The following is a 288,358-nucleotide window of genomic DNA, read 5'->3' as shown; positions in this document are numbered from 1 at the left end:
CAGCTGACAGCAAGGGAGAGACAAAAGGAGCTGTGACAAAAGTGGAACAGGAACCCAGTGAGATAGATTTGTACAGGTGAAGTATCTCAGTTATCTGTCATGAGAGATTTGTATAGGTATCTTGGTTATCTATCACGAGATGTACAGGCAAGGTTTCTCAGTTGTCTATCATGAGATAGATTTGTACAGGTGAGGTATCTCAGTTATCTGTCATGAGAGATTTGTATGAGGTATCTCAGTTATCTGTCATGAGATAGATTTGTACATTGAGCATCAGGTATTGATTTTGTTGTTGTATAAAACAAAAAAAAGCATTAATAGGGATATAATGATTTTAAAAAGGTAATGAGTTAGCAAGAGTATAACCATATTATACTCATTTCACCTTTTCTTATTTCAACTTGAATTTGAAGAATGAGAATCAATATCAAGATATATATTAACCTTTTTACAAGTGAAAGAAGGAAAGTATTGAAAAAGAGTTGCACTTGTAAAATATTACAATGATTATTATAAAATGGCATATTAAAGAACAATTTTCAATAATTTTCTTCCAAGCATGAAATAAAGTGAATGTAGTTGTCACTTATGTCAGTGAATTATGGATTTTATATACTGTATCAAACAGTCTGGTATTACTGGTATGTCTTTGTTAAATGTTATGTTCTCTGTGATCAGATAACAGTATGATTCATCTGTTATGCGCTTTTGACAGGGAGAAGTACATTCCTATCACCAGACGGACCCTGATCCGGAGGATCATTGAGGAGAGGGACCTCCTGACCCCTCTTGAGCAGCGCAAGTTTGACGAGTTTGCTGTGGCCCTGGACTCGGCCATCGTTCAGGAATACCATGGTGTCCTCAATGATCTCAAGGTAGGAGAGTCAGTCAGGGACATAAAGAGGACAAATCTGGATAGAATCCCTGATGTATCCTAGCTATCCTAGCTCTTATACATGGTGAAGGGGCAAAGATCATTGAATGTAGTTGATCAGCAGCTGAATGTTTAGTTTTCAAATTTTCAAAGTCTGTCAGATAAATCAAAACTTCAAATACTTAAAGGCAATTATTCTACCTCACATGTGTGCAAAATCCCATTACTCAGCTTTTAATTTTAGCAGTTAAAGGAATGATGTAATAATACTTCTTTCCAGACCCTATTTGACCCAGTTAATCCAGATAAAGACACCTTGCCATCTCAAAGGTTTTCCAGAACTGAAAGGCTGGACAATGAATTTTGGCTCCTACAGAAGCTTGAAGATGTTATGGAGAAGGCCAATTTTTACAAGCTCTCAGATGACACAGTGCATAAAGCTCTACGAGAGCACACAACTCAAGGCATCAGGGTAAAAAAAAATTCAAGTTTTGTAAAACATTAATTGAATGATTTCTTTTACAGTTAAGTTGCTTTAACCAAGATTAGCAATGACTTTTAAAAACAAATATCAATCATGTATTTTTTGTTCACAAATACCGGTAATGAACTGTATAGAAAAATCAAATATACATGTACCAGTATATGCAATGTGTATAAATAAATGGAAATACATATAATTTAAGTATACGCCGAGATAACGATAAGTTCTGTTGAATAATATACATCTGTTTGCTTAGAAACAATTTTAGGTTTACAATTAAGACAACTGATACTAGATCATGTATTGCTGTTACAGGTGAAAGTAGACAAAAACGACTACAATATCTTAAGCATGTGGATCCTGGGGAAGGAAGAAGTAGATGTTAGTCTGCCCTGGTACCAAACTTTGTTCTCCAAGAAAAAAAGTCAACCAAAGTCAGTACCCAAACCAGACTACCTCAAAAGAGTGGTGGTCATCTGTCGACTCAAGGGGGACCCCAAAATCATGCTCAAGTGTTTCAAGGAGATCCCTGCCAAGTCTCTAGAGATGCTCCTCCCTTCAGGGCGGACAGGCATGACTGTGAGGAACAAACTTTTATTGGCCGGGTCCACTGCTGCTGGGGTCTTCACCATTGTGGGAGAGGTCACGTTATTCCTAGCCTATAGTAAATTATATTTCATGAATCTTGTGCTCCCGACTGTGTTAACTTCACTACTCACAGGAACTGCAGTGCTATTTAACTACACCAGCAAAAGCAAGAAGTACTTAGAGGACCTGCATAGGATTTCGTATTTTAAGACTGTCGCTAACAATCGTGGCTTTTTGGCTCTGATGGTGGACAGAGCGCAGGATGAAACATTCAAGGAGGCCCTGATAGTGTACATGTGTATTCTGTCCCACAGACCCCCTGGGGCCAGACAGGAGGACACGGGCTACTACCAGATGGTCATCGCTGAACTAGGTAAGCAAGAGTTGTACTTCTTACCATATAACCATGCATGTACCCCAACTGTAAATGTTAACTACCACATGTAAATGAAATGCTGTCAATAACTATCAACAGCCAATTAATCTTAAAAAAGTTTATCAAAACACTTCCTGTCTTTCAAGAGTGACTCAAAGACTTTATAACGTATCAGATTATTTACCGACATTGTAGTAACATGTTCATGCCTGTATTTTCCAGGTGGAGCAACTGAAGATGTGATAAACAAATGGGCAGAAGACTGGGTTTCCAAGGTTACAGGGGTTCGAGTAGAGTTTGATTCATCTGAAGCTGTGCAGCTCCTGAGAAATCTGGGAATTCTTAGAGAACACAAAGATAAACTCTCTGTTTTACCACTAGATGCAGCCATTAAAAATCTTCCACGGCAGCCATTTTCTGTCATTGTACGAGCCAATGAGGTGGCTCTAAATGAAGGATTGGACAGGGATGAATTTTTGGAATCACAAAAACAGTACAAACAAGAGGATTTAAGGTCCAAAAAGTATGGCTGGTTTTCTCGTTTCTTATAATGCCCTTACTCAGTGGAAGAAATAACTACACTGCGTCTGTATGATACAGTGTACCTTAAATTCCCAATTAATCTTAGTCAAGTATGTGTAAAAAAACAAGGTTATTACTAAATATTTAAGAGATATGTATTGTTTTACATAAGAAAACTTAAATTATTGATGCAATTAAAAAGCAAAAAACAAAGACATAATAATGATCCTTTTTGTATGTGCTGACTTGTGAAACATTTGACTAGGGTGATAAAATCAGACATTTAAGTTGACATATCAGTACCAACCATGAGAGAATGAAAGGGGTTGATAAGAAATACAGTATTATTACATCTACCTGCATTGTGACATTGGCAGATATACCTGAATGATGCTGAATATTATAAACTGGTGATGCAGAAAATATGGTAGATTGAAGCATTCATTTTCGAACAAATTTTCATGCAGATCTAAGTCCTAACCATTACAACTGTGATAAAAAAAACTTTTACAATGGAATTAGTGTATCTGTAGATACAAGTAATAATTTCTTTAATCCAATTATTGGATGAAGTGATATGCATGCATGTAAGTGTAAATACAAAAGATTCTTATAAATTTCATTATCCTGGTATACAACTCCGCTATCATATGAATATTTTCTGTAATTCCTGGTGTGTAAAGGCATGTACATTCAAGATTCAATAACAACTGTTATCAGATTTTTCACTCTGAAAACAGATCATATCTCATTATGTGTAATAAAAGCAGTACTTTACATTGTCTTGGCTATCCTCAGCTGAAATATGAGATCACTAGACCAAGTCTACATCTAAACACAACTCTTCATTTATGAGACCTTCTTAAGATTGTGATAATTATCACAACATATCCTCAAACTGCTTAACCATTATAAACTGACAAGGGCATGTAGGATTCATGTATTTACAAAGTGTAAAACTGATGAAAAAACTTGAAGTTGGAATTCTACTCCAACCTACCAATACGTTGTACATGTGTACCACAAATGCATGTTAGTGTGTGATTATGATAAGAAATAAAGTGGCTGTAGAAGTTTACATGTGCTGAATTTTATGATTGGTGCATTTTGTTATGATTTAATTATTATAAATAAAAGCTTGTTGGGATCTGCTATTGATTGTAATGAATTGTAATATTTGCCATTTTGTTTATCTTTATAATGTTATACTGTGATTAAATGAAGTACTTTCAAAGTTTTGTATATTTATTTTAATGATAATTAAATTTGGGACAGTTTGCGCTTTATAAACAACAAATTTAATTTTATTTTTCGTAAATTGTTGTAGATAAAAACAGTCATTTGACCTTTTAATTGACATCAAATTGTACAAAACTCAAAACTTAACATCAGATGGATTGATACGTTTTTGACGTTATTTTAACTGCCACATATGCAACATTCTTTATATGATACAAAATTTTTTTTTAAGCCAATCAGAAATCATGTTAGAACCAGAATTAAATTATTTAATCTTGTTTTTGAGCATATTATCCTCTTTCAGTTTAATTCACACATCATATCATGTAATTATTAAACTGCCATTATGTTAACCATTAACAGAGTAAATTTTTTATCATACTCAGGTGACTGTTTATGCCCTTAGGCCTCTTGTGTTATGAGATACACGTTTTTGTCCAAATATTAATAACTTGTGTGACACATGCAAGCTGACTGAACAAGATATCTGTGAGCCAATGCTCACTAGTGATACCCCCTCTCTGATGTGAATATGCAAAATAAGCAAAGTTGACATTTAACAGAAAGCTGGCATCCGATTGGTACAGAAATATATCCAACAATATGGCATATTGCCTATACAAATACTGTGTAAAAATTTCAAGCATCTGAAATAAATAGCTGCTGAGAAATCTTTGATGAAAATTTGTTTGAAAATTTTGGCTAAAATAAACAAAGTACTCATTTAACAGGAAGTTGACGTCCGATTGGTACAAAAATATATCCTCGGTATGGCATCCCTTAACAAACACTGTGTAAAAATTTCAAGCATCTGCGATAAATAGCTGCTGAGAAATCTTTGACGAAAATTTGTTTGAAAATTTTGGCTAAAAATAAACAAAGTCATTATTTAACAGAAAGTTGACATCCGATTGATACAAATATATATTCCACAATATGGCATGCTAAAACAAATAGTGTGTTAAAATTTCAAACATCTGCGATAAACAGTTGCTGAGAATTCTTTGACTAAAATTTGTTTGAAAATTTTTGCTAAAAATAAACAAAGTCGTCATTTAACAGGAAGTTGACGTCTGATTGATACAAAAATATATCCCACGATATGGCATGCCTATACAAATACTGTGTAAAAATTTCAAGCATCTGCAATAAACAGTTGCTGAGAATTCTTTGACAAAAATTTGTTTGAAAATTTTTGCTAAAAATAAACAAAGTCGTCATTTAACAGGAAGTTGACGTCTGATTGGTACAGAAATATATCCTACGAATGGTATGCCTATACAAATATTGTGTAAAAATTTCAAGCATCTGCGATAAATAGTTGCTGAGAAATCTTTGACGAAAATTTGTTTGAAAATTTTGGTTAAAAAATAAGCAAAGTTGTCATTAAACAGGAAGTTGATGTCCGATTGGTACAAAAATATATCCCACGATATGGCATGCCTTAACAAACACTGTGTAAAAATTTCAAGCATCTGCGATAAATAGTTGCTGAGATAAATGCGACAGAAATTTTTGTTACGGACGGACAGACGGACAGACAGACACACAAGGGTAAAACAGTATACCCCCTCTCCTTCGGAGCGGGGGTATAATTAAGGCAAAACATATTGTGGACACAACTGTATTACACGTATAACAATAAAAGTATTTTAAGAAGTGCTGAAGATTCAAAAGTACTTGATAAATGTACCGGTATATGTATACTCTGAATTAAAATAACAAACTAGAGCAAAGCTCGTTGCAAAGCAACGAGTGGGTCTTCCGTTAATGTCAGAAGTAAAGCTGGAAGTTCCTGTCAGAAGCAGAGCTCTTAAACCAACAACAAGAGTAACGAAAATAAAAAGATGAAAAAATCGAATAATTCCTGGTACGACTTAACAAAATACGAATGATTTTAAGTACGACTTAACAAAAACATTTCCGATTTCAAGAACGACTTAACAAAAAAATCCGAATGTGTTTAAGTACGACTTAACAATTATTTTTGGTACGAGTTAATTTTACTTTGAACATTACGCTATTTTTTAAACCAAGGAAGCGGAATCAAAATTTCCGGAAAAATCAATTTTTAAACCCCGATATCTCTATTATGCATCGTCCAATTTTGAAACGGCTTTCGGTGTTAGATTCAGCTAAATAAGCTCTATAAAACACATATTTGTTTTTGATTTGATTAGAAAATTCATTTTTTCGAAAAATTTGTTTCACTTCCGGTTTCGACCGGAAGTGACAAAATAATTTTTTCTGTACATTTGCCATAAGTCAATTCGCAGATTTACAACCACAGAAAATTTCAAGTCTTTATAAACAACCGTTTACGAGAAAAGTGCTGGACAAAATCACTTTTTGAAAATTTTAAAATGACGTAACTAGAAACCGGAAGTGACTTAATGACTAAAAGTTTGAAGGTTTTAAGGGACAAGAAATTAAAATAATCCCTGAAAATTTCTTGCAAATTGGTTGAATAGTTTTTGAGATATAAAGCAAAAAAGAAGTCAGAAGGAAAAACAAGAAGAATAATAATAATAAACTAGAGCAAAGCTCGTTGCAAAGCAACGAGTGGGTTTTCCGCTAATGTCGAAAGCAACCCTAGAAGTTCGTCTAAGAAGCAGAGTTCTTAATCTAGTAACAAAGAAACCTAAGTACAAAAAGATAAAAAAAACTAGAGCAAAGCTCGTTGCAAAGCAACGAGTGGGTCTTCCGTTAATGTCAGAAGTAAAGCTGGAAGTTCCTGTCAGAAGCAGAGCTCTTAAACCAACAACAAGAGTAACGAAAATAAAGATGAAAAAATCGAATTATTCCTGGTACGACTTAACAAAATACGAATGATTTTAAGTACGACTTAACAAAAACATTTCCGATTTCAAGAACGACTTAACAAAAAAATCCGAATGTGTTTAAGTACGACTTAACAATTATTTTTGGTACGAGTTAATTTTACTTTGAACATTACGCTATTCTTTAAACCAAGGAAGCGGAATCAAAATTTCCGGAAAAATCAATTTTTAAACCCCGATATCTCTGTTATGCATCGTCCAATTTTGAAACGGCTCTCAGTGTTAGATTCAGCTAAATAAGCTCTATAAAACACATATTTGTTTTTGATTTGATTAGAAAATTCATTTTTTCGAAAAATTTGTTTCACTTCCGGTTTCGACCGGAAGTGACAAAATAATTTTTTCTGTACATTTGCCATAAGTCAATTCGCAGATTTACAACCACAGAAAATTTCAAGTCTTTATAAACAACCGTTTACGAGAAAAGTGCTGGACAAAATCACTTTTTGAAAATTTTAAAAATGACGTAACTAGAAACCGGAAGTGACTTAATGACTAAAAGTTTAAAGGTTTCAAGGGACAAGAAATTAAAATAATCCCTGAAAATTTCTTGCAAATTGGTTGAATAGTTTTTGAGATATAAAGCAAAAAAGAAGTCAGAAGGAAAAACAAGAATAATAACTAGAGCAAAGCTCGTTGCAAAGCAACGACTGGGTCTTCCGTTAATATCGGAAGTAAAGCTAGAAGTTCCTGTAAGAAGCAGAGCTCCTAAACCAATAACAAAAGTAACTAAAATAAAAAGATGAAAAAAATCGAATTATTTCTGGTACGACTTAACAAAATCCGAATAATTTAGGTACGACTTAACAAAAACCTTTCCGATTTCAAGAACGACTTTACCAAAAAAAATCCAAATGTGATCAAGTACGACTTAACAATTATTTTTGGTACGAGTTAATTTCACTTTGAATATAACGCTATTTTTTAAACCAAGGACGTGGAATCAAAATTTCCGGAAAAATCAATTTTTAAACCCCTATATCTCTGTAATGCATCGTCCGATTCAAAAAAGGATTTCAGTTTTGAACTCAGCATGAAAAATACTGTAAGATACATACGTAAAAGTTTTAAAATTGAAAAACATGAAAATTTAAAAAAAATGGTTTTGCTTCCGGTTTCGACCGGAAGTGTCCGAATTGAGTTTCCAGCCTTATGTCATAAGTAAAACGATAGTTCTACCTTTTCTGTAAATCTCATAGCTTTACCTTAAATCAAAAATGAGAAAAGCTCCGGACAAAATCACTTTTTAAAACGTGAAAAACGTCAATATCTGACGAAATTGATGACGTCATCAAACAATTTTTTTATATTATAGAGATCTTTCAGATACACATTAAACCTGCAAATTTCAAAACAATCGATGGAAGCGTTTTTGAAATATTTGAGTTGGAAAAAAAATAAAAAGAATAATAATAATAAGAATAAGAAAACTAGAGCAAAGCTCGTTGCAAAGCAACGAGTGGGTCTTCCGTTAATATCGGAAGTAAAGCTGGAAGTTCCTGTATGAAGCAGAGCCCTTAAACCAATAACAAGAGTAACTAAAATAAAAAGATGAAAAAAAATCGATTTATTCCTTGTACGACTTAACAAAATACGAATGATTTTAAGTACGACTTAACAAAAACCTTTCTGATTTCAAGAACGACTTAACAAAAAAATCCGAATGTGTTCAAGTACGACTTAGCGATTATTTTTGGTACGAGTTAATCTTACTTTGAACATTACGCTATTTTTTAAACCAAGGACGCGGAATCAAAATTTCCGGAAAAATCAATTTTTAACCCCCGATATCTCTGTAATGCATCGTCCGATTTTCAAACGGATTTCAGATTCGTGTTCAGCATAACAAACTCTACAAACCTCGTAAACATTTTAAATTGAAACGAAAAATTCGAAAATTCGAAAATTTTAAAACACTTCCGGTTTGGACCGGAAGTGACGGAAACTAATTTCCAGTCTTATGTCCAAATAAAAACGATCATTGCTTCAACACAGAAAATTCCAAGTCTTTATCTTGAACCGTTTTTGAAAAACGCCCTGGACAAAATCACTTTTTTAAAATTTAAAAATTGACGTAACGTAAAAACGGAAGTAACGTTGTAGTTGAAAATTTAAGATCTTTGAGGCACAATAATGTTACATAATCCCTGAAAGTTTCATGTAAATCTGTTGAAAACTTTTTGAGATATTAAGCTTTGAAAAAGTCAGAAAAATAAAGAAAAAGAAAAATAATAATAATGAAAAAGAAACAATAGAATAACAAGAGGGTCTTCCGTTGAAAACGGAAGACCCTAAAAAAGAAACCGTAGAAAAACAAAAGGGTCTTCCGTTGGAAACGGAAGACCCTAATAAGTGTTTCTAGTACAGGTAATTCTAGACTCACATCAGTATTGCGTCCTTATGCTAATGAGCATCTGTTCTGCTCAGTTATTAAATCAGTTAATAAACAATGAATATAAATGACCATGCTGAATATTTTTAAAGAAAAATTCGCACAGATGAATTCTCAATATAATTTATTGTCATTAAAATCATGGACAATAAATATGTTTTGATAATTTACAGAAAGAATGACACGTTTCACCCAGTCTTTCTGGGATGTCAAACAAATACACAACTTCTGGAGACGACAATTTACAATCCGAATCAGTAGTTTTTGCATTTGTTGCAGTGGATGCCAGTTGAACTCTTATTTTTGTAATGGTATAAACAATTAGCTAAAATAACTCCAGACATAATCATAAAGCAGTTATATATGCACTTTATATACAAATCATACACAAAGTTCAGTTCACATGAACTTATTTACTTGTTCTTGATGTACCCTTCATGTTTGCTTTCAAACAAACAACAAACACGGCATTAACCACTGGTAAAATGAAAGACCTGAAAGTTCTGTCTGACAGATGGTGATTACAATCATGCCGTCTTTGCTCGTATGGCCGCTCTCTTTCCTGTGACGGCCTGGAATCCGGATTTAATGCTAGTGACGGAACATCTTGATCCACACGACTCACACTGGAGGAAGAAAATTCTTGTGTCTTTCTGTAGGAGAGTGTCGGGTGATCTACAGGTGTGACAAGTCACGTATTCCTCTGTAAAACAAATCAGTGGACTGTAAAGTACATGTACTGTGAACCAATCATAATATGTGTGCAATAAAAAGTCAATAATTATGTGAGCAACCCCTGCATTTTCTTTGCACTAGAATACTAAATACCTAGCTTATACTTCTAGAAATAGATATGCATGTAACAACTTCTATCTTTGCAAGTATTTGTCCTAAACTGGCCATTTGCAAATAAAAACGATGCATATCATGCTTCATTTGCATTATCTATACATGTACCTTGTAACTGTAAACATGTACATATATTTACATTTTTCAGTGTCATTGTCTGTGATAACACTACAAATGTATATCAATTTCATAATATATAGTCCAATACATTTTATCAGTGTCTATTTTGATATTTAATCATCCCCCCCAAACCGTATTTGATCACATCATAATACAGTGTACTCAAATAATGATTCTGTTTTCCTTCAATACATAATTTTGTCTCTTAGGTTTTGCCCCTCTTCTATCTTTTGAATGCACATTAAGTGCATATTTAAAGGTTTACAAAAGTTTGTTTTAATCTGACAACAATTGATATGTCAAACTTTTAAATGATGACTATTGACAATGGTTAGTGAGATGTACAGGTCAAATACAAAGTCTAAGTAATCTTACAAGAGTTAAGCTTAGATTGTTATTGAGGAGTGGTCACGGAATAAACAAGGGAATGCAACTGCTGACTCGACATAATATATGACAAAGCAATCTGTTTTATAAAAAAAAAAAATCTACTCCATAAGTTTACCTCTACATATGAATTAAGTCAATACTTACTGATATATCGCCTAAGGACATTTTCAATCTGTTTCTGGTTGTATTTTCCTTTGATAATGAGCTGGTTATTACCGTCCACAGACCCGCTATAAAGAAGAATATAAAATTGAAGTCAAAAGAACTCTTTTATACATGTACAAAATGAGGAACCACCATATATCCATCTTTTTCACACGTCACAAAACTTGCAAAAAGGGGAAATGTGTAATATTTTTTATTTGCAGCAGTAATTTGTTCAATGTGAAAAAAATTCTTATACAATGTACCAAACAATACTGCATATAATTTCTGTCTAATGAACATTTTGCAATGTAAACGTGATCACGAAAAAAGGGAAAAATTAGATCATCACAAAAATTTACAGATTTATGTTAAGTTTACCTAATAAAAAGGACAACACTAACTAAGAAAAATAGTTGCCGATGCTTACCTAGTTCCCAATTCGGCTAATAAAAATGCCAATACATGTTTGGGTTGTCGATGTAATCTGAAATTAAGTAAATTCATTAATAGAGAGAAAAAAAAGCATACCTGTACATGAACTTGTATCTGATTACTAGTATCTTTTATATGAAATGAATTGCAACTCTGGAACAAAGTGACTCTTTGCACTTTAATTACATGTACTAGCTATCATAATGATTGCCATACATTTTCAATAAAGAAAGACTTCTTATGTTTAATAAGGCTATAGGTTATCAATGTATTAAGGCTATAGACTATCAATGCACACATACCGTAAACAAACTTTTATTAATGATGACCATATCAAGAGATTTACCATTGAATAAAATATTCAAAGCCATGATTTTTTTCAATGATGCTTCTTGCAGATAATCTTTAGAAAAGACATTAAAGGACTGATTTGAGGTTAGAAAACTTACATTGAGGTGCTAATTAAATTTTCTTGCAAGCAAATTGGGTATCTTTTACAGATATATGTAGTACGGTGTATGTATAAATATATATATGTAGTGCATTATTTTAAAAGTGTACACTGTAAAATAACTTTCAATTAAATTTTTTCCATTAAATGAATTCAAATACTTACAATCTACATATGTCTGAGAAGTTTGCAAATGATGACTTTCTAGTTCCAACTTTCAGCACCTGTGGAGGTCTCATGACAAATTTCTTCTTTTCTCCAGCAACCATGTCAGGATTTTTCTCTCGTATGATATCAAATACTCGTGTCAGTAACTAAGACAGAAATAAAGATTCAAGATAAATATCAATTAGAAATCTAAATTTTGGGATTACAGGTAAAGTGAAACATCAAGGATAAGCAATTTTAATTTGTTTTAACCATATTTCATTTTTTACCCTAAAAATTATAACACAACAATAGGATTAGGGGGAATGAAACTGGTTTGATGTTAGCAAAAATTCATTTTAAGAGTGATCTCTGTGTCATACGGTCTACTTCTCATTCCTAGTCCAACCTCACCTCATCGTATGTGTAGTCCCTGTCAGAGGCAAGCCACGCCTTCCCCTCGGGCACGGGCCGAGCATCATCCAGGTCCAGGTCTAGAAAAATAGAAAGAGCATGAAACTCAAACCAAGCCTTACTTTGCCAAAAAATTATTATCATACATGTATCTGAAAATCATTTCATATCTTGGTTGTGATTTAGAAACAAGTACCAGTAATTTGCAATTTTTTTGTAATTACAAGAATTTTTCTAAACAAGCAAGGTCCTTGTTAATTATTCATGTGCATATGTCAAAAATGTAAATGTTTGGAATGTCACTAAGATATGAGGAAGAAATCTTCAGGGCTAATTATATTCAACTGATTATATCATAATAACTAATATTTTGTAATATCTTTTCATTTCCCAAATCTTGGCAAGGACATCAGTACTGTACATATACACGAGCATTTTAACAGAGACTGGCAATGCATCCTGTGAAATAGGATTTGACAAACTTTCTGTCTTCAACTCTTTCTTTGATTTAATCAATGCGTTTAAATAGCAGTACCATCACTTGGCTTTTCAGAATCTTCATTTTCAATCATTGTGAAGTCCACCTTCTTTTTCTTTTTCTTCTTTAAGGGTAAAGCAAAATTCATGTCTTCCTCTACCCCTTCTGGTGCCTCTTGTTCCTCTGTTTCTGCTTTAGATTCCTGTCAATTTCACAGATTGTTTTGCATTAATATCCTGGTTTCGCATACATTTATAAATTACTACTGAAAGTTATCAACAAGTTTATATGTATGAGACAAAACTAAAATCAAATATACAATCATGTACCAGGTACATGTAGTATCATCTAAATCAGTATTCATTAGTGAGAAATAATAACAAGCATTAGAATTAATACTAGATTTTTACACATACTGGTTCTGGTAAGTTGTCTTCCAATTCATTCATATCAAATGCTTTCTTTTTCTTCTTTTTCTTTTTGATACCAAAGTCCAGTGAAAAATCTGTAAAAGGAATGCAAGGATAAAATAGTAAAAATTAACTCCAGATCAGGCTTTTTTGCATTATAAACAATAAATAAAAAAATACTGACCAAACTTGTCATATCATCCACTTAGTTTGCTAATAATCAGATGAATGGTAATGTTTGTATTACATCATTCAGATAGTACAATATGACATTAGTACAATCAAGAGGGATTTATCAATCCATAGATTATTGAAATTATCTTTATTTCACTTTTGAATGGTAACCTGATAAGTCCCTCTTGCTAGAATATCATTTAACATGAATAATCTGAAAAGCAATCATAATTTCACAGGGTGAGACAAAATTTTTTTTTTTTTAATTGGTGACCTAATGACAAAAAAATAATAATGTGGTACAAACTCTGTGGAATCATTTTTATTCATGGTAGTCAATGTTCGTGGATAGCCAACATTTTCCTGGTTGGTGGGGACGTAATTTCGTTGGTACATGTAGCAAGTAAGGAAACCCACAAACATGGATTAAAAAAACCCTATTTTTCAAAAATAATTTAAAAATGGTTCAAATCAAATTTGGAAAAAAGAAACAAATCTATTTCAAGTGAAATTTATATTTCTTTACATATTATAAATGAAATACTTGCATTATCTTATTAACAAAATTCTGTTTTAAATTAATATATTATTGATGTAACGCAGATGTCCAACGTTAAATGATTTTATAATAATCTGAGCATTTATTTGGGAGGCTTATTATTTCTAAACAAGATACCAACCAATTCTATTGTCAGAACAATAATTTAAACATTGATTGTAATTTTCTGAGGACTCTATTAAATTTGCATCACTCATTATGCCAATTTTAAACCAGGCTATTATTTACCACGGGTGTTAAGTCAAGTTGTGAAAACCTTTTAATTGAGATGATAATCAGTTTCCCCCCTTGATCATTTGTTGAGAATACTGGCCAGCTTCAACCAAATAGGGCATATTTACCAACCAAAAAACTAACATTTCCCACAAGTTGTAATTTATAACTCTAATGCATTTAGGAATTTTAATCATGAAACTTGGAAAATCTGTTGCTTTTTGCCATGAGGAATGGGTTTGATATTTGGTTCAAATTTGAGGGGAGTGATGGCTCTGCAGACAAAAAAAACCCAAAAAACAATTGGTGACCTAATGAAAAAAAAAAGGTACTGGCGTGCGACCAGTTCTCGCCGAGTACCATTTCTCGCCAGTACATTGTGACGTCATTTTTCGTATATAATTTTATGTTTTAATAAAATGACGTCACAATGTACTGGCGAGAAATGGTACTCGGCGAGAACTGGTCGCACGCCAGTACAGTTATAATATTTACCATCATCTGCTTTTTCAGAGGTTTCTGGCTCTGCTGCAGGTGCCTCCTCCTCTGGGGCTGGGGTGGGGGTCTCTGCCTCCTCTGTTCCTCCATCCAATTCAAATGGCATCTTCTTTTTCTTCTTCTTCTTTTTCATATTTGAGGGATCAAACGGTAACTGAAATTATCATAGGAATTGGTAGCTTAAATATTTGAGTAAGTATACACTGGGTTACCGTTAGGGTGGTTCACAATTTCTATCGAATAAGGAAAAGAAATTAAGACAAACTGTCCCCGTATAAAATACCAACTAATGTTGCACCATGCAGATTTTTATAAATTTAGGTACAAGCCATGGTAACTTCAGCAAGAAGGACTATACAAGTGTTTAACTATTTTGTTTAGCCCATCAAACAGAAAGTTACAACACAAAATGAATTATCATGAAAATAAAATGTGTTCACATAAATGGGCATGTAAAGGTTAAATAAATTTCATTTTCTGTAATATATTTTTTATGGAAAAAACAAGTTATCATGCAATCTTTGAATAAAATTGGTGTAAATTTTTAACTTCAAGGAACGTCGTTTAGTGATTGATATATTTACAATGCCAATGGTAAATTGAGTAAACGGCGCGGTGTGTTTGGCGTGGGAATAAACACACTTTTTTTTCTTCCTTCACGATTTTAGGTTAGTTGTTATAAGTTATAAAGGAGTGTTTTAGTTCTTAAACAAATATATTTGTTAACTGACGAAGTTTTAACTACGTTGTAGAAATAATGGAGGAGACCATCTGGTAATTTCTCAAATCTGAATTTACGTTGAACAATTATAATACATCGTCTTATATTAGGGAAATCTGCATCGTAAGACTCGATAAACCCGCCATTTTCAGCATGTGCTACTTTGATAGACATCGCCATATTGATTTCTGTTCTTACCAGCTCGTCTTCAGCCATGTTGCTTCCACAATGCCGGGTTGCATCAGATTTAAAGTATGGAGGCCTGGTCGGGACTGTAAACATTATAAAACGCAGGTACACACTTGTTGTTACTTAAATTATAGAATCAAAAGCACAACTGAAAACAGAACGTCATGTAAATAGAGACACAATTTTTAATTAACACAACAATAAATTGTTTCATCATTTTTAAATGAAACAGTTTACTATATATAGAGAGTGTCGTCAGTGTTTCCGGTATCGTCAATCTATTTTGGACGCGCAAGTTTTCTCTAAAATTACATCATTGTCCAAATTACTTGGGAAATCGGACTACAAAATCTCTTTTCGGTTTTATACATAAGTACCGTCTAAGTTATGCAGCGTTAAATGGTTAAAATTATTTAATTAAGTGACTAATAAAATTTATTTTAGGCTAAGTTAGTGCTTCAAGTAAAGTCACTAAAATTTCCAATTATGATACCACAGTATCTAAAATACTCATCGTCCGGTCTTTGATGACGTATTCATATGCTAAAATTATCTCATGACTTTGTAAAGCTTTTCTTAGCTTGGAATCCTATTGAAGGGTAATAAATAAACTTATTTGGAATCCTATTGAAGGGTAATAAATAAACGGTACGTATATTGTAATGATTATATGTGATACATTGAATTCATGGAGAAAACTATAAATAATACATATATGACGATTTAAGTGAAAATAAAGGCTTGGAAAACTTTTGAAAATATAAAAGAGACGTCGCGCACGGTGTTGGTGTTAAAATGTCCTTTCAAGGTGCGTGCACAGTACTAGTATTTGACTATTATTAAAAAAAATTGGACATATGTAATTTTATATACTGATCTGTTCGCGAATGTATTCGGACTTCAACAAAACATGTAATAAAATGTAGGATTTTTTTTTTTTATATTTTATAAATCGGTGTTAAAAACTGAAAATTTCACTAGAAATGGCATGTAGATAGGTAACACTTTTTAGGTACATATCTCAAATAAACTACATTATCTCGGTGAACTTTAATGAAATGTATCATTACGTTATGAGTGAAAATGACGTTTTTTTACATTACCGAAATTAACTCCAACACCGTGCGCAACATCAAGAATATATTCAAAAGGTCAGGTCCTATAGTATGTCACATTTGTGTGTAACTAAAAAAATGTTAATGAATCCTACTATCGAAAACATATGTCGCCAATTTTCATTGATCAACTGCGGCACTATAGCTAGAAACTGCATGTGACGAAGACTAACTTTGATTTTATATCGGCCTTTTCCGATGCTAGCTATGGCCAGTTCTAGGCAACCTCGATCCGTTTTTGAGGATAGCTCATTTTCAAGATGGCTGCCAATTTTTACCATATATGGAAGGTCGCTTTGCATTGATAGTGAAATTATCCTCCATTTTTGGAGGATAGTATCGGTATATTTCAAAGGCTTCGTGAATATCTTTTTAATGAAAAAATGCAAGCACCAGACCATGGAAACTGAAGTTAAGGAAATAAACTAATGATTGTATGCGGCGATTTGAAATTCTATGTATAAGTATTTTCACAATATGCTTTGAAAGTGTGTACTTCCTGTGTTCAGTTTTACAAATAACAGAGACTGTATACAACTGTTTTATTTAATAAAAATCACAAAATGGTGATGTTTATTCCTCATTCAGACATAACTGAATGTATCCACGTTTAGAGACAATAATGGATATCTTATGGTCAGCTGTATTGTATATGTATAATTTAAGTAAATGTTTTGCACACCCTATAAGGACTTTGTAACTCTTATTCTTATTAATACACAGGTTATTTAGTATCATGCAAAATTAATTCCTTCACACAAAAAGACATTGTCAACTTATATTAATTAACATGAATTAAATGACACCATTTATAAATATCGATTATACTGATCGAGTATTAAAAAAATGTGAGAGTCTCCACTGAAAATATTTTTCTTTAAAATCAGCCCTGCAATTATTTTAACTTTAATATTTATTAAATATTATCAATAAATATAATTATTGACAGCTAAATAACGTGGTTTTTTCGTTGTCTTATGATTATATTTACGTCATAGTTAACTCCCTCTGTAAATACAGAGTTAATTGCCCTTCATCTGAAAAGATCCACCAGGGGGGTGCAAGCATCTATCCTCCAAAACCGTAGGTTGCCTAGACCTGTACCTGATGGCTGAAGTTAAAAATGGCAAAGTTTCAAAATTGTTAACCAAAGAGACAATTAGCCGTGTTTAGTGTAAGACTATCGGAAACCAATGGATATTATATTTTTACACATTTTGGCCGCCATACTTCGTGTAAGAAGGTCATTAAAGAGCTCCAACAAGAGGAACAACTCTGCATTAAAAACTAAATTGAATTTAAAAATTTTAAATTTAAAAATCAATATTTTAATCTAATAAAATTTAAATTAAAAAAATGGAAGAAAATATACGATATATATTTAGCATTATACATGTTTTCAATTTTAATAAAATGAGAAAGTTCAAGATAATATCATACATTTTTTGGAAACATCAAGTAATTCCATTAATGGATTCATTCGATATCTAACACCCCTTTAATCATCACCGTGTTGCCCTAATGAACTGAATTTAGACACTGTAAAAAAAATCAAAATAAAAATTTTGCACAATTTTATGACCCTTTTGCATATGCTTGATAAATAAATGCCTTATTAAAAGTAAAACCTTTATATAAATATAAAAATAACAGAATTAAACCTTGTTCATTTTATGCACACATAATTGTGTGAAATCAGCTAAAACTTTTTCACGGATGCACTAAAATATCGATATTTCTGACATGCGGGCCCATTCGACCATTTACGGTGGTCAGCCATTTTTAGAGAGGTCAAGATGAAACATTTCACATGTAATACATTTTTGATTAAGGTAATTAATACATTTTTTTCAGTCCGCAATAGCCTTTATGCACTACTCTTGATGATAACGTCAAATCGCTCATGACGATACTTTTGCCTTATACAGGGCATAGATATATATCTCCAATATATCGCTATTTAGAATATGCTACATTTCTAAAAATGTAATAAATAAATAATATAATAAGTAATATATTAATTAATGATATAAAATATTTGAAATATGTAAGGACATAAATCAAACGGCATCCTTACATTCTGAAAAGGCCATTGTGATTGTTGTTACATGGACCCATTTTTTATTCTGGCGATCATTTCATTTCGATGAAATTAAATATAATTTAAATTGTATGCACCATTTTTACTTATTATAACTTGGCCTAGATACAAATGGTGTTTTAACTAAATTGTTAATGTGTCTTAATTCCCTGCCATATCATAGAGCATGTGGGTGACGGAGTTAGGTTCATAAGATATAAGCACGCGTGATAAATGTCGTATTCAGAGAGATTATTTGAATAAAAATAAAAATATTTTTGTTAATGATTTTATAAATTATATTGTTTCAGATTATATATATATATATATATATATATATATATATATATATATATATATATATATATATATATATATATATATATATATATATCAGGCTTGGGGTAATGCTAAATGTAATGGTAATGCATTGCAATGCATTACATGTTTTCAAAGTAATGCTAGTAATGTGTAATGCCACAAAATTAGCATTACAAGTAATGGTAATGTAATTCATTACTTTCCAAAATCTAGTGTAATGCTGGCATTACATGGCATTACTTTGCATTACTATGCATGCCTATTTATGCATGTTCACTTTAAAAAATGTGATAAATAAATGAATAGCTGAAGTTGTATTTGATTAAAATTAATTTAAAGGAGAAAGCAATAATTCTTGAGATAAAAATGTTCTTCAGATAAAAATGTTTTAGTTGTATTATAAGAAAAGATTTTTAAAAAGTTCATTTTATTACTTGATATAATGACACAACTCCATAACATTTTTAAGAGTGTTGTTATTAAGAGTTTGAAATCATTTAAACAATTTACTCCAATTAGTTTCACTTCAATTAAGAAGGTGTCAACAACACACAATGCCCCCAGGATAATCTAAGTATCAAAATAATTAATCTATTGTTATAAGAAGCACTGAACACCCAAATCCCCTCCCCTTGGCTATGTTCCAATAGAAAAAAGGACATGCACCTTTAAAAACAAAATGAATGCACTGTCCATCCATGATGAAAATCAAAATCACTTTCAATATTATAACCCATTTGAAAATTCTCTCTCTCTCTCTCTCTCTCTCTCTCTCTCTCTCTCTCTCTCTTATATTAAGTACATTAGTTTACACTGATAGAAAATACAAGATTTATGTAATTTTTCTATCATTGCTCTTAATACATATCCTAATATAAAGATTGCAAATAAGACATTCAGTCCCAGCTTCCACTGCTCCTGTAGAATGTTTATTTAGTATACATGTAGCTGGGAAGATTTTCAAACCTAACAGGATGCAGTTAAGAGATGAACCCTTTGAAACTTTGGTGATCATAAAGTGCAACAGGCTAACAGCAATCTTTTGTCTTAAAGTGTCCTCAGTATAAAGAAATCCGAGTAAAATATATTAAGAATTACTGGGAAAACCCTCTGTTTATAAATTAATAAAGTAAGTTTCCAAAATTATAAAGATTTGTTTAATCTGGGGAAATACCCCAATTTAGCTTAAATAACAGCAACGTTATACCATAATTTGTTTTCTGTTATGCATGTACTTCTGTGTCTCTATTTCATACCTGACATTGAACCATGTCAAATGTCTATAATACATATCAATTTACTTTTATGTTATATGTTATTCATAATGCCATAAGATATGATTATATATTGAGCAAATACATAATGAATCTTGTATAATTATGTCATTGAATTTGAACCTGATATGAAAATGAACCTGTAAATATGTTAAAGAGTGTTTTTTATTTGCAACATTTGCAAAAACTATTTAGCTTTAATTTTTTAAAACAAAGTAATGGTAATGGTAATGCATTACTTTACTTTAGTAATGGTAATGGTAATGCATTACTTCAAGAAAATCAAGTAATGGTAATGGTAATTTAATGCCCAAATTCATGAAGTAATGGTAATGTAATGCATTACTTTACAATGTAATTCGCCCAAAGCCTGATATATATATATATATATATATATATATATATATATATATATATATATATATATATATATATATATATATCATCCGATACATTTTATTCAGATTTGACAACATAATTCGATTATGATAAATGATAGATGTAAGTGATGTAGATTTTTATGAAAAGGGGGTTCAAAGACAACTTTTTTGCAAAAATTAACTATACATAAAATTCAGTCTCTTTAAAATATACATGTACATGCTATCGCATATAGCCCCCTAACTTCGCCACTACCCTAACTCCGTCACCTTCGGGAAACTCCTCGCCGTTTGAAATCAAGTATGACCCGCGTTAATGGGTTATGTAATTTTTTTCTGCAATGATCGCAAAACCTTCATAACCCGCATGAATCATCAAGGAAAGCATTTTATTGTTTATATTTACATCTTTCTTTTAGCAAATTGTTCGTTAAACAATAAGTAAAATTCATTTAATTACTGTTATACATCTGTACGTTCCAAATCGTCTCCTACGGGGATTTGAGTCTGACAACATCGATATCATGATTATTCCGTGCAGTCGGTAGTTTTTCTTAGGTCGCTGTAGGTTTCAACCAACCGATACACGGGGCGTGTAGACTTCAGCACGGCCGTGTCTACAGAGCAACCATTTGACTATAAGTTTCCGCAAGAAATAGAAGGAATCATACTCGGTAGATGTAAATATTGTCCTATACATAAGGGTGGAACTTACTGTGCATGCCATTGGGGTAGAGATGCGAGAAGACCTTTACCAGAGAAAGAAGACAAAGAGCCAAGATCAGGACGACACACGTTGAAAAAGATCTTTTTCTTTTTTTTTTCTTTTTTTTTTTTTTTTTGCTTGTCAAGATTTTTTGGATGAGTTTGCCCCCCCCCCCCCCCCACTTTCAAAAACGATGCTACGTGCCTGCAGTAAGTTCCACCCTTATGTACATGTATAGGACAATATTTACAGACTATTATCACCAATATCTGAGAAATCTTCTATCTGACTATGGTGGAGAGGAGCAATACAGAGCTGGAAGCCATGTACAGACGGGTAACGATTTGGCCAATCATTGCTGACTCACCATGCATCTTGAGGACGTTCAAGGATACGAGTTGAAACGACCGACGACGGGTGGACCTGGATGATGACGTATATGGATTCAGCAAACTGTTACTTCACTTTTGTGCGATTATTCAACTCTAGAAAACCAGTGATAGCCAGGGAAGGCTGGGAGACAACCAGAAGAGACTGGTTACTTTTCAAAGACAGGTGACACTAGAATAGAATAGAATCGGGGTGATGAGGGACAGCAACCAGAGTCACAGTTGCCACTAGAACGCATCCAAAAGACAATCAACGAGTTACTCAGAAGGTCAATACTCTCAGAGCTCAACACGAAAGTCACACTAGAAACGACCAGCAGGTTTGTACAAACGACATTGACTGGAATCAAAATTTGGAAAAGGGTTGCGAGTTCACCAAGTTAAAGCTAGATGTCAACCAGCGCAGCAGCTATACCAACTGGTGAAATGCAAGAGGTTCAAAGTCAGGAAATACACCGCAGCAATGATGGCCTCCACACAGCTGTACAGTCACAGGCAGGATATACACCTTTAATAAGGGGATGAGAAGTTTGCAAAAGACCCAGAAGGAAGTGGAAAGGAAAAAGACCAGACCGCCAGCCATGAACGACAATGGTAAGTGGAACCAGCTTAATGGCGATGTAAATATTAACAATTATCATGAATTCGGCTCTTCAAAGAAGCGTAAAAAGAAAGGTCAGAACAAACTCAGAAATCGTATATGCATAAAAAGCAAAAGTCGTTTAGGAAAATATACAGGAGGGCTACAACAACTCAGGAACACCGTAAGATCTCGCTTGAAGTAAAAATAGAATACAGACATATCAAGGAAAATGGCAAAGAAAATCATCCAGAAGAAGAGCAGTTTTTGTCCAAGACCCTTCTAGGTTCACACAATCAGCTTTAGATGACGAAAATTCAGGAGCGTTGAGGACTAAAAACTAAAAAGAAAATATAGAGGAACACTTAATGTCAAGCCATTCAGACCCAATGACGAGCGACCCAATTGAAAAGTGCTCAAATGATTACAAGTAGAACAACCAGTATCACCTCAAGAAAACCAAGAACCAACATGGAAAGAAGTTATGGAAGTCGTAAATAGAGCAAGATCCCGATCAGCTATTGGGCTAATGGGCCTATAAAGTATAAGATGCCCACAGCTATTGCGTCGACTTTGGAGGCTTCTTAAAGGTATTTGTAGGAAAAGAATCGTCCCAGGTATTTTGAAAAATACTAGTATTTGGAAAAATAACAGCAAGAGTTATGATATCATAAGAGGAATACACCACCAAGGTAAGCCACTGTCAAGAACAATGACACTCCTAATATTGACAGCGTACATAATCAACTGCTACACTGATATTGCCGTGAAGAAAGGGGAATTATCTCTGGATTTCCAGGATGTCTAGAACATACCAGTTTAATAACACAGCTAACCAGAGAGGCTAGTATATCAAATTAAAGTACTGAAGAACTGATGGGAGTTGATTTTATCGATTATTGTTTATTTTAAAATCAATGATATGTTATTTTGCATGGCAAGTACTTTCCTATATGTATTTGAATTACGCACATTTTTTATAATATGAATTCTCCCATGCACAGGAATTTCGTGAAAACCCAATATGAATCATGTTGTAAATAATTATATTCAAAGATCTATTCCATCAAACTACGTATCAGTAATCGGAATAGTTATGAGAAATTGTAAGGATCCAAGCAATATTGAACTCTAGTCTCGTTCAACCAGACTCTTAGCTGTATCCGTTAATCACCGTCAAGCAAGAGAGAGAGAATCGCTGCTCGTCGGAGATTTACGAAGACAGCAGAGCGTCTGGTTGAACGAGCTCTGGCGTAGGAATATATAATATGTACAACTTCAAAAAGTATCTAAATTGTTCGTATCATTTAAAATCTGACTATTTACAAGGTATCAATAAATACTTTCCTTGAAAAACAATGCCTAAGAACTCATTACATCGAGTTTATCGATTAGAACTAAATGATGTCAGCGGTGTTGATTTGTGCTTAGGTCCAAACACTGTTTCACTTTCGGTTTGCCTGAGTAACTGCATAGGAGAGTTGATTAAAATCAACTTAAAAAAACCATGGATACCTAAAACAACATTTTGGCTAGACCTAACAAATGCTTATAGATCCATCCCGCTCTTACTCATCATAATCATCATGGAAGAACTGCAACATGGCCATGTACCAGACTCATCCAAAAAATCACTAAAAGCTACTTTGACAACATATTCTTCAGGTTCAATATCGATCAGTTTACAACAGAATAGCAGAGGCTAAAAAGAGGTTGCATCATTTCGGTAATCTTATATGTAGTGGTCCGATCATCATCGCAGCAAAGCGAGGAACAAAAGACCTCAAGATAGCAGCAGGGGCTTTGTGGTGGGTGCGTTTAATCACAACCTTTGTTTAAAGAAGATGCTTGGAAATTTCTAATGTAGCTCTGCAGAAAATATCTAAACACTAAAGGGCTACCGAATTGATACAACTGGGTTGGGACAGTGAACTCTTTAATAAACCGCCCAGCGAATTTCGTTCAATCCTGACATCTCCGAATATAGATTAAAAAGGAAATAGTTAAACTTAAGAAGCATTTATTTTGTACAATTTTACAGATAACAATATAAGTTTAAAACATAAAATAACTTGAAATATATTTTATCACATGCAGTGTAAGTAACAGTGCATTTTTCAAATAATATCAGTATTGATTGAAAGTTCAAGCAAATAAAAAAAAACTACAATATGACAGTTTTGAACAATACAATAGTAATGGAATCTGGTATATGACTATCAAATTTGGAATGAAATTACCCTAGTTATAAGGATGCAGATATGATCTAAATGATTTAATATTAACTGCAATTTCATTTTGACTGAGAACGCCTTTGCTGTGTTATTCACAATATGTTTGACATTGCAATGATCAAATGTACATAACAAACCGAAGGTTTTGAAAGATGAAACCCACAAAAATAACAGATACAGCAGCAGTCTTCAAGATGATATTCAAAATAGCAACACAATTAATACTGATTATATGAAAATAAGTAAGCATTGTTGCATCATGAAAGTATATGTACAACGTTTTGATTCTTATGATTACAAATTTAAATTACGACTTTAAAATCTATAAACATTTGATCATTTATAGAATACCGGTATTTACAAAACTGCCAATGACATTACAATGACTTGAATTATAAAACTCGCCCAAAATATCATTAAGTTTCATTTGCGACAAACACAATGGCAATATTTAGAGTTCAGTACAAATTGAAGTTTTCTGGCGGGTGTAAGAAATTCGGGAACCTCGAGTCCGAGCAATAGTCATCTGGACAACGTCGTCTTCATATCGATTCTTCATTTCGTGGATTATTTCAGTTGTCTGCAATTAAAAATTTAAAATATATTAACTTGGCCCACTAAGTTTAGAATGTCATGGATGCATAGTCATGCAATACATGCATGGCACTTTTCACTCTGGAATTTGATATACTATATACTCTGTCCCAAGTTTTTGCTTCCACCACTTTTTGCTTGATATTTCGATAATCATACATACCTTTGTGCTCAAACTAAGTCCATCCACTAATATGAAAAATGTCCAGATTATCTGTTTTGAAACGCCCCCTCTACCGATTCAGATTTCAATACACATCCAAAAATAGAAAGTCTACGGGGATATTGCATTGAATCAGCCCTTAAAAAGCCAGGATAATAACGAGGCATCCCGAGTACTTCCGAATGGAGAAAAAATGTAAACATTTCCCATTATAAATCTTCGCAAGAAACTTGTTTTCGTTCCTGTGAACTTTTAAGAGTGAACAATGATTATTGTTCAATGAAGATATCTTGGATATATTCCCTTAAATCGATTTCAACTGTATTTCTTTCAAAAGTGCTGGAAGCAATAACTTGTGACAGACTATAGTTTTATACACGCAGCTAGATCTTGTGTGAGAAAGCAATTTTTATTACATATATTGCATACAAATTAAGACGAATTTTGTAAAAGTCAAATTAGTACCATTGAGATCAAAAAGTTAATCAACTTCAAGCTGAAATATAATAAGATTATTTTAGAGTATCAGCATGTTACAACTATACAAAACCAAGCATTAGAAAAAAGTCGAATGTTTAGAGCGAGAACTTAATGCAGCATTTCAAACGTCAATGCCTCCGTCACAGTTAGAAAAGCTCCAATCTCAAACCACGTCAGTTACCAGATTCTTTAAAGACGTTCAGCATATGGAGGTCGTCAGCTCTACTTGTTTAACCAAATCTTAACGTATGAGTCATCTCCTCCCGGAAGTTGTAGACCTCCTTCATCGTCAGCGTTCGGTGGACTCTGGGGCGCAGTTGGACTTGTCTCGTCTTTGGTATATTGAGGCGTTGGACGGTCAACTTCTAAATTTTTTTCTATAGCTTTTTCGAATGAGGGTGAAAACGGTATATTTTTTGATGCAGATGCTGGGTTGGATTTTTCTTGCTCAATTTTAGCTTTAACAGTTGGTTTTTGGGTTTTTGGACCTGTTACCACCGGCTTACTTGCTACTCTTCCTTTTCCTCTATTTCCGCCTCGTTGCGGGTTAGAATTTTCGACTACAGCCTCAACTGTTTGGGAACCGCTAGCAAGATCGCCATCATTTATAGTAACATAGTCCTCGCCACCAACAGCTCCAAACCTTTCTAAATCCTCCTTTGGTCCCCCCTTTTTGGGACCCTTCAGCGATTTGGCAAACGGACTCGGTAAATCAGGTTCCTCGTCTACTTCATTGATTTCTTTGAAGTAGGGCTTGTTGGTGGGTAAGCTATTCTGATAAGTAGGTGGTGGTGCTAGGGCCGCATTTTGTTTAGAATAAATTGCATTGTCAATGTCGGCTTGGGCCATCTGTCTAACTTTGTCAAGGTCCTTATTGTTTGCTTTGAAACGTACTGCCGCTAATGAAATCAACGGAACAGCGCGGAGTTTCTCGTCAGGTCTTCTAAGGGATACTTCGTTTGCAGTAAAGTGAACCTTTGAAACACATTATGCAAGATAGATAAAATATTACGATAGAGCATAGTTTGCTGAAATAGTTTAATTGATAAATAACATACCCATTCAAAGAATGTGGCTGCTCCACAGCTTTGGTTTACGATGTCCTGTAATTTCATATCGCCAAGTAGTTTTTGGGCACCCAGTGCAATATCTAGTTTACAGTGGTTTATATCGAACATGTTGATTTTCCGTTTTAATGAGTTACGACCTGTTTTACCCAGGATTGCTTGAACGCTTCTCCATTCCTGAAATTTGAAGAATTAGTTGAAAATATACCTTATACACTATGATAACAAATAACGAGCATTTGTTCATATTCAGTTTTTACCCTAGTTTCCTCCTCATAATGACCCAGTAACAGCAAGGTTGCCTTCATCACGGCATGAATCTCCGGTGAGGGGTTCGAATAGCCTCTGATTTCAGCAATGGTTCTTTGATCAAGGGACAGAACTTTGTGCATCATCTTGGATATACTTTTCAACCGTTCTATGGTGTCTTTCGCTTCCATCACTTTGGCATACATATGTCGGGTTGCTCTTTTTGTTTCTACTAGATCAACCGCTCGTTCAAGCATCTCCAGTTGTTTGAAGTGAATTGCATCATCAAGCACTGTGAAAGAAGAATTTGCCGCAAAAATGAACTCATGATATTTCAACAATTTAGACTATTCTTAATAAAAAATAGCTTTACCTGACTTATCTAGTCCTACTTTAAAATGTAAACCAGAATTTTATGTACAAACAATAAAACTGCTGCTGAATGGGAGAGGTGTACAAAACTTATCAAGATTTTTGTTTGTATGACATTGCAAATAAGTGCAAATCTCAAAGCAAATGGTCCAAACTAACTACATGTATTTCCTCTTGGTTGCTTTGGAAAACGTGGACCACCTGCGTTGCCTTACTAGACTTATTGATATACATTGTACCTATATGCATCAAAGAATATGTTGGGGCTGCAAATACTTGACAATTGTTGAGGTCGACGCACGTGGACATTATCCTTCTCATCAAATATAGTTATTTCTTATAATCTAATTCTCTGATAATTATCAAGCAAAGTGACTTACTTGTTTCAAAGTTAATGCTAGTATATTGTATTAGAGAAACATTCACCTTTATTCTTTTGTATTCATAAACAAAAGGCCTATCTTATGTTCAAAGTTTCAAACTCACCCTCCTCCACACTTTTCACTGCTTGCTTCTCCTGTTTATCCAGTTCCTTCAGAGGGGTGGATATGATGAGATAGTTACACAGATTCTTCTCAATAGACCCGTATTCTGGGTCGTCAATTTGCGCGAACAAGCAGAACGCACTTTCGTCACCGGGGGGTAAATTAATGTGAACTTGAAACTTGCCATCCTCCATCGTGAAATCGTCCGATTCCATAGTGACGTCATCAAGTCCAGAATTGACGTTGATCATTTTATACGACAGCATGAGATCTCTGGCCTCTGGTGTTTTGATCTCGTAACCAATCGTGCACATTCCCTCTTCCGCAGTAAGTATGGCCCTTCTCTGCTCATAATTAGCGGATTCGAGGCCGATTTGTTCCAAAATTGGACTGTTCCCCCAACCGGCGTCTGCTGCTTTAGGGAACGCTACATACTTTTTGCAACCATTTACTACTGTTGCTTTGTAGACTGCTATCCAGTCGTAATCATAGCCTTCGTCCATTATAGAGTTGTCTTTACCAACGATTTCAACACGATAGGTGCCTTTCTTGGGAAATCTGATTTTGATGGAGAGAGAATCGTCGTTTGGTCTGTATAGAAAGTCGTGCTGATACCTATTCTCGTCGTCGTATAGAATTCTATAATCTTTCTCTTCTTTCAGAAAAATAAAACACATGAAATCTAAATTCGGGGCTCTAGCAGGATTCATCCCAAACAGAATTTCCTCTTCTCCATTTTGTACCTTTATTTCACAGTCTGGATGGGATAGAACTCTCATGTCAAGTTCGAAGAATCTCTCTTTTAGGAATGCACGTTTTTCGAAAATAAACATTGACATCGAAGGTTCCAAAAGCTGCCACTTCTGTTCTTCTGGAAAATGGGTGTATGCTAATTGATCGGGATCAGGCATGAAGAAATTTTCGTCCAGTCGGTACATGGCGATATCACTGTCTGTCTCAGTCCCTACGGCACATGAACCCCAGTAGGCGTTGATGAAACGCCAGTTGTTGTTTATAAGAACGGCGTTCCATTCTCCGTAATGTGTGTCTTTGGAAAGGGTTTGTCCAATCTCATATGTGCTTCCCTTCAAGTATCCATGAATGACAACACAAGGGAGGCCTGCCAAACTTAAATAAAGATATTTGTTATTTCGTTTGCCACTGTATTATGTCAAAGAATTCCACAAAAGCATGGTTAACATGCTTGCAAAAATGTAGCTTACTTGCAAAGATGACTAAAGAGCTGTGCGTAGTTTCCTCTCTTCTTTTTCAACTTTTCTAGGTAATGTAGAACATGTCCCTCTCTTGCTGGTTTAAGTGGAAGCTTAAGTTTGCGCAGGTTTTGTGACGTCAGCCACACGTACAGGGCGCGAAGCTTTGAAATATCGTCTCTGTAGCGCTCTGTGAGGTAAGTGACTAATTCGCTTAACATTCCATTTATAATTGCTTTACGAACCTAAAAAAGATTTAATCAGTATGTCAAATTAAAATATTGGAATATATTTTCTATCTCAAAAAAAGTTTAATTTTTAACAATTTTTAACAATCTTTAACGGCTAATATTTAACAAATCTCGCTTGAGAGTATACACTTCGGTTGATAAAGCGATGCGTTGAGTGAAGACACTATTTGTTGTAACAGTTAAACAGTTTGAATCAGGGGTTGTAGTTTATAAAAGAAGCGTGTTAATTTGCCGATTTGGTGCCCGCCAACTCTTGCGCGTTATTGCTAATTTATTCCCCAACTGATTAACCTTATTTTGTAACTCACTCAGTCTTTAGGAACATTAATTTACCTAAAAATTCATCATAAAATATTCACTATTGATGTTGACCCTTTCTCTCAAAATGCAAACCGACTTCGTAGTGTCCTTGACAGAAATTTAGCTTATTGGGAATCAAAACTTGTACATAGTCATGTTGTATATTATATTCGATAAAATGCAATATATCGGAAAAGACAGTAGTTTGTTTCCACGCGTTATGCATCAAGCATTTGATAAATGACGGGTCTATAAAATGCGCAAATCAGAAGTGTTGTCACTAAACGCAGTGCTGTATCGGTTGTATAGTGTATAATTTCGATCAAGATTGGCGATATGTATGCGATATTTATATTTATTCATAATACGTGTACCTTCAGTGCTTTTTTGTCCACTCTTCTGTACTGTCTGGCATCAAAGATCTCGGACTTCCGGGTGTAGGGTGGGTGTGGCGGCGGCATGTCCGGAAGGAGAGATTCGTCACGTGTGTACAAAAAGTGAGTCTGGGAATACACGCACTTCTTGTGAAACTTCATGGTAGCAAACTGTACGGTAGGTTTTTCCCTATTCTGTGCAACAGAAAGATAGTGACAAAAAAAAATTAAAAATGTAAAATCATAAAAGTTGCAACATATGATAGGCAGTAAAATATTGGGGTTTTTATATATATATATTTACAACTTACGTGCCAGTTCAAGGTACATAAAATTACATAAAGAAAAGATTAAAAAAACTGACGAAGAAGAGACATTTGTTAAAATTCCGTCTGTATCATTTAGGATTGTTATACTTTCATGTTAAATACTGAAATCTGATTGGTTAAGACGCAGTTAATAATATTTACTATTACCCTCAGCGTTAGCAACGCACTTGGCAACGGGTAACATTATATAAATAGTGCCTGTTTGGGAGGGTAACAGTTGAAATTGACACCCCGAGAAAACCATTGTCAACCGACGCGAAGCGGAGGTTGACAATGGTTTTCGAGGGGTGTCAATTTCAACTGTTATCCTCCCAAACAGGCACTATTTATTTTGTTATACTGAATGTCTTTTTTAAAATTTTTAAGAAAATTTTACTGCTTTTATATAGGAATAACGTGAATTCTACAGCGAACCGTACGCGGATAATTTTCGCGCATGTAACATTTTTTAATGTTACCCGTTGCCAAGTGCGTTGCTAACGCTGAGGGTAATAGTAAATATTATTAACTGCGTCTTAACCAATCAGATTTCAGTATTTAACATGAAAGTATAACAATAAAAAATGTTACATGCGCGAAAATTATGCGCGTACGGTTCGCCGTAGAATTCACATTATTCCTATAGTAAAATTTTCTTAAAAATTTTAAAAAAGACATTCAGTATAACAAAATAAATAGTGCCTGTTTGGGAGGATAACAGTTGAAATTGACACCCCGAGAAAACCATTGTCAACCGACGCTTCGCGTCGGTTGACAATGGTTTTCGAGGGGTGTCAATTTCAACTGTTACCCTCCCAAACAGGCACTATTTATATACTGTATCGTTTCGTGATTATCATTTGTTTGAAAATACTGAATTTTATTGAAAAAATATAATAATTGTTATTCTAATTTTTAGTGGAATTGCACTTTACTGGTCAGGTCAATTGTTAGGTTACTTTGTATGTTGATATTAAAATTGACTATTGACTATTATTTTAAATATCGTTCTTAGTATAAAGCACATGCTAAAATATTTGTGCAATACACATCTTAATATGATACAAAAAAATAATGAGATAGCTGATTTGTTTAATTTAAGTTTTAGGTTTGACAGTCTCTATTAAAAGGAATCATTGTGTGAGATCTAGAGCCCGGTGTAATTTAAATGTTCTTTATTCTCCGTGATGTAAGCTCTTACGAGAAACAAAGCCCCCTTAATGTAAGAGCAATATACCTCACGAGGTTCCTCGCTTTGAGTAATGACCCAGTCCCATAGCCCAGAGTACCGTACAAAGAATGTCGTGTTACCCTGCCGATCATATCGCACCTTGCATTATGTGTTATTTTGGAAACGAGGCTAACTGATGGGTTGTGTCAAAAAGTACGTTTTATGAACATCATTTGAGTTGTGTATACTGATATATTAAAACACAATTTATTAATAGAAATAGTCTATTTTATTCCTTTGTTGTTAGGTACTGTGATATATTGTGTGAAATAGATAGTAATGTAAGCAAAATATAAATGGGATAGATATACATTTTACCTTCATTTCAAAGGAATGGGTACCGTAAAACACGGGCTTGATGAAAAAACAAAACCATATGTGACACGTTGAAGATTCGAGTAGGGGGTCAGGATTTGAAATACAATGATATAATATACCCGAAATGGTTTATACCATTGCGTCTATATACAAATGAATTCAAATACCCTAACTCAAGTTAGAATGGTTTAAGCTTAATCAAAATATGATAATGAAAATTACTCTATAAATTCGCTTTTAGATACCTTTTTTTCGTTTTTCAATTTGATAGATTGCAGGCAGTTAAAATGAGAACAGTCAACAGTTTTGCTGTTTTCTATACTAGATACTTTAAAATGTAACTCCATTTGAAGGGGAATGACAAATACTATATTGTTTCTTTGAATCCTTCATCTATCAGAACTTTATTGTTATTATAAACTTAATAAGTCCGATTCATGAGTGTTAAATTCTAAAGTCTAGCATATTTGTAGTCTACAACTTTAACTGATCATAATGTATAGCTCCTTTTATTGAAACCTTGTTAAAAAATTCAAATATTACATTCATTTCAAAAACTCCTTTCAATCGTATATGATGTTCATCTGAATGATTTAAAACTTCTGTAGCTAACTTTAAAAACATAATCAAAGTATACGCTTCATTGCTAGTTTTCATAAAACACTTTTCAGAGCACATATCCCCCTACACTCGAGAGCCGGGTATTAACTTTAAAAAAATACGATTTCATAATTTATGAAATTTATGTTTCCCTAGTAACCGACTTACCAGTTGTGACGTCGCTAGCCTGTTCTTTTTCTCGTCCACGGGATCATCAGGAAAACCATTTTTCTTTTCACCTATAGAAACTGGGTGTGGGTCGTCGCCCAGGGGTCTCTTTTTGGAGCCCCCATAATAATCGGGAGACGGGTCCCGTTCTGAGCTCTCTTCTCCCGCGCTCACTGTCGACCCCATCCTCTCGAAGAAGTTTTCGATTACCTGAAACAGAGCACCCACATCATCAGCAGACGACACGTGTCGTCATAATCCCCGCGTAAAGCATCCATCCAAGCAGTGGCATGCTACATTGTACAAAGGAGAACAGTGTCGCAAAGAATCAACTCTTTGTTATAATCGGATTAATCGAGATATTAAACTTTCTAAATAATGTTCAGTCTACACTTGGTTAACCTTTCAATGACTTAATTGTGGAGAGGGGATTATAATTTAGTGAACCAGGTACAGTCCGAGTTACATCGTTCTCTTTGGGGCATGTTACACTATTAATTGAATTTGCCAATAAACTGGTAAAATAAGTTAAATAACAAACACTGTTTATTTCGTTCACTTGATCAAAATCGTAGTCTGCATCATATGCCTAATCTCTCTCTCTCTCTCGCTCTCTCTCTCTCTCTTACATTATATTTTTCCTCTTGATTTTTCCCCAGTTTCTTATTTATATCATCCGAGAATTCCTCTTCAAGTTCGTACACGATGTCTTTCGTTGACCTGGTTGACGCTGGGTTAGAGAGAACGGTGTTAGAACGCTTGGCGCTCATCTGAAACAGAAAAGATCTCACTTCAAGGTGTGGCAAACCCAACGGAGAATATGATACTATTAAAATATGCCAATATACATGTATTTGTAACATAACTGCCCCGCTACAGATTATCCTTATTCTGTTTATTGTAAATTATTTGTGATAAAATAATATCAATTTCTATTCTTTTACAGTACTTTACCAGCATTTCACGAGAAATGTTGGTGGGGTCATCGCATTAAAGTCACGGTTGTAATGCAATACGATTTTGGAATCTGATTTGAACATATTTGATTGATTTCTCAAAAGGATAAGAGAAAAGTTCTTACAACTTACGAGTTCTTTTTGAAATTTTTTTTCTTTTGAAATATGTTACTGACAACGAAAAACAAGGCGTATAACAGTTTTCTATTGTAACTTGAATCAAACCAATTAATCTGAGATGAACGTCAAATATTAAATCATTATTTGAATCTATGAATTTATTTAGTACATATCTGAGAAAGTTTATTACGGTGCGATTTTTTTAACATACAAATTATTTTTAATCATGGAATATATGGCTAGGAAAGATAAATTGACTTCCAAAATTGATATTAAAAACAAATTTTGATAATTTCAGATGTGGCATTCTCCAATCAGAATTAAAACTTGAGATACAATGCAAGGAAGAACCGTCAAAGGAAAAATATGTAAAAAAAAAAAAAAAAAAAAAAAACCAAACTACTAGATAAAGTAGAAGACGAGTGTTTAGTGTTACATTTTGTTAGTTTTTACCAAATACATGTATCAGTGGTGGATTAAAGGGGTTGGGGCGGCAAACCCGTCGCACCCCCCCCCCCCTTAAAAATACTCCTTTCTGGAAAGAATATGAATAACTTGTAAGTTTTAATTGACTTTATCGAAATTCATGGGATTTTTCTACAGACGATTTTAAAGGTAAAGTATGACCAGGGACGTATCCCTGGTATGACGAAAACCCGTGGGTTCAGTGGTGTTACGTATAGAAAACATATTTTAGTCATGCTCACTGTAGGTTCAAATGTGACCTATCAACCACCTTGGAGTAAATATGGTATACTAGCTGACCTTCGTAGTGTATTATAATACAGCTCGCTGGAATGTTTATTTGTTTTAAAACTTCATTTACATCATCCAATTGAACTCTTTAAAACTGATTATTTTAGTCATTCGTCAAAGGTAAAAGGATCTCTGCAAGGCAGAAGCTTTTGATATGATTTACTGTAGGTCTTAAATCTACAAAAATTGTAATTTTATTATTTTTAATTATGATCACGAGAAGAATCTTAAACATCATAAAAGTCTGACTTTAAAGACTTCATCATACAAAATCTCTAGAATCCAGGAGTTTCCAGGGGATTACAAGGGCTTTGCTTTGGACCTGCTGGGGGCCTCAAGGCGGCTTGCAGAAATTTCCCTACAATTGGCACCCCCCTCTAACTTCAAATTCTTGATCCGCCCCTGATATATTCAAATTTTAAAATTTATTTATTAGTATTGGATATTACCCAACTTTATTTATGCCAAATTAAGATCATTATTTATGCACTCCAAAAAGATTTTTTAGGGGGGGGGGGCTGGAAAATACAAGAAATTCCCGCAGGGTGGTGATACCATGCATGTAGTGATAGAGATACCACTAGGGAGGTTTAATTAATTAATCGATGATTAATTGTCCGTGGCGCAATCATTGTTCAGTATGAGCTGACACTTTAAATGTCAGACCAACCTACCAGTTAAATCTCAAAATAAATCAACCATGCATTCGTCGGTTTATTTGGAACTTTGCGTGTCACAAATATCAAAGGGAAAAAATTACTGGCACTGAAATTTTTTGCTTTTAAAAATATACACGAGAAGAATTTGCATTATCTCGCAAATGGTTAATATTACGTAAACCTTAGGATTCACGTTTTTAAATACCATGTCGTTAAAACAAACTAAATCAAAATTGACGGCAGATTTTATTTTTTTGAAAATGTTTTTGAGGTATATACAATGTAGTTCCTGTATATTTGATATATCTTTTAAGATTTTGATTTTGTGGGTTAATATATGGTAAATTTTGATACAAAGGATGATGATACTCACGTAGTCCATGACCTGGTTGAGCCTGTCTATGGTCTTCTTCTTTTTGTAGTTCACTCCATTAGACATCGGGTTAGGAGACGGGGTCCGACCGTCGGGGGTATCCCTCCAAGCTCTCTCCGCGAACACCTGACTGGGGGACCGAGACATGGAGCGCTCGTCCACAAAGTCCATCTCCATCCCTTCATCCACCGGCCTGACCGTGATCTGGGTGTTCTGTCGGCTCATGTTGGGGGTGATCCGATTCCTCTTCCCCCCGTCATCGATCTCACTGGGTGCGTTTCCCATCCTATATCACAGGTTAATTATCCTCTCTCATTAAAGAAATACATCTTGATCGTTTGGCGTCTGTTCTGAAATGGTCTTGTTCCTCGAAGAAGTGCTAACCAAAGTTGAATGCAACGATTAGTTTTTTGGCAAAAAAAAGAAGACGTCAGATTGTGAAGCTTTATTTGACCTTTTTCTTTGATAAGCGTTAAGCTAACATTAATTGTGGCATTGTGTCTGTTATCTGATATGGCTACCCATGTTATGATTTTAAGATGACAATGTCTGATTCCATTGTTTCTGGCTTTTAATAATGTAGTGATGGTCTTCACACAAAACCATGCCTGGGTCAATCCGTGTAGAATTCTTATGTTTTTGCTCTCATTGTTCTAATATTGTTGTTACATATTGGGAATATTTAGACATCTTCCGACATCTTCTGTTTAAATAAAAGTTCCTTAGACTAAGTAACAATTGTTTCAATATGCGTTTGTCATATCAGCAATCGCTCAACTGCATGACAGGCAAGTTGGAATGGTGTATTAAGGAAATTTATATAGAATATTTAGACATCTTCAGACATTTTCTGTTTGAATAAAAGTTCCTTATACTTTGTAACAATTGTCACCAACAGTAGCTACTTACAGCAACCAATATCAGTAGCCCTTACCAGCAATCACCAACAGTTGCCACTAACAACAATTAATATCAGTAGCACTTACAACATCCATTTACAGTATCCAATAACATCACCCACTAATATATGTCACCATCAGAAACCACCTAAGGTAACTACTAACAGTGACCACTTACAGAAATTACTAACAGTGATCACCAATAGTAGCCACTAACAGTAACCACAAACAGGAGCCGCTAACAGTAACCACAAACAGTAACCACCAACAGCAACCAATAATCCTAGCAGCAGCCAGTAACAGCAACCACTAATATATTAGCCACTAACAGTCCACAAACAGGAGCCACTAACAGTAACCGTTAACAGTAACCACCAACAGCAACCAATAGTCCTAGCAGCAGCCAGTAACAGCAACCAATAATATATTAGCCACTACCAATTACCACAAACAGGGGCCACTTACTGTAGCCACTAACAGCGATTAGTAGTGCTAGCCGCAGCCAGTCACAGCAACAACTACATGTAATTAACGACATCAATGACTAGTCAGAAACAGCAGTTACTATCAGTTACTCACAGTTCTACAGTATACATTTTTTGACTGAGGTCGAGGGCAACAGTTGATCTGTCGGACCGGCTCGCAAACTGTTGCCCAAGGCCGAAGGCCGCGGGCAACAGTTTGCGAGCCGGTCCGACAGATTAACTGTTGACCGAGACACAGTCAACAACAGTTTTGTTATACCCCTTCTAATCAATAACACGTTTTCGCGAAATGTGACGTCACCGGTCAACAGTCTTTTTTACAGTCGATTTTAACAGTTCCAATCTAACAGTTCCAGTCCATCAGTCAAAATGCTGGACTTATTTTTCGTATAGAGTTATATAGTATCTGCTTTACAGGGGTATAACAATAGTCATTAATCCCTATCATCTTAACATTTTAACCAAAAGCATTAAAACTTAGAAGCAAGAAATGCCTTTATAAATGTTTTGAACAATTTCTAATTTCTTCATTTCACCTATCCATTTACAATCTTTTGGTGGAGAAAAGCCACCAGTTGTCTTTGCAAATAGAAAAATTACATAGACAAAGAAGCAGTAAATGTCCTAAATGTGACTTATGGTAGCAAGGGACAGTTTCGAATAAAGTACCCTCAATATTTTTGTAAAATTGAGAGTTGAGGTACTTGAAGGCTTATGAGTGTTGCTAAAATTCATGAAATGATTTTTAATGATTATCATTAGTTAGAGGGGTGTCTGTTGTTGAAATTGATATGCAATATGTAGGCCCCTTATGTTAGGTACATGAGAATCAGAAGTAAAATGCGAAACCTGCGGCTATGACTATGTAAAATTGAGAGTTGCGGTACTTGAAGGCTTATGAGTGTTGCTAAAATTCATGAAATGATTTTTAATGATTATCATTAGTTAGAGGGGTGTCTGTTGTTGAAATTGATATGCAATATGTAGGCCCCTTATGTTAGGTACATGAGAATCAGAAGTAAAATGCGAAACCTGCGGCTATGACTGTTGTGCTGACTTTACACAGTGAAATTGCAAGTTACAGACGGAACAGGAAAAGTAGGTGGATGGGACATTATATAAATAGTGCTTGTTTGGGAGGGTAACAGTTGAAATTGACACCCGAGAAAAACCATTGTCAACCGACGCGAAGCGGAGGTTGACAATGGTTTTCGAGGGATGTCAATTTCAACTGTTATCCTCCCAAACAGGCACTATTTATTTTGTTATACTGAATGTCTTTTTTTAAATTTTTAAGAAAATTTTACTGCTTTTATATAGGAATAACGTGAATTCTACAGCGAACCGTACGCGCATAATTTTCGCGCATGTAACATTTTTTAATGTTACCCGTTGCCAAGTGCGTTGCTAACGCTGAGGGTAATAGTAAATATTATTAACTGCGCCTTAACCAATCAGATTTCAGTATTTAACATGAAAGTATAACAATGTAAACTATACACCGGTAAGTTTCTGACATGTGATAGTGCAACATGCACGCGGTACGGAAGGTCAACCCTCTGCAGGGAATTAGCTGGGGGAGGTCTAAAAAGCTGAAAAATCATGAAAAATTAGCAAAGTATGAAAGGGTCAAAATCTCATAAAAACCAGTTTGTAGAGAATTTTACAGGTTTTGACTAATAGCGAGCGCAGCTCGCCGGTGCGCAGCGCCGGCGAGCGAAGCGAGCTCTAAGAACCAGTGTGCGCGGGAAAAAGAACGAGCTAAACCTACAGTTCATCAAACAAAATTTTTTGTCTACGTCCCATAATGCTCTCTAATGTTTTCACCCGTGGTGCTATGCCAAAAATGGCCGACTTTTAACTCGTAATTTACAGTGACTCAAAGTTTATAGACACGTTTTGAGTACCGCATATGCTATGGCGAGACTCAAAAGAGTTGTTACATGCTTCCATACCTCCGTATTGAGTCGAGAAACGTAAACAAAGACGAACAAAGTCATGGATGACGTCACAGTGCACTCGCGCTATATTTCCCGCGATAAATTTAGAGATGGATCAAACACCTGTAATGCGTGTACTAGCTATTCCAGAATAGACTGCGATACCTGCCTCATTGACGGATGATTTGTTTTTAAATTTTTTTAATATAGAGATTTTATGTATATATATATTAGCAATTGCCATACTTTACTGTCATAACGATCCATTTTTAAGCTAATTGTGCATGCATGAGTAGGGAGGAAATAAACAATAGGACATTTTGAAATAAATAAAAAGGAATAAAATGAAAAAATAAACAGTTAAAAAATTATGTAGATATTGCATATAGTCAGACCATTAAATTTAAAAGTGGGAAATTACACACCTACAAACAGGTACCGGGCGCTCTCTCTCTCTCTCTCTCTCTCTGGCTCTCGCTCTCTCTCTCTCTGTCTGTCTCTCTCTCTCCTCTCTCTCTCTCTGGGAAGGGGGTTGCGCTGTATGTATCATAACCATTAAAATTAGTACATTTGGCATACTTATTGTAGAGCAATACCCTCAAAAATTATTTGACGTTCGTTGATACCTAAATAAAACTATAAGTTGACAATGATGCAAGGTATGTGTAATTCTTGCTGCATTCGCCATAACGTTAGCACCGTGTTCAGCTACTAAGTATTAAGCTATAAAAGCTACTATAGGTGGCAGGGGACAGGTTTTTTTTTTATAAGCAGGTGATCTGTAGGAAAAAATAAGCTACATGTATGTAAATTTTAACCATGTTTAAATATTTCATGGCGATTTCTGAAAAAAAGAAATTTCTGTATTTATTGCAAAAGTACATATACATTTGTACATGTATTAATTTTTAGCAGGACCTATCCCATGCTGATCTTTACACTGATTTTGACTTTTGATTGCAGGTCTGTTTGATGGGATGCTCTTTGGTATAGTTGCACAAAATGATCATATAAAATAATACCAAATGATTCATAGATTACATAAATTCCTGGTAATGTAGGTTTTAATCTCATTAGTTCAAGTTTGTTCAACCCAGGTGTCAAAATATAAATCTTTTATCTGAGCTGAGCCATCATCTGAACAAGATGAACAGATGTTAAACAGATGTGAACAATTTTTTCATAATGCACAATTTTACATCCTCAAATCACAAGCACTTATGGACAATTGATATCTTTAAACATAAGATTTAACAAATTTTACATCTATACTACATTCAGGTATAAAAATTTCTCCTATTAAAATATCAATGAGACAAGCAGGATATGTATTAAATTTCATAAAATGCCAGTCTGAGATCAGTAAGCAAGATAAGCTGAATTTGTGGTGGCTCAATTTTCTTGGAATTCCATTGGTATTTACATTCTCAACAGATTATTAAACAAAGTCTTATTTGTTACATGCCACTCCACAAAATTCACAATCTGTGAAATTTGGCCACCATGAATTTGTGTAAAAATATACATCTATACTCCGAAGCTTTGGTATACAATACTGTAGATCAACTTCCATTAGCAACTACTTATTTTCAAATCAACCATCATGGGCAGCGAAAAGGGTTTACTTTGAAATAAAATTTCATAATTGAAAGCTTCAGTCATTTTTAATAAATGCACAATGAATTTACAGTATGTTTACACAGATTGACAAATATTCATGAGTCATGGCTAATAAATATACATTGTGAACATTGCATGCAAATTAATATAATGCTGGTATACTGTAAATCACAAGCAATTTTTACGATCCATAAAATATCTACCCGGTACTGATTGTAATGTCTCAATTGAAGTTAAATTATGCAATATAACTTGCATGTCAAATTAGAAAAGTATATTTTTTTAAAAAGTAAAACAAAACCAAAATCACAAAATGAACAACATCTAGATACTATTTATAGAACAAAAGCAGTTTTGGTAGATAAGATGCAACCTACAGTATATAAAATTCCTAATAGTAAATTCAATTTAGCTACTTTCTGTGGAAGTTTTTGCAAATTGTCATCTCGAAAAACACGCTCTAAATTGAAGGCCTCTGGAACACATATCAAAGGTATAAACATCCAAAATGAGAAATGGAGTCCCATCAACACAAACATAATGAATGGCACAAATAATAGAAATGCAAAGAAGAAATATGATCCAGTTTTCCCAAGAAGTATGGCCATGGTGACGATGCCAGCTTTTCGATCTGATTCCATGTCTCTAGTATTGTTGGCATGCAGAATCGATTCAGTGTTCAGAGCCAGTGGCAGTGCATACAGAATTGGCATCATAGATAACTGACCTGATTGACTAAGATATGAAAACATGACGGTCAGTGGTCCAAACGTGAGAAATATCAGCAAGTCTCCTAGGGCGATATACTTCAGTCCAAGACCACCTGTGTACAGAAAACTCGAAGACAGTCCTCCAAAATACATGAGAGCAAGATGTTCCATCTTTGCTGGAGAGATGATTGTCAATACGAAACATCCAAGACATCCTACTATGTAAAATAATGCTCCTAGATTTGAAACAACAGCTGGGGGTAGAACATTATCCACCAATGTTCTGTCATCACTGGTCTTTTTGCTGTCTATGCCTTTCAGATAATCAAAATAAGTGTTCACTAAGTTCCCAGCTGCATGAACTGACAATGCTGACAGACAAGTCACCAAAAAGACACTGATACTGAAGTCCCCTGTACTTTTATAGGCAAGGGTGCTTCCCAAGGCCACTGGCGTCAATGATGCAGTAAAAGACCACGGACGGAGGGCCACAAAATACTTTCTGAGATTCAAGGAAAATGAAGACATTTTAGTCCGATCTGTCCTTGTAGAATGGCTCGTGTAATTCTCGGTGCCGTTAACGTCATGCTTGCCAAGCTTGGTACTCATGGTCAAAACAGAAAACGGAAATGATACAATGTCGTAAAATTTTCCGAAAATGAATGAAATAAATCTGTACTCTTTAGGATTAGACTTGAAATTTTGTATCTTTTATACTTTAGAAATAAATGCATTTGGCCATTTGGATCTTCCTAAAAACAAAACTTGTCCTGCTAATTGTCGTAAAACTTTTTATATCCGGTTGAACTTATCAAGGAAAGCATGATTGTTATTCTATGAGATGATGATGTCTTTAACTGCGTTGTTTTTATTATCGTAAAGCTTCCATGGAAACTTGTAGGTTTTATATTACAAGCTAAATATATGCATGTTTGTTTAATCGAGTGTCATAAGTAGATGCGGAGTTTATGATGAAGTATTTGTGGGCGTAGGCGATTTGTCAAAGCTTTAGCCTATAGTATTTATCATAATGCACGGTAATGCACATAACCACATTACCATAACCCCATTAACTGATGTTCAGTAGTAGTTAACAGACATGTTAAAATTTCTGCAAGTGGTGTAAGATGAAATAAAATCTTTTATTTTAGATGCTCATCTCGAAGAATATAGGCCAGTGTAAAGGTTAAATTATAAATATGACACAACATCTGCAAGAAATTATAACCCAGTTTGTGACAGGGTTAAAAAATAAAAATGAAGATGTTAGAAATAAGTCTGCCATGGATTTATACCGCTTTGTGGTCACTGAGTTACGGGAAATGCCCTCCGAGTACCACACAACCTTCATGGATAAATTCAACCATTTCATTTTTGAAATGGTATCCAGTTCAGATATGAATGAGCGCAAAGGCGGAATATTGGCCATAGGTATGTAACGTTGTATGACATAATGATATGCACTATAATAGAAAATTATTTTGATTTTTGAAATATGACTTACTAGTCTTTTTATTCTTTAGAAAAAAATAACTTTTTCCCTTTTATAGTTAGTCTTACTGGAGTTGATGTAGGGAACACCTCCACCAGAATAAGTAGGTTCTCTAATTACCTTCGGAATCTTCTGCCGTCCAATGATGTATCAGTCATGGAGATGGCTGCTCGGGCAGTGGGCTGGCTGGCCTACTCCTCAGGCTCCTATGCTGCAGAGTATGTGGAGCATGAAGTGAAGCGTGCCTTAGAGTGGTTAACTAGTGATCGACAGGAGAGCAAGCGACTAGCTGCTGTGAGTCAATCATCTCTTTTATTTTTATATTGGAAGTTAAAAAACTCAACTGATTTTGTCAAAGATAAACAAAAGTTGAATGACAATTTTTCTTGTATGTACGTCACATAATTTTTTTCTATATTTCATAGGTTTTGGTGCTGAAAGAACTTGCTGTAAATACCCCAACATTCTTCTTTCAACAAGTACAGCAGTTTTTTGATTGTATTTTCAATGCTGTTAGAGATCCGAAGGTAAGACTTAATTTAATAGAAGTTACATTTGTATTTTAACTTTGTGGAAAACTAAAATACAAATATGGGTAGGTAGGAGTAGAAATTAAGATTTTCTACATATGTCCAAGAATTTTGTAATAACGTACATGAAATCAGTTATGATTTTGACTTTGTAAATTTTAGCCCAACATCAGAGAAGGAGCTGTTGCAGCCCTGAGGGCCGCTCTGGCGGTAACCTCACAGCGAGAGAGCAAGGCCACTCAGAAGGCTCAGTGGTACAGGGTATGTAGTGATTGCATTATTATTACTACAAAACCTTAAGATTTGATACCAAATGTACATGATTATCATTGATTTACACAAAACAAATCTCTTCTTTTATTAGCAATGTTATGATGAGGCTGTGAAACTGTATGATGAGTTGCAGGGAAGAGAGAAGAAACTATCTCGAGATGACTGGGCTCATGGATCCCTTCTCATAATGAATGAACTGTTGAGATGTAGTAATATTGAGGGAGAGGTAATAGGAAAAGGGTTTAAATCATTGCACAGAAGCGCTTGTCAGTTAGATCTGATGAAGGTGTTTTTATTAAATTTACATGGAGATTTTTAAGATTTGGTTTTATGTTATACATTTGTACTACATTAATGTTTAATACTCAATTTTCATCAACAGAGGCTAAGAATGGAAATGGAAGATATAACTAACCAGCAGTATCAACATGAAAGGACTCTTAAGGTCTGTCAGGACATTTAGATGTTTATGTTATATAATGATGACTCAGCTGTTTGTTCTTAATCTTATGCAAAATACATGTATATCACAATAGAATATACTTTTTACTTTTAAGGAGATGTCAAAGACCCACAAATCACCCTCCAGTTCTCTAGCCCTGCAGCAGTTCCAACACAAAGCATTCCCCATCAACAACTTTATGTCTGGCAATCGGCATAACATGCAGAAAATCAGTTTTGAAAGCCGAACTTGTAAACAGCTTGTCGAAAGTCATTTTGATAAGGTACATTTAAAGAAAGAAAAATACCAGTGATACTTGACCAATATTGTACAGTATATGTTGATGAGGTTATTTGTCTTGAAGGTGTGTGCCCTACTTTTGAGACACAAGAACAGCAAGAGTGTTCACATCCAGCTGATTCTACAAGTTATCTTTCCACGTCTTGCCGCCTTTAAACCACATGAATTCTCCCGACTGTAAGTGATGAATTTGGTCTTGAATGTCCAATGGCCCAGAATTTATATACAATGTTATGTACTATAAGTACTTTTTTATGACTTTTCAAGAAATCTTTTAACAAATAAAATGTATTTTAACTTAATTTGATATTGTTTGCATTTTGTCTATATTTGGATCAAGGTACCTGGATGATACAATCAACTTCCTGTTGGGGTCACTGAAAACAACACGAGACAAGACCTCCACATTCCAGGCCATTGGACTACTGGCCATTTCTGTCCAGGACAACATTGTCCGATACCTTCCCGGGATCCTGGAGGTCATCAGGGCTTCCCTCCCTCCCAAAGACCTACCAGCCAAGTATGTCTAGTGAAGTATTCACTGCTTGAACCATCTCTTATGATGCTTATGAATTTACTTTAAATTTACAGCTTTCTTGACTAGTTTAGCATAAATGAAGTGAGATTTGAAAAAAATATGTATTCATTAATAAATCACAGGAAACAGAAGAATATGGTTGTGGATCCATCAGTTTTTACCTGTATCAGCATGCTGGCCAGAGCTGTAGGCCCAGCCATGATTAAGGATGTCAGAGATCTGTTAGACTCCATGTTTGCAACTGGTCTGAGGTAAGAAAAAACTTAAAAAGAATTATTGTTTTTTTATCACTATTTCACTTCTCTAAGTTTATTCACTGCTATGTGATGTTGATTGTTTTTCTTCAGTCCTGCTTTGACTGCAGCCCTTCGTGATCTGGCCATACAGATCCCACAACTAAAGAAAGAGATTCAGGAAGGGCTGTTGAAGAACCTCTCACTCATCTTAATGGGGAGACAACTCCGCCACCCTGGGGCCCCCAAAAGTCCCCTACAGCCTTTCCCTATGTCAGGTAAAGTCTTTTTACTTTTGTTTTATTGTCATGATTATGCAATATTTATTATTTATTGATCTAAAGGTTTGGTCATTTGATTGTCTTGTGATTCCAAAGAAAGCTTATTTTCATTTCGTTCTATTTTAGCCTCTTTAACAAATTTGGCAGACATCCAAGATGCCACAAGCATAACACTGGCATTAAAAACTCTGGGAAGCTTTGATTTTGAAGGTGAGCAATTTTTTTGTGATTTTACATTACACATGAAGATTTTGGAGCCTTATTTAGTGTTTTAAATTAGCTTGAATTTTAGAGTTCTTAATCTTTTCATATTATAATGCATTCTTATTTGTTTTGGTATTTTAGGCCACTCTTTGACCCAGTTTGTCCAGCATTGTGCTGAGCAGTACCTGTCCAGTGACCACAAGGAGATACGCATGGAAGCCGTCCGTACCTGTGCTAGGCTGCTGACTCCTCTTCTACAGGTATGACACACTGTAGTCATTCTTGTGAGAGAGTCATTATACATTGTATATTAAATACAGAAAAAAATGCATTTTGATTGTTTGTTTCAGTTGCTTGCCAATAGTCAAGGACAGATCAGCATAGCGGCCATGAATACAGTGGCTGAGGTGTTACATAAGCTGCTGGTAGTGGGCATCACAGACACAGGTGAGTTGGAGGAGGGGGTCATTATAAATGTAGGTCATTGAAACTGGGAGAAAGGTTAACACCTCAAAATGTACATGCAAGTCCCAAATTCAATGCATATATTGGGGCACCATAAATGTCCTCACATGGAAGCCATTTCAAACGATACTCTTACATGTACATTCATGCTGATCCATCTGGTGATAAACATTTTGATGTTTCAGATTCTGACATCAGATACTGTGTTCTGGTCTCTATGGATGACCGGTTTGATCCTCATCTAGCCCAAGCAGAGAATCTGTCCGCTTTGTTTGTGGCCCTGAATGATGAGGTGTTCGAGATTCGTGAGCTGGCAATTTGTATCATTGGTCGACTTAGCAGTAAAAACCCAGCATATGTCATGCCTTCTTTGAGGAAAACACTTATTCAGGTATTCACAGATTTAGTTGGTTTTTTTTTTTTACATTATCTGACATTGAGAAAAAATATTTCATACCAATTGAATTGAATACTTTTATGTTATGCACAGATCAGAACAGAGTTGGAATACAGTGGGGTGGGAAGAAACAAAGAACAAGCCGCTAAAATGCTTGGCCACCTGGTGGCTAATGCTGCCCGCCTGGTGCGCCCGTACATGGAACCCATATTGAACGCCCTGATCCCCAAACTGAAGGAGCCCGACCCTAACCCCAACGTCACCATCAGTGTACTGGTCGCCATAGGAGAACAGGCACAGGTAGAGAGGCAACAAGAGTAAAGAAACCGCTACACAAAATCATCTGTTCCTTTTTTTTCTTTACATATTGTAGTTCTGTTATTTGACTCAATACAGTTGCCTTGGTTGTAAATGTAGGTCAGTGGTACAGAGATGAGGAAGTGGATGGATGAGTTACTTCCCTTGATCTTGGAAATGTTACAAGACTCGTCGTCTCTACAGAAAAGAGAGGTAAATTAAGTTTCATAAAAAATCTGATACCTCTACTGTGCAAGTTTGAATTTTCTGCTGCTTTTGAAACACTAATACATGTACCTCTTTATTGCAGAAATTGTACCATACAAACTGCATTTCTTTTATCAGTGAAATGTAAAATGCAATGATACTCATGTACTTGTACATCTAATTTAATGCGTTCCTATAGGTTGCACTGTGGACCCTGGGACAGCTGGTTGAGAGTACAGGATACGTGATCGAGCCCTACAAACGCTACCCCTCATTGCTGGAAGTACTCCTTAACTTCTTGAAAACAGAGCAAGCTACAGGAATTAGAAGAGAGGTGAGTTTATAACATTATCCCAATTGTTTGATAAATAAATGATTCATTTGTAATGATTTTAAATATCTATCTGTTTTTTCATGTTTTATCAACAATATCTATTACTGAGTATTGGCTTTATAGGTGATCCGTGTGCTTGGTTTGCTTGGAGCTCTTGATCCACACAAACATAAGATGAACCAGGGAATGATTCAGAGGAATGAATCCAACTCTGTCAGTGCATCGGACACAAAGCTATCCTCTGACAGCACCCAGCCTGGTGAGACCTTTATAGTCTCTGTAAACTTTTTTCGTGCTTGACTCATATCTTATTGCCTGACAAAGAAAACTGTTCTAAATTAATTGAAAAGTTTTTATTATGTTTATACAATGTAGAGGTAAAGTAATATTGATACCAAAAAGTATAATACATTCAATACATGTGTATGTTTCTATCCAGAGAACACAAGTGAAATGTTAGCCAACATGACCGCTTCTACCACTCTGGAGGAAATCTATCCAGCCATTGCCATAGCAACACTGATGCGGATAATCCGTGATCCATCTCTCTCACAGCACCACACAATGGTGGTCCAGGCGATCACCTTCATCTTCAAGAGTCTGGGAATTAAGTGTGTCCCGTACATCCAGCAGGTGATCCCAGCTTACCTGGCGGTCATCCGGTCCGCAGATCAGACGTTTAGAGAGGTCAGTAGTTATGCTATGTCAAGTTTACTCTAATGAAGATCTATGTTATGAAGTGGGTGTGGTCATAACGGGTGCTTGATAAATTATTTGAAGTTGTTTCTCATTTGTCACAGTACTTTTATTATGTACACCATGCCAATTGTTTGATTGTTATTTACCAAATATTGACAAAATATGTTAATGTTATTTCTAAACAGTTCTTGTTCCAACAACTGGGAGTCATCATTGCGATCGTGAAACAACATATCAGGAACTACCTCAATGATATTTTCACCATTATAAAGGTACAGTCCTTACAATATTTTAAGCTGATTGATTTCAAGTTATCATACATACAATGTACATGGATAATTTCATAAACAACAAGATGTATTATGGAAATATTTTCATGTTGTTGTATTACAACTAGACCAAGCAAGGATCTTCAAATATGATATTACTGTAGTATTGAGACAATTTCTAAAAACATTAAGAAATTAACTTTGGTTGACCAATGTAGGAGTACTGGAGTCCCAACAGCACCATGCAGAACACAATCATTAACCTGGTGGAGCAGATTGTGACGGCCCTGGGGACAGAGTTCAAGATCTACCTCCCCCAGATCATTCCCCAGATCCTCAAAGTCTTCATGCAGGACTCCAGCGACAACCGGGCAGTCACCGGCAAGGTCTGTACATGGTCAATGTCTTGTATTGTAAGATTTACCTGTGATACAAACACAGGTCATTTTCAATTACCTGAAGTAATACTTTGTGTGGGTTACCTGTGTGATTTACTTGTGGTAATACTTTGTATGGGTTACCTGTGGTAATACTTAGTGTGATTAACCTGTGGTAATACATTATATGAATTACCTGTGTTTATATATAGTAGGAATTACCTATGGTAATACATTGTGAAATTACGTTTGGTAATACATTTTAGGAATTACCAGTGTTACAGCACTTTATCAATGAAATAAAACAATATTTTACCTTCGATGATATTTTGTCCTTATATTTAATGTATATGTTGCTATACTTAATGTAGACTCTGTTCCTTACAGTTACTGAATGCCCTACAGTTGTTTGGGGCTAACCTTGATGACTACCTCCATCTACTCCTCCCTCCTGTGGTGAAGCTGTTTGACAGCCCAGATGTCCCTCTCTCAGTCAAAAGGTCAGTGCATAAATAAACAGAAAAAAGAATCTGATATTTATAATTTCCTTAAAAGCACATCATATGTTCTGAATCAATTGTATATTTTTTTTTAACACTCACAAAGTACATTATAGTCTCTTGTTTCTATTTTTAGGATTGCCTTGGAAACGGTAGATAAATTGACCTTGACCCTTGACCTGACAGAGTTTGCTTCCCGGATCATTCATCCCCTTGTGAGAACCTTGGACTCTGTGCCTGAGTTACAGACAGCTGCCATGGATACACTGTGTGCCATGGTGATGCAGATGGGTCCAAAGTTCACTATCTTCATTCCGATGGTCCAACGTGTGATACAGAAACACAAGATAGCTCACCAGCGATACTTCATTCTTATGGCAAGGATTCTCAAGGTCAGTCAAAATGTTATTATAATTATAGTATGTTAACAGCTTAAATATAAAATATCATCTTATGGACTCTGGAATTTTCACTCTTTTGTGTCTTTACCTTTAGGCATCAACCATTGCTGAGGAAGAAGATGATCCTATTTTATTAAAGCACAGAAAGAATCGTGGGAAGGCAACAGAATCTAGTGAATCGATGGCAGACACAGCTGTGATTAAGAAGCTTCATGTCAGCTTTATAAATCTCCAAAAGGTAAGGTGGTCTGAGATATTGTTGTTTATTGGTTAGACATTCCGTTGTAATAGAATATTCAGTCAAGTATAGAAATACATTTAACTGTAGACCAGAATTAATCTGATCAATTTACATTTGAAGGACCTGTTAGAAACATTCAAACAATTTACATGTACATGTTCAATTATATACATATATATATTATGTACAATGTACATACAAATTTTCTGTGATGATTCTTTTTAAATACTGTAATAATAGAAATTTTGGATATCTGTTTACAGAAATTCTTTGTAGACCTACATGTATAAGAAATAATCATTTGGTTAAGGGGAGGATGGTTAAAGAAACTTTGTATTGTTAAAATAACCACTGTTCTATAATTTTTTCATTTTGTTTCAGGCTTTGGAAGCTGGGAGAAAGGAATCCAAGGAAGACTGGATGGAGTGGCTGAGGAGACTGAGTATAGAGCTCCTGAAAGAGTCCCCATCCCCTGCCCTCAGGTCCTGCTGGGCCCTGGCCCAGACCTACAACTCGCTGGCCAAGTAAGTCCCCATCCCCCGCCCTCAGGTCCTGCTGGGCTCTGGCCCAGACCTTCCACTGACTGGCCAAGTAAGCCCCTATCTCATTACAACTCGCTGGCCAAGTAAGTCCCCATCCCCCGCCCTCAGGTCCTGCTGGGCTCTGGCCCAGACCTACCACTGACTGGCCAAGTAAGCCCCTATCTCATTACAACTCACTGGCTAAGTAAGTCTGTATCTCATCATCTCATAACAACTCACTGGCCAAGTAAGTCCTTATCTTATCATCTCATTACAACTCACTGGCCAAGTAAGTCTCTATCTTATCTCATTACAACTCACTGGCAAAGTATGTCCTAATCTCACCATCTCATACAACTCACTGACCAAGTATGTCAATATTTCAATACAACTCACTGACCAAGTAAGCCCCTATCTTACAATCTCATTACAACTCACTGGCAAGTATGGCCAAGTAAGTTCTCATCCCATTACAACTTACTAGCCAAGTTGGTCCCCATCTCATTATAAGTCTCTTGCCAAGTAAGCCCCATCTGCTCTCCAGAGGAGCTTACTAAATATGATGATCATTGCTTGAAACTCATAACCAAAGCTTTGCTTTCTCAATTTAAAGTTATACCTGTTCTATCCCTGTAGTCAAAGATAACAAAGTGAGTTTTGGTTTTCAGAGATCTGTTCAATGCTGCCTTTGTGTCCTGCTGGACTGAACTTACAGAAGCACAGCAAGATGAACTCATTCTTAGTCTCGAACAAGCCCTCACATCTCAGGAAATACCCGAGATCACTCAGACTCTTCTTAATCTGGCAGAATTCATGGAACACTGTGATAAAGTGAGTGACAAAGAAGAAATGAGGTCACAGCTGTCATAAATCTTAATAACTTATCAATCACATTATGAATTGAGACTATTGTAAGATATAATTGAATCTTTCAGGGGCCCCTACCATTAGATACCTCACTATTGGGATCTCGGGCGATGAGGTGCCGAGCGTATGCCAAGGCTCTACACTACAAGGAAGAGGAGTTCCACCGGGGACCCACCACAGCCACTCTCGAATCTCTGATCAGGTGACTGTCATGTGACTTCTGAATGATTTAAAGGCCACTTTGTCTAAATACAACATGTTGTTTCTTATGTGTATACTTTTATGTACCTTTTGTTTACTTCTAGTATTAACAACAAGCTTCAGCAGCCCGAGTCTGCCTCTGGTGTGCTACAGTACGCACAGAACCACAGGACTGATGTGGTATGACTTAATAACATCAAAATATTTAGAGATTTTCATGATATACATGTAATAGACAATTGTTTGGAGCTCCCAATTATTTTTATTTTTTCTAGTAGGCTAACTTAAGGCTATTATGGAAACGGTACCAGTATTTGTTATTCATTGATAAAAAATAGCATAAAGCAACAAACAAGACTATAATATTTGTCTTCATCCAGAATTATATTGTGCCTTTATCTTAAATAAACGATAAATTTGTAAATGATAACAAAAGATGCTGGAAAATTAATATACGTGTAAATTGATGAATGCTTGCCATTGGTAGAAAGTACAAGAAAGCTGGTATGAGAAGCTTCACGAGTGGAATAAAGCTCTAGAGGCCTACGAGAAAAAACAGGAGGAGAAACCTGAGGATTTCAACCTGACTCTGGGCAGAATGAGATGTCTAGAGGCATTAGCAGAGTGGTAGGTTTATAACAGAGAGTGCTTATTCAGTTTGATGTGTGTGTAATAAAAGGATACTCTTGACATAATGGACATGTACTTACAGAAGCTCAAGTACAGTTCATAGTGTTGGTGTAATTGTATACAGTCAAAACTGCCATAGCGGTCACCCCTATTAAGCAATCACCTTTCGTATGCGGCCATTTTATTTCCTCCCGATGAAAAATCCTATATAATTGCCTTCTAAAGAGCGGCCACCTGTCTAACGCGGTCAGCGGTCATCGTATTTTGATCCGAAACTGTACAGTCGACATGCATTAGGCGGCCATCTTGGCTGGTCACATGATTTACACCCGGGGATTTTTAAACATGGCTTCCGAATGTCGGGTATAAATGTAAACAATAATTATACACTTGAGGCGAGAGAAACCAAATTAATCGATGTATTTATAATACATAATTGGCAGATCAGATACGAATGGGAATCAAGTGAATCGTTTAAACAAGTATTAACAAAATGTTTGTTTTATAAACATGAATGATATACAGGTGTCAAAAATATCCGCGGCGAGGCAAGAGAAAATTGCTTGATTTAATAATATGATTTTGAGTTCAGATACGGTTGGTTAAAACGTTTTTGTTGATTTGTATTAAAAGTGTTTGTTTTCTATATATACGGTACTCATAAAAATAGTGTTAGTGTTATAATTGTGAAAATGTCGGCGACAAGGTTTTACCACGTAATGACTTTTTTGAATATTTTAAAGACTGAAATATAAAAATTGCATGCACAATGCATTGTAATGTATTTCTACTTATTTGTAAATATAAAAGATACTATAAAAACATCAAATCAATTACTTTATCTATCATTTTGATACATTATGCTAAATATCAAGCAATAATTGAAATAAAATTGAATAATTGTTCTAAAAATGGAAATTCACAAGTCTCCATTCAAAGGTCACCTCTGTTAAGAGGTCACTTTGGGTGCCTCCCGCAGGTGACTGCTTAATACAAGTTTGATTGTATTCTGAGACTTGGTTCCATGATTTATTCTCTTTTTTCTATTTCTCTATCCTGAAGTTAAGATACAAAGATCATTTCACATCTTGTACCTTTTTATCCAGGGGTCACCTTCATCAGATTGCCTGTGAGAAGTGGGGGACCAGTAGTGATGAGAATCGCACTGACATGGCGAGAATGGCTGCTTCAGCTGCCTGGGGACTGGGTAAGTAAGGAGTCCTTGGAACAGGCAAAGAGGTTGAGTTGTACCTCTTTGTGTATTACATGAGTCAGTGGGGCACTATGGCCAAGAGATTGATTTGTAACTGTTTTGCGTTATGTAGGTCAGTGGGACAGTATGGAGGAGTACATGTGTCTGATCCCCAGGAACAGTTACAATGGGGCATTTTACCGTGCTGTGTTTGCTCTCCATACAGAGAACTACCAGTTAGCACAACAGGTATGCATTCTGTCAGTACTGAACATTTTTTTAAAAATTTATAAAATCAAATGTGATCCTATATTATTGTTATGGCTAAGGGAATTAAGAATACCAATGCATCTTATTTCAGTGCATTGACAAAGCCAGAGATATTCTGGACACAGAGCTGACAGCTATGGCAGGGGAGAGCTACAACAGAGCCTATGGGGTAAACACTCTTTTTACATCTCTAAATTCAAATCTCAAATTCCCAACTCATTTCACTGGTTTTGTAGGACATTATTTATATTATGGAGTTAATTCTGTTATCCAGGCCATGGTCAATGTCCAGATGTTGTCGGAGCTTGAGGAGGTCATGCAGTTTAAACTGGTCCCCGAACGACAGGAGGCCATCAAGCACATGTGGTGGGACCGCCTCCAAGGCTGTCAGCGCGTGGTGGAAGACTGGCAGAAGATCATCCAGGTCCGCTCCCTGGTTGTGTCGCCCCTGGAAGACATGAAAACATGGCTGAAGTACGCCAGCCTGTGCAGGAAGAGTGGAAGACTGGTCAGTGGTAGACTACATGTAAATTCTCTCTACGTCAGAAGGCACAGTAGGCCATAATACTTCCTTTATATTTCTTTCTGTCCTTAGATGCTGAATTTGCAGCATTCTGAATTTGTAGCATTCAAGCTAGACTATCTAGCTACATTTCTCTCTTGTTTCAACAGTTCTCCTCCATTGTTGGACTAAAGCAGCTCTTTGTATTTGTTTGCAGGAAATTTCTGCATGTACATCTACATTATTATTAATTAGAAATTGATGTCTCTTTTTATCAAAGAATTTATGAAATTGTAGGCCCTTTCCCAGAAGACTCTGGTGATGCTGTTGGGGATGGACCCTGCTAAGAACTGTGATAAGCCTATTCCTACCACCAACCCTCAGGTCACCTTTGCTTACCTCAAACACATGTGGAAGAGTAGTCAGAAGGTAAAAGACTATTAAATCTACAGTCATATGTAAGGGTATTACATTTAACAGATTTAATTGAAATGTAGCCACATTCTCATAAAAAAATCAAAATTTGCAGAAAGAAGCTTATGGTAAATTGCAACATTTTGTCCAACATTCACTTCAAACTCGGGCTCTCCAACTGATAACGCCTGAGGATACTCAACAAAGAACTCAACTGAACAAGTTGCTGGCTAGGTAAAGTTATTCAAATTTTTAAATCATAGTTATAATCTTCAGTGATATACATGTAACATGTTATGATGAAATCACTTGAATTGTCGAATTTTTTGATTTTGTAAATGAGAACTTGGGTTCACACTACTTTAAGACTTTCCAGACCTACTTACGGTACATGTAAATATCTTTTATCTTATGTAATGATGTGGAGGACTCTGTTTGACATTTTTTGTACAATTTTTCCTTATTTTGTTATAATGAAGGTGTTACCTGAAGCTTGGAGACTGGGCGGACATGTTGTATGGAGTGAACGAAGAATCGGTGACCCAGATTCTAGAGTACTACAGCCTGGCCACAGAGTACGACAAATACTGGTACAAGGTAGGCAGGAAGTTCCTCAAACAGACATTGCCATGTCACCAAGTACATGTTAACTTTATAAACAAAATTTTGATTGATTTTTGTATTGTGTTTACTGTAGGCGTGGCATGGATGGGCTCTAATCAACTATGAAGCGGTCTTATTTTACAAACAATCAGAGAAGTCGGGCAATCAGCCCCAGTCCCCTGGAGATATTGGCCCTCCGGGGAGAGGAGACGCGCCCCTCTCACCAAAGACGGACACCAGTGTCTCCGTAATATGTTTTAAACAATATTTAAAAGATTAGATTTTCATCTGAATAAGATACATGTGTGGGATAGCAGGTTTTATTCAAATAACCATTGTCTATGAATTTAAGTGTACATATCCTCAAAACTGAATTTTACAACATGTATATCCAATAAATTTGATACCACTGAATATTAAAGAAACCACAATATGTAGACTCCCTTTACCCTTATCTCTCTCATAGTTTTAACTAAAGTTGATCTTTTGTTTGGTAGAGTTGCATTTTTACCATTCTTGTTTCTTTGCTTACAGACTGCCTCCAAGATGCATAAATACTGTGTCCTAGCTGTACAGGGATTCTTTAGGTCCATCTCTTTGTCCCAGAATAAAAGTTTACAGGACACACTCAGGTAAATTTTGTAGATTCCAGCAACTCATTGCTGTAGGCATCATGACTCTATACATGTATTAATTACCTCTTTATGCTGTTGGAAAAGATTCAGGAAGTAGGAATTTATATGCTTCATTTTGTTTTATATTTACATGTAGGTTGTTGACGCTGATGTTTGACTATGGTCAGTGGTTAGAGGTATACGAGGCATTGAATGATGGACTGAAAACCATACAGGTGGAGAACTGGCTGCAGGTAAGTTGTGGGATTCTTACAACCCAGGGATTTTAAAAAGCTGAGGAAACTATTCCTTTTACTAGTACATACATGTACATGTGAGTGTATTTTTTAGGGTTGCATTGAGAAAGATGACTTATTTCCTTTTATTTGTAGGTGATTCCTCAACTGATTGCCAGGATTGACATTCCACGCCCCTTGGTCAGTCGTCTCATCAGTCAGCTCTTGATCGACATCGGCAAGGCTCACCCTCAGGTAATTTGTCTGAAGTAATAATTAAAGTTAAAGTATGAGAATTAAATTATTCTTATAAAGTACCTGCCTTCCACTTTATGCATTTTCTACAACATTCTTGGCTTTATTTGAATGTACAATGAAGTTGATGATTGAATTGGCTGATTCAAGATGTTTAGATTGTTACATGTATTTTAGGCCTTGATTTACCCCCTTACTGTGGCCTCCAAGTCTAACGTTCCTGCCCGCCAAACAGCAGCCAACAAAATCCTGAAGAACATGTGTGAACACAGCAACACTTTGGTACAACAGGCCATGCTGGTAATTAAGATCCAAATGTCTTATACACATATAACATTATGCTTGTTACTAAAACAATATTGTAAGTTTCTATTCAGAAATTGAGTCACAAAAGATACTTTTTATGCTCTACGACAATTTCATATTTTATTTGCAATTATTACATTTATTGTACATCATTTTCAAGTAGCACCTGCTTAGTCATGTCACATACCAATTTCAAATATGGTAGTCATTTCCTTGAAACTGTGTTAAAATAATAAGCAGAATTTGAAATTGATTTAGTTTTTTTGGTACAGCAGGCCATGCTGGTAAGATCCTAATGTCTTATACATATATAACATTATGTTTGTTAAGTTGTTATTAAAACAATATTGTAAGTTCTTTCTATTCAGAAATTGAGCCACAAAAGATACCTTCTTATGCTCCACGACAATTTCATATTTTATTTGCATTTATTACATTTATTGAACATCATTTTCAAGTAGCACCTGCTTAGTCATGTCACATACCAATTTCAAAAATGGTAGTCATTTCCTTGAAACTGTGTTAAAATAATAAGCAGAATTTGTAATTGATTTTGATGTTTAGGTGAGTGAGGAGCTGATCCGAGTGGCCATTCTCTGGCATGAGTTGTGGCATGAGGGACTAGAGGAGGCCTCCAGGCTATACTTTGGGGAAAGGGACATCAAGGGCATGTTCTCTACCCTGGAGCCGCTACATAACATGGTGGAGCGCGGCCCCCAGACCCTCAAGGAAACTTCATTTAATCAGGTAATTAGTGACATCATTTTGAATCTCCACAGTAGTGTACTGTATATATGTTGGTAATTATGATAACTAGGTACAGTACTGATTATGAAGTTACTGACTACCTGGTCATCACTAATATTTCAAATCATGAACTAATCTTTGAATGTTTTATGTACCGGTACATGTATATATTATGTATAAAATTAAAGCTTGCTCATGAATGGCAGTGATCCAATTTATCACTGATAAATTTCAAAATAAAGTCTTCAGAATTAATAAAAGTTGGTGTACAGTAATTTGTAATGCAGGATTAGGGTTACTGAGTACTGGTCTAGTTGAATTGATCGTATCAGTGGTACATCTGTGTGTTTATATGGAGTGTGTTACTCTATCAGTGGTTCATCTGTGTGTATACATTGAGTGTGTTACTCTATCAGTGGTACATTAGTGTGTCTATATGGTGTGTGTTACTCTATCAGTGGTACATTAGTGTGTTTATATGGAGTGTGTTACTCTATCAGTGGTACATTAGTGTGTCTATATGGTGTGTGTTACTCTATCAGTGGTACATTAGTGTGTTTATATGGTGTATGTTACTCTATCAGTGGTACATTAGTGTGTCTATATGGTGTGTGTTACTCTATCAGTGGTACATTAGTGTGTCTATATGGTGTGTGTTACTCTATCAGTGGTACATTAGTACTCTATCAGTGGTACATTAGTGTGTCTATATGGAGTGTATTACTCTATCAGTGGTACATTAGTGTGTTTATATGGAGTGTGTTACTCTATCAGTGGTACATTAGTGTGTCTATATGGTGTGTGTTACTCTATCAGTGGTACATTAGTGTGTTTATATGGTGTATGTTACTCTATCAGTGGTACATTTGTGTGTCTATATGGAGTGTGTTACTCTATCAGTGGTACATTAGTGTGTCTATATGGAGTGTGTTACTCTATCAGTGGTACATTAGTGTGTCTATATGGAGTGTGTTACTCTATCAGTGGTACATTTGTGTTTACATGGTGTGTGTTACTCTATCAGTGGTACATTAGTGTGTTTATATGGAGTGTGTTACTCTATCAGTGATACATTAGTGTGTTTATATGGAGTGTGTTACTCTATCAGTGGTACATTAGTGTGTCTATATGGTGTGTGTTACTCTATCAGTGGTACATTAGTGTGTCTATATGGTGTGTGTTACTTTATCAGTGGTACATTAGTACTCTATCAGTGGTACATTAGTGTGTCTATATGGAGTGTGTTACTCTATCAGTGGTAGATCTGTGTGTTTATATGGAGTGTGTTACTCTATCAGTGGTACATTTGTGTGTTTATATGGTGTGTGTTACTCTATCAGTGGTACATTAGTACTCTATCAGTGGTACATTAGTGTGTCTATATGGTGTGTGTTACTCTATCAGTGGTACATTAGTACTCTATCAGTGGTACATCTGTGTGTCTATATGGAGTGTGTTACTCTATCAGTGGTACATTAGTGTGTCTATATGGTGTATGTTACTCTATCAGTGGTACATTAGTGTGTCTATGTGGTGTGTGTTACTCTATCAGTGGTACATTAGTGTGTCTATGTGGTGTGTGTTACTCTATCAGTGGTACATTAGTGTGTTTATGTGGTGTGTGTTACTCTATCAGTGGTACATTAGTGTGTCTATATGGAGTGTGTTACTGTATCAGTGGTACATTAGTGTGTCTATATGGAGTGTGTTACTCTATCAGTGGTACATTTGTGTGTTTATATGGTGTGTGTTACTCTATCAGTGGTACATTAGTGTGTCTATATGGTGTGTGTTACTCTATCAGTGGTACATTAGTGTGTCTATATGGAGTGTGTTACTCTATCAGTGGTACATTAGTGTGTCTATATGGTGTGTGTTACTCTATCAGTGGTACATTAGTACTCTATCAGTGGTACATTAGTGTGTCTATATGGAGTGTGTTACTCTATCAGTGGTACATCTGTGTGTTTATATGGAGTGTGTTACTCTATCAGTGGTACATTAGTGTGTCTATATGGTGTGTGTTACTCTATCAGTGGTACATTAGTGTGTCTATATGGTGTGTGTTACTCTATCAGTGGTACATTAGTGTGTCTATATGGTGTGAGTTACTCTATCAGTGGTACATCTGTGTGTCTATATGGAGTGTGTTACTCTATCAGTGGTACATTTGTGTGTTTATATGGAGTGTGTTACTCTAACAGTGGTACATTTGACTCTATCAGTGGTACATTAGTGTGTCTATATGGAGTGTGTTACTCTATCAGTGGTACATTAGTGTGTCTATATGGAGTGTGTTACTCTATCAGTGATACATGTGTGTATGTATACATTGAGTGTGTTACTCTGTAGGCGTATGGCCGTGACCTGATGGAGGCCCAGGAGTGGTGTAGGAAGTACCAGAGGTCAGAGAACGTCAAGGACCTGACCCAGGCCTGGGATCTATACTACCATGTGTTCAGGAGGATCTCTAAACAGCTACCTCAGGTAACCATCACCTATACTGGTAACAATTCAGGTCAAAACCTTTGAGTGTAAGTCTATGTACATTTAGAAAAAGAAAATTGATTTGATAGCATTCAACCAAATGCAGAATTTCTCAGACTTGCTGTCCTACCAAAATTAAAAGTAGATGGATGCATATTGGAAAATTTACACAAAATTATTACCTGGTTCTAGCATCTAGGTAGTCTTGTATGTATGCATGTATTTACTGGTAATTGTATTGTTTACCTTTAACAGCTGACATCCCTGGAGCTTCAGTATGTTTCTCCTAAACTTCTCCGCTGTCAAGATCTGGAGTTAGCTGTGCCTGGGAAGTATGAACCAAACCAACCGATCGTCAAAATCAAACGCTGCCAGAGCTCACTGCAAGTCATTACCTCAAAGCAGAGGCCCAGAAAACTCAGCATATTTGGTAAGTGGCTTGCCTTTATGTCACCATACTGATTCCTTATGCATGACTTTTGTTTAAGTAGATTGGTAAATTCAATCAAAATAATGAACATTGTATTTTAGTTGTGCATTATTGCAGTTACAAGCTGATAATACAATAAGGAATCAAACAAAACAACTCATCAGTTTTATTTAAAAACATTAGTACATGTACTAATTTGTTAATGTTTGCAGAATAACATATGCCTGTTTTGTATTTAAATCAAGTAGAAAAAATGGAATATGTACTTTAAGTTGTTTCACTTTGATCCCTCATTAACAGGCTCCAATGGGAAGGAGTTCCAATAGAAATGGAATATGTGCATTTAGTTTTTTCACTTTGATCCCTCATTAACAGGCTCCAATGGGAAGGAGTTCCAATAGATATGGAATATGTGCTTTTAGTTGTTTCACTTTGATCCCTCATTAACAGGTTGCAATGGAACGGAGTTCCAGTAGAAATGGAATATGTACTTTTCGTTGTTTCACTTTGATCCCTCATTAACAGGTTCCAATGGGAAAGAGTTCCAGTTCCTGCTGAAGGGACACGAGGACCTGCGACAAGACGAGCGAGTCATGCAGCTCTTTGGACTAGTCAACTCTCTCCTGGTGGAAAATCCAGAGACCTTCCGAAGGAACCTTACGTAAGACACTATTTTCTATAAAATATAGATTGGAACTTTGTTACTTGATTTGAAAGTTGTTAATGTTTTTTGTAAATTTTACTAAATTATCTTTTCCTCCACATAGTTTGTGATGTGTAGGAGTAATAGTAAATTTAGTTTACGGTATTTAACTTATTACCGGTACATTTTACATGTATTTGCTTTGCAAGCATGTACTTGTACATGCACAAGTCGACATTCTTCACTATTGCTCTGACATATTGACAGGATTCAGCGGTTCTCCGTTATCCCCCTGTCAACAAACTCCGGCCTGATTGGCTGGGTCCCCCACACCGACACCCTACACTCCCTCATCCGTGACTACCGAGAGAAAAAGAAAATTCTGCTCAACATAGAGCACAGGCTAATGCTCAGAGTAAGTACATTTCTGAAATACTGTGAACCAACCTTATTTCCTAATTTACCAGTGCTAAACTTGTTCATGGGGACCAATTTGATTTGAACATATTTTATTATGCAAATATACATTTACATAAATGGATTAGGCAGCAGGCAATGCCTTCTCCATCCTCTTCATGGGGACCAATGATAGCGATTGAGTAAAAAAGACTGGTTTGCAGTGAAAAATATTTGTGACAATGATATTGCTTTGAATCTTGCAAAAAATTTTCTTATACAAACAAAAGTTAATTTTCAGTATCCAAGATCAAAATTTTGGTTACTACATGCATATACAAGTATACATTGATGTTTTACAGATGGCACCGGACTATGACCATTTGACCCTGATGCAGAAGGTGGAGGTATTTGAGCATGCTCTGGAGCACACCCAGGGAGATGACCTGGCCAAGATCTTGTGGTACAAGAGTCCCAGCTCAGAGGTAAAGCACACAGTGTCATGCTTTGTGGTGGTGAATAAAACTCTGATGGTGAACAATTTTAAACTCAATTTAATAAATGCTAGAGAAATGTTAGGGTGTGTGCTTCATAATTTGACAGGTGTGGTTCGATAGACGTACAAACTACACTCGCTCCCTGGCTGTTATGTCTATGGTGGGCTATGTGTTGGGTCTTGGAGACAGGTATGATTAAAAGATTTCAAGAATTGTGTCCCATGCCTTAGTTATCATGTATTTGTTATAATAAGGGTTGTTTTGTAAAAAATTTCAACTTAAATTCAGACATCCTTCCAATCTGATGTTGGACCGTACTAGCGGCAAGGTCATTCATATTGACTTTGGTGACTGCTTTGAGGTTGCCATGGTGAGAGAAAAGTTTCCGGAAAAGATTCCATTCCGCTTGACTCGCATGTTAATCAATGCTATGGAGGTACGACTTACGCAACCTTATGACCATTATGAATTATGCTTACCAATATTATCTGCATATTGTATTTAAATGACTTAAAAGTAAAATATTTGTGATAAGATCATCAGATAAAAAATATTTTACTTTGTTTCCACTTATATTCATGTGTCCTTTCCCATTTACTCTTTGAAATTGTTGTGTCATTATTAAAACAAAATTAGTATGATTTAACGGTATCTTAATATGTCATAACATGGAATTCTGACGTTAAGTGTGTGTTGCTAGGTGACAGGTATCGACGGTAACTATAAGATGACCTGTGAGAGTGTGATGGAGGTACTAAGGGAACACAAGGACAGTCTGATGGCCGTGCTGGAGGCCTTCGTGTACGACCCTCTCCTCAACTGGAGGCTCATGGACAGTATGTAGCCCACTCCCTTTAACCGTCAATATTCTGTTGGTTTCTTTTGTAAATTGTAAATTCAAAAGCACATCAAATGGGTCACTAATTTAAATCATGTACCAGGAACATTTATATTTCTAATAAAGAGGGATTCAACTTCATTTGCCATTTAAAAAAAATTTCAGTTTAATTGCTTTAAATACCTGTAATTGTTTTTGAATTGGTTGTTGGCAATTTTCTAAGCATTTCAGACATTATTGTGAACTTATAAATTTCATTTATAGCAACAGCCAAAGGGAAAACAAAGACCAAAGATTCATACTCTGGTGGAAGTCAAGAACAGGCAGACATGTTGGAGAACGTCGATATCAATCAGACCGCACACAAACGCTCCGCCCCTGAGGCCGCAAGTTCAGTCAGCGGGGACAATTTCCAGGCAGAGGTCATCAACAAGAAGGCACTGTCCATCATTAATCGGGTTAGGGACAAACTAACTGGTCGTGACTTCTCTCAGGGGGATCCAATTGATGTCCCCACCCAGGTGGACCTCCTGATAAAACAGGCCACCTCCCACGAGAATCTTTGTCAGTGTTACATTGGGTGGTGTCCATTCTGGTGAAAGGTTCTCGGCTCTGATGTGTGTGCTGTGGTGATTCCACCTTTAAACACTGTGTTATGCATGTCACCTGTGATTTATTAAGTTGGTTTGTCTTACATACATAATTATGTACATTAACATGCTGTTTTTTTATTGCAAATTATGTATAGATTAATTTGGCAGTTAAATGTGCCTGTGTACAGAAGATAGTTTGCAAATGCCATTTTGAATCTTATTTACTGATTGTATATTTGTTTATGGATTATTTATGTAGTAGTGACATGTTTTAGCAATTTGCTAAACAAATGAACAAGTACTGAAAATGACAGAGAATTATGATACATGTACATGTATCCTGTGAATCGTTTTATTGTAAATTAGAGACGTGAAAGTATCATAAAATTTAGGATCTTAAAGTTTGCTTCAAAACAAGTTATAAGCTCCACTTTACTTAATGATTACTGGTAATTATTGACAATGTTACTGCAATTCAGGTTTATTTTTTACAATCAAACATTGCTAGTAGCTTTACATTTGCAACCACATGCTTCACAACATTTATATATGAACATTCATGCTATGAATGTGTCGAGGTTCCATATTTTTATGTGTACAGTATGCTTCTATGAATGTACTTACTTGTACATGCAGTCATTAAGTCCTGTTTTGTATTGTCTGATGTACATACTAGTGCTGGCTCTGTTATTTTGTGCTGACAACAGTTTTTATAAGTGCTATGCGGATAAATTCTAAATGTCTTTTTGTACATGTTAATACACATGTAGTTATTACACATGTACATGTTATTAAGGTATCCGATCCATAATAGGACCTAATTTTTCCAACCTTGAATATCCATCATGTATTTAATACTTTGATACCTAAAGCATTTTAAACAAGAAAAAGATTTACTGAGAGAAATTTTCAAAAATATTATTAACTAAGCAGTGATTAATTGATCATAAAGATTGCATTATGGTCTATGGGGACAAGCACATTTTTTAAAATAAAAAAGTAAATTCTAAGAATATCAATAAATGCTTTGGTGGAAAGATGTATTTTATCATTAGGAATACAAAAACTATTGAAAATCAATTTTACACTATATAGATTTTTTAAAATGAATTTTATAGAATAAAAGCAAAGGGGCGCAACTCTTCAAAAAAAGGAAAAGGTCATTAATTAGGACATTCCACTCTTACATATTGATACTTAAACATGAAATTATGTCCAAGTATACTGAGTATTAAGCCCATACATATCTGTTATGCACCAAATTCATTGAACCTGGGGCTATTATAGATCGGATACCTTAACGAACATTCATGTTGATGTATTTACTCTTTAAACCATGCTTATTAGATTTGACAAAAATATTCTTGTGATATTCGCTGTGTTATGGAAATGGAGCTATATGTACAATTGTCATGAAAACTTTACATCTACAAATATGCATATTGAGTATGTTAATTATGAGGCAGAAATCTTTTTTTTTTTTATTTGACTCGCAAATTGCAGAGAAAAAAATCGCAAAATATGAATACTTGAAATAAAAACACAAAATTTGTAGATTTTTTAAGTTATCAACCCTATTTTTTTATGAGGGAAGTATTGGGGTAATTCAAAGAGTTTTTGTAAATACACAGTGCCAACATTGTACCATACATGTATGAAGCATTTATAATTGTGTCATAAATGAATACTGTTATGTATTACAAATATACTGTTAAAAATGTCCTTTAAAGTAATATTGTTTGTGACAATAAATTAAAGATAAAATGTTAATTCACACCTTATTGTTCATTATATTTCCTGCTAACGAATGCCATATCTTTTGTAATAATGAGCAATAACATGCTCATGGGATATGAAATCTAAATGAATGCTCATTTGTTAACATCACAGCAATTGCTATTGTTTGTGAATATACAATGTACAGTCTGAAGCACCAATACATTTTTCAGTGCTTGTTTAACAAACAAAGAGTATTACCAAATCTTTGAGGAAAAGAACTTGTTATATTAAACAGATTTATTTAAAAACCACTGAAATATAGAGAAAATGATCATGAAATTTAAAATATTGATAAATAAAACAACATTTGTACATGAAAAACACATGCACTCACCGTTTATGACTTTTTAGCAACCATTCAAGTGCTTCTATGTTTCTTTTATTTTAAATTGACATTATCAAATTGTTTTTGGAATGTTTTTCCAACAATGAAAAACATTAATATTTGTTTCAATACATTTTGGAGGGGGGCTTCTCCTCTGGTTTTTTTTTCTTGAATATATCTTACACTACATACGTAATTTAATTCCAATGTCTAAGTACAATACTTACAGCTGTAGGTCCTAAATGTATTGGTGTAAAATTTTCTCCTATCAACTGATCAGCATTTTCATATTGATGCTATTCGTCCCTGGTCACAGTGACATATGCATAATTAGCTATACTAAACTGCTAAATATACAAGTGCTTGTCCGTTATTAATTACCCGTGATTTTTTATTAACACAGCTTCAGATGTGACATTCCGCTAATTGAGTTTACAGCTCTCTGATGATCGATTTGAACCAATCATAACTGTGACACGAAGTTCGAGTCCTCAATGATTATCATCGACAGTGTGATAATTATCTCCAGGTAATCGTCCTGTGGTGGTCCAATGGAATGCTTCATTCTCCGATTTTTATGGCATTTTTTCTGCAAACTTGAATGGCAAGTATTCATACACAGGTTTATAATATTGTATTTTCCAAATGAAAATGTGCAAATGATGCAAAATATTAAAAAATATTTAATATAAAATAAATCGCCATGCAATTTAAGTTTTTACGCCTCCGTTATTTACGTCTGCGAAATTGACTTATTACAAATAGTTCTTACATCTATTAAATACTATTTCAAAGTTATATAGTTTGGTTAGATGTACTGCTAAAAAAAACCTAAAATCTTCGATAATTAATTGCATTCCCGTTAATAAATACTCTTCACTTATAATTAACACAAATTCCGATATGACATTCCGCTAATTGAGTTTACGGCTTTCTGATGATCGATTTGAACCAATCATAACCGTGACACAAAGTTCGAGTCTTCAGATGCATGATTATCAACGGCAGCGTGATAATTATCGCACTCCGATTATCTTCAGATAATCGTCGTGTGGCGGACCAATCAGAATGCTCCAGTCTCTGTGTGACATTTTGAGAGCGCTGTTTTCTCCTCCCTATATAATGCTCTTTATTGCAATCAACAGTACCATAATCAACATGGAAACACAAGTGTTCACTTCTAAGCCAACCTTCCCAGTGACGATCGACAACGACGCTGCCATGGATACAGACGTGGAAATGGTGGATGGCGAGGAGCAGACTCACCGCCTGCGGCTCCAGTTAGCGGCGACGGAGCACAAGTTCCGGCGAGCTTGTGAGCAGATTGTTCTCCTGAACTACAAGCTGTCCGGGATGCAGACCAGGTACGACATCGCCAAGGAGAGGAACCTACGGACCTTCCGGTACACCTACCGACTCCAGCTCGCCGTCATCGAAGGAGCCAAGAACGTGTACCACGACTACGCCGTCACACAGGCCGAGAGGATGCGCAGTCTACAGATGGAGATATTTGGCGAGATTCCGGACCACTCCGACGGAGACGACAGGGACATAGAGGAAGTGGACCAGGTGTGAAGCAGCTCAGCCCCCTGATTGGTAGAGTCCTCACGGCGATCCCAGCCCATCCTCAGCTCACACGAACACCGGCACAACCGCCACGGATCGACACACAGACGAACAGTTCCACGTAATCAGTCGATAGAGTCTATACACAGAAGAGAGTGAATCTATGTGCATCTTGTGTATCAACATGATTGACTGCATTTTATTGTGAAAATCAAATGAACTCTCTCTGCATGTATTATTGAGTATAACAAATTGCCATGCCGTATACGTGTACTATTTGTATTGTAGCAAATGTATATGTGTTTAAAATAAATATTATATGCACATAATTATAATGTATTGTCATCAGTTAAACAAATAAAATAATCAGAATAATATCTCAAATATACTTTATTATAACTATGAAGATACAGCAGAAATCTTTTTTTTTTATTTGACTCACAAGTTGCAGAGAAAAAAATGTCAAAATATGAATATTTGAAATAAAAACACAAAATTTATAGATTTTTTAAGTTATCAAATCTATTCTTTTATGAGGGAAGTATTGGGGTAATTCAAAGATAGTTTTTGTAAATATACAGTGCATGTACCAACATTGTACCGTACATGTATGAAGCATTTATAATTGTGTCATAAATGAATACTGTTATGTATTACAAATATACTGTTAAAAATGTCCTTTAAAGTAATATTGTTTGTGACAATAAATTAAAGATAAAATGTTAATTCACACCTTATTGTTCATTATATTTCCGGCTAACGAATGCCATATCTTTTGTAATAATGAGCAATAACATGCTCATGGGATATGAAATCTAAATTAATGCTCATTTGCTCACATCACAGCAATTGCTTTTTTCTCTATTCCTGGAAGACCTGGGAACACACTTGCACGAGAACTTGTCAGCGGGCATGGACATTGATCAAATAAACATTCTTCTGCTTCTATTTGCAGACGATTTAGCTATAATAAGCGAAGCACCTAATGGTCTACAAAAACACCTAAACACGCTTCATACATATTGTGAAAGATGGGGCCTCACAGTCAATAACGATAAAACTAAGGTGATGATTTTCCAAAAGGGTCGAACAAGAAAGGGATACAAATTTTGCTATAATAACAAAAATCTGGAAGTTTTGGACAGTTTTGCATACCTTGGAACGGTTCTATCCCCAAATGGCCTCTTCAATAAACATGTGAAAATAACCGCGGAAAAAACACTACAATTATATAAAACGTTTATGCACAAAACTCAAAAATTGTCTCTTGATTGCAAGACAATGATGGAACTATCTGACATGGCCTGTTCCTCGAAAATGAACTACGGAGCTAAAGTGTGGGGATATACAAATGCGAAAGACCTTGAACGTGTTCATTTATAATTCTGCAAAAGACTGCTCGGGGTGAACACTTCTACATGTACCCCTGCAGTATATTGTGAACTAGGAAGAACACCATTGTTATTAACTAGAACATTACGCATAATTAAGTATTGGTTTAAAGTTTTACGCTACCAAAATTGTCTTATGAAATCAATTTATGATTATGATCTGAAAAACATGTTATCAAGCTGGATTATATTTGTCAAGAACACCCTATTTTCAAATGGTTTCGGTAATGTATGGTATTACCCGGCCTGAGTCGGTAAATGAAAAAATGTTTTATGTATATTTTGAGCAAAGATTGTCAGATTGTTTTTACCAAAATTTAAGGGTAGAAACTGAAAATGCTCACCCTTAAGGTTCCTCCTCTGTGTGTGTGTGTGTGTGTGTGTGTGTGTGTGTGTGTGTGTGTGTGTGTGTGTGTGATATTGGTCCACCCTCCATGTAAACTAAATAATGTTGGCAAAATGTCAAGGCCAATGTAAGGTGAGAAAAACATTTGGCCAACGTTAAAGAAATGTTGGACCAACCAAAGGAAACGTTGAGCCAACGCGAAAGAAACATTGGACCAACACAAGATAAACCAAAACTAAAGGTTGTAGTTTTGCGTATTGGCCCAACATATATTTGATGTTGGGCCAACGTCTATATAATCTGCTTCCAATGTTGCACCAGCGTTTAACCAATAAATTGGCCCAACAAAGGCCCACTTTGCACTTCGATGTTGTACCAACGTTGGAATTCAACATTGGGCCAACAAAACGAGTATTGTTGGCTTTACGTTGGGCCAACATATGGATGCTGACTGGGCCTGAGTCGGTAAATGAAAAAATGTTTTATGTATATTTTGAGCAAAGATTGTCAGATTGTTTTTACCAAAATTTAAGGGTAGAAACTGAAAATGCTCACCCTTAAGGTTCCTCGACACACTAAAATTTTATTTTATGGATCGATAGAGAATCTTTTTTGAAACATGATTCCACAAAACAGAGATCAATATCGGCTTTCAGTTATTTTACACGAATTTTTTGGTATTTTTTCAGTGAAATAGGAAAAACTGTTTTGCAGACAAACAAAATATATTAGAGCTTAAAACTTGTTGTCAATGAATGTGTAATATAATTATGAATAAATCCATGCCAAAGATCGTTTGGTCAAGTGTTTAATTTTTTAATTAAAAAAATATTTCTGAAAAATCAAAATTGTAATTCTTTAATATCTTTTTAATCTATGGATAAAATTTTAAAAATAACATATAGTCACATAAACTATTTACTAAACACTGATATTTTACAAAGAAATTGAAATGAAAATGCGAAATTTTGGAAAAATTGCTATTTATCAAATTTGAACCGATCCCGATTGAAAAAAACTGATCCCGATCAGAATTATCTTAAAATTGAAATTTTACAAATAAACTGCAGTTTTTTTTCTAAGTAATTGATATAAATTATAAAGTTAGTAAATGACGAAACCATTTTACAGCTAAACAACCTGAAATTTTTGCAAAATTCTGATTCATTCTTACTTTATGTGATTTCGTTCGGGATCAGTTTAATTACAATCGGGATCGGTTCGATTTTAAAATTTTCCATTTATACTTTAATTTCACTATTTGGTCTCAATTTCTTGTTGAAATATGATTGTACAGCAATTGCTAAATACGAGTAACAGTTTATCTGCAGTTTTTATCCATAGATTAAAAAAATATATACAATCCTTTTTTTTCATTTTTTTTTACAGTTTATCTGGCCGTTTTTGATATGTATTTATAGATAATTGTATTGTGCATTAATTGATTACAAATTTTTAGCTCTAATATATCTTGTTCGCAGCTAAAACGATGTTTCCGGTTTCCATAAAAAAAATACAAAAAAATTCATATAAAATAATCAGAGGCCGATATAGGTGTCATTTTTGAATAATCATTTCTCAAAGAGAATTCTTCATCGATCCATCAAATAATGCATTGGTGTGTCGAGCCACCTTAACGTCTATATAAATATCTAAACTTGCCTGTACACCAGGCAGAGTATCTAAATCACATATTATATGATAAACATAGGAAAGCCTTATAAGTAGACTTAGATTATCTACACATCGTCTACGAATCGAATCTGGTAGATATGATAAAATATGTCCTATTAATGAAAGGAAATGTATATATTGTAATTCAAACGATGTCGAAGATGAATACCATTTTGTTCTGGTGTGTGATTTTTACACGGAGTTAAGGAAATTATATATTAAGAAATACTTCTATGTACGACCAAGTATGGCAAAATTTATTGATTTACTCAGTTCTGATTCTATATTTATGTTAAAAAAAACTGGCTAAATATGTGTACGAATCTTTTAATAAGAGGGACAACTTTACCAGACGTCAATAAGCGTGAATTAAGTTTATATTTAACTACTGCTTTGTTGGTCTTTTTGATATTTTTTCATCCACTTTATACCTTTTATATATATTTATATAACCTGCCTCCCACTTGTACCCACAATTATTGTAAAGTACTGTTAAATTGTATGCTATGGCAATGTATGTAATGTATACGCCAATAAACTACTAATACTACTACTGCTATTGGTTGTGAATATATAATGTACAGTCTGAAGCACCTAATACATTTTTCCGTGTTAGTGTAACAAACAAAGAGTATTACCAAATCTTTGAGGAAAAGAACTTGTTATATTAAACAGATTTATTTAAAAACCACTGTAATATAGAGAAAATGATAATGAAATTTAAAATATAGATTAAAAAAAACAACATTTGTACATGAAAACACATGCACTCACAGTTTATGACCTTTTGGCTTCCATTCAAGTGCTTCTATGTTTCTATTATTTTAAGTTGACATTATCAAATTGTTTTTGGAATGTTTTTCCAACAATGAAAAACATTAATATTTGTTTCAATACATTTTGGAGGGAGGCTTCTCCTCTGGTTTTTTTTCTTGAGTATATCTTACACTACATACGTAATTTAATTCCAATGTCTAAGTACAATACTTACAGCTGTAGGTCCTAAATGTATTGGTGTAAAATTTTCTCCTATCAACTGATCAGCATCTTCATATTGATGCTATTCGTCCCTGGTCACAGTGACATATGCATAATTAGCTATACTAAACTGCTAAATATACAAGTGCTTGTCCGTTATTAATTACCCGTGATTTTTTATTAAAACAGCTTCAGATGTGACATTCCGCTAATTGAGTTTACAGCTCTCTGATGATCGATTTGAACCAATCATAACTGTGACACGAAGTTCGAGTCCTCAATGATTATCATCGACAGTGTGATAATTATATCCAGGTAATCGTCCTGTGGTGGTCCAATGTAATGCTTCATTCTCCGATTTTTATGGCATTTTTTCTGCAAACTTGAATGGCAAGTATTTATACACAGGTTTATAATATTGTATTTTCCCAATGAAAATGTGCAAAAGATGCAAAATATTAAAAAATATTTAAATATAAAAAAAATCGCCATGCAATTTAAGTTTTTACGCCTCCGTTATTTACGTCTGCGAAATTGATTTATTACAAATAGTTCTTACATCTATTAAATACTATTTCAAAGTTATATATTTTGGTTAGATGTACTGCCAAAAAAAAAACCAAACTAAAATCTTAGATAATTAATTGCATTCCCGTTAATAAATACTCTTCACTTTTAATTAACACAAATTCCGATATGACATTCCGCTAATTGAGTTTACGGCTTTCTGATGATCGATTTGAACCAATCATAACTGTGACACAAAGTTCGAGTCTTCAGATGATTATCAACGGCAGCGTGATAATTATCGCACTCCGATTATCTTCAGATAATCGTCGTGTGGCGGACCAATCAGAATGCTCCAGTCTCTGTGTGACATTTTGAGAGCGCTGTTTTCTCCTCCCTATATAATGCTCTTTATTGCAATCAACAGTACCATAATCAACATGGAAACACAAGTGTTCACTTCTAAGCCAACCTTCCCAGTGACGATCGACAACGACGCTGCCATGGATACAGACGTGGAAATGGTGGACAGCGAGGAGCAGACTCACCGCCTGCGGCTCCAGTTAGCGGCGACGGAGCACAAGTTCCGGCGAGCTTGTGAGCAGATTGTTCTCCTGAACTACAAGCTGTCCGGGATGCAGGCCAGGTACGACATCGCCAAGGAGAGGAACCTACGGACCTTCCGGTACACCTACCGACTCCAGCTCGCCGTCATCGAAGGAGCCAAGAACGTGTACCACGACTACGCCGTCACACAGGCCGAGAGGATGCGCAGTCTACAGATGGAGATATTTGGCGAGATTCCGGACCACTCCGACGGAGACGACAGGGACATAGAGGAAGTGGACCAGGTGTGAAGCAGCTCAGCCCCCTGATTGGTAGAGTCCTCACGGCGATCCCAGCCCATCCTCAACTCACACGAACACCGGCACAACCGCCACGGATCGACACACAGACGAACAGTTCCACGTAATCAGTCGATAGAGTCTATACACAGAAGAGAGTGAATCGATGTGCATCTTGTGTATCAACATGATTGACTGCATTTTATTGTGAAAATCAAATGAACTCTCTCTGCATGTATTATTGAGTATAACAAATTGCCATGCCGTATACGTGTACTATTTGTATTGTAGCAAATGTATATGTGTTTAAAATAAATATCATATGCACATAATTATAATGTATTGTCATCAGTTAAACAAATAAAATAATCAGAATAATATCTCAAATATACTTTATTATAACTATGAAGATACGGCAGAAATCTTTTTTTTTATTTGACTCACAAGTTGCAGAGAAAAAAATGTCAAAATATGAATATTTGAAATAAAAACACAAAATTTGTAGATTTTTTAAGTTATCAAACCTATTCTTTTATGAGGGAAGTATTGGGGTAATTCAAAGATAGTTTTTGTAAATATACAGTGCATGTACCAACATTGAACCATACATGCTAAAGCTCTATACCCTTATCAATGAAAAATCAAGGCTGTTCCTGTGTTAATAATTGATACACCTTGTATAAAGCGTGATGAACTATGTATAATTGTTAATATTACAGAGGTGACTTATAGGCCCAATGGGCCGGGTGCCCAATATTCATGTACGAGTAGTCGTTATAAAATTTGTATCATACGGCACAATTGTACATAATATGCACATGTCACTATAATAAATAATTTACTACTGTATGAAGCATTTATAAAAATTAATTGTGTCATAGATAAATACTGTTATGTATTACAAATGTACTGTTAAACATGTCCTTTAAAGTAATATTGTTTGTGACAATAAATTAAAGATAAAATGTTAATTCACACCTTAATTATTGTTCATTATATTTCCTGCTTACGAATGCCATATCTTTTGTAATAATGAGCAATAACATGCTCATGGGATATGAAATCTAAATTAATGCTCATTTACTAACATCACAGCAATTGCTTTTTTCTCTATTCCTGGAAGACCTGGGAACACACTTGCACGAGAACTTGTCAGCGGGCATAGACATTGATCAAATAAACATTTTTCTGCTTCTATTTGCAGACGATTTAGCTATAATAAGCGAAACACCTAATGGTCTACAAAAACACCTAAACACGCTTCATACATATTGTGAAAGATGGGGCCTCACAGTCAATAACGATAAAACTAAGGTGATGATTTTCCAAAATGGTCGAACAAGAAAGGGATACAAATTTTGCCATTATAACAAAAATCTGGAAGTTTTGGACAGTTTTGCATACCTTGGAACGGTTCTATCTTCAATAAACATGTGAAAATAATTAACCGCGAAAAAAAACCACTACAATTATATAAAACGTTTATGCACAAAACTCAAAAAATTGTCTCTTGATTGCAAGACAATGATGGAACTATTTGACGTGGCCTGTTCCTCGAAAATGAACTACGGAGCTGAAGTGTGGGGATATACAAATGCGAAAGACCTTGAACGTGTTCATTTGAAATTCTGTAAAAGACTGCTCGGGGTAAAAACTTCTACATGTACCCCTGCAGTATATTGTGAACTAGGAAGAACACCATTGTTATTAACTAGAACATTACGCATAATTAAGTATTGGTTTAAAGTTTTACGCTACCAAAATTGTCTTATTAAAAATCAATTTAAGATTATGATCTGAAAAACATGTTATCAAGCTGGATTATTTTTGTCAAGAACACCCTATTGTCAAATGGTTTCGGTGATGTATGGTATTACCCCGAGTCGGTAAATGAAAAAATGTTTTATGTATATTTTGAGCAAAGATTGTCAGATTGTTTTTACCAAAATTTAAGGGTAGAAACTGAAAATGCTCACCATTTACGTCTATATAAATATATAAACTTGCCTGTACACCAGGCAGAGTATCTAAATCACATATTATATGATAAACATAGGAAAGCTTAGATTATCTTCACATCGTCTACGAATCGAATCTGGTAGATATGATAAAAATGTCCTATTAATGAAAGGAAATGTATATATTGTAATTCAAACGATGTCGAGAATGAATACCATTTTGTTTTGGTGTGTGATTTTTACACGGAGTTAAGGAAATTATATATTAAGAAATACTTCTATGTACGACCAAGTATGGCAAAATTTATTGATTTACTCAATTCTGATTCTATATTTATGTTAAAAAAAAACTGGCTAAATATGTGTACGAAGCTTTTAATAAGAGGGACAACTTTACCAGACGTCAATAAGCGTGAATTAAGTTTATATTTAACTACTGCTTTGTTGGTCTTTTTGATATTTTTTCATCCACTTTATACCTTTTATATATATTTATATAACCTGCCTCCCACTTGTACCCACAATTATTGTAAAGTACTGTTAAATTGTATGCTATGGCAATGTATGTAATGTATAAGCCAATAAACTACTACTACTACTACTGCTATTGGTTGTGAATATATAATGTACAGTCTGAAGCACCTAATACATTTTTCCGTGTTAGTGTAACAAACAAAGAGTATTACCAAATCTTTGAGGAAAAGAACTTGTTATATTAAACAGATTTATTTAAAAACCACTGTAATATAGAGAAAATGATAATGAAATTTAAAATATATATATAAAAAAAAAACAACATTTGTACATGAAAACACATGCACTCACAGTTTATGACCTTTTGGCTTCCATTCAAGTGCTTCTATGTTTCTATTATTTTAAATTGACATTATCAAATTGTTTTTGGAATGTTTTTCCAACAATGAAAAACATTAATATTTGTTTCAATACATTTTGGAGGGAGGCTTCTCCTCTGGTTTTTTTTTCTTGAGTATATCTTACACTACATACGTAATTTAATTCCAATGTCTAAGTACAATACTTACAGCTGTAGGTCCTAAATGTATTGGTGTAAAATTTTCTCCTATCAACTGATCAGCATCTTCATATTGATGCTATTCGTCCCTGGTCACAGTGACATATGCATAATTAGCTATACTAAACTGCTAAATATACAAGTGCTTGTCCGTTATTAATTACCCGTGATTTTTTATTAAGACAGCTTCAGATGTGACATTCCGCTAATTGAGTTTACAGCTCTCTGATGATCGATTTGAACCAATCATAACTGTGACACGAAATTCGAGTCCTCAATGATTATCATCGACAGTGTGATATTTATCTCCAGGTAATCGTCCTGTGGTGGTCCAATGGAATGCTTCATTCTCCGATTTTTATGGCATTTTTTCTGCAAACTTGAATGGCAAGTATTTATACACAGGTTTATAATATTGTATTTTCCAAATGAAAATGTGCAAAAGATGCAAAATATTAAAAAATATTTAAATATAAAAAAAATCGCCATGCAATTAAAGTTTTTACGCCTCCGTTATTTACGTCTGCGAAATTGATTTATTACAAATAGTTCTTACATCTATTAAATACTATTTCAAAGTTATATATTTTGGTTAGATGTACTGCTAAAAAAAACCTAAAATCTTCGATAATTAATTGCATTTCCGTTAATAAATACTCTTCACTTTTAATTAACACAAATTCCGATATGACATTCCGCTAATTGAGTTTACGGCTTTCTGATGATCGATTTGAACCAATCATAACTGTGACACAAAGTTCGAGTCTTCAGATGATTATCAACGGCAGCGTGATAATTATCGCACTCCGATTATCTTCAGATAATCGTCGTGTGGCGGACCAATCAGAATGCTCCAGTCTCTGTGTGACATTTTGAGAGCGCTGTTTTCTCCTCCCTATATAATGCTCTTTACTGCAATCAACAGTACCATAATCAACATGGAAACACAAGTGTTCACTTCTAAGCCAACCTTCCCAGTGACGATCGACAACGACGCTGCCATGGATACAGACGTGGAAATGGTGGACAGCGAGGAGCAGACTCACCGCCTGCGGCTCCAGTTAGCGGCGACGGAGCACAAGTTCCGGCGAGCTTGTGAGCAGATTGTTCTCCTGAACTACAAGCTGTCCGGGATGCAGGCCAGGTACGACATCGCCAAGGAGAGGAACCTACGGACCTTCCGGTACACCTACCGACTCCAGCTCGCCGTCATCGAAGGAGCCAAGAACGTGTACCACGACTACGCCGTCACACAGGCCGAGAGGATGCGCAGTCTACAGATGGAGATATTTGGCGAGATTCCGGACCACTCCGACGGAGACGACAGGGACATAGAGGAAGTGGACCAGGTGTGAAGCAGCTCAGCCCCCTGATTGGTAGAGTCCTCACGGCGATCCCAGCCCATCCTCAACTCACACGAACACCGGCACAACCGCCACGGATCGACACACAGACGAACAGTTCCACGTAATCAGTCGATAGAGTCTATACACAGAAGAGAGTGAATCGATGTGCATCTTGTGTATCAACATGATTGACTGCATTTTATTGTGAAAATCAAATGAACTCTCTCTGCATGTATTATTGAGTATAACAAATTGCCATGCCGTATACGTGTACTATTTGTATTGTAGCAAATGTATATGTGTTTAAAATAAATATTATATGCACATAATTATAATGTATTGTCATCAGTTAAACAAATAAAATAATCAGAATAATATCTCAAATATACTTTATTATAACTATGAAGATACGGCAGAAATCTTTTTTTTTATTTGACTCACAAGTTGCAGAGAAAAAAATGTCAAAATATGAATATTTGAAATAAAAACACAAAATTTGTAGATTTTTTAAGTTATCAAACCTATTCTTTTATGAGGGAAGTATTGGGGTAATTCAAAGATAGTTTTTGTAAATATACAGTGCATGTACCAACATTGAACCATACATGCTAAAGCTCTATACCCTTATCAATGAAAAATCAAGGCTGTTCCTGTGTTAATAATTGATACACCTTGTATAAAGCGTGATGAACTATGTATAATTGTTAATATTACAGAGGTGACTTATAGGCCCAATGGGCCGGGTGCCCAATATTCATGTACGAGTAGTCGTTATAAAATTTGTATCATACGGCACAATTGTACATAATATGCACATGTCACTATAATAAATAATTTACTACTGTATGAAGCATTTATAAAAATTAATTGTGTCATAGATAAATACTGTTATGTATTACAAATGTACTGTTAAACATGTCCTTTAAAGTAATATTGTTTGTGACAATAAATTAAAGATAAAATGTTAATTCACACCTTAATTATTGTTCATTATATTTCCTGCTTACGAATGCCATATCTTTTGTAATAATGAGCAATAACATGCTCATGGGATATGAAATCTAAATTAATGCTCATTTACTAACATCACAGCAATTGCTTTTTTCTCTATTCCTGGAAGACCTGGGAACACACTTGCACGAGAACTTGTCAGCGGGCATAGACATTGATCAAATAAACATTTTTCTGCTTCTATTTGCAGACGATTTAGCTATAATAAGCGAAACACCTAATGGTCTACAAAAACACCTAAACACGCTTCATACATATTGTGAAAGATGGGGCCTCACAGTCAATAACGATAAAACTAAGGTGATGATTTTCCAAAATGGTCGAACAAGAAAGGGATACAAATTTTGCCATTATAACAAAAATCTGGAAGTTTTGGACAGTTTTGCATACCTTGGAACGGTTCTATCTTCAATAAACATGTGAAAATAATTAACCGCGAAAAAAAACCACTACAATTATATAAAACGTTTATGCACAAAACTCAAAAAATTGTCTCTTGATTGCAAGACAATGATGGAACTATTTGACGTGGCCTGTTCCTCGAAAATGAACTACGGAGCTGAAGTGTGGGGATATACAAATGCGAAAGACCTTGAACGTGTTCATTTGAAATTCTGTAAAAGACTGCTCGGGGTAAAAACTTCTACATGTACCCCTGCAGTATATTGTGAACTAGGAAGAACACCATTGTTATTAACTAGAACATTACGCATAATTAAGTATTGGTTTAAAGTTTTACGCTACCAAAATTGTCTTATTAAAAATCAATTTAAGATTATGATCTGAAAAACATGTTATCAAGCTGGATTATTTTTGTCAAGAACACCCTATTGTCAAATGGTTTCGGTGATGTATGGTATTACCCCGAGTCGGTAAATGAAAAAATGTTTTATGTATATTTTGAGCAAAGATTGTCAGATTGTTTTTACCAAAATTTAAGGGTAGAAACTGAAAATGCTCACCATTTACGTCTATATAAATATATAAACTTGCCTGTACACCAGGCAGAGTATCTAAATCACATATTATATGATAAACATAGGAAAGCTTAGATTATCTTCACATCGTCTACGAATCGAATCTGGTAGATATGATAAAAAATGTCCTATTAATGAAAGGAAATGTATATATTGTAATTCAAACGATGTCGAGAATGAATACCATTTTGTTTTGGTGTGTGATTTTTACACGGAGTTAAGGAAATTATATATTAAGAAATACTTCTATGTACGACCAAGTATGGCAAAATTTATTGATTTACTCAATTCTGATTCTATATTTATGTTAAAAAAAAACTGGCTAAATATGTGTACGAAGCTTTTAATAAGAGGGACAACTTTACCAGACGTCAATAAGCGTGAATTAAGTTTATATTTAACTACTGCTTTGTTGGTCTTTTTGATATTTTTTCATCCACTTTATACCTTTTATATATATTTATATAACCTGCCTCCCACTTGTACCCACAATTATTGTAAAGTACTGTTAAATTGTATGCTATGGCAATGTATGTAATGTATAAGCCAATAAACTACTACTACTACTACTGCTATTGGTTGTGAATATATAATGTACAGTCTGAAGCACCTAATACATTTTTCCGTGTTAGTGTAACAAACAAAGAGTATTACCAAATCTTTGAGGAAAAGAACTTGTTATATTAAACAGATTTATTTAAAAACCACTGTAATATAGAGAAAATGATAATGAAATTTAAAATATATATATAAAAAAAAAAACAACATTTGTACATGAAAACACATGCACTCACAGTTTATGACCTTTTGGCTTCCATTCAAGTGCTTCTATGTTTCTATTATTTTAAATTGACATTATCAAATTGTTTTTGGAATGTTTTTCCAACAATGAAAAACATTAATATTTGTTTCAATACATTTTGGAGGGAGGCTTCTCCTCTGGTTTTTTTTTCTTGAGTATATCTTACACTACATACGTAATTTAATTCCAATGTCTAAGTACAATACTTACAGCTGTAGGTCCTAAATGTATTGGTGTAAAATTTTCTCCTATCAACTGATCAGCATCTTCATATTGATGCTATTCGTCCCTGGTCACAGTGACATATGCATAATTAGCTATACTAAACTGCTAAATATACAAGTGCTTGTCCGTTATTAATTACCCGTGATTTTTTATTAAGACAGCTTCAGATGTGACATTCCGCTAATTGAGTTTACAGCTCTCTGATGATCGATTTGAACCAATCATAACTGTGACACGAAATTCGAGTCCTCAATGATTATCATCGACAGTGTGATATTTATCTCCAGGTAATCGTCCTGTGGTGGTCCAATGGAATGCTTCATTCTCCGATTTTTATGGCATTTTTTCTGCAAACTTGAATGGCAAGTATTTATACACAGGTTTATAATATTGTATTTTCCAAATGAAAATGTGCAAAAGATGCAAAATATTAAAAAATATTTAAATATAAAAAAAATCGCCATGCAATTAAAGTTTTTACGCCTCCGTTATTTACGTCTGCGAAATTGATTTATTACAAATAGTTCTTACATCTATTAAATACTATTTCAAAGTTATATATTTTGGTTAGATGTACTGCTAAAAAAAACCTAAAATCTTCGATAATTAATTGCATTTCCGTTAATAAATACTCTTCACTTTTAATTAACACAAATTCCGATATGACATTCCGCTAATTGAGTTTACGGCTTTCTGATGATCGATTTGAACCAATCATAACTGTGACACAAAGTTCGAGTCTTCAGATGATTATCAACGGCAGCGTGATAATTATCGCACTCCGATTATCTTCAGATAATCGTCGTGTGGCGGACCAATCAGAATGCTCCAGTCTCTGTGTGACATTTTGAGAGCGCTGTTTTCTCCTCCCTATATAATGCTCTTTACTGCAATCAACAGTACCATAATCAACATGGAAACACAAGTGTTCACTTCTAAGCCAACCTTCCCAGTGACGATCGACAACGACGCTGCCATGGATACAGACGTGGAAATGGTGGACAGCGAGGAGCAGACTCACCGCCTGCGGCTCCAGTTAGCGGCGACGGAGCACAAGTTCCGGCGAGCTTGTGAGCAGATTGTTCTCCTGAACTACAAGCTGTCCGGGATGCAGGCCAGGTACGACATCGCCAAGGAGAGGAACCTACGGACCTTCCGGTACACCTACCGACTCCAGCTCGCCGTCATCGAAGGAGCCAAGAACGTGTACCACGACTACGCCGTCACACAGGCCGAGAGGATGCGCAGTCTACAGATGGAGATATTTGGCGAGATTCCGGACCACTCCGACGGAGACGACAGGGACATAGAGGAAGTGGACCAGGTGTGAAGCAGCTCAGCCCCCTGATTGGTAGAGTCCTCACGGCGATCCCAGCCCATCCTCAACTCACACGAACACCGGCACAACCGCCACGGATCGACACACAGACGAACAGTTCCACGTAATCAGTCGATAGAGTCTATACACAGAAGAGAGTGAATCGATGTGCATCTTGTGTATCAACATGATTGACTGCATTTTATTGTGAAAATCAAATGAACTCTCTCTGCATGTATTATTGAGTATAACAAATTGCCATGCCGTATACGTGTACTATTTGTATTGTAGCAAATGTATATGTGTTTAAAATAAATATTATATGCACATAATTATAATGTATTGTCATCAGTTAAACAAATAAAATAATCAGAATAATATCTCAAATATACTTTATTATAACTATGAAGATACGGCAGAAATCTTTTTTTTTATTTGACTCACAAGTTGCAGAGAAAAAAATGTCAAAATATGAATATTTGAAATAAAAACACAAAATTTGTAGATTTTTTAAGTTATCAAACCTATTCTTTTATGAGGGAAGTATTGGGGTAATTCAAAGATAGTTTTTGTAAATATACAGTGCATGTACCAACATTGAACCATACATGCTAAAGCTCTATACCCTTATCAATGAAAAATCAAGGCTGTTCCTGTGTTAATAATTGATACACCTTGTATAAAGCGTGATGAACTATGTATAATTGTTAATATTACAGAGGTGACTTATAGGCCCAATGGGCCGGGTGCCCAATATTCATGTACAAGTAGTTGTTATAAAATTTGTATCATACGGCACAATTGTACATAATATGCACATGTCACTATAATAAATAATTTACTACTGTATGAAGCATTTATAAAAATTAATTGTGTCATAGATAAATACTGTTATGTATTACAAATGTACTGTTAAACATGTCCTTTAAAGTAATATTGTTTGTGACAATAAATTAAAGATAAAATGTTAATTCACACCTTAATTATTGTTCATTATATTTCCTGCTAACAAATGCCATATCTTTTGTAATAATGAGCAATAACATGCTCATGGGATATGAAATCTAAATTAATGCTCATTTACTAACATCACAGCAATTGCTTTTTTCTCTATTCCTGGAAGACCTGGGAACACACTTGCACGAGAACTTGTCAGCGGGCATAGACATTGATCAAATAAACATTTTTCTGCTTCTATTTGCAGACGATTTAGCTATAATAAGCGAAACACCTAATGGTCTACAAAAACACCTAAACACGCTTCATACATATTGTGAAAGATGGGGCCTCACAGTCAATAACGATAAAACTAAGGTGATGATTTTCCAAAATGGTCGAACAAGAAAGGGATACAAATTTTGCCATGATAACAAAAATCTGGAAGTTTTGGACAGTTTTGCATACCTTGGAACGGTTCTATCTTCAATAAACATGTGAAAATAATTAACCGCGAAAAAAAACACTACAATTATATAAAACGTTTATGCACAAAACTCAAAAATTGTCTCTTGATTGCAAGACAATGATGGAACTATTTGACGTGGCCTGTTCCTCGAAAATGAACTACGGAGCTGAAGTGTGGGGATATACAAATGCGAAAGACCTTGAACGTGTTCATTTGAAATTCTGTAAAAGACTGCTCGGGGTAAAAACTTCTACATGTACCCCTGCAGTATATTGTGAACTAGGAAGAACACCATTGTTATTAACTAGAACATTACGCATAATTAAGTATTGGTTTAAAGTTTTACGCTACCAAAATTGTCTTATTAAAAATCAATTTAAGATTATGATCTGAAAAACATGTTATCAAGCTGGATTATTTTTGTCAAGAACACCCTATTGTCAAATGGTTTCGGTGATGTATGGTATTACCCCGAGTCGGTAAATGAAAAAATGTTTTATGTATATTTTGAGCAAAGATTGTCAGATTGTTTTTACCAAAATTTAAGGGTAGAAACTGAAAATGCTCACCATTTACGTCTATATAAATATATAAACTTGCCTGTACACCAGGCAGAGTATCTAAATCACATATTATATGATAAACATAGGAAAGCTTAGATTATCTTCACATCGTCTACGAATCGAATCTGGTAGATATGATAAAAAATGTCCTATTAATGAAAGGAAATGTATATTTTGTTATTCAAACGATGTCGAGAATGAATACCATTTTGTTTTGGTGTGTGATTTTTACACGGAGTTAAGGAAATTATATATTAAGAAATACTTCTATGTACGACCAAGTATGGCAAAATTTATTGATTTACTCAATTCTGATTCTATATTTATGTTAAAAAAAAACTGGCGAAATATGTGTACGAATCTTTTAATAAGAGGGACAACTTTACCAGACGTCAATAAGCGTGAATTAAGTTTATATTTAACTACTGCTTTGTTGGTCTTTTTGATATTTTTTCATCCACTTTATACCTTTTATATTATACAAATATTGACTGGGGTTGAGGGCAACATTGATTATATTAGCCCCCGAGGGACGAAATCTTGCCCGACGCGAAGCGGAGGGCAATATATTCGTCCCAAGGGGGCTAATATAATCAATGTTGCCCGAAAACACAGTCAACATTTGTTTTGTTATATGAAGAAACAAACCAAAATTTAAGAAATTAATTGAAAACAGATCGCCGTAATTTTCTCAGCTCAACAAAGAATTCACGAATTCAATTTTGTGCAAAGTTCATTTCCAAAATATCCTCAGCATCAAACGGTCACTTGTGATATTCCGCCGACCGTAAGAATTATCAGACAGGTGTTCTACCTGATTTTACTTCACAGTAATTCGCAAATCCTTATATCCGTTATGATAGCAAACCGTTGCACTGCGCGTTCGTTGTTTACTTGCCTTGACTGACTGTCTATTATGACGTCACCTTGTTTTGGAGTCGCGAAGAATTATTTACGTCACCGTTTACGAATCAACAAATCAGAGGCGATTATTTGAAATAGAGGGAATGTTCTCTAGATATTATTCCTAGCCGGTCAATATCTAAAAAATATTGACCGGTCAATATTTTTCGGACGAGCTGATATTACAATTATTGACTATTCGTCTATATAGAGTTATATAGTGAGAATATACTACTGAATATAACAAATATTTATATAACCTGCCTCCCACTTGTACCCACAATTATTGTAAAGTACTGTTAAATTGTATGCTATGGCAATGTATGTAATGTATAAGCCAATAAACTACTACTACTACTACTGCTATTGGTTGTGAATATATAATGTACAGTCTGAAGCACCTAATACATTTTTCCGTGTTAGTGTAACAAACAAAGAGTATTACCAAATCTTTGAGGAAAAGAACTTGTTATATTAAACAGATTTATTTAAAAACCACTGTAATATAGAGAAAATGATAATGAAATTTAAAATATAGATTAAAAAAAACAACATTTGTACATGAAAACACATGCACTCACAGTTTATGACCTTTTGGCTTCCATTCAAGTGCTTCTATGTTTCTATTATTTTAAGTTGACATTATCAAATTGTTTTTGGAATGTTTTTCCAACAATGAAAAACATTAATATTTGTTTCAATACATTTTGGAGGGAGGCTTCTCCTCTGGGTTTTTTTCTTGAGTATATCTTACACTACATACGTAATTAAATTCCAATGTCTAAGTACAATACTTACAGCTGTAGGTCCTAAATGTATTGGTGTAAAATTTTCTCCTATCAACTGATCAGCATCTTCATATTGTTGCTATTCGTCCCTGGTCACAGTGACATATGCATAATTAGCTATACTAAACTGCTAAATATACAAGTGCTTGTCCGTTATTAATTACCCGTGATTTTTTATTAAGACAGCTTCAGATGTGACATTCCGCTAATTGAGTTTACAGCTCTCTGATGATCGATTTGAACCAATCATAACTGTGACACGAAGTTCGAGTCCTCAATGATTATCATCGACAGTGTGATAATTATATCCAGGTAATCGTCCTGTGGTGGTCCAATGTAATGCTTCATTCTCCGATTTTTATGGCATTTTTTCTGCAAACTTGAATGGCAAGTATTTATACACAGGTTTATAATATTGTATTTTCCAAATGAAAATGTGCAAAAGATGCAAAATATTAAAAAATATTTAAATATAAAAAAAATCGCCATGCAATTTAAGTTTTTACGCCTCCGTTATTTACGTCTGCGAAATTGATTTATTACAAATAGTTCTTACATCTATTAAATACTATTTCAAAGTTATATATTTTGGTTAGATGTACTGCTAAAAAAAAACTAAAATCTTCGATAATTAATTGCATTCCCGTTAATAAATACTCTTCACTTTTAATTAACACAAATTCCGATATGACATTCCGCTAATTGAGTTTACGGCTTTCTGATGATCGATTTGAACCAATCATAACTGTGACACAAAGTTCGAGTCTTCAGATGATTATCAACGGCAGCGTGATAATTATCGCACTCCGATTATCTTCAGATAATCGTCGTGTGGCGGACCAATCAGAATGCTCCAGTCTCTGTGTGACATTTTGAGAGCGCTGTTTTCTCCTCCCTATATAATGCTCTTTACTGCAATCAACAGTACCATAATCAACATGGAAACACAAGTGTTCACTTCTAAGCCAACCTTCCCAGTGACGATCGACAACGACGCTGCCATGGATACAGACGTGGAAATGGTGGACAGCGAGGAGCAGACTCACCGCCTGCGGCTCCAGTTAGCGGCGACGGAGCACAAGTTCCGGCGAGCTTGTGAGCAGATTGTTCTCCTGAACTACAAGCTGTCCGGGATGCAGGCCAGGTACGACATCGCCAAGGAGAGGAACCTACGGACCTTCCGGTACACCTACCGACTCCAGCTCGCCGTCATCGAAGGAGCCAAGAACGTGTACCACGACTACGCCGTCACACAGGCCGAGAGGATGCGCAGTCTACAGATGGGGATATTTGGCGAGATTCCGGACCACTCCGACGGAGACGACAGGGACATAGAGGAAGTGGACCAGGTGTGAAGCAGCTCAGCCCCCTGATTGGTAGAGTCCTCACGGCGATCCCAGCCCATCCTCAACTCACACGAACACCGGCACAACCGCCACGGATTGACACACAGACGAACAGTTCCACGTGATCAGTCGATAGAGTCTATACACAGAAGAGAGTGAATCGATGTGCATCTTGTGTATCAACATGATTGACTGCATTTTATTGTGAAAATCAAATGAACTCTCTCTGCTTGTATTATTGAGTATAACAAATTGCCATGCCGTATACGTGTACTATTTGTATTGTAGCAAATGTATATGTGTTTAAAATAAATATTATATGCACATAATTATAATGTATCGTCATCAGTTAAACAAATAAAATAATCAGAATAATATCTCAAATATACTTTATTATAACTATGAAGATACGGCAGAAATCTTTTTTTTTATTTGACTCACAAGTTGCAGAGAAAAAAATGTCAAAATATGAATATTTGAAATAAAAACACAAAATTTGTAGATTTTTTAAGTTATCAAACCTATTCTTTTATGAGGGAAGTATTGGGGTAATTCAAAGATAGTTTTTGTAAATATACAGTGCATGTACCAACATTGAACCATACATGCTAAAGCTCTATACCCTTATCAATGAAAAATCAAGGCTGTTCCTGTGTTAATAATTGATACACCTTGTATAAAGCGTGATGAACTATGTATAATTGTTAATATTACAGAGGTGACTTATAGGCCCAATGGGCCGGGTGCCCAATATTCATGTACAAGTAGTCGTTATAAAATTTGTATCATACGGCACAATTGTACATAATATGCACATGTCACTATAATAAATAATTTACTACTGTATGGAGCATTTATAAAAATTAATTGTGTCATAGATAAATACTGTTATGTATTACAAATGTACTGTTAAACATGTCCTTTAAAGTAATATTGTTTGTGACAATAAATTAAAGATAAAATGTTAATTCACACCTTAATTATCGTTCATTATATTTCCTGCTTACGAATGCCATATCTTTTGTAATAATGAGCAATAACATGCTCATGGGATATGAAATCTAAATTAATGCTCATTTACTAACATCACAGCAATTGCTTTTTTCTCTATTCCTGGAAGACCTGGGAACACACTTGCACGAGAACTTGTCAGCGGGCATAGACATTGATCAAATAAACATTTTTCTGCTTCTATTTGCAGACGATTTAGCTATAATAAGCGAAACACCTAATGGTCTACAAAAACACCTAAACACGCTTCATACATATTGTGAAAGATGGGGCCTCACAGTCAATAACGATAAAACTAAGGTGATGATTTTCCAAAATGGTCGAACAAGAAAGGGATACAAATTTTGCCATGATAACAAAAATCTGGAAGTTTTGGACAGTTTTGCATACCTTGGAACGGTTCTATCTTCAATAAACATGTGAAAATAATTAACCGCGAAAAAAAACACTACAATTATATAAAACGTTTATGCACAAAACTCAAAAAATTGTCTCTTGATTGCAAGACAATGATGGAACTATTTGACGTGGCCTGTTCCTCGAAAATGAACTACGGAGCTGAAGTGTGGGGATATACAAATGCGAAAGACCTTGAACGTGTTCATTTGAAATTCTGTAAAAGACTGCTCGGGGTAAAAACTTCTATACATGTACCCCTGCAGTATATTGTGAACTAGGAAGAACACCATTGTTATTAACTAGAACATTACGCATAATTAAGTATTGGTTTAAAGTTTTACGCTACCAAAATTGTCTCATTAAAAATCAATTTATGATTATGATCTGAAAAACATGTTATCAAGCTGGATTATTTTTGTCAAGAACACCCTATTGTCAAATGGTTTCGGTGATGTATGGTATTACCCCGAGTCGGTAAATGAAAAAATGTTTTATGTATATTTTGAGCAAAGATTGTCAGATTGTTTTTACCAAAATTTAAGGGTAGAAACTGAAAATGCTCACCATTTACGTCTATTATTACTTATTAGGTTAGTTACTGACTCACTACGGAAATATATTGGGTTGATCAATCTCATAGATGGCGAGGCGAAGCCGAGCCGTCTATGAGATTGATCAACCCAATATATTTCCGTAGTGAGTCAGTAACTAAACTATAATAAGTGTTTTGTTTTCCCGAGGACTATTAAGCGACATATTTATTCACAAATAGCGATGATCATGGCACAGCCATGTAAAAGATGGTTAACATCTCGTCCAATTTAACTCATTTAAACTCTTCAAAATTTTCAATCTCACCTTTCAATACTCTTTAAAAATCCTTGCTTCACCAATGTTTACCTACAATGTTTTGTTGCTATTCAATTTCAAATGTTTTCTACCTTTTCTCTGCAGAGATTTGAGCAAATTTCGACGCTGCCATTTTGTTCTGCTCCAGACAAAACAATGTGACGTCAATATTCTAAGGGCAACTACTCTAATTTTAAAGAATTTCAAAGGGCAACTACTCCAAATACTTTAAGAACTTACGGCATGCGGTTTATGTATTAAATACTATGAAATGTCGAAATGAGTAAGCGAAGCGTTGACCAATGACGGCCATATTGCCTAATATTAATTCTCACAGAACAAATATAGAGATATATGAGGCAATCACGTGCTATGTTTAAACCAATGAAAATGTGACATTTGAGTCCAAGGGAAAACAAATAAATATATAAACTTGCCTGTACACCAGGCAGAGTATCTAAATCACATATTATATGATAAACATAGGAAAGCCTTATAAGTAGACTTAGATTATCTTCACATCGTCTACGAATCGAATCTGGTAGATATGATAAAAAATGTCCTATTAATGAAAGGAAATGTATATATTGTAATTCAAACGATGTCGAGAATGAATACCATTTTGTTTTGGTGTGTGATTTTTACACGGAGTTAAGGAAATTATATATTAAGAAATACTTCTATGTACGACCAAGTATGGCAAAATTTATTGATTTACTCAATTCTGATTCTATATTTATGCTAAAAAAAACTGGCTAAATATGTGTACGAATCTTTTAATAAGAGGGACAACTTTACCAGACGTCAATAAGCGTGAATTAAGTTTATATATAACTACTGCTTTGTTGGTCTTTTTGATATTTTTTCATCCACTTTATATACCTTTTATACATATTTTTATAACCTGCCTCCCACTTGTACCCACAATTATTGTTAAGTACTGTTAAATTGTATGCTATGGCAATGTATGTAATGTATACGCCAATAAACTACTAATACTACTACTGCTATTGGTTGTGAATATACAATGTACAGTCTGAAGCACCCAATACATTTTTCCGTGTTAGTGTAACAAACAAAGAGTATTACCAAAACTTTGAGGAAAAGAAATTGTTATATTAAACAGATTTATTTAAAAACCACTGAAATATAAAGAAAATGATAATGAAATTTAATGTAGATAAAAAAAAAACATTTGTACATGAAAACACATGCACTCACCGTTTATGACCTTTTGGCTACCATTCAAGTGCTTCTACGTTTCTTTTATTTTAAATTGACATTATCAAATTGTTTTTGGAATGTTTTTCCAACAATGAAAAAAATTAATATTTGTTTCAATACATTTTGGAGGGAGGCTTCTTCTCCGGGTTTTTTTTTTCTTGAATATATCTTACACTACATACGTAATTAAATTCCAATGTCTAAGTACAATACTTACAGCTGTAGGTCCTAAATGTATTGGTGTAAAATTTTCTCCTATCAACTGTTCAGCATCTTCATATTGATGCTATTCGTCCCTGGTCACAGTGACATATGCATAATTAGCTATACTAAACTGCTAAATATACAAGTGCTTGTCCGTTATTAATTACGCGTGATTTTTTATTAAGACAGCTTCAGATGTGACATTCCGCTAATTGAGTTTATGGCTTTCTGATGATCGATTTGAACCGATCATAACTGTGACACGAAGTTCGAGTCCTCAATGATTATCATCGACAGTGTGATAATTATCTCCAGGTAATCGTCCTGTGGTGGTCCAATGGAATGTTTTCATTCTCCGATTTTTATGGCATTTTTTCTGCAAATTTGAATGGCAAGTATTTATACACAGGTTTATAATATTGTATTTTCCATATGAAAATGTGCAAATGATGCAAAATATTAAAAAATATTTAAATATAAAATAAATCGCCATGCAATTAAAGTTTTTACGCCTCAGTTATTTACATCTGCGAAATTGATTTATTACAAATAGTTCTTACATATATTAAATACTATTTCAAAGTTATATATTTTGGTTAGATGTACTGCCAAAAAAAAAACCAAACTAAAATCTTAGATAATTAATTGCATCCCCGTTAATAATTACTCGTCACTTATAATTAAAACAAATAACACAAATTCCGATATGACATTCCGCTAATTGAGTTTACGGCTTTCTGATGATCGATTTGAACCAATCATAACTGTGACACAAAGTTCGAGTCTTCAGATGATTATCAACGGCAGCGTGAAAACTATTGCACTCCGATTATCCGCAGATAATCGTTGTGTGGCGGACCAATCAGAATGCTCTCTGTGTGACATTTTGAGAGCGCTGTTTCCTCCTCCCTATATAAAGCCCTTTATTGCAATCAAAAGTACCATAATCAACATGGAAACACAAGTGTTCACTTCTAAGCCAACCTTCCCAGTGACGATCGACAACGACACTGCCATGGATACAGACGTGGAAATGGTGGATGGCGAGGAGCAGACTCACCGCCTGCGGCTCCAGTTAGCGGCGACGGAGCACAAGTTCCGGCGAGCTTGTGAGCAGATTGTTCTCCTGAACTACAAGTTGTCCGGGATGCAGACCAGGTACGACATCGCCAAGGAGAGGAACCTACGGACCTTCCGGTACACCTACCGACTCCAGCTCGCCGTCATCGAAGGAGCCAAGAACGTGTACCACGACTACGCCGTCACACAGGCCGAGAGGATGCGCAGTCTACAGATGGAGATATTCGGCGAGATTCCGGACCACTCCGACGGAGACGACAGGGACATAGAGGAAGTGGACCAGGTGTGAAGCAGCCCAGCCCCCTGATTGGTAGAGTCCTCACGGCAATCCCAGCCCATCCTCAACTCACACGAACACCGGCACAACCGCCACGAATCGACACACAGACGAACAGTTCTACGTGGACAGTCGCTGGAGTCAGTACACAGAAGAGAGTCTTGTGTATCAACATGATTGACTGCATTTTATTGTGAAAATCAAATGAACTCTCTCTGCATGTATTATTGAGTATAATGTATTTCCATGCTGTATACGTGTACTATTTGTATATGTATTTAAAAAAAATATTATATATGCACATTATTATCATGTATTGTCATCAATTAAACAAATTAAAATAATCAGAATAATATCTCAAATAAACTTCATTATTACTATGAAGATACATAAATATATCAGTATAAATTAAACCCATTTTAGCTAGGTTTCCGAATAATAACTTTTCCTTGATCGCTACCCCCGGGGGGACGAAGTTTGCATAACACTGTGTATGTCTATGACACACGGAAGTAACACGTCTCTCATTCTTACCTACCCGTGTACTGTGCACCATCCACCGTCCCAGTACCGAGATATCCCGGGTCCTAGCTAGTACTACACAGCATGCCGCGTGTCCGCCCAAAATACGAGTTGTGTGTGGGGTTTGAGGAGGAAGATGTGAGTGAAAACGAGGATGGGGGAGACGGGGGTGGTGACGAGGGGGAGGAGGGGGAGTTTGACATCCAGCAGGTGTGGCAGCAAATGAAGCAGGAGGCGGAGGATCGGACACGGGCCGAGGAGAAGCAGACGGTCAGGGCAGGTGCGATCCAGGAGAACAACAAGAAGGCCAAGCAGCGCAGCTCCTTCCTCAACTGGAAGCAGAAGATCCAGGTATCAGTTATTACCTGTATACTATTCTACCGGTATTCCTCATTATCAAAATAAAACTCATTAATGTCTATTTGTCTCACCTAAATACAAACGTTTGGCTAAGGACGGATGTTTGCACATAACTTATATAAATTTAAAACTGTAGAAGTATTTTTTTATATACTGTTGTGACAAACTTGACTTTTTGATATCTAGGATAATATATTATTATTGTTCCTCCACACTTCACATTGTGTACTTGTATATCGTACATGTACACTATTAAGTTTCGATAAATCAAATATTAAAAAGATGTCACTATGAGAGGAAAGGTTGATATAAGCTCTATAAAAATCATCTTTACTCTGAATTAACCAAATGACGTTTTTGTTTTGTTTGTGTGTGTGGGTTTGGGGGGGGGGGATAGGCTCAGACTGCATGACCGTGATAGCGTTTTATAGACAGTACATGTTAAATATTTCGGAGGGGGCTAAGGATTCAAATTGCTCATACATGTGCAGGCAGTAATAAATTCTTAGAGATTGTTTTTACTTTTAAAAACGTTTGGGGCATGTGTGGTTCCAAAATAGTCCATCGCTAAGTCATGTCGCACACATACTGACAAAAAATCGGGAAAAGCAGGTCAGAATTTTTTCCCGGAAAGTTGTTTTTTTTGTTGGGGTGGGGGTGGGGTGGGATCCGAGGCCTTTAATCCATAATATTTACCATGTGAAGGACTATATATGGTTTGAGCCTAAAATGGCCCCCTAAAATGAACATTGTCATTTTACTGTAATTCTTTGTTTTATTTGTACAAATATACATTTGAAGTTTTTTCATAATTTTCATTTTGATTTTAGTACCCACAATTTAAATATATGACATCATAAAGTTTACCTTTTCCCGCCATTTTCTCATTTTTAGCATAAAACGGCTTGTTTTTAGGTAGTTTTTCTTTAAGGAAACATTGAGCGACTGCTTGAACAAACAAAATATTTTCACCAAAGATTAATCTATCCAATACTTATAAGTGACAAAAAGTTCGTTCTTGTTCAAGGAGTCGCTCTATATTTCCCATTCGAAAAAAGATAAGAAAAATGTCAATTTTTGATTGATTTTGATTAAATCATAAAAATAGCGTCACTTCTGACGTCATATACTGCCATTGAGCGCATATAAATCAAATAAATAGGTGAAAAACGTATTTCATGTCAACTCTTTTATAAAATAACACAACAAATTAATGTACCTGAATCATTTTAAAAATAGTGAATTTTGGGGGCCAAATTTGACTATATATAATATCATATATAGTTCTTTATTAAATTGGATTTTCTTTTCCAGGAGGAGGGTCAGGATCCCCCTGTGCCCCCTCTCTAGATATGCGCAATGGGGGGGGGGGGGGGGGGGGGGTTAGTGTTTAGTTTGCCCAGCATGAGGATCAACATCTTCGCTAATCAATGACATTTTTGATAATTTTCCGGAGGGGGGGGGCACTTCCCTATCAGAGACATTTCATGTCTCTGGTCCCTATATATAAATAAACGCAATGGAATTAGCAATAAAAACATAGTGGGAACATATTTTCTGTTGAAATATACGTCCCTGAAATTTACCCCTCCCCCCTTTTTTTTTATTAGATCCGCCCCAAATGCAAAACCACGTCACACAAACGCTTAAAATCGCATACATTTGTCAGTATCGCGAAGCATTCAAATGATGTAGTATAGTCCACGTAAACATGGCTGACAAAAGGAAAAAATTGAAGAAAATTGATCAAGTATGGCTTAGATTTAGCAATATATCATAATTTCACCGTTATTTTTATTGATTAAGAATTTGTATGTTCGTATTTCAATTCATGACATTGTATATTTCTATAGAAAAATTCAGGTTAACTTGATTTTTAGAAACAGCTGTGTTCTGTTTATTTTTCACTTTGTTAGGATACTCAGAAGAATTTACTCTGTTTTTATGTTTATTTCGTTACGTGTATCCAGGCCCATGAAATAGTTAACAAAATATCAACGATTATTCCCTTTTTATACACCCATTAGCCCGTTTAGGAATTTCAGTAGCCACATAGACAATAAGACATAAAAACAATTTTTTTTTATTTCATCTGAAAATAATTGTCCACAAACACCTTCCCTGATCAGGTTGGTGCTTTTTTTTTAAAGATTGGGGTAGATATAGACATGTACATCTGTTACTGATTTTTTTTAATACGATTTATTTGCTATTATTTATTTGTTGAAATTAGGAAAATGAGAAGCCAACAAAAGAAGAGTATGCAATCGCCAAACACCTGAGATTCAATTGTCCAGTCAAAGATGCCAAGTTCGTTCCCATGCAGAATATGGTCAAATGTTTCTATGGTAAGTTTTGCAACTTCTTAGATTTTTTGAAATTGACCCTCTATAGTACTGAAACATACAATTAGTTTGCAAATTTGCTCTGATATTCTTTTTAATATCTTCTATTTTCTGTTTCCGTTCACTGAAACTTAGAAGTATATCATGGCATTAGAAGCTATCAAACCCTTACACATTTTGCATTGTTTTTCATTTGATAATTAGATAAATTCTGATGTCCATCTTGGAGTAATTAAGAGGATGGCATTTTTATATCATATTCTTAGGAAATCAAGCCATAAACACTTTGCTGGATTCTAAATGGGCAAAATCTACCAAGAGTGATATCCAATTCACAGACAGAAAATCATGTGTTTATTTTCTAGAAAGGTAGGTTTATCACTGGAGATAATCTTCTATTCACAGATTTTGGATTTTAAAATCTCATGAACCACAATTGTAGCTTTGTTTTATTACTGTAGTGTTTCAATTTTTTTTTCATACATTCATATCTCTAAAAAATTTTAAGTTATCTAATAACTTACATCTGACCAGTAAATAGCTTGTAATATGCATGTATTACCACTTACATGTACTTGACGAAGATATAATTTTTACAACCATGTAGTTAAGATTACTGAGCAATAAATAATTTCATTACTGAATATACATATTCTCAATGAATTAATATGTGATATGCTACATACAATATCAGGTTGATGGTGAAAGGTCTCTTCCATCGAGCCACAAAAATTGAACGAAGCAAAAAAGACAAAGACAAGTTAAAGAAGAAAAAGAAAGATGAAGAAATAGAAGATGACAAGGTAGTAATAGGTTGAATTTAAGATGTAGGAATTGTTTATTGATGATAGATATATTGATTTTTGTTTATACATGTATAGAAAGATAAATTTCACATGATAATCTTCAACACGTGCATTATCTGTATAATTATGCTATGGAAATGATACCCATAAATTTAATTTCAGAATGTTCTTAATTTTGATTATATCTGATGATCTGATTGTAAAAAATACTGAAGGAAATTGTTCGTTGAAGGAAAAGAAGAACAAAAAAGACACTAAGAAGATCAAGGACAAAGATGCTAAAGATTCTGATGCTGATAAACCAGACACTTCAGATGAGAAAAAGGTAGAAAAAAACTACTTATACATAGCAGGTCTAGTCTTTATCAAGTATTGTGTTGCTGGGTTATATAAAGTTGCAGTATGCATAGCTACACTTACTTAAAAATTACATACATATTAATGGTATACAATTATAATAGGTAGATGAAAAAGAAAAAAAGAAGGATGAACCAAAGAAAGAAGAAAAGAAGAAGAAAGAAAAGAAACTGAGATTGAACATGGCAGATGAACAGCGGTTTATTGATGCAGAAGAGGTTTGTGATGCGTTAAGATCAATAAAATCAAATGACATTCAAGTACATGTACATTGTACATATGTTCAAGTTTATTAAGTGTTCTGATGAATCAGTTTTAAACAGTAAATGTACTGGTAATTCTTGACATCATTATAGGCTTTTCTTTTTAGCTCTATCTATGAATTCCATAGTTATATAAGCACAAACATCAACTTGAAAATTAATTGTAACTATTAGCAAGTAACAAGTGTTTTTCATTATTTTTAAACCTAGAATGCATATGTACCTAGATGATGTAATCATTATTGTGCTTTATTCTGCAGATATATGTGTGGATTTACGACCCTGTGCCAATGTCTACATTTCTTATAGGGCTCCTTATGGGTAAGTAAAATTCATATACATGCAGTATTTCCTGTCAAAATTGAGTTCACAAGAGGTAATGTTCAAGATCCTTGTAGGGTATAGTTCTTATATGATGAGAGTGATGAATCGAGTTCTGTAGAGTAGTACATATACAGGAAAGGTTAATTGTTGTGCTGTTCTTTCAGTGCTTGGTGCTGCTTTACTGTGTGTGTTCCCCCTGTGGCCCGACTGGCTGAGAGTGGCCGTTTACTACGTCAGTTTAGTGGGAGCCAGTTTTGTTGGGTTTATTCTATTCTTGGCTGTTGGTAAGTACATGTACATATTGTGCTCAACCATCTTTTAGAAGTTTAAAGAATGCAAATTGTATTTTTTTTTTAAAACGTGGCAATTAATTATGTACATTAAAGTAGTGAAGAAGTATAGAATTTATTTTGTAAAGAATATGTAAATTTGTACATCAATTTATCGTTAAATTAAGTGTATTTAATTATAAAATTCACTTATTAATACAGAACTTTTGTTTGAACTGTTGTTCAACATGTTTTTCTCTCTGCAGTTCGAGGATGCCTGTTTTGTGTTCTGTGGTTACTGACTCTGGGCAAAGTGCATTTATGGATTCTCCCTAATCTAACAGAGGATGTGGGATTCTTTGATTCATTCAAGCCATTATATACATACAAATTCATTACCAAGGAAGATAAAGAAAATGAAAAAAAGAAGAAAGAAGAAAAGCAAAAAAAGAAGAAGAAGCAGGAGCAAGAGGCCAATGACTCGGAGAGTGAGGTCAACGATAAAAACGAGGACCAAGGTGAAGGTCAGGAGGAGGAGGGAGGGGAGGAGGAGCAGAACGGGGATCAGGAGTTTGAATTGGTTGACAGAGAGGACCTAGAGGAGGAGCAAGAAGAGGAAGATGAGGAGGAGCAGGGGGAAGAAGGGGAGGAAACTGAAGAAGGGGAGGGAAATGTGACAGAGGAGGAGGACAAGAAGACAAAGTGAAGACTGAGTGGGGAACTCGCGCAGAGGGGGGGCCTCTGAAATCAAGGATTGTCAAAATGAAAAATTAGTTGATATTAAGACTAGGAGGCATTTCTGTCAACAGAAATACATATGTATAAAGAAGAACAAGAAAATCATGGAATGTATGATGCATAGAGTATTTTTTAAAGTTGATTTATGACTATGAATTTATTTTATTGTTACTGAGTTCAAAATTATTTTATTTGAAATTAATGTTTGATTATAGGATACATTTATTATGTTGCATGTACATGTAGGTGTCCATCAAATTGAAAGATAAGGTTTCTAGTTTCTTGTTTTTAACTATTCTTACATGTATCTAAAATAAATGAAATCAATGTTACTGAGAGGAAATAGCTGGCCTGGTGAGGGTTATCGACTTTGTGAAGCTTGAATCTCTACAGATGTTTTTGTTATACTGCTTCCAGTGAAGATATCCTTTGTTATATTACATGTTGTCAATAAAGGTGATTGTCTGGCAAATTAAATTATATTTCCAGCATTGTTTTCTGTCAAGATCTCTATGCTATGGGATGCAGGCACATGTAGATATTTCTCATTGTTAACCTACCGTATGTTTACTATGTCAATACAAAGGTAAAAGCAATGCATATACATGTAGACATTACATGTATTTCTGTGTTGTGAAAAACTGATGTGTTGGCAAATTAAATTTATCAGTAGAAAGATTTCTCTATGAAGCAATATACAGTAAAACTCGTTTAGTACAAACAAGAATATATCGAAATTTCGAATATGGCGAAGTTTTGTGGAGTACCCGGTAAAATCATTAACAAGTCCTTCTTAAATTTTCGGTTATAACAAACTTGGTTTTTACAAATTTTGGATATAGCGAACTAATTTTGAGTTCCTTTAGAAGGGAAAAATAACAAAATTTACAACTTTTTTAATGAATTATTTTATATTGTAAAAAGTTTCCAATACTAATTAACGTAAGTGTTTAAATGCATATATTCTCTCATATTTTTAGAAAATTATCAATTCTAACTTTTAAAAGTTAAAAAGAAATGCATTTTACTTATATGCCTAAATAAACACAAATTGGGGTCAAGTGAAAAGAATTCGCTATGCATATTATTAAGAATTCGTTATACGGTTATAACGAATTACGGATATAGCGAAGTAAATCAAATGGTTTCTAGGAATTCGCTATAAACCGAGTTTTACAGTCAAACAAACCAATTAATGCGCTAACCCCAGCCTCTAAAAAGCTTTTGCCACGGAAATATGACTTACAGAAGTTTTTAAACCTCAATCTTTTCTTTCATTTTAGGATTAAATTACAATTTTTGACTTTATTGGAATTTTGCCATACCAAGTTAAAAATATAGGAATAATGGATATAGGCACAACTTGGACATTAGAATCCACAAAGTTTAAACATGTTAAACGCGACGAATTATATATATATATAGTGATATTTGTTTCGACCATGAAGCGGAAGTTACTCGATTAATTCTACATAGCTACAGAAAAATATTAGACTTTTCTGATGGAAAAGCGATTTAAAAAAAAAATGATTCCTTGATTCATGAATTACTGAATCTGCAGAAAAGCAAACATTACATGGTTCACTACCTGCGCTGTTGGTTCTTTGCAATGGAATAACGAACTATCTCAAAACATTGCATGCAAGCCTATTAAAAGTCGGAAATAGCTGCTTTAAAACCAGGAAAATTCAATCTAACAATTTGAAAAAAATGCTTTCTTTGACAGTTTACATCTGTGAAGGTAGAGATCAGAGCAGAAAAAAATGTACATCACGTTTTCCGGAATATCAACTATTTCTTTTCTAGATTTGATTATATCTATAAAGTATATCTTATAACCGCCATATGCGGTAAAGCTAATAGAATAACATTTCTCCTGTATAACGCACCTCGGTAAATTTTTAATCAAAGGAAATCCGTTGTTGTAGGTGTGTGTACGTGAAGTCAACACAGTATTTCAACCCACATGCTTAGCCATATGGAACTATCTTCATTGGTATGAAAACTGGTGAAATAATTGTGAGCTCAATAAATAACTTTTATTTATGATGAGTTACAAAGGCAAACACATAACTAAGTACATGTTCATAGCATTATTAAATAAACATAAACAACACAAAGTCAATAGCAAAGTTCTGAAAACACTGACATGTGTCCGTATGAAATTCGGCACGGGACGACGTTGTTGGTCTGGCATATCCGTACAACTTTGTATTGACTCCTTGTGTTGTCCACGTGACACTGTTTGTCTGTTTGTCGATCTGTGGAACTGCTTGTGGGTGCGTTCTCTGCCTGTTGACACGTGACTTGAGGATCGGCTGGGATCGCCGTGAGGACTCTACCAATGAGGGGGCTGGGCTGCTTCACACCTGGTCCACATCCTCTATGTCCCTATCGTCTCCGTCGGAGTGGTCCGGAATCTCGCCAAAGATTTCCATCTGTAGACTGCGCATCCTCTCGGCCTGTGTGACGGCGTAGTCGTGGTACACGTTCTTGGCTCCTTCGATGACGGCGAGCTGGAGTCGGTAGGTGTACCGGAAGGTCCGTAGGTTCCTCTCCTTGGCGATGTCGTACCTGGTCTGCATCCCGGACAACTTGTAGTTCAGGAGAACAATCTGCTCACAAGCTCGCCGGAACTTGTGCTCCGTCGCCGCTAACTGGAGCCGCAGGCGGTGAGTTTGCTCCTCGCCATCCACCATTTCCACGTCTGTATCCATGGCAGCGTCGTTGTCGATCGTCACTGGGAAGGTTGGTTTAGAAGTTAACACTTGTGTTTCCATGTTGATTATGGTACTGTTGATTGCAATAAAGGGCTTTATATAGGGAGGAGAAAACAGCGCTCTCAAGATGTCACACAGAGACTGGAGCATTCTGATTGGTTCGCCGGAGGACGATTGCGTGGAGATAATCGGAGTGCGATAATTATCACACTGGCGTTGATAATCATATTAAGACTCGAACTTCGTGTCACAGTTATGATTGGTTCAAATCGATCATCAAAAAGCTGTACACCCAATTAGCGGAATGTCATATCGGAATTTGTGTTAATTACAAGCGATGAGTATTTGATAACGGGACCTTTTTCTAGGCAATACAGCTAAATATATAACTTTGAAATATTATTTTTAAAATATATATGAAATATAATTTATCTAATATAACCAATTAAGAAAAACTTCCTCTGACTTTTTGTGATTGCATGTTAATTTTTCTTTATAAAATCTATTGCGTCACTAACACGATTTCATTTTGAAAATACAATATTACAAACTCGTGTAAATACCCGGTACTTTAAATATTTATTTGCAGAAAAGAAAGGCCATTCAAAATTAGACATCAGACTTTGGTCAATAATATTCTGTCAGGATATTGAATTTTAAAATACAACGAAATACTGCCTGTTAATCCGCCTTATGAAAATATTTGACGATCTGTTATTTACCGTGCGTAGGGAAAATCGAGATTCTATACATGTATGTTGTCTTCTGGTTTTCTGACATGTAGTTCGTCAGAAACTGAACGGTACATGTATCTGCACTTTAACGTGTCATTATAAATTCCACACTTACATGAGCATGCACTGCATTTTACATTTGGTTATGGTTGTTAATATGAAGGTGTTATAAAGACTCTTAATTTGTAGTGAGTGGGCAATATAAGTTTGAAAACTTGTTTTCAATCGCAATGGGTTAAAACCACAATATAAGCGTTATATTGGATGGTATATTTATTTTTGGGGGTCGATGAGAGAGAGAGAGAGAGAGGTTCTTTTTCTGAATAACATCAGTGTGGTTTCTATTTTAACCATATACACACGACAAAAAGCCGCCAAAGCAAAAGCAGGCTGGGAAATTTACATAAGCAATGATGCATAATACATGTACAGCATCCATTATGAATGTATAATAACGTACTCTCGGTCGTACGTCTGTAGCGAGCTATATCTTTATCTTCACCGACCAACACATGCTCTGATATTCATATATCTTTATGTTAAGCAATGGAAAATAGCTTTGATTTTAATTTGTTTCAAATAACTTTATTCGGACATCATATCAAAATTAGATTGCTTTTTCCGGTAGTACACCATTTGACGTTTGATTTAATTGTTCTGAAATTATTTAATAAATTCATATCCTGGATAACATCTAATTTTAAGATCGCTTAATTTTTTGTTTATTTTATTTTAAAGAAATCCAAAAAAAAAAAAAATTGGTTTAATATATTCTAATTAGATAACACTAACATCGGTGTCAGTATATGCTGTAAACCTTCAGTGAAATCAACAATAAGCAATCAGAAGTACGAACACTAATTAATTAGTTTGTGATGATATTGGTAACGCGGAGTTTATTTTAGCTTGACACGGATATCAGCTTGGACAAATCCCCGCTAATCTGTTACAAACCAAGAGGGACTGCAGGCCAAGTGCAATTAACAGTAATTAATGACAGATTCGGTAGGACTGACGTCTGTCAGATTGGCACTCTGTAACAGTTTCAGCAATAAAATGCGGTTCACACTTTGGGTCAATTAAATACAATTATTCGTAATTTTCCATAAAAAATATCATTTTCGTTAAATCACTACCAGAAGAATAATATACACAGAAACCTGTTTGATATGAACAGGGGTATAAGTAAATAAGGATACAATAATTTCACACTGATTTACAGCAAGAAGAATATGTACACAGAAGTCTGTAAGAAACGAACAAAGGTATAAGAAAATAATGATAAAATCTTTCACATGCTGTCAAAAATTAACACATACCATTGCCATTTTTTCTGGTTTGTTTTGTTTTATCTTTTATTTGGGGTGGGGGTGAGGGGGTGGGGTTGGTCTTGGCTTATTGCAGTGCTTAAATTTTGTTAATTACTTGCTTCCCGATACACAGTGGTAGTTTGTCTATGAATGCTGTACTCTGACCACACCCGGTCTGTACCTTGGTCAGTAAATCTAAGGCGGATGTTTCAAACACAGACGACACCGAAGGCTGTCCTTTGGTGAGAACAAGATGTTCACGTGCAAAGAAGTCGGAACCGCGGGCCGGAGGGGGCTTACCCCCCCCCCCCCCCACTAATTTTGCAAAAAAAGACATAACTATACCATAAAGTGTTTTTGCTAATCATGATTTCTGCAAGGTCTAGCCTCACCCCCACTCTCTATTTGCTTCGGACGACACTGCACGTGTATCGTCTGTTAATGGAGCACCGTGGTAGAGAGTTAAGGTCTCCGCGGGGGGTCAGGGGAAGTAAGGAGTGGGTGGCTTACCAACTGTTTACAGGATCAACACTACAGATTACACATCAGGTGATCTAAGCTTACACTGGACACGATCATTAATTTTTGTGTACAGAGGCTCTCCGATAAGAGATACAATATGTACCAGAAGTTCTTCTATTGAAATTTGTCAGATTTAAATGCTACTTCTGTCACATTTTGCTCCAAATTGCTGCACATTTTAATTACTATTTAGATTTTTAAAAATCCATTATCATAAAAGAAACATTCCATATCAGAGGAAAAGGTGGATCAATTTTTGTTGAGACATACCGGTAATACAGCAGTAGTTATTACATATATGTACTACATGTGACCTTGAAAATTCAAATTGTACTAATTCAAATTAAAGACTCAAAACATGAGACTTCCAAGAAAATGTAAACAATGTTAATCTCTTGATGAAGTCAAAACCCACATAAAACATCACTTTTATTGTCAACAAATCTTATTCAATTACACACATTCTATTAACATCACAGTTTGACTGATAACTCTGAATGCATAATGAACGGCTCCCCAAAAGGTAGAGCATCTGGTGTGACTGAAGGTTTTTAATGCCTCGGCATCCGAGAAAACCATATAATACCCATATTATGTTTACAAGTATTTAAACTGTGTTATGGAGTTTCAAAACATGCACAGGTACTAGTTATTCATGTCTCTGAGATAAAACTAATTCTGGTCAAGGAAATGCCTGTCAAAACCCTAGATCCCTTCATGGTCATTGGTGAGCAAAGGATTCATCTTTTTCATCCTGCATCACATGCCCTAGAACAAAGATAGCAGTTTGTATAATAATTACAGAGCAAGCACAATGCCAAGAAACAACAAACTTGATGATGTGACAATGACTTAATTCTACACATACACAACTATCATTAAGAAAGACAAACTCTTTTTTAAATGTATGAAAATAAGATCATGTTATAAAATCAGTCAGCTGTTTACAGATGCAAGCATTGGCATGATTGATGAAATTTCCATCATGAAAGTGTGCAGGTGCAGTCAGAAAAGGAATGCATTATTCATAAAAATGAGAAAAAATTGTTGATTTGGCCACAATTGTAAGTCTACATGAGATTGACCATTAGTTTTCATCAATGCACAGTTCATACACTTGTAACAAAACTAACTAAGCTTAGCACAATACTAAAGCCTATTTTTATGGTCTTGGACCAATCAAAGGGAAACCCCCAAAGTGAAAGTTTCCCAATAGTTCATATGTACTACATGTACCGGTATTTCACCAATAGACAAAGGGACCACAAATGAATACAGCAATATGATTTATTAGAAAGACAATGTGCATTGACTGATGGCCAGATCTTACTCTGTAGAGGCAATCGGATGGGGTCTTTGTCTTCGTACGTCACTTGATGAGGTCGATTCCTAAAGTTGTAGCGAATATACAGACTCTTTTCTTGTCCTGGACAAGGGTCATAAAACCCTGGCAAGTCACTCTGTAAGACACAGCACAAAGTCAAAGTGGAAATACTGTGAAATCATCATTGTTCTTAATAAGGAACCAATGTTTGTGGCATTTGTGGAATCCCTTATCCACGAATTTACATCCCCACGCACGTACATGTATATTAATACACTCAATGCACTCAAATATTTTTCCTTAAAAATAGCTTACTGGTAATCATTATAATGGTAAATGCATACGAATATTTTTATTGCTAGTGTTAATATTACTAAATTTCAAAAGTCTTTTATATTTTAGTTGATATTGTTAATTACTAATCAGAAACCCTTACTACGTATGTAGTACATAAAAATATACGCGAAAAAGGCTGCGCGCGATGCTACCGCTTTTCAGTTTAAAATCTACCTATTTTTCATCACTGTAGGTTAACATGTATGTGTATATATACAAGCTTTTGTTTAATATTTATCAAAATTATCGCAACCAACCCATGAACCAGGAAAATTTTAGCTATCCATAAAACATTGACCACCATGAATTAAAACAATTTCACAGTAAGGGACAGTGCCTGATTAATCAATTCTCGCATCCAACTTTTTTGTTTCTGACCATGAACATGAGCAGAACAATGTATTTTCATCTAGTTACATGTAGTTCATAAAATTTTTTTCCCTTTTATTAATGAAATGATTGACAGCGTTGGACGTACCTTGGTGTTAGATTCCAGGATGATGAGTTGGGAGTCAGTAACCTGAGCTTGTAGTGGGACTTTCACATCAATGCATTCTGATTCCACTAATTCACTGGGAGACAAAATACAGGCTTATCAGGTAAATCAGTTTGGTGGTGAGAAAAAATACAATTGCTGGGAATCCTTGTCTTTGTTTTGGAAATAATTTAATCATGATTTTTACTATCTTTTATACAGACATGGCAATAACTGTATGAACAAAGAATTCTGAGAAATCTAAAAGATTAATGACAATCAGTATTTCACAACTAGACAATAAGAGAGAGGGCCTGTCCAACAGACTACTGGTAATTAACAAAACCTAAATGATTGTCTAGAGACTACCTACCCATCCTGTGTGACTACTAGAAATAGACAGAACATTGATGAATAGCAAGTGACTACCTACCCATCCTGCTGACTATTAGAAAGAGCATTAAGGTAGCTCGCGGGTTTACCTGCTTGTGAGAAAACCTACCTTGAAAATTTGTATACGTGATCCATAGGTTTCAGGGTTTTATTTTTAAAGTTTATTTGAGATTCGTCTGCGTAGTAATAATGTTATCATGATTCAAACACAGTGTCGCTGATACAATCAAGCAACGCCATTTCAATGAAATATATAGTAAAATGCATATCTTAGTCGAAAAAACCGCATTTCAAAACTATGCTCCAAACTTTTAAACGATCTAGACGAACTTAGTTTTACTCAACACAATAACAAACGAGATAATTTTGAATCAATTCATAAAAAAAAATCAATATGTGTTCTCGGCCAATTTTTCGCAAAACAACTTAAAAGTTTTAGAAGATTTCACAAAATTCAATATTTTCATCACGACGTTAGCCCGACGTCATCAATTTCTTGCGTCTGAGAACCAAAAAAGAAAATGCGCTGCTTGACCAGACAAGCCGATTAACACAAATTAGAACATTAGAAAATCTAATCAACGTGACAATGAATGTTTTTGAATGCACAAATGCAATTCATGTAAGGTTGTGAAGAGAAGAAACATGGCTACTTTTCTTTTCATAAAAATCAATGAGTCAATCATGAATTCAATGTAAAAATAATTACCATACAACTATTCACATATTAATAAGCCTGTAATCGTATACGATGATTAGCTAAAGCCAAAATAATTTTAATAGTTAGATCGGTATTTGAAAATACAGAATGTATAATTGTGAAACGAGCAAAGTTAATATATGTGGTTCGATTTATTTACAATGTACTTGTCTAAACATAAATTGGATTAAAGACTTCCAACGCACACCCATACCTTATAGAGCTAAATGCGACAATGTATGTCACAAATTTTTATCACTTGATAATTATAAATGTTTGTATAAACTGCAATTTAGCTTTTTAGAATATTTCATTTTATGTTTCTAAAGATCGTGTTATTTTCAAAAGAAATGTATGAGTTTGCTATGACGGTCAACTCTTTACGTCGAATCCTATTGTGACGTCAGCAAAACCGCGAGCTACGTTAATGATTTCCATGTGACTATTTAATACTCCTAGATGACTAAAATGCAGAACTTCAACGACTTTCAAGTGGCTACCTATCCATCCTTGATGACTAATAGACAGCCTTAAAGGGGCATGGTCACGATTTTGGTCAAAAATTATTTTTTTCGATTTCAATGTTTAAAATGCTTCAGTAAGGCATTTTTAATAGGCAACCAAAATTTGAGTGTCATTTGTTGAGTTATAAGCGAGTTACAGAGCTTACAATTCCTTGCTATGTAAACAAAGCTTTCGTTTACATTTTGAACGTTGAAGTGAAAATTCCAGTTTTAGACCTAAAATGAATGTGTTAATTGTTAGGAACTGTTTATTTATGCTTAAAATGAATAAGAATATAGACAAATCTTGAAAAAGATTTTTTACTGGTATATTGAACCTATGTAAACAAAAACAGGGCACAAGCCTTGTTTACATGACGAAGAATTGTGAGCCCTGTATCTTGCTTAAATCTAATCGACGGGCACCCAAATTTCATTTGATCATTAGAAATGCATTCCTAAAGCATTGTAAATAATAAAAACAGAAAAATAAAATATGACCAAAAATTGTGACCATGCCCCTTTAATAACCGTAAAGTGATATACCCAACTATCCTAGGTGACTTACACAGAGCCTAAATGACTATCAAAAGACTACTTACCCATCTTAGATGACTAATACATAGAGCCTAAATGATTACTGTAATTTTCGCCCTTCTACACTTGCAAACAGTTTTGCCCTGTATTGAATGCGCCCAAACACAGTTGTGTTCAAAGAAAAATAATTGAATCATCGGAATTCATCCAGTCTTAAATTCGCCCGCTGACAATGAGAACGAAAGGGGCGAAAATAAAACGGGGGCGAATATTTCCCTGTATTCAGTATCAAGTGATACCTACCCATCCTGGGTTACCAATCGTCCATACAAGGCCTTCAGAATAATCAAACCATTCCTGTTTGTCTCTTGCTCCAAACTTTTCTCTACAGTTCTCTGCATCAATTCTACCTATAAAATTTATAAAAATAACCATAACTTATGTCCTCATAAAAAACCCGTTGGATCAAATGGTGGGTTCATAACAGAGAACACTAACCGCCGCCTCAGCATCTTTCTTTTTTTGTTGTAGCTCATCAGAATCTCTTTCCTGTTTCTTTTTAAGATCTCTGAAATAATTGACACATTTGACATGGTTATCAGTATACGAGTAGAATAGTATGATGGATTTTACATAGGAATATAATTTCATTCTGAGCTCGGGTACATATTAATGTATAATTCTAATAAATGTACAATTATAAATGTATAATATTTCTTTGTTCATCTTGACTGAACATAAATACCCGTAAAGTTTACAAAACTCAAACATGACGGACATTGTTATATTAAAAGAGCCCAATTTGTACTGTATTGTGAACTAAAAATTCAGTCATATCTCATCTTATCCTACAGATATACCTCTGGCAGTATCTACCTCATTTATTCAAATAGAGAAGATTTTTTCATGGAGAAATATGTTTCTATATCTTACTCTGATTCTTTCCGTTTGACATAAGGATCTACGATTAACTTCTTAACAGCCAAGTACGCCACAGTAGGGAGGAACGTTCCGTAGAATATTGAAGATGGCAGCACCTGCTCCGATAGCAGGATCGGGAAAAAGTAAGACTGTCGACCTCTTCGTGCACTGCAAGTAAGAAAGCCTACGAAATGTAACAACCACATGGGGAAGGTAAAATGGCAAGAAAACTATGTCTGTGTTGTTCATTGTAGACATAAGACTACCAGTGTCTCCCATAGACAAATATCTATGAGACATGTATTTGCAACATGGAAGTGAAAAAATGTTCATACAAATACTGTAGACCAACAAGAAAATTAAATTGACATTGTATAAATGTAGACCATCTTAACTGTGTGGGACATTAATAAGGTATAAAAATTAGACAGAAATGTTCATTTTTCTTGTATTTTTTCTTATGGAAAACCTAGAGCGAAGCTTTGAACAATCTACAATTTTTCTGTTGGCAATCAGTCTTGAACATACATATATACATCTTTGATGAAAAAATAACAATGGTGATATTCACTGAAAACCAATTTTTGTACATTTTCTTTTCAAAATCAGCCCTATCTTACCCTAATCATATATGTACGGTAGTTCTTTGCAAAACAATTCAAAGAAATGTAGACAAAATTAAAAAGTAAATCTTTTGCTAAAACAAAGAAGAAGGAGTACATGTTTTGAAATAATTTGGGTATACATGTACATAGTTATACGAATGTAAAGAGACCATAGAATGTGAAAGTGTTAAAAATGTTCACCTATATCATTTACTGGTAATAATTCTCATGTTTTCACAAAAAGCATATGACAAGGGATTTACTCACCCAATATCTAAACTAACTCCACCATTATTTGTAATCTTTAGCTTGGCATGGATAGTGCTGAATTCAGAGATCTTCATTCTGACACCATAGGCAAAGAACCAGCCTATACTGCCTCCTCTGTAGAGAGAGAATCAACCATAAATTATTTCTCATAGCAGATACAGTGTACATTTACATGTAATACACATATTTTGATAGGAACTGCCCCTCAAACTGATGTGTAGATAGAGATATGTATGAGATTTAAACATTTCCATCAAATCTGAAGAAAAACGGTAAGCAGTTAATAATTCATGAACACACTGACTAACCCAGGTCTAACCACATTGACCAATTACCCGTACACACACATTTGAACAACAGTCGACTGAATCACAAACGGCAAATTAGTCCTCCATCGACTCCATCTTTTCTTGTCTTGCCATATATCAATACATGTACTATTGATATTACTCAGCTCTTACTTTATACTTTGAAGTTTATTGATTGTATTCTACATGTATTTAGAAAAAGACTGTGAAGGTGAATTGGAATTGTCTAGCAGACATATCAAATATTTGAGACCTTAATCTTCAAAACATTTAAGTTCTGTTACATCAACTGTACATATATTTAACTAGGTACATGTGTTTTGTTGAACTACAGTATACATTATCAGTACTCTTTTATCAAATAAGATTTCACAGAATACTTACATAACTTCAAAATCCATATTTGAGATGTGGGTTTCAAATGATCTGCTGTAGACAGCTTTGGCATAATTACTTTTACCAACCTATCATATAAAACAGTAGAGTTATCCAGTATCTTTGAAAATTAAGCTATTACCAAGTACAATTTTTGTTTCTTATGATGGTCTTACTTGAACTGTAAAGATAGCTCTATTTTTTCCATTATCGTAGTGGATAGTTGTTCGTAAACTTGGTTTGGCAGCTACTATTAAAGCCATTTCCCCCCGGAAATGACTGTCAAACTGGTTAGAGATAACTGATCAAGTAAAAAATATCAATTTATATGTATGAAACATTAAAGAAGAAAATACATGTTCATCTTAAAGTCATGGCAAAAATACTACCAAAAGAATCCTTATTGTGCAATTATTTGCTGACAATTTAAAGAAAATAGAGTACTAAACCCGGGTATTTGTACATGTAGTTTGATAGATAACTAAATCTCTAGTACTCACGGAAAGATAAGCCCATCGTCTGTCTCCTCATGGTTTCGTCTGTACCAAAAAACGTGGAACATTTACCATAACTATAACAAAGAGAGTACCCTTACCATTCAAACGCTGCCATACAAGACGTGTAAACAGGAAATATAAAACTTATGATGAAACAATTTATCAATTGATGAATAAACTTTTTTGGATAATGAAGAATGTCTTATTACCATCGCTTGGTCAGCTGACGATATCCTTGCAGTGCAAATGTCATTCCAGAACCAAATCCCATGTTCCCCTATTCAAAAACAGCAGATATAATTGGTTATATGTATTTATATTTACATCAATATACATCAGTACTTACTTTATAATTTTCATTTTAGATAATATATCAATATTTCCCATATCAACTAAAAATTTTTTTTTCAGTTTTATCTTCTTTGCATTAAATGAGGAAACTACACAAGATACTTATAGCAACAAATAGTTTGACTTTGTCAATAAAAACAAAATTAGGAACAGATCTGGAAAAAAATCAAAAAAAATCTCTAAATTCCAAAAACTACAAGTTTTTTTTCAAATATACCTGTGCACTGTATTTTCTCCAACCTTTTTATTAAATCTTTACCATGAAAAAACCAATTGTGTGAGATTACCTGTAGCCACCCTTTATCGGAGGTCTGGCGACGGTACCCAACTAGAAAATTCCCAGATCCTATTCCATTTTTGGATGATACTGTGCCCCCTATGATGGTTGTGTCTTTTGCTGTTAATGGGTACTCTACAGATTGGGAGAAGCGGATCTCAGTAATCTCAACATAATTCAGGTCATCTCTGTTTAAAAGAAAAAAATTGTCATCGATATGTCTTCAAGGTATGTTTTTAAAAACAAATTACATCACTGGGGTTAAAGAAAAGAAAATATCTTAGTTCATTTTTTTTAATTTCATCTCCGAAGTTAAGTACTAAACAACATGCACATGCAACTAATATACTCAAGTTCCACATGTACATTAAAGGTATTGATATATTTATAAGATTAAAGAAAAGTAAGGGCAATGAGATATGTTTACATGTACATAATGCACATAAACATATTTATACATGTACTTATAAGATATACTGTGTCTACCTAGGTTAATTAAATGAACTGTGATGTATGCATGTTTATTGTTCCCATGTTAACAATTTAAAGGAAAAAAACCAGAACATGTGTACAGGTATATATCTACAAACTACTTACTGATATTCAGAATCATATTCTTCATAATCTGCATAACCCCCAAATACATTTGTGGCATTAATGCGGACCTCAATCTCACCCTACAAAGTATCAATCATGGTTTTTTTAAAGTATGTATATAGAGACAAGCCAAGAAAAAAGCAATGCACTTAAAATATGAACAGGCTCATAGGAAAGTTAACAGTTAAGATTGTCAGCATTTCTGGGGACAAATAGTTCATCAACTTGGGAAGGGGGGGGGGCAAGTATTAAATTCATTATTGTATTGGTCTGACATGTACTGCAATACATGTATTATTAAAACAAAATACATGTTTCACTCAAATTAAATAAGGCATATAAGTGTAGCATCAGGGGTACAAGAGACTCAGGTGACTATTTAGTTATTGACCAGAAATACAATAATTTAAGCCTTAGGTGAATGAAATATACATGCTACTAGTGGCTTATATTGTGCTATTTTTTATACAATGCAACTTATGTAGAACAAAATATTTGAGCTTTTTAAAAAGATAAGTAAAATTACAGCTGGACTGGTCCTCTGTAGCCTGCGCTGCTCCTCCTCATACTTCAAGCGATCCAACTCGGCAATTATTTCCGCAGGAGACTTAGTCCGAGTAATGATCTGTAATCAACCAATCACATCCTGGTTACTAATCAAGTACACTTTAAAATCACATGTATATTGTGTGTGTTTACAACAAAGTAAATATACTTACGATTTAATCTATTTTTAAAAGAAATTTCATGCTTCTATGAGGAGGTTGTTATAATCCCCCCCCCCCTCTTCTAGCCATACCTCAAGCCCCTGTACATTGAGTCCTTCCATTCCATAACGATTGTATATCTCTCTCTTGTTAGGATCACTTAATACTGTAAATGAAAGAAAGATACATGTACTTGTACCGGTACTGTAGACATTAACAATAAAGGCTTACTATATACTATTTGCATTTTTTTTTTAATGCAAAATATGGATACAGTATAAATTCAACATTATTTTAAAGAACATTCAGTTTCATCATACTTTCATAAGCATTCTTAATCTTGTTGAAGAACACGTCAGCTTGCTTCTTTTTTACTGGGTCGTGATGTCTGTCAGGGTGAAATATTTTACTCATTCGTCGGTACGCTTTGCTGATCTCTTGGTTTGTTGCCTGTCAATGTTAAATTGAACTGTTATGATTATGAAGTCTAGATGATATGGAAGGATATGAAAAAAAGAATAAATACAGTAAAACTTGTTTAGTATGAACACAGATATAGCGAAATCTCAGATATAGCGAAGGTTTTTTGAGTCCCCAGTAAAATTTGTAACAAACCTTAAGTTGCAAAAATTGATTATAAGAAATTTACGCATTTAGCGAAATGATTTTGAGGTCTGTAGAGGTGAATAATAAAGAAATTTAAATCTTTTATAACGAATTTCTTTAAAGTTTAAAAAATTTGCACTACCATTTAACAAAATAGTTTGAATGAATGTATTTACATATAAATTCTTCAATTCACAATCCGATTTATAAAGGCATCAAAAGAATTAATTTTTATTATAAGCCTCAATTAGCAATAATTGTAGTCTAGTGAAAGAAAACATGTATATAGTGAATTCGCTATAGTTATTATTAAGGGCTATTAAATTCAATCCGAATTTTCTCAAATAATATTGAGTGTTTTATAACACAGAAAAATGCAATGTTAAAGGAAAACAGCACTTCTTAAAATGAAAATCCTCACTAGATCCCCATTGTTTGGGATTGCAACTTTACGAAATATTAATACATACCACCTGATTTAAACCAAATAGATCAGAATATATTTTAAAATTGTTGCAATAGTTCTAGCAGATAGGTCATGCGGTCATGTTCAAAGTCATTTTTATCGCTAATCGAAATATGTGAGATAAAAGAACAAAAACATGCTTGCATTTAGTCAGTGAAACAAAAATCTAAACTTGCCTTTTTATCCACATTCAGCAATACATAAAGATCGTCCGCTTGAAACCCATCATCATCATCCATGGAAGCCGCCATGTTTGATTAGACAAGTCGTGCGTAAAAATTTCTTCGGATTTCTCTGCTGAAGTTTTTTTTTCATTTCTAGACTATGGTGGCATAGATCTGCCACCACTTGTTAAGTAATTATGTCGACTTGTCAGATAATTTTATTGACTTGTCAAGTCTTTTAAAATGTTGACTTGTGTCAGAAAATAATCAGATTAACTATTGCCTAGAAACTCAATATTTTGTCATATTTTCAAAGCATGTTATACACTAGGCAAAATTGCTAACGCACCACCTACTACTTCTTTGATAGTTTTAGATCTGAACGCAACAAAGATTGATAAGTATATTATTTTAACAGTTTATAATAATACAAAAAATGAAACATCATTTGTTGTAATCTTATTGACCAGTTGCTTTGAGTACTGTTTATGAAACATTGGTACCCCCCATTATGTGGTTCACATATCAATATCAGGTGTGGGCTCCATTTGCTCGTATAAATGGGATCTGTCTGTCTTTTCGCCTAGTATTTACGCGACGCTTTGGAATTCTTGCTCGGTCCCTCACATTTCCGGTTTGCGCAAATTTCCGGTACAACCTTGCAATTGACGTGTGGTGCCTTTTAAACACTTTGGCTACCTTAAACGACATTTTTTTAATTTGATAATCACGCTGTGTCATGTTATAGCAAATATCACCGGTAATCGTACAATTATTAACATTTTTTCTAACCTCACTAAAGGAGCATTCTGCAGAGACCATACCAACTGTCCTGCCACGCTCATCTGCGCAAACGCGCCATACCCCGTCTGGTTTTTTGTGAGGTTTTAGTAATGCATGCATCAATAATAAGATCACAAGAAAGAAAGTAAAGATTTATCTTTCCAAAAGAAGTGTGAGCACGATTTGAGCATTTTTAAAGAAGAGTCACGCTTCGGTTAACATTGCATCCATTTATCCGTTTGGACATTTAAATGTCTTACTTATAATTTAGGTGACTTATTTAAACATTAAATATATCTTTAAAAAATTCTAGGATGTAAATATTATTTTATTTCAAATGGTGCGTTAGCAATTTTGTCCAGTGTATAGCTCACTAACTGTAACTGCCATAAATTTACTTGTCATCGTAATATATAACAAGTCGACAAAAAAATCTAACAAGCTATAACATAATTATCTGACAAGTCTTCATAAATATCTGACAAGTTAACATAATTATCTGACAGGAAAAAAAAAATTGGCCACTAATGAGGACATCGTTTAAACAAAATTGTCTTTCATATTTTAAGTCGACTTGTAAGCAGATTATTATGTCATTTTGTCAAATATGATGCGATTCAATGCCCAAATTGGAAGTGAAAACGTTTTAGTTTTGAAAATGAAAATAAGTGACAAGTCGACATAAACATGATAAAGATCTGACAAGTCAACATATAAATTATCTGACAAGTCGACACCCAGAACTGATAGGTCGACATAATTATCTGATAAGTGGTGACAGGACTACGCCACCATACAGAAAACCAAACGTTTGGCTGAACGAGATTAAACATTTTTTTGAGTGCGGAGAAAATGGAAAAAGAAGGGAAAATGGAGAATGTTTTGAGATGTATTATTGTAGGAATTCGTTTAGATACTTGACGTTTTTGGAAGTGTGGTTAGTGATATTTACTTAAAGAACAAGTTTATAAGAGATTTTTAAAGTGCCATTGTTGATGAAGGCAGAAAAGACGTAAAAAGAGCAATATACAAACCTTCCGGAAGTGAACAGGTGAAGGTAAATATTAATATATATTACGTGATTTCCTGGAAATCATATTTTCTTTGTGAATTGTTTTGATAATATTTTTATTTGAGAAATGGCAGTTAAATGATCCAAAAATATTATCTAATTTTTAGTTTCACAGAACGTCACAGATATTTTATTTAAATGTGTTGTCAAAGTGAAAATAACCGAGCCTGACACGATTAACAGGTGAAAAGCAGCTGACAAGATTACCTGAAATTTGGATACATTTTAACAGGGATATAGTATTTGAATACAACCAATAACCAAAGAATGGTAAATCTTAACTCAATGATGTTTTGACCTCATAAATCTATGCTGTTTTGACTTGGTACATGTTTAAACATACAAGCAGGTCCAGTACAATCACTAGATTTAGCTACGTAGCTTGATTTACCTACATAGCTTTATTTACCTACCTGAAGTAGGTTTATTAAGCTACCGTTATGCAATTTTGCATTTTATGTAAAACAGACAAAAAGTCGCAAGTAACTGTCAATCTATATTTGTTCTGTGTAGGTTTATAAAAGCAACCCACAGGAAAAATAGTTAAAACATCGCTGCGTTTGAGCAGTTTTAGGGAAAACATGCACTTCTATTGTTTGATTAACTGTATGACACCTTGTGTGCGATGAGGCATGGATAAGTGTGATTGCTTCATATTGTGCTGAATTATTACCAATCAATCATCATGTTAACCAGAACTGTTTTTCTTTGTTGTCCCATTTAGAAAATAGCTGTTTGGTAACACATAAACAGTTATACATGGCCCCAAAACTTTTAAAACTTTGACTTCATTTGCGCAAAAAGAGCATCAGTTTTAAGAGTGATTTTTTTATGAATTGTTTTCAGATCAGTTCAAACTTGAAATAACTGCTGCACCTTTGTGCGACTTTTAGTACAAATGCCCGTTTAAGACAAAAGTATGATTGAGTAGCTAAATAAACCTACTTCAGGTAGGTAAATAAAGCTATGTAGGTAAATCAAGCTAAGTAGCTAAATCTAATGATTGTACTGGACCTGACAAGGTCTTGGCTCAGTTAACATGGTTAAACCTACATGTAATATGTAAACGGTGTGACCGTTGGGCCGAGCGCAGATTTAACACAGTGCAGTTTGATTTTTGTATAATAAAATCTATTTAAAACGCACACAGTAGGATCCACCAGCATGGTTGCCTACTCAAATCATTCGTCAAAGTTAAACTAAACGTCGCGTGCTCAGTCTACATTATGACGTCATATTTCAGACGTAAAACGTCTTCAAAAATAGCCGAAGATACTTACGTGATTCCGAATTTTTTTTTATTTCTTATTTCATTGTTCATCAATTTAATTCATATGAATGCCAGTGTAATAAAATTGAATACTTTATTCAGAATCTTAAAGATCAGTTCCTTGACGTTAATGTTTTTATTTTCCATCTGATAATTTGAACAAGTTGTGTTTCTTGATTGAAGCACTATTGAAACTTATCTGGTTTCCTTTTTAATTTCTTTTAATTCAAATTACCTTCTATTGAAACACTGGAGCTTATTAAATCGAGTTTAGGGGCAATAAACATCGATAAGTACCAGTCAATCAATGATCGAACTAACTTTTTAAAAACAAAATGGCTGCCAATATGGCGGCGCCCAGGGCTGGAAGAAATTTTTTTTGGCCTTAGTACCCCTGATTCAACTTTCATTTTTCACTGATTTTCTTATATATACGTGTTACCATTAATCCTCGCTTCGCTTGGTATAATGTTTTGACCTGATTGATGTTTTAACCTGTGATATTTTGACTGCAAGGATGATTTGACATGCGATATTTGACCTGGTAAATGTTTTGACCAGCAGGGTTCTCATTAAGTGCTGCGTGCCGTTGACCGACGATATTGCCGTCTATTTTTACAATGGCGCAAGTTACTTAACTTTCAAAAATAAGTATGATCATGTAGCAAAAAATCAGTAATGCAGTTGAGGTCTTGGGTTATCTTGTTCCATCGATTTATTAAACGTGGTGAATGTAAAATCATAAAGAGTCTTTAAGACAAAATAGAATTGCTGTCGTTTGATGCTTTTCTTATTAGATCCCGAAACCTTCTTTAAAACGCAGAGGTAATTCCGAAATTATACTCAGACAGGTTCAAGTTTACTAAGCGTTTTTTCTTTTACGGTTTTGTATGAAGCATGGGAAACGAAGTAAAATATAAACAAATTGATGGACCAACTGTTATAGAGATTAATAATGGCACATAATTTCCTTGTTTCCATAATTGTATGACGAATTTAAATTCGTATTTTATATTATATTTCTTTGAAATAAGACTGTTCTTTTTAATTCTTTAACACTAATGAGGGAGGTCCCTTCAGAAATCATTTATTGTCTCTAATTTTATTAATTCACAAAGTAAACACTCGAGCGTTTCTATTTATATAATAGTGTTGTGTTGTGCATGTACTATGCCTAAATAGTAGTCAGGGTTTGATACATAGTGCATGAGCCGGAGGTGAATGCACTATCTATCAAACCCTGACTACTATTTAGGCATAGTACATGCACAACACAACACTATTGTTATTAATATGCCGACTGTTGAATATACTGACGTCCTCTGCTATATTTAAGTAACATTAGCTGTGACGTTCGAGTGTTGACAAGTCCCTATAAATTATCACTGGAAAAGCAAGCTTTTGGTTTTTTTTCAAATAAATCAATTGATTTGATTATTTATTTAATCAACAAGTTGTTGTACAATAAAAATTCAACAAAGGTTTTGTTCTTTTCAAGAAATGAGAGACGTTTGGCCTTACCGAGAAAACTCGAAATGTTTAGCAGACGAAATCTCATTGAATTTTTTTCTTGTACATTTTTTATCAAGCGTCATGTAAAAAAGCGTTTTTGTGATTCTCATGTAGAATTTCTTTGAAAAATGTTCAATCAATTTGTTCAAAAGTTTATAAGAAACTTTAACTTTAAAATTACCGTCAATAATGAAGTGTTTTTGGAAAAATGAATAATTTTAATTGCTTGATGTCAGTCGTTTATATCTACGTTTTATATATATAAATACTGTTAGTTTTAATAATGGCTTATTTAGCGTAGCGGTAACGCGTTGGGCTTCAAGCTTGAAAGATTTTAGCGTCGTGAGTTCGAATCCTGCTGTTGGCGCTTGAAAGATTTTCGTTGAAAACATTTGCCATGCTCTATTTCGGCATAGTATGCTTACGCTATATAAATCCTTTAATACTATGCGAAAATAGATGAGTATTGAATATATAGTGACAAACTGACAGAAGGCATAATAATCAATTATAGGTTAATATGAGGATCTGATTTCTTTCTCAAACCCAACATGTTGGGTTGGCGCACAGGATCATTGGTCATTCCAGACCCAATATGTCGCACATAAAGGGTTAATGATGAACTGAAAAACAAAATAAAGTCTTATTCATTAGTCAATTTGTAACACAGCAATGTTAAGGCGTCCTTGTTCTAAAATACGGCTGGAAAACAATATTATTTGAATCATCACAAAAATACTTTGACTTAGATTATTTCTTAAAATCTATGTTACATTTATTGACAATGATGTTAAACATTATATTTGATGCATTTTTGTGAGTGAAATGTACTTTGTAATCACGTGACGGGCGAATCCTAACATTGCAAAAGACCTAATTAAATTTCATCGGTGCAGGTGATTAATGACATCAAATCATAAATATTTTTAAGAAAAATCCTTTTGTTATGTCATATACTTTGAAGTTTGTGCTTGGGCTTGAAATAGATATTTCGTTTATAAAAGATATTGTTGAAACATTCAACAAATCATCCAAGTAATGCACATTTTTGCTAATCAAAAGCAATTTACAAAAAATTGGGGTAAATCCGTAGGTTTCCCATGCACGATTCACATTGGTGCTTATATTCTCTACAAGTTTTATATAAAATATTTTAAAATTGTGATGATCTTTCACCTGCGCCAAGATAGTTTAAAATTTCTACATTTAGTTGTTTACATGGAGCAGGGAGAATCTCCAAACCACTAGATTATAATTAGTCTTTTACTTAAAACGAAGCTTTAAAACTGCCGATTATTTGATACTTGTGTTTAATGAATGAATAAATTCTATATGTCTGGCATTAACGGCAGCATCTATGTAAAGGAAATATGTGGTTTTATTACTGGTTTGATATAATTCACTTTTATCGTTAAATATACATTCCCTGAGAACTATTGACAGCAGTGCAGATCGTGGCGTCAAAGTTAAATATGACGTCATATTGTATGAAAAAAATTAAGTACAGACAAGTGACAGGTCAAAATATGCCTAGAGAGGTTCAAGATGTCACCTCCTGCAATGTAAATTTTAAAAAATTACCCCATACCCCCCATTGACCATTTCTTTTCCTCCACTTAATATTAATAATAAGAACCCTAGACCTGTTACGTTTCAAATCCAAGAGATGTTTCGATCTGTGAAGTTTTGATGTATGGTGTTTGAACCTAATGAATATAAAATGCCCATAAATGTTAAGTATATCATAGAAATATGATTTTCCAGTATTCATATTGTGAATTTTTTGTGTATTTATTAATATATTATAGTGTATATTGTATTTTATATTTTTTCAGCAATAACAATGGAATCTATTGGTAGAGTTTTCATCCTGTTTGTTTGTCTCATAGTCTGTCATAGTAACCGAGTAGTAAGTATTATACCTGGTCATGATGGTAGAAATATGTCATCAGTAACAGGGACGTATATACTAACGGGATAGGCAACTCCTACATTTACCATGTTTACTTCCCAAACTATCACGCGAGCCTTGACAAGTCTGTTTAATCCCAGTAAAATATGTCAATTTTTTTTAGTAGATTATTTATTTCCTCTTGTTAAAAGAGATAGCTTTTTCATATATTTTTAATCATATGTAGTTAACTAATTTAGATATAAAGAAAATAACCATTGATTTTTACGTACTCTCGGAAATGGGGCAAAAACGGGTCACAGGGTTTTGAGAACTCCGTCGTAATTATGATCAGATCAGGGTTATAAAGTACAAATAACAATTGTAGAATAATTTCAAGATAGTTTTTTAAAAAGTTTTATAAGGATATATCAGGTAACATCATAGATATATGAAGTTAAAAATGACCTACCAAATCATGTACCACGTGATTTGGCAAGACTTGCGTGAGTTGCCTATCCCGTTAGTATATACGTCTCTGTCAGTAATTTAGTTTACCGGTATTACAAATATTAAAAAGTTTCACAGCAATTTGGACCTTGAGATAAAACATTTCAAGCTCATTTAAGTAAAATTTAGATTGAGTATTTGTTGTCTCAATATCAAAAAGAATGTTAAAGGCTATCAATAATAATACATGTAATTCTTTACATAACTTAATATTTTAAGTTGTATCTTTTTTTCATATTGAATTTTTCTTCACAGAAAAAAAGAAATGGCATTGAGTGTCGAACAGTCATTTGTAAAATCAGTAAGTATTCCATTACTTCTGTTATTTTTTGTGTATATTAACCACTTTCAGTTATATTTAAGGATTTTCTTGTGCTGCCTCGTAAATTTATTGCTAAGCACGGTAATTGTAAACTTTAACAGATAAACAATTTCAAGATAGAAAATTTCCTTTGATATGAATTAACAAACATGTGTATTACAGATACTATACACATTTTTATTTCCATTGAGTCATACTGTGTGGATTTACATTTTGGGTACCGTATTTTTCGGGGCATATGTCAATGTGGGGCATATGCCGAATTGCTAATTTTTAGACAAAATTCAAGAAAAATCCTTAGACTAGCCTAATTGGGGGATAAGCCGATTTTCAATCGAGGATTACTATAGTGAAAGTATGACCGCTGATTAAGAAAGTCACCGTATTAAGTATATACTTTCAGAATATCGATGTAGAAAGTCAAAAGAGTAATTAAAGTTATTAAATTTGCTTAACATATATATTTCAAGCAATTTTTAAAAATTAATCTGTGTTTTGTGGCTGTTTGGTCTCTTCCGTATTCGTCGGTGTATCGTTGTGTATCGTAATTTTACATAGTGTAAATTTAATTGCAACACCAACCTCCGTGGTTCTGTCTGGTAGAACTAAGTATAATATTTTACCAAACCTTTTATATTTTATTTATACCTTATTGCTAAATCTCATTAAATCAAGTTATACTTTGAAAGCTACTTGTAAATATGGGGTGTGGCGTCCATTAGCTCAACACGTGGTTTCATATTCAAATAGAGTTATCCCCCGTAATCACTATGACTGAGAAAAACGAAATACCAAACATAAAATATTTAATTTGTGTTCTTTCCATTAATTAATTAAATAGTGACTTGTCGTTATGCAGAGAAGTTGTAATGTTAAAAACACAGTTAATGCAATGAAGTGTAACGGTGTACACTAGGCTACGTGCCCCCAGGCTGTGTTTTAGTCACGGGTTTCACACCTTTGTATATACACACAACACCAGAATACCGTTATTTCATCCAACAGAAAATTAATTGTAAAAACACATAGCATTTGATTTATTCTACACCCAAGACCAGTGATTCCTACGAACGCAGACATGAAGAATTCACCAAAATTCCGTCATTTTACATTCTACCCAGTTTCGTTTTCTTTTTTACTACGCAATAATAGTTCTAGGGTTCATACATGAACGTGGGAAAAAAATTCTTTTGATTGGGATTGTAAAGAAATACCTTGTACAGTACTGTACATTTTATTACTCACGATGTCATTACAAAAATTATCAACGGGACAACTATCGAACAATAGTTCAAATGGATGGAAAAAAACAACCCTCATAATACATTGCTACAACAGTACAACGGATAAAAACAGTGGATTTTATTGTTAAATTTTTTTAACTTTGAGTCTAAGAATAGCCGATCCCGGGGGATAGGCCGGGGCTCGCTCATCGGAGGAAAAAAATACCTGCCTATGCCCCGAAAAATACGGTACTCAGGGTTACAGAATTCTACAATTTGCATGTAGCTTGCATAAAACAGTTTCATGGTGTCTACTTTATATGCCCAATTAGCTTAGTTTCGGAGGCTTTGCAAAATTTCTCATCAATTATTTTACAAAGATACAAAGACCTATGTATAGCGATTCAACTGTGTCATAATTTTATGGCCATTACCCTAAACTCACCTTACCTTGTTTGTGTTTAGTTATGTTTCTAAGACTCTGTTCAACATTTAAGTATTGAATCCTTATTTTTTGAAAGGTATAGTCTCATAACTGCAAAGGTGTGTGCATACAAATTGAATAACGCGCTAACGCGCGTTATGAAAATTTGTTTGCACACACTGTTGCAGTTATGAGACTATATCTTTCAAAAAATAAGGATTTAATGCTTATATTTACATTTTTTACCTTCTTGCCTTGTACGCAAATGCGAATTATACCTCGAAATTACTGTACTATCCTATGGGTAAGTTTAAATTAATGGAAGAGCCACTGTAACAGCCATAAGCGTGAACTTTGATTTTCGCTTGTGACGTTGTATTTATCAGCGTTCAACGTTTGTGACGTCACAATTAAAACTCATGATTTAACCTTTTAGTACCCTGTCTGTGTTATGGTGGCTGCAGTAGCTTTCATGCAAAATACACGTGGAATGTAAATATTATACAAATATCGACTTGGGTTGAGGGCAACATTGATTATAATAGCCCTCAAGGGTTGAAATATTGCCCAACGTGAAGCGGTGGGCAATATATTCGTTCCAAGGGGCTAATATAATTAATGTTTCCCAAATACACAGTCAACATTTGTTTTGTTATATGAAGAAACAAATCAAAATTTAATAAAGGATTTAAAAACAGATTGCTTTAATTTTCTCAGCTCAACATAGAATTCCCAAATTCAATTTTACGCATTGCTCATTTCCAAAATATCAAACGGTCACAGGTGATATTCCGCCGCCCGTATGAATTAAGTTACAGCTGATCTAACTGATTTTGTTTCACAGTAATTCACGAATCCTGATATCCGTTATGATAGCAAACCATCGCATTGCACGTCAGTTGTTAACTTACCTTGACTGATTGCCTAGTATGACGTCACCTTGTTTTGAAGTTGAGAAGAGTTATTTATGTCAAGGATTAGGAATCAATTAAATAGGGAATATTCTCTAGATATTGTTCTTAGCAGGTCAATACTAAAATAATGTTGACCGGTCAATATTTTTCGGATGAGCTAATATTACAATTATTGAATATATTTGTCTATAATTTATATAGAGTTATATAGTGACAATGTACTACTGAATATAACAATTTTTTTTATCAAACAGTGGTACATAAGGATAAGATCAATTTAGTTGTTATATTTGTCTGACCTTGACTTTCTCTATGACCTAGACCTCACTAATACTTTCTTACATTTTAAAAGTTCTAAAGAAGGTTAAGATGGTATGTTTGATGAGCTTATTCAAAGTGACAGTAGTGACTGTTTCAATCGATAATTTGCTCACTTGTTATTTTTGTTTTGATATTTTCTTCAAAATTAGATACCTGTACACTTTTGTTCTATAGTTTATTGAATAAAAGAAACATGTAACAGGTCAGGATACTAACATGTTGATATCATTTACCGGTATCTAATATTAAACAAAATATTTATTCATACAAGATTTAATTTGAGGAACCATGACACCGCTGTTCATGCATACATTTGATATGTACCGGCAGTACACAAAATGTACCAGTTTTTTTTTTACCCCATTCACTGTGTACAGATGGGACACCAAAATTTATGGAATATGAAAATTTGTACAGCATTTCAAATTTGTTGCTAAATGCCGCCAATTTCAACTAATTCTTGCTCGCAAGACACTGGAAAACATCACCTGTGTTTGACACGTGACCTACCGGTACCTATAGTTGTGTAGTGTACACAAACCGTCGCGTGTGAAGATGTGATCTGCCAATTGGGATAATCATCTCAATATAAATCCGTATCAAAATGGTAGCTTTGTTTTTAAAAGGTAACTGAATCATAACTTTTGATGTTTGCGAATTGATGAAAAAAAAAAAATTAACCAACTTTAGAAACAAACCAGTGCATGAATCTGCCCCAACTCTCCGTACGTAATATACAATGATTAACCAATTTTTTTATTTCTATTTTACTTTACAGATCAAAAGTTCATCTCATGTAATGAGAGTGGACAGATTGATAAGTGTGTAGATTGTCAACCTGGAACCATTATGCTTGATAAAATGGATACATACAATTGGGAAACTCCTCAAGAATGTCTGCCAAGTGGCTGCAATGAATGTGATCTATCAGGTACATTCAATAGATAGTGCAAGGTGAAAGTGTAGGGTACAATATGAATTGTATGGTTTATGCTTCCATTGCCAAGGGGCCATAACTTTTTGAAACTGGGAAAATTAGTGCAATCTTTTAAAAAAAAAGATCTTTTATACTCTTGCATTTAGATAGCAATTTGAGTGCATAGTGAAAAATTAGAGTTTTATATAGCATTTTCAGTATGAAATGCAATAATTCACACTAAAGGAAAGTGTCAGAGACAGAAATTTTGATTTGTTATACAGTACATATAATATATTACCTCCAGTTTATAAGTTTATAAAAATATTATTATACCTCTGTCAGACCTCTGTGTATTTTTTTATGAAAAAATTATGACAAATTAACATGCTTTATGATTTTGACTCTGTTTATTACCTTAAAATAGTTTCCTTGCTAATTACCCATGAAGTCATTGAAACTATTCATTAGCAGCATTTGATTTCCCTTGAGTTCCATCTCTGAAGAGATGTTATCTAACTTCCTTCTTTAAATTCAAGGCAGATAACTCAAAGTTTTCTTGGTATTATCAAATACTAGTACCTATCCACTGGCTTTTCAGACAATAGCAAGTTTATTGTTCCCCCTCAACAGCAACTATTTTTCTTAATTCCTGTCTCATGGACAATAAGTTGCCATTGTCCTCATAGTCAGTGAATAAGTATATACTGTGGAATCATTAGATTTCGTGGTGGCTCAATTTTTGCTGAATTCGTGGGTACCTCTTATCCACGAATTAACCTCCTCCACGAATTAATAAATTAGGGTAATAAAGTCATATTTCCTTTGTAGGTTTTAGAGAATACACGAAATTCCGTCCCCACGAACTTGTAAAACGATTTAAGCAATCCACGAAAATTGGCCCCCACGAAATTTAATGATTCCACAGTATTGATACTTGGGCTGAGGGAATAAAACTTACTTTGTTTCATCATAATTAACTCACTGCAGGTTCTCTATCTTCACCATTTATTGTAACCCATTTGTATTTTTAATAGAGGTTGTGGAATGTTTTAATTTCTCTTTTCACCAGAGGCTGTGCTGGATAACCCAGACACTTGTGGAATCTCAGAGATGGCCAGATGTGTGTGTGATCTTACCAAGCTCTTCTACGGGGAAAATAAACACGGAACAGCCACTGCCTGTACGAAGAAGACCGGGGACCTTTGTAATCGACCGGGGATACAGCTGAATCAAAGAGGTGTGTACCACTAATTGTATACTCACTACCCAGTATACTGTAAAGATTGATTATTTTCAGGTTTCTTATGATATTCAAAGTATATTTTCATAATTGTAAATATATTCAAAGTATATTTTCATAAATGTCCTGATAAAGTACCGGTAAAACAAGTCTAGCATTAATTACGTGAAATCACACACATATGGTGTAGTTTCTGAGGTTCTTGGCAAAATTCTTAAAAATATTCTGTTAAATTTTACAGTTGTAATGAAATCTGATGAAGTGATTTTACAGATATAGATGAAGTGTGACTGAGCAGTAAGGAATTCCAAAAGACAGCCGTTTTGTTTAACAGATTTATTAAACGTTTTAAAGCATTGACCTATAAACAAAGAAAAATACATTAGACAAAATACAATTTTACATGTACATTCAATATGTTTTAGTTTCGATATTTCGTTGATAAAAAGCAACCGTTACTTCAGTATTCATTTATATGGCAAAACATGTTTTGTAAGAATTTTATATTAGAACTTACAAACAAGTTTCAGAAATTACAATGGCAAGATTAACTGCAAAAATACGGTAAAGTATAAACATAAGCATGAATAATATGCCCTAATCACTATCATGGTAGAAAAGAAATATATAACTAAATATAATATTAACATACCACAAGATGCAGCTGATATACACTGGATTGTTCGACGTCAAGAATGACGTCATTGAAAATGAAATACTGCCCAATTTTCTTAGTTTGAACGGTTACTTATACTAATAGAGAATCAAATTTATTGGATAATATTATGAACCAATGAAATTTAAGAATCATACACGCACAATAAAACTTTAGATGAATAATATTTAAGAATATACTACACAAATCGAAAAAAGAAAATCCAAAACGAATAAATACATATGAAATAAATAGTAATAAATCTGTTCTACCACAGAAGGATTAAGTGAACACTAGCGTTTTAGATCAAAATGTGTCCATTATCTGATGTCAAGTGTTATTCCTATGCTTGTTAATTTCTCATATGTAGAACCACTAAGTCAGTATCTTCCAGCTTTGGTCTAAAATTTTGAAAAAATCTGAAAATAGGATGTGTGTTTTATTTACTGTATCTACCAGGTACTTTTTGAAGAACTACCTTGTTAGGAAAGTCAATATGTGTACTTGCACTTTTTTATTTGATTACACATGGATAATAGCCATTTTACCGGACTTACCCAAAGTAATAATGTTGAAAGGAGAATGTGAGCCGTGCATATTGTTATGCATTATACACATTATCCTACTTTATCCAAATTTTTCTGATGTTAATAGGAGAATGTGAGCCATGCCCTGCAGGGACAGAGAAGACAACCAATGATTTCAGTCTATGTAAGAATATAACGGAATCCAGGATCCTTACTACAATAAGACCTGGGACAGGTTATCAGCCCCCCATAACAACACCCAGTCCAGGGGGGAATATGTCTCGGTCATCACCCGAAGAAGACAGCATTGGCACCCCTGGTATTGTTGGTATCATTCTAGTTGTTGTTGTGGTGCTTGCTGTTCCACTTGGGATGTTTGTCTACAAAAAAAGGAGGCATCCTCAAGAGAGAGTAAAAAGTCCATCCTTTAATAACATCTCCTCTGATGGTTCCTCTGGAAATAGCGATGGAAATAGTGAGAAAAGTTTATTGATGAAATCTCCTCCATCGTTAGACTTAGACAAGAATGACAACAAAAGTTATGTGAAGCCCATCATGAAGGTTGAACCCATGATAAGTGTGGATGAATCTAAAGATTGTGAGGATGGTGATACTAATTTTAGTATTGAAGATGAGGTAATGCACCAAGGAGTACCACGTGGAAATTTCATGGCTGGAAACAACGAAGAAAGAAGTGAATTATCTATCCCACTGGAAACAGTGGGTCCAGAAAACAGTATCACTGACGTGAAGGCTGAATATTCAGCAGATGAGACAGATTTGAAAGTCCCAGTTGCAGGTGTGAGGGGAAGACCTGTTGATAATAACACTACTGTAAAAGCATTGTATTCAGGAGAGACTCAAGCGAAACAAATTGTGACTGGTCCCTCTGATGGAAGATCTCGTAGGGTTGGAGCTATCCCATTAGGGGAAGAAACTGTCTTGAAGCAAGTTGGAAGTGACAATTCAAGAGCAGTGTGTCAAAGTGACAACACAATGGTTAAACCTTTTGTGGTTTCGGGAGACACTGCTGTAAAACAAGAGGGACCCGATTTAAGTAAAAAGAATAGTGAGGTGAAAATTGGTTCAGTGAAACCATCTGTGTCTCTAGAGGAGACTAACCCCAAACGCTACGACTCCTTGGACACCAATAGAACAGTACCAGTGAGTCCATCTACACCAGAGCAGTTTACAAACCAAAGAACTACTGCTGAACACAACCAAGTGTCATATAGTGATAAAATCCGTGGTCAGAAAAATTGTGGGTATTTAAAGGACGGTAACACAACGCCAGGGGTTTCCTCAGTAGGAGTGACCTCACACGGAGAACCAGAGAGAGGTGGTAGTCATGACGATGAGGGAGGAGCGGAGGAAGGGGAGAATCTTTCCCCACAGACAGGTAGTGGTCTGATGACCCCAAGGGTAACCCCTATCTGTCGTCCACAGAGAGTGGAGCCAGTAAGAGCGCTGCAGATGACTGCTGTACAGCCCAGTCTGCAATGTACTGTTGGTAAGTAAAGGTTCATTCCTATCTGAAATTTATTGAATTTTCCTTGATGTTTATGGTGAATGTTAGACTATTGTTTCTGTAAACAAAGGAGTTAGACTAATGTTTCTGTAAACAAAGGAATATATTACCCCTGCTCCCTCCTTAAAAAAGTGAAAAGACCTTCATAATGATTTAAAAGGTGTTCTAAAAATATCTGCTTTCTCTTTAAGGATCAGTTGGCCGAGTGAATTCCAAAGAATATGATCAGAAGGAGGATTTGAATCCTCTGCATAGACAGATTTCTGGCCAGAATTCCAGTGGATCTATGTGTCAGAACTCAACTGTTGAAAATTCCACAGCCTCATCTGGCTACGGCACAGCAAGTAAGATAAATGCATCTGTGCATTTTATTTTGGAATGTTGTCCTCATTGCCAATGATTATCTGTATTGAAATTACTGAGACTGTTCAAAGTCAATTCTACATGCAATTTAAAAAACAAAATTAATATGGTTGGTTGATTAGATTCAAAAAAGCTCAGAACAAGTGATTTTTATTAACTTACATTACTTTTTACAAATACTTTGAGCATTCAAATCCCAAGAAGTCGAGCTGATCTGCCATTTGTACAGCTTTGATATTGATCCTTATCAAGATTGTTTAAGATTGTTATCATATCTCTTTGTGAGAACTATCATGTAGCAAATTGTGTAATACATTTATTTTATGAAAATAATAAATGCATTTTTTTAAGCACAACAATGTTGCTTTTATGAAAATAATAAATGCAATTTTTTAAGCACAACAATATTACTTCATAATTGCCTCTTTTGTCTGATTTGTTTGCAAATGAAGGGAACCAGCAGTTCTTGTTACATTGATGCATTTATTAAAATTGTAGGGAAGTCAGAGATGGAATCCAGTGCAAAAAATTATTACCCAGTCCAAGGAATTCCCAGTGAAGCGTGTTCGCCAGAGCCAATTGTCATTAATCCGCTGTTGCGCTCAGAATCTCACGAAGGTAACTGTTGTATTAATGCGTGTTGTATTTTGAGGTTCATCAGCTCTTACAATACATATATACAACCAATAACAGTTATGAAGTGATTATGACATAGCACATACAGGTAACTCTCGATGGCTCGAACTTCAATCGAGTCTAGGGTCCCGATTCTTTTCCCTATATAACTAACCAAATTTACTCTTGATTTCTCGAACTCTTGATCTCTCGAAACCCTTGATCCCTCAAAGTCAAGCTGCAGTCCCGTTGTTCATAATCTATAGTTTCTTACTCTTGATACCTCGAAGTCGCTGTATATCTCCAAGCCTTATACCTAATTACCACCTACTTGGTCATTTAAATGGCTCAAGGCGTTAGACGTGGGACCCGTGTCACGGATTGTTTATTCAGGCGACACTTGTCCTGCAACGTGATAATTGTTTGATTACCTAATCTATAATTATCACAACCATTTTACGATAATTTGGAGACGCAATGAAAATGAGAAATTAATTGAGACGAAATGATAATATTGAGCCATGGTCAAATTTTAGAATTATAAAACTGTTAAAAGTATGCTTATCAGCATCATTGTCATTGTAATGATTATTGCTAAACAAGTTCTTATAGCTGGTGAAGGACCCGTACAGTGGGAACAATGGGTGATTCTCAGTTATCACATTTATGACATGTCGATCGTCTCGCAGTCCAGTAGTACTGAGCAATCTGGTCTCAATATGATGCATAAAATAAATAATTATTATGAATTTATTCAATAGTTGTTTGTATTTATTTTAAAAACATCCAGTATATTTTACTGAAAAGAAAACGTTTTTTAAGCATGTGCGTAAAGTTAGCACTAAATAAATGGCTTAATCATAACATCCAGTAAGACTAATTTTAAAACCTGTCGGTCAACCAGGAAAATTCCGTACTCTTGAAAACTCGAACTATTGAAACTTCGAAGTTTTTCCTCGGTCCCATGGACTTTGAGCTATCAAGAGTTACCTGTACCTTGTGGGACTATAAACTTGACTTTCATGGTCAAAAAACCTGCATCAATCTTTAATTTTCTTAGCCCAAAAATTTAAAAAGCAGATTTTTTTAAAAATTGTTAATGCCAGATTTGAGGTCCAAAGTATCAACTTGGTGTTAAAAATTGAAAAATTTGAGATATTTACCCCTTAAAAAATCAACAAAATAAATGTTTCAGCATTTGACACAATGCAACAGTACAAAGCCTCACTATTTTATAGTTCTACCTGTAGTAATCCCACCCATTAAAGGGTCATTATACTGTTACCTTAAATTCATAACCACAAAAGTTTTCGGAAAAATATCGACAGAATGATACATTCTTTTGATTGGTACATATACATGCAAATTGTCATCATGATCCAATTAGTTCCACTAATTTTACACATCAACTTTGACAGCCAATGATTCTCATCAGCCAGTGACTTACAACATGATGCACAACAAATCCTTGGGACTTAATGGACTAATGGCTGCCCCTTCACTGAGACCTGACTCCTCTGATAGTGTTTCGGGGATAGGTAATGCAATTTCTCTGTTTTAAATTCCAAGCATTTCTGAGCTAAATTACTTTTGAGGTAAGTTTTGCTTCCAAGCCAAGAGATTTACACTTTCGATGGTCTCATACTGTCCTATTTTCAGCCCAGCCACGAGATATGCCAGTGGTGATCAAAAGAGAAGAGATCCCCATGCCAGCTAGATTTGAGGAGAGCAATAGGCATCAAGTAATCCCCAACCACCAGGTAAGGAACCAATGAATTCAGGTTATTGGGCTCAATGTCCACAGCTCTTTAACTGAAAGAGTTAGATTCATATCTTTAGCAAGGTACCATCAAGGAGCATTAAAATTGTTGGTGGACCTCAAAGTCTGACAAAAAAATCAGCTTTTTATGACCATCATAAATGATTTTTTTTTCACACTTTGTCATTCTTAAAATATATTAGAATTTTTGCTTCTTCTACAGTTTAAAGAGAAATATTTACATTCTACAGTGTTTTTCCTTAAAAAATGTGATCTTTAAAAGCCTCTAAATGCAACACCTAATCACTGTGTATGAATTTACATGTAATTTACATACCGGTAAGTAGTTCTGAAACAGTGATTTCTATGTTAACGGTTAAAAAAATATACTTGTATTTCATGAATGTTGTCAAAACACCATGTTTTACAGTTATTCAACAAAAAAGTTGACTTTATAGATAAAAGCAAAATTTCAAGTTAGAGTTATTTTTCATGGATTATATTTTCATGCTCATCGATCTCGACTCAACAGTCTATGTGATAACCAGTTTAAACCGGTTTTATAAAACAACTGTTTTTGCTGTTACTAATTTACTCCCTCCGTGATCTGCAATTTATATCGATTTATTTAAGTAAATGATTGATTTCTTCAGTAAGGGAATGTAAATAAAAGCATTAAATGATTTAGTTTTGATGTCGTCGTGTCAATAACTGCCGTCAGATGAGCAGACAAATTATCATATTGGCTAACGTGCCTTATTCAATTTGTCTGCTCACCTGACGGCAGTTATCGACATGACGACGTCAAAAATAAATCATTCAATGCTATCACGTTTTTAAGGACTTGGACTGGTTGTGTTGGATTGGGAATTGGGATAGTAATATATTAGTATCTAAGAATTGAGTTTAAATTAGTGTTACAAGGTATTTACTGGTGTTGTTTGAAAGCCTTTGGTACAGTTTTATGGATTTTATTCTTTAAGGTTGACCCAGTGACTGTGGAGTCCGGATACTGTTCCTAACCTGATGATCTGATGAATGGCAGGCCCTGACCTACCCGCTGTTACCTCTGATCTACAGCAGCTATCCGTCTAACCAGTTCCCTTAAATTTTGCATAAGTGTATATTGATTGCTATGCAATGAAAAAGCCTACCACGATATTATCCCATACATTCCTTATCTGTGTCCTTTGTCTTAGAGATTGTGTATTGTGCTTAAATTGCAATGCATGTTGTACGTGTACAGTGTAGTGTGTAATCCGCAGCAATGAGTGCCATAATATTTTAGCCGCATATATTCATGTACAGTATTTTGCTTTTCTTTGCCAGCAGAGGGAGTTGCTCAACAGAATTGTAACACTATAGCTCATTGAGACTTAGTGAGTCGTTGAGCAATGTGTTCAGTACCTGTGTACTTAGAGGTGCCATCTATGTGTATCTAGAGGATGAACTGTTAATCATGAAATCTTTGAAAATTTTAATCATGACGATCATCTCAATAGAAAATACCGGTAAATCATGAACTGATTGAGATAATCAATTGTTTTATCAGATTGGTACATACAATACATATATGTAGTTTTTGTAGTTACTTATTTAATGAGTCTTTGTATGGAAAAAAGTCCATGGAATTTAATTTTGCTTACCAGTATATATTAATCAGTGAATACACATTGTATAACAATAGCTCAGCTTCTTGTATGGTCATGTCATTCGATAAATCACTTAAATTAAAGGATGTATGCATTAGTAACAATATGTTACATGTATGGTAGTTGCAAAGGGGTAAGTATACATGTCAACTTGATTAGTCTGAAATTTACCTGTTATCAGTCTTAAAGTGCACATATATGCACTAATCGAAACATCTACATTTTGAAGATGATTCCATAAATTCCATTACATGTAGCAGTGAGAAAGTCAATTATTTAGTTACAATTGACAGAACTGCTAAAGCTAATTGATTTTACACAGACTTGGCTATTGAATGGAACCTCCTATTTTCTGACATTGTTTCATTAAAGTTCTTGCCCATTTGTAATATCCCGGTATACCCTGCTTTATGAGCATCAGCAGTAGTGATGTTTTACATTTTGTATGAACATGTGCATTAACTTAGACTTTTTGTTAAATGGACAGTTTGTTGTATATTGTTACCAGTGCATATTATTATTCTACTCTAATCATGGCTCCATATGTTTTATTAAGGTTTGAAAATATTTTTTCTCAGTTAAAAAAAAAAAAAAAAAAACTCGTACAAAATGATAATGGTATATCTTTTTCTGTATACGTAAATTTGAAAAATGTGATCATATCAAATACCCAAGAAAGCAGAGTAGTCCATGTTGTTCATGGTTTAATAGAAAGCCGTGTTTTATGCTTCTAGGTGCAGCCGTTAGTCATACAATGTAAAGTTTGCAATATAAATCATTGTTTTTCGTTTAATGATTCTGATTTTAAGGTCTTAGAATGAAGATTAATGCTTGAAGTGTATTTTTGCATAGATAGAAGAGCATATTTTATAAGGTGTTTGTATTTTGATATGGATAGTTTTAAGTTTGTTTGATGGAAGGTTGTATGTGTATACCTTTTTTGAGTGTGATAAAGGAATGTAATGGTTAAATTTTAAATGTTTTTATCAGTTCAATGACAAAATACATTTACTTTACAAACCAGCATTTTTTTAGGGTAATAGTTTTAAAACTGTGATAATGTAATTTTTGGAAGTTGATTTTTAATCAACTCTCCTATGCAGTCACTCGGACAAACCGAAAGTAAAACAGTGTTTGGACCTCAGCACAAATCATTGCTCCTGACAAGACTTAGTTCTTGAAAATAATTGATGAATTCGATGTAATGTATGCTAAAGCATTGTTTTTCAAGGAAACTTATTTACAAATACCTTAAAAATAGTCAGATTTTAAATGGTACGAACAATTTAAATATTTTTTGTAGTCGTATGTATTCCTATGCCAGAATTCAATATAGTCTCGTTCAACTCGACGCTCGGCTGTCTCCATAAACCCTTGTTGGAGATTTACGGTGTCAGCTGAGCATTTGGTTGAACGAGACTAGAGTTCAATATTGCTTGGATCCATACAATTTTCGAGAAATATTTCTATTACTGATAAATAGTTTGATTGAATTCATTTTATCTTTAAATATTATTTAACATGATTCATATGGATGTTTCTCGACATTCTAGTCGAAAAAGTTCAAAAATTCATATTAATATAAAAATATGCGTAATTCAAATTAGAAACTAAGTATACATGTACTTGTCATGCAAAATAACATATCATTGATTTTAAAATAAATAAACATCGACAAAATCAACTCCCACCAGTTCTTCAGTACTTTGATTGAGGATCTGGGCCCTTGGTTCTCTAATTAAGTATACTGTTAATCTTGTAAGACAAATTTGAAGTAAATTTTCGTTTAGGTTTGGTTGTTTTTACTTTTAACACGTCTAACTCAGCGTTGTTATGTGTACACCCATGATTTGTTCTAGCAGTAGGGAGCGTTACTGAATAAATTCATGTAATATAGAAACTACCTAATGTTTGTAAAAAACATGTTGATCTGTACGAAGGTTGTCTGCAGTATGCGTACACCGGTGCATTAGATTATGGTTGTCTGGGTGGGGAAAGTAAAAATATCCTCTCACTGTGATATATATGTTGCATGTTTTGTTTATGTTGTGTACAAGGTTTTGTTTTAGAAATGATGGAAAAGTGAGTGTGCGAGTTCTATGTAATCTGTGTGTTTAAATGTCTAGTCTTTTTTGAGTTTCATAGAGTTGTAAACCAGTATGTTTATACTTGTATTAATCTTGTTGGCATTTTGTGTTACTTGCTTTTTGTTGAATGAAAGTGCACATGACATATTGCATTGCAATAAAAATTTCACAAACATCGCAAAATTTTGTGCTTCATTATTTTCTAAAAACATTATTAATTAATAACCCCAAATTATTAAAATCATTTTAATACCTTTAATTAATATAATGAATAGACAGTGTCTTAAGTTTTAAATTTTTTTTTTAAAAAAGCTAGCTAAGGGTTGCTGCATGGGTTTAACTCCTTACTTGGCCTACAGAAAAACAATCCCTTCTTAGAAAAATTCAGATGCTAAATTGACATTTCATCGGGATTAAGATCGGGATCAAAAACCACACATGCATCCAGCAAGGCATGAGACTTTGTTTATGTTGGAGTTACATGTGCTTAAAAATCAAGCCCAGGCCTTTTAACCCCCCTCCGGAAACAACACATCACAAAAATTCAGATGACCTTGCATTGTTACAAAACTGGGATAGTCAGAAATCTTACACATTGTTTTTCATCTCATAAAAAAAATCAGCTCCTGCCCCAAATGGAAATGCTCCAAATTCAAAGAAGAATTCGGGAACTATTTTGTCTCAGCCATTCTTTGACGTGAATCTTCAGTGAATTACTGTAGTGACACCTGCATACTCTTTACCCTTGTGGGATTCAGTTGAAGAAAAAGAAAGAATTCAAAACTAATTCAGTTTATTAACTTTTTCATAAACATATCCATTCTTTCTTAGTACACTTACTGGTCTCAACACTTTGAGAAGTAAGCATACATTTAAATACAGATGTAATGGTTTTAGTAATTAGAGTCTATAAGGTCAGTGCTCTCTCGGCCAGAACCCTCTTGGCATTTTCTTGCTCTGCTGCAAAGTCAATAGCTTTTTGCTTCATTATAGCATCATTGACTGTCTTCTTTTTCTCGTTGGCTCTGTCAATCACCTTTCCAAACTTTAATTTGGCGAGATAGAAAATGAATCCCCATCCAAACACAAAAAATAAACCAACCTGCAATGTTAATATACACATATGATGAGTAATCAATCAGAAGTATTCAAAAAAAATATTAATGTACCTTACTGATTAAATATGTGTAATATTAATATATCATTCTATATTTAGAGAATTATACATTAATACTAGAAACTATCTCATAAAACACTGGTAAATAAAGAAGTTTATCTCCTCCTGCTTACTTTTACTTTGGGTACCAAATATACTACCAATACCCCTGGTATTCAGGTAAAATTGAAACCAACAATTACCTACCATGATAGGCATAAGTTGCAAAACATTAAATATAACAATTCAAGAAGTTCTCAAGGAGAAACTCTTTAATAACAGCTTGTCTGGAATACCTAACGTTTTCCTGGGGTTTTTTTTTTGTGATTTTGATAATTCATTTGCCAGGAAAACTTCAAAAATATAATTTTACTGAATATTTTGAAAATCAGACTGATGAACAATAGTGTTCTTGACTTATTTTTTCGTGAGATTTCAATAATGCTCGAAATTAAAACAAATCTCTAAAGTTCGATAGAATGTGTTCAACAGACTGTTTACTGGATGTAGATATTAGTGAGCAATAACATCATCGTTTTATGAATTAGTTGCGAGTGAAACATTAGATTCAGTTCTGACATTTTTCTGGCATGTAAAATATCAAAATCATATAAACAGACAGAAAACGTCAGAAATTTCAAACTATTAATATAAGAACCTAAAACTGCCACCTAAAATGAACATCATATTTTTACTGTACTTATATGTTTTCTCTGTACACATGTACAAATGAAGTTTCGATATTTATGATTTTAATTTTTTTTCCAAATGCCCTCAATTCTGAAAGATGACATCATAAAGTCAACCTTTTCCAAACATTTTTTTTTAGATTTTGTGTATAACAGCTTATTTTAAGACAATTTTTCTTTCAAAAATATTGAACACAACCTAGAACAAACAAAATACTTTATTAAAGATTTATCCATCCAAGACTAATGACTAACAGATTTTATTCAACTGTTCAAAGCTGTCCTTTATTTCCCATATATGTCATTTGTGTGTGTGTGTGTGGGGGGGGGGGGGGGGGGGGTTGGAGAAGGGGAATATCTGATACATGTATTTATGTTTGATTGGGGTGAATGTGGGCTCTGTAAGAACAACACAAAAACTTATAGTGGTAATCTGGTCTGAACTGACAGTGAAAAGACTCAGAAATTAAAAATTCTTTTACTTTCACTCTCTGGAAGGGGGAGGGGATAGCCACATTACAAAATACTGCCTCACTGTTTTAGGTACTCGTGAAACATGCCGTATATATATACTTACATGCCACAATCCTCGCATTGAGTACTGGTTGAAATGATAGCGGAAATAGCCATATTTTGCGAAGGCCAAGTCGGGCATAAATCCATCTGTAGACTCTTCAGCACAACGATTCATTGGAAGGCCCTTGTCTGTCAAAAATATATTTGCACTTTGTTAGTAATTTTAGATACTTATTTTAAAGTAGTCCAAGTATCGCACAATCTGAATCTTACAAAATTGGTGTGACTTTAAAAAGAGTATAACATAGCGTTATTATGTTAAATGCTAAGGGATTGTTTGAAATAGTTTAAAGTTGTCAAAAGCAGAAAAGATATACTAACCCAAAAACTGGTCCTCTTTGAACTCTTTGGGTAAAAAGTCATATCGTTTGGGTGGTGTTGGGGGCTAAATTAATACAAACAACAAAAAGATGAAACATTTAATGTCCTTGGAATCAGCACAAATAGTTTTGGAAAAGTACAAGTTTTATGTAAACAAAAATGAACTTTATGCCATGAAAATATTGACCAACAACTTTTCAATCACACAAGTTGATTTTCTTACAGAGATGGATTTCACTCAAACTTAGAAATGAAACTTTTTACATACCATCAAATACTATTTTCCATTTTTTTCTGAATGACTTAAAATTTTTATTTTTTTTAACCTATTTTCTAACTGTTAATTTCTTCATTAAAATACTATATATATTAATACTTAAGGAAGTTGAAAAGCAAACCAAATAACAATAATGAATTATTGTCTATTCTCAGATTTATCACACATCCCTAATTATTTTTTTGTGTATTACATTTTCTTTACACTGAACTGACGAGTCATCAATTCTAAAAAAAATTGTATCATTAATACCCAACTCAATAACTAACTGGTCTAGAATCAATATAATATGAATATTTAGAAATGCGCCACAGGTGCTTGTCACATTTTTACCATCGATACATTAATTCCATATGTATTAATTGTATATCTGGGTGGGCAATTGGTCCCAACCTGAAATGTATTCAGCAGAGTTGGTGCTAGTGAACCTTCACCAGAATTTTTGTTGTAGGTAAAGGGGATTAAGGTGAGCATTCGCGAGCACTCGCTCTGCTGAACACACCTCTGACAGATGAATGCACGAAGCAATATGCTGCTACATGCTCAGTGAACAAATATTGATGATGAATATAAGTGATCCAGTCGTTTAGGATGTTATTATACTTTCTGAAGACCTAAAGGAATATATTTTTGGCAACAGTAGTAAAGGTTACATACTTTAATAACTGGGTACATAAACAAAAATGCTCAGCTTGAATTTCCTCTGTTATAATTCAAAATTATTGTAACAATTTTGCAAAATGCATCAATTAAAAAGTCAGATCAATAGAGTAGGTGAAATGATTTTTTGCAAATTATTAAAACTGCATGAAGACCCTAAAAATCCGTTTAATCCGAGTAAAGACCATCAGAATAGACGATGAAGACAGTGTGCATTAAGTTGACAGTTAATTCCTTGGAAACTTAACTTACCGGTTGAAACAATGACTTGATGTATGGGTAATTGTTCAGACTGAACATTCTGCCAATTCTGGCGTACATGTTCTGCTGAAACACATATCTCGCCGGGTTCACCATGGCTAGCTTCAAGGTGATGAATATGGCGACCACGGTAGCATTCGGAAAGCCTCTACCATGAGCCCTGAATAACAGAGTTCCGAAAATCTTGGGCGATGGGCGGTGCTAAATACCCAGTAATGCCCGATTAAAAAATGATTACGAATTAAACATTTTATTATTTTATAGGGTAGTGGTAAATATATGTATTCATTATTCATACGGAATCGGATAGTGCTATGATTTAAAGAGATAAATTAAAAGGGATGTATAAAATTATGTTGATTTACTCAGAAAAAGATCCCAGAAATCACTCTTAGTAAATTTAGATTAAGTGCATATATAATGCAAAATTAAAAAATAATAGATTTTGTAATGCTTGCAATACTGATGTTTTTTATAGGATGAAATTCGTTGTCTTTTTAATAAAAATAAAATAAAGCAAACTTTCTATACAGCATTTGCACGAAATTGCTTAATTGGTTGGCACATAATTTTATGTAAAAATATTATAATTGACAACAAAAAAAATGAAATGCGATAATTTGGGATGGGAGAAGGCTAGGTTAAACATGTTTTCAGATTTTCAGAGAGAGAGAGAGAGAGAGAGAGAGAGAGAGAGAGAGAGAGAGAGAGAGAGAGAGAGAGAGAGAGAGAGAGAGAGAGACAGACAGACAGACAGACGGACAGACAGACAGACAGACGGACAGAGAGACAGAGACAGAGAGAGAGAGAGAAGTGTTATGGTAAATTTCTTTCACGACTTGATGAATACACCTAGTGGACTTTGGGTCCGCCAAATCTATTCGTACATGGCCAGATATATTTCTGAAGTATAACAAATTACCTGGATGTTCAATTGACCATGAAAATGACCCCTTCGTTCTCGATGTGTTTATCGATGCAGATCAATGGAAGAAGTAAACTTTCTCCTTCACACCATCATTCTATACTTTTACTATGCTATTTTTCTTGGTAAGTAATATTTTTCTATAGATCTATATCGAAATTTTTAAATTCAAGCTTTGGTGTTAATTGTTGATGTGTGCGGATCTCGACTATCCCTATTTATTCAATGAATAAACAAACTCCCAAAGTATAAGACAGTTTTTAGCATATAATCACTAAAAAAATTCTTATTGGCATAATTAAATTGTATTATGGTTACATATTTAAATTACAAATGCGTAGCAGTCACAGATTCTTAGATATCTAATCTATAGATTTATATGTACTACTTTTGACAATCATAAATGTATGCATACTTATACCAATCTTGTCAGATCCACATCTCATCATATATTCCTGTACATATATACACAAGTCGACAGGTACGCGTTTTTTTCTCTATGCACCTTAATGCATTAATGTCACATTACAGTATATGAATGCATTATCTGTATCAAGCTGTAATTTGTACCTGTTATACATTTACTGTTCAGAAAGACAATGTGTAATGATTGGTCGAAAACATCAAAACAAACCCAACAGAAACACAGTGCTTTATATATATTTACAATTTATGTTTATCTGTAATAAATTTTGACTGTTTTTCTTGAGGAAAAACTTATGTTGATATTTTATATTACTTGGCTAAAACAGTTTTAAAAGCTTTTTTGAGAGTAATTTAATATATCAAATTAATTGCTAAAACCAAAATTTGCAAAACATTAAAAATACACAATTGACTGTGTTTGTGTAATTCCACAGACTTTGCAAATTCACAAAACATCGCCATAGATGTCGCCCGGAAGACCGTCATTCACGGGGAGGAGGACCTGGTGATCACGTGTTCACTCCTCCGCTACAGCGAGCTCCTGAAGGTGGACAGTATACGGCTCCTGAGGAATAGCTCAGGGGGCAGCGAACAGGTCATGGGCACTCTCACGGACACCCAGCGCCCCCCGCCCACACAGATCCCTGGGGTCAGAGTCACCGGCTCCCTCCGTCCCCTGTGGTCAGCCAAACTCAGCTTTACTCTGGCGAAAGAATTTGTAGATTGCCAAAACGAACGCGCGGGGTATATGTGTTCTTTGACGGGTATGGACCAATCGTTTATACCGGTCCAGCAGTTCACCGAGCAAGTACCGGTAGACGTGGCAGGTATATACCCACATTATGTAGTTTCATACCCTTATCTGAGTATGTTTTTTACGAATGTAAAATACTGCACTGTATAATGCCCGTAAATATATCTCCTAATTTTGCAACACTGTCGTGTAACCTTGGTATGTTTCTACATGTAACTAATATTGTCCAAAGAATTTATTTATGATTTCAAAGCATTTGAGTCAGTTCTTAGTAGTTCTTCAAACTAGATTGCCTTCTGTTCAATTTTACGAAAGAAATTTTTACCTGTTTATCTGTTTATACCAATATAAAATTGGAAATATATATGAAATCCCTCTTCACGGGACTAAAATACGGCTAAGATACAACAAAGTTTAAAGGGACTTGGACACGATTTGAGATCAAAAATTTTTATTTTTATTTTTTAAGTATAAAATGGTTAACTGGTGCATTTGAAATGATTGACCAAAATATTGAATTTTAAAGTCAAGTTACAAGCGAGATACAGAGGTAAGAATTGGTTGTTATGTAAACAAAGCTCGAGTCTTATAGTTGTTTACAAAAATGTAATGTAGAGAATTACCATTTCATAGACAAAATGAATTGTAAAAAACAATTTAAACTAATTTAATATCTTCATAAATACTATTAACAAAAGAAAGATACGTTTGATTGAACTTACACCAATACAACACATATGTAAAAAATGACAATATTCGAGCTTTGTTTACAAAACAAAGAATTATGAACTCTGTATCTTGCTTATAACATGATATTTGACTTTCAAATTTTGACATATCATCATAAACTTCTATATTTATCAGTATAATAATTGAAAATGGAAAAAATAGAATTTGAAAATTTTTAGTCAAATTGTGTCCAAGTCCCTTTAAAAGCTTTCACAAATTTAAGGGATATCTGCATGAACGAAGCAACTTTTACGCCAGCTACAGACAGCGGACATTTCTAGATCGGAAAATGTTTGGCTCGGGTTAGCTAAAATCTAACGACGGTCTGGTTAGCTTTGCATGCATACCAATGCGCTTTTCTAACGTATGTGCATGATCGACGACTTATGACGATCTGGATATTATAAACCTTATTCTGATTAATTAATAATATTTTAAAATACGCTACTCTCAGATTTGTTTTCCCTTTTAGTTAAATGCAACTCACAGAAAAGGGAACCTACAGCTTGTAAGTACTTGACCAAGTATCTAATATGTTAAGATTTTTTAAAGATGGAATCTATTTAACCTAAACCAGAATTTTTGAAATTTAAAATGGAGATTTATTTTCTTTCAGATATGGTATATGTTTGCGTTTTTTAAAAACTTTGAATTCCTTTTTTACATTGTTGAAAACACTGTATCTATTTACCTTGTCAGTGAAATATATTACAAAACAAAGCCACCTGACGCTGTATATTTCTCAAAATAAAATATATTCACCCTATCTAATAACAATGTACTATCAGGTAGAGGGTAAATATTTTTATTATGAGAAAAATATATAACGGTAGGTGCCTTTGTTACTGATATACTATACTAGTATATGTATTTTGTAAAAATGATAAAACCCTTATTCATAATGAGATTTCTCTTATTTTCCATGTTACTAGTAGAACAATATTTTTCTTTACTCTCGTAATTTCAGCGAAGAGAAACTTGCCGTTTATACAATGTGTATACGGTAAAAATATGACAGGAGAAATGAAAAAAAAAATCTAGAAAGAGCTATACCAATGTTTATTCTATAGAAAATTTCACTGAAGTGAAATATGTTTTTAATAAACTGCCTTGGCATTGGCATATTTTTTGGAATTGAAGACATTTCATTTTATCGAGATACATCTTTTTAATTTAAAAATAAAACGATATCTTTTAATGACTTACCGTATACTTGTATATCCATGGTCTAAAAATGTTCAAAATGGAGAAAGCTTAAGAAAACCCCATATTTTAAGGTTACGGATAAACAAAGAATTGTCATAAAACGAAGAGCGTAAGTGTATATATTTTTGAATGCTACAAATTTTGTTATACTTTCTCTTACAATAGGTTTATACAAGCAGACACACAAAGAAGTGATTGTAATTGGAATAACCGTTGCCATAGCTATAGTTGCCATTGGAGCCGGTGTTAATTTTGCGGTCTGGAAAAAATATCACAGTAAGTTGTTCAATGGTACAAAGGTTAATCTTTGCTGTTTCTTGACTGATCATGAGATATTTTAATTTATTATACTTTCATGTTAAATACTGAAATCTGATTGGTTAAGACGCAGTTGGTAATCCGTTCTATAACCCTCAGCTTTAGCAACACATTTGGCAACGGGTAACACAACGAATTGTTACATGCGCGTACATTATGCGCGTACGGTTCGTCGTAGAATTCACTTCATTTCTATATAAAAAGAGTTTTATTTTCTTTAAAAATAAGACATTCATTATTATAAAATAAATAGTGCCTGTTTGGGAGGGTAACTGTTGAAATTGATAACACTCGAAAACCATTGTCAACCTCCGCTTTGCGTCGGTTGACAATGGATTTCTCGGGGTGTCAATTTCAACAGTTACCCTCCCAAACAGGCACTATTTATATAAAGTTGCTTCGCTTACGTAACTTATTATAGTAATCTCAAAATAGATGCATTTTACACCCGATGGCCAAATAATACCCCCCCCCCCCCACAAAAAAAAAAGCTTACAAATAGATAAGAAGCACATCTGAATGCTTTTCTACAATCGAAATAATTACCACTCTCCCTCCATTTATAAATATACTAGTATTAAACCATGCATCATCGCCCATGGCTAACAAAGATGGTATTAAACTCACGAAAACCAAACACACATCAAATACAAAATTCGGGTATTTTTTCTCTTCAGCGAGTTTTAGCGACATTGTAAATCCACTGTAAATGAATGAGAGAGTAAAGATGATACATGGTCGTGATGTCGCATCTGCATCGACTAAATAATATATTCAGTAGATGCAAATCCCACATCATCTTGATTGCACTATATCGAAAACAGATATGCATTACCCGTAGTTTTAAGTGATGGAATTATGTATAACGTGATCAAAACTTCTGAGAAGCCCGTTAGTGAATATATTTATATAAAAAAAAATATTATTTCAGCATCAAATATCTATTGCATCATTGTTTAATGCGTCATCTTTGTTTCTTGTAGATGTTCTGAAGAAGTAAGACTAAACGCTGAACGGAGGTTTAAATTAATCGAAATTGGACTATAGTTTTTTTTTTGTAAATAGAACCATTTTAACAAGACCTTGGACTTTCGCTAGGACGTAACAATCTATTTCTGGCGTCAAAACAAGTTAGTTGAAATGACGCTGATTTCAAGTGAAATATACACAGATTGATGCTTTTCAAAAAGCCATGGCTGAGTGGCCAGCAATGAAATAGACAGGCCTACGTCACATTGCCGTTTGACACAACTACCCAAAGTCCAAACTGTTGTTAAAATGGTTTTATTCACCTTGCACATACAATTACTTTATAAAAGTATCAAAGCATGAAATATGCAAATGAATATATTTCTTACGGGAAATGTGAATTTGATAAGATCGATAAAAAGTTAAAATTATGGGTAAACCTGCATAGGAAAAGAAACATGACAGTTTCATTGTATAATAACGCATTTAATGATTTACGTAACAGTTTAACTATTGGAAAAATAAATCTGTGGATATTGCAATTATTTAAACACTTCAGTATTTTCTATTTTCATACAGCCACATGAAACACACAGAAAGAAGACAAAGCCAACTCGCGAAGCAAGGTAAAATTTAGATTGTAGAGAAACTGTCATTTTAAAAAATCTATAGCCTTTAAGATCAATAAAAATGCATTTCTATTTTTCATGGTATATTTTTATTGTATTTTTTTCAGAAACCGAATCCACCTTAAAGCGAGAAAGGTCTCTCTCTCTCTCTCTCTCTCTCTCTCTCTCTCTCTCTCTCTCTCTCTCTCTCTCTCTCTCTCTCTCTCTTATATATGAATGAATGAATTATAATGAACAAATGAAAGAAAGAATGAAACAAGACAGAACTTATTCGACCTCATTAATATATCATATTGGCTTAATTTTCGGTCCACAGACCCCATTACTCGGAGCTGGACATTCCGGAACAGGAACAGAACACGTACGACGTCCTCAACCCGTACATAGAACCGGTCTCCCACGGGCACTAAACGTGTACAATGTACTCATATACTGCTTTAAAGCTTTGCAATAAATATGTTTTTATACAAACTTTTTTGTTTTTGTATGTGCTTGTTAAAGGGGCATGGTCACGATTTTGGTCAAATTCTATTTTTCTGTTTTTATTATTTACAATGCTTATGGAATACATTTCCAATGACCAAACGAAATGGGAGAGTCAGTAGTGAAGTAATAAGCAAGATACAGAGCTCACAATTCTTTTTCATGTAAACAAGTTTCGTGCCCTGTTTTTGTTTTTTATTAGTTCAATATACCGGTAAAAGTTCTTTTTCAAGCTGATTTTTTCATCTTCTTATTTATTTCAAACATAAATAAACAGATCTTAACGTTTACCACATTCATTTTCGGTCTAAAACTGGAGTTTTCACTTCAACGTTCAAAATGTAAACAAAAGCTTTGTTTATATAGCAAAGAATTGTAAGCTCTGTAACTCGCTTAATTATAACTCAACGAATGACACTTAAGTTTTGTTTGCCTATTAGAAATGTCTTACTGAAGCATTGTAAACATTAAAATGGCGAAACAAAATTTTTTGACCAAAAAAGAGACCACATGTATGCCCCTTTAATGAACCTCCGTGGCATAGAAAGTAATATTATTATAAATTAGATTAAAATTAAGGGAACCTTATTATAAGGTTAATCGCTAATTGGGTACAGCACATTATTTTAGTTTTAATAAATTGTTTTTTTCAGAAAGATGAACAGAGCGTTATTTTACACGCACATTGGGAACAATTTCATGCTCACCAAACCTTAGAAATAGTTTAATTTTAAAAACCGCACAAAACATGATCCTGGTGCAATATGTATTGTCAGAATGAAAACGTATACATTGTGAATTATTAAACTTGCAATATCACGAACAAACTTTACGAATATTTTATTCAACACGCTTTACACGTTAAATCAATAGGAAACCAGTTTACTTTCCGGTAATTATGCCTCTCGTGAGATATGGTCATGTGACACGGAACTAGACAGGCTACCATCTTGAAATGAATCAGATGAGGAATTGATAAATAAAGGGTGTTTAGACCCTAAATTTACTTGATTATTAGTTTCATAAACAAGTATTGCTATACAAATTAACATCAATGTCTTCAGGCAGTACATTACAGGTAAAGTACACAACTATTAATCCCAGAAAATACTTGCACATTACATGGTCAACTGTTCATGGAATAAATTTAGCAATCTTTGTTTATATTTTATGTAATTTATGGTATTTACAATAGGTCGTTGATTTTGAGAAATTTCACAACAAATTGTGTCAAAAGGCAAAGCTCATGCAAGTGTCTGAAATCACAATCAATTAAAACGTGAGTTTGAGATGCATCTCCCGTCTCGGACTGATGATGTTGAATATTTGTTGAAAGTCAGAAACTAGGGTTATCAACTAATCAAATCCCTCAAAGAACCAAATATTGGATTTGATCAAATTTACTTTGTCTCAATTCTTGGGATAAAATATGTTAAATGTCTTCATCGTTTAAAGATTTTCTTCTGAAATTAATATGATACCCTATAACACTTCAGTATTATTATAGTATCTCAAACTATTTCTAAGTCTTATCATCATTTGGAATTCTAAAACGGTGGTAAATAAACAATCAAAACTCACTTGGTATGAAATACAAACTATACTGTAATTGAAAACCCTGTTTTACTAAGGGTATAACCAATGATGTTGTGCAATGTCTATAAATAGAAGTCTGTAAGTCCCATGATATGCATGTGATATCTAACCAATAGTGGCATGACCATAACAAATTTCTAATTCAATATATATGTATAAAGACTGGAATTTGGCTTCCAATAGCCATTTGTAAAATACATCTGCAGCTGCGGTTGTTCTTGTGATTGGAAAAGACACCATGAATTCTATCTTTGGACGTTATGTTAATGGACATGGAGCCTATATACCTGGCACTGCTTTACTTGTAAAAACAAAAATTACATTGCTTGGCTTTATAGAAATGTATAGAATGTAAAAGATTTTTTTTTAAAAATGTGATAATTTCATTTGTAGAAAGCCATAGAGCTAGTAACCAAAGCCACTGAAGAAGACAAAAACAAAAATTATGAAGAAGCTTTACGACTGTATGAACATTCAGTGGAATATTTTTTGCATGCTATGAAATGTAAGTATTACAATGAATGAAATCTATAAATGTAGGAATGAATGTGTTCATGTATATGTTAAACAACAAGTTAATTTATCATCATATGACAAAAGTCAAGCTTATTATTTATTATCCAATTATCCTTTGTCTTGTATACAAATATATCAATAATATATCACTCTGTAAACTGGTAAATTATACTACATACTATATACTATATTCTATGATTATTTTATAACACCACTTCTTGACTTTGTAATTTAGAGAGGGTTTATATAGGCTTTGCCTGTTGCCTAATCCATTTGATTACTCAATAAAATATGTTTAAATTAATGAAATCTATTTTGATATACATGTATATACATTGTCATTGTACTTGACATATGTACATCTACCATACCATTATTTCATTATTGTTTTTTAATTATATGTAACAACCTATGCCATATAATAATTGTCTTGTGCAAATTAAAAAATGAATGATATGTTTTATTAGTAATGTAACAGCCAGCATGGAAATTCATTGAACCAAAAATAAAACCAATCAAATTGTTTCAGATGAGGCACAGAGTGAAAAGGCGAAAGACAGTATCAGAGCCAAATGTGCACAGTATCTAGATAGGGCAGAAAAGCTGAAGCAGTTTTTGAATAAAAAATCTAAAAAACCTGTTGCAGATGGAGGAGGGTCAGGATCAAATAATAAAGGGTAAGAACAAATAGTCCTCATGTTTTAAGTGTAGCATCACTTGTTGTAGGGGGTGGTGATATCATAACAAAGAAAGACTTTTCCCACATTGTAAAGAAGATTGAAAATAACTCAATGGAAATGTTGTATGCTTTAATTATGTTTAACCTTTTGTTTATGTATTGATAAATTCATATCAATTTTTTAATTCGAAAAATACATCTAAGACTTAACATGTACATGTACACACACATTTTATTGCATTTTTCATACAGATTATGTTTGCATGCAGGTTGTAATTGATGTGTGTTATTTTGATGTGGCTGTAACTTTTTTCCACCGTTTTAGGAAATCTGCAAAGAACAATGAATCTGAAAGTGATGAGGAGGAAGATCCAGATAAAAAGAAGTTTGCCAATCAGCTATCAGGTTTGTCTTGATAATTTTATTTCAAAATTTTGTTTGATTAAAATACTGAATGACATTAACATATACTGAATACATTTTTAATAATGTTTTCCTTACTTTATGACAGGTGCCATTGTTATGGAAAGACCAAATATAAAGTGGGATGATGTTGCTGGTTTACACATGGCTAAAGAAGCTCTTAAAGAGGCTGTCATTTTACCTGTAAAATTCCCTCACCTGTTTACTGGTATAACATTTGTTGTTTGATTATTTACAAAGGCTTAAAAATTTAGTCAGTTAATGCTTGTTTTATAGAACACACCCAAAATTTATGATTTTATTTTCACTTTGAAAGATACATGTAATATATTTGTTGATGGTCCCTAATAAGAAATTTATTGTAGTAGCTGTAATGTATGTTTATTATAATAACTGCTAATCAGTATTATTTGTTAAGCACATTTTCCTGTATTTTCAGGTAAAAGAAAACCTTGGAGGGGGATTTTATTGTTTGGAGTAAGCATCTCTATTATATTGAATATGTGATAGCTTAATTGGTAAAAGAGGTCTGGTTTTAGTCAGATTGTATCTATACAATATAAAAGAATCCTTGTTATAAAAAGAGTCGCATGTTTATAAAACTTATTTTTCTATACTTCAGCCCCCTGGTACTGGAAAGTCTTACCTAGCTAAGGCAGTGGCTACCGAGGCAAACAACTCCACATTTTTTTCGGTGTCCTCGTCAGATTTGGTGTCAAAGTGGCTGGGAGAAAGTGAAAAGTAATTTTTCTCTCAAATTTCCCTAATGCAATATAAATGTTGTATTGATTCTTAGATGCATAATCATACTTACTTCCATCTCCTTTTAAAGAAGAGTATATATGTTCTCATATTAAACAGTAGCCAATTTTCACATTCTTTAAAGCGATCTTCATTTTTGAAATATGTTTTATCTTTTTGATTTTCAATGAAAAACCATATAAGAAGGAAAAATCCCATGAGGTAAAACCTTTTGTTGATTTTCAGATTGGTAAAGACATTATTTTCGTTGGCTCGTGAAAATAAACCTAGCATTATATTCATTGATGAAGTGGACGCACTGTGTGGATCGCGTAGTGAGAATGAGTCTGAGTCGGCTCGTAGAATCAAGACCGAGTTCCTGGTCCAGATGCAGGGTGTAGGAGTGGATAATGATGGGGTCCTTGTGCTGGGAGCCACCAATATACCATGGGTCCTAGACTCGGCCATTAGGAGAAGGTAGGAGTTGGAAAGAATGGCACAAAACAGATGTCATAGTCTTGAATTAATTAACACCTAATGCAAGTTCAGGGCTGTCACAGTTCCAAAAAATTTTCGGTTCGGGTCACAAAATTTTCGGTTCGGTTTCGGGTTTTTCAGTTCGGGTCAGAATAATTTCACATTTTTATAGCCTTATGTACTACAAAGGATAATTAGTAAAAATTCATTATGAAGTTCCTTTCTTGATAATTTTAAATAAATTAACCTGTGGTCAATTTTCCAATACGTCTTTCGTTTTAAGATAAATCTTGATGCTTATTTTAATACATGGTTACAGGAAATTTGATAAATCAAATATGTTAAAAGTACGTATTATTTATGATTTGAAACGAGTAAAGTCTAATGATAAGTTTGTGTATTTTCGAGTTGCAGGTAATGCACACCGTGTTCTGTTTTCTGTAACAACGCCGATTTCCCCTCATTATTTTGCATGGATTTGACTTCTGGATTTCCTATTTCAATCTCACTATTATTTAATCCAGAAAATTCTTACCCCAAACATATCTAGTAGCAAATATTGACAACATGTTTGATGTCCAAATCCTAAGCCGCATCTTGTTATTACTTGTGATTTTTTTGTAGAATTAAGTATACTACACTTTTTGGTTATTGCAATATCATGATAGTATTTGAAGTAGCATGAGATCATTTTGAAATATATTGTGGAAATATTTTTTTTTCTCAGATTTGAAAAGAGAATTTATATTCCCTTACCTGAAGCCCCTGCAAGAACAGAAATGTTCAAAATTCATCTGGGAAACACCCCTCATTCAATCACAGAGGAAGAATTCCGAGAACTTGGGAAGAGAACGGATGGGTACTCTGGAGCTGACATACAAGTCGTGGTCCGTGATGCTCTGATGCAGCCTGTCAGGAAAGTCCAGACAGCCACACACTTCAGACGAGTGAGTGGAACTATGATATTTACATGGTCTGAATCAGCAGAAGAATCTTATACAATACTTGTACAAAGTAATGCACTAAATAATCTATTACTTGTTGATATGCTACCATTACTTATTTAGATGACCCCACTTAGTTTGTTAGGAAAAATTTTAATATTAAGTTATAAACCAGATTATAATGATAACTAAACCGAGTTTATAATGTGCCACTTCACAAATTGACTTGTGTTTATTGAGGTGCTAGATGATCAATGGCTTACACTGACTTGTGTTTATTGAGGTGCTAGATGATCCATGCCCTACACTGACTTGTTTGTTGAGGTGCTAGATGATATACTACTTTTATATTCACTTGCTTGTTTAGGTGCGAGGTCCATCACGAGATGATCCTAATGTGATAGTGGATGACCTTTTGACCCCTTGTTCTCCTGGAGCCCCTGGGGCCATAGAGATGACCTGGACAGATGTGGAAGGAAATAAACTTCTGGAGCCCATTGTATCAATGGTATGTTCAATCGAATGGAGATACCATCACATCAAGTTTCATTCTTATTTTTCACAACAAAATTGCTTAACTTAAACACACTCTGCATTGAACTACTGGAATTGTGAAAATGGAAATGGAGGACTTATGTATTAATAACACTGTTTTGTTATATGCAGTTTAAACTACATTTATATAAGTATTTTTTTTTTTTACAGTCTGACATGTTGATGTCATTAGCCACATCTAAACCTACAGTGAATGAAGCAGACTTAAAGAAACTGGAAGAATTCACTGCTGATTTTGGGCAAGAAGGATAGAAAGAGCCCTAGATCTCCCAGTGTTCTCGTTTCTTTTTGTTTTTAGTGTGCATAAACCCAAATGGCAACAGAAGACATATCTGGTGTAGAATTCTGGTCTGCCTGTACACACAATATCAGATTACGTATGGTATGCCTGTGAGAGATGTGAATTGCTCATGACTTGGATATCTATTTATAGACCTCATTATACCCTGTTTGCCACTGAGCAGTAACAAATAATGCTGTGATAGAAATGAGTACATGATATCCATGTGGTTTTGTGACTTTTCTTGTTTAAACTTTTTATTCTTTCTTCTGAAAATCTTTTTCATCTGATCTTGTCCATTCTGTTGAATGACTCGCTCAGCCTGCATTTTGTTAGACTGGAAACAGAACTTGTGAAGGGATTGGTGCATAAGCTTATGCTGCATTACAAGCCTTATGGTGAATGAATGTTCCCCTGTCTTATTTGTTTCTTGTACATTTACCAGTGTAAATATTGTGCTGGAAGGATGAGCTACACATTTGTATAAAACTGTTGATAGACATGTAGAATTAAAAACTTGATATAGATCATCTGAAGTAGTTGTTAATGCATAGAATCAAATAACTGTCATGTTTTATAAAGAAAGTATATGTGTAGTTCATTACCTTGCTAAACTTATGATGATGTGTCCACAAAGGACAAAACATTAAAAATATACAAAAACAAAAATGAATTTAGTTGTATTGCTGTATGTGTAACCTTTAACTGGAGGTGATTTTGTTATAAGATCATCAGTCAATCAGTCTCTCAGTTTAGGAGTTTTTTAATTCTTTTTTTGTCAGCGCAACGTCGCATTTACCGCTGCACAGATTAAAAAAAATGAGGATAATAATATATTACATGTAGCAGCAGGTCCGTAGCTCTCGATCTGAAAAAAAAAATCGGATCGACGACATAGGAGCTTACGAAAGCCGAATAGGGCCACATAAAAAAATATTTCTATCTCATAATTACGAGAAAAGATCTCGTTATTACGAGTTAATTATCTCGTTATTACGAGAAAAGATCTCGTTATTACGAGTTAGTTATCTCGTTATTACGAGAAAAGATCTCGTTATTACGAGATAATTTTCTCGTTATTACGAGAAAAGATCTCGTTATTACGAGATAATTTTCTCGTTATTACGAGTTAATTTTCTCGTTATTACGAGAAAAGATCTCGTTATTACGAGAAAAGATCTATATAAAATGGTGCGTTTATGAAAAAGAATTCGACTGGATCACACTTTAAGTCTTATCTTTTTCATTCCAGAAACGTTGATTCAATTTTGATCAATATTTAAAAATAACAACGATCATTATTCATTAATTTCTACATATCAAAATGATTGGATTTGACATTTTATCTGGTATTAATAAAAGGAAAGAACTTTATGTAATTTTTCTATTCAACTTAAATATCTTATAACCCCACTCCGAAGTAAATACCAGGTAGTCCTATAGTCGTAAAAACACAGTTTTATTAGTTACAGATAACTTTAATGACTATATAGTTTCAGTCATGGATATGGATACACAGGATTTACCCGAATTTGTGTTTTATATGTTCATACACAACCTTCATGTATATTGAAGATAATTGATTTTATATAAACATTTTGGAGTCTGAAAAAAATAACACGTATCCTTCTTAATTATTGACATATAGTTCAATGAATTTTTAAATCAATTTGCTTTGCTAATTCTTCTGAAATTTCTTTAAAACTGCTTGGTCTGATTTTATATCAAATTATGCGTTTTAAACGATGATCATGCTAAGTAAGTGTATATTAATAGACATTGCAGTAGTTCATACACTTTATATAAAAAGAATAGAATAATGAAACGCGCCATTTCAAAAATAGATCTTTTCTCGTAATTACGAGATAATTAACTCGTAATAACGAGATCTTTTCTCGTAATAACGAGATCTTTTCTCGTAATTACGAGATCTTTTCTCGTAATTACGAGAAAATTAACTCATAATAACGAGATCTTTTCTCGTAATTATGAGATCTTTTCTCGTAATTACGAGATCTTTTCTCGTAATTACGAGATAATTAACTCGTATTTACTCGTAATAACGAGATAATTAACTCGTAATAGCGAAATCTTTTCTCGTAATTACGAGATCTTTTCTCGTAATAACGAGATAATTAACTCGTAATAACGAGATCTTTTCTCGTAATAACGAGATAATTAACTCGTAATAACGAGATCTTTTCTCGTAATTACGAGATAAAAATATTTTTTTAAGTGGCCCTATTCGTCTTTCGTAGGAGCTACTGTTCCATACATATTGAAAGTTGCAATTTATGGCGCACAAAAACTTGAGCTAGTTTTAGACTGGTTAATCTTATTTCCATACAAATTCCCGGCGATACATTACAGGTATAATATACGACTACCCAGGATCAGTACTTGCACAGTATGTAACCAACTCTCCTGTGAAAATTAAGCAATCTTTGTTTTTATTTTAAGTAATTGATTATATTTTACATTAAAATGGTGTTCTTAATGAAGTTTTACAAGTTCTTGTGTCATAAAAAACGACGCACAAATTTTACTTAATATCGCAAACACCTAAAAGTAAACAAAAAGATCTTCTGTACACGTCTGGACTGATGAAGTAGAATTTTGGTAGATTTTAGAAAAGAAATCAAATACGAAGTTTGACTATCATTTATATACCATTGATTCGTGGGCAAAAGCAATTTTTCTGTAATTATAAGCTTCCAGCTTTTTAAAAAGCTTCAAAACTAATATACATGTATAAATCATCCTTGCAGTGCATTTTAGTATTTTTTAGTTTCTCTTGTTAATTGTTGAATCATAAATGCTTCATGTTTGTGAACAACTAGAACCCGCTTGGTTTCTAATGAATTATATGACTGACATGGAAGTGAATTTTCAATTCAGTTTATTGACATCACTATCATATGTTGGCATACAGTAAAATGAAATCTCAAAATTTTGTATCATTTTGCAATGTCTATAAATAGAAGTCTGTAAGTCCCATGATTTGCATGTGATATTTAACCAATAATGGCATGGCCATAACTAATTTCTATGTATACATATATTCTTCAGTCAGAATCAACGAAATTTTCGATTGATTAAAGAAATGTATCTTATAAACGACGTTACAAACTTTGCCTAAATCCGTCGCGAATGTAAACATGCCGCCATGTTGTGCGAATAATTATTGCAACATACTGTTTGTGTATACTATATAAATTCGAAGGGAGTTTGGTTTCCAAATATTCATTTGTAATGACTCTGCAGTGGCATGTTCTTGGAACTAACACAATCTGGAAGATATGAATTGCGTCTTTGAACGTTATTTTAATGGACATGGATCCTTTACTACCGGTACTGCTTTAAAGGGACATGGCCACGATTTTGGTCTAAATTTTTCTTCTTCTATTTTTACTGTTTACAATGCTAAAATATCAATGCATCCAAAATTTAAATGCCAGACGTAATAATTCTTTAGTATACATGTAAACTAGGCTCGTGCCATGATTTAGCTAGCTGAGCTTTGTTTATACATAATGATTAAAAAAATTGTGAGCAATGTGTCTCGCCTACAATTAACTTAACGATTTGGTTGACTATTAGAAATGCCTTACTGAAGCAATGTTAACAGTAAAAACAAAAAAATGGGTTTTGACCAAAATCGTGATCATGCCCCTTTAATTTACTGTAGTAAAATTAAAATTATTAAAGTTGAAACTTAGCCTTGTCAGCTGTTTATAGAAATGTAACAAATGTAAAAGAATTTGATAAAAAATATGAACAATTCTTTTGTAGAAAGCAACAGAACTAGTAGCAATAGCCACTGGAAGATCAGATAGGTAAAGTTAGCTACTATATAGTAACTGCATGGCTACTGTGGATGAAAGAAAAGTTGGCTACTAGTAATTACATGTAATTACTATGATGTTAATTTCTATCTGAATTTATTATTATCATTCCAATAGGGTACTTGATCTAAGGTTAGAAATGCAACATTAAAAGAAATACTGTTAAATTACATACATATATTTACATTTACCGAGTATGATTCCCTCTACTTGGTAATATAAACGTCTACCTCGTCCTCTGAATAACATAAATTTAACTTCTGGTACTAAAAAACTCTTACTGATAGACATTTTGTGATGATATGATAAACTACTGGTAGCTGTCAAGATTAAGAGAGATATCTGAATAAATTTATCATCAAATTATCTGAACGACCTTAAGTAGAATAATGACATTAAAAACACTAAAAGATATCTCCCTTTTAAATAAAAATTGTGCACATTCTTGAATGATAATATCTCAGTTTCGACAAATTTGTCCATATCATTCAAGAAGCTGCACAATTTTTATTTAAAAGGGAGATATCTTTAGTGGTTGTAATCTATATTTTACCATTTTACTGGTAATTTAGTAAAAATGTTTTGGTGAAATACATGTATAAGATTATGTCTGTGCATGCTGATTTGATTTGATATGTGTTATTAAGATGTGGTTGTAATTTTTATTGTTGCTGTTTTAGGAAATCTGCAAAGAGCAATGACGAATGATGAGGAGGAAGATGTATACAGAGAGGAGTTTTCCAATCAGTTATCAGGTTCGCCTTACGCTACATTTCATTTGTGTGCTCTTTATTTGATCTGATTTGTTTTTCACAATTCCCATACGATGCGACATTTTTCTTTGGAACCCGAGTCAATGCTTGGTCAATGGTCAGTGATCTCCTTCCTACTGTGACGTCACAAAATATTGTTGATTCTGTGATGTATTTAGAACTCTTAGACCAATATAAATCTAACGAAGACTAGCACAAGTTTCTTTATTAACAAGTGTATGGAAAGAACATTTAATATAATTAAATTCAACAGTTAATCTGCCTTGGCTAAGTGAGAAGACACCACAACAACATACGACATCCCCGTTAGGGCATTTGGCTCAAGTATTAGGGCCAGCTGCACCATTGTTAGGAGTCTAGAAGCCGTATTCATTAGTCTCCAATACTGTATTGGGAATTAGAATTAGACTCCAAGGATTAAGACTTTGATTAGGCTAATTGGTTAGGGCATTTAAATAACAAAAATTATAAACATAAATGATTTTAGTACACTTGAACTGAAATGCAACAAAACTTGTAAAACATAAAACATTACATTTCTTTATATTTAAAGGGTTACTGAAACTGACATAATTAAATTGTAAACACTTTCATTATGTTTTTCTTTCTCTTTCACTTTTTTATGATAGGTGTCATTATTATCGAACGACCAAATGTAAAGTGGGATGACGTTGCTGGACTACAGATGGCCAAAGAAACTCTCAAAGAGGCGGTTATATTATCTGTAAAATTTCCTCACCTGTTTTCTGGTATATATGTATTTATCGTTTGTTGCTTAATTATTTGTCGAAGCCTAATTGTTTATTAAACACTTGCTATTTCATGAAACACTCATACATCATTTACATACTACAGTACATGTATATTTTCACTTTAAAAATGTCAATGGATTTGTCTATAGTCATTAGGCAATTTTATTTTAGAAGCTAGAAGGTACATATAGCTCAAGTAGCTCTAATTCAAGTCTGTAAAATATATTAAGTACATTTTTCTGTATTTCTATAGGTTTTAGAAAACCTTGGAAAGGAATTTTACTGTTTGGGGTTAGTAATTCTTCTATGTTAAATGTGTCCATTTCAAAACAAAAATGAACTCACGTTTCAATATATATATATATATATGATTTGTTTTTCTATACTTCAGCCACCTGGTACTGGAAAGTCCTATTTAGCCAAAGCAGTGGCTACCGAGGCAAACAACGCCGCATTTTTCTCGTTGTCCTCGTCAGATTTGGTGTCAAAGTGCCTAGAGGAAAGTGAAAAGTAATTTTTCTAGCAAAGAATCTTAATTTACATTAAATGATACATTGCTTACCTAATTAGACTTTATTTCATCTCTTTTTAATTGAAAAAAAACATGTGAACTAAAAAAAAAAATTACGTAAAATGTTTTGTTGATTTCCAGGCTGGTAAAGACATTATTTTCGTTAGCTCGTGAAAATAAACCTAGCATAATATTCATTGATGAAGTGGACACACTGTGTGGATCACGTAGTGAGAATGAGCTCCTGGTCCAGATGCAATGTATGGGGGTGGACAATGATGGGGTCCTCGTACTGGGAGCCACTAATGTACCTTGGGTCCTAGATTCGGCCACTAAAAGAGGGTAAGAGTTTGAAAGAAGGCCATAATAGAAATGATCTAAATAAAGTCGAAAGTCATGAACCGCTTAAAAAACTTATTAAATTCAATTAAAAAAAAAACGCTTTGTTTAAAACGTTTGAAAATAAATGTTATAAAATTCTTTTCTCTTGTTATATTTATAATAATGCTGCAAGCTTTCTAATATCCGGTATTGTTCAATTTTTAAATTGTTTCAATAAAAGAGACTATTAAAAGAGACTATAATTTGAAACAAATAATTACACTTGTGATTTTTTTGGTAGGGTACAACTCTGCACTAACATTTTTATCTTATTATAAGTGTGTTACACCATTTAAGAATTGCAATATAGATCATAATGGTGTTTTAAATTAGCATGTTAAATGATGGAATATTCGTTATTTTTCATATTTGTAAAGAAGATCTACATTCCCTTACCTGAAGCTCCTGCAAGAACAGAAATGTTCAAACTTCATCTGGGAAACACCCCTCATTCAATCACAGAGGAAGAATTCTGGGAGCTTGGGAAGAGAACTGAAGGGTATACTGGTGCTGACATACAAGTCGTGGTCCGTGATGCTCTGATGCAGCCTGTCAGGAAAGTCCAGACAGCCACACACTTTAGACGAGTGAGTCGAACTCTAATATTTACATGGTCTGAATCAGCAGAAGAATCTTATACAGTATTTGAACAAAATACAAAACTACATGACCATTATTTGTTGCGGTCCTAGTCTGCGAGATAATAGAATTCTTACACAGAAGACCCTGCTTAATATAAAAGTTCTCTTTTATATATCAAAAAGACAATTCCTCATGTTTCAGTATACGTTCATCTTCTCAAATTTACTATTTTGTTTAGGTGCAAGGACCATCACGAAGTGACCCCAATGTTATAGTGGATGACCTTTTGACCCCTTGTTTTCCTGGAGTCCATGGGGCCATGGAGATGACCTGGAGAGATGTAGATGGGATTAAACTTCTGGAGCCTGCTGTATCAATGGTTTGTTTTATTGAATAGAGATCATTAGATAAAGTTTTTTATCTTATATTTTATAAGAAATAATGCAAAACTTATATGTACACTATGTGACTATTAAAACTGAGGAATTTTAAAATTATTCATTTCACTGTTAATGAAATTACTACGTTTGTTAATTGTTATTTACAGTGCGATATATTGACGTCATTAGTCACGTCTAAACCTACAGTCAAGGAAGCTGACTTGAGGAAATTTGAAGAATTTACTGATACCTATTTATAGACCTCAGACCCCCGGTTTGCCATTGAATACATGGAATCCATGTGATTTTGTAAATTATTTGTTCAAATCTATTAGAGTCATTATCTGACACTGCCTATTCTGTTGAATGACTCGCTCTGACTGCAGTTTGTTAGACTCCACTTCCAAGATGGTGAACACAACCTGTAAAGGGGTTGGTGCATAAGCTGTTTGTTGCAATAAAGCCTAATGGTGAATGAATGTTCCCTTGTCTTATTTGTTTCCTGTACACTTACCAGTGTAAATATTGTGCTGAAAGGATGTGCTACACATTTTCATTAAACTTTATTAGAAATGTAAAATTAATAAAATTTGAAGTAGTTGTTAATGCACAGAGTCATGTTTTATGAAAAAAGATGCTGAAAATACAGTTTTAGTCCATTACCTTGCAAATCTTCTAATGATGATGCGTTTGCAATGGACAAAACAATAAAAATATACATAAACGAAAATGAATGAAGTTGTTTACTAGTTTCTGTAGGTAACTGGTTTAATCATATGTATGAGAAAAGTTTATCATATTCCACACAGCATTTTACGCGGGTACAATTTTTAGGCTCGTTCAGTCAGTTGTTTTTTGCGACTTTGCGCTTTCTTTCTTTTTGCAATTAAATTTACAGAAATAAAACATTCTTTTAAATGATCAAAATAGGAATGATTGATAAGAAATGATAATTGAATAATTAGGAATTCGGAATACATTTTCCCCCAAGTTGAACTTAAAAGTTTGATCATTATTGAATATATTAAAATATAGTTTTACAGCGCATCTTGTTTGAAAACAAAACCCTGATTAGAATATCATGAAACTTGGTAATTCATACTTAGAATATAGTATTTAAATAAGCTATTTTACAGAAATTTTTTAATTTTTTATTTTTTAAAATTGGTTTTGCAAACGAAGAATCCGGTTATTGAAATGTTGAAAAAGAAGGAAGGGCGGTCGGGTAGTTGCTAAAAGGACTTCCCTTATTGCTAATGAACGGATAACTAATACAGTTATTTAGATAAGAAGTTTGCAGATTAATTGTACATATATCAGAATGAGAGGTCATTACAAAAAAATTATATAAGTCGGTAACGCGGGTTAATATGTTTTTTTTTCTGCAATGTCGCCCTCTTCATATTCCGCATGGATCACTAAACGTTTTATTGTTTAGATGTTCTGTATTGTTAGCCATTTATATACACTGTTAAAGTTATTCTTTAACTTGATTTTAGGATCTTGCAATAAAGTAGTTATACATTAGGTTTTATCGTAAAATTATAACATGAGGTGGTTTATTTATTATATGCTATAAAAAATCTTTTATCATTTCAACCCCCCCAAAAAATGGTGATTCATGCGGGATATGAAGGTGGTGATATTGCAGAAAAAATACATAACACGCGTTAGCGACTTATGTAAATATTTTCTTCGATGATTGTTAGCTAAAAGAAACATCAATTTAATTTGAATTTGACATCATCATTTTTATTTCTTACAGTCCATGATTTTTCTTTGTTCGCTGTATGTTTCGACCAATCAATAAACGGGGCGTGTAGATTTCAGTCTGGCTGTTTCTATGGAGCTATGAATGAACTATAAGTTTCTGCAGAAAAAGAGAGAATCATCTCTGTAGATGTAAATTTAATGGGGGTAAACCCATTTATAAAGAGAAAAACTCCTTATGTGTTTTTTGTCAGTCGTTATGCTATGTACAATGTAGTACACTCTTTATTTGCTGTACAAAATCCTCTAAAAGAGCAACATTTTGACATTAAATTATAAATAATTTACTTGCAGTATTTATGTCATTTATTTCTTTGCTTTTGTTAAGGCAATATATGTTGTGGTCATTATTTTTTTAGTGTGCTAAATTCTAAAATGTACGAAAGACAAATAGGGCCACATAAAAAAATATTTTTATCTCGTAATTACGAGAAATGATCTCGTTATTACGAGTTAATTATCTCGTTATAACGAGAAAAGATCTCGTTATTACGAGTAAATTATCTCGTAATTACGAGAGAAGATCTCGTTATTACGAGTTTATTATCTCGTTATAACGAGAAAAGATCTCGTTATTCCGAGTTAATTATCTCGTAATTACGAGAAAAGATCTCGTAATTACGAGAAAAGATCTCGTAATAACGAGAAAAGATCTCGTTATTACGAGTTAATTATCTCGTTATAACGAGAAAAGATCTCGTTATTACAAGAAAAGATCTCGTTATTACGAGAAAAGATCTCGTTATTACGAATTTTTTTTTATATAAATGGTGCATTTTTGAAAACACCTCCAAGTCGACTGGTTCACTCCTTTTCTTTCCATTAACGTTAATTCAATTCTGATTAATGATTAAATAACACCGGACATTATTCATTTATTTTTAAATAAAATGATCGGATTTGACATTTAACTAATATGAATAAGTGGAAAGAACTTCATGTAATTCTCATTTCATCTTATATATTATAATCCCACTCCGAAGTAAATACCAGGTAGCACTTGTCGTAAAAACACAATTCTATTGTTACAGTTGACTTTGTAGTTTCAATCATTGATATACAGGATTTACCTGAATTGTGTTCATACACAACCTATATGTATATTGAAAATAATTGATTTTGTATATCAACATTTTTGAGTCTGAAAACAAATTACATGTATCCTTCTAATCAATATATAGTTCAATCAATTCATCAATCAACCTGCTTTGCTCCTTCTTCTGAAATTTTGTTAAAACTGATTGGTCCGATTTTATATCAAATTCTGTTTATGCCACTAAGCGATGTAATGATAAGTATGTGTATAATAAAAGACATTGCATCTTTTCTCGTAATTACGAGATAATTAACTCGTAATTACGGGAAAATTAACTCGTAATAACGAGATCTTTTCTCGTTGTAACGAGATAATAAACTCGTAATAACGAGATCTTTTCTCGTAATTACGAGAAAATTAACTCGTAATAACGAGATCTTTTCTCGTAATTACGAGAAAATTAACTCGTAATAACTAGATCTTTTCTCGTAATTACGAGATAAAAATATTTTTTTTATGTGGCCCTATTCGTCTTTCGTAAAAATGACTATGTTTTGAATGAATAATAAAAAAAATGTTCAACTAAAAATAATGTTTTATGTTAATAATGTTATAATTTTGCACCCTCACCTGTCCAAGCTATATTAAATATTTCTCTCCGTGTGTTCTATGATGGACAACAAGATCCTTTGTAAATTAACTTTAGTGTTTCTTTAAAACTTTAAAATAAGAGTCCGTTTATTAAAAATCTATGTGAAGCGGGGCTTAGGTCTGGGCAATTACAAATTTTGAATTCATTCCGGTTAAAATTCCGGACTTTTTGAACTTATTTTTTGACGAAAATTTTTTGATTTTCAAAATCATAGGTTTTTAAAAGAAGAAGTTTCGATTTGAAGAACAATTTTAATAATATTTGAGATGACTGACTGCTCTCTCCATATTAATCGATATTAAAACACAAAAATAGAATCTTTATCATTCATAAGGTATTACAGATAAGAAAAATAGGGCAAACGGAACGAACAAGGTACAGGGCGAACAATGATTATGACAAAGAAACTTTATAAGTCAATATTCACGGTCTAGGACTCGTCAATCTTTTTCCTAGAACACAGGTCTTGTCCCCTCGATGAAATTTGACCGGCCATCATTCATGATAATGAACGATTATAACTATTACTCTCGCGTTGTTATCGGTTACTCGGTGTGAGATCGGTTTGTCCAAGGTGAGTCAGTGGTATGGGATTTTACTTACACTGCGAAAAGCATCGTTCCAGACCGTGGATCTTGGCCCCTTGATGAAATTTTACCACCCCGCAGTCATAGTAAGGAATGATTCTGTTACTATTAGCTCTTCATTATAAGACTTAGTATGGATGGTTTATATAGAATATGTTTAGTTTGTTCGGTCAAGGTGTGATATATCCCAAGCAATAAGATGAAGAGATAATGTTTTAACCTGTTTACCCATCATTCATTCTGTCCAACAGTCTTTAATTCTGTCTGCCAGTCCTTTGTTTTTGTCAGATTCAAATTACATTATTTTCCGGAAATGTTCCCATGTTAAACTTACAAGTTTGTCCATTTTCGAGTATTGAAATAGTTTAACAGCGCACCTCCTTCGAAACATGATTAGATTTGATAATAATCCGTGATATATAATTAGGAAGGTATTAAGTATGCTATTTTACATGATAAGTATGCTATTTTACATGCTAATTTTTATAAAAAAGATAAGAAATATACAAGTACATGTGCATATTTTGAGCCAACTTTGATTTGATTATTTTTTGGGACTAATGTTTATTTTAATTTTTTTTTGTACCCAGCCATGCATCATGTGTAACAGTCCAGTAATGTTGTAGCACTAAGTGTATGTATTGTACACGTTTTCTTATTTCATTTCAGGGAAAGCAAAGAAGCAGCATTGTCATATAAATCTGAATTAATTCTCATGCCAATATATTATAGGTACAGTATAATTAACCCAGGAAGTACTTGCACAGTGTTTAAACAACACTCCTGTAAAAATTTAGCAACCCCTGTTTTTGCTACAGGTAATTGATGATATTTTACATGAAATAAGGTGTTTTAAATAAATTTTAAACATTCTTATGTCATTAAAGACCTACGCAAAATTCATTACATCATCACACACATTAAAAAAGCTAGTAAAATATATTTATTGTACTCGTCTTGGACTGATGAAGTTGAGTTGTACATTGTTTAGAAAAAAATATGGTTGGTCCAGTCCTTGTAAAAATTAAATTTGAACTTGTAATTCCTGTATATTTGATTCGCGCGCAAGAGTTATTTTCTAAGTGCACTTTAAAAGGCTTTAAAATACATGCACCATCCTTGCAGTTGAAATTAATACATGTATTTTATATATTGTTGAAACTTCTAAAAATGCTTTATGTTCTTAAATCAAACAACCAAAACTCATTTGGTATCAAATGAAAAATATGATCGAAAGTGAAGTCTAGTTTCAAAATGAATTTAATGATAAAATTCTCATGTATGGACATATATAAGATGTTTAGGCTTTCAATATCCTTTGTTAAAAAATTAAATCTACAACTGAGGGCTGTCCTTGTGACAACTATCATAATCTGAAAAGCATGAATTCTGTCTTTGGGCGTTATGTTAATGGACATGTCGTTTATATTTCAGGCACTGCTTAGCTTAAAAACCTCAAATTATAAAATAAGTTAAAAATCTTTAATAAAAATGTATCAATTAATGAAAGTTCAAAAATGTGAGATATATTTTTTTGGTAAAAAGCTAAAGAGCTAGTAATAAAAGAATTAAAGTAGATAAGATAAAAAAGAACTATATACGATATTAGTCAAATTTGGCCCCCAAAATTTGCTATTTTTAAAATGATTCAGGTTCATTAATTTGTTGTGTTATTTTATAAAAGAGTTGACATGAAATATGTTTTTCACCAATTAATTTGATTTATATGCACTCACTGGCAGTATATTACGTCATAAGTGACGCTATTTTTATAATTCAATCAAAATCAATCAAAAATTGACATTTTTCTTATCTTTTTTCGAATGGGAAATATAGAGCGACTCTTTGAACAAGAACGAACTTTTTGTCACTTATAAGTATTGGAGAGATACATCTTTGGTGAAAATATTTTGTTTGTTCAAGCAGTCGCTCAATGTTTCCTTAAAGAAAAACTGTCTCAAAACAAGCCGTTTTATGCTAAAACTGAGAAAATGGCGGGAAAAGGTAAACTTTAAGATGTCATATTTTAAAATTGTGGGTATTATAATCAAAATGAAAATTATGAAAAAACTTCAAATGTATAGTTGTACAAATAAAACAAAGAATTACAGTAAAATGACAATGTTCACTTTAGGGGGCCATTTTAGGCTCAAACCATATATAGTCCTTTATGAAGAAGCTTTACAATTCCATTATTATTCAGAGAAGCATTTTCTGCATGCTATGAAGGTACATGCAAGTATGTTAATGAATGAAATCTATTTTGATAAGTGTTCTTTAGCAGATGGAGGAAAACCGGGATCAAATAACAAAGCAAATTGAGGAGTATCAAGATGAAATAATAAGGCATATGGAAAAGAATCAAGATCAAATAATAAGGGAGATGGAAGAGAAGCAAGATCAAATAATAAGGGAGATGAAGAAAAAGCAGAATCAAATAATAAACGAGATGAAGGAAAAGCAAGATCAAATAATAAGACAGATGGGTGAGAATGAGGATCATATAATAAGGAAAATGAAGAAAAAACAGGATCAACTAATAAGGCAGATGAAGAAAAAGCGGGATGAACTAATAATCCAGATGGAGGAGAAGCAGGATCATATAATAAGGAAAATGAAGAAAACGCAGGATCAAATTATAAAACAGATGGAGGAGAATCAGGATGCTATCAAAAAGGGCAAGTATATGTTGCAAGTCTTTATGCTTGATAAATATATTTATTATACTTTCATGTTAAATACTCAATTCTGATTGGTTAAGGCGCAGTTGATAATCCGTTCTATTACCCTCGGCGTTAGCAACACACTTGGCAACGGGTAACGTAACATTTTGTTACATGCGCGTACGGTTCGCCATAGAATTCACGTCATTCTTATATAAAAGCAGTAAAGTTTTCTTTAAAATTAAGACATTCAGTATAATAAAATAAATAGTGCTTGTTGGGGGGGGGGGGGGTAAGAGATGAAATTGACACCCCTCGAATACCATTGTCTACCTCCGCTTCGCGTCGGTAGACAATGGTTTTCTCGGGGTGTCAATTTTAACTCTTACCCTCCCAAACAGGCACTATTTATATACTAGTAGTATAAATGTATAACGTGATACAAAGGGGGGATGATAGAAGATAAAAAATGTATAAAAAAAGCTTTTTGAAGGGGTGTAACTATTGCTGTGTAAGCAAAACCTAAACAGTTTTATGAAGCTGAGGAAATAATTGCCTTGCATTATAATTATATGGATTTTTTAAAACAATTTTTTAATTTAACATTTTTAATTCACAATTGCATATAAACATGTCATTGGTATAATAGCATATCATATACATATATATCTTTATGCTTCATTAAGATAAGTGAAATTACAATTTCAAAATAAATTTTCTCATTAGCTAGTGTCTATATATATATATATATATATATATATATATATATATATATATATATATATATATATATATATATATATATATATATATTAAGTTATAGGGGATAGAGTAAAGAAAGAAAAATTCAATTTGATAGCATTATGTACAGAAACATTGTATTGGAGCACTTAAATAAGTAGAATTGTCAATTAATTGACATGTATGAATTTATCAAAGTCGATTTTTCATTGAAAATTTCATCAGTCAGATTAGATCACAATTTTTTTCTCAAGAGTTTCATACTGAGTGTAATTACAATTTTTTAAAAGAAAATATTTTTCAATAAGTAATCTTTCGGTTATTAAGGTGAACAATGCATTCATATCCAATTTGGTCACTGTTTTATATTTACAGGCAAAAATTAACTGTTTCACAACAAGTGTCAATAAGTTATGAACATTGTAAACATTATTGTTGTTTAATTATAGAATAATACACTTTTCTTATCAAAGGATATGGATGATTTTAAATAGGAAGGTGGGGTATTGTTGAAAGAAGTAAACGTTATTGTAATTTGTGTAATTGTAACAAAATTGGTGATGAATTTCATGTTATATTAGAATGCAAGGCATTAAGTCAATTACGAAGTCAGTTTTTAGATGCATATTACTGTTCTTCTCCAAAACTAAAAAGTTCTATGAAATCATGTCTTCAGTCGATTACAGCATATTAAGAAAATTGTGTTTCTTTATTTCAAAAATTAATCATACTGTCTGTTCACCCCACTTACTTTCTTGAACTTTACAACTATATTGTATATATGTGAATTTGTTTGGTCTTCTTATGTACCTCTTGTACCATTATATGGTGTTGAGTAAAATAAACTGAAACTGAAAACTAGTACGGACATTTGAATATTGGCCACGAGGTGCAATTTCACCATCAAGCACTCGAAATAATGTTTGATATAATTAAATTATCTATCGATTAATATTTTGTTATTGTATATATGTAAATATGTTTAGTCTTCTTATGTACCTCTTGTTCCATTATATGGTGTTGAGTAAAATAAACTGAAACTGAAAACTAGTACGGACATTTGAATATTGGCCCCGAGGTGCAATTTCACCATCCAGCACTCGAAATAATGTTTGATATAATTAAATTATCTATCGATTAATATTTTGTTAATGTATTGATAATTGGGCATAAGCTTTCTAATCCCATAAGTTATGAAAGAAGTAATTACCTGGTATTTTATTTAACAGTATTTTGTACCCAATAATTGATGTTACTGCATTTTTCTTAGCATGTATTTGTTATTAATTGCTAGTTCTATTACCAATTTTTTGGAAAATATTTTAGACAGGACGAAAAAGCTAAAGCATGCTTTAGAAAAAAAATCTAAAAAGCCTGTGGCAGACGGAAGAGAAGCAGGATCAATTAATACAGCAGATGATAGAGAAACAGGATCCAACAATAATAAGGCAGATGGAGAAAAAGCAACGTCAGTTAATAAAGCAAATGGAAGAGAAACAGGATCAAATAATAATGCAGATGGAGGAAATGTAGGATCAAATAATAAAGGGCAAGTTGATGTTGCAATATTAATGTTTGCTGAGTAACATATATCATAAGACTCCAATTAGACAGTATTTTTGGTTAACCTCCACCCCACCCCATCCCCGTTCTAAATACGTTAAATTAGATTCACGAGTCTTAACAAATCATCATACTATCAACAAATGATAAATTCAGTTCCAGAATTTGTGATATAAGTATATTTTTTCAAAGTGCGTTAAGAGCGTCGATACTATAAAATGTTGATGTACCTTCATAACGCACTTTGAAAATTTGTTTCAAAGTGGGTTAACTTGGTCCAAAATTTAACGCACTTTGAAAAAAAATTCAAAGTGCGTTGATTTTGTCCAAAATTTAACGCACTTTGATTTTTTTTTTTCAAAATGCGTAATTTTTTCAAAGTGCGTTTAACATACCCTGAATTTTTGGGAACTAAAATGTTTAAATGTTGATAAATAAGGAATGATATATCAAGGAAAATTATATTCATTTGAAGAAAGTCTAACGGATCCTTAATCAAACTTGGTACTAAGCATTATTTGAGAAGGGAATTCAAGTTTATTTGTATGAAGGACTCTAAGTGAGATAACTAAGAATAATTAAAAATTCATTTTTTTTCTCTCAAATTTCTTTTTCTCAAAATCCAATTAGACAGAAAAGCTTTAACTTGTATGGTAGTATTATCAGTTAGTGTAGATTGTGTGGAAGACTGGTTATTTTTCATACTGACTGTTAGACAAAAATTACTCATTTAATTACGTATTTTCCCGTGTTCTCGATTACGACAAAGAACAGCACTTGGCGGGAGTGACCGGTCAGCAGAGGATGCTCACTCTATTTTTTTAGAGGCCCGTGTTCGCTCAGTCCTTTGGACTTTTGATTTTAAACACTGTTGGTTATCAGTTTATGGCATTGCAACCCAGAGCAATCCGAAAGATATGGGCTAAATTTAACCTAACCAAAAGTGATATCAAGTAAACGACCAGATCTCATTTTGCAACCTCTACATCGTACTGAACCGATTGATAGATAGGTGAAATAAGCTATATCAATGGCAAGACAAATGAATGATTTCCAAGGTCAGAGGTGGTGATTTTTCGTAGTCATTTTTTGATTATTTTTTTTTAATATAATGGTGTGTCATGTTTGGAATGTTTGCATTAAGGCCACGCAACAAATTACCCATTTGATCTTCGTAAAACCTTAGGTTATGATTTGTTAGGGCATACAATATTATTTTTAAAATAACTTTTAAAGAATCTGGGAGAATATACCGAGGCATATGCCCACAAGTGGCCGCAACCCTATCACTAGTATGTTTCAAATGACAACCAGGCATTTAGTATAATATGCATATTTACTTCAAATATTTTTATTCCTGTGCCTACCTATCTCCAGAGAATTCATTATGTGCGTGTACATAGAAAAAGGAATTCCAAACTTTTGTCTTAAAGTCCATAATCCACCCCCTAAAATGATTGACTGCATGTGTTTAATTCTTTAAAACGCAATTTTTACTTTCTTTACTTCAAATAAGTTTTTCGAATTTAAACAAAGTAAACAAAGATATAAAAATATTATTTACAATACGATTCATTGGAATCGAACACCCACTTCAACAAACTTATGTTCCAAGAACTCCTCACTAACTGCTACACCATGGAATCACATGTTGTAATTCATTTACATAACAACCTCAATATAGTATTGCGTAATTCGGTCTTTGCCACTTGATGATCATCTTAAAAATTGAAGAAAGAAAACTTGCTTTTTACTATAGAGTGGGTCTTGGTTCCACTTTTTGTAAAATTGAAAAAGATAGACATTTACATGTTTTATTAGTATACGTCCTTTAAAAATTGCATGATGACCCACTCTATAAAAAAACTATAGTCCAAACATCTGGTTTCATTAGCATTGTGTTGCCCAATTAGCAAATACATATTTTGATGTCTTAATATCATTCAAAAAGGTCAATTTTTGAAGGTTTTGGCAATACTAAATGCAAATAATTACATATGCTTAATAAATGTAAAAAAAGTGATGTTTGTAAGGTAAAAACTGCAGGTTTTTCAAATGGACTCAAATGGGTTTATGCCTAGGCTTATTCCCGACGTTCTTTGGTTATTTCTTTTATAAAAGATTTTCATATAGAGTTCTTCATATAAAAGAAACCAATAGAGTCTGAATTGGCTTTGATCATCCAGTCCTATTAAAGTCAAATTGGACACTTTTAATTGATTTCATATAGTCAAAAACGTTTTGGGTGAGAACTTTATTTCAGTTATTTCAGTGTTGATGTGCATATTAACAGGCAGTTTGGATTGAGGATGATTCTGAAAGTTATGTGCATTATTTTATTAGTTGTATCATGGGTAGCATTTTAATGTAAAGTAGAGGCGTTTTGCAAAGATCTTGCTGACATTTTTAGCTCATTTGAACCGAAGGTTCAAGTGGGCTTTTCTGATCACCTGTTGTCTGTCGTCCGTCCGTCTGTTTGTTCGTCCGTCTGTAAACTTTTTACAGTTTTGACTTCTCTAGATCTACTGGGCCTTTAACCAACTTTGAACAAAACATCCTAATGGGGAGAGGAATCCTATATGCGAAACCGTGAAAATTGGCTGCGTGTCTTAAAACATCTTCCAAAGAACCACTGTACCAGAATGTCAATATTTACACCATATCTTGTAAATATACTAAAAATTATAGATTGTGAAAATCGTGACTCCCGGACTAATAACTAAGCCCCAAGAGGGGTTAAAAGTTTATCAAAGACATTTGGTCATTGGAGGGTAAATGTTTAAAAATATTCTTCTGAAGAATGCCTCAAACTGTGATATTACTATGCAAGCATTTAAAAAAAATGTAAAGTCTAAATTATAAAAATCGGGACCCCCGGAAAATCTATGAATGAATTCCAAATAATAACAAATAGTCACATTTAGCATCAGCCAATGATGTTTTAATTGAACTAAATATAAAATTTAAAAAATAAATAAATAAATAAAATGTAAATTATAGAAAAATTGAAGTTTATCATATATAAACCGATCCCGATTTTAAAATAGATAATCCGGAATAGGATTATTTTGAAATTGAAATTTTACAAAATACTGCAGTTTATTTTGATTAATTGATATTCAAAGTAAAAGATAAGTAAATAAAAAAATCATTCCACAGCTTCACAACATAGAATTTGTGCAAAATGGTGATATATTCCAACTTTTAATAATTTTGTTCGGGATAAGTTTGATCACAATCAGGATCGGTTCGAATCTTAAAGTTTCCAATATCTCCTGAATTTTACTATTTTGTTTTAATTTCTTGTTGAAATATGATTGTTAAGCAATTGTTTAATGTGAGTAACAGTTGATTCATAGGTTTAGCAATTATATACAATTTCTGATTTTCATTTTCAAAGATTTGGTTTCAAAATATATTATGAAGTTCCTAGAAAGTTATAGGGAACATGTTTAAAATATTCTTTTCAAGAAATAAAATGCTACCCTTAGTTAGTTTATTATGTTAGCATTCTCAAATCTTCATTTCCTCATTTAAAGATCACAGGAACATTCTTTCAATTTTATAATTATTAATGATTCGTTTTAGAAATGTGTTATCTTTATTGCGGTGATGAATAGGATAATAAGATTGATCAGTTGAAGAATTTTAGATCTTTAGAAGGCTTTTTATGTATTGTTTAATGTACGGTAAAAGTTTGGAGCATATGAGGGTTTTACAATGTTTTTAAGTGTTTGATTCATAATAAAACATTTTGAAATAAAATGTTACAAAAACTATTGTTCAGGTGATCACTGTTGCCTATGGGCCTTTTGTTTTAATTTTATTACAGGAAAAACAAACAAGCATTAGAATATGAATTACGACTAAAGTCTTCAATTTCAACTAATACATTACAGGTACAGTAAAGTAAATCTTGCAAAACATATATCCAAATGTCCTGTAAAATATAAGCAAACATTGATATAAGTGCATGTAATTTGATTAGATTTTTCGTTAAACTGGTGCTTCAAAGAAGTTTTCAAATTCTTGAATCGTTATATACGACATGCAAATTTCACTTATCGTAAACACTTAATGTTTTTTTAGAATTATTATAGATTATTTTGTTAAAAGAAAAATGTAAGTATAAACAATAAAATGCTTCCTTTGATGATTCATGCGGGTTATGAAGGTAGCGATCATTGCAGAAAAATACATGGCCCGCCAATGCGGTATATATATATATATATATATATATATATATATATATATATATATATATATATATATATATATATATAACACTAGGTATCTTTTGTCCTTGGTCTTTGGCTATTAGGCTTCTACTATCCATTTTTTCTATCGTTCATTATACTGTTTGTTGAGAAAAAAAATCCATCAATGCTGTCTGGCATCATGGGACTTGCCAATGAGCATTTATTCTATGCAACGCTTTACTTGTAAAATAATGAATTATGAAAGCTTAATTGATAATGAAGTTGAAAATCTATACTACTATATTAAAATAATAGACTCGAATTTTTGGTCTTTAATACCGAGAAATCGGAAGAATACTGTCTTTTGTTTTATATATTTTAAACATCATTGGTACTTGAAGATTACCAATTTGTTTTTATTTTTTCTCAGTTAAGCTTCGCTAATCAATAATCAACGAAAATTCCTCAAAAAATCCCGGATATCACCCAGATTTTTTGGATTTTACAATCTTGCGCTTGCGCAATACATTCACGCTAACGGGATCTTTAGTTTATGTTTCCACAATATCACATCTGCATGAATAAACTCAGAAATGATAATACAAATACGGGTAAATTTTCATTGGATTTTTGCTAATATATACACTGTATTCTGTTCATATAAATGAATAATGTCTTACGGACCCAGTTTTACAAAGAAAATACGTGTACGTTGGTGAAAAGGTGTTGAATTCTTCCTTTCTATGGATTAAAAGTTTTAGTTGAAAGGTATTTGCAGTCTCAAAAAGGTTTGCTGTGATGAATTTGACTGTTATTTTCAAGGTAACTTCATTAACTTTCTCCAAAATTGTTCCGGATCGATTCTGCAATTTTCTGCTACATTACGGGTATAAGGGAGCCATTATAACTGTGGTGAGGGCCTTTCCCGAGACACAATTAGATTATTCAAACAAAGGAAAGTGTTGTGAAATTAATAGCATTATTGTAGGCTTATAGCTTTGGTTTGTAAATGTCAATAATAAGGTGTGCCGATGTACCTATTTCGTAAATGTCCGATATGCAATGTCAACCCGTGCACGCACGGGTCAAAGTCTAGTGTTATTAATTCTTTTGTAGAAAGCCATAGAGCTAGTAACAAAAGCCACTGAAGAAGACAAAAACAAAAATTATGAAGAAGCTTTTCGACTGTATGAACATTCAGTGGAATATTTTCTACATGCTATGAAATGTAAGTATGATAAAGAATGAAATCTATCATGAAATTTTATTTTTAATAATAATGTAACAACTAGCATGGGAACCCATTGAACAACAAAAAAATCATTGAATTGTTTCAGATGAGGCACAGAGTGAAAAGGCGAGAGACAGTATCAGAGCCAAATGTGCACAGTATCTAGATAGGGCAGAAAAGCTGAAGCAGTTTTTGAATAAAAAGTCAAAAAAACCTGTTGCAGATGGAGGAGGGTCAGGATCAAATAATAAAGGGTAAGAACAAATTCATGTTTTAAGAGTAGCATCACTTGGTGTAGAGGGGTGGTGATATTTAAACTAAGAAAGACTAGTCCCATTGTAAAGAAGATTGAACATAACTCAATGGAAATGTTGTATGCTTAATTATGTTTAACCTTTTGTTAATGTATTGATAAATTCATAACAATTATTTAATTCGTAAAATACATCTAAGACTTAACATATACATGTACACACACATTTTATTGCATTTTTCATACAGATTATGTTTGCATGCAGGTTGTAATTGATGTGTAATATTTTGATGTGGCTTTAACTTTTTTCTTCCGTTTAAGGAAATCTGCAAAGAACAATGAATCTGAAAGTGATGAGGAGGAAGATCCAGACAAAAAGAAGTTTGCCAATCAGCTATCAGGTTTGTCTTGATAATTTTATTTCAAAATTTTGTTTGATTAAAATACTGAATGACATTAACATATACTGAATACATTTTTAATAATGTTTTCCTTACTTTATGACAGGTGCCATTGTTATGGAAAGACCAAATATAAAGTGGGATGATGTTGCTGGTTTACACATGGCTAAAGAAGCTCTTAAAGAGGCTGTCATTTTACCTGGAAAATTCCCTCACTTGTTTACTGGTATAACATTTGAGGCTTAATAATTTAGTCAGTTAATACTTGTTTTTTTAGCACACACATAATTTTTCAGTTTATTTTTATTTTGAAAAGATACAAACAATATATTTGTTGATAATCCCTAATGAGAAAATTATTGTATATTTATTATAATAGCTGCAAATCAGTATTATTTGTTCAGCGCATTTTCCTGTATTCTCAGGTAAAAGAAAACCTTGGAGGGGAATTTTATTGTTTGGAGTAAGCATCTCTATTAATCCGACTTAAACGAGACATCTGTTTACAATATTGAATATGTGATGGCTTAAATGATATAAGAGGTCTGACTTGAGTCAGACAGTCTCTAGTATACTGTTCAAAAGAATCCTTGTTAAAAAAAGAGTCACATACTAGTAATCCTCAGTTTATATACATTGTAATTTATTTTCCTATACTTCAGCCCCCTGGTACTGGAAAGTCTTACCTAGCTAAGGCAGTGGCTACCGAGGCAAACAACTACACATTTTTCTCGGTGTCCTCGTCATATTTGGTGTCAACGTGGCTGGGTGAAAGTGAAAAGTAATTTTTTCCACAATGTCCTTAATGCAATGTAAATGTTGTAAAATGGATTTTTAGATACATAATTATACTTACTTCCATCTCCAAATAAAGAAGAGTAAATATGTTCTCACATTAAACAGTAGCCAATTTTCACATTCTTGAAAATTTTCTAAAATAAATCTTATCTTTGTAACCTTGAAAATAATTCATATTGGAATGACAAATTCCTTTAGGTGAAATCTTTTGTTGATTTTCAGATTGGTAAAGACATTATTTTTGTTGGCTCGTGAAAATAAACCTAGCATTATATTCATTGATGAAGTGGACATACTGTTTGGATCACGTAGTGAGAATTGGTCTCATAGAAGCAAGACTGAGTTCCTAGTCCAGATGCGGGGTGTCGGGGTGGACAATGATGGGGTGACCTTGCTGGGAGCCACCAGTAAACCATGGTTATTAGACTCGGCCTTTAGGAAAAGGTACATGTAGGCAGTTGGAAGAAAAAACAATAATTATTGTTATTACAAAATTGATAGTCATGAACCGGTTAACACTTAATTCAAGTTGGATGCTGTTTGAACGGAAAATATTTGAACCAAACAGTTTTCTTATTTTATAATATATGTTTATTGCAATGGTAACAGGTCATGGCACTTGTGAGTTTACTGTAGAAGGCAAATTGTGGTTACACGTTTATCTACTCAAAGTATTCAATTCATAAGTATATTACACCAGTTAGTTATCGGGCTTTCTTTATATTTTTTAGCTCACATGAGCTGAAAGCTCAAGTGAGCTTTTCTAATCACATTTTGTCCGTCGTCCGTCTGTATGTCCGTCAATAAACTTTTACATTTTGAACTTCTCTAAAACCCACAGGCCAATTTCAACCAAATTGGGTACAAAGCATCCTTATGGTTAGAAAAATATAGATTGCAGAAATAAAAGACCGATCTTTATTCAAAGCGGAGAAAACCTCGACACTGTAGAAAAAGGGGGTGTATTTTTAAAAATCTTCTCAAGAACTACTGAGTCAAATTCAACGTAATTTAGCCCAAATAATCCTTATGGAAAGGAAAATATAAATTGCAAAAAATCATGGGATAATTCTGTTTCAAATTTGAGTAATTTACGAAAATAATAACAAAGAAGAATGGGGGTCAATCAGTTTATATCTTCGGGCTCGGTATTTCGTGTATCAAAAACCAGGTTGGTTCGGGTTCGCACCTATTCTGTTTCGCGCTGAGATGATTCGCACCTCGATGTTTCGCACCTCCTTCGGAGCAAAACATCTCACTGTAATAAGATATTTTTCTCGTGTTATTATTGCTCTGAAAACCTGAAATAAGAATTGAAATAGTTATATAGAAAACATTGAAACGGTGTTTGCATTTACATATGCGCCGCTAGTAAAACGTTTTTTCGTTTTCGTTGGTTTTTAGCCGGGCTCTGCTGAAAGCAGAGTCCTGGCTATAGGCAGGCAAATCGCAAATGTTACTATAAATAGCACAAATAAACAAAAAACCAAACAGCGTCAAGGTAAAGCTTCCGCTATACCAAATAGTTACACAAAGAGCCACGTTTTGTCAAAAGTGTTGGGATTTTGTTTCTTTTTTTTAAAATTTCTAATGAATTGTCTATCTTTTTTAGTCTTCTTATTTATAACGTGTTTTTAAAACATTACTATGCATATTGGACACATACAATGCGCATGAATTTCCATGAACTACTTTGCTGCGGGATGAAGAAACGGGGATTGAATATATAATGCTTGTTGCAAAATTCAAGGCAGCAACTGTTGAACTTTTTAACTTCTACTAGACAGACATATTTTTTGTTTATAGCCGCTTACAAAATTTAGTCGCTCTCTGATGCTTTGCCGACATTAAAAGCATGAGAGAGAGAGAGAGAGAGAGAGAGAGAGAGAGAGAGAGAGAGAGAGATTTTCAGTCTTTACGACACAATATGCATAAAATGACACACCAAAAGAGCCCGGCTTTCAGTACTTCAGTACTTTGATTTTTATGAAGCCTTTGAAGCCATGGCCTTATTATACAGGTTCAGAGCAAGAGGTATTAACTGTGTCGTGATAACAATGTCTTTCACTTGTGATTTACCTGTATTTTTTATGAAAATTATGGGTGTTATTGCAGGTTATTAGTACCACAAATCTAAAGGTGGGATAATTTAATTAATTACATAACTTTTCTGCTTTAAACTTTACATTACCGCCTCTGCATCCATTCAACTACCATTTTTGTACTATTTAATAAAAGTAATGTGTGATATTGTTTGATAATTTCCGTTCCCATATATTTATGAATTAATAGTTGTCATTGGAGAGTGACATACAAATTACTGAAAATGCACATAAAGATAATAAGTTCTTTTTGCAGAATCATTACTAAAAGTATTAGGAATAATCTAAGGTAAATATTCAGGGACACACTTATTGTGGATCTTGTAAATAGTGGTTTTGAAGAAATTCATAAATTATCTTTTAAAACAACTTGCAAACGATTGTTTGTATAATTACATATATGCAAAATAATACTAAAGAAAGTGAGCGCACAAGATTGTAAGTTTGCAGGAATCCTCGACACGAATCAATTGGGATTTAAATGTCTATAACCTCGAAAGGCTATGTACAGGTTTCAACAAAAATATATTATGTTGAGAGTCGAAGTACATGGCTATTCCGGTTATCAAAAAACTCACAAAGCTTTCAAAAATTGGCAATGAGAGGTAAACCGATAACTAGTTGGAAATGTTAATGCAAACATATTTTAATGAAGTTATATTGTGTATATCCTAAAAAACTACTAATAAGAAAAGAATTTTTTTATAGTGTTCATACAGCAGATCTAGAAATCAATAACAACAAATTAAAATATACCGGTATATTATAATTCAACATCATGTTATAATAACAAACATTTAAAACGAAAAAGTTTAATTAAAAAAAAAAAAGACCACCAGTTGGATTTGAACCCAAAACACTGAATGTATGTATTCACTAATCCAGGACGAAACCACTGAGCCATGCGAGACTTGTCAATATATGCTCTATAAAGTACTGTTTGAAACAACACTGTCATATCAATGGACTTTGTTTTTTATCCTTCAAAAAATAATTTGAAAAAGTACATAATTATTCATCTCTGGGTCATCTCTCCATCTTTTTATAAAAAGCGACATTTTTAATGTTGAAATATGTTATCTTTACACGTTTCAAATTTGTGGAGAGAAGACCCAGAGACAACAAAATCATTTAAAAACAGTTGTAAATAAGTAGGATTTTGCATGAATTGCATCGTGTTGCTGTATTTAGACCCATATTTTAATAAAAACCTTTTGCATTTCAAATATTTTTCCACTCATTCCACATCCAACAGAAACCAAATAACGGTTATAATTCGAAAAATATTCAAAATTAATTGATGAAATTTTCCTCCACTTGTGCGCCCAGATTTCTGCCGAATCTACATCTTAAGCGCCCAAATTCTTTGTTATATTTATTGTCGAATTCATTTTTATACTTTTTTAAGCAGCAAATACAACTAAGCGATACATCGCGGTGCGAACCATCTCAGCGCAAAACATTTTAGGTACGAAACATCCCGTACCCTTTTGTTTGGAGCATCAATGTTTCACGCACGAAAACTGGTCAAACTGACAAAGATGAATTTGCTTGTTGTGCAACAGTTTACGTGCGATGGGAATATTTGAAACTTGCAAAATATATTTGTGCCGATTCTGTGAAGTACATATAAATTGAGGTTTAATATTTCAATGCGTTGACATGTTCAGTTGTGACGATAGTTTTAGCTTGTTTTGATTTTTGTTTCATTTTCGTTGGTTATGCCTTTTCACTTGAGGGGAACTATCGCCTGTATTTTAAAATATTTACGTATCAAGTCAAACATAGACCTCGGTAAATCAGACAACTGAATGTTTACCTGCGCGAAACTCTCTATTTTAGTATAATGCACATGAATTTGAGCCCCAATAAGCTTAGGCAGATTGCTAAAAAGGATTCTTCAAAACGATTGTTGATCAACTTTTTAGTACAAGTTTCATCAATAAAAACTGTATGTAAAACTTGTCCTTTATGTTATAAGGATACAAGTAGCTCTAATATGCACCTTGTTTTAAGCTGTTATAACCTTTTAGAAGACAGAGAAATTATGCTTGAAAACATTTTAGAATTTCTTGATGTCAACGAATATATTTTGTTTGAAAATCAAGATCCAGAATTACAGTTTTTATCCCTTATGGGATGTGTCGATGGTACAAGTTTTGAAAATATATCGTATACAAAATGGAAATAGATTATGTTAATCGTTGCATTTATGTTGTATAAAAGCAGATGTTTCTTCACAATAGATTGCCGTAATCTATAAATGTCTATCAAAATATGTAAATTAATAAAAAAAAAAATGTTTTGTTTTTGTTCTATTTTCACATGAGTTTATAATTTGATTATATAATACTCTCCATTAATTTGGAGTTTTATATATATATATTTTTTAAACACAAGTAAATAAAAACGAAGTCTTTTAAACATGTGCCATAACTCTGACAAAATATAATTATGAGGATAAAAGCATTATCGTTGTTGTTAAAACATTATTGCAGCGAAAAAGCATTTTTGTTTGTAGCCATTTGTTCTTTTTTAATGAAGATGAAAATGTGGATGGGCCATAGTACAATAGAGCGATATGCCTGTCAATACATTGATTAGAATTATCATCTTAAAACATATTTTAGTTTTATAGTTTATTCATCAGCCAAATGAGTAAGGTTATGAAACGTCATAGGAAATGAATTCACGCCAGGTAAACGAAAATCATTTATAATGGACAAGACCAATAAATTTTTTTAATGTTTTTTATTCAAGAAATGAGTGCATGAGTATAATTTTCTTCTTTCACATATAGTAAAGTGGGGGAGGGTTAAAATAAAGGGAACTGGAGGTTAACCGTGTACTCCTACCAAAAATTAGTTAAATATTTTGCATAGGATCTTATTTTCAGTAAAAACAAATGGTATTTCATAAAGGTACAATGTCAAAGATTAAGTGTATGCAAAAATAAGTGTTAAATTTGGAAACTTTATGGTTTGAAGACGGGGTCACGTGACCCCGTCTATTGGTTTACTGTCAGCCGAAGTCTCAAACCGGAAGGCACGCGTAGAACACATGAATTGAGTAAACGCGTAAGAAAATAGTGCAGAAAGATTTAATGCATTTCAGTAAATATGTATTATAAAAACACGCATTAAATCTTTTTAAGTCCTCTGTGTATAAACAAAATTCTATTTAGAAAATAAACAAATAGTTTTATTGATCAAAATATTCTTGCTCGGGTTCAAATGTGGAATGAGTTACGTATCTGAATGCACAGCGCCGTTGACGAACCAGTTGGTGTACGAGCTCATTAATCAATAGAAGAGGTTGATGGTGGAATCGAAATTAAAGTTCCCAAACGCAATGTGCCATTTTTGAAAAGTTGTGAATTTTATTTTGACAATCTTTCACCTTAATACTACCAAACTTCATGCGCAAGCCGAAGTTAAAATCGGGACGGGTTATTAATACACAGATGTTTTACAAATTAAATATGTGTTTCATTGGCTTCCAGTCTACTTGCGATATGAATGCTGTTCGTCTCTAAAGGAACTTTGTACAAAGAAAATAAAAACAAGTCTGAACTTGCCTTCTCGTTCGTTGGCTCTTTATTTGATTAAACTGAATTTAAATTTTAAACAATGCATTGTAAGCAAAATCTATAATAGATTATACATTTTGGAAGACTTATACATGTACATCATATAATACATACAATCTTATCGATTGAAGAACCAAGTTAAATGTTAATGTTCATGTTTTCCGGCTTAGTTGGAATCAGACTTGGGATGAATTACATTGTAAAATAAGGCATTACATTACCATAACTTCATGAATTAGGGCATTAAATTACCATTACTTATTTTCTTGAAGTAATGCGTTACATTACCATTACATGAGTAAAGTAATGCATTACCATTACTTTGTGAAAAGTCAATAAGTTTAAAAAGAAGTAATTAAAAAACTAAATAAAGAGTTTTTGTAAATATTTCATAAATAAAACATGCTTAAAATATTTACAGGTTCATGTTCATGTTTACTATCAGGTTCAAATTTAATGACTTATACAAGATTGCTGTTGCACTTGTAGTTCTCAAAGTAAGGTTGGTCCCGTAACATTTACACGCTAATGGCGGAGTTGACAATCTCTGTTATTTATGTCTCTGATTTTCGGAGTATGATTTTTAATGAAAGGAATGGTTGTATCGTAATTCGTGTATGTGATGCACGAGTTTACACAAAAAAGTAGCAAGTGGCGAACGGATTTATTTTTACCTATTAATTTTGCATGAATCGCAAATGAAGAAAATCGTGTCAGATAAGTCGGTCTTAAGGGGGAAGTCTACACCAAATAAGTGTAGGAGATTTTTGTTGCATGCATTTGTTACTAATAATAGGCACAGTATTCAACAATTATAGACCTCAAAGTACAATAATCTATTTTTAAGTGAATTTTTAATATATCAGTCTGCTTCCAGATAACCCCTTATATGTCAAATTCTTAAACATTTCTTTTTTAAAATTCTAATGAAAGTGAAATGTTATAAAGTTTGAAAATGGAAAACAATATAATCATGAATGAAGCTTGTATGAATTTTATTGGAATCCACAGAAATATGAAATTAAAATATCTAAAAAATCTTTTAAGGCAAACTGCTGGATGAAATCCCACAAAAATCTGAAAATAGAAACAATATTCGTTTGTTAATGAGATGAAAAAAAGAAAATAAATGGAATTGAAAAATTAAAAGAAATACTGAATTAGTTCAAAAATCCTGTTTAAGAATTGTTTTTCTTAATTTTACTTGGTGTCAAATATTTTGGGACCAATTTTCTAATTTAAAAAAAATCACGAAGAAAAATTTAAAAAAGGTAAAAGTATATGCTAAAATGTAGGAATAAGGTTAGAAGTGCTTATGATAATGTTTGAATCTGAAAAATTATATTTTTGATGAATGCATTTTATATTTATCTTTAACTCTTTAAAACAAAATGTTAGTAGTTACATTGTCTTTTACTTTTTTATATGTACAATACAAATTATAAACAACTATATGCATATTTATATCTGCTCACCTTTATCGATAATCCGTCACATATTTATGATCGTCTGTTGCAGATGACATGACATATATGCATTGCCATTAGCAGGGAAACAGTATATTATTTCGATTTCACGTTTTCTCTACATAACAGCTGATAATCAATGTTAGTTGAAAGCTTTAATCACGAAGGGAATTGACATATTTTCTAAGCGTTTTGGTGATTTCATTCTTATCTCATCTCCCTCGTTAGAAGAGTTCAATTGAACGGTGCATAGCTATTTTGTACCACGACATAATGGTATCAATCCGGAACAAAATGGCGTTTCAAACGGATGTCAGACATAGTGTGACGATGTAGCCTTCCATCTTAAAAATCAAAATGGCGACCGTGACAAATCTTTTTATTGTCAAAGTTCTTGGAATTTTATTGTAAAAAAATATTTCTTACGTCAGGTGCCTGTGTTTGTTATCGGTATACAAATGTTCACTTTGTTTGTTAATTCAGCAGTTTTAGAGTTTTCGGGGTTTTCATAAAACTTTTATTACAAATACCGTCCGACTTGTGGATTTTCCCTTGGATCACAAAATTGAATAAATCTAATTATTAAGATTATCTCCTTTGATATAATTGTTTGATTTTCCCGGTTAGTAGTAATTTTTAAAAAATTTCCTTGGGGTCTTATTTTACATAATATACCGTTGTGTCAATTTTCTACAATTATGATTAGGCCGGGATAGAGTAAAATTTAGAAAAAATATCAGACAATTGCAAAAAAGCCGAATTAACATAGATTGTAACAAATAATTCAAACTCATAAATTTTGGAAGCATATTCGAGGAAATCCGGGACAATTACAAATTCAAACTTTCAAGACCCCGTCTTTCAGTACTCTCAGTACTTTGATTTTGTATTCCACTGAAGGGCTATATGGCATAATATTCTTTGAATGCCAATATAAAGTCATTGCTGCTCAGGTGAGCGATGTGGCCCAATGGGCCTCTTGTTTTAAACAAGCATGAACCATTTTAAATAAATGGTGAACTATTTTTTCATTATCAGATTTGAAAAAAGAATTTATATTCCCTTACCTGAAGCCCCTGCAAGAACAGAAATGTTCAAAATTCATCTGGGAAACACCCCTCATTCAATCACAGAGGAAGAATTCCGAGAACTTGGGAAGAGAACGGATGGGTACTCTGGAGCTGACATACAAGTCGTGGTCCGTGATGCTCTGATGCAGCCTGTCAGGAAAGTTCAGACAGCCACACACTTTAGACGAGTGAGTGTAAAATTTATTGGTTCGATTTAGAAATATAATCTTATGCAAAACTTGTTAAACATATAGCACTAACTGAAACATTATTTGTTTCTCCCTCTCCTATTTTTTTCCAGGGTTTAAAAAATATTAATCAAAAGCCAGTAGGAAATGAAATCAATGTTTGCACAGGTTGCATGTACTTTCATAGATCTGTACACGTTGGTGTTTGATTTGGTTTGTGGAATACATGGAACTTAACTTGCAGAACTATATAATGCATATACATATGTACAAGTTATGACATGTTATACAGTCAAATGCATAAATGGGTTCTGAATTTGCAAATTAAAAATGTCTTTTTAATGTTTAAATAAACAATTATTTTTGGGAGTTGATTTTTAATCAACTCTCCTATGCAGTCACTATGGCAACCGAAACTGAAACAGTGTTTGAACCTAAGCACAAATCATCACCGCTGTCAAGATTTAGTTGTTGAAAATAATCCATAAACTCGATGCAATGCATTTTAAAGCATTGTGTTTTAAGAAATTTATTTATTAACACCTTGAAAATAGTCAGATGTTAAATAATACTAACAATTTAGATATTTTTTTGCAGTCGTATGTATTCATACGCCAGAGTTCAATATAGTCTCGTTCAAACTTCGGTTGTCTTCGTAAATCTCCGACAAGCAGAGAGTTATTCTATATTTAGAGGTCGTGTCATCAAGCTATCACGTGACCTGGTGTACACATTCTCTTGCTTGTGGGAGAGCCGAGCATCTGGTTGAACGAGACTAGAGTTCATTTTTGCTTGGATCCATACAATTTTTGGGATATTTCGATTACTTCTACATAGTTTGATGGAATCAATTCTATCTTTAATTATTACACAACACAGTTCATACGGGGTTTTCTCGAATTTTTGTCGGAAAAGTCCAAGAATATACATGTATATATTATAAAAATATCTGTAACTCAAACACAGGTTATAAACTACTTGGCAAGCAAAGTAACATATCGTTGATTTTAAAACGAATTAATAATCGATATAATCAACTCCCGTTAGTACTTCAGTATTTTGATTTAACTACGCTGCCCATCTGTTCGAGCATCCCTGTTCGGGTCATATCTTTGTCCCGAATGAAAACCTTTCAGCAAGCCCAACTGCACGGCGCATATTTCGAATGCATCGAAGGCGACCTTAGGTAGGCTTGGTGTTGTCAGCCAGATACACAGAACTTCTGTTAGCTTGGATATGATGTCATCTGACGTACATGTATACACATACATATTGGGGTCGAGTTCTCTTTACCGATGAGTCCAGATTCAATTTGTGGCGATCAGATGAACGGAACCGTGTGTATCTATGAAGAGGGGAGGGGGTCAATGATGCATGTGTATGGAAAAAAGAGCATGTTGGCGGTAGTTCAGTAATGGTATGGGCCGGAATATCAATACACACGAAACCTATGATAGTTCCTTTTCAACAAAACCTTAATACCATGTACTGCAAGGAATCAAAAGTTCTTCAGCCGGAAGTCACTCCCCTCACTGCCAGATCTACACAGCAGGTGCTGCCAGGACATAACATCCGCTTACTTGACTGGCAGTCCTGATCTCAACCCTATCGAGCATGTATGGGACAAGAAAAACAGGAGAGTCAGACAGCTTCCCCAGCCACAGAATTTACCGGAATTTGAGAAAACCTCTATACAAAACTTGGAGTACCCTTCATCAAAATATTTAATTCCATAATGTAAACTCTATGATAAGCAGATGTCTTTCCGTTATTCGTGCATAAAACTTTTATTATTTTGATAAATCAACGTAAAACAGATAATGTTACATCTTACTAAGTACATTGTATCTATAAAAGCAAACGAAAGTGGGCGCTTAAGATGTAGATTCGGCAGGAATCTGGGCGTACAAGGATAGAGAAAATTTCATCGAATAATTTTGCACGTTTTTCAAATTAAAACCATTATTTAGTTTCTGTTGGACGTGGAATAGGTAGAAAAATGTTTGAAATGCAAAGATTTTAAAATCAAATGGATCTACATATAGCATCACGACGGAATAGAGGCAAAACCCTACTTATTTACAGCTGTTTTTAGCTCACCTGAACCGAAGGTTCAAGTGAGCTTTCTGAACACCTGTTGTCCGTCGTCCATCTGTAAACTTTTCACACTTTTGACTTCTTCTCTAGAACCACTGAGCCAAATTTAACCAAACTTGGTACAAAGCATCCTTAAGGAAAAGGGATTCTAAATTGTTAAAATAAAGGGCACAACCCTTTTCAAAAGGAAGATACTTGCGAAACAGTGAAAATTAGGTGGATGTATTAAAAAATCTTCTTCCCAAGAAGCACTGCACCAGATTTGCCAATATTTACACCAAAGCTTGTATAAATAGTGAGGATTCTAAATTGTAAAAATCGTGATCCCCGGGTCAATACTGGGGTCCCAAGAGGGGTTCAAAGTTTATTAACTGAAAGGCGAAATTAACATTAAAATATATAGGGTTTTAAAAATATATTCTCAAGGACTACAATGCTACATTTCGTGATATTACTATACAAGTACCCTATGATAGTGTAGATTATAAACTGTGAAAACCGTGACCCTAGGACTAATACTACGGCCCAAAAAATGTTCAAAGTTTAACATAAACATATACAATTTTACAGTTCGTGAGAATACTTTGCAATTATTCTAAAATAGTGTAGATTCTAAATTGTCAAAATCATTTTTAATTAAAAGAAGTATTCAAAAATAAGAAAAGTTAACCAGAGTTAAATTATCATTCTGGAAATATGTTTATCGACTAGTTTTTCGGAATTTCGATCCCGACATCAATCACTAACATATCGGGATCCAAGTGATCGGGATCAAAGATCATAAATTCAAACAACTTAAAAAGGTGTGGATCTTAGTTCTTACGAAGTTTTAATTCCCAAACATACAGTTAGGAAAGATAAAGGAACAAAAGATAATAAAGGTTATGGAAAGAAAAGTAGGAATCATTGATAGACTATATCAACTATATATAGGCTTTCCATGTGTTTTGAGTTCAGTCTATAAGACAGATGAGAATGTAAAATCTAACATGTATAATGTCCTTATCACACCTGCAATATTTTATTTGATAAATCGATAACGGATATTTTAATGATTGAAATACAAAACATAGACCAATATCATCTTTCAATTATTTAATGAATATTTTTCAGTGAAATGGTTAATAGTTTACTGCAAATGGGTATTATTTTAGAGCTTAAAATTAAGTCTCATTTGATGTGTAAAATAATTATGAATACAAACATGCCAAAGATATGATTTTTTCTCCTTTTTATGCATTGTTTAATATATGGCAAAATCTTGAAATATATGAGACTTTTACAATATTTTTTTTTCAGAGTTCACTTCATAATAAACCCTTTCGAAATAAAATGATACAAGAACTATTGTTCAGATGAGCGATATGTTGCCCATGGGCCTCTTGTTTAATGATTTTGTTGTCTATGGGTCTTCTCTCCAGACATTTGAAAGGTGAAAAGATGATATATTTCAACATTAAAAATGTCACTTTTAAAAAAAAAAAGATGGAGAGATGACCCAGAGGTGACTATCTTTATTGTTTCTTTTAATTTACATCATTCTGTCCGTAAAAGGGGAGAGATTTTAAAATCTGCGAGACATGCTTGTCGTAATTTTATGCGGATCTATACAGTACAGTAACGCTCACCGGTATGTATACATACAGTGCCGGTAGGTATTATCGTTTAATCTAATGACATGTGATCCTGAAGACAAAATATCCAGAGAGAGAGAGAGAGAGAGAGAGAGAGAGAGAGAGAGAGAGAGAGAGAGAGAGAGAGAGAGAGAGAGAGAGAGGGGGTGTAGGGTGGGAGTAGAGAGTCGAAGCTATTCTTATGTACATGAATGATTTTTATAAAGTTAGAGGAATTTGTAAATGAGAGAAACCTCTTTACTTAAAGAGTTAACATATCCTTTTATAATATCATACGTGTCGATTTTTGTAAGTTTCCTTATGTAAAAACATTATAAATTCTCTTGAAAAAGAAAAGAAGAAATGATCGGAAATATTACTGTAGATTCCTTATTTTACGCGAGTATTTAATTCCGCGATTCAACGATTTACCATCAAATCGCGAGTACATAAATTCGCGAATGCATAAATTTTATCATAGCTTGATGTAGTTTACATGTGTCCCAAAATTAAAAGCGAGATTTTAGAATTCGCGAGACGGGCTTCTCGCGATTTTACGCGGATATTAATTCCTCGCGTTTAATTAGGAATTTACAGTATTCGTATCCTATGAAATGATATTACAATATTCCGTTCTATCTGAAAAAAAACCCTGCTATAATTAACAATAAAACACAAACATGAAAAACAAAAAGTAACGAAACAATAACTTTTTAATATCAGAAAGAAAAGCTTCATATATTCTACCAAGGAATCATAGATACATTAATGATCAAATGTACGTGTATAAGGGGAATTGGGTTAAGAAAATGTTGCTTGTTATTAAAAACTTAAATTTCATACATAATTTCATAACAAAAACAACTGCCTTGTTTACTATTCCTATTTTACAGCGCCAATATCAACATGTTATTCAATCGGATCAAGCAGCCTGGTGTAGGGCGATAAAGTTTGAATTAAAATTTACAACCTTTTTGTGTAACTTTTTGTTGGGAGGGGGGGGGGAGGCTATGAAAAATTACCAACTTGATACAATTTATTAGAGAATGATTTATTACAGCTTTCAAAAAAAAAAAAAAAATAAAAAAAAAAATGAAGGTTACCGATAAACTATTCTGTGATCGATTTAGTATCTTATACCCTGTGAAAAGGATATATTTGAAATAATAATGCATTTACAAAGGATTTGAGGATTGCCTACTTTAATGACTTTCATGCATGCAATGATGAAATGCATATGACATAATAATAAAGTGACGTCAAAAATGACATTAGAAAACATTACATTTTAAAATTATTTTGAGACATAAAGACCTTATGAAACAGTTCTAAACTGTCTGTACAGTAAACAGGTACACACAGAGCGTTAAGAAGCATAATGTTCCAATTTATTTAAGATTTGTTGCACAAGCTTCTTGATATCATACACTTAAGCAACATATTTAAATACTTAAGACAGGCAAGACCCATGCTTTGATTTCAGAATATTCTAAGTATATGATTTAGACTTGAGAAGTTATATGCAACATACTAAGCAATATACTAAGTCAAATTTCAATCTGCTAATTACAATTTCTGTACTTAAGAATATGCTTTAGCACTTAAGAATTTTTATGCATACGACCCCTGATCCTACCTCCAATGTAATGGAGGTCCGTGGTGGCTCAAGGTTTGTATTTTGACCATCACAAACAAACCAAGTCATCAACGTTTCGTTTTCTCCCCATTATGACATTTTCTCGATTTTGACATTTACTTCGATTATGACATGCCCCCAATTGTGACAAAGATCACACGGTGGGTGCGACAGGTCAGCAGAGGATGCTCACTCCTCCTAGGCACCTGATCCTACCTCTATCATTTTGGAGGTCCGTGTTGCTCTGCTTTGAATTTGTATTTCGTTTTCTGGATTTTTGTTGAGATGGTTGGCGGTTTGTTATTGTCATTTTTTCATCTTAATAAGGATTCTAGGGCTCTAGTATGCAATATGGAAATTTATATTTAAGATTAATTATTCGCAAAAGTTTGAGGGTTAATTGCGAAACTTACACGTTTAATCTCAAAAGTTTTGCGTTATATTGCGAAAGTTACGCTATTATTCACAAAAAATTGCGTTTATCCGTTAAATATTTTTTTATTTGCGAAAATAAGTTCCATGGGCTTTCGCGCCAATTCTATCATTTCTTTATTGAAAAAAATGTTCATATATTAAATACATACTCTAAATTATTAAAACTATTGTAACGTGCTAACGCTACACTTTGGTTGGATTTGTTCTTCTGACACCAGGTACTTTTACTGGCAAGTACCCAACCCAAATATAAGTAAATAAAATAAAGAGTCTGCTGTAAAGTTTCACAATTTATTGATACACCAACTGTTTCTTATAAGACAGAAAATAAATAAATAGCCTCCTCAAAACAATATTAATTAAATTCCTGCCCTTTTTATTCACTGAAATACCCTAATAACTCCAGTAAATTCACAACAACTTTAATGTTAAATAGTCTGATTCAGAAAAATTCTGAATATGTGACTTAGACCTAACTAAAATTACCTATCCTAATTTAAATATAAACACCGACAAAAATTCCCACAAAAGAAGTTTGTAAGGTCTGATTCAGATATTAATCTGAAAATGTGACCTTAATTAATTATAATTCACTTATTAACTTTAAATTAATTGATCTGATTTCCAAATTATGGAAATATGTGATCAAAACCTAATCTCTTAAACCCAATTAAATTTCCAGTAGGATAAATTACTTACATCTTTAAAACCCCCAAAATTGCAGACTTACATCTTTAAAACCCCCAAAATTGCAGACTAACGAAAATTAACGGATTCGCGCTATATATACCCCGTTCATATCCGTTAAACCTTATCACTTCTAAAATTCGTCTACTAAAGACAGATTTTGCTAACAATAAACGGAATACATCCCAAATAACATAGTTCTATGAATAATCAAAGTACTGAAGTACTGACGGGAGTTGATTTTATTGATTATCATTTATTCAAAATCAACGATATGTGATTTTGCATGGCAAGTAGGATCAGTAATCGAAATATTTATGTATGGGTCAAGGTTTGAACTCTTGTCTTGTACAACCAAACGCTCGGCTGTCTCCGTTTATCTCCGACAAGCAAAAGATACTCTGTTTCGTCGGATATTAACGGGGACAGCCAAGCCTCTGGTTGAACGAGACTGCATTGAACTCTAGCGTAGGAATACATACGACTTTAAAAATATCTAAACTGTTTGTACAATTTAAAATCTAACTATTTTCATGGTATTATAAATAAGTTTTCTTGAAAAACAATCTTATGCTTCAGAATACAAAGCATCGAATTATCGATTGTTTTCAAGAACTACGTGTTTTCAGCGGTATAATTTATTTGTGCTTAGGTCCGAACACTGTTTCACTTTCGCTTTGCTAGAGTAAGTTCATAGGAGAGTTGATTAAAATCAACTCCCAAAAATCACAAACAATTAAAGTTAAACTTTTAAAACACTACTTTTCATTCAACATATCAAGTATCAATATAAAAATACGATTTTTGTTTAATTACGATGTCAATTACAATGGAATTCACCGGGAATGAATATTTATGAGGGTGTACTCTAAAATAGGAAGTTTGACCCAGAAGTAGAGGTCAACTTCGGAACAGCAAAACAGAAATGTATACATGTGCAAGAAAAACAAGTGAAATACTCAATAAAGAGGGACTACAGAAACAGGAGGATAAAGATACAAATAGATAATGATATTACAACCCCGTAAGTACACAAATAGCCTTTTAAAAAATAAACACATAGGATGTAAACGTATAACATAATATGATTTCGAATTTCCTCTGTTCTGTAAACGCGGTAACAATTTATAACAATATGAATAATGCTTAAATAACAAGTGATTTTCTACCAACCCTAAATATAAGATTCAACTCTTCCAGATCACATATATGTAATCTAATTATAATCATTTTATAAACATTATTCACATACATTGACATGGCAAAAGAACATGAAGAGGGGAAGTGTCAAAACACATATTTTGACCTATATGTATTCAAGGATAAGAACCAAAACTCTACATTATTGATAATGCGTAAAAGTTGTTTTGATGCTAAAATTCTCTCTCAAGTTTCTTATGATTCTGTAAAAAGAATGTTTTATATGATTGCCAACCTATACTTAATGGAAAAAGTTAAAATGCCAAAACTGATTTTGTTTCATTTTCCGTTTTATCTCGAGTTGAAACTCTATCGTAAGGTATGCTATGAAATGCTATGTTAAACAAGCATTCTGAGAGTATTGCATAAGCAATACATGTCCCCTACCGGTTTGTGGAAATAGTGAAAACAATGCACTGTTATTCAGAATATCGAACCCGAACATATAAAAATTGGAATATAAAAAAATAATTTTCTCGAAAATATGTCAACCATCCTACAAAAGTGTAAACTTGATCTGTAGTTTGACATTTTGAAGCTGTTCAACAAATTTCATATCATTCCTCAAACGCATAAAGAAAAAAAAGTGTGGAAAACTGAAATGGGACAAACAGACGGACTGACAGACGGACAGACAGACAGACGGACTGACAGACGCAGAGGAAAGCTATAGTCCCCTCCGGTGAAAAGGGGACTAATAAAAACAAACTCACCCAGAATAGTTGGACTCTGGTCAGTACTACTTATATTACATGAAGAATTTATTCTAATGAAATGAGGGAGCTGGTTGAAAACGCCCGGTCTCTCCAATTGCTACGCCCAGACTGAATTCCTAAATCAAGAGATTGCACTGGACCTAATAAATGCACGGGATTAGAACCCACCCTGTAAAGCCAGCTGAGTTAATAATAAACTATGGAAGCAACCCTGATAATAAATAGATAAGTAACATTGTAAACGTGAAATAAAATATATGGAAAGTAAGTATGGACGTAAATTGTGACAGTAGTGTAGATTCAAGTTTGTTTAAATCATGATCCCCAGGAGTAGGGTAAAGCCCAAATTAGAGACGGGGGTTGAATTTTTACATAGAATTATAAAGAGAAACATTTTAAAATATTTTCTCAGAAATCGGTCAGCTAGAAAAACTATTACTCGTGTGGAAGCATCCTCAGGTAGGGTAGATTCGAATTTCTTCAAATCACATGTGATACCCAGGGGAAGGATGGGGTCAAATTTTCACATCGGAATTTATATAGAAAAAAATCCTTAAGGTCAGACGACACGTTCCTCGAGAATCTTTTTTGTATCTCCTCGTAATAAAGAGTTCCAATAAAAAATATTAATTTTATAATTATTTTGAAAATGATTAATATTTAATTGGACATGGTTATGTGTCTAGATGGCCGAGTGGTTAGAACCGTGGCCGCTCACTGCCAGAAGCGTAAAGGTTCTACATGTTGTGAGTTTAAAGCCCCGCCCCGGCCGAGATAGAGTACCAATAAAGTGATTTTTGCTGTGCTGTATATGTATTTTTTTTTAAAAATATATAAGCAATTCAAGTGTATGTTCAAGAAGATTATATAGGAAATTGCATACTCTAGTATTTTGCAGAAATGCCTGGTAAGATACCATAAGTTTTTGCAAGAAAGCTTGTCAAAGTAGTAGTAAACCATCAACAAATTCCTGGAAAAAGTTATATAAAATTGAGGAACGTGTCGTCTGACCTTAAAATTTTCTTCTCAGAAACTGATCGGCCAGAAAAGCTAAAATTTGTTTGAAAGCATCATCGGTTAGGATAGATTCAAATTTGATAAAATCATGATCCCCAGATGTATTTTGGGACTACGGTAGGAAGTAGAATTTTCACATCGGAATATATATAATAAAAATCTCAAAAACTCAAAATGTTATCACATATGGTTTTACTTATGTGCAAACATTTTGGGTTTTTGCTGATTCTTTAAAATTGTTTAGACTATTGCCCCTGGAATATTCCTGCACTTCACAAGAGGTACGAAGTTTGATGTAGGTTTAAGTCTGATCATCTTTACGAGAACTGTAATGCTCAATATGTAACATGACTGTAAAACCATCATGTCACAAAGGGGCTTGATGATAAACATAAGAATATGCATGGGAAATTTTTTTTATACACGATCTATTATACGACATTGCTCAGATATTTTGTTGATGACCCCATAAGGCGGATTTTATTATGTCTGTTGTTGCTCAGGCTCCCGTAGACCTCTTGTTTTAAATTCAATTGATCAGTATTCATCTTTGTTTTTACTTCAAAAGCGACAAAAAATGAATAATCACACAAAATTAAATAAAAATTACATATGTAAATAGGTGAAATGCTGAAGGGGTAACCTTGGACAAAAAGACTTGTAGAAACGCGTTTTGAACAAGAATAATATGACAACCACTACACTGGCAGGGTACAGTACCGATCAGACCCAACCTAACAGAAAGTAAACCCCAACTAAACCCTGGGTTTATTTTCTGGGTTTACTTCGGGTTTACTAGAGTGGACCCCATAAACCCAGAGTGGACACAGAGAGTAAACCAAGTCAGAAGTATACCCCTTAAAGCAGACGCTAACTGTGTATTCGGAATATACAAAGGGTAGGAATTACAGGCAGTAGAATGGTAAGATAAAATACTAGTCTGCTTCACACTTCAGTGCATACAGTTGACCTCAAAAGCAATTTCAAAGTAAACCCAAAGTAAACCCCGAGTAAACCCAAAGTAAACCCCGAATGGACCCAAATTTTCAAAAAGTAAACCCAGAGTAAACCCAAAAAGTAAACCCGGGGTTTGGTTGGGGTTTACTCTGGTGTTAGGTTGGGTCTGATCAGTACTGTATATCCAATAAACAACCATACAAGACAAATTGAAATCTAGGCACATATCATATGCAATGTCAACCCGTGCACGCACGGATCAAAGTCTAGTAGACTGGATGTTTCTTGTTCTAAAAAAAGATCATATGCCGACTGATAAAGATCAAACTTTTTCTCAACAAATGGTTATAGAGGGGAATCCCCTTCATATTTTCCCAGATTTTCAATTCTTCAAAATAAGTCTGTAGCTGCGCAGTTCGACAGCTGTTTTGAGTGATTAAAAAGGCATTGTCCTGTTCTTGTATGTATACTTTTCAAACAAAATGACATGTAGAACTTCATATTTATGGCTTTTATATCTTTTGGCAACAGTTTTGTCCAGTTTCGGACAGAAACAAGCCAGTTCAAGAAATGTTTACATTCTTATTCTCAAATGTACAAGATAGCCGCACACCCCCTTAAACGAGACTAGAGTTAAATATTGCTTGGATCCATACGATTTTCAATAAATATTCCCAATACTGACACACACTTTGATGGATTGAATTCTATCTTTAAATATTACGCAAACTAATTTAAATAGTATTTTCCCAGAATTCTTAAAATTGTCGGAAAAGCCCGGAAATTCATATTATAAAAATGTGCGTAATGCAAATATGAATAAGCGAGTATTTGCCATGCGGAATTACATTTCGTTGATTAAAAGAAAAAAAAATATTCGATGAAATCAACTCCTGTCAGTACTTCAGTACTTTGATTTATACTTACTACTCATGGTTCTCACCATGCGTATCGCCAGCAAAGCAACAACATAATTCTAATTTATGATGAAATTTTGTTTTATAAATATCATATTAACTTAGTTTTGTTTACATGTATATTAACTTGTTGTTCAGGTGCGAGGTCCAGCACGAGATGACCCCAATGTTATAGTGGATGACCTTTGGACCCCTTGTTCTCCTAATGCCCCCGGAGCCATGGAAATGACCTGGACAGAAGTTGATGAAAATAAAGTTTTAGAGCCCATTGTATCAATAGTATGTTTTAAACACACTCTGCAGTGAACTATTAGAATTGTGAAAATGAAAATGGAGGAGTTATGTATTAATTACACTGTTTTGTTATATGCAGTTTAAACTACATTTAAAGTTTTTTTTTCACAGTCTGATATGTTGATGGCTTTAGCCACATCCAAACCTTCACTGAATGCAGCAGACTTAAAGAAACTGGAAGATTTCACCGCTGATTTTTAGCAATTTAATTAGGATATTCTGTGATAGGAAGGGGCCATAGATCTCCCAGTGTTCTTGTTTTTTTTTGGTCTTTAGTGTGTGTAAACCAAAATATAAACAGGACTCTTATCTGGTCTAAAATACTGATCTGATTGCATATAAACATCTGGTTATGTATGGTATTCTTGTGATAGAATTGAATTGCATTATATATATATATATATATATATATATATATATATATATATATATATATATATATATACACTGCAGAAAGAATAGAATATAATATGATGAAAGATGCGGAAAGCCAAAGGGTTAAATATCATATCTATGAAATTATAAATTTTGGTTTCCTAAATGCGGAAATAGTTTCTATAAACTGTATGAATAAGGGAATTAAATCTTGTGTAACTGCCAAGGGTTTAACCTCTGATATCTTTCCTTGTACAGTGGTTGATAGAAAAGGGAAAAATTTATCACATTTTTTATTTGCACTCTATTTTAATGATTTAGAAGGATTTTTATCAACAAATGATGTAAAAGGTTTGACATCACTATCGTATATCAATTAGAATTATACAAATGTAATTTGTTTCTAAGACTTGTTGTACTATTTTATGCAGATGATACAATATTATCAGAAACTCGTGATGATCTTCAACAACAACTTGATGTTTTTCAAAGATATTGTAAAAGCTGGCACCTAAAATAACAAAAATTGTTATATTTCACAAAGGTAGATCCAATGTAGACTATTCATTAAAGTACGGAGACAATAGCCTAGAAATTGTATATAATTTTAAATACCACGAAGTACGTTTTTGTAAAAAATAGATCATTCAATCTCAATATGAAAGAACTCTGTGAAAAGGCTATTGAAGATATGTATAGTTTAATAGGTAAATGTAGAAAATATAATATGTCAATTGAATTAAATATTGAATGACTGTGGTCTATCTTTTATTTTGTAACAATAAAATGTTAATATCCAGTGGCTTAAGAAAACTGTTTTTCATATACTCCTAAACCAATTCAAGCAATCATGGAATAAAGAAGTGCATAATTCCTGCAAAGTTATTAACTATGGAAGTTTTAACCATGATATTCTTGGAAAAATACTTACTGTATATGCCTTTTAAATATTAAAATGTTTTTGTACTTTAAAAAAAGAAAAGGTAATGTAAAACTGCCTGTAGAACGAGGGAGTTGGTATAATATACCTTGTAAAAACTGAATACGTACCATATGTAACTATAATGGGATAGGAGATGAATTTCCTTTTTTTTTTCATTGTACAGATATAACAATTAAAAGTAAGAGAGTTTTATACATACCTTCATACTTCTACACAATCGCCACGGTGTACTCACGGTAAATATGCAAACCGCGTTGACCGTATTATATTTAAAAAGCCAAAATAAGACAAAGTGCCTCAAACACTGAAAATAATGAATTGTAATAAAAAAAACCTATCAAAATGAAATTAATTTCAAAAGTGTTATGTCAAAATGCATAGTTTCTATTTAAAACATTAAGCATTTATCAAGGAAATCACTAAAAATTAATAATGTAATATAAAGTATGCATAAGTAATTATAATTACAGAAAGGAAAAGCAATCTAATGCATACGACTACTTTTAAAAATTGATGTAATCAGCTTAAATTGTAATCTATTACTTTTAAAATCTAATGTAATCGTAATTTATTACATTACTTTTAATTTATTTGTAGCAATCCAGGAGTGTTGTGTGTATGAGGACTTTTTCTACTATACCTTATGTATTGTGTTCACGATTTAAAAATGCAAAGTAAAAAATATATTTTGAAATCTAGTCTTTACCTTATAATACACATCTTTAATCCTCTAATATTTTGGTCATTGGTATCTATGATGTGTATCTTTCTCTTTTCAGTTAAAACTACGCTCTTGCTTAAAGACAGATATCGTGGCAAACATTAAACACGTGTTTGCTGTAGTTGTTTAATTGCATTTCTTTAGGCCTTTCTCGTTAGTGATGACATTTTTAAAATGCTTTTTTTTTTATTCACAAGAGTTTTGGACGTAATGTTTCAGATTCCCATTGATTGAGATAGCCCGCTACATCAAGGCGTCACAAGATTGTGAGGATTGTGAATTTGTTTTTCATAAGGATGGCAATCTGTAACCGGTTTACCAGTTACTCGTCAAAACGATAGTAACCAGTAATAAAATCCGTAATCGATTTGGTTGAATATCATTATACATATGGCACAGTATTTTAAGTTTTGCAGAATCCGAGAACAAATCCGTCTGAGGCTTTTGTCAATATTTACTGATTTAAATTGTTGAAACTCATTTTTTTAGATAAGAAAATGCTTGTTTTACATGGTTGATTTTTTTTTAAATTTCCTTTTGCATTATGCTATATTTAGTAATAAAATCATTTTCTGCTGATTTGAGAAACCATTTCAAGGTAAAGTGGTGTATATAAACACTACCAGAAAGTCATCTACTACTCTTTGTATTTATTTATTTGTTTGTTTATTTATTTATTTATTTATTTCATACGACAATTTGAATGATGCCTTTCATTGCCAATTTTTTGCAATTTGAAATTCTTAAAATACTGATTATATTTTGAATATGAAATACTTTTACCTATATTGATAATTGAAAATGTGCCACAAAAACGAACACCTATCTTTTCTGGAGGGGCTACACATGGCAGACGTTATTTATGTATGTCTAACCTTGCAAGCGTCTGTAAGACACTTTTCGTAATGGCGAACTGGCGGGCGATGCATCAGTTGTAGATCTGGTGACATTGTGAAGTGTCCATATCAAAGGACCCGTCGCGTTTCGAGAAATAAAAACCGACACCCCCTAGCAGGGACCACGCCCAATAGCGGGATCTCTCAGGATAGTGTCAAACACAGCGCCATTACACTTTTTATGATACAATGTTCATTTTGGTATTCTTGTTTAATCTATTTTAAACATAAAATTTAAGGTTTATATATCTATATTTACCGAAAACAAATGTATAATTTTAGTAGATTAATTGATAGCGCAGAAATTGGCAAGTATACAGAACGTCTACACTGCTTCAACATGAGAGAAGAGTCTCGCCCTCAGCTATAACAGCCTCGTCCCTATTTATGTCCATGTGTTACTGTAGATGTGGAAAAAACAGAGCCGCTTCACACTTTGACTTCACGCTTTTATTTGTAAAATTTCCTCCGTGCAACACATGGCTGAATTCAGTGAAACGAAGTTTTAATGCCAATGGAGTGCCTTTCGTCACCAAAACGTGAGTACTACGTTAATCGCGTCTCAGTGTAGAGATTGCTTTGATTAATTGGTTGATCATAACAAGTTCCAAAAATCTGAATATTATATATCTGCATAGAGGTAGTTTTGTTATGATAAAAGAATCATCATGAAATACATTTCTACAACCAAATGTGTTAAAAAAAACTATGCCAACTACACCAGGATTCAATGGGTGTTATTTTCTTGTCTTAAGTTGTTCAGTGCGTTGTATATTCGTTATACATTTTTTAGCGAATTATTGTCGTATGTCACCTTATTAGAAGGACAAAACCAAACAAAGTCTTTTTACCATGCTCATCGACTTGTCTGTCAATGTAATTGCGCAAATTTCGACTCATTTTGATCGTCGTATAATAGTTTTGTTGTTTGCACATTTTTTTTAATATTTCATTTTTCCTCTTTTTTAAACACCGAGAACAGCTTTAGAACTGCGCAGTTGCAGACTTATTTTGAAGATTTAAATATCTGAAAAAATATTAAAGGACTTCATTGGTCTCCTCTCTACAACTGTTTAAAGATGTACATTTGCTTCAAATTATGGTGCTCTATTTTTATCTGTCGGAATGGAATCTTTTATATATAAAAAATCTAGTCTATACTTAGAACGCCTCTGTTCATTGAGGCACATTGACGTTATAATTTCATAGAAAAAATATAAATGTCAATTCAAAACAATTTGTGTTGATTGTGACGAACATTTCTATAACAGTGCCAAGTTTGTTTTTTTCATTTGTTAAGTATAAATTAAAGTAAATTCTTTTTAGAAGTGGAATATGGGTCAAAAAATTTATTGTCTTATATAGACAACAAACCGACAAAATTGAGACCTCGATTATTTTTTCATGGTCACTTTCTTTAAATGGAAGAGGACATAAAAATTAATTGTTGATGTTAAAAGCCTTTTTAAAATTTAATAATGAGGACTGTAAACTTTTTGTTTACTTCTATTTATAGAAAGTATAATTTGTTTTTCAATAAAAATATAACTTTAATATACCTCCATATACACAGAAAAATATATCTCTCGAGAATAATTATTATTGAGACCCATTTTTAGAACAGGGTACCCTATTTGAAACAGAGTTACAACCTAAATGAACAAGCTTTGACCTTTTTCTCAACAAATGGTTGTAGAGTGGCGCAAGTGACCGACTCCAGATTTTTAAATACTGAATTTAAATCTGTATCCGCGCAGTTCTTACTGATTGAAAATAGCATTAATTCTGTTCTCGTATGCATATTTTGCACACAAAACATGTAGAGCCACACATTTGGTGCTTTTTTATTTTTTTTTAACAGTTTTGCTCGGTTGTGGACAGAAACAAGCGAGTTAAAGGAATGTTGATAACTTCCTTCTCGAATGTACACGATGGCTGCTCATCCCATGTAACTCGCTGCACAGAATTTCGTGAAACTATATAGGTATCAAAGGACTAAATATATAGATGTATTACATATATATACATATTAAGTCCTTAATACCTATATAGTTTCATAAAATTCTGTGCAACAAGTTACATGGGATGTATATTGTATTGGCGAATTTTGGCACTTTTGGAATTTATTATTTATTTGTGAAAGACAAAAGTAAATATGTGCATACTAGCAGGAAATTCGGATGCAATAATTTTTTGGGATTTGATATCCCCTTTAATAACAAAAAATTTTTTGTATTTTTCATGCAAACCCTGTTATTCATGATGTGCAGCACTTTCTACTTCTGGGGTAGCGTGTAGTATTTGATTGGTAATAGATGAGTAATTTCGCGTAGTTTTGTAGAAACCAACATTGTAACAAGGTTTTATCCGTTCTTAAGTATCTCACATCATTTGGATATTGCAATACCGTGATTGTATGATTAAAAGTAGCATCAATCGTTTTGAAAGAAATTGTGGACTATCTTTTCTTTTTCAGTTTTGTAAAGAGAATTTACATTCCCTTACCTGAAGCCCCTGCAAGAACAGAAGTATTAAATTCATTTTGGAAATACCTTTGATGCTCTGATGCAGCCTGTAAGGAAACTCGTGACTGCCACACACCTACATACCTTAGACGAGTGAGTATAATATTTCAGAATATGTGCCTCATCACGAAATGACTTGTTTACTAAGATGCTAGATGACCTATTGCTTTTATTATGACTTGCTTGTTTAGGTGCCAGGTCTAGCCCGAGACGACCCAAATGTAAAAGTGAATGACCTTTTGACCCCTTGTTGTCCTGGATCCCCCGGGGCCTTAGAGATGATCTTGGCAGATGTCGATGAAAAAACATTTCTGGAACCTTTGATATTTATGGTTAGTTTTATTAAATTGAGATATCACCACACCAAGTTTCATTTTTATCTGTTTAAATGAAATTAAATGCACAATTTAAACACACTCTGAATTTTATTATTATTATATTACTATTGAATAACTAAGCATTCATTACACTGTTTGAATATATTCAGTTTCTATCACAATTTTTGTATTTGTTGGTTTCTTTTACAGTCTGATATTTTGAAGTCATGAACGACGTCTAAACCTACAGTGACTAAAGCAGAATTAAAGAAATTTGAAGAATTCTGTGATTATGGGAAAAGAGATCCAAGATAAAGCCTAGTGTTTTCGATTCCTTTGGTGCAAAAAAGCTAAATGGCAACAGGAGACTAATCTGATCTACAATACTGGACTGTCTGTACACAAAATATCTTATTTAGTGTAGAGAGCTGAATTGCTTATGACTTGGATATTTTTTATAGACCCCATAATACCATGTTTGTCATTGAGCTGGACTAATAATGCTGTGACAAAAAAGAATACATGAAATACATGTGATATTTTGAATATTCTTGTTTAAAATTTTCATTCTTACTTCTGAGAGTCTTCTTCATTTGATCCTATCCATTCTGTTGATCATGAATGGCTCATATTGCTTTTGTTTGACTGTACATAGAACATAGGAATCACAGTTTTAAAGGATTGGTGCAGAAGCTGTATGTTGCATTACAAGCCTAATGGTATATGAATGTTCCCTTTTACATTTACCACTATAAGTATGGTATTGTGCTGAAATGATGTAATAAACATTTGCAAGACTAATTTGCTTGCATTTCCGTAGTTGTAACCCGTTTTACATGAGGTGTATTAGGCCTTCTTAAGTTATACCCCGGCAACAAGTTACCAGGGTGCAATGTTTCTGACCCATCTGTCCTGTTGTTTTGGTCAGGAAACTGTATAAACGATGTTTACGTTTTAAAGAAACTTTGTTGGTAGTAAGAACATAACTTTTAGATCTGCATATTGGCAGAAATTCTTTAATTTCATAAGGAATTTGCTTCTTTAAAACTTAAAATCTCGGCCATATAATTATATATCATAGTTCTGAACATTTGGTCCGCGCAAATTAAGCAATTGTTTTATCTAAAATAGGTTTTGAAATTACACAAAAGTGTATTGTTTTACAATAAGAATCAACATATTCTGTATTCTGTATAAATTCCTAATGTTTAAGAAAAAAGAATTATTGACGAAAAATATTATTGATTTTATCAAAAGCAATATAGGAACATTATCTTCGCTTACCAAGGCTATTAAATAGAGAAACACAGTGGAGAGTCACACTTGGCTAACGAAGTGATCTGTTTACCTTATTTACATTGCGCGAGAGTGTTTGGAACAGATCAATGGAGCGCGACCAGAGTCAAACCGGATTTAGTTTTGTTTTTTTGAAATGCCTGAATGGTTGAAGTAATGGACTCCTCAAAGAATCCGCAGTTTTAATACAGTAAAGTATAGACAATATAGATAATGGAACGGAATATGGATCGAACAAAGACGAACGATAATGATGGCGAAGACAATCTGGGCGAATGGACTCAGGCAAACAGGTAGATAGGGCGAATGAACCCGATACCGTGAAATTCGGAGCCAAGATTCTCGGTCTTGAACTCAACAAAGCCTACTCATAGACCATGAACCTTGTGCCTTCGTAAAATTTTCACCATCTATAACACCCGTCATATTGAATGCTTCTATTATTCTCACATTATAACCGGTGTGAGATCAATTTGTCCAGTGTAAGACAGCATTGTGAGATTTTTCTGTCATACAGAAAAAAATGTGTAAAGCGTCGTTAATATTGCGAATCTTGGCCCCTCGGTGGAATGTCCTCATTGTTAAAGTGCACGTGAGCTATCCTGATCATTCTGGATTGGCGTCCATCCGTCATTCTGTATATATTTTTTTTTACATGTTTGACTTCTTCTCCAGAACCACCTCGCCGATTTCATAAGCAATATCAAATTTAGTTTCGCATTGCCCCCTAACTCCGTCACTTCCCTAACTCCGTCACTTTCGGGAATCTCCTCGCTGTTTGAAATCAAGTGCGATTATGACGTCATTTTTTGCATGTCAATAATCTTCAATCAAATGTCAACAATTTTACAACGGTTAAATTAAAGAATGTGTTCAAACATAACAAAATTACACCTTGCACATTTTATGCAAGAAAAATTGCGTGAAATCAGCTAACACCTTTCACGGGTGCACTAAAATAACGATATTTCTAACACGCGGGCCTATTTAATTACTTAACGTGGTCAGTCATTTTAAGAGAGGTCACGATGAAACATTTCACATGTAATTTATTTTTTGTTAAGGTCATTAATACATTTTTTTCAGTCCGCAATATCGTTTATGCACTACACTTGATGATAATGTCAAATCGCCCATGCCGTAATTTTTGCCTTATACAGGGTTACAGATACATACGCTATGTCGGTATTTAGAATACGCTACATTTATTAAAAATGTAATTAAAAAAATAAAATAACCATTAATATATTCATAATTGATATGATATATTTCAAATATGTAAGGACAGAAATCAAACGGCATCCATAAATTCTGAGAGGTCATTGTGATTTTTGTTATAAGGGCCCATTTTTTTTATTCTGGCGATGATTTCACTTTGATGAAATGATATACAATTTAAATTGTATACACCGATTTTACTTATAATAACTTGGCCTAGATACAAGTTGAGTACAACAGAGCATCATTAGGTAATGGGAATTTAAATTGGTTATGAATTGGTTATGAATAAAGGGCTAGATCCTCTACTAAAGGGAGATAATTATAAAGAATTAATGAAATTTTGTTCGAATTTCTATACATTAAAAAAAAATTGGTCAGAAAAGCAGTGATTGTGTGGATAAGGTAGTTTAATTGTTTATTTCATGCATATGATTCCCTGGCAGTAGAAACGCTTTCGTTAAGCATTGTAAATAATGAAAACAGAAAAGTAGAATTTGACCACAATCGTGACCATGCTCCTTTAAATCATTTCTCCCGGGAATAGGGTGAGGCCACAATTGGGTTTTTTTTTAGCTTGAAAAAGCCGTTGATCAATTTAGAAAGAGCCAGAACAGAGTTGACGATAGAAAAATTGAAGTCATCGCGTTTATCATAAAGTTTTGCTGTTAGGTTACCATCAATATCCATTTCGATAAACAAGGGCATGCTTTTTGTATGAAGTTTCTAAGGCGAGGCAAGCTACTGATAACAATTTGATAAAACAGGACTATCAAGTTTCGTTTGAAGTCATCTTTTCGTAAGTCAATGCTCGATTCACTGACCTTGTCAGCAAATACAATCTTCCACTGGGTCGCACGTTGACTAACGTTTTTCATACTGATTGTTAGATCATAATTATTCACCTAATTGTCTTCGGACTTTTCCAGTTTTTTTAAATTACGACAAAGAGCACACGGCGGGTGTGACTGGTCAGCAGAGGATGCTTACTCCTCCTAGGCACCTGATCCTACCTCTATCTTTTTAGAGGCCCATGATGATCTGCTTTGAATTTGTATTTCATTTTATGAATTTTTGAGATGGTTGACAGTTTGTTGTTGTCTTTTTTCATTCTCACGATGTACTCACTTTTTAATTTACTGTTGATTTTATCGATATTGTTCATAATATTTAGCAATCAGAAACAAGTTTTTTTAAGATCACTTTCTTTGCTATAAAAAGTACGTCCTTTCCCTTTGCAACCCTAAACAACCCGAAAGATCTGGGCTAAATGCAATCTAACCAGAAGTGATATCCAGTAAACGACCAGATCTCATTATGCAAATGCTATATCGTTCTGAATCGATTGATAGATAAGTGAAAATTATCTACCCCAACAAAAAGGCCGACGGATGCTTTCCGTGGTTAGAGTGGTTAATTTAATTTACTAGCTTGATTCTCTTGGTGTGTCATATCAGAGGTGTTTGCATTATCGTCACATTAGGCACTTCCTCATGCAACATCCAATAGAAACAGGCATCATAATATCTGAATCAAATTTCCGTTTCATTTATTTTGTGTCGTCGAAAACATTTTGGGTGAACACTTTGAACTGTAATTCAGTTCAGATGTGCATATTCGAAGGGAATATTTATTTCATAATGTTTCTGGACTAAATGCCCATTATTTCATTATTTGCATCGTGTGTAGCATGTCAAGTAATACTGGAGAGCTGGGAAATGAACTTGATCACTTGTTTTTATTTTATCATAGGGAAAACAAACAAGAATTGCAAGCTAAATTAACACCAAAGTCTCCAAGCAGTACATTACAGGTACAGTTCAATAAAAGAGGAAGTATTTGCAGAACATGTAACCAACCACGGTTTTTATTAAGATTAATTTAATTATATATTACGTAAAATTGAATATAGTTTTACAAATGCTTGTTTCGTAAAAGAAGAATTTAGAATTTTCACTTTTCACAAAAACACACCAAAAATGTAGTAAAATATATATCTTCTGTACTCCTCTTGCACTGATGAAGTTAAATTTTATTACATGGTTTAGAAAAAAAAAATCAATTTTAAGGCCATGTAGAATTTAATATGAGCATTTAAAATTTGTTACTGTGAGTATCATTTCTGTATCGTTGATTTGTGAGGAAAAGCATTTTTTTTCTTTTTGCTTCAAGATGTTTAAACTGTCATAAAAATATCTATCATCTTTGCAATACACTTTAATTACAGAGTACTTTACTGTGTGCAATGTTTATAAATGGAAATTAAAGTCCTATAATTTGCATTTGATATTTTTTCAAAAACGACATGTTAACTTTAATTTTAAAAACAAAGATTGTAAAGTTTAGTTTTCTTCACTGTATGCAATGCAAATAAATAGAGGTCGTGTTTAAGTTCAATAATAAGCATGTGATATTTTAGCTTTAATGACATGATCATAACAATTTAGTCCTTGGGCGTTATGTGAATTGACAAGGAACTTATATTCTCGTCTTTGCTTTTATTTTAAAACAAAAATTATAGATATAAAAAAAACTAAGATTTACCTGATAGAAGTGTTAAAGATGTGATTATTTTATTTGTAGAAAGCCATAGAGCTAGTAACCAAAGCCGTTGAAGAAGACAAGAACAAAAATTATGAAGAAGCTTTACGACTGTATCAACACTCAACGGAATATTTTATAACTGCCATGAAATGTATGATAATGAATGAAGTCGATTTTTATAGTTACTTTCTAACAATCTATACTGTAGGATGAAAATCATTGAATAAATGGATGAAAATTGAAAAATAATGAAGAATTTTTTCAGATGAAGCTCATAGTGAAAAGGCAAAAGACAGTATCCGGGACAAGTGTTCACGGTATTTAGACAGGGCAGAAAAGCTGCAGCAGTTTTTAAATACAAAAATTGTGGGACATGGAGGAGAATCACTATCAAGAAATGAAGGGTAAGTACATGTTGCAAGTATCCATATTTGAGAAGTACTAGTTAGTAAATCGTATTGCACAGAGTGGTGATAGTGAAAACTCCCATTTTGTGCTTTCATAAGATTTAAAAGTAAATGCATTGAAATCGCATAAGGGTAGCGAATGATTGCAAATAAAGCTGTGCATGCAAAAGCTAAGCAGTTCAATGAAGCTGAAGAAAGATTTGTCTCACTTTTTTTCTTCATATATTGGCTTCAGAAGTATAAAACACGTCTGCTCAAGTGATATTTAAGCTCACCTGAACCGAAGGTCAAGTGAGATTTTCTGATCACCTGTCGTCCGACTCCGTCCGTACGTCTATCCGCCCTTCTGTATGTAAACGTTTCACATTCTAGAACCACCGGGTCACATTTAACTAAACTTAATACAAAGAATCCCTATGGAAATGGAAATCTGAGTTATTTTAATAAATGGCAAACCTTTTGAAAAGGTGGATAATTGCGAAACAGTGTAAATAGGGTGCGCGTCCTTAAATCTTCATATGAAGGTGATAGTGACCTTCATTCATTTATTAGGGTCTTCCGTCTTCAGCGGAAGACCCTTCTATTATTGTAATGTTTCTTTTTCACTTTTCTTATTAGGGTCTTCCGTCTTCAGCGGAAGACCCTTCTATTATTCTATTGTTTCTTTTTCACTTTTCTTATTAGGGTCTTCCGTCTTCAGCGGAAGACCCTTCTATTATTGTAATGTTTCTTTTTCAGGTTTTTAGGGTTTTCCGTTTTTCAACGGAAAACCCTTCTGTTATTCTACTGTTTCTTATTATTATTTTTTTTTTTTATCCGCAAATTTTGTGTAGGCCATTTCTCGTACATTTGTTGTCTGATTGTTATGAAACTTTCAGGGTATGTAGACAATGTTAATATCTAGGGACGTTTTTTTCAAATTTTTAAAATTCACTTCCGGTTATGAGTTATTGCCCTTTAATTGAAAATTGGGGGGTCTTTTGTCCAGAGTTGATCTCGGGAACTACAAAAGATAGTTGCATGAAATTTAGCAGAATTGTTGGTAACATTTTACAGTTTTGCTGGCATGAAAATTTTGGTAAAATGTTTTTTAGTTTTTAAGCTATTTGCCGGTAAAGTTTAAGGTTTTGGGGGGTCTGAAATTTTGTTGCTTTTTGTATAATAACCTTTAAACTAAAAATAATTTGTTAATACATATAGAACAAAAGTTGTTAAGAATAACGAGAGCTTTCATTTAAAATTAAGAAAAAAGGGCTGGCCCCTATAATTAGGGGTCAGCAGCTCATACACGTATTTTTCTGATAGCAAAAATTGTTATCATTTTATGAAAAAAAATTAATTCAGTTATTGTTAATATATTAAATAATGTCATTTGGTATCAAATTTAAAAAGTTCTGTGCCCTATTTTTTTCAAATTTCATAAAACAAATATGCGTGAATCGTACATGAACGAGTTAATTTGTCTACATAGACACACAAGCGAACAAATGCCGTTTTAAGGCCCAGGCATTTACTGCATTACATTGTGTTGCGTCTTAGATAAATTGTTGTGATTCAATTTCATTTTTTTTTCATCTAGGCTATATCATTTATGAATTCAACTACTTTTTTAACACGTTCTAATCGGCCACGCAGAACAAATGTTTGCAATGTTTGTCGCGGACCCGCGAATGTAAACAGTAACGAACGGCATTGTAGAAAAGAGAGAGCGTAATGCAGAAGATAAGTTGTGCATTTTTCGGTTTACACATGCATTTTCAAGTTACTGTGAAACAGATGAACATGCACAGGGAACAATACTACATATTTGTATAAGGAGGGATATATTCTCGTGTGAATCGTTTACGAGGAAATTCTGACAGCCACACTTCTGTCGACCATGTCGACGGATGTTTATGTTTCCATTGATCAGCCGTTGATAAGCTACGAGTAATAAAGGGGAAAAGATGGACATTAAAGTGTGTGATCTATGTGGATGTTACTGAAGAAGGTGAGGCTTTTTATTCCTTTTAAAGTTTCTTGTCTATAGTGGTTAAAATGTCAGCATGTTAACTGGTTAACATTTAGTCTATAGATGTACATGTAAGTACGTGCACACTGTCACTGATGTATGTTATTTTTCTAGTCCAGACAATATAAATCCTTTTAACAGAATTGAATCCCAAATGTTGTACCTTTCACTTGTTTTTTTCTCCTTTTTACCAGAATTTTGTGTAAATTACAATTCAATTTATTGACAAAATCCACATGTGGCGAAAGTCATACATACAGTATACAAATATACATGTAGTTGGTACTGTACATAGATTTTCTTATGATATGTCCATCGCGTATGAATTTACAAATATATCTTGATGATTAAACATTTGCTGGGTTAAGAATTTTATAAGAATTACAGAGTTAGATGTTTTGTTATGGTGTGGGTGTTTGTTTACTAACGTGTAATTTTTTACATTGTTTACTGGATGTTTAGACTTGCTCGAGGTTCATTGGTGACTGGAAAGGATGACCAAATTTATCTATTTAAAAAAAAATTAGATTGTGAATTTTCAAATCAAAATTCAAAGCAGGGTCTAATTAGAAACATATGATCATATTCTTGTGCGGAAGACTCCAAATGTAGACATAAATACCCTGTAGACATACATGTAACATCAAGTAAATAAAATTGTATACTTCAGACTTCAGAGTTAAAACATGACTAAAAAGTCTTTAATATTTTTATGATGCCGATCAATGTATCATTAGAGAGGTTTAGCAGACCAACGGGTAACCGGTACATGTACTTGTACATGTAGTTTACAAGTTAGAACTATGCGTACCACTCTACCAGTTCACATAATTTTTCTTGTTTAGCAGTTTTGATATGTACTTGAATTGTCCTTGTTAATGTTTAAAATGTAATTTTTCATTTATATTCTCTTTTTTTAATCTGACTACTGGCAGTACTGGCATGCCAGCAGTTCTTGTCAAGGACCATTTCTCGCTGGTGCAATGTTACATCATATTTTCGTATATAATTTTATGTGTTGATAAAATGACGTAACAATGCACTGATGAAAAATGGTACTCAACGATAACTGATCGCACGCCAATATTGGTTAATTACAGACAAAAACTGAAGGTTGCAAGTGTTATTTTTTATTGAACACCATTGTTTAAAATAACTTTTTATATATGTGACGGTCAGACCGGTTTAAATACCAGTGTTCAGTTGGTAGAGCACCTGACTAGAGATTCAGGGGGACCAGGTTTAATTCCTGGTTTGGTCCTTCATTATTTCTCCCATCCTGTTACAATATTAAGGCTTGGACGTTTCTGTACTTAGCCGATTCGGTACATATCACTATACATGAGATGCGATACGATACATATCACAATACATTGCAACTAAATGAAAACATGAATAAGGGTTAAAAATTTATTCAATCTGTCGATGTATTACCGCATGTCCAAAGTTATTTTGATATATTTAAAATGAGCGTTGCACAATTTACAAATTACTTAAGTCTCATATACACTACTTTTTCATTAACAAGTAATCCAAAAGTTGTCCACACTCCAGATTTAGCTTCCTAACAGGTTTGACAACTTAACGAGGTTTTCCGCCATCTTTGTACTCTCATATTAGGCGCGCAGACTAAAAATAGCCGATATATGAAGCTCAGATATTTTTGGAAAATAAAAAAAAGTCCGCATAGGTATCGTAATGTATTAATGGTAAATGTAACAATCCAAATATCGTCAAAATAAATACCGTGGTGCATCGGTGGATCGTTCCATCCCTATACAATATTGGTGTTGTAACCAACCCCTGGAACTGACAGGTTAACTCCTGCCAGGGGAAGAGCCAGGGGTGATCTTTGAGGGTGAAGATCATTTAAAGGGGGGGGGGGGATGTGACGGTCAGACTGGTTTGAATACCGGTGCCAGATACATGTAGCTCAGTTGGTAGAGCACTTGACTAGAGATTCAGAGGGCAAGGTTCGAATCCCAGTCTGTTCTGTCATTATTTCTCCCATCTTGTACATATATATCAGATCTATTCAAGTCAGTGTCAGCTACATTATGCATAAACAATTTTACCCGCTCCTAAACCACAAACTTTCTTATTAGTGGATTCAGCTTACCGCTGATTGGCTGCTGTTGCAGCAGACTTATAATATATGCACGCACAAAACACAATGAACTTATCAGAGAATGAAAAATTCATCGAGTTACTTTCAACTGTTGGAATTTGGGTATTTTTTATAAATGTATACTTGTGACAAAACATATGATTATGTGGTACATACAGCTGTAGCTTTATGAAGAAAATTTGGGTTAGACATATATATCTACCATGCAAGTAAATGATATTTACTAAAACTTCCAATTTATGACGCACGAAATATACGCTACTTTTATAAACTTAAGATTGACATACATGTAATGTAACACATTCTGTGAAAAATAATCTATTAAAAATTCTTCATTAAGTTTACTCATACATGTTTTATGCTTATTACACATAGTATTGTTTTAAAAAAATGTAATTTAAAAGAAAAGAAACCAAAACCCTCGCCAAATTTATTTGCAAAATAAAAACACGGTAGAATTGATAAAACATGGTATACCAGAAGGAAATACATGTACTTTGACGCTGTTCAGATGGGTAATATTCCTTTGTAATTTTCGAATTGAAATGCTTGACTGTTGCACTACAAGAAATAAACTCAGCTCTCTCTCTCTCTCAAACTCTCTCTCAATCTAATAAGTGTCTATACCTAAGAATTTTTTTTAATATTATATTATGACTTGATATGCAAATTTTTGATCCTGTACTGCCTAAATGTTATGTCATGTATTGGGATATGTAATACTTATTACACTGCATGGTCAGTGTATTTTTTCCAGAAATAATATGCATATGTTAATGTAAACACAGCTATTACTAGTACATGTATGTAAAAACAGCTAATTATTTTTTTTTTTATTTCAGCTCAAAACGAACTCTTGTTCCGACATGGCACCACATTGCTTTTACCTGTTGATTCTTGTGGGTCAACTCTTGAGATTAACCTGTCACCTCTATCCACATGCATATTCCTTGTGTTCTACAGACTTTTTACCGGTAATTCAAATTAAATCGGATAATGCATGAACAATAATGGAACTTTATGAAAGCATCATCCCATGTTGTGGTTTGTGTTTGATAAGAAATTATGAAAAACAAAATTAAGGCTATTTAAAGAAATTCATAATTGTTGTGAAAATTTGTTTTTCAATAAAAGTATGCAATTATGTTTCCTTTATTTTTTATTTTATAAAGGTATTTAGATGTGTTTACATAATTGAACCCCCCCCCCCCCCACCCCACCCCATCCAATTGTCTGCATTAAGATTACATTTAGGATATGTAAATGTACATTTGACTTTGAAATAACATCTGCTATGATAATTACTTTTGAAATGAACAAGAAACAACCTATTTCTACCTTTCTAAGGTATATGTATGCATAAAAAAAGGAAAAAAACATGTCAAATTTTGAACATTTTTCATGGAAATCAACTCTGTCTCCACCTACCTGGGTGTTTGAATTTTATTTTAATTTAAGGCAGATATCTAACTTGTAGGTTGTATCTTACTGTTTTAGCATGGTTAGAAGGAGACTAGAAATCAAAATAGATTAGATATTCACTAAATATGATTGTTAGCTTACTTTTTTTCATAAAAACAAGAAATCACAAGCAGGACAGCTGTCTATTTGTTAATTAAAATGGTGTAAATCATAAAATAAACAAATAATTAGGATCAAATTTTAGAATCATCGATGATTGTTTTCAAATATGTGTGAGATATGACTCAAGGAAATTGCCATAAGTTTCATAAAATTAGGTAAAACATTTTTAACCATGACTTTTTATGAAAATCAAAAGATGGGGGGGGGGGGGGGGGGTATACATGTAAGGATATTTCTAAGTGATGTGAAGCTTTTATCATGATTATATAATGTAGATGCATGTTGTATTGAATAAGGTTTCTTTTCAAAGGTGGTTGAACAACAGTTGACCTCTAAAAGGTCAGGTAAAGATGTTTTACTATGGAGAACCCTGTAAATCTGTGTTTACTAATGGAAATTGGAAATGGGGGGTTCACTTAAATGGCCATATTTTTATTAAACCTCAATGGAATTTGCAATATGTGGTATTCTTTTTCTCAGAATTGCATTAGCTTTCTTATTCTAAGACAAACCGTCTTTTCATAAAATGTTAGTGTACTAATAGCAGTTAAAGGTACATGTACAAGGAATAGTTTCGGATAAAGAACCGTCAATATTTTTGTAAAATTGATAGTGACTGTACTTGAAGATTTACCAGTGTTGCGTAGATTCATGAAATGAATTTTAATGTTTATCAATAGTTAATGGGATGTCTCTTGTTGGAATTGGTAAGGCCTAAAAAAAAAATAGTGTGTTTAGGGTAACACTAATGAAAAAATTAGGTTAGGTAGGTGGGGATTTTTTTTTATTTTATCTATTTTTTTTGCCTGAATCCTAAGAATGTTTGTTTGTTTCATATTTAAAAACGTATTTTTTATTGGAAATAAGATAAAATTCACAGTCGGATAAAATCAGGCATCTAAAAATGGGAGGATCGGGCCATTTTTGTAGGTTAGGTCGGGTTACCCAAAACACACAACTTTTTTTTTTTAGGCCTAAGCAATATTAAGGCCCCTAATTTTAAGTACATGAGAAGCAGTAATAAATTGTGAAACTTGCGGCTTTGACTGTTGTGTTGCCTTTACACAGTGAAATTGAAGGTTACAAACTGGAGGTTATATAACATGAAATGGAGGTGGATGGGATATTATATGCCTATTTAGTATCTACTGGGTATGAGGACAATAGCAAGTTTATTGTCCCTCAAGACAGCAACTATTTCATGAGGCAAAGCCAAGGGAAATAGTTGCTGTGGGGTGGGACAATAAACTTGCTTTTGTCCAGATAGTCAGTTAATTGGTATATTATTGTACCGAAGAAAACTTTATTTGTCAGCGATGCAGAATTTCTTGATGATAAACAAATTAGAGTTATCAAACTTTGTATTTAATGCGGTGATCTGATTAGGTCAGAGGTGTTCCGAGTTTAAAAAGGAGGGAAATCAAATTCTGCTGATGAATGGTTTTGATGACTATTCACCATGGGCAGATACCATGGATACTATTTCAAATTAGATAGAAAGCAAGTTTGTGTGGGCGCCTTCTAGTGATCAGTTTGTCCGTCTGTCCATCCGAGATCGCTTGACCGGAGCATAGCTTCTCTCCCCTTGGCCCAATCTGGCTCATACCTCATCCACAGGGTTCCTTTGGGTTAAGGATGTGCAGTGACCTTGAACCATGTTGTTAGGTATAAGGTTAAGGTCATAGTAGAATTACATATATAAAATCCTTGTCTGGGGCATATCTTCTCTCCCTTTGGTCCAATATGGCTAATACTCACAGACTGTCTCTATTGTTAATCGATGTGCAGTCACCTTGCATGAAAATTCTAGGTAAAGGGTGAAATATCATATCGGATCATGCAAAAATCCTTTTTTCAGAACATACATACTTTCTACTAACCCCTATAGGGCTCAGACTTCACATAAGCAGAGCTTTTGAGTAAAGGGTGTGTAGTGACCTTGAACCTATTTTCAAGGTAAACTGTGAAGGTCATAGCAGAATTATATTTAAAAAATCCTTGTCTGGAGTACATCTTCTCTCCCTTTGCTCCAATCAGGCTCATACTTCACCCACATGATGCCTTTGATCAAAGGATATGCAATGACCTCTAATGATATTTGTAGATCAAGTGTCAAAGTCATATCAGATCACACAAAAATCCATATTTTAAGAGCATATATATACTCTCCTTTTAGCCCCTAATTGGCTAATATTTTGCCTAAACAGAGCTTATTGGTTAATGGCGTGCAGTGACCTTGAACCATGTCAATGTGAAGGTCATAGCAGATCTTAATAAAATTAGTTTTAGACAGTAGAATATTTCCCGGATATGCTTAATCTTGGTCAGATTGAACAAAAATGCCTATATGTTAGGGGCAATGAAATTGAATTAGAAGTTCTATGCCAGCTGGAATAATTTCAAGTTATAGGTCAAGGTCAAAGCAAAATTCTCTAAAATAACATCAGCGGGGCCCTTTGAAATGTTCACCATTTCAATGTTGTCTGGTTCATAGTAATTTTAAATAAAAATATTCACAGAGGAATAATAGAATTAAGTAAACTATACATCGATAAGTTTCTGACAATTGATGATGCAACAAGCGCATAGTACGAAAGGTCAACCCTTTGAAAAGCAGTGTAGAGGAAATGTTGCTCGGAATTATGTTTTAAACAAAATTGATTTTTTACGGAAATTTTAATTTTGCATTCTGGGTCAAGAAATTAGATGTTAGTTCCAGATAAAGTTAACTTTTACCTAAAATGAAGTCAAATTTGTTAAGTCGTACTTAAACACATTCTGATTTTTTTGTTAACTCGGTCTTGAAATGGTTATGTTTTTTGTTAATTTGTACTTAAAACCATTCGGATTTTGTTAAGTCATACCAAGAATCATTCGATTTTTAAAATCTTTTTTGTACTTAAGTTACTTTTGTCATTAGATTAAGAACACTGCTTCTTAGAGGTACTTCTAGCATTACTTTCGACATCAGCGGAAAACCCACTCGTTGCTTTGCAACGAGCTTTGCTCTAGTTTTTTTTTCTTTTTCTTTTCTTTACAATTTTTGTGCAGAAGATTTCTCGGAGAAGGGTGGTCCAATTTTGGTCAAATTTTCAGCATCGATCTATTATTATATAAACTTGATACGCTTTTTTTTATTTTGTAAAAATCACTTCCGGTTCGGACTTATCCGCCATTTTGTCATTTTTTAAAAAGTTCTTGTCCAGGTATTTCCTCAAAAACGAGCAATGATGGAAAGCTGAAATTTTCAGGAATGATAGAGGACATGAACGTCTAGCCGCACGAGGAAAATCATTGTCCGGAAATTCCGAGTACGGAAGCTAGCTGGGGTCAAAATATAGGACACGTTTTTGACGAAAACGTCTTGTCCACGCATCTCCTCAAAAACGAGCAAAGATAGAAAGCTGAAATTTTCAGGAATAATAGAGGACATGAACGTCTAGCCGCACGAGGAAAATCATTGTCCGGAAATTCTGAGTACGGAAGCTAGCTGGGGTCAAAATATAGGACAAATTTTTGACGAAAACGTCTTGTCCACGCATCTCCTCAAAAACGTCCAAGATAAATAGCCTGACATTTTCAGGAATAATAGAAGACATGATCGTCTAGCCTCCCGAGGAAACTCATTGTCCGGAAATTCCGAGTACGGAAGCTAGCCGGGGTCAAGATATAGAACACACTTTCGATGAGTTTTCATTGTCCACACATCTATTTTAAAGCGAGAAAAGATAGATAGCTGAAAATTTCAGGAATGATAGAGGACATGATAGTCTAGCATCACGAGAAAAATCAATGTCTGGAAATTCCGAGTAGGGAAGCTAAATTTTAAAACTCATATTAAATGTGTTATACTGACCTCCGACTAATTTTAAAGCATAATATCTAAGTTGCACTTACAGTTCTGCGTCTGATGACATCTTTTTCGAATTGATTGGATAAATTATAAATTTTTTTAAAATTTTAAATTTAATTAAATCGTAATAAAATGACCCCAGACTAATCTTAAAACATAATATTTAAGTTGCGCTTACAATTTTGTGTCCAATGAAATTTTTCTCGAATTAATTGGATGAAATTTAATTTTTTTAAAAATTTAAAATTTAATTAAATCGTGTTAAAATGATCTCAGACTAATTTTAAAACATAATATCCAAGTTGCACTTACAATTCTGCGTCTGATGACATCTTTTTCGAATTGATTGGATAAATTATAAATTTTTTAAAAATTTTAAATTTAATTAAATCTTAATAAATTGACGTGAGACTAATTTTAAAACAAAATTTTTAAGTTGCGCTTACAATTTTGTGTCCAATGAAATTTTTCTCCAAGTAATTGGATGAAATTTAATTTTTTTAAAAATTTAAAATTTAATTAAATCGTGTTAAAATGATCTCAGACTAATTTTAAAACATAATATCCAAGTTGCACTTACAATTCTGCATCTGATGACATCTTTTTCGAATTGATCGAATGAATTTTAAATTTTTTAAAAATTTTAAACTCATTTAAATCGCGTTAAAATGACCTCAGACTAATTTAAAAACATTTTATCTAAGTTGTGCTAAGAATTCTGCGTCTAATGACATCCTTCTCGAATTGATTGGAAGAATTTAAAAATTTTCAAAAATTTTAATTTTATTTAAATCGTGTTAAAATGACCTCAGACTAGTTTTGAAACATGATTACTAAGTTGCGCTTACAATTCTGCGTCTAATGACATCTTTGTTGAATTGATTGGATGGTTTTTAAATTTTTTGAAAATTTTAAATTTAATTAAATCGTATTTAAATTACCTCAGACTAATTTTTAAACATAATATCTAAGTTGCGCTTAGAATTCTGCGTCTAATGACATCTTTCTCAAATTAATTGAATGAATTTTCAATTTTATGAAAATTTAAAATTTAATTAAATCATGTTAAAATGATCTCAGACTAATTTTAAAACATAATATCCAAGTTGCGCTTACAATTCTGCATCTGATGACATCTTTTTCGAATTGATCGAATGAATTTTAAATTTTTTAAAAATTTTAAGCTCTTTTAAATCGCGTTAAAATGACCTCAGACTAATTTTAAAACATGATATCTAAGTTGTGCTTAGAATTCTGCGTCTAATGACATCCTTCTCGAATTGATTGGATGAATTTAAAAATTTTCAAATATTTTAATTTTATTTAAATCGCGTTAAAATGACCTCAGACTAGTTTTGAAACATGATTACTAAGTTGCGCTTACAATTCTGCGTCTAATGACATCTTTGTTGAATTGATTTAATGATTTTTAATTTTTTTGAAAATTTTAAATTTAATAAAATCGTGTTTAAATTACCTCATACTAATTTTTAAACATAATATCTAAGTTGCGCTTGGAATTCTGCGTCTAATGACATCTTTCTCGAATTAATTGAATGAATTTTCAATTTTTTGAAAATTTTAAATTTAATTAAATCATGTTAAAATGAGCTGAGACTAATTTAAAAACAAAATATTTAAGTTACACTTACAATTCTGCGTCTGATGACATCTTTTTTGAATTGATCGAATGAATTTTAAATTTTTCAAAAAATTTAAACTCATTTAAATCGCGTTAAAATGACCTCAGACTAATTTTAAAACATGATATCTAAGTTGTGCTTAGAATTCTGCGTCCATTGACATCCTTCTCGAATTGATTGGATGAATTTAAAAATTTTCAAAATTTTTAATTTTATTTAAATCGCGTTAAAATGACCTCAGACTAGTTTTGAAACATGATTACTAAGTTGCGCTTACAATTCTGCGTCTAATGACATCTTTGTTTTTATTTAAACATAATATCTAAGTTGCGCATAGAATTCTGCGTCTAATGACATCTTTCTCGAATTAATTGAATGAATTTTCAATTTTTTGAAAATTTTAAATTTAATTAAATCATGTTAAAATGAGCTGAGACTAATTTAAAAACAAAATATTTAAGTTACACTTACAATTCTGCGTCTGATGACATCTTTCTCGAAATGATTGGATGAATTCTAAATTTTTAAATAATATAAAATTTAATTAAATCGTGTTTAAATGACATCAGAATAATTTCTAAACATAATATTTAAGTTGCGCTTAGAATTCTGCGTCTAACGACATCTTTCTCGAAATGATTGGATGAATTTTAAATTTTTTGAAAATTTAAAAAAAATTTAAATCATGTGAAAATAAATTATTGAACGGAAGACCCACTCGTTGCTCGCAACGAGATCGAATCTAGTTCTTATTATTATTAGGGTCTTCCGTCTTCAGCGGAAGACCCTTCTATTATTCTTCGGTTTCTTTTTCACTTTTCTTATTATTATTATTATTATTATTATTAGGGTCTTCCGTTTTCCAACGGAAGACCCTTTTGTTTTTCTTCGGTTTCTTTTTATTATTATTATACTTTTTCTTTTTTTTCTGACTCCTTTTTTGCTTCATAACTCAAAAAGTTTTCAACCGATTTCAATGAAACTTCCAGAGATTTTAGCAAGTTATCGTCCCTCAAAGATGTTAAAGTTTAAAAGACAACGTCACTTCCATTTTGACGTTACGTCATTTTTAAAATTTTTAAAAAGTCATTTTGTCCGGGACTTTTCTCAAAAACGCTTTAAGATAGAGGCTTGAAATTTTCAATGGTTATGATTTGGTCGATTTACCTCTGTAATGAAGCTATATGATAAAAATCCGTCACTTCCGGTCGAAACTGGAAGCGAATCAAATTTTTCGAAAAATTGAATTTTTTGATCAAACAAAAAACGTATACGTATTTTGTAGAGCTTTTTAAGCTGAATCTAATGCTGAAAACCGTTTGAAATTCAGAGAATGCATTACAGAGATATCGGGGTTTAAAAACTGATTTTTCCGGAAATTTTGATGCCGCGTTCTTGGTTTCAAAAATAGTGCAAAATTCACACTGAAAGTAACTTCTACTGTAACAATTCGTACTGATCATAAAACTTAATTAAAAGCATAAAATTATATGCATATTGTATAGTTTGCAAAGCTAAATACAAAACTGAAATTCGTTTTAAAATCAGATACTGCATTGCAGATATATCGGGGTTTAAATATTGATTTTTCCGGAAATGTTGATTCCTCGTTATTGGTTTAAAAAATAGTGCAAAATCCACACATAAAGTAACTCCTGCTGAAAAGATTTCGTACAGGTCATAAAACCGAACTCCTTTTTTATATAGTTAATCAGAGTGTTTATTGAAACAATTTCGTTAATTCGGTCGATAATTAGGTTGTTAGTTTTTATTAGTCTTATTAGTTTTAATCGAAATAATTATCGTACGATTCACCATGTCAACTCGCCATGTTTTGACTGCGAACAACAGCTGATAGCGGCGTGTCAGAAGAATGACCTGCAAGACGGCGATAGTGAAAATTTCAGCTCAACTAACGTATGACAGATTATAAAGGTATGTTTCAATACAGAATATGTCGTATTGACTTTTTCTTTTCAAAGTGTTTGTGCACTTTTCAATCTAATCCGACATTCCTCTGACTATAAACTCCGCTTTTGACGTGCGTAACAATATAAAAGCGGACATTTGAGTCAGAGAAATCTCGGGATATTATTTGTTCAATGTATTTTCATGTGTATGTTTTGCTCACTACTCTTTTAAATTTCTATTTATTATTATGTATATGTATGTCTTATTTTGTTTTGAACAACACACCACACACTGTAAAACAGTGCAATTAAAAGGGGTGGGGGTCCAAAGGCACACAAGAGTAGAATGTTGTAATTAGAGTGCATGTTTGCATGATGATAACTTTAACCTAAATATTTGAATATAGCAGATCTTTACCATATCACCTCCACTTAATTAATGAATTAAAGAACTCAGACAGGCTTGTGCTTAATTAAATAAATATATATTTGACATGGTAAATATTCAGTCTAATTAAAATTAGAACTTTTGTCTGGCTCACCGTTATATATGATTATCGCCTGTGAAAGAGCATGTAAAACAGAGTGCAAGATGAAAAGAACTTTAAGTTCAGATTTTAGGTTAATGTTCCCTGATATCTTTAAAACATTCTTCTCAAGATTTGATTATTTCACAGAACCATTGTAAATTCTTTGAGATTAGTTTATCTTTTATATATATTGAATTTTATTGATTCATTTTAGGTAAACTTTACATGCAGAACACATCTACATTGTAAACAATTTTTACAGTAAGATCAGATCTCTCTCTCCCTCTCTCTCTCTCTCATGCTTTTAATCTTGGCAAAGCATCACAGAGCAACATCATTTTGTGCATATCTCTATCTAGGAAAAGAAATCAACAATGCTTTAAATTTCAAAATGAGCATGTATTATCGTGCAATCCCTCATTTTTAGCTCACCTGAGCCAAAGGCTCAAGTGAGCTTTTCTGATCACAATTTGTCCGTTGTCTGTCGTCGTTGTCGGCGTTGGCGTTGTAAACTTTTCACATTTTCATCTTCTTCTCAAGAACCACTGAGCAGATTTCAACCAAATTTGGCACAAAGCACCACTAGGTGAAGGGGATTCAAGTTTGTTCAAATGAAGGGCCACGCCCTCTTTAAAGGGGAGATAATTGAGAATTATTGAAAATTTGTTGGTATTTTTCAAAAATCTTCTTCTCAAAAACTATTCGGCCTGAAAAGCTCAAACTTGTGTGGCGGCATCCTCAGGTAGTGTAGATTCAAGTTTGTTCAAATTATGGTCCCCAGGGGTAGAGAGGGGCCACAATGGGGGGATCAAGTTTTACATAGAAATATATAGACAAAATCCTTAAAAATCTTCTTCTAAAAAACTATCAGGCCAGAAAAGCTCAAATTAAAATGGGAGCCTCCTCAGATAGTGTAGATTCAAGTTTGTTCAAATCATGGTCCCCGGGGGTAGGGTGGGGCCTCAATGGGGGGATCAAGTTTTACATAGGAATATATAGAGAAAATCTTTAAAAATCTTCTTCTAAAACATTATTAGGCCAGAGAAGCTCAAATCAAAGTGGAAGCTTCCTCAGGTAGTGTAGATTCAAGTTTGTTCAAATCATGGTCCCCAGGGGTAGGGTGGGGCCACAATGGGGGGATCAAGTTTTACATAGGAATATATAGAGAAAATCTTTAAAAATCTTCTTCTCAAAAAATATTAGGCCAGAAAAGCTCAAATAAAAGTGGAAGCTTCCTCAGGTAGTGTAGATTCAAGTTTGTTCAAATCATGGTCTCCGGGGCTAGGGTGGGGCCACAATTAGGGGATCAAGTTTTACATAGAAATATATAGACAAAATCTTTAAAAATCTTCTTCTAAAAAACTATCAGGCCAGAAAAGCTCAAATTAAAATGGAAGCATCCTCAGGTAGTGTAGATTCAAGTTTGTTCAAATTATGGTCCCCGAGGGTAGGGTGGGGCCACAAGAGGGGGGTCATGTTTTACATAGGAATATACAGAATTTTTTTTTAAAAATCTTCTTCTCAAAAACTATAAGGTCAGAAAAGCTTAAATTTGAGTTGAAGCATCCTCAGATAGTGTAGATTCAAGTTTGTTCAAATCATGGTCCCCAGGGGTAGGGTGGGGCCACAATTAGGGGATCAAGTTTTACATAGAAATATATAGACAAAATCTTTAAAAATCTTCTTCTAAAAAACTATCAGGCCAGAAAAGCTCAAATTAAAATGGAAGCATCCTCAGGTAGTGTAGATTCAAGTTTGTTCAAATTATGGTCCCCAGGGGTAGGGTGGGGCCACAATTAGGGGATAAATTTTTATATAGGAATATATAGAGAAAATCTTTAAAAAAATTTCTTTTCAAAACTTTATGGCCAAGAAAGCTCAAATTGTAACCATCCTCAGATAATGTAGATTCAAGTTTGTTCAAATCATGGTCCCTGGGGGTAGGGCGGGGCCACAATGGGGGATTAATTTTTATATATAGAGAAAATCTTTAAAAATCTTCTTCTCAAAACTATAAGGCCAGGAAAGCCCAAATTTAAGTGGAAGCATCCCAAGATCGTAAAGATTCAAGTTTGTTTAAATAATAGTCATGGGGTATGGTGAGGCCACAATGGGGGATGAATTTTTACATAGGAATATATAGAGAAAATCTTTAATATCTTTTTTTAAAGACTATTTGGCCAGAAAAGCCTAAACTTGTGTAGAGGCATTCTCGGATAGTGTAAATTCAAGTTTGCAAAATCACAGTCCCTAGTGATAGGGCTGGGCCGTGACGGCAGTTTGAATTTTTACATAGGAATATATAGAGAAAAATCTTTAAAAATATTCTGGGAAAGTTTTCGGTCCAAAACTCAGTACTTAGTGTGAAAGCACAGGTTATGCAGATTTAAGTTTGATGAAACCATGATTCCCTAGAGAAAAGGGGGGCCACGAAATGGAGGGGGGGGGGGGGGTAAATTGGAATAGAGCAAAATCTTCTTACAGGTACAACAACAAAAGGGGCTTGGTATTTACCTAAAAAAAGAGGTGGATAAAAATTGACAGATTTTCTATTTTTTTTAGCAAGATCTACTGTACTTAGTTGTCAAGATATTTTGATACTGTAATGCTAATTTGATCAGAATTAAGGCAATTGTTGCTCAGGTGAGCGATGTGGCCCCTGGGCCTCTTGTTTCATTGTGTAACTAAAATCCAAAGCTTGGTAAAATTGTTTATGGAATTTTATACATACTAAACATAATATTGTTTTTAAAACCTGTCATTAATAAGAAAAGAGAAAAAAAATCCTCGCTAAAATTTGAAGAAAAAAAACCCCAGTAGAATGCATTTAATAAAATATGGTATAGCAGAAAATTATACTTTGAGGCTGTTCGGACGAAATACTGTAAGTTTTTTAATTCCACCGTGTTAAAATTTCATGATTTTTACTAAAGTATCAATTGCGATGGTTTTAATTTCACGCTGCTTAAAAATTCAATTGATCAGAATAGAAGCATTTAAATTTCATAATATTTGGTTAAAGTGTTCAAACTAATGCTTCTTAGGAAAATCAACAAATAGGGGGATGGTATACATGTAAGGGTATTTCTAAGTGATGTGATGCTTTTGTCATGATAATATCATGTATATGTATGTAGTTTTGAATAAGGTTTCTTATTTAGGGAGGTTGAACAACAGTTGACCTCTATAAGATTAAGTAAAGATGCTTTATTTATGGAGAGCCCTATGAATCTGTGTTAAATAGAAGAAAGTGGAAATGCTGGGTTCACTTAAATGGCCATATTTTTCTTAATCCTTAATGGAATTGGCAAAATGAGGTATACTTTTTCTCAGAATAGCATAAGCTTTGTAAGTTTAAGACAAGATGACTTTTCAGAGAATGTTAGTGTAAGTTTCAAGGTTAATGGTATTTTCAGATTTCTCATTTAACTGTAATTTTGAGTGGATTTTGTACCAAAATTGGGAAAATGGATGATTTTGTTGGTTATATATGTCATTACATGATTTATTAGCTATATACAAAGGAAGTAAATCCCTTTTAAATGTGTAGAATGACCACCACTAGAGTAAATTGGCTTAGAAAGTAGGTATTTTCTATCCTGATGACAATTAATAGGCTTAAGTTAATTACCGAGATAAGAATTAATACTGTGAAAGAGTTTTGATCAATTGAATTATTTAAATTATAAATTTGCAGCAATTTTGCTGTCTGATTTCATGAAATAACATTAAGCAACCTGACTTACATAACTTAATATTTTTTACCGGTAAACAGCATATTTTTCTTTCAAATAAAATTCACATGTAGACAAATACAGTTATCAAAGTATACAATATGTGAAAAAAAAAATCAAGTTTTCCTCCTTCCTATCCAAAAGTGATATTTTAGATATATTTACAGAATTCAAAAAGCCACCCCCTCTTTCCAATTGTCTCCATTACATGTTGGATATGTAAATGTACATTTGACCTTGAAATAACATCTGCTATAATAATTACTCTCGAAACGATCAAGAAACAACATATTTTTACCCTTTTTTTGTATATATGCATCGAAAATGTAGGAAAACATGTAAAATTTGAACATTTATCATGGAATTCTCATCCGTCCCCAGGTACCCGGTTGTGTTTGAATTTCATTTTAATTAAGAGCAGACATCACACTTGTAGGTCTTACTATTTTAGCAAAGTTAAAAGGAGACTAGAAAGCAGAATAAATAAGAAATTCACTAAATATGATTATAAGCTTACTGTTTCATGAAAACAAGAAATCACATGTATTGCGGCATATCTTTTTATGAAAAAAATGTTACATTTCATCCATTTATGAAGAAAAGATCAATTTTCAATATCAGTGATGGTTGACTCAAGGGAATTTCCAAAAGTTTCATAATATGAGGTTAAAGTGTTCAAACTAATGCTTCTTTGGAAAATCAAAAAATAGGGGGAGGGTATACATGTAAGGGTATTTGTAAGTGATGTGATGCTTTTGTCATGATAATATCATGTATATGTATGTAGTTTTGAATAAGGTTTCTTATTTAGGGAGGTTGAACAACAGTTGACCTCTATAAGATTAGGTAAAGATGCTTTATTTATGGAGAGCCCTATGAATCTGTGTTAAATAGAGGAAAGTGGAAATGCTGGGTTCACTTAACTGGCCATATTTTTCTTAATCCTTAATGGAATTGGCAAAATGAGGTATACTTTTTCTCAGAATAGCATACGCTTTGTAAGTTTAAGACAAGATGACTTTTCAGAGAATGTTAGTGTAAGTTAAAGGTAGCAAGGGACAGTTTCGGATAAAGTACCCGTCAATATTTTTGTAAAATTGAGAGTTGCTGTACTTGAAGGCTTATGAGTGTTGCTAAAATTCATGAAATGATTTTTAATGATTATCATTAGTTAGAGGGATGTCTCTTGTTGAAATTGATATTCAATATGTAGGCCCCATATGTTAGGTACATGAGATTCAGAAGTAAAATGCGAAACCTGCGGCTATGACCGTTGTGTTGACTTTAGACAGTGAAAATGCAAGTTACAGACGGGAGGGTAAATAACACGAAAAGTAGGTGGATGGGGCATTATAAACTATACACCGGTAAGTTTCTGACATGTGATGGAGCAACATGCACATGGTACGGAAGGTCAACCCTTTCCAGGGAATTGGCTGGGGGAGGTCTAAAAAGCTGAAAAATCATGAAAAATTAGCAAAATATGAAAAGGGTCAAAATCTCATAAAAACCAGTATGTAGAAAATTTTACAGGTTTTAACTAGTAATTTTCTTCAGAAATTGGTGATTGGCCTGATAAAGAGTGAATTAAAGGTATTTGTGCTGAATGGGAACTGAGGAAATTCTAGTTACAGGGTTCCGAAGACACACGTCCCTAGGCTACAATGAAATGTATCAAAAAAACTGTCCTGTGCCATCTAATGTCACGTATCGGGATATGTCATACTAATTACACTGCATGGTCAGTGTATTTTTTTTTCAGAAATACTATGCATATGTTAATGTAAACACAGCTATTATTAGTACCAGTACATGTATTAACACAGCTTATTGATTTTTTTAATTTCAGCTATTGGTGGCCACGTGGTTTTTACCTGTTGATTCTTTTGAGCTCTTGAGGTTAACCTGTCACCTCTACCCACATGCATATTCCTTAATGTGTTCTACAGACTATTTACCAGTAATTCAAATTAAATCGGATAATTCATGAACAGTTACTGTAATGGAACTTTAAGAAATTTAAGCACCATGCCTTGTTGTGGTTTGTGTTTGAAAAGAAATTATAACAAACAAAATTATGGCTGTTTAAAGTAATTTACAATTGTTAGCTGTGAAAATTTGTTTTTCAATAAAAGTATGCAATTATGTTTCCTTCATTTTGTTTTTAGCTCACCTGAGCCAAAGGCTCAAGTGAGCTTTTCTGATCACAATTTGTCGTTGTTGTAAACTTTTCATATTTTCATCTTCTTCTCAAGAACCACTGGGCAGATTTCAACCAAATTTGGCACTAAGCACCACTAGGTGAAGGGGATTCAAGTTTGTTCAAATGAAGGGCCACGCCCTCTTTAAAGGGGAGATAATTTAAGAATTATTGAAAACTTGTTGGTATTTTTCAAAAATCTTCTTCTCAAAAACTATTCGACCTGAAAAGCTTAAACTTGTGTGGAGGCATCCTCAGGTAGTGTAGATTCAAGTTTGTTCAAATCATGGTCCCCCGGGGTAGGGAGGGGCCACAAGAGGGGGATCAAGTTTTACATAGGAATATATAGAGAAAATCTTTGAAAATCTTCTTTTAAAAAACTATAAGCCCGGAAAAGCTCAAATTAAAGTGGAAGCATCCTCAGGTAGTGTAGATTCAAGTTTGTTCAAATTATAGTCCCAGGTGGTATGGTGAGGTCACAATGGGGAAATGGATTTTTACAGAGGAATATATAGAGAAAATCTTTTAAAATCTTTTTCTCAGAAACTAATCAGCCAGGAAAGCTGAAATTTACGTGGAAGCATCCTCAGGTAGTGTAGATACAAAGTTGTGAAAATCATGACCCCGGGGGTATGTTTGGGCCACAATGGGTGGGGGGGGGGGTAAAATTTTAACATAGGAATATATAGAGTAAATATTTAAAAATCTTCTTCTCAGAAACTAATCAGCCAGATAATTCTTTATAATTGTTAAGTTATTTGGCCTCACAAGAAGGTTCAGAGTTTGATGTAGGTTTATATCCCATATATAAACTATTGTTAAGGATCTTTTTGAGAACTGCAATACTCAACATGCGATATGACTATAAAATCAATATTAAATCATCCTTTTAGAAAAGGAACTAATGATTATGAACATAAGAATATTTAGGGGGGGGAAATGGATTTTATTTATACAGGATCTACATGTATTATTGTACATTGTCCAGATAGTTTGCATTGTGACACCATTAAGCTGAATTTATCATACCTTTTGTTCCTCAGGTGAGCGATGTGGCCCATTTGCCTCTTGTTTTAGTTTTTCATTGTTTTTCAATATTAAAAATTAAACATATGTAACCTACGGTAATTTTCATGATGAGTTCAAAACTAAAATCAATTTTTAAATCGGACGATGCATAACAGATATCGGGGTTTAAAAATTGATTTTTCGGAAATTTTGATTCTGCGTTTTTGGTTTCAAAAAAAGCGTAAAGTTCAAACTCATACCAAAAATAATTCGATTTTTGTTAAGTACTTTGACACCTTCGGAATTATTTTTTTGTTAAGTCGTTCTTAGAATCGTTAAGGTTTTTGTTAATTCGTACATAGTATCATTCGTATTTATTTTTATCTTTTAGTTTAAGTTGCTCTTGTTATTGATTTAAACACTCTGCTTCTTGCAGGAACATCAAGCTTTACTCTTGACATTAACGGAAGACCCACTCGTTGCTTTGCAACGAGCTTTGCTCTAGTTATTATTCTTTTTTTGTCGTACAAATTTTGTGCAGGCGATTTCTCAGAGATGGGACGATCGATTTCTCTCAAATTTTCAGGACTAAAGCCTCGTTATCTGAAATTTATACCCCTGAAACAGATTTTGAAAATTCACTTCCGGTCGGAAGTTATCGTCCGTTTACGATTTTAAAAAGTCAATTTTGTCTCTCAGATTTTTCAAAAACGAGCAAAGATAGAGAGCTGAGAATTTCAGAGATGATAGATCTATCGATTTCCTGGTGCACCTCGGTATACAGAATGTCCGTCGTCACTTCCAGTCGTCACCGGAAGAAATTTTGAAAAATTGAATTTTTCGACTTTTTTATTTTTTAATATTTTTTTTTGAAATTTTCACACTTGATAGTGACCCTTTTACTGATTCAGAATATGTATTTTGTTTTGAAATCGATCGAGGCATTTTCGAGAAATTAAGCGTCAAAGTCCTGAAGCGAGAGTCCGAGTAGCTCAGTCGATATAGTCGTGGACATGGCCCAGGCGACCCGGGTTCAAGCCCCGAGTGCCGCAAATTTTTTTTCTCTATTTTTCGCTTAGATCTACTATTTCATCTTTGAATTGATTATTTTAATCTTATCTATTCAAAAATTGGACGGAAGACCCACTCGTTGCTCGCAACGAGATCGAATCTAGTTCTTATTAGGGTCTTCCGTCTTCAGCGGAAGACCCTTCTATTATTCTATTGTTTCTTTTTCACTTTTCTTATTCTTATTATTATTATTATTATTATTCTTTTTTTTTCTTACCGATTTTGTGCAGACGATTTCTCGGAGATGGCAGGGTCGATTTCGCTCAAATTTTCAATATAAACGTGTTTTTATCTAAACCTGATATATAATTTTTATTTTTTGAAAATACACTTCCGCTCGGAAGTTATCGTCCGTTTACGATTTTAAAAAGTCAATTTTGTCTGTCGGGTTTCTCAAAAACGAGCAAAGATATAGAGCTGAAATTTTCAGAGATGATAGATCTACCGTTTTTCTAATGTACCTCGGTCAAGAGAATGTCCGCCGTCACTTCCGGTCGTCACCGGAAGGAAATTTGAAAAATTGAATTTTTCGACTTTTTTATTTTTTAATATTTTTCTTTGAAATTTTTACACCTTATAGTGACCCTTTCACTGATTAAGAATATGTAATTAGTTTTTAAATCGATCAAGGCATTCTCGAGAAATTAAGCGTCAAAGTTCTGAAGCGGAGTCCGAGTAGCTCAGTCGTTATAGTCGTGGACATGGCCCAGGCGACCCGGGTTCAAGCCTTGAGTGCCGCAAAATTTTTTTCTCTTTTTTTCGCTTAGATCTACGATTTTATCTTTGAATTGATAAGTTTAATCTTATTTATTCAAAAATCGGACGGAAGACCCACTCGTTGCTCGCAACGAGATCGAATCTAGTTATTATTCTTTTTTTTTCTTACCGATTTTGTGCAGACGATTTCTCGGAGATGGCAGGGTCGATATCGCTCAAATTTTCAATATAAACGTGTTTTCATCTAAACCTGATATATAATTTTTATTTTTTGAAAATACACTTCCAGTCGGAAGTTATCGTCCGTTTACGATTTTAAAAAGTCAATTTTGTCTGTCGGGTTTCTCAAAAACGAGCAAAGATATAGAGCTGAAATTTTCAGAGATGATAGATCTACCGTTTTTCTAATGTACCTCGGTCAAGAGAATGTCCGCCGTCACTTCCGGACGTCACCGGAAGGAAATTTGAAAAATTGAATTTTTCGACTTTTTTATTTTTTAATATTTTTCTTTGAAATTTTTACAGCTTATAGTGACCCTTTTACTGATTAAGAATATGTAATTAGTTTTAAAATCGATCAAGGCATTCTCGAGAAATTAAGCGTCAAAGTTCTGAAGCGGAGTCCGAGTAGCTCAGTCGTTATAGTCGTGGACATGGCCCAGGCGACCCGGGTTCAAGCCTCGAGTGCCGCAAATTTTTTTTATTTTTTTTCGCTTAGATCTACGATTTTATCTTTGAATTGATAAGTTTAATCTTATCTATTCAAAAATTGGACGGAAGACCCACTCGTTGCTCGCAACGAGATCGAATCTAGTTATTATTCTTTTTTTTTCTTACCGATTTTGTGCAGACGATTTCTCGGAGATTAGTGACTCGATTACGCCCAACTTTTCAGTATAAACGTGTTTTTATCTAAAGCTGATATATAATTTTTATTTTTTGAAAAAACACTTCCGGTCGGAAGTTATCGTCCGTTTACGATTTTAAAAAGTCAATTTTGTCTGTCGGGTTTCTCAAAAACGAGTAAAGATAAAAGGCTGAAATTTTCAGAGATGATAGATCTAGCGTTTTTCTTGTGAACCTCGGTCAAGAGACTGTTTGCCGTCACTTCTGGTCGTCACCGGAAGGAAATTTGAAAAATTGAATTTTTCGACTTTTTTATTTTTTAATATTTTTCTTTGAAATTTTTACACCTTATAGTGACCCTTTTACTGATTAAGAATATGTAATTAGTTTTAAAATCGATCAAGGCATTCTCGAGAAATTAAGCGTCAAAGTTCTGAAGCGGAGTCCGAGTAGCTCAGTCGATATAGTCGTGGACATGGCCCAGGCGACCCGGGTTCAAGCCTCGAGTGCCGCAAAATTTTTTTCTCTTTTTTTCACTTAGATCTACGATTTTATCTTTGAATTGATAAGTTTAATCTTATCTATTCAAAAATTGGACGGAAGACCCACTCGTTGCTCGCAACGAGATCGAATCTAGTTAAGGTCTTCCGTTTCCAACGGAAGACCTTATTGTTATTGCTTTGTTTCTTTTTCCCTTTTATTAGGGTCTTCCGTTTTCAACGGAAGACCCTCTTGTTATTCTATTGTTTTTTTTTATTATTATTATTCTTCTTGTTTTTCCTTCTGACTTCTTTTTTGCTTTATATCTCAAAAACTATTCAACCGATTTGCAAGAAATTTTCAGGGATAATGTTAAATACTTGTCCCTTGAAGATTTTAAACTTTCAGTCATTAAGTCACTTCCGTTTTCTAGTTACGTCATTTTTAAAAATTTCAAAAAGTGATTTTGTCCAGGACTTTTCTCATAAACGGTTGTTTATAAAGACTTGAAATTCTCTGTGATTGTAAATCTGCGGATTTACTTATGGCAAATTTACAAAAAAAATTATTTTGTCACTTCCGGTCGAAACCGGAAGTGATTCTAATTTTTCGGAATTTTCATTTTTTTGAGCGAATAATAAAATTATATGCATGTTGTAGAGTTTGCAAAGCTAAATGCAAAACTGAAATTCGTTTTCAAATCGGATGATGCATTTAAGAGATATCGGGGTTTAAAAATTGATCTTTCCGGAAATTTTGATTCCGTGTTTTTGGTTTTAAAAATAGTGCAAATTTCACACTGAAAGTAATTTCTACTGAAAACAATTCGTACTGATAATTAAACTATATATAAAGCACAAAATTATATGCATATTGTAGAGTTTGCAAAGCTTAATACAAAACTGAAATTCGTTTTCAAGTCGGATGATGCATTGCAGAGATATCGGGGTTTAAATATTGATTTTTCCGGAAATTTTGATTCCGTGTTCTTGGTTTAAAAAATAGTGTAAAATTCACACTGAAAGTAACTCCTGCTGAAAACAATTCGTGCAGGTCATAAAACCGGACTCTGTTTTTTAATAGTTAATTAAAGTGTTTATCGATACAATTTCATTATTTCGATCGATAATTACGTTGTTAGTTTTTATTAGTCTTATTAGTTTTAATCGAAATAATTATCGTACGATTCCCCATTTCAACTCGCCATGTTTTGACGCAGCTGCTGTTTTGACTGCGAACAAACAGCTGATAGCGGTGTGTCTACATTTTTAAAAGAAGCATGGCCTGCAAGACGTCGATAGTGGAAATTTCAGCTCTACTAACGTATGACAGATTATAAAGGTATGTTTCAATACAGGATATGTCGTATTGACTTTTTCTTTTCAAAGTATTTGCACTTTTCAATCTAATCCGAGATTCCTCTGACTCTTACCTCCGCTTTTGAAGTACATCACAATATAAAAGCGGGCGTTGGAGTCAGCGGAATCTCGGAATATTATCTGTCCAGTGTATTTTCACGGTAGCTGCAGAACTGTAGCTCTCCGGGAAAAAAATATTGACAGACCGGAGAGCTTCAGGGCCACCCATTGAAAAAATTGTACATGTATATTTATTGCGCAGAAAAACGTGCGCTAGTTTTGGACTGATTTACCTTATTTATACGCAAATTCTTTGAAAACATTAGTACCATTAAATTCTTCCTGCAATTTACTACTAATATCGACTCTTTATTTGCCTCAGACTTTCTCCAAAACACGCTACCGACCTCGGAAAATCAAGTATGTTGAATTTACATCGAGATCGAGAGTCGCCATTTTTACATGTAAACAAAATGGACCACATGAATTTACGGGACTGGTGATGGTGTTTAAAAGACTATCCGAGGCAAGTGAAGAGAGGATATCAGTGGTAAATTGCATGAAGAATTTAAAATTAAAAGCGGTGGGAGTCCTAAGGTACACAAGAATAGAATGTTGTAATTAGAGTGCATGTTTGCATGATGATAACTTTACCCTAAATATTTAAATATAGCAGATCTTTACCATATCGCCTTCACTTAATTTTTAAATTAAAAAACTCATGCTTGTGTTTAATTAAATAAATATGTTTGACAAAGTAAATATTCAATCTAATTAAAATTAGACCTTTTGTCTCGCTCTCTGTTATATATGGTTATTGCTTGTGTAACAGGCATGTAAAACAGAGTGCGAGATGAAAAGTCTCAAATTTCAAATTATATCAAGCTCAGAATTTAGGTCAATGTTCCATGATATCTATTAAACAGTCTTCTCAAGATATAAGTATTTCACAGAATCATTGTAATTTGAGAGATTAGATTATCTTTTATACATATTGATTCATTTTAGGTAAGCTTTACATGCATATCACATCTACATAGCATGTAAATAATTTTTACTGCATGTGCCTCAGATCTCTCTCTCTCTCTCTCTCTCTCTCTCTCTCTCTCTCTCTCTCTCTCTCTCTCTCTCTCTCTCTCTCTCTCTCTCTCTCTCTCTCTTTTAATCTTGGCAAAGACTGAAACTGTCAGAGGGCAACTTAATTTTGTGACAAAAATATCTCGATCTTGTAAAAGAAATCCAAAGTGCATTGAATTTTAAAATGAGCATGTATTATTAATCCCTCATTTTTATGCGCATTATACATAGTATTGTTTTTAAAACATGTAATTCGTAAGAAAAAAAAACCCTCGCTAAATTTATTCGCAATAAACCCCAGTAGAATTGACAAAACATGGTATACACGTACCAGAAGCTTATACTTTGACACTGCATGTTTGGATTGGTAATATTCCTTTGTAGTTTATGAATTGAAATATTGCTGTCGCACTTCAAGTAAAACAAACTCTCTCTCTCACTCCTGCTCTCGCTCTCTCCCAATCTGATATGTCTATACCCAAGAAATTATTTTAATGGTATGATATTATGACTTGATATGCACATTTTTGTTTTTGTACTGGCTAAATGTTAATGTCATATACCGGTATTTGGATATGTCATACTTATAACACTGCATGGTCAGTGTATTTTTTCCAAAAATATTATGTATATGTTAATGTAAACACAGCTATTACAAGTACATGTATGTTACATACTTGCCAACTGACCCGATTTCGTCGGGTCACACCCGATTTTTCAACCCTTCACCCGATTATTTTTTATGACCCGGCGGGTCATGCTTTTCACCCGATTTTTGTCGAACAACCCGAAAATCTCCCGATTTCCGGATTTGGTTCGTAAATTACGTTGCGCGGTTGACTTCCAGTTATGAATACGTAACCCGTAAACAATGCCGATGGCTATAACAGACACATTAAGTGTACTTATTATCGTGAGTTGTTTTGACTAAGCGAAGGTGTAAATCATTAATTGGATGGCTTCCAATAAGAAAAGGTCTTCATCGGGGCCAGCGGAATCAAAACCAACAAAAAGAAAACGATATTTTTGTACCTAACAACATATCTTAGAAAATGAATTCCCATAGGTAAAACAAAGTAATCGAGTACAAAACGAGGCTTTTGTTTTCTATGTAACGCACATTTGAATATTGGATTTTGTGCCCAAAATGATCTGACTAAACATTCAAAAACGCTAAGTCATGTACGTATATATAGAATGCTTTTAAATACACAAAAGTCACTTATAACTTTCATGCCATCATTTACGGAGTTCAAAAGCAAGTTTAATGTAGCAGAAATTCTTTTTGCATTTTTTTTTAGTTGAACACAACCTACCATTTTCTGTGTCAGATCACTTTACAAAATTCAAAATCAGCAACTGTTAGTTAAAATGCTTCTTTGCAATAAAGTATTACACATAAGTTTTAACACATATTTCTATTGTATATACCCATGAAACGCATGGTAAATATGTCGTGAATGTCGTTACACGCTATGACCAGATTTTTTACTTTCAAAATCTGGTCATGACCAGATTTTCACATGTTGGAGGTTGGCAAGTATGGTATGTTAACACAGCTAATTTTTTTTTTTCATTTCAGCTTAAAGCAGACTCTTGTTACCACATGGCTTTTACCTGTTGATTCTTGTGGTTTCAGCTCTTGAGGTTAACCTGTCACCTCTACCCACATGCATATTCCCTGTGTTCTACAGACTATGTACCGGTAATTCAAATTAAATCGGATAATGCATGAACAATAATGGAACTTTAAGAAAGCATCATGTCCTATTGTGGTTTGTTCATGTTTGATAAGAAATTATGAAAAACAAAATTAAGGCTGTTTAAAGAAATATAATTGTTGTGAAAATTTGTTTTTCAATAAAAGTAAGCAATTATATTTCCTTCATTTTTTATTTTATAAAGATATTTAGATGTGTTTACATAGTTGAAAAATCACCCAACTCTTTCCAGTTTTCTCCATTAAGATTACATGTAGGATATGTAAATGTACATTTGACTTTTGAATAACACCAGCAATGATTATTACTTTTGAAATGAGCAAGAAACAATCTATTTTCATCCTTTTAAGGTATATATGCATAAAAAAAGGAGAAAAAAACATGTCAAATTTGAACATTTTTCATGGAATTCTCCTCCGCCTCCAGCTACCCGGGTGTGTTTGAATTTAATTTTATTTAAGGCTGATGTTGAACTTGTTGATCTTACTGTTTTATCATGGTTAAAAAGAGACAAGAAACCAGAATAGATTAGATTTTTAATAAATATGATTGTTAGCTTACTTTTTTTCATGGAAAAAAGAAATCACATGCAGGAATACTTGTCTATTTATTTATTAAAATGCTACAAATCATTCAAGAAACATAAAAAGATCAAATTTTAGTATCATTGATGATTGTTTTCAAACATGTGTGAGAAATGACTCATAGAAATTGCCACAAGTTTCAGAAAATTAGGCAAAATATTTCAAACCATGACTTTTTATGAAAATCAAAAGATAGGGGGTGGGTATACATGTAAGGGCATTTCTAAGTTATGTGAAGCTTTTATCAAGATAATATCATGTAGATGTATGTTGTATTGAATAAGGTTTCTTATTAAAGGTGGTTGAACAACAATTGACCTCTAAAAGGTCAGGTAAAGATGTTTTACTATGGAGAACCCTGTAAACCAGTGTTGAGTAAAAGAAATTGGAAATGGTGGGTTCACTTAAATGGCCATATGTTTATTAAACCTCAATGGAATTGTCAATATGTGGTATACTTTTTTCTCAGAATTGCATTAGCTTTCTTATTCTAAGACAAAGACATCTGTTCATAAAATGTACTAAGTTAAAGGTAGCAAGGGACGATTCGGATAAAGTACCCGTTAATATTTTTGTAAAATTAAGGTACATCACTACACCTAGACTTATACTTTTTAAGACACTACTTCACAAGATGGCGATTTAAATGTTTTGTTGAACACTTAATATCGTTCGATTGGGTTGTATACCGTCATAGCTTAATGGTTAAAGTATTGGGTTTCTAAACCGTTTGAGTTTTAGTCCGCCTGGAGCTTTTGTTACTGTTTATTGAATTAAATTTTTGAAAATGTAATTGTTCATCCAAATTTGCACATTTTTTGCCTTTTTGACTTAAACACTTCTTATCAATTATGATATCTATCATAATCAAGTAATTTTCTGCTGATTTGAGAAAATATTTCAAGGTGTTTTGAGCCACCTTAAGAGATGCTGTACTTGAAGGCTTATGAGTGTTGCTAAGATTCATAAAATGAATTTTAATGATCATCATTAGAGGGATCTCCCTTGTTGGAATTGGTATGCAATATGAAAACCCCTAATGTTTAATACGTATATGAGAATTGAATGGTGAAACTTGCGGCTAAGACTGTTGTGTTGACTTTACACTGTGAAATTGCAAGTTACAAATGGGAAGTTATATAACTCGAAATTTATGTGGATGGGACATTATATACCTATTCACTGGGTATGAGGATGATAGCAAGTTTATTGTCCTCCAAGACAGCCACTATTTCATGGGCGAAGCCAAGTGAAATAGTTGCTGTTGAGGGGGACAATAAACTGTCTGTCATCCTCACACAACACAACAGTCTTAGTCTGTCTTTCTGTCAGTAAATAGATATAGATATATTAATTATTATCCTGAAGAAAACTTAATTTGTTGGCCATGCAGAATTTCTTGATGATAAACAAATTAGAATTATCGGACTTTGAATTTAATGCTGTGATCGGATTATACCAGAGGTGTTCCGAGTTTAAAAAAGGGAAATCGAATGCTGCCGGTGAATACTTTCGTTGACTATTCACCATGGACAGATAGCATAGAAACTATTTCACAGTTAGATGGAATAGCATGTTTATTCATTGTAATTTTACATAGGAAATATTCACAGAAATATAATAAACTTTACATTGCTAAGTTTCTGACATTTGATGGTGCAACAAGCACACAGTTTGGAAGGTCAAAGGTGACATCTTTTGTATCTGACTCCTTTTCGGCTTTACAACTCAAAAAGTTTATAACCGATTGAAATGAAACTTTGAGAGATTATGTGCAACTATTATGCCTCTAATATAAGGTCCTAAAGTTTCTTTGAAAACGACCTTTTTGTTTTTACGTTACGTCATTTAAAAAAAAAATTTAAAAAGTCATTTTGTCATTTCATTCCGATTTTACATTTGTCATTTTACTTATGTAATAGGGCCGAGAAATGAAAATCTGTCACTTCCGGTCGAAACCGGAAGTGATTCAAATTTTTCGAAAAATTAAATTTTTTGATCAATTAAAAAAAATATATGTATTTGGTAGAGCTTAATAATCTGAATCTAACACTGAAATCCGTTTGAAAATCGGACGATGCATTACAGAGTAATTGGGGTTTAAAAATTGATTTTTCCGGAAATTTTGATTCCGCGTCCTTGGTTTAAAAAATAGCGTAATGTTTAAAGTAAAATTAACTCGTACCAAAAATAATTGCTAAGTCGTACTTGAACAGATTCGGATTTTTTTGTTAAGTCGTTCTTGAAATCGGAAAGGTTTTTGTTAAGTCGTACTTAAAATAATTCGTATTTTGTTAAGTCGTACCAGGAATAATTCGATTTTTTCATCTTTTTATTTTAGTTACATTTGTTATTGGTTTAAGAGCTCTGCTTCTTACAGGAACTTCCAGCTTTACTTCCGACATTAACGGAAGACCCACTCGTTGCTTTGCAACGAGCTTTGCTCTAGTTCTTTTTATTTTTTTTCCAACTCAAATATTTCAAAAACGCTTGCATCGATTGTTTTGAAATTTACAGGTTTAATGTATATCTATAAGATCTCTATGATATGAAAAAAATATTTGATGACGTCATCAAATTCGTCAGATATTGACGTTTTTCACGTTTTAAAAAGTGATTTTGTCCGGAGCTTTTCTCATTTTTGATTTAATATAAAGCTATGAGATTTACAGAGTAGGTAGAACTACCGTTTTACTTATGACATAAGGCTGGAAACTCAATTCGGACACTTCCGGTCGAAACCGGAAGCAAAACCAATTTTTTTGAATTTTCATGTTTCTCAATTTTAAAATTTTTACGTACGCATCTTACAGTAATTTCCATGCTGAGTTCAAAAATGAAATCCGTTTGAAAATCGGACGATGCATTACAAAGTTATTGGGGTTTAAATATTGGTTTTTCCGGAAATTTTCATTCCGCGTCCTTGGTTTAAAAAATAGCGTAATGTTTAAAGTAAAATTAACTCGTACCAAAAATAATTGTTAAGTCGTACTTGAACACATTCGGATTTTTTTTGGTTAAGTCGTTCTTGAAATCGGAAAGGTTTTTGTTAAGTCGTACTTAAAATCATTCGTATTTTGTTAAGTCGTACCAGGAATACTTTGATTATTTTTATCTTTTTTTTTAGTTACTCTTGTTATTGGTTTGAGAGCTCTGCTTCTTACAGGAACTTCCAGCTTTACTTTCGACATTAACGGAAGACCCACTCGTTGCTTTGCAACGAGCTTTGCTCTAGTTATTTTTTTTTTTCTTACGCTTTTTTGTACAAGCGATTTCTTGAAAACGACTTGACCGATTTTCGTGAAAATTTCAGATCTTGTAGATATTGATAAAAACCTTATATATAATTTTTTATTTTAATGACGTCATTTCCGTTCGGGAGATATTGACGTTTTAGTGATTTTTAGAGGGTCATTTTGTCCTGCTATCTCCTCCTAAACGAAAAAAGATATTGAATTTAAATTTTCAGGGATTGTAGACAAAAGATTGTAGATGTGTTTAAAGGCATTTGTGAATGTCTGGCTTCAAAGGCGTCGAAGCTCGCCTGGACCCAAAAATCGAGTTTTAAAAAACGACGTAATTTTTATTGGTTTTCGTTCTTTATCTCCTTTCCTGAAAATATTTTACCATAACATATAGAGCAAATAAAATTTATATTTACAGGATCTTCCGTTTGATAACAAGAAAAAGGGGCTGGCCCCTTAAATAAGGGGCCAAAAGGGCTCTAAAGTCTTTCTCCCATAGCACTTTACTGAGAAATATTTTGTTACAGTAATATGTTTTAAAAGCAAAAATGTTCATCTTTTACTAATAAAACTATACATTGTAAATTTTTTATTATGCGTTACGTAATTAGGGGTTTAAAAGAGCCAAAAATCCAAAACTTCGATCGAATATATCTTAAAAAGGACAAATATTTTGAAAAGCAATATAGAATAAAAGATGCTTAGAATGATGATTTAAACAATATTCAATCATAAAATTTTCGTTATCTGGCCCCAATAAGGAGATTAGGGGTCGGCCCCTAAAATGTCCTTTTAGGTCAAAAGGGGCTGGCCTTTCAATTTAGGGGCCAAAAGGGCTCTAAAGTCTTTCTTTTATAGCACTTTACTGAGAAATGTTTTGTAATATGTTTAAGAAGCAAAAATGTTCATCTTTCACTAATAAAACTATACATTATAAAAATTTTATTATGCGTTACGTAATTAGGGGTTTTAAGGGGCCAAAAGTCCAAAATTTTGATCGAATATATCTCAAAAAGGACAAATATTTTAAAAAGCAATATAGAACAAAAGATGCTTAGAATGAGGTTTTAAACAATATTCAATCATAAAATTTTCGTTATCTGGCCCCAATAAGGAGATTAGGGGTCGGCCCCTTAAATATCATATCCCAGATAGCTCAAAAACGGCAAAGAATTTCTAAACCCTTGTTGTACAAAATATGTTTAATATAAAAAGAACTTTCGTATGATGCCAAGAAAAAAGGGGCTGGCCCTTCAATTAAGGGTCCAAAAGGGCTCTAAAGTCTGTCTTCCATAGCACTTTACTGAGAAATATTTTGTCATATGTTTAAGAAGCAAAAATGTTCATCTTTTACTAGTTAAACTATACATTATAAATTTTTTATGATGCGTTACGTAATTAGGGGTTTTAAGGGGCCAAAAGTCCAAAACTTCGATCGAATATATCTCAAAAAGGACAAATATTTTGAAAAGCAATATAGAATAAAAGATGTTTAGAATGATGTTTTAAACAAAATTCAATCATAAAATTTTCGTTATCTGGCCCCAATAAGGAGATTAGGGGTCGGCCCCTAAAACGTCATATCCCAGATAGCTCAAAAACGGCAAAGAATTTCTAAACCCTTGTTGAACAAAATATGTTTAATATCAAAAGAACTTTCGTATGATGCCAAGAAAAAGGGGCTGGCCCTTCAATTTAGGGACCAAAAGGGCTCTAAAGTCTTTCTTCCATAGCACTTTACTGAAAAATGTTTTGTTATATGTTTAGGAAGCAAAAATGTTCATCTCACATTTATTTAACAACATTTTATAATTATTTTATCATGTGTTCCGTATTAAGGGGTTTTAATGGGTTTTAAGGGGCCAGAAGTACCAAACTTAAATAACATACCTCAAACAGAACAAATATTTTAAAAAACATTATTTTGAAAATCAATATAGAATAAAATGCTGAGAATGATGTTCCTTATAAAATTCAACCATCAATTTTTTGTTGTTGCCCCAATAAGGAGATAAAGGGTCAAATATCAAAGTCAAGGTCATATAACCTTCAAAAAATCGCACGGAAGACCTCCTCGTTGCTCGCAACGAGATCGTGTCTAGTTATTATTCTTTTTTTGTCTTACAAATTTTGTGCAGGCGATTTCTCGGAGATGACTCGTTCGATTTCCTTCAAATTTTCAGGGCTGATGCCTAGTCAAATGAATTTTATACCGCAGGAACAATTTTAAAAAATTCACTTCCGGTCGGAAGTTATCGTCGTTTTACGATTTTTAAAAGTCAATTTTGTCGGCGATGTTTCTCAAAAACAAGTAAAGATAGAGAACTGAAATTTTCAGAGATGATAGATCTAGCAATATCCTCGTGTACCTTGGTCACGAGAATATTGGCCGTCACTTCCGGTCGTCACCGGAAGCAAATTTAAAAAATGAAAATTTTCAACTTTTTATTTTTATATATTTTTTCCAATAAGATGATAGTGACCCTTTTACTGATTCAGAATATGTAATTTGTTTCAAAATCGATCAAGGCGTTCTCGAGAAATTAAGCGTCAAAGTTCTGAAGCGAGAGCCCGAGTAGCTCAGTCGATATAGTCGTGGACATGGCCCAGACGACCCGGGTTCAAGCCCCGAGTGCCGCAATTTTTTTTCTCTATTTTTCGCTTAGATCTACGATTTTATCTTTGAATTGATAAGTTTAATCTAATCTATTAAAAAATCGGACGGAAGACCCACTCGTTGCTGGCAACGAGATCGAATCTAGTTATTTTTATTATTAGTTTATTTTAGAATTTTGTTCTCTTTAATGCGTTGATGCCTTTGATAATAAGGTTGATCAGTTAATGCATCTTAGATCTAAGGATATGATGTCCAAAAAGGTAACCTTCTTTTTATGTGTTGTTTCATGTATCGCAAAATCGTGAAATATATTAGAGTTTTACAGTATTTTCAAAGAGTTTCCTAATCAAACATTTCAAAATAAAATGATACAGTAACTATTGTTCATGTGATCGGTGTGGCCCCAGGCCTCTTGCTATATGTATATATGTTTTCTTCATATAATTATACACAGCATAGTTCACAACGATACTTAAGCAAACAAAAAACCGTCAGAAAACACATATCTTTTGCTCCAAAACATTAATTTATCATAATAATAAGACAATTGTTATGACATAATTTCAACATTATGACGTCATTGGGATGATAGCCTTTTCTATACTCATTGCATACTCATGATTTCAACTATCTTCAATCTTATTTTGTAACTATACATTTTGGGGGCGAGACATGATACCTCATGTAATCCTTATTTTTTAGTGAAAATGTACATGTAAGATGATGTTGGTGCATGCAGGTTAAATCAATGTTTCTTGCATTCATTTTTTGTTATTTAGATGTGGTCGTAATCTTTTTATTTTACTACTTTAGGAAATCGTCAATGAAAAATGAATCTGAAAATGAAAAGGGGGAATATCCAGGTAAAAAGAAGTTTGCCAATCATTTATCAGTTTTTTCTTGATTATTTGACCTGCATTGGTACTTCATTACAATATTCTATGAGATTTGAATACTTATTGACATAAACATATATGGAAAATGATTTTAATAGTGTTTTCTATTTCATGACAGGTACCTTTGTTTTTGAACGACCAAATGTAAAGTGGGACCATGTTGCTGGTTTACAGTTGGTTAAGGAAGCTCTTAAAGAGGCTGTTATTTTACCTGTAAAATTCCCTCATCTGTTTATAGGTATCATGCATATTCATCGTTTGAATATTTGAAAAGGCCTTTAAATTCATAGTTTATACTGAATAATTACATGTAGTGTACATGTTAAAAATTAATTTGTTTCTTGATATCTCTTATTTAAGGAATTTTATTGCAGTAGCTGTAATGTAATAGCTATATATCTGTATAATTTTTCGAATATATGTTTGTATTTCTAGGTAATAGAGAAGCTTGGAGGGGAATTTTACTGTATGGGGTAACTATCTTTACCAATCTGAATAAGTCAGACCTCAATAGCTACTTACGTGTCATTAGGCAAACAGAGGTTTGGATTTAATCAGATATTATCTGTAGGATATAAATGTTTTCATCCATAAATTACAAATACCATGTTTGTCAGTCTCCATTATTAGTTTTTCTTACTTCAGCCCCCTGGTACTGGAAAGTCCTATCTAGCCAAGGCAGTGGCTACCGAGGCAAACAACTCCACATTGATCTATGTGTCCTTGTCAGATTTAGTGTCAAGTTGGCCTGGAGAAAGTAAAAGTGAAAAATAATTTTTCAATTTTCTTAATACAATAAATAATAGGTATCTATTTAGAATTTTCCCCCTCTCTTTTACATTTCACATTCGATTTTCACATTCTTGAATTTAAAAAAATCATGGTAGAAAAACCAAAAAATGGAGGTAAAATATTTTATGATTTTCAGATTGGTAAAGGCATTATTTGTGAGGGCTCGCGAAAATAAACCTAGTATTATATTCATTGACGAAGTGGACACACTGTGTGATGCGCATATTGAGAACAAATCTGAATCAGCTCGTAGAATTAAGACCGAGTTCCTGGCCCAGACGCAGGGTGTTGGAGTGGATAATGATGGGGTGATCTTGCTGGGAACCACCAATAAACCATGGGTATTAGACTCAGCCATTAGGAAAAGGTATATGGAGGCAGTTGGAAGAAAGAAACAACGGCATTTACTAGTACTAAATTGATAGTCATAAACCGGTTAACACTTAATTAAAGTTGGATGATGTTTGGATGGAAAAGATAATCATTTTAATATTTGCACCAAAAATTTTTCTGTTGTAATATATGTTGTTACAGATTTTGACACTTGTGTATTATAGAACGCAAATTGTAGCAACATTTTTATCTATTCAATTTATTAGTATATTACATCATTTAGACATCGTACGAGGGTTGTTCGGAAATTATTGAGACAAATCGATTATTTTCTTTTCTAAGTGACGAATTATGGTGAAAATTGGCATAGACACTGAAGAAACACCAACAAATAATAAAACAAAGTGATATTAAAAGAATATTAAATATTTTGTTTACGACAGTAGATAAACAAGTCGGTAGTCGGGGTACCCGGCGCAGCCATGAAGTCGGAGATTTAACAACTTAAACATCTACTTTATAAGTGTCCGTAGACTTACAGTTAATGATAAAAGAAATCAAATTAAAAATGTTCATTTTGCTATTCTTTGCGACTAACTGTTGATTAAGTTTCACTGATGTTCGAGTTGAAATACGGATATGGTACACATATATTTACCAAACAATAAAAATCTGACAACGACTTTACATTGAATTTTGACGTCAAGGCGGCGCAACAAAAACCATTAAACTGGTGGAAATCTCAGAAGAAGACCTTTAAAAGTCACGCAATTGCGTAAAAAAAAAACTATACGATGACAAGACAAGGTATAGAACTTCAGTTAATCATATTTTTTTTCACTGATTGTTTAACTAGAATTAGGCCAAAGGGATTAATAAACAACTTTTGACACACTAACTGTTGTCAACAGTTCTAAAATATGTAAAACATGACTGCAGGAGACATTCACAGTAATTAGACTTTCAGGTAAAAATAACTCGATTTTTTCTCTAAAAAAAAACAAGAATGAGAGAAAATGTAAATAATGACATCTTGAAATTAAAATAAAAGATGAGAAATAAAGAATAATTCTTATTTCAGTTCGTTTGTAAGGTGTTAAAAACACGGGAGCAATAAGAAGCGTTAAAATGACGTTGCGAAAAGTTTGCGGTTGCGCCGGGTTACAGGACGAAGGCACGTTGGTCAGCCTACTAGGAATGATCTATTCATGCCATGAACAAGAAACTTTTCACATTGATAAACTTTATCCTGATTTAAGTTTTAGTAAAATTTCAAGAGTTTATCTTTTTTACTAAAAGAATAAGAGAAAATGTCTCAATAATTTCCGAACAACCCTCGTAATATCATTACAGTTTTTTAGATAAGCATGAATTATTTTAAGAATTTGAAATATTTTTATATTATTAGATTTGAAAGGAGAATTTATATTCCCTTACCTGAAACAACTGCAAGAACAGAAATGTTCAAAACTTATCTTGGAAATACCCCTCATTCAATCACTAAGGAAGAGTTCGAGGAACTTGGGAAGAGAACAGATGGGTACTCAGGGGCTGACATATCAATCGTGGTCCGTGATGCTCTGATGCAGCCTGTCAGGAAAGTCCAGACGGCTACACACTTTAGACCAGTGAGTGGATATTAGGTTGAACTCTGGTATATGTTAGTTTGATACCGAAAGAAATTCTTAATCAATACTTGTACAAAACACAGCACTAAATGATCCATTATTTGTTGAGGTGCTAGATGAACTAATTCCTATATTGATGAGACTATCTAATTTAAGTAACCTTGTCTGGAAAAATTATTATATTAACATGTATTGTGCAGCAGCTTATCTTCCAAAGTAGTTTCCTCAGGAAAACTGGCTATTTATTAGCCCCCCCCCCTTTATAGTAGATTTTCCCCCAAAGTAGGTTTCTCCCCAAACGTATTTTGTTTAGATTTTAGGAAAAGCCGGAAGGTTATACATCTCCAGGTTTTACATACTTGCATTGATCTGTACACGTTGAGGTGTGTTTTAATGTTTTAATTTGGTTTATAGGGAAAATGGAAATGGTATCCGATCCATAATAGCCCATGTTCAATGAATCGGGATCCATGACAGATATGTATGGGCTTAAGATTCAGTATACTTGGACATACTTTTCATGTTTAAGTATCATTATGTTAGAGTGGAATGTGTCCTAATAATTGACCTTTTCCTGTTATCGAAGAGTTGTCCCCCTTTGCTTTTAATTAATAGAATTCAATTCTAAAAAAATATATATGGTATAAAATTTGTTTTAAATAGTTTTCCTTTTCCTAATATCTAAATGCATCTTTCCCTAGAGCTTTTATGAATACTCTTAGTATTTACTTTATTATTTTAAAAATGTACTTGTCCACATAGACCTTAATGCAATCTTCATTAATTAATTACTGCTTAGTTAATGATATTTTTGAAAATTTCTCTCGGTTAATCTTATTCTACTCTAAAATGCTATAAATTAATATAAGAGTATTTAATACATGTTTGATATTTAAGGTTAGAATAATTAGGTCCTAATATGGATCGGATACCTTAACTTACAATAATCAAGTGATATATTTACAAGATATAACATGCTATGCAGTGAAATGCGTAAATGTTAAAAGGCTGTAACAAAAAATAAAACACAAATGAAAACACCATTAGAATACCATGTCAAACAACACACACACAGTCATATGCATTTATATTGTAGTGGGCTACAGAAAAATTAATAAATTCAAGATCTATCAATATACCAGAAACTTTTAAAACAAATTGTTGATACAACGTATACAGATATAGGACATTTAAATATGGCAAAGTATCGATCAAAGTATCAAACCATGTTCAATCAAAAATGTTTGATAAACGCATGAAAAGCAATCTAAGGAAACACATGTATTATAATTACAAGTTTATATAATTAAGGTCTTCCGTTTCCAACGGAAGACCTTATAGTGATTGTAATGTTTCTTTTTATTATTATTATTATTATTATTAAGGTCTTCCGTTTCCAACGGAAGACCTTATAGTGATTGTAAGGTTTTTTATTATTATTATTTTTTTTTTTTTCCTTTTTTTTGTCCACAAGATTTTTCGGAGATGGCAGAATAGATTTTTTTGAAATTTTCTGGAATGAGAGAGAATGATAATATCTCTAGGCGTTTTTTTCATTTTTTCAAAATTCATTTCCGATCGTCCGTTTCCTGTCCCGCATTGAAAAAGCTTGTCACCTCGAGATCTCAAAAACGGTAAAGTTTTGAACACCCAAACTTTGTGGGATGATAGACCTATAGTAGTAAATGTGTTTAAATTATTTTGTTTTGTTCGTCGTAACTTCCGGTCGTCACCGGAAGCACTTCAAAAATAATCATTTTTACGCATTGAATTTCTTTTCCATAGAATAAACATAAAACTATAATTCTATACATAAGTTATCTATGCGATGTTATATCAACAAAAAAATTCTACTTCCGGTGAGATATCTCAATTATCTCAGGTAGCTTTTTAAAACACATTTTGTACCCGCGAGATCTCAGAAACTATAAGTGATCAAAGCACAAAACTTTCATGAATGATAGACATTTGATTGAAGATATGTTTAACCGGTTTCATTTTGTCTTCCGTTACTTCCGGTCCACACAGGAAGAGTTCAAAAAATCAAGCTGTTTATAAGTTTAACTGTTTTTTTTTTTATATTTTAAGTTTTTTTAATTAACAATTATGTACAAAAGGCAAGTATACAAGAAATATTTAATACAATTTACATTGCGCACTTCCGTTTGTCCGTTTCCTGTCCCGAGACAAAAAACCTTATTTCGACAAGATCTTAAAAACGGTAACAATTTGAACAACCAAACATTGTGGGATGATAGATCTATGTATGTACATGGGTTCACATTAGTTTGTTTTATCCCGCGTAACTTCCGGTCGTCACAGGAAGAACACCCAATTTTGATTTTTTAAAAATATTTGGTTAATTAGCATGGAAGTAACATTTAAGCTATAGAAATACAAAAGGTCATATACACGTTATAAATAAACAACAAAAAGTTCTACTTCCGGTGAGACATCTCAAATATCTCAGGTAGCCTTCTTTTTTAAAAAAACAAAGTACCCACAAGATCTGAGAAACTTTGAGAGATCAAGAAACAAAATTTATATGTATAATTAACATTTGATTGAACATGTGTTTAACGGGTTTCATTTGGCCGTACGCCATTTCCGGTTCTCACTTGAAGCGTTCAAGGAATAGAAGTTTTTTTTAAACTTTAGATTTGCTTTAATATTTTACTTAATTTGATGAACAAAACCTACCGTAGGTAAATGTACTAACATATCTACTTTTAATTTCTTAAATCACTTCCTTTTGTTCGTTTCCGGTAGCGAGACTAAAAACCTTTCTTCAAAGAGATATAATAACTTACAAAAACTTGAACATCAAAACTTCGAGGAAAGACAAAACAATGTATGAAAATATGTTTACTATGTTCTGTATGATCCGGCGTAACTTCCGGTCGTCACAGAAAGTACTCAAAAATTGACATTTTGTGGTTTTTTTTTTTTTTTTATTTCTTTGGAATTCCTTTACAGTATATGTTATATCCATTTTCTGTTTACAAGAGAAATTGACTTTTTGTACAGATTAATACATGAGGAACGGAAGACCTTTTTGTTGCTATAGCAACAAGAGTCTAGTTATTCTTATTTTTTTCCCCGATTTTCTCAGAGATGACTGGATATATTTCCTTGAAATTTTCAGGAATGATAGGAAATGATAAACGCTAGGGACGTTTTTTTCATTTTTTCAAAATTCATTTCCGGTCGTCCGTTTCCTGTCCCGCAACAAAAAAGCTTGTCACCTCGAGATCTCAAAAATGGTAAAGACTTGAACAACCAAACTTTGTACGATAATAGACCTGTGTATGCAAATGTGTTTAAACACTTTTGTTTTGTTCGTCGTAACTTCCGGTCGTCACCGGAAGCACTTCAAAAATAGTTATTTTACGCAAAAAATTCATTTTCCACAAATTAATTATATCAGTATAAATCTACACATAAGTTATCTATGCAATGTTAAATCAACAAAAAAATTCTACATCCGGTGAGATATCTCAATCATCTCAGGTAGCTTTTTTTAAAACACATTTTGTACCTGCGAGATCTCAGAAACTATTAGTGATCAAGACACGAAACTTTCATGGATGATAGACATATGATTGAAGATGTGTTTAACTGGTTTCATTTTGTCTTCCGTCACTTCCGGTCCACAGAGGAAGAGTTGAAAAAAATCGAGCTGTTTATCAGTTTATCTGTTTTCCGTTGATAATTGTAGTTAGATAAATGAAAAATAATGTACAAAAGGCAAGTATACAAGAAATATTTAATACAATTTACATTGAGCACTTCCGTTTGTCCGTTTCCTGTCCCGAAACCAAAAACCTTATTTCGACGAAATCTCAAAAACGGAAACGACTTCAACAACCAAACTTTGTAGGATGATAGACCTATGTATGTACATTGTTAACATTATTTTGTTTTATCCGGCGTAACTTCCGGTCGTCACAGGAAGTACACCAAATTTTGAATTTTTAGAAATATTTGGTTATTTAGCATTGAAGTAACATTTTAGCCATAGAAATACAAAAGGTCATCTACACATGGTAAAACAAAACCTCTACTTCCGGTGAGACATCTCAAATATCTCAGGTAGCCTTCTTTTATAAAAAAACAAAGTAACCGCAAGATCTCAGAAACTGTGAGAGATTAAGGCACGAAGCTTAAATGAATGATGGACGTTTGATTGAACATGTGTTTAACGGGTTTCATTTGGTCGTACGTCACTTCCGGTTTTACTCGAAACGTTCAAGCAATAGAACTTTTTTATTAAATTCTTAATTTTTTTTTTAAACATTTTACTCAATGTGATGAATAGTAACGTACCGTAGGTAAATGTACTAAAATATCTACTTTCCGTTTCTTAAATCACTTCTGTTTGTTCGTTTCCGGTCCCGAGACAAAAACCTTTTTTCAACGAGATATTAAAACTACCCGGAAACAAAAACTTGAACATCCAAACTTTGAGGAAAGACAAAATGTATATATTATATCCATTTCCTGTTTACAAGATAACTGGAGATTTGTGCAGATTAATACATGAGGAACGGAAGACCTTTTTGTTGCTATAGCAACAAGAGTCTAGTTATTATTAAGGTCTTCCGTTTCCAACGGAAGACCTTATAGTGATTGTAATGTTTCTTTTTAAGGTCTTCCGTTTCCAACGGAAGACCTTATAGTGATTGTAATGTTTCTTTTTATTATTATTAAGGTCTTCCGTTTCCAACGGAAGACCTTATAGTGATTGTAAGGTTTATTAAGGTCTTCCGTTTCCAACGGAAGACCTTATTGTTTTCGTTCTGTTTCTTTTTCTTCGCTATTTTTCTTTTTTTTCCAACAAATTTGGTGCACGCGATTTCTCAAAAATGACTCAACCGATTTTCATCAAACTTTCAGATATGATAGATACGGATCTAAACTTTATACGTAATTTTTTATTTTGATGACGTCATTTCCGTTTTTGATATATTGACGTTTTAGCGATTTTCAGAGGGTCGGCTTGTCCTGGGATCTTCTCCTTAACGATTGAAGATATTGAGTTCAAACTTTCAGGGATTGTAGTCGAAAGATTGTAGATGTGTCTTTAGGTATTCATTTTTGTCTGACTCAATAGGCGCTGAAGCTCGCCTGGACCCGAAAATTGAGATTAAAAAAACGTCGTTATTTTTTCTGGTTTTCTTTGTTTATCTCTTTTCTGAAAAATATTTTGTTAAGACATGTAATGTAAAAAACGTTTGTATTTACATGACCTTTTCTTTGAAATCAAGAAAAAGGGGCTGGCTCCTCAAATAAGGGGTCAAAAGGGCTCTAAAGTCTTTAATCTGTAGCTCTTTACTGAGAGATATTTTGTTAAATGTTATAGAAGCAGATATGTTTATCTCACAGTTATGTATCCACGCAATGTAATGATTGTGTCATGTATTACATAACTAGGGGTTTTTAGGGGCCAAAAGTATAAAATTTTGATCACCCATATCTCAGAAAGGAAAAATATTTTGTAATGCAATATAGAAGAAAAGTTGTTCAAAATGATGTTCTTAACGATATGCAACCTTCAAAATTTCGTCGAACGGCCCCTATAAGGGAATAAGGGATCGGCCCCTAAAACCTTCTTTCTCATATATCTCCAGAATGCTAACGAATTTCTAAACACTTGTTGAACAAAATATGTATAAAATTAGATGACCTTTCATATGATATCAAGAAAAAGGGGCTGGCCCCTTAAATAAGGGAACCAAAGGGCTCTAAAGTCTTTTACATATATCCTTTTACTCAGGGATATTTTGTGAAATGTTATAGAAGCAAATATGTTTATCTTACATTTATGTATCTAAGTAATGTAAGGATTTTATCATGTGTTATGTAATTAGGGGTTTTTAGGGGCCAAAAGTCCGAAAATTTGATCACCCATATCTCAGAAAGGAAAAATATTTTGAAATGCAGTATAGAAGAAAAGTTGTTCAAAATAATGTTCTTAACGAAATGCAACCTTCAAAATTTCGTCAAACGGCCCCTATAAGGGGATAAGGGATCGGCCCCTAAAACCTTCTTTCTCATATATCTCAAGAACATTAACGAATTTCTAAACACTTGTTGAATAAAATTGTTTAGAATAAAATGACCTTTCAAATGATATCAAGAAAAAGGGGCTGGCCCCTTAAATAAGGAGACCAAAGGGCTCTAAAGTCTTTTATCTGTAGCCATTTACTGCGAGATATTTTGTGAAATGTTTTAGAAGCAAATATGATTACCTTACAGTTATGTATCCAAGAAATGTAAGGATTTTATCATGTGTTATGAAATTAGGGGTTTTTAGGGGCCAAAGGTCCCAAAATTTGATCAACCAGACCTCAGAAAGGAATTTTTTTTTTAAATGCAGTATAGAAGAAAAGTTGTTCAAAATAATGTTCTTAACGAAATGCAACCTTCAAAATTTCGTCAAACGGCCCCTATAAGGGGATAAGGGATCGGCCCCTAAAACTTTCTTTCTCATATATCTCTAGAACGATACCGAATTTCTAAACACTTGTTGAACAAAATGTGTTTAGAATTAGATGACCTTTCAAATGATATCAAGAAAAAGGGGCTGGCCTCTTAAATTAGGGAACCAAAGGGCTCTAAAGTATTTTACCTATATCCTTTTACTCAGAGCCATTTTGTTAAAGGTTATTAAAGCTAGATTAGGTATAATACGTTAAGGATGACGTTTACTCAGAATGAAAAAAAAATCCACTGATGATAATGAAAAACCAACTGTTATGTGTTATAGACCTTTTATTGTAGTGTTATTTTTCATTTCCAAAAAAGTAGGTCAATGACCTACTTTTTGAGTTAATGTCCATTGTATATTTTTGGAAAATTAAAGGAAAATCACTTAAAATTTTATACTATGATTGAGATTTTCTTAATTGTGAAAATAATACAAATTCCTCAACACTTTTGAAAATGAAATACAATTTATGAATGGCAGTGACACTAAATACATACAAAGCTTTAAGTTTTCATTCACAATTTTTATAAATATTCCAGTCCGAATTTCCTCTATCACTTTTCAAATTCCTACCCATTTTTGATCCAATTTTACAAAAAATTGAATGATGATAATACAAAAACATTTATAGTATTAAACTACTTATATTGATCTTATTCTGTTGGCATATAATTTATATGAGGTCAATGATCAAAATTTTGAGATATGGTGTCTTTTCTCGTTTTTAAGCATATTTCAATATTTTTTAAATTCATGTCATACGGTATTATAATGAATAAATGAGGTAAAACTACCAGAAAATATGCAAAATTATATGGACTAAAATATAAAATCTTAGCTTTTAATATTAGAGTACTTCCAAAAATGTTTTAGCAGAAAACAAAATCTGCAAAATTTAGTCCGAATTTCCTCTGTTTGGCTAAAAGTCTATTTTTGTTTTGGCATAATTCCATAATATAGTAGAAATATCGAATGTTATGTCAATAATAATTCATTTCACAGATACTTTTTGTGTTCAGAACAAATTTTACTCATGATATTGAACTTTATAACAATCCGAATTCGAGAACTCAAACCCTGAGTAAACAACACCTTTAATATATCCTAACAACATAATGATTTTTTCATCTTTTCTATCTTAATTGGAAGAGTGCAAGTATTTAAAAAAGCAATGTCAGAGAACTTATAAAAAGAGATACCAAAAAAAAAACATTAGTACTCCACTCCTTTTTTCATATCATGTTTTCTTGTCGAAAATCAAAGTCAATGACGTCACATATCCTTATAATAATCGTACGGAAGACCTCCTCGTTGCTCGCAACGAGATCGTGTCTAGTTATTATTATTATTTTTTTCCCAGTTTTTGTCCACAAGATTTCTCAGAGATGACTGGATAGATTTATGTGAACATTTATGGAATGGAAGAAAATGACAATATCTCGAGGCGTTTTTTTCATTTTGTCAAAAATCGTTTCCGGTCGTCCGTTTCCTGTCCCGCGTTGAAAAAGCTTGTACCAACGAGATCTCAGAAACGGTAAAGACTTGAACATCCAAACTTTGTGGGATGATAGACCTATAGTTGTAGATGTGTTTAAACATTTTTGTTTTGTTCGGCGTAACTTATGGTCGTCACCGGACGCTCTTGAATTTTTTTTGTTTTTACGTATTTAATTAATTTTCCGTAAAATAAGGATATTAGTATAGATCCTTACATATGTCATCTATGCGATGTTAAATCAACAAAAAAATTCTACTTCCGGTGAGACATCTCAATCATCTCAGGTAGCTTTTTTAAAACATATTTTGTACCCACGAGATCTCAGAAACTATAAGTGATCAAGACACGAAACTTCCATGGATGATAGACATTTGATTGAAGATGTGTTTAACCGGTTTCATTTTGTCTTCCGTCACTTCCGGTCCATACTGGAAGAGTTAAAAAAAAAAAGAGCTGTCTATCAGTTTAACTGTTTTCCTTTGATATATTTTAGTTAGATAAATGAAAAATAATGTAAAAAAGGCAAGTATACAAGAAATATTGAATACAATTTACATTGAACACTTCCGTTTGCCCGTTTCCTGTCCAGAGACCAAAAACCTGATTTCGACGAGATCTCAAAAACGGTAACGACTTGAACAACCAAACTTTGTTGGATGATAGACCTATGTATGTACATGTGTTAACACTATTTTGTTTTATCCGGCGTAACTTCCGGTCGTCACAGGAAGTACACCCAATTTTGATATTTTTATCATCCACAATAATTTTCGTATCCATTTTTTATTTATGTGAGAGAAGCAATGTCTTACAGTTAAATTGATATTTCTATATCAAAACGGAAGACCTTTTTGTTGCTTTTGCAACAAGAGTCTAGTTATAATTATTATTATTAAGGTCTTCCGTTTCCAACGGAAGACCTTATTGTTTTCGTTCGGTTTCTTTTTCCTTATTATTATTATTATTATTTTTTTTTTTCTTACAAATTTTGTGCACGCGATTTCTCAGAAACGGCTCAACCGATTGTCATGAAACTTTCAGATAAGATAGATAGTGATCGAAATCTTATAGCTTTTTAATTATATTGATGACGTCACTTCCGTTTTTGAGATATTGACGTTTTAGCGATTTTTAGAGGGGTTGCTTGTTACTCTAACTTCTCCTAAACTATAACAGATATTGAGTTCAAACTTTCATGGAATGGTAGACAAAAGATTGTAGATTTGCAATTTTATTTTCATTTTGAACTGGATTGAAAGGCGCCGAAGCTCGCCTGGACCCGAAAATTGAGTTTTAAAAAATGTCGTATTTTTTTCTTGTTTTTTTTGTTTTTCTCTTTTCTGAAAAATATTTTGTTAAGACATGTAATGTAAGAAAGGTTAATATTTACAGGACCTTTCATTTGATATCAAGAAAAAGGGGCTGGCCCCTCAAATTAGGGGACCAAAGGCCTCTAAAGTCTTTTATCTGTAGCCCTTTACTGAGAATTTTTTTGTGAAATGTTATAGAAGCAAATATGTTTATCTTACGGTTATGTATCCAAGTAATGTAATGATTTTATCATATGTTACGTAATTAAGGGTTTTGAAGGGCCAAAAGTCCAAAATTTTGATCACCCATATCTCAGAAAGGAAAAATATTTTGTAATGCAATACTGAAGAAAAGTTGTTTCAAATGATGTTCTCAACAAAATGCAACCTTCAAAATTTCGTTAAACGGCCCCTAAAAGGAGTTAAGGGACCGGCCCCTAAAACCTTCTTTCTCATATATCTCCAAAACGGTAACGATATTTGAAACACTTGTTGAACAAAATATGTGTAGAATTAAATGACATTTTATTTGATACCAAGAAAAAGGGGCTGGCCCCTTAAATTAAGTTGACCAAAGGCCTCTAAAGTCTTTAATCTGTAGCCCTTTCCTGAGATATATTTTGTGAAATGATGTAGAAGCAAATGTGTTTTTTTAAAGTTATGTATTCAAGCAATGTAATGATTTTATCATGTGTTACGTAATTAAGGGGTTTTAGGGGCCAAAAGTCAAAAGTTTTGTTCACCCATATCTCAGTAAGGAAAAATATTTTGTAATGCAGTACAGAAGAAAAGTTGTTCAAAATGTTGTTCTCAACAAAATGCAACCGTCAAAATTTCGTTAAACGGCCCCTAAAAGGAGTTAAGGGACCGGCCCCTAAAACCTTCTTTCTCATATATCTCCAAAACAGTAACAATATTTTAAACACTTGTTGAACAAAATTTGTGTAGAATAAAATGACCTTTTATTTGATACCAAAAAAAAAGGGGCTGGCCCCTTAAATTAGGGGACCAAAGGCCTCTAAAGTCTTTAATCTGTAGCCCTTTACTGAGGGATATTTTGTGAACGGTTATAGAAGCAAATATGTTTATCTTACAGTTCTGTATCCAAGCAATGTGATGATTTTATCATGTGTTACATAATAAGGGTTTCTTAGGGGCCAAAATTATAGAATGTTGATCACAAATATCTCAGAAAGGAAAAATATTTTGAAATGCAGTAAAGAAGAAAAGATACTCAGAAAGATGTACTTAATAAGATGCAATTTTCAAAATTTCGTTAAATGGCCCCTATAAGGAGTTAAGGGATCAGCCCCTTAAACGTTCTTTCCCATATATCTCAAGAACGGTAACGAATTTCTAAACAGTTGTTTAACAAAATGTGTTGAGATTCAATTGACCTTTTATTTGATATCAAAAAAGGGGCTGGCCCCTAAAATTAGGAAACTAAAGGGCTCTAAAATGTTTCATCTGTAGCTCTTTACTGAGGGAAATTTAATGAAAGGCTATAGAAGCAAAAATGTTTATCTTACAGTTCTGTATCCAAGTAATGTGATGATTTTTTCATGTGTTATGGAATAAGGATTTTTTAGGGGTCAAGGGTCCACAAACTATGACCAGCTATATCTCACCAAGGAAAATGTTTTAAAATGCAATGTAGAAGAAAAGATACTCAAAATGATGTACTTTACAAAATGCAACCTTCAAAATTTGGTTCAGCGGCTCCAATAAGGAGGTAAGGGACTGGGCCCTAAAAGTTTTTTTTCTCAGATATCTCAAGAACGGTGACGAATTTCTAAACCCTTGTTGAACAAAGCTCTTATCCCTGAAACAAAATAGTATCTGGCCCTTAGAATGTAGACCCCGTTTTTCTATTCTAAATCATGTTTAGCAAAATCAAGATCTAACATATATCTCAAATTCTAAAATCAGACGGAAGACCTCCTCGTTGCTCGCAACGAGATCGTGTCTAGTTATTATTATTATTATTTTTTTCCCCGATTTTCTCAGAGATGACTGGATGTATTTCCTTGAAATTTTCAGGAGTAATAGGAAATGATAAACGCTAGGGACGTTTTTTTCATTTTTTCAAAAATCATTTCCGGTCGTCCGTTTCCTGTCCCGCAACGAAAAAGCTTGTCACCTCGAGATCTCAAGAATGGTAAAGACTTGAACAACCAAACTTTGTACGATAATAGACCTGTGTATGTAGATGTGTTTAAACACTTTTGTTTTGTTCGTCGTTACTTCCGGTTGTCACCGGAAGCACTTCAAAAATAGTCATTTCATGTAATAAATTCATTTTCCACAAATTTAATATATAAGTATAGATCTACATATAAGTTATCTATGTAATTTTAAATCAACAAAAAAATTCTACTTCCGGTGAGATATCTCAATCATCTCAGGAGGCTTCTTTAAAACACATTTTGTACCCGCGAGATCTCAGAAACTATAAGTGATCAAGACACAAATCTTTCGTGGATGATAGACATTTGATTGAAAATGTGTTTAACCGGTTTCATTTTGTCTTCCGTCACTTCCGGTCCACACCGGAAAAGTTCAAACAAATCGAGCTGTTTATCAGTTTAACTGTTTTTCTTTGATATGTTTAGTTAGATAAATGAAAAATAATGTACAAAAGGCAAGTATACAAGAAATGTTAAATACAATTTACATTGAACACTTCCGTTTGGCCGTTTCCTGTCCCGAGACAAAAAACCTGATTTCGACGAGATCTCAAAAACGGTAACAACTTGAACAACCAAACTTTGTGGGAAGATAGACCAATGTATGTGCATGTGTTAACACTATTTTGTTTAATCCGGCGTAACTTCCGGTCGTCACAGGAAGTACACCCAATTTTGATTTTTTAGAAATAGTTTGGTGTTTTAGCATTGAAGTAACATTTTAGCTATAGAAATACAAAATGGTCATCTACACATGTTAAAAAATAGTTCTACTTCCGGTGAGACATCTCAAATATCTCAGGTACCCTTTTTTTTAAACAAAGTATGAATAAGATCTCAGAAACTGTGTTAGATCAAGACACAAAACTTCTATAGATAATGGACATTGATTTAATTTGTGTATTAGGGGTTTCATTTGGTCCTACGTCACTTCCGGTTATTACTAGAAACGTTCAAGCAATAAAACTTTTTTTTTTATTTTAACTTTTTTTAAACATTTTACTCAATGTGATGAACGGTAACGTACCGTAGGTAAATGTACTAATATTTATACTTTCCATTTTTTAAATCACTTACGTTTGTTCGTTTCCGGTCCCGAGACAAAAACTTTTTTTCAACGAGATATCATAACTAACAAAAACTTGAACATCCAAACTTTGAGGAAAGACAAAATGTACATAGTACAGCCATTTTCTGTTTACAAGATAAATGGATTTTTTGTGCAGATTAATTCATGAGGAACGGAAGACCTTTTTGTTGCTATTGCAACAAGTGTCTAGTTAAGGTCTTCCGTTTCCAACGGAAGACCTTATTGTTATTGCTTTGTTTCTTTTTCCCTTTTATTATTTTTTTTTTTTCTTACGCTTTTTTGTACAAGCGATTTCTTGAAAACGGCTCGACCGATTTTCGTGAAAATTTCAGATCTTGTAGATATTGATAAAAACCTTATATATAATTTTTTATTTTAATGACGTCATTTCCGTTCGGGAGATATTGACGTTTTAGTGATTTTTAGAGGGTCATTTTGTCCTGCTATCTCCTCCTAAACGAAACAAGATATTGAATTTAAATTTTCAGGGATTGTAGACAAAAGATTGTAGATGTGTTTAAAGGCATTTATGGTTGTCTGGCTTCAAAGGCTTCGAAGCTCGCCTGGACCCGAAAATCGAGTTTGAAAAAACGACGTAATTTTTAATGGTTTTCGTTCTTTATCTCCTTTCCTGAAAATATTTTACTATAACATATAGAGCAAATAAAATTCATATTTACAAGAGCTTTCGTTTGATAACAAGAAAAAGGGGCTGGTCCCTCAATTTAGGGGCCAAAAGGGCTCTAAAGTCTTTCTTCCATAGCCCTTTACTGAGAAATATTTTGTAACATGTTTAAGAAGCAAAAATGTTTATCTTTCACTAAAAAAACTATACATTATAAAAATTTTATTCTGCGTTACGTAATTAGGGGTTTTAAGGGGCCAGAAGTCCAAAACTTCGATCGAATATATCTCAAAAATGACAATATTTTGAAAAGCAATATAGAATAAAAGATGCTTAGAATGATGTTTTAAACAATATTCAATCATAAAAGTTTCGTTATCTGGTTCCATTAAGGAGATTAGGGGTCGGCCCCTAAAACGTCCTATCCCAGATAGCTCTAAAACGGCAAAGAATTTCTAAACACTTGTTGAACAAAATATGTTTAATATCAAAAGAACTTTTGTATGATGCCAAGAAAAAGGGGCTAGCACTTCAATTTAGGGGCCAAAAGGGCTCTAAAGTCTTTCTTTCATAGCCCTTTACTGAGAAATATTTTGTAATATGTTTAAGAAGCAAAAATGTTCATCTTTCACTAAAAAAACTATACATTATAAAAATTTTATTATGCGTTACGTAATTAGGCGTTTCAAGGGGCCAGAAGTCCAAAACTTCGATCGAATATATCTCAAAAAGGACAAATATTTTGAAGAGCAATATAGAATAAAAGATGCTTAGAATGATGTTTTAAACAATATTCAATCATAAAAGTTTCGTTATCTGGCCCCAATAAGGAGATTAGGGGTCGGCCTCTAAAATGTCCTATCCCAGATAGCTCTAAAACGGCAAAGAATTTCTAAACACTTGTTGAACAAAATATGTTTAATATCAAAAGAAATTTCGTATGATGCCAAGAAAAAGGGGCTAGCACTTCAATTTAGGGGCCAAAAGGGCTCTAAAGTCTTTCTTTCATAGCCCTTTACTGAGAAATATTTTGTAATATGTTTAAGAAGCAAAAATGTTCATCTTTCACTACAAAAACTATAGATTATAAAAATTTTATTATGCGTTACGTAATTAGGGGTTTCAAGGGGCCAGAAGTCCAAAACTTCGATCGAATATATCTCAAAAAGAACAAATATTTTGAAGAGCAATATAGAATAAAAGATGCTTAGAATGATGTTTTAAACAATATTCAATCATAAAAGTTTCGTTATCTGGCCCCATTAAGGAGATTAGGGGTCGGCCCCTAAAACGTCCTATCCCAGATAGCTCAAAAACGGCACAGAATTTCTAAACACTTGTTGAACAAAATATGTTTAATATCAAAAGAACTTTCGTATGATGCCAAGAAAAAGGGGCTAGCACTTCAATTTAGGGACCAAAAGGGCTCTTAAGTCTTTCTTTCATAGCCCTTTACTGAGAAATGTTTTGTAACATGTTAAAGAAGCAAAAATGTTCATCTTTCAATAATAAAACTATACATTATAAAATTTGTATCATGCGTTACGTAATTAAGGTTTTAAGGGGCCAGAAGTCCAAAACTTCGATCGAATATATCTCAAAAAGGACAAATATTTTGAAAAGCAATATAGAATAAAAGATGCTTAGAATGATGTTTTAAACAATATTCAATCATAAAAGTTTCGTTATCTGGCCCCAATAAGGAGATTAGGGGTCGGCCCCTAAAACGTCCTATCCCAGATAGCTCAAAAACGGCAAAGAATTTCTAAACACTTGTTGAACAAAATATGTTTAATATCAAAAGAACTTTCGTATGATGCCTAGAAAAAGGGGCTGGCCCTTCAATTTAGGGGCCAAAAGGGCTCTAAAGTCTTTCTTCCATAGCACTTTACTGAAAAATATTTTGTAATATGTTTAGGAAGCAATATATTCATCTCACATTTATTTAACAATATATTATAATTATTTTATCATGTGCTCCGTATTAAGGGGTTTTTAATGGGTTTTAAGGGGCCAGAAGTACAAAGCGTTGATAACATACCTCAAACAGAACAAATATTTTAAAAAGCATCATTGTGAAAATCAATATAGAATAAAATGCTGAGAATGATGTTCCTAACAAAATTCAACCATCATTTTTTTTAGTGTTGCCCCGATAAGGAGATAAAGGGTCAAATATCAAAGTCAAGGTCATATAACCTTCAAAAAATCGCACGGAAGACCTCCTCGTTGCTCGCAACGAGATCGTGTCTAGTTCTTATTATTATTCTTATTTTTTTCCCCGATTTTCTCAGAGATGACTTGATATATTTCCTTGAAATTTTCAGGAATAATAGGAAGTGATAAACGCTAGGGACGTTTTTTTCATTTTTTCAAAATTCATTTCCGGTCGTCCGTTTCCTGTCCCACAACAAAAAAGCTTGTCACCTCGAGATCTCAAGAATGGTAAAAACTTGAACAACGAAACTTTGTACGATAATAGACCTGTGTATGTAGATGTGTTTAAACTATTTTGTTTTGTTCGTCGTTACTTCCGGTCGTCACCGGAAGCACTTCAAAAATAGTCATTTCACGTAATAAATTCATTTTCCACAAATTAAATATATAAGTATAAATCTACACATAAGTTATCTATGCAATTTTAAATCAACAAAAAAATTCTACTTCCGGTGAGATATCTCAATCATCTCAGGTAGCTGTTTTAAAACACATTTTGTACCCGCGAGATCTCAGAAACTATAAGTGATCAAGGCCCGAAACTTTCATAGATGATAGACATTTGATTGAGGATGTGTTTAACCGGTTTCATTTTGTCTTCCGTCACTTCCGGTCCTCACAGGAAGAGTACAAACAAATCGAGCTGTTTATCAGTTAAACTTTTTGTCTTTGATATCTGTAGTGTGCTCATTGAACAATGAAATGCAAAGGGCAACTATACAAAAAATAACTAATAAAATTTACATTAAGCACTTCCGTTTGTCCGTTTCCTGTCCCGAGACAAAAAACCTTATTTCAATGAGATCTCAAAAACGGTGACAACTTGAACAATAAAACTTTGTGGGATGATAGACCTAAGTATGTACATGTGTTTACAGTTTTCTGTTTTGTTCGGCGTAACTTCCGGTCGTCACTGGAAGCTCTTCAAAAATAACTATTTTTATGCATTAAATTCTTTTGCCATAGAATAGATATATAAGTATAAATCTATACATACTTTATCAATGCAATGTTATATCAACAAAAAAATTCTACTTCCGGTGAGATATCTCAAATATCTCAGGTAGCTTTTTTGAAACTCATTTTGTACAAACAAGTTCTCAGAATCTATAAGTGATCAAAGCGCAAAACGTTCATGAATGATAGACATTATATTGAAGATATGTTTAACCGGTTTCATTTTGTCTTCCGTCACTTCCGGTCCACACAAAAAGAGTTCAAACAAATCGAACTTTTTATCAGTTTAACTGTTTTTCATTGATATTTGTAGTGACTTCGATGAACAATAATGTACAAAAGACAAGTATACAAGAAATATTTAATACAATTTACATTGAACGCTTCCGTTTGTCCGTTTCCTGTTCCGAGACAAAAAACCTTATTTCAACGAGATCTCATAAATGATGTCAACCTAAACAATCAAACTTTGTGGGATGATAGACCTATATATGTACATTTTTTCAAACTATTTTATTTTGTTCGGCGTAACTTCCGGTTGTCACCGGAAGCACTACAAATAATATGTTTGTTCTTTATTTATTTCTTTTACATGGAATAAATATATCAGTATACAATCTTAGATGTGTCATCTTTATAATGTTAAATTTTCAAACAACTGTTTCTTCCGGTGATATATCTCAAATATCTCTGTGTAGCTTTCCCTTTTACAAATTTGATGCCCGCAAGATTTTTGTCACTGTAAGTGAATGAAACACAAAGCTTTAATGAATGATAGACATTTGATTGATGATATGTTTAGCGGGTTTTATTTTTGTCAACTGCCACTTCCGGTTTTCACCGGAAGGATTCAAATAAATCATATTTTTAACAACCAAACTTTTGACCTGTTTTGTTTAGTTCGGCATTACTTCCGGTCGTCACAGAGAGTACTTCAAAAATTGATTTCTTTTCCAATCTCGTTGTTTTACATGGAAGTAACATCTGGATATATCATTTACAATACTTATCATATTAACTATTTTCTCTATGTAAGAGAAGCAATGTCTACGGTTAAATTGATTCATGTATATCAAAACGGAAGACCTTTTTGTTGCTTTTGCAACAAGAGTCTAGTTTATTAAGGTCTTCCGTTTCCAACGGAAGACCTTATAGTGATTGTAATGTTTCTTATTAAGGTCTTCCGTTTCCAACGGAAGACCTTATAGTGATTGTAATGTTTCTTTTTAAGGTCTTCCGTTTCCAACGGAAGACCTTATAGTGATTGTAATGTTTCTTATTAAGGTCTTCCGTTTCCAACGGAAGACCTTATAGTGATTGTAATTAAGGTCTTCCGTTTCCAACGGAAGACCTTATAGTGATTGTAATGTTTCTTATTAAGGTCTTCCGTTTCCAACGGAAGACCTTATAGTGATTGTTATGTTTCTTTTTATTATTATTATTATTTTTTTCCCCTTTTTGTCTTATGAATTTCTCAGAGATGTCTTGATGAATTGTTCTAAAATTTTCAGGAATGACTGAAAATATAAACATCTAGAGGTTTTTTGTAAAAGATTTTCTAAACTCACTTCCGTTCGTCCTTTTCCTGTCCCGGGACAAAAAGCTTGTCACCTCGAGATGTCGGAAACGATAAAGACTTGAACATCCAAACTTTGAGGGATGATAGACCTATAGTTGTAGATGTGTTTAAACATTTTTGTTTTGTTCGGCGTAACTTCCGGTCGTCACCGGAAGCTCTTCAAAAATTTTTGTTTTTACGTATTTAATTTATTTTCCATAGAATAAAGATATGAGTATAGATCCTTACAAATGTCATCTATACAATGTTAAATAAACAAAAAAATTCTACTTCCGGTGAGATATCTCGATTATCTCAGGAAGCTTTTTTAAAACATATTTTGTACCCGCAAGTTCTCAGGTACTGTACGTGATCAAGACACGAAACTTTCACTAATCATAGACATTTGATTGAAGATGTGTTTAAACAGTTTCATTTTGTCTTCCGTCACTTCCGGTCCACAGCGGAAGAGTTCAAACAAATCAAACTCTTTATCCGTTAAACTGTTTTTATTTGATAGTTTTAGCTACTTCGATGAATAATAATGTAAAATAGGAAAGTAACAAGATATAAAAAATTTAAATTTCATTTAGCACTTCCGTTTGTCCGTTTCCTGTCCCGAGACAAAAAACCTTATATCGACGAGATCTCAAAAACGGTAGCGACTTCAACAACCAACCCTTGTAGGATTATAGACCTGTGTATGGACAGGTGTTAACACTATTTTGTTTCATCCGGCGTAACTTCCGGTCGTCACAGGAAAAAGACTCAATTTTGATATTTTTAAAAAGATTTTGGTTATTTAGAATTGAAGTAACATTTTAGCTATAGAAATACAAAAAGTCATCTACACCTGGTAAAAAAAGTTCTACTTCCGGTGAGACATCTCATATATCTCAGATAACCTTCTTTTTTAAAAACAAAGTATAAATAAGATCTCAGAAACTGTGATAGATCAAGACACAAAACTTATATATATTATTTGATAGATGTGTTTAACCGTTTTTATTTTGTCGACCGTCACTTCCGGTCCACACAGGAAGAGTTCAAACAAATCAAGTTTTTTTAAAAGTTTAACTAGATTTCTCAGATTTTTGTCACTGTAAGCTAATTAGACACGACACTTTCATGATTGATAGAAATTTGATTGGGGATGTTTCTATCAATCATGAAAGTGTCGTGTCTAATTAGCTTACAGTGACAAAAATCTGAGAAATCTAGTTAAACTTTTAAAAAAACTTGATTTGTTTGAACAATAATTATCATATCCACTTTTTTCTCTGTTAGAGAAGCAATGTCTTACAGTTAAATTGATACATGTATATCAAAACGGAAGACCTTTTTGTTGCTTTTGCAACAAGAGTCTAGTTAAGGTCTTCCGTTTCCAACGGAAGACCTTATAGTGATTGTAATGTTTCTTATTATTATTAAGGTCTTCCGTTTCCAACGGAAGACCTTATAGTGATTGTAATGTTTCTTATTATTATTATTATTATTATTTTTTTTTGTCCGTTTTTTGTCCACAAGATTTCTCAGAGATGGCTGGATGGATTTTCTTGAAATTTTCAGGACTGACAGAAAATTATAATATCTCCAGGCGTTTTTTTCATTTTTTCAAAATTCACTTCCTGTCGTCCGTTTCCTGTCCCGCGACAAAAAGCTATGGACAATGAGATCTCAGAAACGATAAAGACTTGAACCTCCAAACTTTGAGGGATGATAGACCTATAGTTGTAGATGTGTTTAAACTATTTTGTTTTGTTCGTCGTAACTTTCGGTCGTCACCGGAAGCTCTTCAAAAATTATGCTTTTACGCATTTAATATATTTCTCGGAGAATTGAAATATAAGTATAAATGCTTACATATGTCATCTATCCGATGATAAATAAACATAAAAATTCTACTTCCGGTGAGATATCTCAAATATCTCATGAAGCCTTTTTTAAAGTAAATGTTTGAACCCCGAGATCTCAGAAACTGTAAGTGATCAAAACACGAAACTTACAGGGATGATAGACATTTGATAGAAGATGTGTTTAACCGTTTTTATTTTGTCGACCGTCACTTCCGGTCCACACAGGAAGAGTTCAAACAAATCAAGTTTTTTAAAAAGTTAACTCGATTTTTCAGAGATGCATGGATGGATTTTCTTGAAATTTATAGGACTGATAGAGAACGATAATATCTCCAGGCATTTTTTTCATTTTTTCAAAATTCCCTTCCTGTCGTCCGTTTCCTGTCCCGAGACAAAAAGGTATGGACAATGAGATCTCAGAAACTATAAAGACTTGAACATCCAAACTTTGAGGGATGATAGACCTATAGTTGTAGATGTGTTTAAACTATTTTGTTTTGTTCGTCGTAACTTCCGGTCATCACCGGAAGCTCTTCAAAAATTATGTTTTTACGCATTTAATATATTTCTCGGAGAATTGAAATATAAGTATAAATGCTTACATATGTCATCTATCCGATGATTAATAAACATAAAAATTCTACTTCCGGTGAGATATCTCAAATATCTCATGAAGCCTTTTTGAAAGTAAATGTTTGAACCCCGAGATCTCAGAAACTGTAAGTGATCAAAACACGAAACTTACAGGGATGATATACATTTGATAGAAGATGTGTTTAACCGTTTTTACTTGGTCGACCGTCACTTCCGGTCCACACAGGAAGAGTTCAAACAAATCAAGTTTTTTAAAAGTTTAACTCGATTTTTCAGAGATGCATGGATAGATTTTCTTGAAATTTATAGGACTGATAGAGAACGAAAATATCTCGAGGCATTTTTTTCATTTTTTCAAAATTCCCTTCCTGTCGTCCGTTTCCTGTCCCGCGATAAAAAGCTATGGACAATGAGATCTCAGAAACGATAAAGACTTGAACATCCAAACTTTGAGGGATGATAGACCTATAGCTGTAGATGTGTTTAAACTATTTTGTTTTGTTCGTCGTAACTTCCGGTCGTCACTGGAAGCACTTCAAAAATTATGTTTTTACGCATTTTATTTGTTTAACACTGAAATGATATAAAGGTATAAACGCTTTCATATGTCATCTATCCGATGATTAATAAACAAAAAAAATCACTTCCGGTGAGATATCTCAAATATCTCAGGTAGTCTTTTTAAAACAAATATTATGACAGCGAAGTCTCATAAACTGTAAGTGACCAAGACACAAAACTTACACGGATGATAGACATTTGATAGAAGATGTGTTTAACCGTTTTTATTTTGTCGACCGTCACTTCCGGTCCACACCGGAAGAGTTCAAACAATTCATGTTGTTTCAGAGATTAACTGCTTCTGTTTGACAAAGTAAGACAAATTGATAGTCAATTAAGTCCTGTTGTCTAATGGTTATGAAATACTGAGAGAAGCAATGTCTTACAGTTAAATTGATACATGTATATCAAAACGGAAGACCTTTTTGTTGCTTTTGCAACAAGAGTCTAGTTATTATTATTTTTTTTTTTCCTTTTTTTGTCCACAAGATTTCTCAGAGATGGCAGGATGGATTTTCTTGAAATTTTCAGGACTGATAGAAAATGATAATATCTCTAGGCGTTTTTTTCATTTTTTCAAAATTCACTTCCTGTCGTCCGTTTCCTGTCCCGCGACAAAAAGCTATGGACAATGAGATCTCAGAAACGATAAAGACTTGAACCTCCAAACTTTGAGGGATGATAGACCTATAGTTGTAGATGTGTTTAAACTATTTTGTTTTGTTCGTCGTAACTTCCGGTCGTCACCGGAAGCACTTCAAAAATAACTATTTTTCCGCATAAAATTCATTTTCGATAAAATAAATATATAAGTATAAATCTATGCATAGGTTATCTATGCGATGTTAACTCAACAAAAAATTTCGACTTCCGGTGAGATATCTCAAATATCTCAGGTAGCTTTTTTGAAACACATTTTGTACAAACGAGATCTCAGAAACTATAAGTGATCAAAGCACAAAACTTTCATGGATGATAGACATTTGATTGAAGATGTGTTTAACTGGTTTCGTTTTGTCTTCCGTCACTTCCGGTCCACACAGGAAGAGTTCAAACAAATCGAGCTGTTTATCAGTTTAACTTATTTCCATTGATATTTGTAGTGTGCTGGATGAGTAATGAAGTACAAAGGGCAAGTTTACAAGATATATTAAATACAATTTAGATTGAGCACTTCCGTTTGTCCGTTTCCTGTCCCGCGTTGAAAAAGCTTGTATCAACGAGATCTCAAAAACGGTAAAGACTTGAACATCCAAACTTTGAGGGATGATAGACCCATAGCGGTAGATGTGTTCACACTATTTTGTTTTGCTCGTCGTAACTTCTGGTCGTCACCGGAAGCACTTCAAAAATTACTACTTTTTCGCATAAAATTCTTTTTCCATTAAATAAATATATAAGTATAAATCTATGCATAGATTGTCTATGCGATGTTAACTCAACAAAAAAATTCTACTTCCGGTGAGATATCTCAAATATCTCAGATAGCTTTTTTGAAACACATTTTGTACAAACGAGATCTCAGAAACTATAAGCGATCAAAGCACAAAACTTTCATGGATAATAGACATTTGATTGAAGATGTGTTTAACCGGTTTCGTTTTGTCTTTCGTCACTTCCGGTCCACACAGGAAGAGTTCAAACAAATCGAGCTGTTTATCAGTTTAACTGTTTTCCTTTTATATTTGTAGGGAAGTCGATGAACAATTAAGTAGAAAGGGCAAGTACACAAAAAAATTTTAATTACAATTTAGATTGAGCACTTCCGTTTGTCCGTTTCCTGTCCCGAGACAAAAAACCTTGATTCCTGGAGATCTCAAAAACGGTAACGACTTGAACGATCAAACTTTGTGGGATGATAGACCTATGTATGTACATGTGTTTACACTATTTTGTTTCGTTCGGCGTAGCTTCCGGTCGTCACCGGAAGCACTTCAAAAATTTGTTTTATTCATTTTACATAAAATGAAAATATCAGTATACAATCTTACATATGTCATCTATATAATTTTAAATTGGCAAATGAATTTTACTTCCGATGAGATATCTCAAATATCTCTATGTATCTTTTCTTTTTACAAATTTGATGTCCGCAATATTTTCGTCATTGTAAGTGATTGAGACTTGAATCTTTCATAGATTGTTTGATAGAATTTTGATTGGGGATGTGTTTAACGGGTTTAATTTTGTCAACTGTCACTTCCGGTTCTTACCGGAAGGGTTCAAACAAATCCTGTTTTTAACAAGTTTAGCTGACTTTCTTGGAATTTCATCTAGCCTGATAAACAGTGATGTACATTAAGCAAATGTACGAGAAATACCAGCTTTTGTTTTTATTAATCACTTTCGTTCGTCCGTTTCGGTCCCGAGACAAAAAATATTGTTTCAAAGAGATCTTAGATTTGGCAGAATCGTGAACAACCAAACTTTGAGGAAAGATTGACTTATGATTGTACAAATGGTTAACATTTTTGTTTAGATCGGCGCTACTTCCGGTCGTCACAGAAAGTACTTCAAAAATTGATTTCTTTTTCATTCTCGTTGTTTTGCATGTAAGTAACGTCTGGATATATCATTCACAATAATTATCATATCCACTTTTTTTTGCATGTAAGAGAAGCAATGTCTTACAGTTAAATTGATACATGTATATCAAAACGGAAGACCTTTTTGTTGCTTTTGCAACAAGTGTCTAGTTATTATTATTATTATTTTTTTTTTTTGTCCGTTTTTTGTCCACAAGATTTCTCAGAGATGGCTGGATGGATTTTCTTGAAATTTTCAGGACTGACAGAAAATTATAATATCTCCAGGCGTTTTTTTCATTTTTTCAAAATTCACTTCCTGTCGTCCGTTTCCTGTCCCGCGACAAAAAGCTATGGACAATGAGATCTCAGAAACGATAAAGACTTGAACCTCCAAACTTTGAGGGATGATAGACCTATAGTTGTAGATGTGTTTAAACTATTTTGTTTTGTTCGTCGTAACTTCCGGTCGTCACCGGAAGCTCTTCAAAAATTATGCTTTTACGCATTTAATATATTTCTCGGAGAATTGAAATATAAGTATAAATGCTTACATATGTCATCTATCCGATGATAAATAAACATAAAAATTCTACTTCCGGTGAGATATCTCAAATATCTCATCAAGCCTTTTTTAAAGTAAATGTTTGAACCCCGAGATCTCAGAAACTGTAAGTGATCAAAACACGAAACTTACAGGGATGATAGACATTTGATAGAAGATGTGTTTAACCGTTTTTATTTTGTCGACCGTCACTTCCGGTCCACACAGGAAGAGTTCAAACAAATCAAGTTTTTTAAAAAGTTAACTCGATTTTTCAGAGATGCATGGATGGATTTTCTTGAAATTTATAGGACTGATAGAGAACGATAATATCTCTAGGTATTTTTTTCATTTTTTCAAAATTCCCTTCCTGTCGTCCGTTTCCTGTCCCGAGACAAAAAGCTATGGACAATGAGATCTCAGAAACTATAAAGACTTGAACATCCAAACTTTGAGGGATGATAGACCTATAGTTGTAGATGTGTTTAAACTATTTTGTTTTGTTCGTCGTAACTTCCGGTCGTCACCGGAAGCTCTTCAAAAATTATGTTTTTACGCATTTAATATATTTCTCGGAGAATTGAAATATAAGTATAAATGCTTACATATGTCATCTATCCGATGATTAATAAACATAAAAATTCTACTTCCGGTGAGATATCTCAAATATCTCATGAAGCCTTTTTTAAAGTAAATGTTTGAACCCCGAGATCTCAGAAACTGTAAGTGATCAAAACACGAAACTTACAGGGATGATAGACATTTGATAGAAGATGTGTTTAACCGTTTTTACTTGGTCGACCGTCACTTCCGGTCCACACAGGAAGAGTTCAAACAAATCAAGTTTTTTAAAAGTTTAACTCGATTTTTCAGAGATGCATCGATAGATTTTCTTGAAATTTATAGGACTGATAGAGAACGAAAATATCTCTAGGCATTTTTTCCATTTTTTCAAAATTCCCTTCCTGTCGTCCGTTTCCTGTCCCGCGATAAAAAGCTATGGACAATGAGATCTCAGAAACGATAAAGACTTGAACATCCAAACTTTGAGGGATGATAGACCTATAGCTGTAGATGTGTTTAAACTATTTTGTTTTGTTCGTCGTAACTTCCGGTCGTCACCGGAAGCACTTCAAAAATTATGTTTTTACGCATTTTATTTGTTTAACACTGAAATGATATAAAGGTATAAACGCTTTCATATGTCATCTATCCGATGATTAATAAACAAAAAAAATCACTTCCGGTGAGATATCTCAAATATCTCAGGTAGTCTTTTTAAAACAAATATTATGACAGCGAAGTCTCATAAACTGTAAGTGACCAAGACACAAAACTTACACGGATGATAGACATTTGATAGAAGATGTGTTTAACCGTTTTTATTTTGTCGACCGTCACTTCCGGTCCACACCGGAAGAGTTCAAACAATTCATGTTGTTTCAGAGATTTACTGCTTCTGTTTGACAAAGTAAGACAAATTGATAGTCAATTAAGTCCTGTTGTCTAATGGTTATGAAATACTGAGAGAAGCAATGTCTTACAGTTAAATTGATACATGTATATCAAAACGGAAGACCTTTTTGTTGCTTTTGCAACAAGAGTCTAGTGTTTCTTATTATTATTATTTTTTTTTGTCCGTTTTTTGTCCACAAGATTTCTTAGAGATGGCTGGATAGATTCTCTTGAAATTTTCAGGACTGATAGAAAATAATAATATCTCTAGGCGTTTTTTTCATTTTTTCAAAATTTACTTCCTGTCGTCCGTTTCCTGTCCCGCGACAAAAAGCTATGGACAATGAGATCTCAAAAATGATAAAGACTTGAACATCCAAACTTTGAGGGATGATAAACCTATAGTTGTAGATGTGTTTAAACTATTTTGTTTTGTTCATCGTAACTTCCGGTTGTCACCGGAAGCTCTTCAAAAATTATGCTTTTACGCATTTAATATATTTCTCGGAGAATTGAAATATAAGTATAAATGATTACATATATCATATATCCGATGATGAATAAACATAAAAATTCTACTTCCGGTGAGATATCTCAAATATCTCATGAAGCCTTTTTAAAATAAATGTTTGAACCCCGAGATCTCAGAAACTGTAAGTGATCAAGACACGAAACTTACAGGGATGATAGACATTTGATTGAAGATGTGTTTAACCGTTTTTATTTTGTCAACCGTCACTTCCGGTCCACACAGAAAGAGTTTAAACAAATCAAGTTCTTTAAAAGTTTAACCCGATTTCTCAGAGATGCATGGATGGATTTTCTTGAAATTTTCAGGACTGATAAAGAACGATAATATCTCCAGGGATTTTTTTTATTTTTTCAAAATTCACTTCCTGTCGTCCGTTTCCTGTCCCGCGACAAAAAGCTATGGACAATGAGATCTCAGAAACGATAAAGACTTGAACCTCTAAACTTTGAGGGATGATAGACCTATAGTTGTAGATGTGTTTAAACTATTTTGTTTTGTTTGTCGTAAGTTCCGGTCGTCACCGGAAGCACTTCCAAAATCATGTTTTTACGCATTCTATTTGTTTAACACAGAATTGAAATATAAGTATAAAAGCTTTAATATGTCATCTATCCGATGATTAATAAACACAAAAAAATTGCTTCCGGTGAGATATCTCAAATATCTCAGGTAGTCTTTTGAAAACAAATATTATGACAGCGAAATCTCATAAACTGTAAGTGACCAAGACACGAAACTTACATGGATGATAGACATTTGAAAGAAGATGTGGTTAACCGCTCTCATTTTGTCAACCGTCATTTCCGGTCCACACCGGAAGAGTTCAAACAATTCAAGTTGGTTAAGAGTTTAACTGTTTTTGTTTGACAATATAAGATATGTTGATAGCCAATAAAGTCCTGTTGTGTAATGGTTAAGAAATATTAACTTTCATTTTCATTGAACACTTCCGTTTGTCCGTTTCCTATCCCGAGACAAAAAACCTTGTTTCCTAGAGATTTTAAAAACGGTGACGACTTAAACAATCAAACTTTGTGGGATGATAGACCTATGTATGTACATGAGTATACACTATTTTGTTTTGATCGGTGTAATTTCCGGTCGTCACCGGAAGCACTTCAAAAATTTGTTTTTTATCACATTTTATTCATTTTACATAAAATAAAAATATCAGTATGCAATCTAACATATGTCATCTATATAATGTTAAATTAGCAAATAAAGTTTACTTCCGGTGAGATATCTCAAATGTCTCTATGTAGCTTTCCTTTTTACAAATTTGATATCCACGAGATTTTTGTCACTGTAAGCGAATTAGACACGAAACTTTCATGATTGATAGAAATTTGATTGGGGATGTGTTTAACGGGTTTAATTTTGTCAACTGTCACTTCCGGTTTTTACCGGATGGGTTCAAACAAATCATGTTTTTAACAAGTTTAACTGACTTTCTTGGGTGTTTCATCTAGCTTGACAAACAGTGATGTACGCTGAGCAAATGTATAGGAAATACCAGCTTTTGTATTTATTTATCACTTCCGTTTGTTCGTTTCCCGTCCCGAGACAAAAATATTGTTTCAAAGAGATCTTAGATTTGGCAGAGACGTGAACAACCAAACTCTGAGGAAGGATTAACTTATGATTGTACAAATGGTTAACATTTTTGTTTCGATCGGCGTTGCTTCCGGTCGTCACAGAAAGTACTTCAAAAATTGATTTCTTTTTCATTCTCGTTGTTTTACATGTAAGTAACAACTGGATATATCATTCACAATAATTATCATATCCACTTCTTTTTCTATGTCAGAGAAGCAATGTCTTACAGTTAAATTGATACATGTATATCAAAACGGAAGACCTTTTTGTTGCTTTTGCAACAAGTGTCTAGTTAAGGTCTTCCGTTTCCAACGGAAGACCTTATAGTGATTGTAATGTTTCTTATTATTATTATTATTTTTTTTTTTCCTTTTTTTGTCCACAAGATTTCTCAGAGATGGCGGGATGGATTTTCTTGAAATTTTTAGGACTTATAGAAAATGATAATATCTCTAGGCGTTTTTTTCATTTTTTCAAAATTCACTTCCTGTCGTCCGTTTCCTGTCCCGCGACAAAAAGCTATGGACAATGAGATCTCAGAAACGATAAAGACTTGAACCTCCAAACTTTGAGGGATGATAGACCTATAGTTGTAGATGTGTTTAAACTATTTTGTTTTGTTCGTCGTAACTTCCGGTCGTCACCGGAAGCACTTCAAAAATAACTATTTTTTCGCATAAAATTCATTTTCGATAAAATAAATATATAAGTATAATTCTATGCATAGGTTATCTATGCGATGTTAACTCAACAAAAAATTTCGACTTCCGGTGAGATATCTCAAATATCTCAGGTAGCTTTTTTGAAACACATTTTGTACAAACGAGATCTCAGAAACTATAAGTGATCAAAGCACAAAACTTTCATGGATGATAGACATTTGATTGAAGATGTGTTTAACCGGTTTCGTTTTGTCTTCCATCACTTCCGGTCCACACAGGAAGAGTTCAAACAAATCGAGCTGTTTATCAGTTTAACTTATTTCCATTGATATTTGTAGTGTGTTGGATGAGAAATGAAGTACAAAGGGCAAGTTTACAAGATATATTAAAAACAATTTAGATTGAGCACTTCCGTTTGTCCGTTTCCTGTCCCGCATTGGAAAAGCTTGTATCAACGAGATCTCAAAAACGGTAAAGACTTGAACATCCAAACTTTGCGGGATGATAGACCCATAGCTGTAGATGTGTTCACACTATTTTGTTTTGTTCGTCGTAACTTCCGGTCGTCACCGGAAGCACTTCAAAAATAACTACTTTTTCGCATAAAATTATTTTCCATAAAATAAATATATAAGTATAAATCTATGCATAGATTGTCTATACGATTTTAACTCAACAAAACATTTTACTTCCGGTGAGATATCTCAAATATCTCAGGTAGCTTTTTTGAAACACATTTTGTACAAACGAGATATCAGAAACTATAAGCGATCAAAGCACAAAACTTTCATGGATGATAGACATTTGATTGAAGATGTGTTTAACCGGTTTCGTTTTGTCTTCCGTCACTTCCGGTCCACACAGGAAGAGTTCAAACAAATCGAGCTGTTTATCAGTTTAACTGTTTTCCTTTGATATTTGTAGTGAAGTCGATGAACAATTAAGTAGAAAGGGCAAGTACAAAAAAAATTTTTAATTACAATTTACATTGAGCATTTCCGTTTGTCCGTTTCCTGTCCCGAGACAAAAAACCTTGATTCCTGGAGATCTCAAAAACGGTAGCGACTTGAACGATCAAACTTTGTGGGATGATAGACCTATGTATGCACATGTGTTTACACTATTTTGTTTTGTTCGGCGTAGCTTCCGGTCGTCACCGGAAGCACTTCAAAAATTTGTTTTATTCATTTTACATAAAATGAAAATATCAGTATACAATCTTACATATGTCATCTATATAATTTTAAATTGGCAAATAAATTTTACTTCCAGTGAGATATCTCAAATATCTCTATGTAGCTTTTCTTTTTACAAATTTGATGTCCGCAATATTTTCGTCATTGTAAGTGATTGAGACACGAATCTTTCATAGTTTGTTTGATAGAATTTTGATTGGGGATGTGTTTAACGGGTTTAATTTTGTCAACTGTCACTTCCGGTTCTTACCGGAAGGGTTCAAACAAATCCTGTTTTTAACAAGTTTAGCTGACTTTTTTGGAATTTCACCTAGCCTGATAAACAGTGATGTACATTAAGCAAATGTACGAGAAATACCAGCTTTTGTTTTTATTAATCACTTTCGTTCGTCCGTTTCGGTCCCGAGACAAAAATATTGTTTCAAAGAGATCTTAGATTTGGCAGAATCGTGAACAACCAAACTTTGAGGCAAGATTGACTTATGATTGTACAAATGGTTTACATTTTTGTTTAGATCGGCGTTACTTCTGGTCGTCACAGAAAGTACTTAAAAAATTGATTCTCGTTGTTTTACATGTAAGTAACGTCTGGATATATCATTCACAATAATTATCATATTAACTTTTTTTGCATGTAAGAGAAGCAATGTCTTACAATTGAATTGATACATGTATATCAAAACGGAAGACCTTTTTGTTGCTTTTGCAACAAGTGTCTAGTTATTATTATTATTTTTTTTGTCCGTTTTTTGTCCACAAGATTTCTCAGAGATGGCTGGATAGATTCTCTTAAAATTTTCAGGACTGATAGAAAATGATAATATCTCTAGGCGTTTTTTTCATTTTTTCAAAATTCACTTCCTGTCGTCCGTTTCCTGTCCCGCGACAAAAAGCTATGGACAATGAGATCTCAGAAACGATAAAGACTTGAACCTCCAAACTTTGAGGGATGATAGACCTATAGTTGTAGATGTGTTTAAACTATTTTGTTTTGTTCGTCGTAACTTCCGGTCGTCACCGGAAGCTCTTCAAAAATCATGCTTTTACGCATTTAATATATTTCTCGGAGAATTGAAGTATAAGTATACATGCTTACATATGTCATCTATCCGATGATTAATAAACATAAAAATTCTTCTTCCGGTGAGATATCTCAAATATCTCATAAAGACTTTTTTAAAATAAATGTTTGAACCCCGAGATCTCAGAAACTGTAAGTGATCAAGACACGAAACTTACAGGGATGATAGACATTTGATAGAAGATGTGTTTAACTGGGTTTTTTTTTGTCGACCGTCACTTCCGGTCCACACAGGAAGAGTTCAAACAAATCAAGTTTTTTAAAAGTTTAACCCGATTTCTCAGAGATGCATGAATGGATTTTCTTGAAATTTTTAGGACTGATAAAGAACGATAATATCTCCAGGACTTTTTTTTCATTTTTTCAAAATTCACTTCCTGTCGTCCGTTTCCTGTCCCGCGACTAAAAGCTATGGACAATGAGATCTCAGAAACGATAAAGACTTGAACCTCCAAACTTTGAGGGATGATAGACCTATAGTTGTAGATGTGTTTAAACTATTTTGTTTTGTTCGTCGTAACTTCCGGTCGTCATCGGAAGCACTTCAAAAATAACTACTTTTTTGCATAAAATTCATTTTCGATAAAATAAATATATAAGTATAAATCTATGCATAGGTTATCTATGCGATGTTAACTCAACAAAACATTTCGACTTCCAGTGAGATATCTCAAATATCTCAGGTAGGTTTTTTGAAACACATTTTGTACAAACGAGATCTCAGAAACTATAAGTGATCAAAGCACAAAACTTTCATGGATGATAGACATTTGATTGAAGATGTGTTTAACCGGTTTCGTTTTGTCTTCCGTCACTTCCGGTCCACACAGGAAGAGTTCAAACAAATCAAACTGTTTATCAGTTTAACTTGATTCCATTGATATTTGTAGTGAGCTGGATGAGAAATAAAGTACAAAGGGCAATTATACAAGATATATTAAATACAATTTAGATTGAGCACTTCCGTTTGTCCGTTTCCTGTCCCGCGTTGAAAAAGCTTGTATCAACGAGATCTCAAAAATGCTAAAGACTTGAACATCCAAACTTTTATGGGATGATAGACCCATAGCTGTAGATGTGTTCACACTATTTTGTTTTGTTCGTCGTAACTTCCGGTCGTCACCGGAAGCACTTCAAAAATAACTACTTTTTCGCATAAAATTCCTTTTCCATAAAATATATATATAAGTATAAATCTATGCATAGGTTGTCTATGCGATGTTAACTCAACAAAAAAATTCTACTTCCGGTGAGATATCTCAAATATCTCAGGTAGCTTTTTTGAAACTTATTTTGTACAAACGAGATCTCAGAAACTATAAGCGATCAAAGCACAAAACTTTCATGGATGATAGACATTTGATTGAAGATGTGTTTAACCGGTATCGTTTTGTCTTCCGTCACTTCCGGTCCACACAGGAAGAGTTCAAACAAATCGAGCTGTTTATCAGTTTAACTGTTTTCCTTTGATATTTGTAGTGAAGTCGATGAACAATTAAGTAGAAAGGGCAAGTACAAAAAAATTTTTAATTACAATTTACATTGAGCACTTCCGTTTGTCCGTTTCCTGTCCTGAGACAAAAAACCTTGATTCCTGGAGATCTCAAAAACGGTAACGACTTGAACGATCAAACTTTGTGGGATGATAGACCTATGTATGTACATGTGTTTACACTATTTTGTTTTGTTCGGCGTAGCTTCCGGTCGTCACCGGAAGCACTTCAAAAATTTGTTTTATTCATTTTACATAAAATGATAATATCAGTATACAATCTTACATATGTCATCTATATAATTTTTAATTGGCCAATGAATTTTACTTCCGGTGGGATATCTCAAAAATCTCTATGTAGCTTTTCTTTTTACAAATTTGATGTCCGCGAGATTTTCGTCATTGTAAGTGATTGAGACACGAATCTTTCATAGATTGTTTGATAGAATTTTGATTGGGAATGTGTTTAACGGGTTTAATTTTGTCAACTGTCACTTCCGGTTCTTACCGGAAGGGTTCAAACAAATCCTGTTTTTAACAAGTTTAGCTGACTTTCTTGGAATTTCATCTAGCCTGATAAACAGTGATGTACATTAAGCAAATGTACGAGAAATACCAGCTTTTGTTTTTATTAATCACTTTTGTTCGTCCGTTTCGGTCCCGAGACAAAAAATATTGTTTCAAAGAGATCTTAGATTTGGCAGAGTCGTGAACAACCAAACTTTGAGGGAAGATTGACTTATGATTGTACAAATGGTTAACATTTTTGTTTAGATCGGCGTTACTTCCGGTCGTCACAGAAAGTACTTTAAAAATTGATTTCTTTTTCATTCTCGTTGTTTTACATGTAAGTAACGTCTGGATATATCATTCACAATAATTATCATATCAACTTTTTTTTGCATGTAAGAGAAGCAATGTCTTACAGTTAAATTGATACATGTATATCAAAACGGAAGACCTTTTTGTTGCTTTTGCAACAAGTGTCTAGTTAGTCTTACATTTTGAGCAGGCTAGGATATTATTAATTAAACAAAACGAAGGTGGAGCACCTCATGGAGTTCAGCTTGGTAAACGTTGGATCAACGTAACATTGAAGAGTTCCAAAATACAAAAAATTAAATAACTCGTACATAACAAAACTGTTGTACAAAAGACAACAAGGGCATAATTCTTGTTGGTTACAGCACACTCCCCGTCTGGTATCTTACTGATACCACTATTACAATCAGAAAAGAAAAACAGTACAATAAACAAATCGATGACCTAACATTTCGACTAAATATTCATATAATATCATGTGAATGGATGATCATCTCAATCAAATTACTCTAGTAACACAAGTTCTTGCACAGGTCTGGTTTAGAAAGTAGGTTTTCCGAAACAGATGGTTCAACTTTGCGCACTAAGCCATCCTTTTTAAAAATCAAAGGCCGGAACGGCCACAAAGGCGTCGAGCTGACATTTTCTTTTATATAGAATGATATCAATAATTTGAATGTCTGTACTGTACTAATAGTCATATATCAAGTAATATTAGAATAAAAAAGGAAATGAATTACGGTACTTTTTGTGCTGTTTCAAAAACAATAATCAGTTTATTTCGTTATAAAATAGGTAGTGATTTTTTTATAAACAATAACTCATCATGGTTACAAAAAATCGAAGAAATTTCAAAGTTCCACCAAAAAAAAAAAATCATTTTCTTCCTGCTTTAAAAAGTCTTTGCACAATTTTCACAGGCTCATAATTTGAACACATTAACAGTGTGTCCCTGATTATAATAATAAAACACACTTTAATTTTTTTCAATTCCCGTTTGAAACAAGATTACCTATGCTATGGTTGTTTACAAACAAATCCACAACACGTGCTATCTAAAATGCTCGACCAAACCAACTGCATTATCGTGTTTATTAATTGCAACAAAACCTCTAGATAAGTTTATCGCTTATAATTATTTTGGAGACCATGCCCGATAACAAATAAATTTACATATCAAATTTTATTTCTTTCGGGCACGGTCTCCAATCGAAATGTAAGCGATAAACTTAAATAATATTTTAATGAATGTTTACATTGCACCCTATTGTATTCATCCGCCTTTTCTTGATTAAGCAAATTTATACTAATGCAATGAGTTGTCAATAACCAGGGAGGCAAAGTTGGATTTTTGTTACACAATTTAGTTGAATAAAAGGAATACAAATCTTGTAAAACGTTTAATACTTCAAGGAACTTATTTTTTTATGCGCATTAAAAAGGCGGTGCAGTGCATGAATTTTTGGACGATTGCCAATCCAGACGATCGCTAAAAGGCTACCGAGCATTAGCTCGACGCCTTAAAAACTCTCTCGACAATGCCAACTGGCCAATTGTTCCGAAGCTCTGATGAATCTCGCATAAGTATAACATCATCAGGATTTATGTTTCAATGTTCGTGCTTCCATTTACGGCGTGACTGTAGAATGCTCAGTTATTCCCTTCTCCAAAGACGCCAAAAGATATTAGCGAGCACTGCACACGATTCCATTGCGCTCGATAGATGTCTCGAAAATTCAAGGAATCGGACACAACAGTTAAGAAATCCATTTTCCTATCAGAAGCACGGACGGGCTAAGAATCATGGGCATCTCTGGGTCTGTCGATATTGGTACAATAATTGAGCGCGATTTAATAATGGCTCAGACTTTACATAAAAAAGTAGCAAGAGTTTCATGTGTGAGGGGTTTGGATCTGAATTGAAGTAGCATAGAATCTAAAATCTTTCTGGTTTTCCCTATCAATCTTTCCCACATGCCCCCATATGTGAAGCATGAAGAACATTGAATATCCAAGTAATTCCAGAGTTGCGCAAGAATTTTTGAACGGGTCCCTCTTCTACTTTAACTGTATTCATCTTCATTTATTTAGCTGCTCCGATGAAATTGGAGCCTCTATCAGAGAGTATAAACTTCACAGAGCCACAGATTGCCAAGAAACGACGGAAGGCGTTTATAAATGAAGAACTTGACATCTCATCTACAATTTCTATGTGCACTGCCCTACAAAAAAGGCATGTAAAGATGATTCCTCATCTTCTGCTGTTAGCGGCACCTCCTCGAATTTTGCGTGTAGCCACTTGCCATGGTCCAATGGCATCAATGCCGACTAATGTAAAAGGGAGCCCTGGAGGTATCCTGCCTGTAGGAACATCAGCCATTTTCTGAGTTTCTAAACTGCGTCTTGGTCTGCGACAAGTCACACACTTGTATATGAAAGAGGAAATCGATCGTTTGGCGCAAATGAGCCAATATCCTCCTGTGCGAAGTGCTCCTTCCTTAATAAGTCTTCCTTGATGATTGGTTCGTTCATGAAAGTGAGGAATAAGTAAGGTAGAAATGTGGCTAGCTTTAGGTAGGATAAAAGGGTTGGCTTCTCTTGCAGGAATTTGTCCGGCAGCTCGATTGATCTTGCCTCCAACACGAAGTAGTCCATTCTCATCAAGAAAGGGTGAAAGTGTCGCAATACTGCTGTTCTTTGCCAGAAGTTTATCATTTGATGTCTGTAGTAACGTGTTCTTGCTGAGTTTCCTTCAGAAAGAGAATCTCAGCTTTTCTGAGAGCATCACAGTGACTGATGGGTTTGGTTTCATGATATTCCTCACGTCGATTCCGGGCTATGCGTTGAAGAAATGCGATTGCGGAAACCTGAGACTTCCAGCTAGAAAAACGCTCAAAGCGCTTTGTTCCGAAACAAGCAGGTACAGGGGAAAGATGATTGGTGGTGATCTTTGTCATCAGTGGCCTAACTTCCACATCATAATCAGGTTCAATGAGTGGAAAATACTAGTACTCCGTGGTACCAGTGCATTCTGTTGTACTTTTATTACAAAACCACTGTGGGCCAATTATCCAGGGAAGTTGCATGATATCAATAACTGAAGTAAAACATCTGGTGCAGGAGTCGGCAGGATTCTTTTTTGAGGAACATATTTCCATTGATCAGCAGTAAAGATTTTCAGAATGCGGTCGACTCTATTACTCACATACGTGTAAAAACGACAAGTACGATTGCTGATATATCCTAGCACAACTTTGCTGTCTGTGTAATAATGTATAGACTCCAATGGGATGTCTAGCTGCGTGGATGTTATTTCTGCAAATTCTGTTTCCAGAACAGCTCCACAGAGCTCGAAGCGTGAAATAGTGTGACCTCTAGGTGGGGCTAGCTTGCCCTTGCCCATCAACAACCTACCAATGTTGCGGCTTTGGTCATCTTCCACGTTGATATATGATGATGCTGCAATAGCTTTGTCAGATGCGTCACAAAATATATGAACTTCCACAGTCTTGGCTAGGCTCACAGACGTGTGGGATAACATCCGTGTGGCTACTTCTTTTAAGCTCTGAAGTGAAGACTCCGTCCACTTCTGAAGGTTACTTGAGGGTAAGGGTTCATCCCGGTCTGCACCAGGGGGTGTTGCTTCTCGAAGGAGAATCTTTCCACTAATAGTAATGGGTGCTATTAATCCTATGGGGTCAAATAAACTATTCACTGATGACAAGAGACCACGACCAGTGAATGGTTTTTTCTTTCTGTACCATTCAAAACGTAGGAAGTCACGATGGTCCTCATCAACCAAAAACGGTAGAACATCTGTTCAATGTCCGCAGTAATTGCAACTCCATCCTTCCTGAAGTGAAGTAGAATTTTTAATAGGCTGTTAACCATGCCTGGGCCAGACATAAGAAGGCTGTTAACGAGATACCTTCATGAATAGCAGATGAATCAAAACACCTCTGATTTGTTCAGGCTTTCTCGAGTGTCGAACTCCAAATAACGGTAGACACCAACAAACTGCATGTGGAGAGGGCAACTTTTGCTGCTCCACTGTCCAGTACTTTACGCATGAATATCACAAACTGTTCTTTCTTAACAGGATCTCTTTGCAAGTTTGAATGCAGTATTTGGGCTCGGTAAAACGCTTGTGGTTTTTTGTTGGGTAAGTATTCAGGAAAATGTCTAAAGTGGAGAGGGGCTGTCCAATAACCTTTCTCGTCCTTCTTGAAAGTTTTGTCCATAAGCTTGAGGAACACACGATCCTCAACTGATAAACCAACTTGGTCATTATCAGGCGTCTTATTCTCATTAAATGTATAATATGATTATGAATACACGTATGTTTTATGTGTTCTGGTCAAGTCTTTAATTTACTAAGTAAAAAATATTTCTGAAAATTTAAATAGGTATTTCTTTATAGTCTTAAATCTATGGATAAAATCCAAAGAATAACAAATAGTCACATAAAGCAAAAATCAAACAATGACATTTTACAAAGAAATAAAAATGAAAAATTTGAGAAACATTTCAGTTTATCGAATTTGAACCAAACTTGATAATAAAAAGGATCAGTAAATGAACAAAACCACTTTATATCTAAACAACCTGCAAAATTTTGATATATTCCAACTTTTTTTGTTTTTGTTTTTTCGAAATCAGTGTAATTACAAGCACGTTGGGTTGAATTTAAGATTTTTCCAATATCTCTCTTTTGTTTCAATGTATTGTTGAAAAATGATTATAAAGAATTATTTAATGTGAGTGACACTTAATTTATAGATTTAAAAATTATATATTCTTGATTTTGATTTTTTTTCTTCAAAATATTATAAAGTTCATAGAAAGAAATGGGAAAAATGATTTACAATATTCTTTTTCAGAAATACGATGATACGCTTAGTTATTTTAGTATGTAAGCATCCTCGTATATTCCTATCCTCATATGAAGTTCAGAGTGACCTTTTTCACTTTTTTAAATAATTGTTTATAGTAAATTTTAGAATTTTGTTATCTTCAATGCGTTGGTGCCTAGAATAACAAGATTGGTCAGTTGATGCATCTTAGATCTTAGGATATTATGTTTTAAAAAAGTAGGCTTCTTTTTATGTATTGCTTTATGTATAGTAAAATCTTGGAACATATGAGAGTTTAAAAATATTTTTTAAAAATTGAATTTTAGATAAAACAGTTTGATACAGAGTGATAAAAGAACTATTTTTCAGATTAGCGATGTGGCCTATGGGCCGCTTGTTTTTGCTTGTCAAGATTTTTGCATATGGCTTCCCTCCACTCTCCCGTGCATTGACTTGTTTGTTAAGGTGCTAGATGATCCATTGCTGACATTGAATTATTTGTTTTATTTGTTGAGGTGATAGATGAACCATTACTGACCTTGACTTTGTTGTTGTGCTAGATAAACCATGACTTACATTGACTCGTTTCTTGAGGTGATCCATTACTGACATTAAATTGTTCGGTGATGTGCTAGATGATCCATTACAAACATCGACTTGAACCATGACTTACATTGTCTTGTTTGTTGAGGTGTTAGATGATCCATGGCTTACACTGACTTGTTTAATGAGGTGCTAGATGCCACGGCTTACATTGACTTGTTTTTGAGGTGCAGGATGATCCATGGCTTACACTGACTTGTTTAATGAGGTGCTAATTGAACCATTACATACATTGACTGTTTGTTGAGGTGCTAGATGATCCATTTCTTACACTGACTTGTTTTGTTGATGTGCTAGATAATCCACTACTTTTAAATTCATTTGCTTGTTTAGGTTCAAGGTCAATCACGAGACGACCCCAGTGTAATAGTAGATGACTTTTTGACCCCTTGTTCTCCTGGAACCCCTGGGGCCATGAAAATGACTTGGACAGATGTGGAAGGAAATAAGCTTCTGGAGCCTACTGTATCAATGGTTTGTTAAATCGAATGGAGATACCATCACATCAAGTTTGATTTTTATTTACTTTGTACAACAAAAACAAGCATAGATTTGACACACACTATTTACTGGAATTTTAGGACTTATTTAAACAGTTTGGTACGTATAAAGTATAAAATTTGTTGTTGTTTTTTACAGGCTGATATGTTATTGTCATTATCAACATCTAAATCTAGAGTGAATAAAGCAGACCTAAAGAAACTGGAAGAATTCACCGCTGATTTTGGTCAAGAAGGATAGAAGGGGGCCCAAGAATTTTTGGGGGTCTTTTGTGTGCATACACCCAAATATCAAGAAAAGGCTAATCTGATCTAGAATACTGGCCTGTTTGTACATAAAATATCTGGTTATGCATAGTATTTTTGTGAGAGATTTGAATTGATTATGACTTGGATATCTACTGATAGACCTTATAATTTTTTTTTTACACCTCAGAAAGAATAAAATTAATAGATGATGAAAGTTATGGAAAGCCAAAGGGTTCAATTTTTAATCTACATAATAATAATTTTTTGTTTTTGCTTTATTCGTTAAATGTAAATTGAGAAATGTTGTACCAGTTGTAAATCGACATTTGTAAGAGTTAATGTGTTTCGGTTAATTGTTGATTAATCATCCGTTCGGTGCAAGTTTGACATTTTTATTTTTGTCCTTCGTAATTTGCATTTCTAGATTTGTAAGGTACTATTATGACGACAGGGGGCGAGAGCTGCATGTGCGTCGAATCTTATGGTAAACGGACTAGAGGAACCAAGGTATCATATCAGCATGTACATACATTAATTTATACCCGGTAGAATTAATTCCCGGATGCAAACCCATTTTTGAAAAACTCATTTTATGTATTTTATTACCTAAGCATATACATTTAGTTGCCAATTTTTCATTTGTCATTATTAATTAAAATCTTACTGAAAGAATGTCTTGTGCAGATCTGTCATGCGCGGATCTCTATGTTTAGGGTGGGGGTAACGGGATTCATGCACTCCGAAAAAAATTATTTAATTTACAAAGTAAAATTACCTAAAATAGAGATTGAATTCCCTCACCACTTCTGTCCCTCGGACCGTTCCTCTTCTCAAAAATGTTCTTGATCCGCGCATGAACACTGAAAACTAGCTATGAGTGTAGGAGGAGGACAGTTAATGTTCGTTTTTTAGTACATGTAACATTAATTTACGAAATATCCAACATGATAATAAATGAAATTTTACAATGTGAGGAATCATACACCCAAATTTTCACCAACAATTACCATTCATATGGAAATTGTCACACATTACACCCGTTATTACAACAGTGGTACATTGTAACCCAAATTGTGGAACAATTTACCACAAAATACAAAAAATAAAACTACAGTTTCAGCATTTAAAAATATGAATAGTAAAACACTGAATATGCAAAAATTATACAATTATGGTAAAAGATTAGAAAAAATTTGGCATTGTCAATTGAAAAATAACAGTAGTAACTTAGATAAGCTGATCTCTTCTCACATCACCTCATTGATTTATCACTATGTCAGAAGTGTCTGTTAGATGTGGAAGACTCTAAACACTGCTTTTTACAACGTCCATTTTATGCCCCACAATGGCAATTTCTATCTAAGTATAAGAATGACAATATCATACTAATCAAAGTACTGAAAGTACTGAAAAGCGCTAACCTAGCTTGGTTCTAAGAAAATTTACTGTGTGCAAGCGTAGGCGGAAATGAGCCTTATTGAAATTTTGGTTTATTTTTAATGAATATCAGTTTAAAGTATCGAAGGCCAGATTTCTTTAAATATATGTTACTTTCTGAAGATGATGTGAATTAAAGCTGAACACGACTTGTATATGGATACTTGCCTGAAAAAAGATATGTTAAAATCACAAATTATACCTTTTGAACAGTATTTTATCACAGTTTTTGACATTTTCTTGCAAAGAATCGATTTTATTTTAGCTTCTGAATACGCACTATATTTTTTCATCACTGCGTAGCATCCCGTGCTGATGTACGTAAGCCCCGCAAACCAATCGTATCTACTCGGCCATTTCCGTCACCCAGATAACTGGTTCCCTATACCCCCTACCAGTTTAAATGATGTATATTTTTGCTCATAGAGGGCAGTTATTCCTTGCACCGGAAATAGAAGTCTAACGACAATAAAGCGCTGAGCTATGCTTAGCGCTTTAAAAACAATGAAGAATCTACTTTTTTGTAAATGAAAAACTAACATTACAAAATAGCTTACTGCTATTTGACAAAATCCATTCTTATATCAAAACTACAACCAAGGTCAAGTTAGCCATGGTAACATTTATACACTGTATATGCAAATTGTATCAAAATGGGTAATTAATTTGAGTTTTGTTTTGTTTTTTCATTATTTTATTATTATTTCTTCTTCTTATTATTTTTCATCCCTTATTTTCTTTTCTTCTTTGTCTATTTGTTCTTCTTCCACAAGCTTTTCATCTGTCGGTTATCATTTATTTTTTATCATTATTTTCATTTTTTTTCTACTCAAAACTTAAGAATTTTTCTCTTGAAATTAATCAGTACATTTTATGATTATTATTTAATTATTGTTATCTTTTTAATAATAATTTTTTACCCTATTTTCTTTTTGTTTATTTTTTCTTGTGTTGTACCTCCTTCCAATGCTATATATGATATTAACCTATTATACAAAATTCAAATGTATGGCAATAATAATACATTCTGTGTAAAACTATATATTAATATTTTACCTTGTCTATAGGAGAGGACATATATAGGCATTGTGCCTATTGTTCGATCCGATTCATGTATCCTTATATACTCCAATAAAATACTTATTAAATAACTACATTTTGTATATTTAAATGTTCAAATCGGACATGAAATACTTTAGAAAGAATGAGATACTAGCTCATATATTTTGTTAAGGTGGCTCTATACACCCACAGTTTATTCCAATTTTCAATAGAAGACCAAAAAACATATACTTATTAAATATTAAAATGACGATAGGGATACTATAGGTATTTTAAAAGAATTTTTTAGTGTTTTTTCGTGTTTTTGTAAAATATTTTTTAAAAAGACAGCTATCAACAAATTGAGAGAAATTATTTTGTCATATGATGGATATTTCCTTCGGACACATAAAAAAAATATAACACTTCTTAACATTCAAAAATGTTATTATTGCAATTTTTTAAGTATTTCCCCAAAACATATTTTTTCATATTTTCTTACTCTGTTGACAAATCATCTGAAAAAGTTGCTTGATGTTATAAGAAAATGTATTTTAATAAATGTGAAATAAAAAATTGAATGAAAACAATTGCAAATAAACACAAAAAATATTTTAAATTTTATTTGGTATGAAAGTTCCTCATGTAAGGGTTATCGTCCCTAAGTCCCAAGGCCCAAACACCTTGGGGACTTTTCATTTCTGAGTTGAAGAAAATTTCCTAAATATAATGTTGGAATGATAAATACATGCATATTTCATTATAGACTTTGCCCTGTATAAGTGAATATATTCGCTTTAGTGCAAAACTAAGTCAAATAAATAAAGGGGAATATTGACTAGGCTAATAGGATTTATATATCCCAACCTGAGAGAAATTCAAAGCAACCCTCTCATCCCCGTTAGGTGTCGATATTAATGTGCATTGACGTATATTATAATTGAAATATTTTCACCTGTTTAGAATTTTCTTTCACTGTATTCAACCAAAAAATACGTTTTGGAAATTTTTGGAAAGTTAAAAAATTTATTGTTCTCAACGGGAATTGAACTCATGACCTACTGGTTTGTAGTGAACCCACTTACCCACTGTGCTACGGTGTAACATATCGATGATGCTATAAAGAAACTCTTTAAAAATTTTTACTTGATTTTATTGTTTATTTCGATAAATAATACCACACAACGTGAAGGTGTCACATACCACATTACTGGTAAGTAATGAATTTTCCAATTATCAAATTAAATCTATCCATTTAACAAATTTTTCAATATAGCGGTTCCCATACAATTCACCTCAGTTTAAATCAGCCAGTACCGGAAATGCATGTTTCCAGACTTACTTTTTTGCGTACCGCGTCATCAAAAAGTGGTGTATAGAGCCACCTTAAGCAATACACAAAATGTTTCAGCGTTACTAGCTAATTGATATTATTTCTTGAAATTTTTTTTATAACATATGGTTTCTAGGAGATATTTCAGCTTATTTGATAATACGTTACACTGAAGCTGGTTATGTTCATTTGCAGTTCTGAGTTTGTCACAATGATTACATGAGTTTTTAAATAAGGTACATTAAATCCAGTCTCTATTGAGAAGCGACGATTTTAGCGCGATTTAAAAAGAAACATTTGTGAGTGAAATATATAACTCTTCTATATATGTTTCCATGACAGAGCTTTTCTTTAAAATTCTATTCAGGACAGAAGAAACTTCAAGAGTACTGTACACCAATATACTTCAGAAGTGCTATGAATCAGATGTGGATAATAAAAAACTCTAAAGAATTATTATAAACTTTCAGGTCACAAAATCTAACAAAATTCAATAGCGGCATAACGTATGGTTTTTCAACTCTTCATACAACCATTCCCCATGACAAATTAAAATCTAGGCTTTTTGATATCATCGACAGTTGTTTCTTCAATAAACATGATAGTCGTAATTGGAAATCTAAAAAATTATTTTGTTAAAAACCATTCTGATTGCACACACAAGTACTCTGAAGTTGACATTAAAAAGATAGTTGAGTTTCTGAAAGACAACATCAATGTACTTTTTGGAAATCAAGTTTCCAACAAACTGTTGGAATTCTCATGGGTACAAATTGTGCCTTATTGTTAGCAGACCAGAATTTATTCAAAAAATTGTGTGTGAAAAAAATAAATCACTCGATGTGGCCTTCAACTCAACATTCAGGTATATTGACGACGTATTATCAGTTAACAATTGTTATTTCCATACTTAAGTCGACTCAATATATACCAGTGAACTTGAAATAAAAGATACCACTGAGTCTGCGTCATCTGTTTCATATTTGGATATTTTACTGGAAATGGACATTGATGGCAACCTAACAACAAAACTTTTTGATAAACGCAATGACCTCAATTTTTCTATCGTCATCTTTCCTTACTTATGTAACAATATACCTTCATCAACTGCATATGGTGTTTTTATCTCTCAGTTAATTCGATACACAAGGGCCTGCTCTTCCTATGAACAGTTTCTAAGGCGAGGCAAACTACTGACAAACAAGTTGCATGATAAAACAGGACTATCAACAGATTCGTTTGATAAGTTCTATGGTCGATACAACGACCTTGTCAGCAAATACAATCTTCCACTGGGTCGCATGCTGACTGACGTTTTTCATACTAACTGTTAGACCATAATTAATCATCTAATTGTCTCAGACTTTTCCGTTTTTCCCCGATTACGACAAAGAGCACACGGTGGGTATGACCGGTCAGCAGAGGATGCTCACTCCTCCATGGCACATGATCCTACCTCTATATTTTTAGAGAGGTCCATGTTGCTCTGCTTTGAATTTGTATATTTCGTTTTATGGATTTTTGAGATGGTTGACAGTTTGTTATTGTCATTTTTTTCATTCATTGTTCATAAACATTGTTTCATTAAAATAGGAAAAGTTCAGGAACAACGTCGGCTAATTTTTTGTTTTCCAAAGATCACCATACAAAATTATTTCCATTAAATAATGCAGGTTTAAAAAATATCTTAAAAGACGAGAGGATAAAAACTTTTTTATGAGTTAATAATGTGTTGTTTTTCCGTTGAAAGTGAGCAAGAAGGCTATGATGCTGGTCAAGTTGTTTTTAGCAAGCACGATTTTTTTTTACCTTTTTGCTAGCGCTCTCGAGCGCTAGCAACTACGTTAGTCTTTTTCACTGGAATACGCATGCTCGACTCCATAGTAGGGGATTCTGGGAATACAGTACTACTGTAGATAAATTGTACCATGTAAATTTCGTTTTATCATCTTCAGATGAAGTTTTGTCTTATATTGTAAATGTCAAAGATAACAGTAGCTTAGGTCTTATAATGCAAAGCTATTTTTAATATTATAATAAATAGCTAGCTTTATCTTAATTACTTCAAGCTCGGAAAAAAACTTCGGATATGTTTTCCGAGCTTGCCGGAAAGGCCCGAGAAGATACGATTGCTACAAAACAGAACCAACGGTTCTTGAAAATTTTCATCTCGAAATTGAAATTACAGTAGAATAAGAT

At 33.6% G+C, this 288,358-nt stretch overlaps 12 protein-coding genes, 3 long non-coding RNA genes and 1 pseudogene across 21 annotated transcripts in view; 11 read left to right on the top strand and 5 right to left on the bottom strand.

Moving 5' to 3' along the window:
* LOC128189097 (transmembrane protein 143-like) overlaps positions 1–4,078 on the top strand; it is a 6,303-nt gene extending 2,225 nt beyond the window's left edge. Inside the window, exons 1-5 of one of the 2 annotated variants that reach the window (XM_052860559.1) lie at positions 1–76; positions 716–875; positions 1,155–1,346; positions 1,674–2,319; positions 2,545–4,078. The exon at positions 1–76 is cut by the window's left edge and continues 252 nt beyond it. In XM_052860559.1, the coding sequence (XP_052716519.1) occupies positions 1–76; positions 716–875; positions 1,155–1,346; positions 1,674–2,319; positions 2,545–2,873 (1,403 nt within the window). In that variant the 3' untranslated portion in view covers positions 2,874–4,078. The remainder of the gene's footprint in view (positions 77–715; positions 876–1,154; positions 1,347–1,673; positions 2,320–2,544) is intronic. The other variant, XM_052860560.1, reaches the window with a different exon arrangement.
* Positions 4,079–9,422: 5,344 nt separating this feature from the next.
* LOC128190330 (eukaryotic translation initiation factor 2 subunit 2-like) lies at positions 9,423–15,615 on the bottom strand. The gene is made up of 9 exons (XM_052862352.1): positions 15,517–15,615; positions 14,595–14,751; positions 13,160–13,248; positions 12,801–12,945; positions 12,266–12,345; positions 11,870–12,018; positions 11,249–11,305; positions 10,819–10,904; positions 9,423–10,018 (listed from the first exon to the last, which is right to left on the bottom strand). Exons 1-9 carry the CDS (start codon positions 15,598–15,600, stop codon positions 9,843–9,845), a joined length of 1,023 nt encoding a protein of 340 aa, XP_052718312.1. The 5' UTR covers positions 15,601–15,615; the 3' UTR covers positions 9,423–9,842.
* A 9,055-nt stretch (positions 15,616–24,670) lies between these two features.
* LOC128189593 (uncharacterized) lies at positions 24,671–36,001 on the bottom strand. 2 transcript variants are annotated; one of them, XM_052861252.1, is made up of 10 exons: positions 35,622–35,999; positions 33,387–33,527; positions 32,758–32,967; positions 30,133–30,327; positions 29,220–29,452; positions 27,998–29,124; positions 27,151–27,431; positions 26,882–27,067; positions 26,005–26,798; positions 25,028–25,166 (listed from the first exon to the last, which is right to left on the bottom strand). In XM_052861252.1, the coding sequence occupies exons 1-9, from the start codon at positions 35,904–35,906 to the stop codon at positions 26,046–26,048; spliced, it is 3,411 nt and encodes a 1,136-aa protein (XP_052717212.1). In that variant the 5' UTR covers positions 35,907–35,999; the 3' UTR covers positions 25,028–25,166; positions 26,005–26,045. The 2 variants fall into 2 exon arrangements, with proteins under 2 accessions (XP_052717213.1, XP_052717212.1); XM_052861253.1 differs by lacking the exon at positions 26,005–26,798 and having other exon boundaries at positions 24,671–25,166; positions 35,622–36,001.
* A 4,589-nt stretch (positions 36,002–40,590) lies between these two features.
* On the bottom strand, positions 40,591–41,918 carry LOC128188526 (ubiA prenyltransferase domain-containing protein 1-like). Its single transcript, XM_052859627.1, has one exon. The coding sequence runs from the start codon at positions 41,882–41,884 to the stop codon at positions 40,901–40,903; it is 984 nt and encodes a 327-aa protein (XP_052715587.1). The 5' UTR covers positions 41,885–41,918; the 3' UTR covers positions 40,591–40,900.
* Positions 41,919–42,076: 158 nt separating this feature from the next.
* On the top strand, positions 42,077–64,773 carry LOC128188377 (serine/threonine-protein kinase mTOR-like). 2 transcript variants are annotated; one of them, XM_052859387.1, is made up of 53 exons: positions 42,077–42,172; positions 42,427–42,706; positions 42,826–43,061; positions 43,193–43,294; positions 43,460–43,558; positions 43,662–43,796; positions 43,953–44,015; positions 44,128–44,295; positions 44,377–44,489; positions 44,653–44,832; positions 44,973–45,101; positions 45,198–45,361; positions 45,491–45,574; positions 45,710–45,828; positions 45,919–46,015; positions 46,219–46,424; positions 46,524–46,730; positions 46,848–46,940; positions 47,134–47,268; positions 47,392–47,527; positions 47,708–47,955; positions 48,153–48,239; positions 48,455–48,622; positions 49,001–49,113; positions 49,250–49,505; positions 49,609–49,752; positions 50,137–50,279; positions 50,945–51,107; positions 51,212–51,345; positions 51,449–51,524; positions 51,832–51,971; positions 53,081–53,181; positions 53,300–53,415; positions 53,528–53,605; positions 53,711–53,944; positions 54,236–54,367; positions 54,468–54,586; positions 54,832–54,949; positions 55,050–55,202; positions 55,490–55,587; positions 55,727–55,823; positions 55,962–56,060; positions 56,238–56,360; positions 56,931–57,113; positions 59,466–59,600; positions 59,856–60,030; positions 60,556–60,691; positions 60,941–61,088; positions 61,432–61,554; positions 61,673–61,755; positions 61,855–62,002; positions 62,267–62,402; positions 62,669–64,773. In XM_052859387.1, exons 2-53 carry the CDS (start codon positions 42,475–42,477, stop codon positions 63,001–63,003), a joined length of 7,440 nt encoding a protein of 2,479 aa, XP_052715347.1. In that variant the 5' UTR covers positions 42,077–42,172; positions 42,427–42,474; the 3' UTR covers positions 63,004–64,773. The 2 variants fall into 2 exon arrangements, with proteins under 2 accessions (XP_052715347.1, XP_052715346.1); XM_052859386.1 differs by lacking the exon at positions 42,077–42,172 and adding an exon at positions 42,296–42,312.
* Positions 64,774–91,718: 26,945 nt separating this feature from the next.
* Positions 91,719–97,600, top strand: LOC128190495 (translocation protein SEC62-like). Of its 2 annotated transcripts, none has more exons than XM_052862568.1 (9): positions 91,719–92,000; positions 94,243–94,357; positions 94,621–94,723; positions 95,049–95,157; positions 95,393–95,485; positions 95,622–95,735; positions 96,041–96,101; positions 96,269–96,388; positions 96,640–97,600. In XM_052862568.1, exons 1-9 carry the CDS (start codon positions 91,734–91,736, stop codon positions 97,077–97,079), a joined length of 1,422 nt encoding a protein of 473 aa, XP_052718528.1. In that variant the 5' UTR covers positions 91,719–91,733; the 3' UTR covers positions 97,080–97,600. The 2 variants fall into 2 exon arrangements, with proteins under 2 accessions (XP_052718528.1, XP_052718529.1); XM_052862569.1 differs by lacking the exon at positions 91,719–92,000 and adding an exon at positions 93,682–93,759.
* A 5,213-nt stretch (positions 97,601–102,813) lies between these two features.
* LOC128190549 (dnaJ homolog subfamily C member 11-like) lies at positions 102,814–112,962 on the bottom strand. The gene is made up of 17 exons (XM_052862634.1): positions 112,822–112,962; positions 111,894–112,023; positions 111,666–111,739; positions 111,393–111,491; positions 110,867–110,946; positions 110,280–110,457; positions 109,851–109,918; positions 109,645–109,715; positions 109,321–109,445; positions 109,154–109,233; positions 108,459–108,575; positions 107,599–107,754; positions 107,164–107,233; positions 106,969–107,075; positions 104,536–104,629; positions 103,728–103,857; positions 102,814–103,165 (listed from the first exon to the last, which is right to left on the bottom strand). The coding sequence occupies exons 1-17, from the start codon at positions 112,894–112,896 to the stop codon at positions 103,119–103,121; spliced, it is 1,701 nt and encodes a 566-aa protein (XP_052718594.1). The 5' UTR covers positions 112,897–112,962; the 3' UTR covers positions 102,814–103,118.
* A 1,469-nt stretch (positions 112,963–114,431) lies between these two features.
* LOC128188036 (uncharacterized) lies at positions 114,432–134,579 on the top strand. Of its 2 annotated transcripts, XM_052858815.1 has the most exons (12): positions 114,432–114,649; positions 114,772–114,934; positions 119,282–119,355; positions 120,103–120,148; positions 123,830–123,982; positions 125,040–125,207; positions 126,520–127,902; positions 128,112–128,264; positions 128,782–128,901; positions 130,317–130,436; positions 130,558–130,658; positions 131,641–134,579. In XM_052858815.1, the coding sequence occupies exons 3-12, from the start codon at positions 119,290–119,292 to the stop codon at positions 131,677–131,679; spliced, it is 2,349 nt and encodes a 782-aa protein (XP_052714775.1). In that variant the 5' UTR covers positions 114,432–114,649; positions 114,772–114,934; positions 119,282–119,289; the 3' UTR covers positions 131,680–134,579. The 2 variants fall into 2 exon arrangements, with proteins under 2 accessions (XP_052714775.1, XP_052714774.1); XM_052858814.1 differs by lacking the exon at positions 114,772–114,934.
* A 593-nt stretch (positions 134,580–135,172) lies between these two features.
* LOC128188037 (uncharacterized) lies at positions 135,173–138,489 on the bottom strand. The gene is made up of 4 exons (XM_052858816.1): positions 138,328–138,489; positions 137,139–137,202; positions 136,819–136,946; positions 135,173–135,498 (listed from the first exon to the last, which is right to left on the bottom strand). Exons 1-4 carry the CDS (start codon positions 138,430–138,432, stop codon positions 135,304–135,306), a joined length of 492 nt encoding a protein of 163 aa, XP_052714776.1. The 5' UTR covers positions 138,433–138,489; the 3' UTR covers positions 135,173–135,303.
* A 766-nt stretch (positions 138,490–139,255) lies between these two features.
* On the top strand, positions 139,256–151,655 carry LOC128190146 (vacuolar protein sorting-associated protein 4B-like). Its single transcript, XM_052862063.1, is given in 18 exon segments — positions 139,256–139,386; positions 140,122–140,514; positions 142,542–142,675; positions 144,243–144,289; positions 144,609–144,684; positions 145,429–145,452; positions 145,455–145,488; positions 146,578–146,675; positions 146,765–146,876; positions 147,417–147,564; positions 147,892–147,971; positions 148,078–148,197; positions 148,429–148,466; positions 148,612–148,730; positions 148,977–149,207; positions 149,935–150,154; positions 150,519–150,659; positions 150,857–151,655. Coding segments are annotated over 18 exon segments (2,181 nt in total). The 5' UTR covers positions 139,256–139,322; the 3' UTR covers positions 150,959–151,655.
* Positions 151,656–153,799: 2,144 nt separating this feature from the next.
* On the top strand, positions 153,800–158,934 carry LOC128190148 (vacuolar protein sorting-associated protein 4B-like; annotated as a pseudogene).
* Positions 158,935–162,089: 3,155 nt separating this feature from the next.
* LOC128190151 (uncharacterized) lies at positions 162,090–165,004 on the top strand. The gene is made up of 3 exons (XR_008244330.1): positions 162,090–162,341; positions 162,925–162,987; positions 164,537–165,004. It is a non-coding gene; the product is annotated as an uncharacterized LOC128190151 (long non-coding RNA).
* Positions 165,005–166,915: 1,911 nt separating this feature from the next.
* Positions 166,916–195,262, top strand: LOC128190143 (vacuolar protein sorting-associated protein 4B-like). Its single transcript, XM_052862060.1, has 12 exons — positions 166,916–167,208; positions 171,055–171,121; positions 172,538–172,649; positions 172,759–172,906; positions 173,227–173,306; positions 173,413–173,532; positions 173,732–173,769; positions 173,969–174,087; positions 174,327–174,548; positions 182,300–182,519; positions 193,933–194,073; positions 194,200–195,262. The coding sequence occupies exons 1-12, from the start codon at positions 166,931–166,933 to the stop codon at positions 194,287–194,289; spliced, it is 1,635 nt and encodes a 544-aa protein (XP_052718020.1). The 5' UTR covers positions 166,916–166,930; the 3' UTR covers positions 194,290–195,262.
* Positions 195,263–197,343: 2,081 nt separating this feature from the next.
* On the top strand, positions 197,344–200,654 carry LOC128190150 (uncharacterized). 2 transcript variants are annotated; one of them, XR_008244328.1, is made up of 4 exons: positions 197,344–197,562; positions 199,500–199,641; positions 199,740–199,880; positions 200,076–200,654. It is a non-coding gene; the product is annotated as an uncharacterized LOC128190150 (long non-coding RNA). The 2 variants fall into 2 exon arrangements; XR_008244329.1 differs by lacking the exon at positions 197,344–197,562 and adding an exon at positions 198,894–199,007.
* Positions 200,655–201,316: 662 nt separating this feature from the next.
* LOC128190147 (vacuolar protein sorting-associated protein 4A-like) lies at positions 201,317–283,988 on the top strand. Its single transcript, XM_052862064.1, has 12 exons — positions 201,317–201,454; positions 204,132–204,192; positions 204,963–205,074; positions 205,189–205,327; positions 240,461–240,510; positions 240,662–240,781; positions 240,979–241,016; positions 241,189–241,305; positions 241,470–241,702; positions 243,077–243,296; positions 281,933–282,073; positions 282,239–283,988. Exons 1-12 carry the CDS (start codon positions 201,375–201,377, stop codon positions 282,338–282,340), a joined length of 1,413 nt encoding a protein of 470 aa, XP_052718024.1. The 5' UTR covers positions 201,317–201,374; the 3' UTR covers positions 282,341–283,988.
* Positions 206,449–210,614, top strand: LOC128190149 (uncharacterized). Its single transcript, XR_008244327.1, has 2 exons — positions 206,449–207,320; positions 210,312–210,614. It is a non-coding gene; the product is annotated as an uncharacterized LOC128190149 (long non-coding RNA).
* Positions 283,989–288,358: the final 4,370 nt, after the last annotated feature.

The sequence above is a fragment of the Crassostrea angulata genome, chromosome 6 (assembly GCF_025612915.1).
Source record: "Crassostrea angulata isolate pt1a10 chromosome 6, ASM2561291v2, whole genome shotgun sequence".
Lineage (NCBI taxonomy): Eukaryota > Metazoa > Mollusca > Bivalvia > Ostreida > Ostreidae > Magallana > Magallana angulata.
Note: the sequence above shows the minus strand (reverse complement) of the source record. Positions and strands in the feature narration are given on the sequence as shown.

What these genes read in the sequence shown, in the direction of transcription:
- LOC128190143 (XM_052862060.1), top strand. Translation starts at nt 166,931, where the DNA reads ATGTATTTGTTATTAATTGCTAGTTCTATTACCAATTTTTTGGAAAAT. An exon ending in TTTCAACTAATACATTACAG is followed by an intron (nt 171,122 to 172,537) that starts GTACAGTAAAGT and finishes ATTCTTTTGTAG; the next exon opens with AAAGCCATAGAGCTAGTAAC. An exon ending in TGGCTGGGTGAAAGTGAAAA is followed by an intron (nt 174,088 to 174,326) that starts GTAATTTTTTCC and finishes GTTGATTTTCAG; the next exon opens with ATTGGTAAAGACATTATTTT.
- LOC128190147 (XM_052862064.1), top strand. Translation starts at nt 201,375, where the DNA reads ATGGAACGGAATATGGATCGAACAAAGACGAACGATAATGATGGCGAA. An exon ending in GAATGGACTCAGGCAAACAG is followed by an intron (nt 201,455 to 204,131) that starts GTAGATAGGGCG and finishes ATTTTATCATAG; the next exon opens with GGAAAACAAACAAGAATTGC. An exon ending in GACTCAGCCATTAGGAAAAG is followed by an intron (nt 241,703 to 243,076) that starts GTATATGGAGGC and finishes TTATATTATTAG; the next exon opens with ATTTGAAAGGAGAATTTATA.
- LOC128190330 (XM_052862352.1), bottom strand. Translation starts at nt 15,600, where the DNA reads ATGTTTACAGTCCCGACCAGGCCTCCATACTTTAAATCTGATGCAACC. An exon ending in GGGACTACACATACGATGAG is followed by an intron (nt 12,019 to 12,265) that starts GTGAGGTTGGAC and finishes TTTCTGTCTTAG; the next exon opens with TTACTGACACGAGTATTTGA. An exon ending in TTAGCCGAATTGGGAACTAG is followed by an intron (nt 10,905 to 11,248) that starts GTAAGCATCGGC and finishes TCTTCTTTATAG; the next exon opens with CGGGTCTGTGGACGGTAATA.
- LOC128190549 (XM_052862634.1), bottom strand. Translation starts at nt 112,896, where the DNA reads ATGGCGGCTTCCATGGATGATGATGATGGGTTTCAAGCGGACGATCTT. An exon ending in GAATATGATTCTGAATATCA is followed by an intron (nt 110,458 to 110,866) that starts GTAAGTAGTTTG and finishes TCTTTTAAACAG; the next exon opens with AGATGACCTGAATTATGTTG. An exon ending in GTCAAACGGAAAGAATCAGA is followed by an intron (nt 107,234 to 107,598) that starts GTAAGATATAGA and finishes CAATTATTTCAG; the next exon opens with AGATCTTAAAAAGAAACAGG.
- LOC128189593 (XM_052861252.1), bottom strand. Translation starts at nt 35,906, where the DNA reads ATGGGAAACGCACCCAGTGAGATCGATGACGGGGGGAAGAGGAATCGG. An exon ending in GGCTAGCGACGTCACAACTG is followed by an intron (nt 30,328 to 32,757) that starts GTAAGTCGGTTA and finishes TCTGTTGCACAG; the next exon opens with AATAGGGAAAAACCTACCGT. An exon ending in AGTGAAAAGTGTGGAGGAGG is followed by an intron (nt 27,432 to 27,997) that starts GTGAGTTTGAAA and finishes CTTCTTTCACAG; the next exon opens with TGCTTGATGATGCAATTCAC.
- LOC128188377 (XM_052859387.1), top strand. Translation starts at nt 42,475, where the DNA reads ATGACACAACATCTGCAAGAAATTATAACCCAGTTTGTGACAGGGTTA. An exon ending in TGAGGAAAACACTTATTCAG is followed by an intron (nt 46,425 to 46,523) that starts GTATTCACAGAT and finishes TGTTATGCACAG; the next exon opens with ATCAGAACAGAGTTGGAATA. An exon ending in ACCGGGCAGTCACCGGCAAG is followed by an intron (nt 48,623 to 49,000) that starts GTCTGTACATGG and finishes TGTTCCTTACAG; the next exon opens with TTACTGAATGCCCTACAGTT.
- LOC128188036 (XM_052858814.1), top strand. Translation starts at nt 119,290, where the DNA reads ATGGAATCTATTGGTAGAGTTTTCATCCTGTTTGTTTGTCTCATAGTC. An exon ending in TCTGTCATAGTAACCGAGTA is followed by an intron (nt 119,356 to 120,102) that starts GTAAGTATTATA and finishes TTTTCTTCACAG; the next exon opens with AAAAAAAGAAATGGCATTGA. An exon ending in AACAGTCATTTGTAAAATCA is followed by an intron (nt 120,149 to 123,829) that starts GTAAGTATTCCA and finishes TTTACTTTACAG; the next exon opens with ATCAAAAGTTCATCTCATGT.
- LOC128190495 (XM_052862568.1), top strand. Translation starts at nt 91,734, where the DNA reads ATGCCGCGTGTCCGCCCAAAATACGAGTTGTGTGTGGGGTTTGAGGAG. An exon ending in TATGGTCAAATGTTTCTATG is followed by an intron (nt 94,358 to 94,620) that starts GTAAGTTTTGCA and finishes TCATATTCTTAG; the next exon opens with GAAATCAAGCCATAAACACT. An exon ending in TATTCTATTCTTGGCTGTTG is followed by an intron (nt 96,389 to 96,639) that starts GTAAGTACATGT and finishes TTCTCTCTGCAG; the next exon opens with TTCGAGGATGCCTGTTTTGT.
- LOC128188037 (XM_052858816.1), bottom strand. Translation starts at nt 138,432, where the DNA reads ATGGTGAACCCGGCGAGATATGTGTTTCAGCAGAACATGTACGCCAGA. An exon ending in CAAAGAGGACCAGTTTTTGG is followed by an intron (nt 136,947 to 137,138) that starts GTTAGTATATCT and finishes TATTTTTGACAG; the next exon opens with ACAAGGGCCTTCCAATGAAT. An exon ending in CAATGCGAGGATTGTGGCAT is followed by an intron (nt 135,499 to 136,818) that starts GTAAGTATATAT and finishes TTAACATTGCAG; the next exon opens with GTTGGTTTATTTTTTGTGTT.
- LOC128188526 (XM_052859627.1), bottom strand. Translation starts at nt 41,884, where the DNA reads ATGAGTACCAAGCTTGGCAAGCATGACGTTAACGGCACCGAGAATTAC.